General features: G+C 40.0%; 6 protein-coding genes across 13 annotated transcripts in view; 4 read left to right on the top strand and 2 right to left on the bottom strand.

Moving 5' to 3' along the window:
- The window catches only part of MAPKBP1 (mitogen-activated protein kinase binding protein 1), an 88,720-nt gene extending 780 nt beyond the window's left edge, over positions 1-87,940 (top strand). Inside the window, exons 2-31 of one of the 5 annotated variants that reach the window (XM_065754802.1) lie at positions 25,225-25,316; positions 46,247-46,309; positions 46,918-46,975; positions 49,913-50,083; positions 51,486-51,623; positions 52,719-52,901; positions 53,508-53,525; positions 53,941-54,101; positions 56,140-56,329; positions 57,305-57,451; positions 58,280-58,464; positions 58,576-58,667; positions 58,928-59,053; positions 60,363-60,433; positions 60,884-61,005; positions 62,060-62,135; positions 64,089-64,200; positions 64,732-64,795; positions 66,714-66,839; positions 72,857-73,005; positions 73,593-73,642; positions 74,145-74,381; positions 75,304-75,473; positions 76,975-77,120; positions 77,604-77,774; positions 78,599-78,677; positions 80,158-80,468; positions 81,254-82,165; positions 85,472-85,557; positions 86,534-87,940. In XM_065754802.1, coding sequence (XP_065610874.1) covers positions 25,225-25,316; positions 46,247-46,309; positions 46,918-46,975; positions 49,913-50,083; positions 51,486-51,623; positions 52,719-52,901; positions 53,508-53,525; positions 53,941-54,101; positions 56,140-56,329; positions 57,305-57,451; positions 58,280-58,464; positions 58,576-58,667; positions 58,928-59,053; positions 60,363-60,433; positions 60,884-61,005; positions 62,060-62,135; positions 64,089-64,200; positions 64,732-64,795; positions 66,714-66,839; positions 72,857-73,005; positions 73,593-73,642; positions 74,145-74,381; positions 75,304-75,473; positions 76,975-77,120; positions 77,604-77,774; positions 78,599-78,677; positions 80,158-80,468; positions 81,254-82,165; positions 85,472-85,557; positions 86,534-86,827 — 4,800 coding nt within the window. In that variant the 3' untranslated portion in view covers positions 86,828-87,940. Of the gene's footprint in view, positions 1-25,224; positions 25,317-46,246; positions 46,310-46,917; positions 46,976-49,912; positions 50,084-51,485; positions 51,624-52,718; positions 52,902-53,507; positions 53,526-53,940; positions 54,102-56,139; positions 56,330-57,304; positions 57,452-58,279; positions 58,465-58,575; positions 58,668-58,927; positions 59,054-60,362; positions 60,434-60,883; positions 61,006-62,059; positions 62,136-64,088; positions 64,201-64,731; positions 64,796-66,713; positions 66,840-72,856; positions 73,006-73,592; positions 73,643-74,144; positions 74,382-75,303; positions 75,474-76,974; positions 77,121-77,603; positions 77,775-78,598; positions 78,678-80,157; positions 80,469-81,253; positions 82,316-85,471; positions 85,558-86,533 lie in introns of all 5 variants that reach the window. The other 4 variants (XM_065754800.1, XM_065754801.1, XM_065754804.1 and 1 more) reach the window with 4 other exon arrangements.
- Positions 87,941-91,404: 3,464 nt separating this feature from the next.
- Positions 91,405-100,882, top strand: JMJD7 (jumonji domain containing 7). Of its 3 annotated transcripts, XM_065754798.1 has the most exons (9): positions 91,405-91,471; positions 91,717-91,870; positions 92,587-92,840; positions 93,654-93,710; positions 94,249-94,344; positions 95,421-95,497; positions 96,446-96,605; positions 98,256-98,349; positions 100,816-100,882. In XM_065754798.1, exons 1-8 carry the CDS (start codon positions 91,405-91,407, stop codon positions 98,342-98,344), a joined length of 954 nt encoding a protein of 317 aa, XP_065610870.1. In that variant the 3' UTR covers positions 98,345-98,349; positions 100,816-100,882. The 3 variants fall into 3 exon arrangements, with proteins under 3 accessions (XP_065610870.1, XP_065610869.1, XP_065610871.1); XM_065754797.1 differs by lacking the exon at positions 100,816-100,882 and having other exon boundaries at positions 98,256-98,691; XM_065754799.1 differs by lacking the exon at positions 100,816-100,882 and having other exon boundaries at positions 91,405-91,513; positions 91,675-91,870; positions 98,256-98,691.
- LOC136060356 (acyl-coenzyme A thioesterase 1-like) lies at positions 99,824-104,529 on the top strand. Its single transcript, XM_065754796.1, has 3 exons — positions 99,824-100,462; positions 100,816-101,018; positions 102,302-104,529. The coding sequence occupies exons 1-3, from the start codon at positions 100,009-100,011 to the stop codon at positions 102,902-102,904; spliced, it is 1,260 nt and encodes a 419-aa protein (XP_065610868.1). The 5' UTR covers positions 99,824-100,008; the 3' UTR covers positions 102,905-104,529.
- Positions 104,530-130,098: 25,569 nt separating this feature from the next.
- LOC136060354 (cytosolic phospholipase A2 beta-like) lies at positions 130,099-156,268 on the top strand. The gene is made up of 21 exons (XM_065754794.1): positions 130,099-130,211; positions 135,850-135,922; positions 136,630-136,806; positions 137,456-137,592; positions 138,258-138,389; positions 139,655-139,713; positions 141,244-141,286; positions 142,454-142,517; positions 142,934-143,061; positions 143,184-143,294; positions 144,319-144,356; positions 145,272-145,407; positions 146,393-146,529; positions 146,766-146,988; positions 147,597-147,714; positions 148,699-148,836; positions 149,275-149,379; positions 149,912-150,097; positions 152,543-152,709; positions 153,588-153,774; positions 154,797-156,268. The coding sequence occupies exons 1-21, from the start codon at positions 130,191-130,193 to the stop codon at positions 155,039-155,041; spliced, it is 2,625 nt and encodes an 874-aa protein (XP_065610866.1). The 5' UTR covers positions 130,099-130,190; the 3' UTR covers positions 155,042-156,268.
- A 6,004-nt stretch (positions 156,269-162,272) lies between these two features.
- On the bottom strand, positions 162,273-255,497 carry SPTBN5 (spectrin beta, non-erythrocytic 5). 2 transcript variants are annotated; one of them, XM_065754790.1, is made up of 69 exons: positions 255,411-255,497; positions 254,334-254,411; positions 253,236-253,352; positions 250,663-250,830; positions 249,056-249,175; positions 248,088-248,245; positions 247,035-247,263; positions 243,590-244,221; positions 242,814-242,952; positions 241,098-241,330; positions 240,493-240,646; positions 239,366-239,566; positions 237,937-238,143; positions 236,829-237,020; positions 236,448-236,600; positions 235,781-235,911; positions 234,940-235,191; positions 233,987-234,274; positions 233,146-233,392; positions 232,211-232,350; positions 230,881-230,980; positions 229,478-229,648; positions 229,206-229,370; positions 228,200-228,426; positions 227,133-227,319; positions 226,470-226,670; positions 225,208-225,324; positions 223,849-224,012; positions 222,536-222,668; positions 221,556-221,701; positions 220,510-220,624; positions 218,529-218,639; positions 217,323-217,502; positions 214,411-214,614; positions 213,080-213,229; positions 201,671-201,775; positions 200,523-200,708; positions 196,541-196,696; positions 195,738-195,929; positions 195,022-195,117; positions 192,832-192,950; positions 192,122-192,236; positions 190,100-190,213; positions 188,718-188,839; positions 187,940-188,102; positions 185,750-185,938; positions 184,675-184,752; positions 183,058-183,230; positions 181,951-182,041; positions 181,462-181,608; positions 180,007-180,144; positions 179,034-179,290; positions 178,687-178,873; positions 175,787-175,999; positions 175,217-175,413; positions 174,394-174,598; positions 173,463-173,657; positions 172,247-172,402; positions 171,498-171,715; positions 170,211-170,400; positions 169,418-169,594; positions 168,497-168,601; positions 167,542-168,156; positions 166,195-166,266; positions 164,706-164,792; positions 164,232-164,323; positions 163,974-164,059; positions 163,379-163,505; positions 162,273-162,607 (listed from the first exon to the last, which is right to left on the bottom strand). In XM_065754790.1, the coding sequence occupies exons 3-69, from the start codon at positions 253,344-253,346 to the stop codon at positions 162,493-162,495; spliced, it is 11,604 nt and encodes a 3,867-aa protein (XP_065610862.1). In that variant the 5' UTR covers positions 253,347-253,352; positions 254,334-254,411; positions 255,411-255,497; the 3' UTR covers positions 162,273-162,492. The 2 variants fall into 2 exon arrangements, with proteins under 2 accessions (XP_065610862.1, XP_065610863.1); XM_065754791.1 differs by having other exon boundaries at positions 249,056-249,172.
- Positions 255,498-265,542: 10,045 nt separating this feature from the next.
- Positions 265,543-285,675, bottom strand: EHD4 (EH domain containing 4). Its single transcript, XM_065754789.1, has 6 exons — positions 285,145-285,675; positions 278,758-278,934; positions 276,526-276,623; positions 271,820-272,232; positions 269,476-269,640; positions 265,543-267,110 (listed from the first exon to the last, which is right to left on the bottom strand). The coding sequence occupies exons 1-6, from the start codon at positions 285,381-285,383 to the stop codon at positions 266,574-266,576; spliced, it is 1,629 nt and encodes a 542-aa protein (XP_065610861.1). The 5' UTR covers positions 285,384-285,675; the 3' UTR covers positions 265,543-266,573.
- Positions 285,676-288,358: the final 2,683 nt, after the last annotated feature.

Raw genomic sequence — 288,358 nt, 5'->3', positions numbered from 1 at the left:
GGGATTTGTGTTCTGCCATCTTGAATGAGCTTTCTTCTCTGTATGCTTCACTTTAAGCTCTCCCTTCTCTAGGGGACACTTGGTTTGAGGTACGGTTGACCTTATCTGAAAAAACTGTGGTTCCTCTTGGTGTTGCAGAGGATGCCTGACAGATGGTCACTCTCTGGGAACTGACTGGTGTCATGAGGAGAGGAGGATGACTTCTCTTCAGCCGTGGTCAGAAGAGGAGCTGGGTGGCATTTCCTTGTGTTGACAACAGGCACATCTGAGTCAGGGCACCTGGTTTTGTCCCCACTACTGATTCACTTGTAACCCTGGGCAAATCACCCAGCGCTTGCATTGCTCTGTCTCTATAAATAGAAAGGTTAATCCCTCCCCCTGTGTGAAGACCTAGTAATAAATAAGAAATGCTTGTAATATGTGAATGCAAAGTGCATTCATTTTCCTCAGAGCAGTAGTGCTTGGGAAATTATCTGCTGGAGTAAGGAATGTATGTAAAACTGCAGGAGAAAGAAAGAACTTAGTTTAAATGGCCTGTCCCAGCATGAAACCCTGTGCTTGAAGCTCTGTTTCTCATTGGAGGTTCCCAGAGATGGCTCTTTTTTATCGAAGAACAATTCCTCTCTTGCCACAAAAGAGAAAAACCTGCTCAGCTTCCTCAGAGTTGTCTAGAGGAGAGTCCTTGGTGATTGTGGCTGGCCTCAGTGTATACGTGTGTATGCATGTACTGCATGTAATGCAGCCTGGGTGCTGCCAGTGAAACCTGCTTGCTGCTTGTTTCTGAAGAGTGGATAGTTGACCTGTACTGTGGGAAAGCCAGAAGCCACCATACCACCATGTACAGGGGCTCCAGCTCTGCGAAAAGGAGCTGAGTTCAGTCTGGTCAGTTTCAGAACTGAAGCTGAGAAAACCAAGTAACTTGACACACCAATGAGTTATGTTAAGCAGGTATTCCCTTGGGTCAGCTGCTATAAATCCCATGCCCTCTCTGGTACCTGATTGTTCCTTTGTTTTGCCTTGCACATGCCTTTTGGAAGAGCTCCATTGCATCCATTGCGCAGTTGGGGCTTTCTGACTCCCTGGGGACATGATGGATTAATTCCACACCATCAAATTAAGGTTTAAGGGCTGGGTTTTGTGTCTTACTAGTGAGAGCAGTTAATCAGTGAGGGAGTTGGCTGGTAAAAGCAGTTCCTTATGATGAGGTGTTAGGTGCTGGTGTTGGTTTCCCAACACAGTCTGTTCTGAATTTCTCTCAATGACTTTGCCTGCCTTCCTCGGATGGGCAAGGCAAACAGGAGTGTGCACTTAACCAAAGATCCAGCAGAGGAGTTTTTTTTCCTCTTTTTGAAATCTTTGGAGATGTTCCCTCTGCCATGGATGTGTTCTTTGACTGCTCTGAGAGGTGTGTGTCACATGAATGAGGTGAACCTGGAAGTATGAAAGAGTCTATGAAATATGCAGCTTTTGGTTGGTCGCCTCTGCTGAATGTTCCTTTGGCTACATGTGATGGAGCAGGGCTGTTGCCTTAGATTAATGCATGGAAGGTGATTCTTGGTTTGTGGGGATGCAGGCAAAGAGCAAGCTCTCTTCACCTCTGTGGTTCTTCTGAGTCTTTCAGGCTCTTTTTTGTGAGTAGCTACTCTGAGTTGGATAAACATCCCCAGTGGCACTGCCTTGACTTCTATGAACTGTAATTTTTTTTTGCTTTACTTTACTTTTCTTATTCCTCACTTTGTTGTGTTTCTGCTCTTTCCTAAATAATCTTCTGGGTGTGTGAGTGCTGTCAGGCTGTCTCTGTGGTTAGGGACAAACCCCTTGGGCACTTGGTCCAGCTGAGGAGAAGCTCTGTGGAATCTGTCTCCTTTCAGCGAAGCAGTTGCATAGTGCTGGGCTGGAAGGTGCAGGCTGTGGGAGCCTGGCTCTGCAGAGATCTGTTTGTTCATTGCTCTGGAAGGGGGAGTGTGGGTAAGTACAGATATTTTGCTTGAGGGCTGTGCAGGACATGCAATGTGTTACTTGGGAGCTATACAAAAGAAAAATAACTTGTTTTGTGACTTTTATTAGGACTTTTTCCTTGTCACAATTAATACGTGATTCTTCCATACTCCCCAAAGGAGATCTCTATGGAAATGAAATTAAGGAACTTACATGTAATCAAGGATATTTTAAAAACATAATAAATAGGGGAAAGAAACAGGAGTTCCCTAAGTAAAGCTTGTTGACAGACTGGATACAGTGTCTATCGTTTTCCTACTGCTTTTTGAAAACAACTTCTGTTTTGTGGGAATCTCAATTTCTTTTGCCACATGACTAGCTCTGTGTTTACGCTTTTCTTCATGGCTATGGATGTGTTAATCCATTATTCCTGTCCTCTCCAGGCCTTTTTTATATATATATATTTTTTTATGTTGAACCAGTACAGGCTCAGAGTATGATGACTTACGTCGAGGCCTGCTGAGTGCTGGGCTTGTAATGTATTAGCATGGAGTCTGGAAGCTAAAATTTCCTCACAGAAGTTGTTTGGCTTGTGTTCAGTTTCTAGAGGATTACTAGACCTACCAGAAACCCAGCTATGCATCTGGTCACCATGCTTGTGATTCCAGTAGAGAGACAGAGTTAAAAACTGGGAACTGAGTGCCTTTGCTCATGCTGCATGGGAGGCAGTGGCAGGACAGTAGGGAAGCAAGGCAGACATGAGCCATCTCCTGTTGCTAAAGTGCCCTGGCTGCTCTGAGCACCCTGCAACCTGGCAACAGAAATGTGCATACAGAAGTAGCATACTGGAGCAGGTACGGGTTCCCGCAGGGAACATTCATATTGCCAAGCTCTGCTGGCATCTTTTTTTTTTTTTTTTAAATGCATGTGTGAAGAGGGGGGTCCTTAATCAAACCAGATCATGGGCATCAGTGTGAAAACAAATTGTTACAAAATCTGCTTACAGACTTCTACTTAAAAGAGTAAGCCAGAGAGTCAAAGAGACACACTTTGAATTTGCAGCTTATTTCTTTGATCTTTCCTGCTTTTTTCTAAGCTAGAAATATTTCAAGTTGTGAGTTTAGAGTCATGCTTTGAATGAAATCTGAAATTTCCCAGCAGGAGGTTTCCAGCACAGGGACTGTTGTACTGTGGTATCCCCTTCATCAAATGTCATGTGAACGTGTGTGGTTCGAACACTTGTTCCTGCTGCATGGTGCTGGGTTGGACTGTGTGGTTGCAAAACCTTTTTGAGAGCTTTTGTTCTGAAAATGAGCCCTGTGCTGCTCCTAGCGGGATGGAGCTTCCTGTCCTCTGGTGAGGAGAGGTCTGTTCTGGTTGCCAGTCTGTGGTTTCCCATTGGCTTGTTGGCACGTCCTTGGTAATGGTAGGGGAAAAACACCCATGTGTGTCTCTCTGTGTCCTACCTGTGAGCGGAGTGGGCAAAGGCACAGAAAAGCAGTTCTGTGGCGGCTTGACAGCCCATTTCTAACATAGTTCTTCTACTTCTCCTTAGTTCCCCTGAGAAGCTGCAGGGTTTGGCTGGGGCCACAAGCCATCCTGGACACAGGGAATAGAGTAATACTTCTGGCCTGCCTGTAGCTTCCTGCCTCCAGTGCCCAATCCTTTTAATGCGAAAACGTTACAGCTTTCAAGATGAATCAGTTCAGGCTGCTACTACTGGTCTTAGCTGGATCAGCTGAGAGTTGTTGAGCCTGAACTGGAACAGAACCAAAACACACATGAGTTTGAATCAGTGGTATGTGTGCTTCAAAAATCATCACCTCTTATTAAATTGTTGAAGGTGCAGCTGAGGCTTGTTACAGAGTACAGTTCTTTGTAAGTTTTTGTGAACAACGTGGTTTCACCTCAGCAAAGCCTGCTGGCTTCCTCATGGACATTGTTTTCCAGCTTTGGGACCAGTGGAGCCAGTGGCACAGCTGAGGGGATGCTCCTAGCCCAGATCTGGCCTGCTGTTGCTGTGCCTTCTCTACTTCAATATCCCTGAGTGTTGCTTGACCCCCGCTGATAGCTGGGGATCTCTGCACAGCTCGGCCTAAATGCACTCAATTGCTTCAACAGCTTTGGAGCTGCCATCCGGAGATAGAAGGGATTTCGTGTCTGTCTCTAGTCAGGCTTATAACAGTGCCTCTTAAAGCAGAAGACAAAGGCTGATTAGCTTCTCTGTGGCTAGACCTGTTCTTCACTGTCTGTGGATGGTGTCAGTGGAACAATCGAGAGTGTTGGAGCTTAAGGGCTAAATCCTTTCCTACTAAACTGCTCTTGTCCCTTCTGTTTTATCCTCAAGTACATGGTGCTCAAGATAACCTTGTGTTTTACATGCACAGGTTTTCCAGGCTACATCTGTGCATGTTACACCCTGTCTTGAGGTTACAGGGCCGCGAGACTCAGTCTCCTGGACAGAATTGGAGTGTGCAGCGAGTACTGAATGTGGGTTATAGCCATGAGGCCTGTCAAAGCCAAAGCTTTTCTGCCTTTGGACAGCAGCACCAATTGCTTCTTGTTCTTGTGTATAGGGATTCAGTGTGCTTGGATTTGTACCCTGCAATTGTATCCATGAACCACTGTAATCCTTCCTGCCAAACTTGAGACAGGATTGCTGGGAAGATCCCACTCTTCTGTCCACCCCCATGTAATGTGCTGTCTTTACCATGATGGACAGCAGAAAGACTCACACAGAGGGGCCAGCTAACAGCTGAGTCGCAGCTAGCGTAAGTGCCACAAATCAGGTCTCTTGCTGAGTGAGTTTTTACATGGTTATTGCATCCCCTGGGTGGTCACGTGCTGGTTGCCTGGGTGGCCTCTCAAAGCTGCTGAGGTTTTGAATTGCATGTTGTTCTTCATCTCCCTCAGATGAGGTGCGTATTCTGAGAAGGCATGTGGGACTTAGAAATCTAACCTGGCTGCACAGACCCATAAGCAGGTTTTATTCTGTCCTTGCTGTGCTGGATAAGCTGTGTGCATACAGGTTGACAACCCCCTTCTGCTTGAGGGCTGTTCTACAGTGGCCTGATGTATGTGTTTTGCCAAAGGCCTGGCCGAAACTGTAGGAGGGCAGAACTCAGAGCTGGTCAGAGGTGCTGCAGGTGGTGTATTTGCTGCTTGCTGGTCAGAGCAGTTCTTCAGCATAGCATGCTGGGGGCTGTGGAGAAAATCATCCATGGACACAGTGGGAAGAGACTTCTTCCATGGTGCGTTGGCTGTTCTGCTGTCTGTGTTTGAAGGGTATGCGGCTGTAGTGTATCACCTGGTTTGTTTGCAAAAACAGTTGAAATGATGGTTGGGAGTCAGGCCAGGCAGGACCACTGTTTGCTTTTGTCTCATAAAGGGTCTGCAGACTCCTGTGAAATGGCCCAGACTCAAATAAGATAAAATGTATATCTATTATGTAATAATTTGTTTGTTGGAAAGCAGGGCCTCACCTCCATTTCCAGCTGAGGCATTGGCACACAGCATTTTGTTGGCTTGGCAGAGCTTGCATCCTGTTGATCAGGTCTTGGGAAGAAGTTGCTTGGTGAGCCTTGGAACAGATTTCTCTCTGAGACCGAAAGCAAATACCATGCTAGCTTGTCTTTGGCTTATTTTACAGCAGTCTCTTGTTTTGGTGTTTGGGGCAGGGAGTGGTACTTACACGGTGCTCAAATGGTGCTTAGCAGAATGGGCCCTGATATTAGTGCCGAGTGACTCCAGCTAAAGTCTGAATAATTCACTAGTGCCAAGCCCAGTCTCGCTCACTTTAGGCTTCTGCTTCTGTCTGCTGTACCTCTCCCTGCTCAGCTGACACTTCTGAGAGCCCCTGTGTGGGTTCAGCAGGGTTGTGGTGTGCTCTGCTCCGGATTCCAGCTCTACATGTGGGCTGTTCCCTGTACCTGAAACCCTGCAACTCTGCCGAGGCTGTGCTCGCTAAAGAGTGGCTCCTGCAGTTCAGAAAACCTCCCAGTGTTTGCTTTCCTTTCACGGCACTGGACAGCCTTGCCCTGAGCGTTTCCATGTGTTGTGCTAAAAAATATGACTGAGGCCTGTGGCTGTTGTGACCAGTAGTAGATCTGTGCCATGTGAGCGGACTTCAAAAATAGTAGTACAAAGGTGAGCCACTGTGTTTGAATGGCCATAAGCTACAGGAGCATCCCATCTTTATCTTGCTTCAGTGAACGCTGAACAGACATGATGAAGTAGACCCTGCTCAAAGCAGTTTTAGGCTTCAAAGAAAGAAATGCCCCCTCACTGTTTTATCTTTTTAGGGGGGGAGTGGTGGTGGAGGAGGAAAGAATGCTTTTCCTACGCAGCCATGGCTCCTAACTCCCACAGGAAGTCTGAAACAGAACTAGAAATTTGGCCTTTGAGGATCAAGATTCAATCTTAGCCTTAGCCACGAACCCCAGCCTCCTGGAGATTACCAGAGATGTTTCTCACTTCTCCTACTTGAGGCCTCTGTGTTCATTTAGAGTTATTTGCTTAAAAGTCCCCAAACGATGCTGTTGGAAGTGCTGATTTGGTTCTGTTGTCATTAATGATTTCAGTAGCTCTAGTGATGATTCCTCTCCAACAAGGCACAGGCAGATTAAGAGCTGTATGAATTAGAGCTGTGGAAACCCAAGTAAGCCTTGTAATTTTGCTAACGTCCCAGGAGGCCAAGACTGTTGTTAGTTACTGTGGAGAAACTTAGATTGAAAATAGTACTATAGAAAAGTCTATGAACTGCTGGTGTATTTAGTGTTTCCAAGCCAGGAGCAATAAAAGCCAGTCCCGCTTGCTCTGCAAAATACAGTATTAAGATTCACAATTGTTCAAGAAGTCTAAGTTGAGTTAACAACTATTATGAAATTTATTACCTGATGGAATTGGAGGGGTGACATTCCTTCATTACAGGTACTACTCCTTACAGTGATGGTCCTTTAATTTCTGCCCCTCCCAAGCAATTTGCATAGTTGGGCTGAAGCTTCCCCCATTATGGATCCAGAGAGACTCATTTCCCCGGAAGAAATCAGCTTATTGTGAGTTGAATTTTTAACAGAGTCACAGCATTAACAAATGCCTTGAGAGCAGACAGATGGAGTTTCTGAAAGACAAAAAGAATGACTTCACGCCAGTGTCAGTGGATTCGGTGGTACAGATTTGTAAAGCTCTGCTCTTCCTCTTCCAGGTAGGCACAGTGAAATGCAGTTCTGCCTGCTCAGAAACCCTTCTCTGCTGCTGGACGGGCACAGTGCAAGGAGGTGGTGGATGAAGTGCAGTAAAGTCTCGTGTGCTCAAGTGTTAGCCTTCAAGCTCACCCAAGGCCTCTGAAACATGGTGCTTACCTTCTGAGTAGCACAGAAGGGGCCCTGTGCCTTTGAAGTCCTGTTTGTACTAGAGGTGCTTTCATTTGAAGGGAAACAAAAACCGACCCGTTGCTGAACCTATGACTTTGCTCCAGAGGAGCTTTGTCTGGACTAAGAGTGACACTTCTCACGCCGCTACCCGTTGTTTCCATGCTGCTGAAATGCATCGAGGCAGGCCGGCCATGGAGCAGAGCAGTGCGGCTCTGTGATGCAGCTCGCGGTCTGGGCTCTGCACTTGGCAATTCGGGCCGCCTCCGTGTCAGTTTTCCCTCAACGTAAAACAGACAGGATACTTATCCACTTACTGCAAAGTGTCTCAGTACCCAGGGGTTTATGACAGCTGTGTAAACTCCTTGCATTTGGCTCATCTCCCAGTTCCGCACTAGATGCAGTGGTCTCAAGTGCGGAACGCCCCAGCCGTGCCGGGAACGGAGCTCCCCGCACGCAACGTTTCGCCGCAGCGCTCCCGCAAGCAGAGCGCTCGGGGGCGGGACTTGCTGCAGCCCGTTGCCGTGGAGATGCAGCCAGCCAATGTGCGAAGGGGGCGTGGTAACCCGCAGTGGCTCCGCCCTCCCACGCGCGTTTTGGCGTGCCGCGTGCCCGGCGCTGTGGGCCTGGGGTTTGCATGCTGTATGTGCGTGCCCTTGGTGAGCCTGGCAGGTAGTTTGAACTCAGGCTTGGGAACAAGCAGCAAGCCCAGCCACCGGTCCAGACAAACCCTACATAGTGTGCTGCCACTGCCACCAGGCAGTGATCCTGCATGGTGGCAGCTCTCGTGTCCCAGGTTTCAAGCTGACCAGCAAGGCTGGAGGAGGGCACTGGTTTGCACTGGATAATAACGCTGGCCTTGCTGGCAGGTGATGTTGAATAAGTTGTAGTGGGCAGCTTCCAGCTCTATATCTCTGCCGTGAGAAATTAATTGCTTTTGTCACTCTGGGAAAACTTGCCTCTGTTGTGAAACAGAAGGGTTTTTCAGGGCATCCAAAAACTGGGGAGCTCCTGAGGTAACCAAGAGTGGGGAAATACTGCTGAATGAGAGTCCTGGGAAGAGTACTTGTTGCAAGGAAGTATGTAATTTTGTGCCAGTACTTTCCAGAGGTTTAAAACAATTGGGAATACTCATCACCTACTGCCTGGAGGTTTGTTGGCAAGCAATGCAAACTCTTGGTGTTTTCCTCTGGCACTTGGGGCCTGCGGTACAGGGAGGAGCTGCCGGCCCGCCCTAGCCACAGCCTTTGGAAATGAGAGGGCTGTTCATTGAAGCCAGGACTTGGGACAGGCAGGAGCTGGGGGCTGCCCTTGATAATGGGGAAAGCAGCTGGGGGTCTGCCTCTTGACTGGGGGGTTGCTGGAACTGGGGAGCTTTTGTGGGAAGCAATGGCAAAGCTATAGGTCATCAGTGATCAGCATAAGCTACAGAAGTGGTTTGGGCAGAAGGGAGGGCTTAGAAGCAAAATCTGTTATAAAATGTCAAAGCGGGTGATTTCTCTTGCAGGGCAGGGGTGTTGCCTCTGGGAAGTGGCGGGATTGCTGCCTGTGGGATGTGGCCACCCCTCTGGCAAAGGGATTTACTTCCAGGCCTGCCTGCCTGGGTTCTGACCCAAGCCCTGCCCTCCTGCTATCCAGGATGATTTAATTTGGATGCCTTTCCTTGTATCCCCAGAAAGGAAAGTACTGTAAACAGCTGCCAAGCAGGATTTTGTGCTGTAGAGGATATTTAAATGCTGGGGCCTCGCTGGATGATAGTATGAGTATGTTTCTATTTTTCTACATGCGTGTGTGTTTAATAGGAGGAGCATACTCTCTTCTGTTTGAGTGTATGCTGCTTAATGTGCCTGTTGGTACAGTAACTTACCCCCTTCCTCTATAGAGAGACACTGGTGTTGTGTTACAGCTGTAATATGCAGTCTTACACAACTCTGTAATGTTTTTACAGTGATGATGACCTTGAAGGTTTTAAAAAAAGAAAAAATCATGTGCTTTAATTGTGTGTGAGGCAGCGTGAGTGGTTCCACTTCACCCAATGGATGAAGGGATAAGTACCTCTGTGGCTGATGGCGAGATCAGTGTCCATGTATGATGATTCATCTCACGCACATGAGATGTTTGCATGCCTTATATGTATATTATGCAGTTGTCTTTATGCGTTTTTTTTTTTTTTGCCATCTCAGCAGCACTTTGTTAATCCATATTCCCTGGTCACACTGCTAACAAGTTTTGTGGAGTTTGAAACAGAGACTCGTTGTATCCCATCCACTGAGTGTGCAGTTCACCAGAGAAATTCTGCATTGTTCCATTTACCCTCTGTACCCCCATCATTGTCTCCAGAATGCAGAAGTGGTTTTCCCTTTTCTCCCCAGTCAGAAGCTCTCAGATGGAGCCTTCTATGATCCAGATGAGATGCTGGCCTAATGTGCTCAGGAAGGCTCTTCCTCAAAGTTATGCACAGATTTTGAAAAAATATGGCTGAGTTGTTCTTAGCAGAGGGCAAGGTAGATGTGGTCCTGTCTCTGGAAAGCCTGAGATTTTGGTCCCTTACTTCTCCACATCACATAAATACCTTTCTAGGTATTTCTGCAGAGCTGATCATGCTTTTCTCCTCTTTAGGGTCCAGTCACGTTGGATTCAGACCTAAGGGAAGACAAGAGGGTTTTGTTATTTTTTGATGGGATCAGCATCCTATGGGTTTGTATCAGGCACCTCCATCACCTCCATGGAGCTGGCTCTGTGGCTCCAGTGCCCTGCCCTTGCTTCAGGCCTGGAGTTCTGTAGTGTTTGGGCTCAAGTCAATCTTGTTAATACATGGTAGTGGTGCAAGTATATTCAGTACAAGCAGGCTTTGCAAATAGCACTGTGCAAAGCTGACTATTGTCCAGAGCATAAGTTCATAAGATTACTTTGAAATGCAAGAGGACCCTGGCAGATGCTCTGTGTATTGCATGTCTACCCTTACACTGTTGCACACCATGGTCATTTCTGCGTGGTCTCTTGGCAGTCAGACAGTATATCTTGATATGATAGGAGCTGACTATTAACTTACAGCTATAAATCCGTTGGGACCACAGTGGAAGTCTGTCAGTGCTATGCAGGTGGCAAGTGGCTCGATTAGCTTCTTGCTGGATAATATATAGATATTAATTTTGTATTCCTGGCATGGCTTGTGTTTCTGCTGTCGTAGTGCCTGTTTGGTCACAGTGGAACAGCCAAGTTGACAGTGTTTATGGGACATTCTTTCCAATTGCTGCGGTCTAAACACATGTACACCAGCATTGAGTTACTTCTGCCTGGAAATAAGCCATAGAGCTATATATAAATTATATTGGAACTGTTGCAGTCATGTTGTTGGTATAAATATAAAAAAGGGGTAGCACCAGGGCTTCCCTTCCATAGAGCTAGCTCAGGGGGGAGTTCCCTGTGCCCCGTAATCAGTTGAAAAGATGGGGGAAGGTGGCTGAAAGCAGTTAACAGTGTTGAATGACCAGGCTTCTGGGAAGAGTATAAAACACAAAGTACTTGGATATGAAGCACTTGGTTCTTCTATGGTGTTTACCCAGTTCTTTCCTCTTGTGGTGGAACTCTGTCAGAAGTCCCATTGACTTCAGTTTGTAGTGACCTAAGCCACAAGTTTGTTCTGTGATTCCAAAACAACTGTTCCATTTTCTTTAGCTCTTCTGGCTGGCATTTTCCTGCTCTGACTACCAGTGAAGTCTGGACACTTGTTTGCCTTGGTCATGTTGTGACAATGTTTTAGAGGGATGCTGATGTGTGGCTGGGATTCTCAGGTGGTTCATAGGTTCATAGGTGCATTAGCTTGGAAAGGACCTACAAGATCGTCTAGTCCAACCATCCTCCTAACACCATCATACCCACTAAACCACTAAATCAAATCCCAAAGGTGCGTGTGGATATTGCTGTCAGCTTCTGAATCTTGTAAAGTCCCCCTGCTTGGCACTTTCCTTAGGCAGTGTCTGTAAATGAATTGCCTTCTGCAGCTTCTAAGTACCTGTCTGGTTCTTTGTACGGAATTGGCTAGTAGAAGTCTTTGCTTGGTCAGCATGTGATGATATCTGTGGTGTTTTGTGTTAGTAACAGATTTTTATCTTGCCCCAAAGAAATGTAGGAAGTAACCACTGTAGAAATAGGAAAATGCGCTGATTAAGTGGTTTTAGTGTTTGCTCACGGCTGGTGTTATTTCCATCTTTAAACTCCAAGTGCTTGTTTGTCTTGGCTAACTTGTAAACAGATCCTTCCAGAATCACAGGATGGCTTAGGTTAGAAGGGACCTTAAAGACCTTCCAGTTCCAACCCCCGCTGTGGGCAGGGCTGCCACCCACCAGCTCAGGCTGCCCAGGTGCCCCTCCAACCTGGCTTTGAACACCAGCAGGGGTGGGGCACCCATAGCTTTTGGGCACTTGTTCCAATGCCTCACCACCCTGAGTGAAAGATTTCTTCCTAACATCTAGCCTGAATCTCCCTTCTTTTAGTTTAAAGTCATTCCTCCTTGTCCTATCACTATCAGACTTTGTAAGACGTCTTTTTAAGTGCTTTATTGCAGTTATGAAGCCTGTGATGATCTAATGAGATAAGAGACACAGAATTTACAGGTAGAAGTTAAGTCTTCCTGAAACAACTGTTTACAGAAGAAGCAGCAAAATTGTGGATGTAGATAACTTTTTAGGGTGTAGTGCTCCGTGAACAAGTTTACAATCAATCCATTCTGCTGTGTTGCAGAGTGGTTTCAGTCAAGTAATCAGCCTTGTTTCATCCTGCCCCTCTTTTCTTGCCAGTGATGGGCACTGCAGCCTGGCATCACACAGAATAAAGCTTGCCTCAGCTGTAGCCTTCTACCTAGTAGCAGTGCATTCAGCAGGAAATGTGTGGAAGCTGTGCAGAAACTATCTTTTTAATTTTACTGGAGGACTTGAAACAGTTTGAGCAGTGTTTAGGTAGGCTAAGTAGTTCAGTACAAATGACAACAAATGGAGGTGTTTTAGTTTAAGTGTCACTTTGCTGTTAAGTCTTACTGCCTATCTTGCAAGTGCTCATCTGGTTCTTACCCTTGGACAAATATACTTAAGGCCAGTAGTTCAGGTATTTCTAAACAACATGTGTCACTCAGTTATTTCTTGCAAAGATGGGCTCTGCTAGATGTTTCTGGGTAGGTCAATGCATCTAAAATTTCAGACTGTAAAGATGAGAATCAAGAGTAAGGACTTCTTGCTATCAGTGAAGGTCTATGATCTCTTTTTTTTTTTCCTCTTATGTTCTGCTTTTGGCAGCAGAAAATTTTGCTAGGAATAAAACATATAAAACTAGAAGTACTTCGTGAAGTGTTGAAGGAAGAGCAGTTGAGTCTGTGGCTTTCTGAATTTCTTGACAAGCACTGTGAAAAAACGGTATTTTTAATGTTCTGATTTCTTTAAGTATAGCAGGAGCACTTGGTGGCAACACAAAGAGGGTTTTAAGCCTGTTTAAAATTGCTTCCTCTGAGCATGGTTCTACTTCCTCAGTTCTCACGTTTGACAATTCTATCAGTTACCCGTGCTCCTGAACCTCAAGTGTAGAAGAAAGGAGACCTGCTTTGCCAGTGTTATGTCTCGTGTTTCCAGGTTTTCTGCACTGACATAGCAGCCTGTGCCCTTTTCATTTTTGTTAGGTTATCTTTATCTCCTCAAACAAGTGAGCTTGTGTTGGACTGCTGTGCCCTCTTATTTACAAAGCTTGCTTCATTCAATGGGAACTGAAGAGGCGCTTGGGGAAAATCACAGGCAGAAGTGATTTTAAGGGTGAAGAGTGAAGAGAAGGTGAAGTGTTGTGAACAACCGGTTTTATGTATTTGTTTAGAATGCTGATGATTACATGGGGAGTTATTCAGATCTTTAGAGTGTTGGGTCTAGCTCGTGGAACTCGCAACAGATTCTAATTTTTTGGGAAAGACTAAGCAACATTCTGCATCTGAGGTAGGTGTACACAGAGTGACAGTTGTCTTTCTTGTAGCTGCAGCATGCCTCTTTGAAGCGGAAAGCTGGCCTAGTGGTGGTGTTCTGAGGAGGGAAGTGGGTATGCTGGGAGCCTGGAGTTCCATCAATGCGTTCTTACATACAGCTGTGCCTGAGCAGCTTCCCAGAGTGGTTGGGTATTGGGCTTGTAAATTGTTTTTCTAACGCTTGTGAAATGCATGCAGAACCAAGTGGGCCAAAGAGTGAAACAAAGTTCCTGCTGTATCTCCTGCCCGTTTATATATCAGCAGTCTCTCTTAGTTATTCCTGGGGCCTTTTTGGTTCTCTTTCAGCATAGGGGCAGGGAGACCTCAGCAGAGTACCTAGGAGCATGCAAGGGTTGTTGAGGAAACAGTGGAAATCAGTGCTTGAGCAGTTTTCTGCAGTTTGTTTTCTCAGCCTTTGGCCTTCGTTCATATATATTTCTTCTGCTGGAGGATGTTGACCAGAAAGGAGACAACAGGAGAAATCTCTTGGGCACTTGGTACGCATGTGGGCTTACAGATGTGAAGTGCTGCTTAATTCTAGTGTGCATAAAGGGCTGCTGATGATAAAGGCTCTCTGTAAGAAGCTTATTTCTCAGGGCAGAGGGCAGGGAATGGAGGAAGGGATTGCAGAGAGCCAGGCAGTGAGTGGTAGCTTGAGGCGGGGAGGGAGCTGGGTGGCTGCTGCTTTATATCCTGATTGATGTGGGAGAAAAATGATCTCTTGTATTCATTTGATTTATTTTTAACCATTCTTTTATGTTTTTTTGTCCCTAGCCTCAAACAAGAGTGAGGTACGGTAATAGTGCAGCATGGTCTGAGCCATGTGCCTTCTGTGATTTCTCACAATAAATAGTCCAGAATGCATTTAGGGAGAGATTGAATGCGAATCTCTTTACGACCTGCCTCCTTCCATGTGAATGTTGTCTCTATGATGAATTTTCTAATCTCCTGAGGATGTCAGAATTCACTTTCTCCCATCGAGTCATGGTAGTCTACAGGCAATGCATGTGTGGGAGGACAAGGTGCCCAGCCCTGCACAAGTTCTGGTGTTGAGGATGGAGCTGCCAGGTGCTGCAAGGTGAGCCCTGACCTCTCATGGAGTACAGGGATATCTGTTCTCTGTAAGGTGTTGGAGCATTGAAAGCTCGGGCTTTTGTCTGCAGAGATTCTCTTTAACTCTTTCCCAAAGACTTAATATGCTGCTTAGAGTTTTCCCTTCTCTGAAAGACCTGGCGAATATGCCCTTGTGCCAGTGGGAGCTGGGTATAAAGTTTAAAGAAATGGCTCACAAATGGCAATTGATGACTTCTTAGGCAGAACTACTGTGGAAGTCAATGATGAAGGATGAAAATCAATTGATTTGGCATGGTGTATTATGAATGAATGAAGAAATCACAAATGAATTAGTGTCACCTCAGGCAAGCCGATTAAGATGCTTTCCTTCATCCTGTATAGCTTTGTCTTGCATGTCCCTACTCTTGTAGGAACAAGCTCTACCACCAAGTCCTTCCCCACATCCCTACAGACTCGGGCAAACAGTATGCTGACGCTTTTAAACCAAAAATAAATGCCAGTGAGAAGAAACAGAGGAAGCCAGGAACAGAAATCTCAGTGTGGTGCTTTACTGAAGTAGCTTTCCTGTTCTGGTTTCCCTCAGCAGGGTTAACTGTGAAGAGGGCTCCTGGAGCCCTCCCTTTCAGTGTGTCTGCCCCGTGTCCATGTTTAGTTTGAATGTATGTGTTGTTTATAGAGTTCAGCACGGAGTGATTTAGGACTGAGCTCCTCACCACGGCGATATCAGTGTTGGAAACGCTGTGTTACGGCCCATGTGTTTAACTTCCCTGGAGTCAGGAGCTATGCGAAGCTGCCTCAGTTCCCTTGGAGCGGGTGCCTGTCCTGCAGCGAGGCTGTGGACTTTTTAACTTCTGGCTGTTTGTGTTTAGGAGCAGCCCAGCTCGGTGCTGGGGCTCTGGGAAGGGACTATGGTAGAGCTGTGGTGGGAGAAATCCTGCCAGCCCTTGCTTTCATCCCTGTTTGTCTCTTTTCCTTGCTCTTGTCTCTCCTCCTGTCAGTGCTAAATCCTGTGTGAAACGGAGGGGAAAATGACTATGGAGAGAGCCTTTCCTATCTGAGAAGTGATGATTAATGGTGATAAACAGTGACCCTTTCACATGGAGAGCCATTTGCTCCTGCTTGATTTCAAACCCTTATATGAATAACTGAAATGCTGCCCAAGGGAGCTGTAGTAATTTATTTTTTATTTATTTTTTTTCACATTTTCCTCTTACTGAAGCACTTTCTTTGCCTATATTCAGGCTTTGTGCCTGGATTTGGAGAAGGCTAACATATAACACTGTCACGAAGTCATCCTCCCACCTTTGATCTCCACTGTTGGGACAGATTGATGGGGGACCACTGCAAGTCTTTGCCTGTATTTAGTCCTCTCATAGATATTTCTCCCTGCTAGGGAAGGTGAACTGGTTCCTTTTTCTACAACGAAGAAAGAATCACTGGACAAATTGACTCTATGGGAGACAAAAGTCCTCCCTACACAAAGTCTGGTATGCCATTTGTTCTCTTTGCTGTATGAAAAAGTAGTGCATGTTTACAAATTGGAAAGATCCATTCCTTGTGAAGGAAGGAATCCTGCACAAGTCCAGGTCCCAGGAACTTGGAGTTGGGCTTCTTTGAAGGCTGCCCACACAGGGTGCATTTCTGTTTCCCAGAGTGTTTGTCTGCTGGTTGGAGGAGGTCAGATTGACTCCATGTGTATACACTTAGTCTGAAATAAGTCAGGATTGACTCCTTATGTACCAGCAAACTTGCAGCCTGTTGGATATTTTTTTTCTTTTTTAAGAGAAACATTCTTTACGCAGTCTTCAACAAAACATTCCCCACATTGGAGTCAAAATGGTACAATCATAATGTTGATGAAGGTTTGCACATGCACTCTGCTCCTTATCTCTTCACACATTTATATCTCTGAAACTTTTGTGTAATACCATGGATGTTTGAGTTGGGCAGCTTTTATGTTTAAGAAGATGGCTGAATGGAAGAAGATTCTGCTTTGCCATGGCTGTAGACAGTGTTGATGATGTTACATGGGCCTTTCCTCACTCTGCAGTGTTTTGGAAGAATTTGGACCTTGTATGGAGATGGCAGTGGGAAGAGCAAATCTAGGGAAGAAACAAAATAATAACTAGGTCACGCTATAGAAACGGGTAGAAAATCAACCATCTACGTGTTCTCTTTTGCAGGGATGTTTGCTTTTGAGCTCTCTTGCTATGGCTGCTGTTGGAGGTGCTTTTAATAGTGTTCCTCCCACTTTCACAGGGCCATGCATCGGCGTTTATGGGCTCCCTGGACCTGCCTTACCCCAGGTGCATGAAGAAGAAGGCAGGGTGCAAATTCAGCACGTAGCCCCTGACAGCTGGGGCTGATGGGTCAGGAATGCAGTCTTGACAGCTGGAACTGGAGTGAAAGCAGCCAGCATGGAGGGGAGGCCAGGAGGGGAGAGCAGGCAAGAGAAGAGGGTGTGGCAAGATGGACACACGCACACAAAGTGTGTTCAGGCACATGTAAGGAGATGGCCTGCAGGGACCCTGGATTGCTCGTGTTCTGTTTTTTCTACCTCTGTCCACATTTTTGTTCCCCGTTCTCTCAGCAACTTGGATCATTTTTAAAATAAATATGCATTCATAACCATTGTAGTGACACCAGGCAGAGCCATTAGAACTGAGACTCAGCATTTCCATGAGAGACCCAACCCATACCACCTCTACTTTTATGCAGGTTCACGAATGTAATACTTCATGTAATTCAGTGATTCAGAGCTTTTGAGCAGGTCAGTTCATACCAATTACTCTTAGACCAAGGTGCATTGGTCGTGATTTGTGTTGTGGAAAATGATTCCCTGTTGTTCTTTAAGTGACTATTAGGAAATCAAAATTACTTAAAAATGGCTACTGTTTGTTGAAGGTAATGATATTCTGGTCAGGTTTTTGTTTTTTTTAATTAGTTAAATTATGAAGGCTTATTCAGTGGCCAGATGTTGCTCTCAATCCTTTACACCGTGAACTCTGCTTCATATTGAACATAGGCTGGAAGCACCTTGAAGTATTGCATCAAGTCTGTGCTGTGTGGATTGTATCTGATGGTACTGTCATGGTTCCTGGAGGGTGACTTAGGCCACTGGTATAAGCCTGCAGTGGTGGCTGTGAGCGTGGCTTGTGGGACTTCAAGAGATGTGGACTGGTCTTTCAGGGCAGAGGTGTCTTGAACTGGTCATGTGTTGGAGCTTGCCCTACTATTGCATTTGCAGGTGGAATATTATAAATCTCCAGGCTTGTTAAGGCAGCACCCAGTGCTAGCAGAGAGTACTGAGGAAGCGAAGGTTCAGGCTGGAGAGGACAGAAAAACAAACACAGAAAAACCTTTTTTAAAATAAAAAAAGAATTGGTGCATATTCAGTCAAACAAAGGAAGGTCTTGGGTTAGTGAGGGTCAGAAAACTAACAGTGGAGCTGGGTATTTTTATTGTTTGCCTGCTCTTGTAAGACAGCGCTTATATCCACCCCTTCTCAACCCTTTCTGTGCCAGACAAAACCCAAAAACTACAGCTCCCAGAAAACAAACAGACGGAGGAACCTGGGCCCAAGCCAGACCTTTGCGTGTCAAGCTCAAATACAAAATGAATATTTCACAGCTGTGCTATAAAGCCCCTGAAATGAGGGCTTTACAGTGGAAATGCTGACAGTCCCTTAAGTAGAACAGTATACTGTAATTAGTGTTCTGTGTTTAATGTGTCAAACGAAACACAGCAGAGCTAAATGTAAAACTTCAAGCATTTGTTTTTCTACAGCAGTAATAGGAGATCAGACAGTAGATTAGAGCTCACGATGTATGTGTTGGTCCCTGGAAGTGAGACATGCTTTTTTTTTTTTTTTTTTGACTGGGGCTCAGGGGCTGCAGGAGGGATATATGAACAGGGCCAGCTGTAAGATTTGGCATTCTGTATCAAATTTCACTTATGTAAGAAATAGCTATTTCTTAGATGCTGACAGTGTACAGCTACAATGCATTTTCACGTATTGTATTCTGGAGTGCACAGACAGAACTTTGCTGTGTTGCAGCATGGAAAACGTGTTGGCCAATGTGCAGTACTGCCAAAAATTTTGAGAACACAATATGGGGAGTCAGATGGGAAAGGCACTGTGCTGTTGTGAAATTGAGGTCTGATTTTGGAGTTCTCTGTGTCTTTGTATTGCCGTGGCTGAAGAATACTGGGGTCTCAAATCTGGCCCTAAATGTATTTTTCTTGAGTAAAAAGAATGGGTAGTTATGTAGCTGCTCCTCAAGCAAGGTGTTACCTGATTACTTGATGGCCACTGTATTATGCTGGGGAAGGCTTTCCATAGAAATCCTCATAGTTCGAATCTCAGGGATTTCTGTGTCCAGCACTTCCTCAGAAATCCATACTTTGCTCATACATTTATTAATAGACCCACGCTCAGTTGGGAGAGGGATGAGGGCAGGCACATTATGCAGTGGATGAGAGATGAACTCTGATGGATGTTGTCTTTTTCATGCTGAGTCGGTGCTGTTAGTTAATTAAGTGGATTCAAAGTTAACTGTGTTACAAACAGGCCCACAGGAGGGCTTTTAAAATAGATCCTGTCTGCATGTGGACATTTATTGAAGTAGCCATTCTGGAGTGTAATGGAGTAATTGTACTGCAAGAACTCCCTTTGAGGATGCTCTTCATGAATAATTGCTCACAGAGGCACGGATGGAAAAGGTGGAATTGAAACCAAGCCATTGATTGAAGAATAGAATTTCCCATTTCATAGGAAAGCAAAGAGAAGAGAATGGGGGGATACATTTCCAACTCCATTGCAGCTGGGGTTCTTGTCTGTGACTTTGTGGGACTGGGTGACCTCTTGGCTATTGTCTGTAAATGATTCAGGTATCAGGAAGGCTGATCAAATGTAAGGTATTAATGGGAGAAAAAAACTGAGCACAAATCAGAAGACCCTATTGTTCTGCTCTGTAAGCAGCTACTGTGCTCACAACTTGAAAGCTGTGTGTGGTCTGGATGTTTCTTCTTCCATCTTAGGATGTAGTGGGACTCAAAAGAGGTCCACAGAAGAGTGTCAGAACGGATCAAAGTGGTGTACAGGAGAGCCACTGAGTAAGTGGAGATTCTTCTACTTGGAAAGCAGGTGACTGGGGTGATAGCATAGCTGCTTGAAAGTTACATGTGACCTAAAGTTGTTAGATTGAGGTTGACTGTTCAGTCTCTCTTCCAGCGCAAGAGTTAGGGGGCATCAAAGAACATTAATAGGAGTCAAGTTTAAAGCAAGCAATAAGAGATGTTTTTTCTTGCGACATGTAACACAGTGATGAAGTTCCTTGCCAAAAGATGTTGTGAGAACTGGGGTTTTAAAGGCACAGTTGGTAAGTTAATGCTAGCAAACTCTACTGAAATAGATTAAAACGGAATAATTTGAGTGGGAGATAGCAGGTGAGAGGGACTCAAACTTGCTTTTTCTGCTCTAAAAATTTCTCCATGAAGTCTGGATCAGAGGCATTTGCTCTCTGGGTGTGGTTTTCCTAGGCTGTAGTCCCTTGCCTAGTGCTGATGGCACTTGGACACACAGGCAGTCCTGTACCACCACTTTTGCCTCCTCAGTGGCTTTTTTGAGCGTTGGAGAGTTGCAGAGTTGCAGGTATCCTCTCAGAGAAGCTCTGTTTATTTATTTCTATATTTAAATAAATTCTCTTCATAGAGAATAATGATTTTTTGCACCCAGAAGAGAATAGGGGTAGTATTAGAAGGCAGGAAGTAAACTGTTAGAGTCAGAAATCCTCTTAAATTTGCTGAGAACATGTGACTGTGGAAGAGGGGCTGAAAAACTGCTGAACTCCTCAGTCTTTTGCTTCTGGCCTGGGAGAGTGATGGGATAACAACATCATACAGCCTACAGGTGAAACACTGTGAGGGATACCTGATGTTAAAAGTGTTTTTCTCTTGAAAAAATTATCTTCATACCTTCCTTTAAGGTTACTGCAGGCTGCAGAACTCTGCTGGTAAGCAAGCAAGCATAGAAGAGCTGGCATCAGGAGCAAAACAGCATCACTGCAGGGAGGAGAGCTCATGAGCTGTAGTTCAGGCAGTAGTGTCCCTGGCTGTTTTGCCTTGTTTGGCATCCATTTTTTGTGGAAATTACTACTCTGCTTGAAGTGTGTTTTTTGAAGAGTGTCTTGAGGCCTGCTACTGCTTTCTAAGACCACCTGCCTAGGTGTGCTGGCCAGGTGTGTGGCTTTACATGTAGATGGTCCTAAAGGGATGCAAACTATGGGGAAGAAGAGAGTATTTGCAGGGAGGTGAGGAGGGGTATGGGGGATGTTGAGCAGATCCTTAAAGGATTTCTGAGTTGTCCTTCTTACATGTGGAAACAATTGCTCGTGGTTTGTCTTTCAGCTTCCTCAAAACAGCAGAAAGAACTGAAATGAGCGACAAACTCATACTCTGAGAGCCAGGAGCCGCTGATCAAATGTCTTGTTTCCTAAAAGGCAGGCAAAGCTGCCAGGCTTTTGGAAAGCGTTATCATGTTAGCAGGAAAGCAAAGGTGGCATGGCTTTGTGACACAGGTACAGGTTCCCTTTTGCACTTTTTGGGAACCATGCCTGAGGGGAGCAACTCAGACTTGCCCTTTAAGTTCCAGTGGGGATTGCACTGCAGCAAGGTTTCTTTCCCTCTACTGAAAGGCTTGGCTATATTGAATACTTTTTGGTAGCTGCAGTTTGAGACTGCTGATCTGATCTTACCAGACAGGGGGACTGTGGGAACTTCTTATGATCTTGGGATCTGAAGTGGAAGGAATAGGATGACCTACTTCAGCGCTGAAATTTCTTTACCCATCTGTGTAATTCTGAGCAGCTAAATTTAGGCTTGTGTGTAAAATGGATGGATATCAGGACTTGCAAGACCAGTGTTCACACCTGAAGTTCTGTTTTGTAGTTTTGGTAACTAAGAGCATGCCTTAAGACTCCAAATTTGAAAAAAAGTTGATGTTAAAGAAATGGAGATTAGGTGGTTAATAGATAGGTAATTACAGTGCAGAATGAACTCTAGAAGTGTATTGCATGTGATTTCATCTGATAGCACTTGCAAATCACATACAGAACCATGACTGAAAATGCCAAGTACTATTAATAGAAGCCTCAGGATGAAGTAACAAATGTGGATAGCCAGCCTTCTTTCTGGGCCTTTAATTTAGGGGCACAAAATTACAGGTTTTGTCTTGCAATTGTTTCCTGGCTTGGGTAAGGGAGGTGAGGTGGCCCATTTATTGGATGTGATGACCTGAGCAAGCAAGGACATGTCTGATAATTGTGGGAAGCAAATTGGGCCAGTGTGGGAGCTATTATTGGTAACAAACACACTGGTTTTCCAGGTCTGCAGTGGGATTCTCCAGTGCTGTGGTTAGCTCACATCTGAGTTGGAAAGAGATCAGGGAATTTTTTTGTGACCGGGATATGCTGAAGTACCACCTGGGTGACTTATATGAATGCCAGTGTCTGTGTGGAACTGGAAACTGAGGTTGCTTCCTGACAAAGTGAATTCCTACCTCATTTTGCCAGAACTTCAAAAGTTGCATGATGTCAGACCTGTCTTGACATATTTGCCCTTTGATAGCAAATCTTTCTTGTGAGATTTGGAAATAAATGGTGGTGTGCTTCTGCCCTCATTAACTATACTAATCATTTATTTTATCTGGCAAGTTGAGAGGAATCCTGTTTGTACTGCATTGCTGCCTATTCTTTTTTTTTTTTTATCTTTTTCCCTGAAGTTTGTTTATTCTACTGTCACATTTTGTGACAAGTGACTGACTGTCTTGAGCCCTTATGTCACCTAGGCTGGAGGTTGATCATGGAGATAAAGCTGTGGTGCCTTCTGGGCAGGGAGGTGGGAATGAAGCTCACAAGTTTCACAAGGCCCAATTTTAAATATGTTTATCCTTCTTTTAGAGACAAGTTGTTTTTAACACCTAAGGATTATTACTACACACGCTGAAGTGTTGTAAGAATGTCCATTTGAATGAGGCTTACAGAGTTGTCTTACAGACTCTTTACACAGGCAAGTTTTAAAGCTAAGCCTATGAGCAAAAGAGGGAGACTCAGAAGGTTAATTGTGGATCTCTTGAAGCAGGTATCCATATCTGCATTATGACCTTGGTGGTGGTTCTTTTTCTAATGGGACTGTGGGTCTTTTGGAGGCCAGATGATGTTCCCTGGTGGTTGAAAATTGGAGAAGGCGTGATGTGTTGCTGTTGATGGGGTGATAGCACCAAGATGAATGAGTTAGGGCTCTTGTTCAATTTCTCACACTCCAAAAAAAAAAAAAAACAAAAAAACTAGGAAGGAATGGATTTTTTCCATAATGCCATGTACGGATAGGATTTTGGTGGTGCAGCTGGACAGGTCTAGTAGCCAATAAAAGGGGTCAGTTCTTCTTTTCCTTGTCTTTGAGCTCTCTCTGGCTTCCCCAGGCTGCCAAACAGAGAACATAACCCACAAAACATTTGTTCTTCTGCTTGTTTGGCTTGCTGGGGGGGACAGTTGCTATGTCAGTGGTGGTGCAGGGGAAGTGCCAGGAAGGGAGGGCATTGTTGGGATAAGGGAAGAAGGAACAATGGGGTCTTAGGAGCAGGTGGCTGCAGGTTCAGCTCAGTGACGGTATAACATGGCACTGCAGGGGTAATGTGTGTCCCTGTGAGGGAAAAACATACCTGTTGGTGAAAGTAGATTGCTGAACTGTTGCTGAATGCTATTACCTGCATAGCCAAGGTCAAGCAGTGCCTTGCAGGACGGTTGTGATTACAGCCAACCTGAGCTAAAGCCTGTGCTGAGCAGTGTGAGCACAGCATTGCTAAATTTGAAGTTTGCTGACAGCATTAAATATCTAGATTGGAGTACTTGAGTGGCACATGTCTCTTACTTCCTCCTTTGCTGTCAAGTATGCAGTTTCTGTGGGAATTTAAATTTGGTGTCATGGGCTGGGGACTGATGATATGAGCTTGAATCTCAGCAAATTCTTTCTGTGCATCTGTGAAGCAAACCTATGTTGAAGTATTGTAACAAACCTGCAAGAGCAGGTATCCTCCCAGCCTCCTTTATTCCTCCCTCACTTTTTTAAGGAACGTTAAGCTATTTCCTTGTTATACTGGTAAATCCATTTTTAATTGTATGTTCTTATACTAAACAAAAACACAGTTGAATGTTACAAAATCCACGGTTCCAGGTATGCTTATCTTATGAGGAAAGGTTACAATTTGGTATTCTCTTACACTGTCTCAAAGTATCTGGGATACATTATTATTAAAGGGAAAAAAAAACCAACACTGAATTCTCCAGAGAGTGGGATATAGCATCTTCTATTTTCCATGTCATGGGTTTGAAGCCAGTCCAAATTGGAAGTATTGAGGCATGGATGGCTTGCTTTAAGTGAGTTGCTGGAACCTTGGCCCTGATTTATCTTTTGAAGCAAGGTAGCCACCTAGCTCCATAAATGAGCTTACTAATGGGCTTACTTTTGTTATCTTCTCCGGTGGCCTGAGCCATGAAACTCATTTCTTTACCCCCTACAGATGAATTCTTCAGATCTGATAAGCTGTGTTGTCAGGGGAGCGTGGGGAAGCCTGCCCTGCCCTTACCTTTTGTACTTCATGTTGGTATAAATACAAGATGTTGGTCTTCAGGGCAGCCATTAACAATAGTGGTAATTTTACAATGGCGCCTTCTTATGCAACGTCCATGCCTTAAGGCCTTAACCAAATATAATTTAGATTATGATAATTGAAAGCAGAAGACTGTGACCCAGTAAAATCTATGAATTTGGCAGGGACAGCAGTCCTGGAGAGGAATGTATGCATAATAAATAAAATATTAATAAAAATATAATAAATAAATTTGATCTGTGCAGATGTAAAAGAGAATATTTTCGGTCTGTCAGAAGAATCCCAAGGCAAAAAGCTGGTTTATGTTCAGATGCAGTCATGCCACATACCAGATTTTTTTGTAGTGTAATTCCACTGCAAACTTTTGTTTTGGTAATCTGCTGAGTTCTGATGCTTCCTCTCCCAGAGCGTGCTCCCTGGAAAGACTTTTTTTCCCTTGTCCCCACAGCTTTTGTGCTTGCTTACCCTGGCTTCTTGTAACAGAGTCTGTTTCTTCCAAGTAGCTCTACCCAATTGTCATTTCTTTCCTAAAATAGTTGAGATCTTTGCTTGGGGCAAAGCAAGCGTTTTGAATTATCATCTCTCGAATGGGTCATTGGTATATGAGTTTTTGAATTCAATAATATGAGCTGTTCTGTCTCGTAAGATTCATGGGGAGGGATGTGCTAGTCCACTGAATGTGGTTTTCAGTTTAAGCACTGTGGGGAAAAAAAAAAAAGACTATTCAGTGCATAGGAGTAAGGAGCTGGGACCACACCACTGGATGGTGGATTTAAAGAGAATGGTTCAGCCTGGAAAATATTTCCAGGGAAAGAACTGTAGAGAAAGTATTTTGCTGCTTGCAGTGGGAATCACAGGGCAGTGAATGTGCATTCCAGCTTCTTGCTCAATACAAGTTGTTGCTTGCAGTCCTCTGCACTATGTGGCAATGCTCTGGCACTGACAAATAATCAGTAGATCAATAACTCTGTACCCCAGAAGTATTTTACTGTGCCTATGCTGGAAATAAAACTTGTGTTTAACCTTACTCTATGCCTGAGTGCTTGTCAGTGAATTTCTAGGAGATATGATTCTTCTCAATGCCAGTATGACATGCCAGACCACTAGTGCCTGTATATGGCTCCATCTGAACTGCATTCAAAGCTCACAATACTTCTTTTCTTTTTCACATGCACTAGGTGACTTTGGAGAAGGTGCTGGGGATAACTGTGTCAGGAGGCAGAGGATTGGCCTGCGACCCCAGAACTGGCCTCGTTGCTTATCCAGCAGGGTGAGTCACTAACCACATTCTTCACAGCTGAGATTAACCAGGACTGGTATGTCAATGTAAGATCTAGGATGTTTCCAGTATGATCTTCTCTAGGTAGACTTCACCATTCTTTAGTCTCTTAACGTAGAGGTCAGTGATGAGCATCAGCACTGCTAGTATAATTAGCAAGGGAAAAGGACTGCATCTTACCTGTCAAGTTTTAATGATATTCTTTTTAGGGAATCCCTTTCCCTCCTCTTGCTCTAAGCTAGGTGTTAAATACATTGTGGGCTTTTTAATTGTTCTCTGTAGTGTGCTGACCTTGCTCATAACTCAATAGGACGCTCAAGCCAGAAAGTACCTAATGGAGCAAAAGATGCTTTCAGTAAGTTGACAAACCCTTGTTGTACATGCTCTGCAGTGTAACTTGTTCCTTACACAAATATGGAGAAATATCTCTGTTGACAGCCCTTCGTATTCTATTATTTGAAGTGCAATCCATCAAATTTGGTTTAAGTGCAATTTGAGATATCTAGATGGAGACATTGGACAACAGAAGAGCTATCAAGAGGGAGATAGGTGAGGTCTGTACCAAGGAGGCTTTTTGAGTTGCGTGTTTAGCAGAATTGTAGACATTCTGGACCAGTTCTTGATCTTGCTGAAGGTAGAGCTCAAAGTGTGTGCCAATGGAGGAACAGATCATGTCAGTGTTGCTGGACTGTGGGATGAGATTCATGTGAAAGAAAGTAGCACCTGAAAAATTTTAAAGGGACCATGAAAGAGTCAGACTGAAATCTAATAATACATTGTATGTGAAAAAGCAAGGGAGGAATAACATTTTCCGTAGGATGTTTACTCTGCTAGTGGAGGTATGGCTATTGAGATGGGGAATGACTGTGACTTAGATGGAAAGGTACACTACTGTAGTCAAAATAAATTGCAAAGACAGAAAAGTGACCAGAGCTTAGCAGAGGGGAAGGAAGGATCTCCTTCCTTATTTACAATGTTTTTCCTAGTTCATCCCAGGAAGGCTATTGTCCTTCTTCATCACAAGGGTACAATGCTGGCTTATGGTCAGGACCCCATAGTTGTTGTTCTCAGAATTGCTTTGCAGCCATAAATCTCCTCATGTCCTGGTTTCATGGGGTTATTCTTCTCTAGGTGCTGGACTTAGCATTTCCTTTTGTTGAACTTCATTAAGTTCCTGTTAGCCCAATTCTCCTGCTTGTCCAGGTTGCTTAGAATGACAGAACAGCAATCTGGTGTGTCAGCCATTCCTCCTGGTTTTGTATCATGTGTGAACTTGGTGAGGATGCAGTCTTGTTGTCCAGCTCATTAATATGGAGATAAAACATTAACGGCCTCATTATCAACTCCTGGGGTGTATCCAGAACTCCAGCCAGACTTTGTGCTCCTGATCAAAACCCTCTGGGCCTGGACATTCATTCAGTTTTCAGTCTACTTTGCTATGCACTTACCTAACCTGTACTTTGTCAACTTGTCTGTAATAATGCTATGGGAGACAATGCCAAAGGCCTTATTAAAGTCAAGGTAAACAACATCCATTTCTCCCCACTCATATGCCAAGTTAGTCACCTCATTGTGGAAGGTTATGTTAGTTAAGCATGATTTCCCCTTCATAAATCTATATTAACTACTTTATCATTTTCTTGTTTTTCACATTTCCTTGGGAATCGTTTCCAAGATTAGTTGCTCTGTCACATTCTCAGAGACTGAGATGAGGCTGACCAACCTGTAGTTCCTGACACCTTACTTGGGCTTCTTGAAGATGGAAATGACATTTTCCTTCTTGTGATATTCAGGAATCTCTCTCAGTTCCCATGACTTTTCAAAGACAACTGAGTGCCCTTGCAGTGACACCAGTCAGTAGTCCTATCTGTGAAGAGGCCGTTTTGCTTGTTAATGCCTAGGCCTTTCGATGTCCAGAGATGGTGAGGATGCAGTCTAAGCTTGCAGCTGGTCAGAGGAACTTCTGAGTTGCAGTGCCTGCAGATTATCTTTTTTGCTCTATTTTATTCTCCCCAGTATATTCCCACTTCTGTCAGGAGCCTTTGGCAGCTATGTTTCTATTCCTTGTTAGCATTCATTAGCTGTGGTTCAAAGCCATGTCATTATTATGTCATTATTTGAGCTGTATCAATATTAAAGCAAAAGAACTTCCAGGGGAACCTCACGTGGACTTCCAAGAGAGTCTTGAAGATAAATGCAGGCGAACAAATCACAGTTTGACTGTGGGTTTCTGCACTGAGTTGAGACTCTAGCTGACACTTAGAAAGCCCTTCTCTCATGGAGTGAGGGTTTTTTCCTCTTTTCTTAAAACTTTTCTATTTTTTGTTAAATGAAAGTTCATGATCTGCATGTGCACTCGACAGCATCCTTCATGCCTGAACTCTTCTGAGACAGGCAGATTATGTGTGTCTTCTCTTCTGCGTCTTTTCTGACACTGAATATGTTCACACTTGAGGAGGAGAGAGAAAAGAAAATGAATGCACTAAACTGAAATGTTTTGGACTCTTGGATAGCTAAAGATAGGTTTTATTAACAGTGACTTCCTCTGATGTGCTGGTGCATGCCAAGAATGAATGTAATCAAGCATGAGGGCACCTGGGGATTCCTTCGGATAATTAAAAGCTGAAGTGGTTCCTTAGGACTTCACAGACAATTCTTGCTCACATTTGGTGGTGGTATCATCTCATGGCCTAGGCAATATGCCAGATGTTTCGTAACAGTGTAGTAACTTATGTGACTTGATGCTTTTGTGGCATAGCTGTCCTGTCTTGTGATGCCAGTGTGATTTGCTGCACTCAAAACCATCTTTTTGTGCTCATTTAATACAGCATTTGTTAAGAAGCCAAAACATGAGGGAACTGTGGGTGCAGACCTTGTTATAAGCTGATGCAAATTCAGTTTTACTATGTCTTTTCCTCTTAATCTTATTTTTAGTGAATTTATCTTACCTGGGTGAATTTGCGAGGACCCTGGCATTGCTAGTTCACTGGCTGTATTTACTTTTGTTTCTGTTTGAATTTACTGACAGTAAAATGTATTACACGTGGCTGATTTTTGCATACTGGGTGAAGTTCATGACCTACCCATTCAACTTGGTCATCTTCAGTGGTGCTCAAGATGCTCAAGTGATTTCCTCATCTCTCTACTCATCTACTGAGGTTGACATGCAGAAGTTTTTGCTTCTCCAGTTTGTTGTACCCCTGAAAGCTAACTTACTTAACAACTCTGTTTTCCTGAGAACACTTTCAACATACCTAGATTAATTTGCTTGAGATCAGAACAGTTGCCGCAGGCATTCTGACTTCATCCATGCATATGAATATTTCACTGAGGACTTGTGCCTTAGAAATGTAGGCTTTCTTTGACCAGAATCTTACTCTGGTCTCTTATTCTTGTCTGAAGTATTATTATTATTGTTTATTAAATGATTGCTTTTCTGGATTTTCTCTTTTCTGGTGACTCCTGAAAGAAGCAGATCCCAGTACAACACCAGCTCATTCCAACTCCATAATGGTGCCTATTATGAGATGAATGTTGCCTTATTTAATTTCCTTCTCACTGGCTTTTAAGCTTCTTATCCTTTCTCTTCTTTGATTCAAAGAGGCTGTCACTTCTTCAGTGGCTACTTTTCTGCTCTGGTATTGTTTTAAAGTGCTGCTTGTGTTGAAGGAGGCTTTTTTCTTCACGTCTGCCAGGAGGGCTGAAGGCACAGAGTGCTCTAGATATTTTAGGCCACTGCTTTCATATAAGGCTGTTGTCTTGGGAGACAAGACAACATAGGAGAGAAAACTATCTCCCCCTTCTCTGAAGGTCTTATATCTGCCATGCATGCTTGCTTGTTCTTTTGCTGACAAGTGAAATAAACCCAGCACTGCCTGATTTGATCTGTTAGTGTTATGCAGTGGTGAAGTTGTTGGAGGAACAAGCAGAAATCTGTTATTTCTTGTAGCAGACCTGGTGTTTTGTCCATCTTTTTTTCTCTTACAGTTTGTTTTCCAATTCCTTTTTCCCTGTTCTTCTTTCTTTTTGGTTTATTTCACTTTTTTTTTCTTCCCAGTAGCTAGTTGAGATTCTGTTTCTTAGAAACAAGAATGGAAACAAAGCTAAGAAAATTCTCTGAGGTTACTGGTGACTAACATTAAAAAAAAAAAAAAAGGAAAAAAAAGAGAAACTTTTGAAGGGGAAAAATGTCTGCCATTTAAATTCCATACCAGCTGCTCAGATAGCTTGAATAAGCTTATCTCTGTTTTTTTTTTTTTGTGTGTGGGTGTGGTTTGTGTGGGTGTGGTTTTTGTAATTTTTTTTAAGCCCTGTAGGCTGGTGGGGCTGCTTTATTTCACTTCTCTTTGTTCCTCTTTCCTTGGCTCACAGCTGGTCATGCTAACTGGTTGAGAACCTTGTCCTCATGCAAGGTACCTTCCTGCTGGGGAGAACAGATCGTGCTTTCCCTATGTGTAGATCCTTTGTGCTGTTCAGAGTACACTGTCTTTTAAACACTTACGCTCTTACATTCTTGTCAGCTTAGGCCTGTGTCCAGCCCTGATCGTCAATTCCCAGCTATTCTGATAAAAGTCAGATTTTTCACATTAGTCACATTAGTTTTCCTCACTGGGGAAATATGTATTTGATGTAGGGTACCTGGAATGAGTTGTTGAGTCTCAGCCTTCAGCCCTCAGGGATGACTCTTTGCATGCTATGGGTCTAAAATCAGGTGTAGGTTTAATCCAAAGAATCCACTGAGACAGTAAACTGAGTATCTTTGGGTTTCTCTCAGAGTTGGCTCTTGCCAGTACAGATGCAGCCACTGGCTGACTGTGTGTGCATGCAGTACATCTGCTAAACAAGTGAGTTGGACACCCCCTTATACTGTAAACATTTAATGCTGTAACATCCTTGTTTGCACGTGGGAAGGGAGGACAATAAAAGAATTCATATGTTCAAACTTAAATAAAGATGTTGTCTCTTCTCCTGCTGCTGTTTGCCACAAGATCTCCTTCTGGTTTTTTTGCCTTGAGTTTTTTGAAACACGACAACTAATATTCAGAAGTGACTGTTGGTATTATAGGTTCAAAATGGGAAAACTATATGGCTAACTCAAACTTTAATGCTACTGCTGCATATGTGTTGGATACTACTGCAGCTGCCTCTCATGTGCCAGCCTCTACTGCAACAGTATCAAGCCCCAGTCACTTTGTTCTCATTTCAATCTCTCTGTTCCTATGCTCATTCCCAGTGTGTTCACAGTACTGAGTGGAAAACTCTTGAATTCAGTCAGCCCTTCTAAGTCATAATTCTCTTGGCACCCTTCCATGTGGATCCAGGGAAATAAATGCCAGGTCCTGCATGAACAGGCAGTGACAATAGTCTGTGTCATAGCAGTGGGAGGAAGGGGAGGAGCACAGCAGGAAATGAGTGAATTGGTTTTAATCCTTCCAGGAGTCTGCTCAGCACGTGTGGAGCTGTCTCACATAATTGAGTGGTAACTCCCAGTGGAAGCTGAGGAGTGAGGACTTTGTTTTATTTTTCCAGAAGTGGTTGCTGGTTTGCTCCCAAACACCTCTTTCCAGTTCCGGTAGACAAGTGGTTTCCAGCTATGCACATGTGGAGTCTCTTGGAATGTTTTAGTCATCATTTTCCATCATTCTATAGATAATTTATTTTGTGTGGTAATCTATCAACTGAGAAGAATTTCCCTTTACCCTAAGCTGCATAAAACCCACGGTGAAAGAGTAACATTTAAGATAGACATTGTATAATGCTACAAGGCGTGATGAAGATGTCTTGCTTCCTTGCTTTTCTGTGTTAAATGAGAGGTTTTGGACAATGTGGTGTTGGACTGAATTGTGCGAGGCTGATCTAGTAGACCACTGATGGCCACAGCAGAATTCTTTTCTGATCAGCAATCTCTTCAAGACTCATTAACATCCTGGCCAGGTTAGAGTTGGAGGCTACATGGAACAATGAAATCCTGAGGTGACAAGCATTACTGCCTTACTTCAGGGCATATTTTTCTTAACTAATTGATCAGTTTGCTTGGGTGCCACAGTAGTAGTCAGCTGTAGAAATGTGTAGATGCACAAAAGGAATTCACTTCTTTGTAGATGTTTTGTTACCTCTTTGTATATGTGAGGTTTGTGCAAAGTTCTGCAGCTCTGTGAAAGTACAGCTCTTAGCTCATTTTTGTTAGCAGCAAATGATAATATTGTTGGACCCAATCCCATATGCAGCTTGAATAGGTACAGGGACACGAAAGTCCTTGAACTGCTGGGTGACAAGTATATGAATGCAGTTCTGCTGGTGCTGGCTCCTTCAATTTTATTTCACCCAGACTTTTGAAGAATTCAAGCCTCCTTTATATGTTTATTTCTAAAGGAGAATCTGCAATAATAAGAAGATTATAGAAGCCTACCGTAGAACTAACATCTGATACCAAGCAAATTTCAGCTTCTTTAGCCACTCCAGAGGCAGCTACTTTTGTCCTTTTCAAAACAGTACAGTCATCTTCCAGGGGCTGTACTGCTTTCCTCTTCTTATCTCTCAAGAATCTGGACTGTTGTTGGTGCATTTTTTCCTGAGAGGATGCTGTTTTTACATGCCATTTGAGATTTTCCACCTGGCACATTTGTGCTTGTGGACCCAGAGGGAAAGATAAGAAAATCCCCTTCATTTAGATTGTTAAAAGCAATTTCAATTGAAGAGCTGTGACTGCAATTGGGTTTGAGTTGGGCCATTACAACCCAATGGAATGTTTTGTTTTTTTCTGTGCCAAAAGTCAACAACATAAGATTTTAGTGCTCTGAAAGTGTTCAAGAAGATGCCAACCCCTTCCTTCCCTGTTCTCCACGAACAGCAGATCCTTCAGAATGATGAAGCATGAATACACTTTCTCTATTGTATTTACCCACTGCAGGGAAAGGGTACTTCTCCAGAATGCAGTATGGTAATCCAGCCTTCAAGTTACCACCACTTGGTGGATCATTATTCCCTTGTGTGCATCAGAAAGCCAGCTGTTACAGCCCCAGGAGAAACAGAGATGAAATGTGATACTGTCCAATAGTTACTATTCAGGGCTTTGGCAGCAGCAGTAGTTCTGGTGGCATCCTCCCTTCAGCCGCCAGGTACTAACATGTCTTCTTATCCCCTGTCTTTCCACAGTCATGTGGCAGTCATGCAGTATGAGCCTTTTCTCCCAAAGTATTTCCTTTGCACGTCAGCTCTGTTCCTGCCCTTCTGGGTGAGCCTGTGCTCATCCATGCTTGCCTGTTTCCTCCTTTCTGCTAGGGGCCAGCAAGGAGTTGCAGCATGTGGCTATGCTCAGTGCAGCTTATGTTCATGCTGCTTTGTGTCCCAGTGTGACTATAGAACCCCTTAAGTGTGGAGCACTCTTGTAATACCTTCAGTGGGAGAGAGCATGCTGTTAGCAGGTGATGCTCCTCTGTCAGCAGGCTCAGGGACTGAACTGTAGCTGAAGTCTACAGTTGGTGACCCATGGTAGCAGAGGTTCCAGGAACAACCCAAACTGAAACCCTAAATGCAAGCTTTCATCTCTGAATTTTTCACGTTCAGATTGAACATAGAATTTTTCAAGGGAACGGTCCAGTTGCAGTGAAGCATTTTGGGAAGTGTTTTACACATTAATTCACCAGCTGTTCACTTCATCTTTGAAGAGGGAGTGGACGTATAGGAGCAGCTGCCTTTTCCCTGAACAGACTGCTGGAGAGCACTTCCTTGCCCTTGGTGGGTAGCCTTGCATTGAGCTGAGCTGATAACTCTTTATTCCTTCCTGGCTGGGCAGGAAACCGTTGTGTATTTGGGATGATAGTGGCAGTTTGTTTGAAGGACAGGAAGATTCTTCTGAAAAAAAAGTCTGCAATAGGGAAGAGGGAATGTGTTGTTGAATTGAGAAAGCTTTGGTTTTGGTCTTCCTTGGAATCAGGTAGTAGAGAAGATCACTGTTTCTCCCAGCGTGTGAGTTTTACTAAAAAGAGTAACTTCTTTTTTCTCTCTTAAAGAGCTGTACATAATAGGAACAGGGTATTAAGCAGGTAACTAAAGTACTTTCTTGCATAACCTTGGAAGGAATGTTCACAAAGCAGTTTTGCAGAAGGAGTTATATTTGACCCTTTAGTACCAGAGCATGGCACACAGCTGTGTTAACTACAAAGCTTAACTGACAACAAAGTTGGGGATGTGGTAGGGCAGGTCCAGGTGCTGCCTGCACAGTGCAATTTGGGGGGCAACAACTGTTAGTGGAGCCATGGAGAAGGTTTATGTTAGAATGTGAGTTCTTGCTGCTGCCAAAAATGATAGTGATGAAGAAAGTGAGAGGAGGGAAATGGGAACGCTTTTATCTGTGCAAGAATGCAATGAAAATTCTTGTGACAAAGAAAGCACTTAATTGCCCTTGAAGCTTTCCTGTGTTGGATTCCAGAGGTTGCAAGCAGGGGAAAATTAGGGAGGTTTGGAGGAGTCCTGCAAGTTTGCTGCTGTTTGCCTGACATACCACGTTAAGGAAGACTGTGCAATATGCACTTGTTCCTGCAGCCATCTTAGTTCCAGAGTAAATATTCAATTTCTCTCAACACAAGAGCATTGTCATGCCTTTAGGGTAGCTACAACAGAGACTGCTGAAAGGACTATTTTGGTTATACCTGACTTTAGCCTACCTTATTGACAGAAGCATTAATTGTCCTCACTCTGGCTCTGCAAGCCTAAATGTGCTGATGACATTTGATTTTTAAACTGGGATGCAAGCTGGGAAGTAATCTTGTTCAGGCAGCTGGTTTGTTACTGTGCGCTCTGACTTCATTAACCAGTATGTGAACCAAAGGGAAGTCACTATATTAAAAACAAATAAAAATAGGGAAAAAAATGAGAAAACCTCCTGTGGTGAGAGTCATTTGCAGTTTGCTCACAAGGAAATTGAAGCGAGAGAACAAGCTGAATGCTCTAGTAGAGCTCTGCAAGTGGGGAGCTTTGACAGGTTTGGAAATGTATTGCATGCCCATGGAACAGGGAGGAGGAATGGTTGCAAAGCCTTGGTTGTTTTGGAGTACAAGGCCTTCCTCATCTTGAAGCCCTGCAGCCCCCTGGGGCTTGCCCATCACCTGAGAAGGGAGGGGACTGGCAGAGAGCAGGACCCTGCAGGTTGCAGCCTGCCTGGTTCCTGTCCTGCTATGCCCCTGCAGCAGCTGTGCCTCCAGCAGTCAGCACCTTGGTGTTGCAGTGGGACTTGCTCAGGAGCCAAGTCCCAATCTTGCATAAGAATGAGGGGGTGAAGTGGGGACCGAAAGCAAAGTCTGGGATGAAAATGAGATGCCAACTGCCTCAACTGTTCTCCACCCTCTGTAAGAATCTCAAAACAAGCATTGTGTCTCCTGGCAACCTTCACACAAATCCCAGAGTTTAACTTGAAAGGAGTACGTATGTTCCCAAGTATGTACCCCTTTGCCAGGTGTGAATAAGGGGAGATGCTGGATTTCTTCCTGGAAGACCTGGCACTTGGGGATGGTCTCAGGTTTCTCTCAGTGTCAGCAAGGCAACAAGCTAAGGGTGAGGCAGCATGCTGCTAGACTAAGAAGTGTCAAGAAACAGTGCATTTTGTTTGTTGTAAGCATGCCCACTTAAATGTGCAGTGAGTGTTGCTGAAACCTGGACATAGGACTTGGCATGCCAGCACTGGCAGCTGTGCCTGTGGGCATCATCCTGCTCTGGGCACGTACCTCCAGCTGGCAGCTAGAGACTGGCATCAGCCCCTGCCTCTCCTCAGCATCAGTGTTGGGCCCTGACAGGGCTGACCCAGTGCTTCTTGGACTCCACCCTCACCACGTTTCTTTGTGATGAGAGAGCGGATTAGTGTTATTGTGGTTACTTCTCCTTCCAGGAAAGCTGTCCTTTCAGGTCTCATGACAACTGTTGCTTGTTAGCTATTATGTAGGAAAAAAACAAAACAAACAGAGGGCAGTTAATATGCTCTCCTTATCTCATTGTAGACAACACAGAGGTAAATGTTCATCTCCTATTAAAGCTACGCTGTCCAAAGGCTCCCAAAATACAGTGTAGATAGAATTGAATGTTGCCAGAGCTGTTCCTCCCCAGCATCAGTGGTGCTCGGTAGAGCTAGCTGCAGCGATGAGCTTTTGGGCAGGCTGGGCTGGCAGGAGGCTTTGGTGCTATTTTGCAGTCCCTGGCAACTTGCATCCTGCAGCAGCCCTGAGCTCAGCCAGTGCCGAGACGAGATAAAACCAGCAGGCCCCTGGGAGTGAGCAATTCCTTAACGCCACGCTTTTGAAGCAGCAGGAATGCTTTTTGTCTCTGGCACTTCTGTGTAGATACTGCAGGAATTGTGCTTACTGAAGCATTCAGGAGGAAAAGCTGCTCCAGTTTCCCTGTCACACTGGAGGTTCTGCTGCCTGATCAGGAAAAGGGGGCAGGCAGCACAGGGCAGTGGGGCACCCCCTGGCTCCACCCCATCTTTGCCAGGAGGAGCTGCAGGGCACCCCTGCTGCTGGCTTTTCCCCCTGAGGTTAATCAGATGGAAACAGGGCATAACTAAATTGTGTTATTGCTTGCTTGCTCTTGTGATTGATGCCACTGTGTTTGACTACACTGACTGCTAGTGGTAAAAGAATTGAAGCCCTGAGGCCCCTGCCACAGGCTGTCACATTCATTTGTCCCCGATGATGAGTTTGATGCGTAGAGCCTTCTCCCTGAGCTTGGGAGCTGCTCTGGCACTATGAGGGAATCTTCTGGCTGCATTTGCTGCCGGAAACAGATGTTGGCCTATTGCTTACACATGGGATATGGCTTCCCTGTGGGGCTTGAGTTCAAAGGAAGAAACTTCTTCAGCTTTTCAAGGCTTTGTGGTGTGGCAGTAGCCACTCTTGCTGACAGGTCAGGGCAGACCTGACGTGTGGAGCCAGAGGCTGCTGTTTCAGCTCAGCTGGGGCTGTATAGGAGCTGCTCTCTCTCAGGAGGATGCTTTCAGAGAGAGCTTCTATCCTTTCTTGTTGTACAGTTGGGCTGGAGAGCTGAATTTGCTCAGAGCCTGATGGCAAATTTGATGATTCTGCAGTAATTTTTGTATAAATGTTGCTGTTCCTTACCTGTATTCTTTTTGCCTTTTCCTCTGAGTGAGTTTTTTTTTAACAAACAAAAACCCACTTCTTTTTTTTTTTTTAAGTATTATTTTTGAAATTTTTTTAATTTGTCTTCCATTGTTTCCTTTTTCCCTAGGCCTTTGCATTTTTTTCTTCTTCTTTCCCTTGGATTTAATTATGCTTTAAATGTTTATGGGTAAAGAATTAGTACCCCTTATATATGTAAAGAAGTGTGTGCAAATAGGAGCAGGAACTTACTGTTTACATAACTGAAATCTTAACACTAATTCAATAACTATTAGTCTACTTGTAATTGTTGTAGATTATTAAAAAAAAGAATAGTAGTGAATTGAATATTTCTATATAGAGAGTTGTGGTAATGGTGATAACACAACTAAAAGAGTAATGCATTTCTTCATTTCTGTCCCTCTTTCATGGTGTTATGCTCACCCTTGTGTGGCTTCTCTGGATCTTCAAAGTCAGTAGCTAGAGGGTAAGACCGTAAATTTCCAGCCTTTGTAGCTTTTCACTGAAAGGATTTTGATGTGGATGTTGCTGATGGCTTCTTCCTAACTCCAGTGTCCACTTGAGGTGGTTTATATTGATATATTTGTTAACACACTTTTACACTTTTCTCACTTAGTTTATCTGCAGCTCTGTGTTACTTCTGAATTCACGTTGTATGCTGTCTCTTATGCATGTTAGATGTTATTTCCTTGTTTTCTTTGTAACTCCAGTTTTGTGCAGCTCCCACATCTGTATTTATTTAACTGTCTGTGATTTGGTCACAGCTGGGGTGTTCCTGCTGCCAAGCATGTGCCTCACTCTTATCAGCCTGTCCTCTGCTCCTCTGCGCAGCCCTATCCCTCTCTTTATCAGGGCCTCTGCTATTGTGGTGCACCTGCGTTTCTCTCTACTACATCACTGTATTGGTTGTAAATATCTCATTCTATGTTGAGTAACTGCTTCTTACTGTTATTCATATAAAACTGCAGCTATAGCATTCAAAAAAGAAAACCAAAAACAGAAGTAAAACAAATTAGCCATAGACACCTGGCCGGTTAGAGAAATTGCTGTCACAGCTAAACCAAGTGAAACAAAACTGAGGGCAGGTCAAGAGGAGTTCAGACAGAGCAGATCTGACAAGCATGAGGTCTTTCAGACTCTGTATATAGTTCAGAGCCTGGTGCTGAGGCAGTATTGTTGAGGCAGTACTGTATTACAGAGCCTACATCATTAACAACTTCTTGCTCTTCATCCTCCTCCCTCAAACACAGCGTTTTTGGCACCTCTGATTTTTCACTTGTACTGTGGAGGACAAATCAGTCAGCCAGATGTTGATGGAAAAGAGACTGTCTCTTGCAAGTAAGCAGCAGGGTGGAGCACGACTGGGGAGCGGGAGATCCCTGGGGCAGGTGCCTTGGCTGTTCCGTAAAGGCTGAGAGTTGCTCTCTTCTGTTTATTGATGCCTGTGTCAGCAGTAACTTTGGGTGAAGCCCTTGGTGTATAGAGACGAGCCCTTTCTAAAGAATTAATGACACAATATGTTGTGATTCTGTAGCATCCATCCTGGGAAAAGTTGCATTCCCTGCCTTGTCATAGAACTCTTCAGCTTTGCAGCCACGTTCTGATTTGTTATTTCCAACATCTTAGTAGCATCAAGGAGGTCCTGCTCAAGGCTCCGTTTTCTACTGCTTCTCAATCTCTCTCCTCTAACTGATCAGTATGGTTTTGTGTCATGAACTGTCTCAGTGAGCCTTTTTATTCCCCAGTCTTCCTATTGTTGGCTGCTCGTTGCTCCAGCCCTTGGGGCTGCTGCTGATTTGTAGTGTTCAGTGGGTGTTTGTCAAGAGTGCTGAAATGAAACGCAGTTCTGCAACTCCTACACCTAGCCCAGTTGATTTAAAACTTCATGTAAGTATATTGCTGGCATTGATGCCTGGCTGAAGGGAAGAGAGTAGTTTGGGAGAGAGCAATGGAGGTTGTGTGTATTAGTCATGAGCCTTGTGTGTGTATGTATGTATGTGTGTAGGTATGTATATTGGTGGGTGTGTGTTTATCATCTGTGTGTTATGTCCTGTGAAGCCTTGTCAGACATGCAGGCTGATGTACAATCCACATGTATGTGTAGCTGCTGCTGTGCCTGGCTGCATTGTTCTTTGCGACAGGCCAGGTGGGGGAGACACTGTTCCTCAAGGCAGAGAAGATGGCCTCTCCTCAGTTGTTCCAGGGGAGGGTTTTATCCAGTTTCCTAAGCAGCATGGATCTCATCTCCAAGGTTTTTCTTCCTCTCTTGTTTGTGGAGCATTGAAGGAATTGGGAAGTTCTGAAGGTAAGTTCCTGTTGAATCATTAGTGACTAGGCAGTTATGAGCTGTAACAATTGGGTCATTTTCAACCAGTTGCTGCTGTTCCCAGTTGGTAAGCTGCTTTATATTTAGTGGTTTTCATTCTGAGTTCATTTCTCCCCTCTATTTTCCCCATGTGCATTTCTTGTCCACATCTTTCTCAACAGTTGCCTGGCCCAACTCTGCCCCTAGGAAGGGTGCCTCCTGCTCTGTGGGCAGCCTCTCAGTCCCCAGCGCAGCTGCTGGCATACCTTGCTTATTGGCAGGCCGGGAATGTTTCATCTCCCTGCACTCATCTTGTGGGGAGACATTCATGACTTTGTTTTCCTGACCCATCATCCTGCACTTAGGCTTGAGCAATTAAAGGGCGCCAGTCTTAAAACTCTTCTTCCTTCTGCTCTGTACCTTAAAAACAAACCTTGAGATAGCATAAGCTGCTAGCCATGTACAGCAGGAGTTAACACTGGCACTGTGAGAGGCAGGAGCACTAAGCTCTCTCCCTTCTCTGCAGCACAGCCAGTGCATGTAGGCTGGCTGCTGTTAACAGAAGGTGGTGAGGTGACAGCGTCTTTGCCAGGTGGTGAGCAGAGTAGTTGCCTATTTCTGGGCAGGCCATCAGATGATACAGGCCCTGATTTTTGTGGGGGAGCATTTAGAGGCTGCAGTTATTTGATGTTGCAGAAGTTGTTCTCTTGCATTTCTTTGTTCTTTTATCTTGGTGCACTGAAGGATGACTGGGAAGTGAGCTGTCTCTAGCATTATCCTGCCTCAGCTGAGGACAGTAATCAGAGCACTCTCCTGTGGTTATGCAAAGCAAATGATGCTGGACACAGAGAGGCTATTAGGCTCCTTCATCTTACGTTCCCTCATACCGGGCTTGTCTGGCCTATCAGTAATGAATGATGTGAGTTCAGCAGAAGCTGAGTGGTGGAGAAGCAGAGGCTACCCTTGTCCCTTTGAGGGTTATCCTTACAAAACCCTTCTTGACAGTTCTGCTTTGCCCTTTAGACCAAATTTACTGTTTAGTTTTTCGTTTTCATGTGGATTAGTGCAACCAGATTTCCCTCAGATTTCCTGCTTATTTTTGGCACAGAAGAACTGTGGAGAGAAATGCCCTGCAGTGACTCTGTGGCAGGGGAAGACATGGTGAGCCCAATGCTGTTTTGGATCCATTACTGTTTTGCAGCCCCCTCCCCAGTAACTTCTTCAGTTTCTCTCAGAGATCCTTGAAAAGGAGAAGTCTAAAGGTGCAAAGCTCGGCATTTTTACAGGTTGGTCTAAATGTGTAAGAGGCTGCTGTGCAGGTGGGAGCTAGCTGGCTAAAGCTCAGTTTGGATAAGGCTCTGTTGAAGCTGCCAGACAGGTTAAAACCAGAAAGCTTTCTCCCACTGCCTTAAGATAGCTTTGAATGTTAAGTTTCTGGAGGCTGAAAAAGTAGTCTAGAAAGTCTTTTTACAATCTGCTGTGTTCTTCCCTAGGCCTGTGCATTCCTCCACTATTAGAGGCAAGATTCTGGACTCAAGTATGATCTGGTGCATCCATTTGTGTGTTTTTCGGAGCAGAGCCTGTTTAATCCTGCATTTTTGCTTTCAGTCCTGCAGATTTGGGGTGTCAACCAACCTTCTCCTTTTAAGCAGAACAGGCGTGTTCCTGGTTGGCAAACAGAAATTCCTACTCTTTTAGCCCAGAGACACTTAAATATATTTATAGTTTTCTTTTTTATAGTGAATATCTTGTCCATCTTTCCATTAGTCTGTGTTTTTTCCTGAAGTATGAATTTCTCTGCATTTGACTTCCACCCCCTTTCACCCTTCTTGGTCGTGGTTTGGTGCAGGCTCAGAGGGCTTTTATTCTCAGGCAGTGATACCCAGATCTTAACCTTTCAACAGATAGTCCTTTCTTCTCAGAATGCATTTAATTAATATAGCCTGAATGAAAATACCTATTCAGTTACATAGCCAGTAACTGCACATCCTTTCTCATCACTGTTAACCCACTCCCAGTATTGGCTGTGAATTAAAGAAGCTTTTTGGCAGAAAGAGTTGCTACATAGAAAATTAACACCAGCTTTTGTAGATACTGCTTCACTCTGATCAAGCTTCCCTTGGCAACCAGTGCAGTGCAAAAAAAAAAAAAGATTTTGTTCTTATCAATGCCTTTTTTCTTTTTCATGCATTTTGTGCGTAGGAAGCTATTGCAGACTCATTTGAATTACTCTGGGGAAGAGAACAGAGTATGAGCCAGAAATTGAGAAATGGATCAGTTTTGAAGGAATGGGATTGTTTGCTATTTTTATTTATTCTTGCAGCATCGTGAAAGGAGGCTGGAGGCTGCCCATGGGGAAGGCCAAAATTTGTTTTGACAACTCAACTGAGCTTTTCTTCCACACAACATTCTCTTTACAGCATAGGCTATATAATTTTGGGAAAAAGGGACTTCACCCTTTGAACTCCAGCTCCAGTTCTGTGTCCTGCAAGATATGGCAACAGGGGGTTGATGAATAACTTGGGAATACTATCACTGACTCTGACTTTCCTGATCCCTTTGAAGAGGTGGGTGTCCTGCAGAGAATGGAAGGATGGAAACTGACTTCTGCAGAGATCTGTTTGTCACTAGCTCGCTGAAGAAGGATGGGGAAAGGCAGCTACAACTAGCAGGATGTGTAGGGAAACAAGGGGACTGTGAGGAAGGAGTAAAATGTTGACAAACTAGGATTTGGGGATGAACAGGAATGGAACTGTGAGGAGGAGAGACAGAATTAATGGGATGGAAAGGGCATGAAGTGATCTGCTGCTGTTTGTTGAGTCAGGTAGTTCATGCAAATGTGATACTGACGTCCAATTTCTCTATATGTAGCTTATGGAAATTGTTTATTTATATGTATATATATATTCCTTTACTGGAGCCAATGGGAACTGTTCAGATACTCATTTCCCCTCCCCCTTTGAAACAACACCAGCTTTTTGTCTGTGTCTGTGCTGCATGGTTGTGCACATATAAGATAGAGTTTGTGGAGGTTTAGAAATGCTGGAGTTTTAGAAAACTCTGCCAGGTACCTTTCCCCGCTTTCCTATTGACTGATCCAAGTGGGCTCTCTGATGCTGCAAAATCCTTTGACGTAACTGTGATAGCCAATTCTGGCCTTTGTGTTTGCTGAGGTTACCTGAGCGCCTGCCCCATGAAGAAGAGGAGACCTGGGAGAGATTCTGCAGCTGTTTTGTCTTTAAAAGCTGCTTGCAGCAGAAAGGTGTTACTTAAAGGTTGTGAGTGACATGGAGATCCAGAAATAAACCTTTAAATGTGTACACAATTGTCAATGACCTCTGCAGGAACCGTTGTACAAACAAGTAGGACACTTGATCTCAGAGGGCTGAATAGATGGTTTGTACAGCAGTAATCTATACGACAGTGAACAACTTCTATAAATGTCTTGGAAATCAGACTGTATTAGTGCATGAGAAGGTGGTGTTGTCATCAAGCTGTGTGTGGGGCTGCAGAGAAGGTAGTGGCGTTTGTGCAGAAACGAATTTGCTAGCAATTCTGACCTGAACAGCTAGTGTGCATTATGGTTGGTACTGGTTTAGGTCCCACATCAAGTGCTTTTGGAGCTGGTGTTAGTTTTCATGTTGGCACTAGCATTTAAAAAATTCTCTTCAGATAGAGATGTCTTGGACTTTAATTTATTTTGACAGCTTCAGTTTGGGAAGAGGTGACATGACCATAATAGCAGTGCATGTTTAAAGCATTTTGCTTGGTTTGCATCCACAAGTGGGAGCTAGGAACAGAAAGATCAGAACTGTCTTTCCTTGTGTCCTTTGCACCTGTCTGTTTCTGAAATGCTGAATAAAGTCTTATGAAACTGCAGAAAAGGGGGTAGGATGGATAGATGACTGTATGCTCTTGTATGCAGTTAATTTTCCATGGTAATTATTTTTATTATTTTAACGAAGATTAAAGTGGAACTGAATAGAAAGGAGTAGGTACTTTGAGTCTACTGAGGGCTTGGCAGCCGTAATGAAATTGGAGAAAGCATGGAATAGGTGGGTCAATTATCTTGACCATTCTTTGTCTCCATTCCTTTTATTTTGCTGTACCAAGTCACTTTGCTAAAACAAAGCACACCCAGAGTACTCATGAGCTCTCAGCTCCATCATTTGGGAACTGCTGCAGGTTCTAAGAATGAGTTGCCAGCCATGAGGGGTGGAGGAACTGCTCCAGGGCCGTGAACGCTACAGGTGTCTGAACAGGCACTGAGGCTGCCCTGAATACTCACAAGAGGTTAAAGTGGTGAAAGCGATTAACCCCTGCTCTTTGAGAAGACATGTCCTCTGGAATGGAGAGGACTACAAGCCTTTTCAAGCATTTTGAGAGGGGGCAATTTGTCAAAGTCATGTGCTCCTCACTCTCTGGACATACTGTGAGGTCTGTGGCTTGTGGCCTCCCATCCTGTTACATAAGGTGTTTGTGGCATTAGCTGGAGTCTTCATTGCTCATGTGTGTAGCAGACAGGAGGGTGATGGTGGAAAGCATGGCACTGGGGTGGTTTTTGTTGCATAACAGCTCATGCAAGAAAGCAAGCTGAAAATACCACTTTAGCTTAGCCAAATGACTTAATTGGCATATGAGCCCATAACTGATTAGCAGGTCTAGTTTAGAGTTCAACCATATGCGGTCCTGTTTCAGTAAGTATATGGGTTAAAATTACCTTTTTGTGGCATTAGTCAATGCTTGCAGACTAGTACGGAGATATCTGACTTATTTCTAAAAAACTTTTTTTCTTCTTCTTGCTAGAGTTTATTCATTGTGAGTGCAACTTAAGGAGCACAAGTGTTTCTTAAGACAGAATTAAAATACCCATGTCTGTGCCTGCTGCTGTGGAACTGTAACCTGTGTGGCTCTTGTAGTAGCTTGTCAGTTCTCCCTGGTGTTTGAGGTAGGAGGCACTTACCTTCCCAGAGGAGATCTGGTCTTTACTGGGAGCCTAGAAAGAGAAAGGAAGGCAGGCTCGTAGGGAGACCACCAACTCTTGAGATCAGCTGAGCTAATATTCATGACTATGAGTGCTCAAAGGCTCTGTTGTGGAAGTTACAAACAGAAAAGCCCCGGACCTTAGTGGCTCGCTATACTAGGAAGTGGTTTGTTTACTTGCCTGATTTGAAGACCATGGTTTGTTTTTTGCATCTTTCCTGTGTTTTCAGACCGCCTTCAGTTCTCTGAAGTAGTTTTTTTTTTTTTTTTTTTTCCAGAAAAATATATAGGAAGTTCTTTTCCAGGATGCATCTTTCCTTTATTCTTTCTAATGTTTTTGTTGGAGCTTATTTTTAGCAAAATTCATCACTGTCAATAACAGTATTTTAGTCCATTAAACCTATCAAACTTCATCTAATGAAGTTTTACTTTGCTTATCTGATTAGCTGGAGATTTGGGATTAGACAGATATTCACATATGCTAACTTCCTATTTCATATCTCATGATTTACAAGGGTAGCTCTATGGGCTTGTTAATGAATCACAAACCACCTGCTTCCTTACAGTAATCCTTCAGAAAATAATAGCACAGCTTTGACTTCAAACTCCAGGTTGTTTCCCCAGGATAAGTATGGAAGGATCAATCTCAGCGTGAACAGATTCCTTATTTACTCTTCCACATTCTTGCACAAGATCTTATCTCCAGTCATGGCTGCCACCCTTCAATGTTAAGAAAGCCTGTTGCCTTCATTTCCTTGGCTTTCTGCATGGGGCATGAGTAGAGAATGAAGGAAGGAAATGCAGAGTATTTCACTCTGGGACATTTCTTGTGAACAGCTGGTGACTTGGAGGTTAAAGCTTTGGTAACATCTGACTGGGTCAGCTTCGATCCAGTGAAGTTAATGGAGGATGACTACTTCCACCTGGGACTTTGAGCTCAAAGACCTTCCTGGTCTCTTTGCAATTTCAAAATGTACGTTGTTTCTGGTAAGGCTACCTGCCAGACTATGTGAAAGGGAAGTTGCCTAAGACAGGGAAGAAGATGAAAGCCTCTGCAGAGATGGCAGAGTTGAGACCCTGACAAACCTGGGTCAATAGTGCTGTGAGCACCTACTGCTGCTGGGAGCAGAGTTTGGGCCCTGGGCAGCATGGTGCCGAGCTGTTCTACTTGTTTGCTGCCTACGTTGGGATATTTTTCCCATGATGCCTGTGCTTTTGTCTTCTTCCTTGTCTGCTTCAGACCAACTGTGCTACTTCTTCGTCCTGTGCTTTTCTCCTGTGACTGATGCTTGTGGCCTGGCACATGTGGTGGGTGAGCTCCAGTATGCTCTTGTTATAAGTGCACTCTTTGGCAGTGAGGGCCACTGTCAGTGGAGCTTAGATATCCTGCAGTGCTCTGCTGGCATGGCTGTGAAAGAGAAGCCAGGACTCTGAGCATTGGCAGTGTGTGTTGACAGTGAGAGACAAAACCCTTGATTTCTATTTTAGAGATGAAGTGAGAGATAGGACACAAAGTCATTACAGCAATTGCTGTTCTGCCTGAGGCCAATTTTTCTTTCCTTTTATGCTTTCAGGAGCAAGCAGGAAGGGCCCAGTGGTGGTGGTTTTTGTTTCTTTTTTATTTTTAAATGTAACCGGTGGCTACTGTTCTCTTCTACCAAGCAAATGCTGTTATATGAGGATTTCTGAAACTTTGTTAGGTAGTGTTTGTGTGGAGTGGAGAAGGTGCAGGACTTGGAAATGTTGCAGGCTGCTTGAGGTGGGTTGAGGCAACAAGTCTACTGGATGGATTCTTGGGGAAGTGGGGCCTTTTCTCAGTCACTCACCTCCCAATCTGTGACTGTTATGCTCCTGGTAGTGACAATTATATTGCTTACCAGAAATTTTCTACTTACTTCTGCAGCTCTTATTTCTGAAAGACTTCTACCAAGCTCTGAAGGAAATTGTTTATTCGGATGCTTTTAGGGTTAATAGGTTTTGGTATTGTGGTTTTTCATTTCTTAACTGGCCAGCCGCCTCTCGTGCTGTGCTCAACAACTTTCTGTCCTTTGGTACAAGAAGATGCAGGAATTTAACTCCTCTTCTCAACTGTGAGCTTTTTTAGAAATCACTTTTCCTCATCCTAATATTCTTGTTCCGCTCTAGACGTTCTGGTTTGGTGCTTCGTACATATGGTTGTCCTTATGGTAGGAGACTTAGTCTGTTAGGGCCATCACATAGACTCATCATTAACCTTTCTGTCCAGCATGAGCAGTCAGAGACTTACAGCTTACAGATGCAAGAAAGGTAATTTTTATGATAGTAACACGCAGCGTGCCTCCATATGGGAGAGATTTGTGATTCTTACTTTGCTTTTCCTGGATAGCCAAAGTTCAGCCTGTGAGGTTAGGGGATGGAACATCTTTCTGAGCCTGTGTATGCTGCCGTTCTGCCAGCAAGAATAGCTCTTTGTTTTTCTTTATAAATATACTTACGCAAACTTTTTTTGTTCTGTTTCTTCCATCTAGGTGTGTTGTTGTGCTGTTCAACCCCAGAAAAAATAAGCAACACCATATTCTAAACAGTTCCAGGTGAGTGAAGTTTCAAGCTAACTTGCTTGTCTGTGGGAGGTAGATGTCAAGGTTTTTATGGCTTGAGCAAAGCGTAGGAGCTTCTATTGCTCTCTGCTAATCCCCTCTGTGAGAGTCACCTTGGGGAGGGCCTGCCTGCTGGCTTAACTCTACTTCCTTCTGATGTGGGGTGCTGTCATTGATGAGGCAACAGATCATAAATTTTGTGTCCCCATGAGAAACTGTTAGCAGGCATGACTTGGAAGAAGCCTTGCAAGAACTCTTTGGTATCTGTATGATTTTTTTTTTAAATTCATATGAAACCGAGGCCTCATTATTGGAGCTAGGACACAGGCCGGTCCTGCTTCTGGAATAAAGGCATGAGTATGAGGGTGAACCTCAACTTTTGGAGCTTGTCCAGTTTTGTAGGCATACTGCTAGAGGTTTGGGCACCAGGGAATCCCCAGAGCAAGTGTTAAAGACTTCTCGTAAAGCAAAGCTATTGTGTCAGGCTAGTACGTGTGATTTGAACCTCTTTCCAGTTTGTCCCTGCCTACTCCCCAGTCGTGATGTATTGAAATGAAATCATTTGTTGGAAATGTTTCTCAGTGTCATTTTCTCTGTTTTAGGAAAACAATTACAGCACTTGCTTTCTCTCCAGATGGAAAATATTTGGTTACAGGAGAGGTAAGTGTGAGAGAAGAGACGCACACCTTGTCTAGCCCATTTTGAAGCATGGCAGAGAGTATTAGAAAAAACAAGCCAGTGAACAGCCTTTGCCCCAGAGAAACTTATTTTAATGTTTCATCTCTTGAAGGATTGATCAGGTTATGGGCAGCTATGGATGGTCTTGCTGGTGGGTTTTTAGTATGCTTTTTTTCATTAGCTTGGGGAATGAATCTTCTGCAGTGGCCTGTGTGGGCTGAAGGTAGAGTGGAAATCAGTGAGAGGACACACACAGCCTGGCTCTGCTGTAGCACAGTGAAGAATACTTGGACGGCCCTTAATCTCAGTTTATCCTTGTCCCTGTAGGATTTCAGAAAGTAGCTGAAGCTGAACTGTGTTGTGCAAAAAGTGAAAAGTGTGCGTATGGACTAGAGCTTTTGGAATATTGACTGAAGGAAGATCTGGGTGCCTGTGGTTTGGCGTTGTATGTTTGACTGGAGGTGACAATTGCTTCCTCTTTTCAAACATACATAAAAGGGAGAATATAGATAACTGTACTGCATGTCTGCTGTGCATTAGAAGCTCAAGACATGGACTGTGTTTCGTGAATTTGGAATTGCTACATGTTAGAAATCTACAGAAATGTTCACTGTCTTAGGATTGGGCTCAGTTTGCTGATTTTTGAAATTAATAGTAGTTTACCACTACTCTGTGCTTCTTTAAGAAATGGGGAGCAAGCATATGTGAAACAGGTGCCCTCCTGAGTCTCAGCCACAGAGAGAAAGAATATATCACACCCTTATGTTCAAGCTGTCAAGAAGATAACTGTGCACTCCAGAGGTCCCTAGAGCAGTCATTGCAATGGCAGCTGTCATGTCACTGCACTGGGTGGCTCCCCAGCTGGGCCAAGCAGTAATGTTTCAGGACAGAGGTTGCCTTGACACCCCCTTGGTCCCCCTGCCAGGATTTTCCATCAGAGCTTCTATACTGTAGTTTGTTCTTAGTGCCTCTTTATACTCTAAAAGTCTTAAGGTGTGTGTGTGTGTGTATATATATATATATATATAAAAGAACATTATAATTTTATGTGTAATTTTCTTTTATTTATTCTGAAGGAAGTAAAAAAAAATCCTTGTTTTCTGTACTCTCTGCTGCTCTATTTTTTTCATGTGGGTAGGAAAAGAAATGAAAAATGAAGCAAATATTATTCTTACTGGCAATCTAAGCTTTTCAGCTTGACACTACTAGGGAAAATGACAAATTTGTTTTGTTTTATTTTTTTTCCAGTTATACTTGAAAGTTTTTATTTTATTTTTTTCCTGTCTTGTTGCAAGATCATTTCTCTTTTTGGTATCCTCCCACATGCCTCTCATTTGAGTTATTATTTGGTGGAGTAGTGTCCCCTGCTGGTGTCAGCAGTCTCTTCTTACTTTGTCCTATGGGTTTTCCCACAGGGATATGCTTAGTGAGTTAACATTGTCAAACTGGCTTTTAGAAGCCTCATGCTAATACTGCCTTGTTACAATTCAACTTTCTGCACGACTGGCTTTTCAAGAAGGAGAGCACAGTGGCTTGTCCTTGGCTTGCCATATGCATCAAATGTCTTTTGAATATTTCATATATATTTTGTATATTTTTAACTTTCTTTCCACGGTGGCATAAATTCCTTGTGTACAGAAACCATACAGAGCTTGCTTTTGGTGAGTGTTAGTTAAGTGATTTAATATGAATTCAATTTGTTAAAGTTTCCAAGTATATTCTAAGGTGCTGAGAAGTATCTGTGTGTGTGTGTGTGTATATACACACATGTGTATATATATGTTTAAGTGCAGTAATTGCTTGGAAGAGCAGCTGATTTATCTCACTGTGACATCTTGACAGCCGCCTTGAGACCTGAGCTCTGCCTTGCAGGAGAAAGAACTGTAACAAATGCAGTAAAATCCACCATAGCACTTTTCCAGGCTACACACAGTCATTTGGCAAAGCTTTTGGACAAGACAATTAAACACTCACAGTTCTGAGTTATTAAAGCTTTAATTTCTCTTTCTTGTCATAAATCATGCCTCTCCCACACAATCAGATGACTTAGCCATGATGAGAAAAGGTACCATTTTGCCTGGTTGCCATGGAAATGTTATCTTACAAGCTACTGGTTTGGCAGATTGCAATGTGAAATCATGAGTAGGTTCTGGAGTAGGGTTTGCTCATCAGGCGTATTCTTGGCCAATGTTGCAGCTCATCTGCTGCTTCTTGTTTTATTTTGGTTTAATAACTGATGAAGAGAAAAATGGAATTGTCTGGTAGCTTAATTGGCATTTCTGAAGTCTGAGGTTTTTTTTTTTTCTCTTGAGAACAAATGTAAAAAATGTCTTTATCACTAGCTTGCTTGCATTCTGCCAGCCTTGCATTCATGTGTATTTGTTACCTTTGCAACAGAAATGGTACTGTTAGTTTTCAGTATGCCCTCCTGAAACAATGTATGATAATTAACATGGACATTCACGTCATGTTTTTGTGTGGCATGACCTGATTTGAGGTCTCTGATGTCCACGTTGCATTGAGTCTTTCAGTTCACTAAGTCCAGAGTTGCAGTATCATGTAATCCTCTTCAGAGACTGGCTGTGAATTCTCATTGCAAATGTCAGGCATGGTGCATGAAAAGTACTGCTACAGTCTTTGGCTGTTTTGTGAGGAGAGTATAGAACAAGATTAAAGCAGAACAGATAGTCTTATTTCTATCAGGTACCTGTTCAAATGCATATTTTCATTTGGTTAGCAGTCTCAATGTGGACTTTAAAGATTTGCAGGAACTCAAGTCTAATCTCACCATCTCACCCGCCTACAATTTCAGAATATGGACATCTTTTTCTGAGCCTCCCTCCCCATAACGTGTTCTTGAATCTGTCAGAATCTACCTCAGAAGTTACATTTACTGTTCTCTGTTGTTGTCCCCTCCAGAGTGGGCACATGCCAGCTGTTCGGGTGTGGGATGTGGCTGAACGAACCCAAGTGGCAGAGCTCCAGGAGCACAAGTATGGGGTGGCCTGTGTGGCATTCTCTCCCAGCTCCAAGTACATTGTGTCTGTGGGGTACCAACATGACATGATTGTCAATGTGTGGTCATGGAAGGTAAGTCTCCAGGAGGTCGGATGGACAACAGCCTTGCTAGATTAAAAAGAGTGGACAGTCTGTCAGTAACCTATTTTGGTTCCATCTTGCTTGCAGCCTCTGTTTTATTATCATCTTTTTAACATTCATAGAGGCAGACAAGTTTGGGCATGACAGAGCTCCAGTCCCTTAGGGATGGTCTAGATCACTTCATTGAAGGGGTATTCTCTTTACTTGGAGACATGACATCTTGCTGTCTTGTCAGAAGATCCTGAACTTGAAGCCTTGACAAAGCTTTGTGCTTTCCTAAAGGCTTGTTGAAAAAACAGCTCATGAGATTGAGGAAGGAAACTTCAGCCAGTGACTCCTCTTTGGTGTAGTGGATGCATTTGGCTCATTTTGCTTTGGGGATTTTTAATACTTTAATTCCATTGTTGATGATTTGGAATGGGAACTTAAAGAAAGTAGAGTGGGTGAAAGCTGATGGAGGCCAAATGTCTGCTATTAGGTTGGGCAACAATCTGTGGAAAGAAAAAACATGTCTTATTTTTCAGAAAATATTCGTGTGTGTGCTGCTTGTATATAAAAAAAACAAAACCACCTGTTCCTGAAAGCAACAGTCATAAATGGTGCACTTTTGTCAGCTGTGTGCTGCGGCATTGAAAACCAACCAGAGATAGAGGAGAAAACTTTAATTCACTCTCCTTCTAATCCTTGGGGAAAGGGATGGGGGAGGTAAACGAAGGACTAGTCTTTGAGGAGAGGGAGCTCCTGTCATCTGGCCGTTCTGCTTGGTCAGTATCTGTTCCCTTTGTATGTTCCTTCTGTGTTCTTCTCCCTTCCCCAGTTTTTTTGACCTTCTGAGGTGCATAGATAAGTGCAGCAGGTTTTGCTTTGTGTTTTGCAGTACAGACTTGGTCTTTTTGTGTTTTGGATCTTTCAATAAAGCTTTCTGTCTCAAAGGAGAAGAGAAGTCATGAAGGAACGAGTACTATTTTCCTCATGGAAAATACCTGTTCCTCAGCTTGAGCAGTTTGTCCTCATGACCGCCTCAAGGCTGGGAGAACTCCTTCTTTGCTGGTTTGTAGCCTGTCTTCCTGTTTATAAAGGGAAATGAATTTGCTCTGAGCTCCCTGTGACTGTGCAACCAGCATATCAAGGCTCAAACAGCAAGTTCCTGCAGGCAGTAGTGCAGGACTGCTGACTTGTTCTCGTTCCCAGTCAATGTGAAAGATGGAATTGAATGTAAATGTGAATTGTTCTATCTGCCAAATCAGCTTCCTCTGGGGAAGTTGTGTTCAGAAGTGAGTAATGTTGAATAGTGCTGCTACAGCACTTGTAGTGAATATGTACCTGCAATTGGAATGAGTTTCCTTTGCTTTTGGGCAAAAAAATCAAGATATCTGAATGATTGTGTTTCCAGAAAAACATTGTAGTGGCAGCCAACAAAGTCTCAAGTAAAGTGACAGCTGTGTCATTCTCAGAGGACTGCAGTTACTTTGTTACAGCTGGAAATCGACACATCAAGTTCTGGTACCTGGATGATAGCAAGACCTCCAAGGTAAGAAAAGGCCAAGCTGTGAACAAGTGCTTTCGTCTTATGGCAGGGTGGATTTTGTGCCAGTAAGCTGTGATATCGGGGAATTCTTTGATTTTGCTAGGATTGTGGAATTGTAGAAAAGATTGGAAAAGACCTCCAAGATAATCCAATTCAACCATTCACCTACCATCAGTATTCCTTACAAAACCCTGTCTCTTAGTACTGCATCTTAATGGTTCTTGAACACACCTCTAGGGACAGTGACTCAACCACCTCCCTGGGCAACCTCTTTCAGCACCTGACCATTTTTTTGAAGAAGACTTGACTGAAATTTAGAAGAAGAAGGGATACAAAATTAGAAATTTAGTAAGAAGAGGGGGAAGGAAAGGAAAACAAATTCAGGAACAGCTCCACATGTCCTGGATGTCATATTTTTATCTCCCTGCAGACTTGCATGCTGCAAAGGCAGCTTATTTTACCCTGTGCTGAGGCAGGGACATGCCTTTTAGAGTTGTATAGCATTTTACTTGTTCTTCAGTAGTCAAATATACGAAAGGAGGAGGAAAAAAAGCTAGAAAAGAGCTGCAGCTATTGATATCCTTGCAGCACAGAAGTAGGGAGAGCTGTTTGATGTTGGTATGAGCATCTTAAGAGATTGTGAATGCATTTTGTGAGCTGTCAACTAAACTGTTTGACCTGGGGAACAGCAATCAATATATGCTCATTTTTCTGAGTGCTCCTGAACAGATGTTCCTTCTTCATGCTTCAACTACCTGTTGACATTTGGTATAAATTTCAGATTGACCGTGAAAAGGTGGTTCTTCCTGAGGTTGATTTGCTCTCTCTGGGTCATATGTTTGGAAGCCTATTTTTTGTGGCATTAATCATGTTCTGTCCAACTAACTTGCTAATACTGATGGTCCTGGCACTATGCAAACAGGGGGTCTACAGCAGATAAAGCATGTCACTGCGTATCCTTGTAGGCTAATTGCAGTTCTCTTTCTTTGAGGCCTTTCACTACTTAAGGCTTGATGTTTGTTTTTTTTTTTTTCTTAAAAAAAGTCTGTCTTCCTAGAGTACCTCACTGTTTCTAACAAACAGTATTTTTATTGATAGGTCAATGCCACAGTCCCCTTGCTAGGTCGCTCAGGATTGCTTGGAGAACTGAGGAACAACTTCTTTGCAGACGTGGCATGTGGAAGAGGCAAAAAAGCTGACAGCACCTTCTGTATCACATCTTCAGGCCTGCTGTGTGAATTCAATGAAAAAAGGCTGTTAGACAAATGGGTGGAGCTGAGGGTGAGTTTTGTTTGCCTGTTCTGTAATAATTTCTGCTGAAGCAGAGCAGGAACAACAAATAAGAGCACTCAGAATGCACAAGGTGGCCACCAGTGGTTGAAAGTCATTGGGTTTCTGCCACTTTGTGACTTATGTTGCTTGGAAAGCCAGACAAAAATGGCATTGCTTCTTGGCAAAGGGATTTTATTAATCACTGAAGGTCTTTCATTCTCAAGTCTGTGTTACAGCTACTGCCTTCTAGAAAAGCAATGTCCTTAAGTAACTTTGACAACCCCTGTGTTGTCCCTCCCGTGTTTTTCTGAGTAAGAAATAGTGTTGGAAGGATTCTAATTTCTGCTCTCTCTGCATTGTCTAACCTGGCTTGTGTATCTCAATTCTTGCTCTCCAAGGCAGTAGGTAGTGGATTTGGCTATTCTAGACCAGCAAGCCTGTAGTTAAGAATTTCACAAGGTGTATTTTCGTTCGCATTGATTGTAAGATGTTCACATGAAGGGATCCAGTGTATTAAAACCAAGACAAAAATCTTTCCATACTTTCTCTCAAGTGAAATGCCTTTTCTTTTCTTTCCTTTTCCTTCTCTAAACTCTGCCTTTCACTCTTGCTCAGAATACAGACAGCTTCACAGTAAGTTGGCAAACAGTTTTACATTGAACTCATCCCCTAATCACCGCAGTCCATTCTTACCATTTTCTGTCATTTGTACAGATCCCATTGGAAGGGGGGAGAATGATTTTATTTTTCTTTCCTGACTTCTTGGACAGGTAATGTATCAGTGCGGTAGTACAGGGTGAGGTGCTGCTTGCCTGCCAGCAGTGCTGAATATCACAGAGGATGAAAAGCAATGTTCAGAGCAAGGCTGAAGTGGAAGCTCAGGAAAGAAACTTGAATTTGTAGCTTTTCCTTATTCCCAGGGTTCAAGTTCACTTCTCCAACCATGATTCCTTTGTCTGTCAAGTTGCTTTTCATTCTGTTGTATATTTCATGACCTTAGAAGTAAGACTGCATTGCTCACGAGCCTTGTGTGCTATGTCCTCCTCAGACTACTGTGGCAAACTGCATCTCTGTGAATCATGATTACATCTTCTGTGGCTGCGCTGATGGCACCGTGCGGATTTTTAACCCTCTGAACCTTCACTTTGTCACCACACTGCCGAAGCCACATTTTTTAGGAACAGACATCGCAAGTGTGACTGAAGCCAGGTACTGTGGAGAGGGTGGAAGGGGCAAGCAAGGCTTGTATGGGTTAAAACTGTTTCCCTTGGCTATCTGCTGAATGCTCTTTTTATGGACTAAAATAGGCAGTATGTGGCGGGTCCCCCCAGAGCTGTAACAGCCCTTCCTAGCATGGCTGGGCTACAGCCCAAAGCTGTTTGCCGGTTCACACAGCATGTCTTATTCCTCTTCTCCCTGGGATTGCTTGGATCTGGCAGCCTTTTGGCATTGGTTCCTATGAGCAAGCAGGCAGAGGGGATGCTCTGTTACACTTCAGTTGTTCTGTGCCGTGGCACATCCTTTGCTTATTGCTAGTGAAGGTTGAAGGCTGACCTCTGTAGCAACGTCCTTATCTTGACAGAGAGCCCAGTGTCTTGTGGAATATTATTTCAAAGGCTTCCCTGCAGTCTTTTATGGAACAAGATCTCCTACAGTTGCCCTCAGTCTTATCTACCTCGTACATTGTCTTATTTTCCTCCCTTGCATCAGTATCTTCCTCCCTGGCTCTCAATTTTCTCACCTGAGATGGATTATTTCCTAGTCTTTTGTTGCCCTTCTCCCCTACTGTCACTAGTAGAGAAGGAAGTCCAAGGGAATCCACAAGCCATCATTCTAGTGCATGTTTGGAGAGAGAAACATTTTTTTCTTGAGTGTCTCAACAAATTTTCTCTAAACTTATTGATAACTTGAGAAAAAAGTTCAAACAGTGCACTATGTAGCTCTCCTATAGGGAATTGGTGAGACATTGTGGTGGGTCCAGTAATTGAAAGAAATCTATCTCAATTTAAAGTTTTTCAATTTTTTGTAGTGCTAAAGCAAGCAATTGCGTACATAGACCTTTTAAAAGTGCTGTCTGTTGCTTTCATCTATCAGTCAAGCTGAAATATTCATGTGATTCTTAAACATGCATTCTTAGACTGCGATCTTAATTATTACGTCCAAAGAAGCTTGAAAACACAGGACTCTTTATATTCCTGTGAATGCCAGAGCTACATTATAGTTGTCTGCAGCTGCCCACAACTGTATTCATGACGGTTTTTTTTTTAATAGGATCTGGGCTACACTCCTCCAGACCTCAAAGCTTTGCACTTGCAGTAGCAAGGCTCCAATTGTCTGTTGTACTAGGTGCATTTTCATCCTCTTTCTTGCACCTCCATTAGTCCTTTTAAATTACCTTTTGTTATCACCCTGCAATCTGGCTTTAACTACTTTAATCAATATTATTAGCAGCACTGTGGGACAGGGGAGATAGCTTCTTCTCTATGTGAGTGGCAGCAGAAATTAAAAGGAGGCTCCTGTTGAGGAGATACAGGGTTCATGTGGCACGATCTTGTTGTGGCATGGTAAAGGGCGCATTGCCTTATTCTGCAGAATTCATCTGTATTTAAGTTTGCTTCAGAGAACTTACCTGCCTAGAAGGGGACTGCCTGTCTTCAGTTTCCCATCTCATGAGTGTTCCAAGCAGCCCCAAGCAGCCTCTGTGTGGGGCAGGGGTGAAAGGGAAGCATAACAGATACATGGCAACTGAAATGAATCATTCTTTGCCCACTGTGCTGATATGCTATCTTTTGATTGCAGCACTATTCCCCTTTCTTGCTGTACAGGAGCAGTTTCTGCAATCAATAAACAAAAAATAGCACCCACCAAAAGATGATCCTCCCTCCCTTTCTTTTGAGGTTGCTTGACTTGGATTTTCCACTTGGTTATGCACTGGTAAATGATGATGGCCTCCAGTGATGATTAAGTGTCCTCTTTGGTGGTCCTTCAGGGAGAGTGAAATGCCTGTCTGTGTGGGACTCTGGGTTGCATGGTAAGGAGAATGACTTTTGCTATGGAACTTCCTGACTTTTCTTGGGACTTTGCTTGTTCCTCAGACAGGTCTTCCCAGCCAGCTGCTCTTTCTACATGTATCAGCAACAGTGTATTTTTACTGGATCCCTGCAGTGAATCTGCACTTCCATGCTTGACCTCCTCGCTCAAACTCCAGGAGAGCACAAGTTAACCAGGCTCTTCTCTCTTTGCACAGTCGCCTTTTCTCTGGCACGGCTGATGCGAAGTATCCAGACACGATCGCCTTGACCTTTGACCCCACCAACCAGTGGCTTTCCTGTGTGTACAATGACCACAGCCTGTATGTATGGGATGTCAAAGACCCGAAGAAAGTGGGCAAGGTCTACTCTGCTTTGTATCACTCGTCCTGTGTGTGGAATGTTGAGGTAAAGATAGATGGGGAACGTTGTCTGCAGGTACAAGTTGTGGCTGGGGATGTAATCTGAAGAACTGCCAAACTTAAATATAAACAGTGAATACAGAGAGAAAGAGTTGACTCAGCTTTCTTTATGTGACTACTGTGGTTGTTATGGGGCTTGTGTTGGAGTTGGAGGCAGTTCTTCAGCTGCACTGCCATTGTGGACCAAATGCTTTAGATGCAGTGTGTTACCGCATCTTGCTACTAAAAGATGAAAAATCAGAGAAGGGACTGATCTGTGCAAAGCTGGATGAGAGGGGCTTTTTTCACAAATGCTCAAGAGTTTGCTGCTGACCTCAAAAAAGGTGCTTGAGGTCTGCGGTGAGCAAGTGCTCTGAAGTCAGAGGAATGAAACAAGTAATAAGGTTTCAGCTCTGATCCTCATTAACCCATTTACCAGTACTTCCTACATTAGTCTCTCAAGTGGTTATTGCTTTCCATTTTATCTAGTTGACTTCCCTTGAACTGACAGAGGGAAGGCTAGGAGATATAGGAAACAGTATGATTGGTACAATAGTATGCATCCTGGCAGTGATCAGGAAAGGAAAAATTGGAAAGAAAGTGGGAAGAGACTGAGAGCTGTTCTTGTATGTTGATCAATTACATCTTTCCTTTCTTCCTGGTTTATAAATCCGCAGTAGTACTTGAAATTCTCAAACAGTTGAGCTTTTTTGCGTAGCTTTTAAATCGTTAGAAACAAAAGGTGCTGACTTATTGCAGGCTTCTGCATTCAGGGAAGCATGTTTAGAATCTTGTTAACATTTGAAGTGAATATGAAACTTTAGTTTGGGAACTCGTTTTCCTTAGGAGGACTCCTGTCTGTCTTTTGCTGCTCCAGAATGGAGAGAGGACAGCTCTTTGATTTAATTTTGTTTTGAAATTTGCTGCTGGTGAAGCCAGTGCAGGGCAATCACATTCAGAGGTTGATTTTACCTGCCCTTAGATGTATCCTGAGGTGAAGGACAGCAATCAGTCATGCCTCCCCCCTGGTTCTTTCATCACCTGCTCCTCTGACAACACCATTCGTCTGTGGAACACTGAGAGCTCCAACATCCATGGCACCGCCCTGCACCGCAACATCCTGAGCAATGTAAGATCCCAGAGTTTGATCTCCTTGTTGCCCCTGGGATTGTTCTTTTTAAAATATTTAAGTATTCTGAAGTTAAGGCTCAGACTTCTCTAGACCAACTCAATGAAGGCTTCTGTGTAAGTAGAGCAAATATTTAGTGAAATACATAGACCTGAAGAAGCATAAAGGCAGTATCATGTGTAAAGATGGTTTGTCTGAAAACGCTGTGGGGGACTGTTGCTTTTTCTGTAAATCACCCAAGGGTAGACTAAGTTTAGTCTTTTCCAAACTGGTTCATGCCATATGCATCAGGGGAACTGCTGCTTTTTTCCTTGTGTAACCACTTCGAGATTTATTTGGAAAAGCTGTATTAAGTAGGACAAAGGCTTGGGAGAATTGAATGAGAAATATTATGCTCGCCGCTGTCACTTGTGTTGGAAGATCTGTGAGCAAAGCAGTTCTGATCTTGCCTGTTCTCAGCAGCTTACTCATGGTTTCCCTGCCAGAGGGTTCTCAAAAGGCATGGGCATGTTTTGGATGATCTGCTAGATTCCTGCTGTATCCCCTACTACATTGTAATTACTAATTTCAGAGTTAGCTTTTTTTTTGTGGGAGGTGCTGTTAATTTCCAACCCAAAGGGGAATCTTTTGCAAATGGTGGTTGAGGCACATCTCTTGAAACTTCTCCCCTACAGAGGGACTGTTTGCTTTTAGCTGAAAGATGTCACCAATGATAGAATTACTGCCAGTGAAGTTATTATGTTGTCCAGAAGCCTGACTTGTAAGTAGGATACTTCATTTTAATATTTTGTAACTAGTTAATATTTTTGTGGTTTATTGTTTCTGCAGGACTTGATGAAAATCATCTATGTAGATGACAACACTCAGGTACTTCTGGACACAGATTACAACTCAGGGGGAAGTGCAGACAAAGCTGATACACAAGTGATGGACACAAAGGTGGGGATACGCACTGTCTGTGTGAGTCCCAGTGGGGAGCACCTGGCCTCGGGGGACAGGATAGGCACTCTAAGGTAATCCCATGGAACTCCTTGTTCAGGATGAGAGCTGGATAGGCATAAGAATCAAACCTGGATCTTGCTGGTTTTATTAAGCATACTGAAATCAGTTGTATTATGTCTTAGGATATATGAGTTGCAGTCTCTGCAGGAAATGCTGAAGGTTGAAGCCCATGACTCTGAGATTCTATGTCTGGAGTACTCCAAACCTGACACAGGTAAATGCAATTTAGTTACTTTGGTTTGCTGGACCAGCAGAACCAGACTTTGTAAAGGACATCTTCCTTTTACTCTTCTTTAGCATATTGTAGGCTGAGATTTAAACTTGGTCTTTCTGTTGTGTGAAGTCTGAAGGTGGGTTTTTTTTGTGTCTATCCATGCAGTTTGCTATCGTATAATGTTATGTCCCTTAGCTGACTTATGAAGAAACTGTTGGATTTTCAGTAATGGTCTTGCTTTCTTTTTGTCTTTCTTAAAGGGTTAAAGCTCTTAGCCTCAGCCAGTCGGGATAGATTGATTCATGTCTTGGATGCTGGAAAGGACTACAGCCTGCAGCAGACCCTGGATGAGCATTCTTCTTCCATCACTTCTGTGAAGTTTGCAGGTAGACATGGCTGAAGATGCAGCTACTTTTTTGTCATCTCCTGTTGGTTTTGAAGACTGCCCTGATTGAAGCCTCAAGCATTTCTTTAGAAATCCGTTTTTTTTGTAGTGATTTATTCCCTGTAACTAGTGTCAAATGGTTATATCTTGTCCTTAGTAAGGAAAACTGTGGAACATTCATCCTCCAAAAAAACTCTAGAAGTCATTAAAAATATTTTGAGATTAACTGGTCACAAGTAGATCTGTCATTGCAAGCCAGTGTAAGACTTTGCATTTGTGGTAATGGAGCGTGCTGTATCCCCAGCACCCTAAGACAAATAAAGATCAAGTCAGGAAGACAAGTCAGCAAGTCAGAGTCAGTCTGAAGAAGACAATAGGGCTGACCATAATAAAGTGACATCCAGGCAAGTCTGTAGAGTTACAAGGCAGGATTTGAGTGCAAATCAGGAAGCTGAATGTAAGGGTCAGAACTTGGATCAGTAGGGTGTCCAGGCAGAGGTGTGACTGCAGTGCTGTTGCAGTGATGTTCAGTTGGGGTTCAAGGGTGAGAACCTGAGCTTAAAAGTAGCTCCAGAGTGAAGAACAGAGACCTTACTTAAGCTTCACAGAACACCTTCAGGAAGCTTCTGCTGAGGATCTTTCAAGCTTTTTCTCAAGTAACTCGAAAGTCAGCAAAAGTCCTCAGCTCTATCTTTTTGGTGAGTTGTCTTTGAATGCAGTGAGCTGAACTTCTAGGAGATGGGGGAAATGCACTCTTGGCTATGGCAGCTAAGATTGTTGTGCTGTTCTGTAAGCTAAATGCAGCCCTGCTCTACATGGGTGCTGTTCAAGTGAGCTTGTGTGGTGTTGGATACGTTTTCATTCTGTTGAGGTGTTGCTTTGATGAAGGAATAGATTGATGTGCTAATAGAGTGCTAAGGAAAGAAAATTTCTTGACCCTTAGATAAGAAAAGGCAGCAAGAAGTATGTGACTAAGTTTGGTGACTGAAATGTACCTATTGTCCATTTTCAGCTTGCACTGAGTGTAACCTACTTTTTTTTTCTGTCATATTGCCACCAAGTGCTATGGCACATAAAGAATGCTAGCATGTCATTGGTGAGAAGCCTTTGTATAGAGGCCTCGTGCACTTGGAGTATTAACAAATTCTGCCCCTTAGAAGGGGCTGCTGTATTGCTGCAGCATCCTGCTGCTAAGGTAGGAGCCAGTTTTAGTTAGGACTGGAATAAAAGAGTAGTGGTACAAATTGAAGCATTTCTTTCACCTTGTATTTGTGTTTATCTTTTGATCGCCTCCTTCATTTTTGTTCTAGCCAATGATGGGAAAGTGCGAATGATAAGCTGTGGGGCAGACAAGAGCATCTATTTCCGCACAGCACAGAAGGTAACGTTATTGCAGCTTTGTGTTGCTTTTTTCAGGCTTTTGTAATAATCTCACCACTAGGGAACTACTTAAGAATGAGTGATACCAGAGTTTATGTAAGAGCTTGTTGCTTTTTCAGCCTCAGTGTCTCCTACTCTGTCTCAATACAAGAGATTACGGTTCAGAGAACTATTTCTGTGAAGCATACAGCTGCCACAAGCCTGACTTTTCTCAGCAATATGCAAAGTAGAGAGCTGTTGGGATATCTATTTTTCTTCTGCTGTCCTAGATATTATAAAGAGTGGTGAAAGAGTATGGGCTGGAGGGAGGAGCTTGCTGCACTGCTCCCAGCAGACCTCTTTAGTGGGGTTAGTTTATGCTGTCTGTGTGAGAAGGCTCATCTGTATTTAGAAGTTTTTAATAATTAATTTACTACTTGATTTTGACATAAAATTTTACCCATATGCTTAGACAGGGGAAGGAGTTCAGTTTACTCGAACACATCACATTGTTAGGAAGACTACTCTATATGACATGGATGTGGACCCCAGCTGGAAATACGCAGCTATTGGCTGTCAGGATCGTAACATCAGGTTAGTTCAGATCTTATCTTGAAAATATTCTTGTGATCATGAATGAGTAGGTCAGGGCAGTTCAAGCACCATCATTGTTCCTTGGTTCTTTGCCACAGCACCTTTGATCTGAGGTCTCACCTCAAACTCTGTGAGGCTGTTTCTTTTGTCAGCAAGGAGAAAGACAGAGTTCAAAGTGTAGATATCCAGAAATGTCCATTGGTCTCTTGGCTTCTCACTACGTTGCTCTGCAGAGCAAAGTCTTACTACTGGGGAAAGAAAGTGTGCCTTCCTTGGCAAGCACACCATTGAGCTGTGGGACAAGAACCTTCTATACTGTGTTCATTTTTGCTTTTAAAGGTATGTCCAATCAGAAGCTGTGCAGTCCGATGGAGTAGCTGGCAGTGAAGAAACTAAAACTGAGCTAGATGTGACCGTCTTTTTACAAGTGCAGTCAATTCTCTGCTCCCTTTTAATCCATTTGTCAATCTGTCTGCTTCTACCTTCAAAGCAAAGGAAACTCTCTGTAATTGTGTGTCTCCTGTTGTATCTGGGTGAGATGCTGAGAGTTCTGGACATAATTCAGTGCCACTGCTAAATGTCATTTGTTTTTGAATTTTCATGTAAATAAAGGGTTTTGCTCTCTTAAACATTTCTTGTAGTATTAAGAAACCACAGGCATTATTATGACAGGGGGAGCTGGATGGAGCTTGTTAGTATCCATTCCTGCTACATAACCATTAGTCATTACAAGGTATCACAAGGTTTGTTCCCTCCTACTTGACTCCTCTGCAGTGTCTTGACACTATACTTATCCTTGATTGTCAGCTTGAGAATCAAACCTGGATTTTAAATCAGATAATTTACTTGATACTGAATCATCCAGTCTTGGGCCTCCACATTACTTTACTGGTGGCTTCTTAAACTATTTAAATGGTGATTGCTGTTTATAGGGGCTGCAGCTCCCAGGGATGAGGCCTGTCATGAGGAGCAGAAAGAGAGAAGGTTTCTGGTGACAAAAGACACAGAGCAGTGCATGGGTAAAATGTGCAATGTTATCTTACTTTTCCTTCAGGGTTTTCAACATAAGCAGTGGGAAGCAGAAGAAGCTTTACAAGGGATCCCAAGGTGAAGATGGTACCCTCATCAAAGTAAGCTGTTTTCTTTCTTCTTTCCTTTTTATTTTTCCTGCTCTTCTGACAGCACCTTCAAGCTCAACAAATCATATATGAATCTGGACATAATACCTTTTTTCTTTCTTTTTTTTTTTTTCCCCTTCCCTTTTTGCTTGCTTTTCCTTATCCTGCTGCTTCTTCCATCTGCCTCTGTCCTTAAGGGCTGCTAAAGTGTTTGGATTTCATCAGGCTAAAATAGGAAGAATCCATGGATGATTGTAACTTCTGTCTTCTGTCTGAAGTAAGACACAGGCTCATGTGGCAAAAGCAAGCAGAACTGCAACAATATTTATCAGGAGATAGTCTATTTACTTTAGTCCTTGTATTTCTGCCCCAGATAGCTCATTCTGACTTTCTTAATCGTTATTCATAGTTTTTGAATGTGGAGTTGCCTGTAGATCAGAGTTCGAGAAGTGTTGTTGCCAGAGGGCAAATATGAGTGGCTTTACAAGCTGATGAAATTAAACAGCATCTGCCTTAAAGTGCTCGTGTTCTTTGGGCCTTAGAGTGCTGAACAACCTCAGTACTGCTTAGACAGTCTCTTCATGTTCCACACCTGAGTATGTCCAGGCTTTGGGGCATCATGCCTGCATCTGCTACATGTCCTCCCCCTGGTAAAGCAAGCACTGTTATAGGGTTAGTGCTAATAGTGATGCATACCTCAATGTGCTGGCAAGAGTTGTATCCTTATCTTCAAAGGGGAGAGACAAGTTGACAGAAGCAAAGTATTTCTCAAGTTACCAAACAAGCTTCTTCATGGTGTTTGTTTTCACTGTTAATTTTTATAGTTTTAAAAACATTTTTCTGTTGAGCTTCACAGGCTAGCAATATTATCAATTGGTATAAAAAATTGGGTCAAAAAATAAAGGGGAAAGCAAGTAGCTTTGTTCAGTGTCATCTATTCTGTGTTATAGAGACAGATAAGTTCTCTGTCTACTACATTCCTGCAAGTTTTTTTAAATTGAGATGCTTGATTATGTCTTTCTCAGAGCACAAATCTTAAACTGTTGCTTGAAGCTGGATTCTTTGTTTTTAATATTTGTGTTTTTCATGTGTAGCTCAAGTGGAATATCTCAATTATTTTTAATCTTGCTTTGTTCATTTTTTAGGACAATTATATAACTGAAGGATTATAGTTCTCTGGAATTTGAACTTATTTGGCATGTTGTTCTGAGATCATAACATGCATTGCAATTCAGCAAGTAGAATCCATTCAGTGACATCTGAAGTCAAAGATACGGACTAGCTGAAGAAAGCTATAGTTATTTAAATATAGTGACTCTTTCAAAAAAAAAAAAAACAAACAAGCTTTTGCTCTCAATTCCTTTATACAAAGGCTAAAGCACAACATTTGCTGACAACGGCTAGATTTACTCTGTAGTGTAGACTTTAGCCCTAGTGAAGTATTTGACACAAGCTAAAATAAAAAATGGGTGTATATTTATTAAAAAATTAAAACAAAACAAAAAAATGCATCATTAAAGATGATTTTTCTTTATTAGTTTCTCTCATCAAGATTGGAGTCTTTAAATACTTCACTTAATTCCTTCAGCTCTGATTTTTTTTCTTTTTTTTTCTTTTTTTTATTTTATGGTAGAAGAAAATTAGACCCTCCAGTACTTTGAAGGAGGTAGGAAAGAGAAGTATAGGCCTGTGTATTGATGATGGTGACCTTCAGAATCACAAAGGCATTTAGTCTCCAATCCTGTTGGAAATAGTTTTTTAGTTACTTGGTTTGTTTTAGCAGCTTACTCAGGCTGGAAATTTGTCCTATGATACTGAGAAGCCTGGTACTCAATTGAAGAATCCATTAGAGCTACTTGCATTTTATTCTATTAACAGCTGTGAGTGTCCTTGGTGTTCTGGTCCATTTTCATACAGTTTGAAAGGGCATTCTCAACAATTCTTCACACTTCTCTTTCTAAACAGGTGCAAACGGATCCCTCTGGGCTTTATATTGCAACTAGTTGTTCTGACAAGAACCTCTCCATCTTTGATTTCTATTCAGGCGAGTGTGTTGCAACCATGTATGGGCACTCAGGTATGGCTTGTAAACTTCTGCGTTTTTCTGCTGATGAATATATTACTGTCTGATACTAGTCAAAGCTTTTTGAAGGTTTGTCCCCACCAAAATTTACCCAGGGGTTATTTTGGACTAGGTTGCATTTGAATTACAGTTCTAGTTTATTTCACCCCAGTTTAAACCCTTTTAGAATAAATCTTGCACACAAGCACGTGCATGCCTCCCAAACCATGTATTTGTTTGCACAATTAGTTGCAAGTATAAGGTAGTCTTCGTTTTTTTCAGAATATACCATAAGCTCTTGCCATGCAGGGCATGTCCCATTATAGAAAAGAAGAGACTTCAGTCTTCATGCTTACTTTACCTTATGATACCCTTTCCACTCTTTGTTAGGTGGTTATGGTAACAGGGACGTATTGATATGTCAGTTGTTGCTTTAATCTGTTTATGTCTTCAGTTCAGCAATTCAAATTCTATTTGGCTAATGATCTGTTCTACCTATTGGAATAATTAAAGAAAGGTTTATTGATTGTTCTTTATTTCACATAGAAATTGTGACTGGGATGAAATTCAGTAATGACTGCAAACATCTGATCTCTGTTTCTGGTGACAGGTAAGAGGGGATTGCTTGTTTGTCGTATCAGTTTTTGAGTTGACCTCCTGCTTCTGGAATCGGTGAATGCTTAGATCAGTTTGACCTGATAAGATTTTTCCTTCAAGAAATAATTTTTCTTGGAGTGCTGTTTCAAGGCATGGTAACACAGATTTTTTTTTCCTTTCTCTCCTATTAATAAACACAGTTTAAGTGGAAAAAGTTTTAGAGTGAGAGAGTTGTTACAGAATGTAAAATATCTTAAATTGAATCATTTATTTCTGTATTTCAGTAAAAAGTAATTTTTTTTTCCTCTTGCTTTGTCTTTCATGTGTGTAAATAGAAGAGGGGAAAAGCTGCAGAAGGACTTAGTTTGTTGTAGATACCTGATAAATTCCAGAAACATGGAAGCTTTGGCATACTCAGTTATTCTTGTAATTTTAGTGCAATATTCTCTCGTTGATAGGAGTGTCATTTTCTTCACTAGGGATGTGGAGGAGGTGGATGAGAAGTGAGAAAGGGATTCATGAAGAACTTAGCTGTAAGGAGAAGAGAAAATGTGTTTTTTTTCAAAAGAGAACAGAGGAAAATGGTTTATTCACACACTATAGCATGTAAAGGACTGAGAGGCTTGAGAGAAAATTACTGCAGTGGAGGAAAATAAGGTAAAAGGGATAGGTAGAAGCATATTTGCACAGAGCTTCATGTTGAATCTTAATGTGTTTACAAGTTCTTGCTGTTTGCTGCTAGGTTTGATTGCTGTGGGAGTGTGATAAATGAAAAAGCCATATTTGCTTTCTGAATTTTGTTTATTGCATTTTGGTGTTGTCTTGGCAGCCAATTTTAGTTGATGTTATGTTAAAAAGAGCTGCTGTGTGAGGAGATGCAGCTGCCTGACAAGAGTTGCCATAGCTCCCAGATGCAGTGCCTCACAACTTTCTCTTTGCTAAAAATCTGAGGAGAGGAATGACAGCTGTTGATGAGAAGCTTCTTTGTATGTGACTTGAATAGCTGGGAGTGATGTTCCTGAACTTGGTTACAAACAAGTAGGGATGAGAAGAGAAATGTCAGCTTTTTAAGACATCTCCACAGACCATTTTCTTGTTTGTTTGTTTCCTTTTGGTGTGGCGTGAAAATGAAACATTTTAGAGTATCTTTCTATGAGACAAAATAAATGAAGAAGGTACTGTTGCTTTTGGTGTTTTTTCTCAGGTCCAGGAGACCAAAAATTCATGATCATTGTTCAAAATGGCAGAGCAGATGAATTTTTACAAAGTAGCAAGGAAAAAGTGAAAGGCTTTTATTGAAGGTTCCTTGGTGAACTGGAGTAGCAATGAATATGGTGACACTGAGTTCCTGAAGAACTGGTTTAAGTTCTCTTTGGATTCCAAAGTAGCATGCAGGATGTTAAGTGATAGCAGTAACACCACCTCTGATTCTACGATCAGTGTAAGTACATCCAGCTTGACAGGAAAGATGGGTGAGATGAAAAGAATTAGTTAGCACTGAGATTATATTTCAAAGAAAATACTGGTTGTTTTATTTTTTTCTATTACCTGAAGATGAGATAATATATTCTCTAATATGATGTGGATTTTTTTTTTATTTTTGTGAAGCCAGATTTCTGAAGAAAAGGAGACAATTAGATGACTTTGTTTCTTTTTTTAAAATACTTTTAGAAAGCTGGTCAGATAGAGGAATAAAGGTACAAGATCTGACATGAGTCTGCACAAATCTCTGCAGTTACTCTTGTCCATAGGGAACCTTTTTCAGGCAGGTTTTACCTTTTTGTCACGAGGCCTGTGGTGGGATTGAGTTTCCGTGATGCTGCTACTCTGTGTTTTTCCCTACCACAACTCAAAAGCCTTTGCAGAGGGAATTGATGATTTCAATAAATGGAACTGAAATTTAAACCCAGCTTCACCTTTCCTTCTTTCAGCTGTATCTTCATCTGGCGTCTGAGCTCAGAGATGACCATCAACATGCGGCAGAGACTATCTGACATGAAGCAGAGAGGGAAGCAGGCAGAAAAGTCTCCTCCGCACAAGACAGCTGGACTTATGAGGTGAGCAAAATAGATTGAGAGGAGCTTGCTGGCTTCATAGGGCTTAAACTGAAAAGTATGGCACTGAGGTTCAACTGAAAAGTTTTTGCTGCTTTCACTGATAGTATTCCAAAAGTTCTGACTGTTCTCTTGTGGTATTTGTGCCTTTCCTTTGGATATAGAAACCTGACTGTGATCTTCCAGACAGGCTTGCCTAGTGTTGCTTCACTGATCACAGTATGCATGTAATCCCACTGGTGTCTTCATTTAGTTTACTGATGTGGTTAGTAACTTTTAATAAGCAGTTTATCTAGCAGTACTGAGATTACTACAGGGCATCCCACCAGGAAAGATCTGCTGCTTCATGAATAAAGTTCTGTGGATCTGGGTTGAATGCAATTTAAAGGTCATTTTCTGCAGTGCCAGTACTAAAATATACCTGTGAGCTGTATGAGTTAGCCATGTTGATTATAATACTGAAAGAATTCTTACAGTCGGGCTGTTTCTTTAACTATTCTCAGGAGACTTTGAAGAAAGTCACCTTTAATTATACACATAATAAATACAAAAATAATTTTCATGAGAAGTTCTTGCTAGCTGAATTATACTATTACTTTTACTCAGTAAGCAGCATATCTAAAAGCAAACTACCACAGCCTGCAAACTGAATAGATCTAAATTTTAACTTTAAAAAGAAGTGCTTAAAAACAGACCCTGTTTTTATCTGGAATATGAATGTCAGAGAACTATGAGTTAGTAGTGAAATGTGTTTAGTTTTTCTGTAATTAGTATATAGCTGAAACTCATTTGACCAAAAACAATGGAGGAAGGAGTTCTGACCAAACTGGTGTGGGATCAAGGTGGGGGGAAAAAAATAAACAGTTTTTGGTGCTATTGTCCCACAGTTTTCTTCTCCAAATATCTACAATTTGAGTTTTGGATATAAAAGTGCTGAAGCATTGGAGGACTTAATGTACTGGTTGTTAGAGTATCACAAGGAACTTCCCTCTCCTTTTAGGAGTGAGTAGCATTTGAACAAGTCTGTCTGCATAGTTTCATTAGGGATGGTCTTGATCTGTTCATTCCTGAAACAACTCTTGCCTAGGAAGTGTTTTCAGTAATGATATGAGAGAACTCATGAAGCCTTTTTTCTAGCCAAAGTTCTGGAGCTGTCAAGCTATGTGCTTTTTATAGCTGACTCCATTATTCCAGCAGCTGCAGCCTTACCCTACTGAGGCTCAGCCTGTGACAGATAATCCCAGTTCTCTTCCGCATTAGGTGATACTTGCTTCCGTCACACATGCTTGCTAAAGGGCGGTGTTAGTGCCACGCCAACTTCAGCACTTTATTAAACTTGTTTGGTAACCTCCTTGCAAGCCTGGAATCTTCTTGTTTGGTCAGCTTTGAGAGCTTGTTTTCAGTTTTCATCAACTGCTGTGGTCAAGGGAGATCGGCAAAAACAAAACTCCAGAGCATTTTGGTTTGGGACTGAATATGGAGGAAGAGCCTGTTGGACCAGGATTACTGAGGTGGGAGAAGAAAAACTGATGAATCTAGTTTTTTAGATGCCTTGTATCTGTTCTGGTTGTGTTTCCAACCTATGTGTTGGTTGCAGTGGAGAGTGGAGTTGCACTTAGTGATATAAAACCTGTTGTCTCAGAAGGAATCACAATAGCATAAGAAAGTTCTGTGCCTGATAGTATGTCATTTGTTTGACTAGGTTTTGTCTAGAGTGGTGTTGCTAGAATTTGATGGGGGTAGTAATGCATTCTACTAGTTCCATAATGTGAGAGCATGGTAAGATGAATAACCAAAACAGTATTGGGGAAGAAGAATGGAGCTGAGGAAGGCAGTAGGGAGCTAGACTGAAAGTGTTCTCTCTGTCCAGCTGCAACCGACAGGGCAGGGATTAGCCCAGGTGAATAACCTCTGGAATGTAAACACATAACGTGCCTTTCTGGGTCAAACCAGTGTTTCATAAAGTTCAGTATTTCGTCTCTAGTGGAACACTCTGTGAGCTTTGCAATATGGACCTTTGCAGTGCACTCACCTTATGCTTAGTTGTTGCATCTGGGGTGTTAGGAGGTACATCTGTGTGTCTCCTTTAGTATTTGGTCATTGTTAACTGAATTTGTATAAATCCCTTTTGAACTTTATAATATTCTCTGTACCCCTATATTGTGACAAAATCCTCTATATTGTGACAAAACTCCCTATATTGTGACAAAATTGTGACAAAGAGGAGTTCACTTTTCTCTGTGGAAAGAAACATCTTTTTTCTGTTTTAAACCACGCTCCCACTAGTTTTGAGAGCTTTAAACTTTTATTCTGCATCCAGCTATTTGTCATCTCCATGGCTTTGTAATCCTTTCTCATAATCTGTCCTCATCCAATCTTTCCAAACCAAGTTCTAGCTTCTTTTAATTCCTTCAAGAACTTCTAGAGAGACTAAAGCTGCTGAGTGATTTCTCTGTCTCCTTTGATGGGACACTGGTTTATTTTGGAACTAATCTGACCTGTATGACCCACAGTTTTCCACATACCTTCCAGTCTGTCCCTCATTGAAGAATTGCTGACTTATGCTTTTATCTACTGAACACAAGGAGCTTCAATTGTTCAGGATGAAGAACTTGTACTCAGCTGATTTTGCTGATACATTTTGGTTTTGAGACATCTGTGTTTTCGGCAAAGGAGTCATGTAGAGTCCTTTTAATACAGTTTTGATTTTGATCCAAGTATGCGCTTATTGTTTAGAAAAGCTTGTCTCACATTTTTGGAAGGGAAGTTTTAAATTGATTTTACTGTGGAATGTTTAGAGGGATTATAGTCTTGTTTATACATTTTGATTTTAAAAGTCACTCTTTCTGTGGCTGGTTGAAGCACTAGTATAAATAGCAGGAGATAGAAATGTTATCCAAATTAAATTGTCTAAAATTAACATATGCTTTCCAAAGAAGTACAGTGTGCCCTTGGATCTACTTGGAAAGAGCTGCTCCTTATCAAATTCTCAGCGGTGCTTTAGTCCAGTCCAGGAAAGCTGTGCAGTTTTCCATGTCTCAGAATAGGGTATGCTTTTGATGCCAGATCAAAAATTCTGCTTGAGTCTGTGCTGAGTTGCCTTGGTTTTAACACCAGGGAAGCTCTGATGGCAGCAGTGCTGTGATCTTTCTGTTAGAAAATGTTGGCTAACTTTCATTTTAAAACTATTAGGTATTTGGCAGAAAGTGGAATCTGCCGGCGCACCCTGTCACATAGGATGTTAAAGTTTGGTAGATAGATGTCTAAAGCTGATGGTTTAAGTGGGACAAGATCAGAGTGGCAATACTGATAATGCATCCGTTTAAATGGATAGTTGACATTCTTATGTTTCGTTTTTGTATTATTTTAAGAAAAGAAAAAAGGGTTAAATTCATATGTAAAATAATACAGAGTATCCTAGCATTAGATGTTTTAAAACTAGAGCTCCATGTGGCACTTCTAAGTCTATATTATGTAAGTGTCCTAATGGCTTTCTAACTGAGGGTTCAGTCCTGTCATCGACCCTTTGCTGTCAGACCCTGCAGAAAACAACACAGAGCAAGATCCAGGCATGGAGCTAGAAGGGAGTAGCTCCTTAGCAAAGGAAGGAGAGGAAGGACTCGCTTGGTTTAAGTGAGCTGCTCATACCGTGAGATCTGGACACGTCCATACATGCTGCTCTGGAATAGCTACTATGAAAGATTCTTTCAGGCATAATGATGCTTTGTTGAGGTTGACTGTATGTGTTTTCAACAAGAATTCAGCAAAAACCCAGAAGTTTTCTTCCTTGGCTTTCAGAATACTTTCAGCTTATTCAGAAGGACCTCTCATTCTTGTAGTCTTATCCTTTATTACTCTGACTTCCATCTAAGAATGAACAGGAGCTGATGAAATGCATTGAGGAGATGTGTGGAATGTGCTTAGAAGATAATTCAGTGTGCTTGGAGGAAGTCAGGAAAAGACGGGAGAAATAAGTGAAGTCTGAACTGAGGGATTGACCTGGACAGGTGTAATAGAATACTCAAATATTGTGAATCTAGGTTTTATTTTCAGGAGTATCTCAGTTTAAAGTCAGTGGCCCTAAAGTGTTTTTGAAAACCCCATTCAGTTATCCTCATCTGAGTGACAGGACTAAATTTTTCAAATTCAGTATATGAGAGATGTAAAAAGGAGGATGTAGAAGGATTCTCAAATTTTTGCTGGATAATGTAAGACAACCTTACTTTTGTACTGTATGCATCTGATTTTGTAATTTGGCAGTTCATATGAGGTAACAAAAAGAAGCCCATCTAACTTACATAATGTGTTTTATATTTTCTCACTAAACTCCTTGAGGATGCTGGAACATTTTTTTTCTTTTTCTTTTCCACTTGCTTTTTTTTTACAGTCCCCATCTCATGAACAGAGATTGTCTTTCTATTTGTAACATAAAACACATTGATAGCAATCCTCCCTTCTCCATTTACATAGGATGTGCAGGAATTCAGCAAGTCCATAACCTTACCTTGCCACATCACCTCCTTGTAGTGAAACATCCAACCAGTTAGATATTGAAGTCTAATAATCCAGCCCTTCTTCCTTCATAAGCCTCTCAAACAACCCTGATAAGCACAAGGAGAAAGCTGCTGTCAGAGTCACTGATACAAAATTAATACTGCCTACCATGTATAAATATAATATACCTCACAAGATAAGTCATGTCATAGCTTGCGCTTCATTGGGATTCCCCTGATTGGACACAAGAGCATGAGAATGACAAGAAGGACACATAAGAAGACCGTGGAAAAGGCAATCTCAAATGTCAAAATTAGATAGTGCAGCAAACAAGAAACTGTTTCACTTGAAGACTCAACAGGCTGTGCTGTCAGTTTGTTCTTCTTTTGACAGCACATCTTAAACTCATCTGAAAAGACTGAGTAATTATTGCTCAGCCACTCCTAATAAAATGGAAATTAAATTCATGCCACTATGTGGGAAGAGAAAAAATTAAAATACCTTAACTAGTGTTAAAACTTTGATTTAATATTGTCTGCTATCTGTCAGCTGCAGGAGAATTTGGTTCCTGGCCAGGCTGCTCTGTATCTGGTAGATGAACTATATTTGTCTGATGAATAATGCTTGGTACCCAACACCCACCAGCGGTATCCTATAAACATTGCTAATGATGGGTTTGGCACTGCAGTTTAAAGCTGTAGAGTGGATGCTACTCAAATTTATTTTAGGGATTCTTCATTTGTTTAGTTATTGTCCAAAGTGGATTAGATCATTTGGTTCTTTTGTCTGAAGGGATGAAGGAAAGGATGGGAAAGGAAAAAAAAAAAAAAAGGAGATAAAATAGGTAAAATAGATAAAATAGTTTGGTGCAGGTAAGTGTCCTTAGTTTCTGGGAGATTCTGTGCTTGTATCTCTTTAGTTCTGTATGGAAATGCTTGTTTGATCTACTTTGACTAAAGATCATCGCAAAGTATGTTTTACATTATTCCTTGTGCCTTAAGGCTGAAAAATGCAGCATGGCACTCTTACGGTGTGTGGGCTGTTCATGCAGGTTCTGCACGGTGCAGTCCTTGATGTGAGCTGACTCTTATGTGATAATTTGTCATATATCCAGTTGCTGTCAGACAGGGAATATGTCTGTGACATTTTTGATGTGTAAAATAATTCTGGAGAGAAAATGCTTAAGGGTGGGTTGAAACACATGACTTTCAGATACGCTGTACTGTGCTGGGTCTGAAAAGGAAGGACAAGTTTCATTCCACTTGAGCTGCTCTGATTCGTTTACTTTTGTTCTAATTTTTGTGATCCTTCCACACGTAAGAGATAATTTCTATAGAATGTTCTACATGCCATTTTGCAAGTTTTAATTTGCATTGTTTCTGAAGGAGTGAATTTTGCTAGAACTGGGGCTGAGACACCCGCAGAGTGTTATCTGTGGTGGGGATAAGATGGAAAGCTGTAGGATTTTAAATTACAGTCTGTCTCAAGAACTGCTCATAATACTCCTTCCAATTCCTGCCTTTCAGGCATGAATCCATCTCTGCCCTATCCTCTGTGCCTGCGCTTTCATCAGACAGTGACAAGGATGGTGAAGATGAAGGGAATGATGAAGATGAATTAAGTGGGCTGCAGTCTTTCCACGTTCAGTCCGACTGCAAGACTGAGAGAGACTCAGGTATTAATGGAAGAGGGGAATGGGCAGAAATGGAGAAAAAAGTCATGAGTGTGAAGTGGGGAGGAGGCAAAATGCTGAGTTAGGGAAAGTAAGGTATGGGCAGAAAGAAAAAGTCCAAAACAGGAATGGGTGGTTCAGCAACACTACCTAATGTTGCCAATTCCAGCATCTAAAGTGGGGTGTATTTCAGAGCTCAATTGTTAAACTGCCAAGTTTCCTGATAGTTCCAGCTGGTCAGACAGTTTTTGAATTACTGTCCTGGGGCTTCATTCTGCAATCCACAGAAATCCAGTGTACTGGAACACTTCGGGGTTTTTTTTGTTTTTTTTTCCCAAGTCTTTGATGGACCACTACACAGTGGCAAATGTTCCACTGAGTCAGAGAAAACAGTATGTCAAATTGTCTGTTAGAAATTTGATGTAACGATTTGGTAGTCCATGAGAAAATGTTTTCTCAGTGGTGCGTGGTTTCAGGTGGTATAGGAATGCGGCAGCAGAGAGAAGATGAGGTAAGATGCCTTTCGAAAAGGCAAACTAGGATTGTCAAACAAGGATGTCAACTAGGTATATATCTTTTTCTCTTTCCAGATCCAGATCTTACCCTCTCAAGAAGCCTTTCCCATTGGGAAATGAGGAGGGTGAGTTGCTTCTCCAAATTGTAGCCCTAATGATAGGGGAACTGCAAAAGAAATTCATATATACATTAAGAACTCTTCATTTTCACTTCTGGGAAAGGTTCAGCTGCAGTGGGAAAGCGTTGAGAAGCTCCTCAGTGAAGAATGATTTGGGGGTGGTGACACTGTGCCTAGTTAAGAGACTTTCACTTCAGATTTCTACTCCATCAGATGTTATGCTTTGGTCCCCTTCATTTCTGGCCTGAATGTTATGTAGAATTGAAGCTCATCATATCCTTAGATGTAAGTGAGGCACTTAAATGCTGACTCATGCAAAAAACTGCAACAAAATTATAATCGTTAATATCTTTAAGATTAAGGGAGGAAATTTAAACTGACGGAGAGCTTTGGGGCTTTTATGAAAACTGATGTATTTGCTTTTTGCTATGGGCTGCATGTCATCTGTCCTGTTTTTCTGCCAGCAGAGCTGAATCCTTAAGACTGTCTTTCTTTCAACTTCCTTCAGGCCAAAGAGATAGCAGCAATCGAGCGTTCAGAGGCACCAATGAGCAAGGTGCCTCGGCAACGTGGGCGCTGGTCCCAGCCAACCAACAGTATAGAAATGACTGTGAAATCCATGCTTGACTTGCGCCAGTTGGAGTCCTTCTCTGTTTCCCGTTCTCCAAGTCGAGATTCACTGTCTCAAAACAGCAATGGGGATGATAGAGAAGAACAGGCAGATCTCCCGGTGCACATCAACAAAGTAAGGGTGGTACTTCTTGGTAGAGATGGATCTACCCCAAGTACATCTATCCAGCCTCTGTTCATTAACTGTTTTTATTACTGTATGATATCATTCTTTATATTTTGAACAGAAGTATAAATGCCTTCTGAGAAAACTGCTCAGTTCTGTGGTAGTTAGTACTCAGAGCAGAGCATGTATGGGATCAAGGTTTCTTTCCAAAGACACAGGGAATGCCTTGCATTTTCTCTTAGTTCTTCAATTACTTGTGGTTAAAAGGAGCTGAGCATGGAATTACATGCATGTGTGCCTGATTTCCTGTTAGGAAAACTAACTAACTCCAGTAGCAATTGAAATGTGGCTCAAATGAGACACTTAGCTGTCGGTTATGCTAGATTATTATCATCCTTTAATACAGCCATAATCCCTATCTCTTAGCCATAGCAAACAACAAATGCTAATACTTAAGAAGGTTAATACCTGTTTTCCAGTAGCAGTATGTCCTGGTGCCTACCCTCCTTAGCTTTTCCTTCTTTTAAAACTTTGTGACTTGAGGAGAGTTTTTGGTTCACTGTGTGCAAATCAGCCATTAGTTTTCAGCTTTGGCCCACAGACTTTTCTGAACTATGCCTGATGAGTCTATAAAAGGTAATAGAAGCACCTGCTTTCAGGTAGCTTATGTTTCTCAATGTGTGGACAGAGAGGTGTGGGAAGTCTAGCATTCACTAGAAAATTGTAGAGGATTACAAATCAAAGCTAGAGTAGGAAACTACAACAATCAAACTTCCTAGATGGGGAAGAGAAGGGGAGACACAGGAGTGCTGTCTACTAATCTCAGATTTTTTTTTGTATTATATTCTGTGCTGAATGTATACTTTCTAGCTCTTCACAGCAGCTACTGCCTTGAAGTAAAAACACTGGTAATATCTACATTTTTTACTAGGCTGGAAGCTCAATAGCTCCCCAAGACAACCGATCTTGTGTACGACCTCAAGTGATACGGCTCCTGTCTTGTGAAGAGGGGATTTTCTCTCAGGAACTGGAACCATCTGAGAGTGAGGAGTGTGTAATCTACCCTGAGCAAGATGAAATCCATCCCACAGACCCTAGCAGGTTAAAAACAAAGATAAGCCTTATGCTGTGTATTGCTTAGACATTTTTTATTTTAGTTTGCTTGTAGCTTGTATGGTAACTTGGATGAGTTGACTTCCTGCCTAATTGATGCCAGGTGTATTTAGTTGAGGGTTTCATGACATTCTGATGCTAAAGGAGGCTGAAACTAAGAGGGCATCATTAAAATAATCTTTCATCTGAGGCTGTGCATTAGCAGCCTCTTCCAGTTTTTTGCTTTCTTCCTTCTCTGGGTTGAAATAAGCAAGGGAAAGCTTGGAACCTAGAAAACCGTCCAGCAGTGATGTGTACATGATAGTGAAATATCTGCCTCCTAGAAATGACAGGATACTATTATTTGTGACAATTTCAAACCTAATTGGGCTACAGTCTAACACATGTAGCATGTGTTGACAATGTGGGAAATACAGTGGGCTGCAGGAGTTAGAATGTGCAGGGATGCTGGAGACAGTGGAGAACTTTTACCCTTCCTCTGCTGTTTCTTCTGTTTTAATTTTACCTTACCAAATTTTCTGTATTTCATGTGTCATTTTTCCTTTCCAAATATTATTTTTCCCTTACCTTCTTAGCCTGATGCTAACAACTGTTCAATTTCCTTTGTCTCCTCCTGCTCTGTTACAAAGAATGAGCTGGTAGCTTTAGGCACACTTTTACATAAGAGAGTACATGTCAAGATTTTGCAGTTGAAGCTAGTAGTTTTTCTCAGTTTTTCCTGATTTACTTCTTAAACTTTACTATGATAACAGTGTGGACAAACCTACATGCCGTTCCAGCATGTAGGAAAGGGAGGCATTGTTAATGTTGGAAATGGACTGGACACATCTCAAAGTATGCACATTTTGCACACTGTACTTACTCATTCAGTTCCATTGAGTGACTTCTGCAGTCTACCTTGTACTACCATCAGACATTGGACAAAAAGAACAGCATCTGTGTCACTATGACTCATAAAGTCACAAAAAAATGAGGAAATCTGTCATACAGCACTGTATTTTTATATGATATCTTCAGTCTATTACTCTTGCTCAAATCTTCTCTGTTCCGTAATGCTAAAGTGACTCAAAGAAATGGGTTGTAAACATGAAAAAATTACTGTATTAGGTCTAAAATCTCTGACAAACTGAAGTTTGTATCATTTGCCCGATTTTAGTCTTTTTTATATTAAGTAGATCACTTTTTGTTCTTCAACTGTGCTGGAAATCAAGCTGTGGCAATGCAGTGCTGATACCTTATAATCGTGGGAAACTGACAACGCCCAGAAAGTCAGACAATCCCCTTGAGTCTTCACTGTCCAAGCTTAATGAAATGCAAAAAATGTACTATGTAATGATGAAAGAAGTAAACTTCTTTTTCTCTTTAAAGCCTTAATTTTGTAATCAAGGTTGCTGTTAACACAGGTAAGACCTTTAAAGCTAGACTGCACTCTTCTTTACATGTAAAACAAATCTCTTCTAGTGCTGTAACTTTCCTGTCTTTCTTGTAGTGAGTTCCAGGTAAAAGCATTGCCCCATGGAAAACTAAATAGAAGTTATCAGAGCAATGGATGTCCAGACAAACATAGTCCAGACAGTGCCTGCTCTGTAGATTACAGCAGCAGTCGTCTTTCCAGCCCAGACCATCCAAATGAAGGTAAGATATAATTTGTATGTGGTGTAAAGCACTGCAGGAACCTGGTTGAGCTGCGCTGTGCTATTTTTATCAATTGCAATCCTGATCTTGATCCTCTTCATGAATTGAACTGAGGATGCATTCCTGTTAGTTGTGCTAGTATTGCTGTAAAGATTCATCTCATCTGAACAGGCACTTCAGTGCAGCCACCATAGAAGCACTTGGTTGTGAAGTGCACTTGCTATATAAACCTTTGATTTTTTTCTCTCACTAGCTAGGGGAGACAGGCTTGGTATTGATTATCCTATAGGCTGTGCTGCTTGGGCATTAGAGCAGATAAGAGAATAACACTTAAATGCTGATTGACTTGAATTGTAACACTTTAGGTTTAAGTTGTTTAATTTAGCATCTTTACTGGATGTGTTTTTTAATCTGATGTTACTGTGATTATGCTGTTATAGCTTATAGTTTCTTTTTGTTTTTTTTCTTTCTGTCTTTTCGCAGATTCTGAAAGCACTGAGCCCTTGAGTGTGGATGGCATTTCAGATCTGGAGGGAGAGGAAGGAGAGGAGGATGTGGGTACCAGCATGCCAGCAGGAGAGATTCCTCAGATACCTGATCAGGAGAAGTTCCTCAAGCAGCATTTTGGGACCCTGGGCAACACTGATGAAAAAGGTACATCCCTCTGCTTAGTGGGGGCACTTTCTCTGTGAGGGCATTCTGCTGTGTAAAAATGTCTAAGAAGAAAATGTGTTTAGTGAAGTGATGCCTGAAGATGAGAGGCATTTGGTGTGTGTGTTTAAGTCTCTGTGGATCCGATTGAAGTCTGTGTTAGTTTGGGTTAAGTACTGTCCCTGGAATCCTGGAGAGTGGTTCTCCTGCTCTAGGACTAGTTTTTCCTGGTTTATATGACTGTATTAATATTGTATGTGTATCCCCATAGGTGGCATGTAGTGGCCTCTAGTGGTATGTTAAGACATAACAAATGTCACAAAAGAAAAGGCTGAAATACTGGGTGGAGGGGGAGAATAAGAGGAGACATCAGAGTGGTAAAGGAGCTGTTTAATCTCCATTGACCAACTCCAGAACAAAGCATATCTTTCTAGAATTGATAATGGTTGCACATAGCAGTATCTGTGTGACCTGTCTGTTTTATTGGTATTATTTTTTTTTCTGGTTTGTTTTCTGCTTGATGCCAGTGCCTCACAGTCCTACAGGCAGGATAGGACACAAAGGGAAGAGAAAAAAGGAGGAGGCATACCCTTAGGGAGATTAGCAGTTTAAGGCAGAGTAATCTAAGTAAAACAGAAAAAGCAAAGGCAATGAAATTATTTAATTCTGTTGTTTTAGCTCAAAAAATCCTCTTGAATATAGGGGGAGGGGGGAAATTCATTCAACAGTCTCTGTGAGGAAAAAATGCATATATCAGAATGTTTATTTGTTCTGTAACTAAATGGCTCCTTTTTTCTTTTTCCATCTCATTTAACCAAAATGTTTAGGTGGTTCATGTAGGAGTCTGGAAAGAACTGAAAACCTCAGCATTTCATCTCGCTTTCTTTCCCAGTCTCCAGCTCTCAGGTATGGTTCTGCTTGTTTTGAGTGTGTCTGTCTGTATTTACTAGTGTGCTGAGGTCTTGTACAGGGCCCTGGGCCAAATTAGAAAACAGACTTCTGCACCCAGCAAGTTGATTGTATTTTGGACAGGCTGTCCTTTGTCACTATAGCTGTTTGGTTTCTTCCTGAAGCATTACTGTTATTTTGTTCTTTTTCCTCTTTTGAAAATCTGATTAATTGTTTTGTGATTAATAGCTTGATTGATTAAGCTGGAGGAATCACTATCATCTAATATACTCTTGACCATTTATGCTCTGTTTATTCTTTTGCATTTCATTCAGCTTGGACAATGAAAATACACTTGTCAACTTTTCCTTTGTTTTACAGTCCTTTCTTGATTCAGCCTCATTTCTTAGTCCCATGCCTTCCTAGGGTACTCTGGTCTTATACAAAGCCCCACGGGAATATTATACTTTCAAAAAATCCTCAACCCAAAAGCATCTCAAAAGGTCTCTCTGAGCTTTTTACCCTTGGTGTTTAAAAAGAAAAAAAAAAAGAGAGGAACAACAGACAGTGGTAGTGTAAATACTTCTGTTGATTCGAGCACATAAATGTTTAAAACAAAAACCTTTTATTCCTCCAAAATAACAACATGGAATCTTCGCTCAAATTGATTTAGTTTAATTGTATAGAATGGAGCTGGGTTTAAGTACACCTGTGTTCTACCAGCTGTGTCTAGATTCACCACATTATGCAAGTCCTTTATCATTGCTTTATTAGGGTGTAGCTACTGCTGCTGTCAGGAATGCTTCTTAGTCTATCTTACATTGGAACCTCATTTTTAAGAAGAAAGTCAGTGATTAGTTCCTGTGTAAACTTCTGGAAACTTGCAGTGGTGAATGAAGTTACTGGCCCTCTGGGGATGTAATATGTGAAGTGGTTCTAGGTTATGAAAGCTTCCATACTTTTAATCTGTCTGTCAAACATGCCGAATTAAAAATTGCCTCCTTTCTGGGGTAAACCCACTGTACTTGTCTGAAATTGTGAGGAAACAAGACTTTTCTCTTGAAGATACTGACCAGCTTTCATAGTAATTGTACTTCGATAAGGAGACAAAAGTATGATAACTTTGTCTTGGAGTATCTTAGAATGTAAAAGAAATTACTGTTAGTAAGGTGAACTGAGAGAAGAGACACGACCTGACTTTACCCATTCTTCCCTCTGCCTGGAACTTTTCCTTCTATCTTACCTTTTACACATTCCCTCCCTGAAAAATTGACCCAGTGCTACTTGTGATTGAATAGCCTGAGGTAGAATGCTTTAAGATTGGTACACTTAGGGATAAATAGAACTGTTAACGGCTTAGGGCAATGCTGCATTTAAAAAAAGTCCAAATAGAGAAAGGAAAAGGTTTTTATCCCAGGGAAACTGTTTTAATGCATGTTCTTGTTTGTCCAGGACTACGTACTTGTTTTAGTTAGGATTTCTCCATTGCTTTCTCTAGGCGCCTGTCACTCTCCTCATCAAATTTGATACTGGATTCAAAGCCCATTGAGTCTCCAGCTCCAGCCAGTCGGTTTGCACCAGATCTATTGAAAAATGACAGCAGCCATCCTGGTGATGCTTTGGAAAACAGTCACCTCTTGGATAATGTAAATTTGCATCGGGCTGTTTATGCCCAGAAAAAACGCAAGTCGGCTTTGGAGACTACTAGAGTTGGTATGGCTCCTGGACGTGTTACTGCATCCTTTCCAGAAGGCCCTGTGAGTGCAGTGATGAGAAAGGCACAGTCAGTTCATGACCTTGTTCATGAGGGTAAGGACTCCAACTGGATTGATGGTATCAATTCAGAAACGAAATGGGGAGGTTTGAATGGAGACTAAATTTGTCTTTTGCGTTCTGAGCTACAGGCTTTGCGTGTCTTTTTGTTCTTAGCCTATCATGGGAAAATATTTTTGCTTTGTAACACCTAATTAGTAGTTTCTGATATTTGTCTGGCAGCTGTAGGAGGAGAATTGCCAGTGGTGAAACTGGCTATTTGCAAAGAAATCTCCTGCTGTGAGTGGTTGTTCCAGACAAAAAGTGAAACTCCCTAGGGTGAGGAGGGGAGTAAAAAGGGAAAGAGAGTGCAGTAAGAGAAAAGCTTACTGTATATATGCACTCTGTGTGGGGGAACAAACAAACGAACAAAAAACTAGTTTTGAAACAATCAACTCAATGGAGCCATCAATAAGCACTAAGTTTGTTTTAAAAAATAAACCTTATCACCCCAACTCCATGCATATGTGAGTGGATTAGAGCTGACTGTTTTTGCCTACTTCCATTCTTGCCTTCTCAGTTAAACAGTCATGGTGGTCTGAGGTGTATGCTTTAAGAACAGGTCTCCCCTCTGGTAAGCACCAGTGTGAGCAGGATGAGGGATGGGGAAAAAAGAAAGCTGTTGAGACTTGGTAAAGTCAACCTGAAGTAGTGATTTTGTACACCTCCCCCACGTGCTAGCTGAAGCACGTAGACTGAAGCAGCCCTGTTACTTTCCAGTTCTGGAATTCACTGTGGGCTCTTGTCTGTTTTTGGCATGTTTGTCTGTTTAATTTTCACAGATAAGGGTCCTGGAGTGGTATCTTCTGCCAAGCAGCGTCCTCATACTCTTATGGTGGTTGAGAAGGATCCCAGACCTAATAATTGCAGGGCTTTATCATCCAGTCTGTTGAAAATGGATGGATCTGGTGCTCTGCTGGCCAAAGATGTCAGGGCTGCAAAACCAAAGTCCTACATGAACCCTACAACCAGTTTCCGGGCTAAGATGTCAAGGAGCATATCTGTAGGGGAAAATCTGTACCTTGGTTACTCCACTGACGTGTTGACTGATGGGAGGACTAGCCCTCCAGTGGCAGAGAAGACACAGTTCAGTCCTACAGCAGACGCTGAGAAGATGAAGTTAACAGTAAAAGAAAATTATCCAGTGAAGCCAGCACTTCAGCCAGTTGCAAACTGTTCGTCTCCCAAGTCCCTTCACAGCAAGTTGGCATCATCAAACCGAGCACACCTGATCCTCGACATTCCTAAGCCATTGCCTGATAGACCCACACTGGCCTCCTTCTCACCCACTACCAAAACCAAAACCCTGCTTGAGCCACAGTCTCCACAGTCACCTGCTGGGGGCTGTAAAAAGAAACCCTCATTCACTGAGGTCCGAACCTCCAAGAAGGAGAATCAAGCTGCTGGGTCTCTGGTTCCTGGTAGAGAGAATTCAACAGGACTTGCTAAGGAGAGCCCAGTAGAGAATCCAATCTCAAGGACAGGTTGCCAGTTTGAGCCAGGGGTCACAAATCTAAAACTGAGGGATTTTTCAGAGGTCCAGCAACTGAAGTCTCCTGAAAGCACACTGCCCAGATGTAAGGAGAGGATCACCGGTATCGCCTGTGTGCTAGATGACCAACCTGGACTTTGCCCACTAGACCCCATCAGGCCGAGGTCTCCAACGTCTGTAACTACCTTGGCACAGGTCTCAGGTGTGCATGGATACCCGTCTCTTATCTTCCCCCTTCTGTCTCCTGTCTTTGTGAACCGCCTCACGATCCCATCACATTTCTTTACGTCCAGCTTCTGGCCTGTCTCGTCCTGTCTGCACCTGTCTCGTTCCATAAGTCATCCCCTCAATGGTGAGACTCTTCTTCAGCCTGACATCTTTTTCTGAGTCTTCTAATTTCTGTTTCCTCTAAGTCTTATACCTGAACAGTTGGTAGACCTCAGCAGCTCCTTGTGCAGTTGCACCTAGAAACTCAAGCAGTTTTCTTTTGGACAGTCCGGAAAAGTGATGTGCTAGGAATCCCTGGTAGTACATGTAGGTTACGTCAATTTTGCTCTTCTCAAGGTATATCTGACTAGTAGATGAAGGTGCAGGCCAATACATGTTAGCTGGATCCACTAAGATAGTAGTGACAATGAAGTTATGGTTATACTCAGCTCGGTCCTCTCTTTGGTAAGTGCAAGTGTGCAGAGTCCAGAGTTGTTTACTTGCAGATTTGTCATATGAGATAAGGCTTGGCAAAAGAGAGTTCCTTGCTGTAGCTACGTGTAAGAGCAAGGAAGTGAGTGCTGCTATCATGTCTGCAAGCTGGGTGTGCAGCACGCATGCAGACCTGTTCTGTGTGTTTGAGAGAATAAAAAGCACCCGTAAATTTTTAAATTGTATCTAATTTGGAGGTAAAGGTACTAGCTGGGGATCTGTTTTACAGGTTGAAAGAACTCTTGAATCTGTTACAAACCCTTGTTTAGAGTCCTTCAGTCAAATGAAAACTAGCTGGTAACTTCAAACTGAGTGAAAAGTCCTACCTTCTAAGGCTGTGGTCTCTAGTGATTTTTTTTTAGTGTTAAAACCTGAAATGCATTCCTGAATTACTCGGCTGAGTTGTACAGTATGAAGCTGGATGTCAGCCAACACAATGATACCTTGCACACTAGGGAGAACTATACAGTGTACGTTTTTATAGTCCCTTTTGCTGTGTTCTTATTTACGTCTGAGAAGGAATATCTCTAGAATACTTTAGTCAATTACTTTTTGTTGTCCCAAGCTGCTCTAGCATTCATTGCAATGTTTAAATGCAGTATTTCTGCACCTAAGCATTGTAGAGAGAGAATCTCATTTTGGTTAAACTTTCTTTTTGCATTTCTAGAGGAGTCAAACACCATAACACTGAAGAACTGGTATGCAAAACTGGAAATGTGTTTTGTCTGAAGGACTCACTGTTATGCTATAGGGCAGTTGCTCTATTGAACATTGAACATCTGAAACTTTCAAACCCTAACCCTTCCTGAGATGGTTTCCTCCAACAGAAATGCAACTTAGAGCTGTGGAATCATTTCTACAGTGGGGAAAACAGTAGTCTAATTGTTTGTACACTTCATACTGAGTTTTCTCTTCTTGGAAGACTTGGAAATCAAGTGATTACATCATTTTTGTTGAGTTGCTAGGAATCTGCTTGCAGAGTTAGCACAGATGGTTCAGAGAAAAGGTCTTCTTTTGTTGTTTGCTTTTTAAGGCAGCTCCCAGTGCAGTGCATAGCATGCCCTGTCAGTATTTCAGAAGCATCCTTTAGTCAGTAGAGTGGATGCAATTTTTTGGGATTTTTTTCCTCATTGACAGCTGTCAGCCTTCACTTTCTTGGAAGTCACTTTTTCCATATTTTAGTGGAAAATGCTGGATAAGTTGACTTCTGCTGCGGACAGTCTGTTGTAGTTTCTGTGGATCATAATGTGGCAGTTTAGACTACAATTTCAGGGCTAGCAGTCAGACCTGTTCTGCTTCTGACTTGCTCTGTGACTTCTGGATTCCACTTAATTGTTCTATCTTTCAGTTTTCCTCCTTGCTTTTAAGGATACTTAACAGTTTTTAAATTAGTTTGACAACTACAGTTAAAATGCTGAAGATATGCTGAATACTTTTGCTGTGTTTAATAGTCCCTGCTGGTTTCTGAAGAGCTCTGCGGGCAGCAAATGCCTGTTACTCAAGCATTTTTATTTTATTTGTGACCTTTCTCCAGACTGGCATCTCACAGAAATGAGACCAGCATAAAAGCACTATCAGAGGAGAAATCCAGGACCAATGATGAGAAGAAACAACTGGTCGGGGGGGGGGGGGGGGGGGGGGGGAGAGGGGTAAGGTGGGAGGGAGTAGGGCAGTAAAATACAGAGGTAGCAGGACAAGAATCTGAGACGGAACTGAAGCCCACTGTACTCAAATTCTACAAGGCTGAGTGATTCAGGAAAAAGAATGCAGATGAATTTGTTCACATCCCTTTTTAATTTTCAGTACCTATTTGTGTACATATGAATGGATTTTCTTCTAGCAGTGTTTATACATCTTCTGCATGTATTCATGAAATTAGATATGGTCCCCTCCCACCTGTTCAAAGATAACCTTTGTGAAGTGCAGAAATAATAGCAGTAATAATAGCAGTTATGTGACTAAGTTCTGTGTTTTAGGTAACTGAGGCAAGTTGAATGCCTTTTGTCCAGGCCTTTGTAAATTGAAGATAACTGCAGATCGTGTGTATGTGTGTCAGTGTCTTTGTTTGTGATTTATGCCTTAACTCATGGAAGTGTTTTATTTTATTAAAGCCTTGCAGGCCTTCAGCTCTGTTGCCTTGGAGGTATTGCCCAGTGAGAGCTGGAAGAAAGCAATGTTTTTCAGTTCCTTGCTTTTATTTTCAATTTTTGAATTATGGTGTCACAGTACCCTGGACTGTTCAGAAATGTGATTTCTTTACGATTGTGTTTGTTACTCAACAGTTCTCTGGAGCTCAGTCCTCACTAGAGAGCACTGTAATAAGTCAACGTGCTCCTTTGTTCCCTTAGCTTCTTGTTACAACAACTGTGCAGAACAATATATAAAGGGGAGTAGGTAGGTTTAAGGCCAGGTGGATACCAAATTAGAGGCTCCTCAGATCACACCCTTTTGCTATTGGAAAATTTGATCTGAAGTTGAATTTAACTACAAATGAGAATGGCAAACGTGATCACTGACGATCGTTGACTGTAGCAACATTGTATAATCTAACAGATACCATTACTGACTTTGAAAAAACTAAGCAATGGACAAACAGGAATGTTTGAAACAAGAAGCATCTGTCGATAATGTGGATGTTCATATAGAACTTTCCCATTTCATGATTGATTCAAACCGACCCAAAAATTGAATGTGAAGTGTGTGCACTTGATTTTTTGAATATGTGTTAAGAAGTGTTTTTTACTCAGATGTGAGATCTCAGATATTGAAGTATCTGTACCTTACTTAATTTTTTTCCCCTCCCTTTCAGAATCATGCATCAGTGTGGAGCAGTGTGAGCATGTGGTATCTGAGCTCCAGGACAGCATGCGCAAAGCCATTCATCTGTACCGTGCGGTGAGTGACTTTGAACATGGGATCTGTTTTAGCAGTTTGGCCTTACAGCCCACGACTACTGAATGTGTGCACTTAGACAGTCTAAGTATTCCCTTGACTGTGAGTACCAGTGGCAGAAACTGCCTGACTGTCTACTTCTCTGCACCTAAGCTTGAAGTGGGCAGGCAGGGATTCTTTGATTTCCAGCTTTTGCATTTTCCAGTGGCTTGTTATGGTATTCTGAGCAAATCAATTAATGTTCCCAACTGTTCTATCTATCTGTAAGCTGAAGATAACAGCATGTTCTTTTTCAAAGGGGTATTAGGGAATTGGTATTTATACTATGCCTCGGGGATACAGAATATTATAGGAACCTTAAATTTTATTATCCCCTTCTGTTTTCTGTCTTTGAAGCTGAAGAAATGGATTAGTAAGTCATCATGGGAATCCAGCATGCAACCACTCTGCTCTCCACCTTACTGCTAGACCACTGTTACATGCAGAGCTGTGTAACAACTCGTTTTCTTTGCTTGGCACTGATCTGTCAAGTTATACTGATTGTGGAGCTTCTACAGAGAGCTTCTGCCATGTGTTGCTCTGCAGCTTCAGGCTCAGTGCTTGCATTAGTTCTGTAACCTCTATGTGTTCCTGTTGCCAGTTGCATTTGGCAGACAGAAAGAGGAAAAAACTGTGTCCCTTTGCTTCAGCTGGGCAACAGCACCTCTTAGGCTTGGTATAAGGGAATCGCCATCCAAAAATGTGCTTCCCACCTCTATTATTTTGGAGTAATGCCTCTGTTTCTTGTGTGACTAGCTGTATCAGATGCATACTTTGCTACATTATTAAATTGGTAGTTAGGCCAATTTAGGTGTGTTGAAAAAAAGGACTGAGTAGTCTGTGTATCTTTTTCATAGCTTCGCTTCCCAAAAGGGCTGAAACTGCTTCTTTGTGCTCTACGTGACATTCATTTTTCTTTTATTTTGCTTCTTGTTTTCAGGTGTTAAATGATACTGAGTCATCTACTGACAAAGATAAAATAGCAGGCCTCTTGACAGAAACATTTTCCTTAATGAAGAAAGAGTTGGACTCTCTGAAGGATGAAGAAGAACTTCCAAAGGTTAAGGAGATACTGACGAAGCCACAAGACAGTGCTCGGTCACTAAATGACAAATGTGGTGCCAATCTACCAAGTCCCAAGAGTTTAGGAGATGAGCAGACACTAGCTTTGCTGGAACAGTACTCAGAGTTATTGTTGCAAGCTGTGGAACGACGCATGGACAAAAAACTCTAAAAGTGGTGTCTTTCAGGTGCTTGTGAATACACAGAAATAATCCGAAGAGGAGGACCACAGAAAGATCTTCAGACCAATGTCATCATCACACTGGTCTAGAGCTGGTGGGATGACCTTCATAAACTGATTTCCTCAGGCCCCGACAACTGACTTGCTCTAATTCTTAGGAGTGTGCTGGCCACAATTTTAACATTTTTTCCCAATGGTCTCCAACTTCCTGTCTCTAGATTGTCTCTAGACAAAATTTTGAAAGAGGAGTTTGGAGAAATTGCCTTGAAATTTCTTCATAGCCAGGAGATCAGGATGTTTGGCACCTAAAGAAACAAATAAAATCTCCTTTATCTGAGAACTTCTGTAGTGCAGACTAAAAACAGAAGAGTCCAAGTGAAGCAAATCCCTTCTTCTCCAAAGCTTTAGGAGAATCAAGAAGCAGACTTTTTATGGGTTTATTTATTAATTTATTTTTTCTGACTGTTGCTCTATGTCACATTTGTGACTAGTATCTATCCTTTAACAGAAAAATGTCAATCTCTTGCCATTTCCCAGCGAGAAACAATCTCTGTATTATAAATCTCCAAGAGGGAGACAGGCTGGAGTGTCTGTGCAATTAATGAACTGGTTTCTGCTTAAATTTTGTCTTGCTATTCTTTCTTTTCCTTCTGTAGTTTGTTACTTGGAGTAATCCTACTGTTGTCATAACTAGTCGTCTGCTTTTTTCTTTGTTTCACAAAACAGTCCCTATTCTGTATTTTTTCTGCATTTGCCTCTGGGGGAAGACTCCGCAACCCTTGGACCAAGCTTTGGAGTTTGCCTAACAAAATCAGTAGTGATATTTTCAATCTGGAGTTTGATATCATGTTGATGTTCTTCATACTAGGTTTTTCTGCAGACATTTTAAAAAGGAGATCATATACAAATAGGAAAGTTCATTTCAGCCACCTCTCACCATTAGGAACTGGATATCAACTCTGCTGTTACCATTACTGAGAAATTTGGGGATATGATTTATCTGTGGAGAAGTCACACTGAAAGCCTGGTTTCCAACAGCATAACTCTGGATTTGAGAGATATTCAGTACTACTGCTCATCAGTATGATTTGTTGATTTCATTGTCTTGATGATGCTCCAGAAAAAGAGAATACTTACATCCCAAGAAAGCTGGGATTCTTGTCCATATTGTAATTCTATTCCAACTACCCGTAGAAAATGGTTTACCAAGAACTTCATACAGAAATATTTTTGAATGTGATTATTGCAATTCCCGCTCCCAGACTCTTTTCATTAATTTCTTGACTGACAAATGGAAAATTACCTCCTCTTGCATTTGTATACAATACTATTCTCACCTTCTCTAAGTCGTATGATAACTTTTGTTTGTTACGACTTAAAACTGTCCAGTGATATTTTATTATTCAACAAGCTATAAAAAAAACCAAACCAACAAAGCCCCACAAGGAACCAACAATAAAACCCCACAGCACCTTCCCTCTTAATTCTCACTCCTTTCCACAGTCTCCAGATTTACTTGCATTTATCTTAAGACAAAGCAGTGTACTCCCTCTTTATACTCCCAGTTTGTAAAACTAATGCAAGTAGTAAACATCCATGTGAGTGAGAGAATGCTAGCATCTGTGGCATTCACTTAAAGGTAGCCAGGCTGCCTCAGTTTGTTCTGTGGGCTGAAGGCTTGAAGCAGACTACTTTCATTTTGCTGTCCTGGCTGTCATCTCTTTGAAACCCTATGGCACTTGGAAATGCAGTCTATTGGCTTGCTTTCCTTTCTCTTTCTGTGATGGGATTTGCAGTGCAGCCTTTTTTTTTTTTTTTACTACTGGGCCAGCCAGGCTAGTGTAGAATGGCTTATTTCTTCAGTATCCTCCAGGGCTGAATAATCTGCAGGTGTCCCTCTTCCCCTGCCTGATCACCACTGCTGAGTGCTTTGTGATGTGGCAGTATGCAGAGCACTTTCAGAGCTTTCCAACTGGTTCTGCCCATAACATAAATCTGCTTCATCAAGTGCTACAGGTGTCCTTGCTTACCTTTCTTTCCATGGACTTATACTGAAACTTTAAAAGAGTTATCTTTTAGTCCTGTCTCATCACTGTGCTTTGCTGAACTCATTGGTGTGCTGGATCCCATAGGAAGAGAGGCTTTTATGAAGACAGACAAATTGAAAAGTATAGAAGCTTTCTGCCTGTTTCCTTGAGTGAAAAGATGTGCTGGAGATGCTAGTGGAGTGTCTGGTGGTGGTTGTACTGGGTCTGTGGTGTAGTGTCAGTCAAGCTTGCTTTTGAGATGATTAATTCCTCTTCTTTCAGACTGTGAACATATGTCCTAGTATACAGGAAATTTCTTGCTCTACTGGGACCTCAAGACACTCAGGTAAAATAGCAGCCCCTTCAACCCAGGTGTCTTCTGATACTGAAGATTATGGTTTGAGGGTTCCTTATACTACTTCCATGTGCAATTTTATCCATTTCATTACTTGAATTGTGAGGTTGTGTCAAAAGCGCTCAGAGAGAGCCAGAGTGAAGTTCATATCAAACTGTAGGGCAGCAACCAGTGAAACTGGCATAGTGATATAAAACAGCGCTCCTTGGAAAGAAGACGTGTGAAGTAAATAGGATTTTTAAGCTGATCAGAATAGGTTTTGCCTCCTGGAGTGGATTTTGCTTGGGCATCATGGCTGCATGCAGGAAACCAGAGGTAAATTCTGACTGGAATAATGGTAAAAGAGGCATCAGGCAAGTGGATGAGCTGGTGGAAGGTGGTTGTGTAGTTAAAGTAGAATAGTATACGTAGGACATTCAGAGGTAGAGATGGTCTTGGCCCAAAGAACATTGTTTGGCCAATAACCATTTAAAATAAAGTACATAGAAGCTTCATGAAAGTAGATATAGGGCTGAGGTGGTGATCTGTAATTGGTGAATGAATCAGAAGGTGTTTTAAAAATGTCCTATTAGGCCTCCTGTTTCCTTGCTTGCTGTCCCCTAAGCAACTGTTTATTAAAAGGCAAAAGTGTCAGCTGCTTGCCCAAGGTTTGGAAGTTAAGAACTGAGAAGTTCAGTTGTAGAGATGCTAGTGCCACAAATGTGTTGATGTTTAGAATTTGAGATGAATACAGCTGTATCTTTCCTGATAAGTTCATACTGCTAGCGGTCGGAAGTATTCCTAAAAATTCTGGTTTACAGTGTAGAGCACAAATGGGATGCATTTTGTTGCATGCTTGTGAATGTGGTTTGCTACAGGCTGTCTGTTAGGCCAGGCAGAGAAAAATGAAATGGTAATTGCTTGGAAAGTGAAAAGGCCTTTGGGAGGAGGTAATAGGCTTCAGCCTATCCCTCCTACTGGTTTGTGATCCCTCTTACAGGTTTGAGTGGGTGTTAGAACAGATAAAACCGGACACCTGTACTAAGACGAGTTGTTTGTTTAGCATAGTCTATATTAAGAACATAAACTTAACTGTCTTCCTTACGTGCTTTTTGTCCTCTCAGACCCAACATTTCTGGTCAAGATGAGAATGGTTTTTTTTCTCCCCATCTTAATTACGAATTGCATTGCTGTAGGACCCTTGCTTTGCTCTTAGGCCTCTGAGGTGGTGCAGGGGAAGGGGCAGCAGGCTCAGTGTCTTTCCTGAGCAGTGGCTGCAGCCTCCCTCAGTGTGCCCAGGCTGTGTGTTTGCATGGTTTCATCTGCCTCCTCTCTCAGGTGTCTGCTCATTTCTCTTGGCTCTCCCAGGTGACAGTTGGGGCAGGCCTTAGAGCTCCTTCACCAAAACCCCCCATTTTGCAAAATCCATCGCACCCTTCTTGAGAAACACCCCCATTCTCTGGAGCAGAAACACACAAACTTTTAATTTTTTAAAAGAAAATGTATATAGTTATATATAAGAAAAAATACTGCTATTTAAACACTATTGGTAGACTCGTGCATGTATATGGTATTTCCCTTCCTCCCTGCCACCCCTCCCTTGGATGTGCAGCATCCAGAATACTAAATGATGGAAACCTCGTTAAAATAAATGACAGGTCTTGTGCTGTTGGCGGGTGAGCAGGTGCTGCCTTGTGTGGCTGAGTGTGCCTGCTCTTCCATAGCAGTGGAGGTCGTGGGCTGCGTGCTCAGGTGGGACCCTGCTGTAAGGATGGACAGGCCGCAGGCAGCAGCTCCAGGAGTAAGCCATGTCCTCTCTGCATGTTGTGTGGGCACCCGACAGCTCTCTGGGTGTCAACACTACCCTTCTCCTTCACCTCTTTAAAATAGGGGAAAAAAGAAAACAAAAAGTCTACTCTCCTGTTGGGTTGATTTATTTATAAATGTTTTTATACTTTTCCCTCTAAGTAATCCTTTTAAATGCCTTTTTTTTTTTTTTTTGTTAATTTGTAAAAATAAAAATTGGGGTTCTTTATTTTTTTTTTTCCTTTTTGTTTTGCACTGTGAAGCGCCCTGCGCGGGAGCTGTTTTTAACTCTGTATTCATTTGTACTCCGTGTCTTAGAAGCGTTTCAATAAAAACGTGGTCGTTTTGGTACAGCCGTTGCCGCTCGGGGGGCGGGGCCTGGCGCTGGCGGGCGGCGCGGCATGGCGGAGGGCGCGGTGCTGCGGGCCGTGCGGGGCTGCGTGGCCGCCTTCCCGCGGGAGGCCCGCGGTGAGCGCGGCCTAACGGGGCGGGGGGATGCGGGCCGGGCGGGCTAGGCGGCCTGAGACGGCCGCACTGTACTACAGCAGCTTTTGGAAGCTGTTTTTCTGTTGCTGTGTCTGCGTTGTTGTCTCCCGTAAGGCACCAAAGCGACTTCCGTGGCTTCAAACAGCGCGAGCACGGGCGCCCTGTGGTGGCTGGGAGGTGGGAAGCAGTCAGCGTTCTGACGGACTGCTTCTCGTTCGCTTGGACAGAGTTCGGGTGCGTGGAGTCTGTTCCGTATCTCGACACGCCTCCGTCCCCGCTGGAGTTCTATCGCGAGTGGGTGAGCCCAAATAAACCCTGCGTCATCCGGAACGCCATTGGCCATTGGCCGGCGCTGCGCAAGTGGACGTCGGCGTACCTCAGGTATGGGACGCGTTCGCCGCCGTGAAAGGCCTTCTGTGCGCTTGCTTTTGTTGATAAGCTAGCCCACTGCTTCTCACCGCAGCGCTCGAAAGTCAAAAACCATTTCTATCGTACAAACACAGTGCCCCCATCAGCTCTGATTGAGCAGGAGGGGCGGGGCTATGTCTATCTGCAGCCAATAGGCTGTGTTATCAAAACACAGCGTGTTTTGTTCTGTTTTTATATAACGACGAGCATTTCAACTTTTGAGGCACTTTTTTTTTCCCGATTGAATTAAAGGCTATTGGCCTTATAGCATATGTGTCTTTCAGCATCTGGCTGTCTCTCCTCCTTTCTCGATACCTTTAGAACGTGCGGCCACCCAGAAGTGGCTGGGTTTGAGGGACTGCCAGGCTCTGGCACAGCAGAAGTAATTATATAAGCATATTATATAAAGAGGGTCCCCTTTCTGCCTCTGGTAAGGACCAAGGAGCCACTTTGTTGGGCTCGCCTGTTAGAGGTGGGAGAATTCAGAGAGACAGAAGGTAACCATCTTGCCTTGACTGCAGAGAGCAAGTAGAGCAGGCTGACAGCATCCTCATTAGGCAATAGAAAATCTTGTCAGCAGACAGCCATCCATGGAAAGTCAGGTTATCCATGAAACGCATTGTTCAAGTAAACAGTGTCCATACAGATTGAACTGAAGTCTAGCTATAAACTTCTGATTTGTTTTGCAGGGAGGTAGTGGGTCCCAAGGTGGTGAGTGTGGCAGTAACACCAAACGGTTATGCAGATGCAGTGTTCCAGGACCGTTTTGTCATGCCAGAGGAGCGTCAGATGCCTTTCATGGACTTTCTGGACATTGTGGAGAAGAAAGTGACCTCTCCCAATGTATTCTATGTGCAGAAGCAGTGTTCAAACCTCACCGAGGAGTTCCCTGAACTTATCTGTGATGTGCAGCCTGATATACCGTGGATGAGTGAGGCACTTGGTAAACTTTCTGTTTCTCCTGTGCTGTTTGAAATATGCTGTATTTAGCTTTAAAACAATCACACCACATACGCAGGGAATAATTTGTTCTTTTGCTGGTTAGCACAGAACAGCTTGATTTCATCCCTTCAGAAAGGTAAAGTAGTAAAATAATCATAGTGTAATCCTATTTTTCAGTTTGGGTTACTCCAAAATCGTTATCTCAGTTTACTGGCACCATCACAGTGAAGTGATTTGGTGAGAGTGCTGTATTGCACTTATTTCAATGTAGTGGCTTTTTTTCTGATTTAGGGTCGTGCTTGGAAGCAAATTCATGCTGTTGCTACCAAACATAGCCTAACAAATGAGTGAACACACAACCCCTGTTCTTTACAATTGTAGGTGTATTTTCGTATTAGCTGAACTCTATTCCATTTCCGTTGATTTCTGTTAACCAGGGTGTATTTCATTAAAATGTTGGTTTATTACGTTCTCTCACATTCTTTTTTCTAACTGTATGTAAATGTGCTGCAGTTTATCTATGAACTAAATAAATCTCAGGGCTTCAGGATGGGAAAATGAAGGGCTCTAATTATCAGTTTGGTTGTGGGGTAGTAGTGCATCATGAAGTTTGACAGGCACTACAATAGCTTCCATTGTAGAAAGAGGTTGTTGTGCACAGAGTGCTATTTGCAATGGAGACTGTTGTAGTTAGGAAGGAAGTTGAAGGACAGGAATAAATCAAATTGGCAGAAAATTGCATGAAGTGTTGGTCCACATGACACTTCAAATTACTTTTTCATTGAGAATGTTTCTCTGTTGCCTGACTATACAGGGAAGAAGCCTGATGCCGTGAATTTCTGGCTTGGGGAATCAGCTGCTGTGACATCCTGTAGGTATTGCATGGCACTGTCAGTCTTTTTTGTGCTTTTAGCACAGGATTAAGTGGGCTTGGTTTGAGCTAGTGACACAGTAGAACAGCATGTTTGAGAGGGCATTTCTACTTTAACAAACGTTTTTGCATTCTTTCTCCTGCATCCTTTCGCTGCTGTGTTTCTGAGTGCATCTTCCTGATCTTGCATCAGGCACAGCACTGATGGTTTCTGTTCTGTCAAGGATGAGGCTTAGGTATACATCCAGTCAGATCCTTCTGTACCAGTTCATGTGATATTACCCCATGTAGGTTTTAGCGGCCCGTGCTTGTGTGTTACTGGAAGGGGAGTTTGGAATATTCTTAGTTGAGTACATATGCTACAATATTATATTGTTGATTTCTACTCCCAATGGCCACAAAAAATAGGAAGCAATCTGATGATGAGAGGAGAATCTGGCACTGTTGTTTTACTATCCTTTCTGATGTAGAGAAGGCAAGAGCACTGATTTTTTTTTTCTCTCTTCACGTCTCTTTTTTTTTTCCTCCTCAATCTTAGTACATAAAGATCATTATGAGAATTTGTACTGTGTAGTGTCTGGAGAGAAACAGTTTCTACTGCATCCACCAAGCGATCGTCCCTTCATCCCATACGGTACTAAATTTAAGTTTACTGTGTTTATACATCTGAAGACTGGAAGGGGAGATTTAAATACTGAAAGACATGAAAAGGAAAGCAGAGAGAACCTGCTTATACAGCATTGTTCTTTCCAGTGCTTACAGAAATCTCCTATTGCATGCAGCACGTGGTTTTGTAAGACAAACATTATTCTGAGGTCAGGTTTTCACGTCCTGTAAAGTTTCATTGGCATTTATGGCAGTTCAGCTTTAGAACGTTTGTGTCCTATGTCTTGTCAGCATTTAGCACGCAGTCATCTTTGATGTTTTATGGGTTTCATCTCTTTTTTTGTCTCTAGAAAAAAAAAAAAAAAAGCCAGGAAGCTAAAAAGCAAGTTGTAATTTAATGAAATGTTTAAGTTACTAACAGAATCCTTTAAAACTAGAGAAATGAAAAAGGAGTTTCTTAAGGCAGCAGCATTACTTTGCTTCCCCTGTTTTCTCTCTTGTTTTTGTGAGTACGCAGTAGGTTGTTTTGTTGCAAAAGTCAGCTGACAGCTTAACTCTGTGCCTATTTTTCCTTGATTTTTAAAATATCCATATTAGATGAATGTAGAGTGCCATATGACATGAATATAATTCTGCTTAGGTACTAGAGTAGCTCTGACATTGTAATTATACTGCTTTTATTTTGTTTACAATGTCGCCGTATGATTCATACATTGTAAAGTTACTGTTAAAAACTGAAGAGAGCTGATGCTTAGGTTGGGTAGCATATTGTAAAGGAGTCACACTCTTTTTGAGCAGCCCTATTTCTAACCCCTGAGGGGGCTGGAAAACCACAAACAATGGAAGCTAAGCAGCTTGTACAGTCTGAAGCAGGTAAGAACTCCTTCAGGATAAAATTAGAAATGGGAGACTAACCACAAAATATGAACAACTCTGGTGAAAGCTGTCTTGCCAGAATGATCTAAAAACAAAGATTTCTAAAAATAGAATGTTGTCTTTTTTCTTAATTTTTCTGCCATTCAGTGTAAGTGTGATGTGCTGTTCTGTTAGTGTCTCATAGTATTATTCTCAGTTGGGCCACTTAATTTTTTTCTGTGATTCCAGAGCTCTATCAGGCAGCAACTTACAAGGTATCAGAAGATGGCTCATTTGAAATTGTGGATGAGAAGTCTGCAGATAAGGTAAAAATGATACAAAGAGCACAATTTGAAAAGTGAAGCTAGGTTTGGACACGAGCTCTTAACTGAGGTTTTTGATAGGTGTTGAAAAATTCTTCGTTATTTGAAAGAGTAATCAGGTTTTTCACTTGTATTTTATTGTTTGCAAGAGATACAGAATTTCCAGGGGAAAAAAGATGCACATTACTGCACTTCTGAAACCATGGACATCATATGTTATCTGCCTTACACCAAACTGGAATAGATCCAGTGAAGAACTTTTGCATTAATCAACAATAAAGGAATTGGTTTTCCTTTAAAGCTTTGTCACCCAGTGCAATAAAACATAGACGTCTCAATGAATAGATTGTGGTTTTTTAGTTGTAGCAATATCTATTTGATCAGAATGTATAGACCTAGAGGCACTTTACAGATAGTCTGTATCCTCTCTCTTTTTGCTTGTCCAATGTGCTAATGCTGCAGCTGAACTTGAGCTGGGATATTTTCTTCTTCCACAGTGGTGCTCCTAGAAACTCACAGTAGTTTTCTTGTAATTCTGTGAGGCGCTTAGGTTTGTAACTGTTGGATGTAGAAGAAGTTAATGTAGTCGATAGGGATGTTCAAGCAGGAAGAGGGGGTGTTTAGCTGTCAGGAATCAAAGTAGATAAGAAACTTTGATAAGCACTTCCTAAAATTTCTAAGGCGTTTTGAAACTTATGCCACAAGATTTCATTTTTATATCTGACATTTAGCAGCTTTTCCTAAATGAGAAAAATAACTTCACTGAAGGAGGCAAACTTTTGCATCCTTGACCTATTCCCAGTTGAATGTGGAAAGCAAGAAACACGTCATGTTTTCCCAGGCAAAATATCTGTTGCATAACTAGAAAGTTTAGTTATCTGTTATTTTTCTGGAACCTTGCTGGAAATGCTTGCCAGGGTTAGTGCCATATACATACTTCTTTGTTTTCAGGTGCCCTGGATCCCTCTGGACCCACTGAACCCGAATCTGGAACGGTATCCAGAGTATGCTCAGGCAAAACCTTTGCAGTGTACAGTGAAAGCTGGTGAGGTGCTATACCTGCCTTCTCTCTGGTTCCACCATGTTCGGCAGTCACATGGCTGTATAGCAGGTAAAATACATGGTATTTCCAGCTTTATTCTTGAACTGTGCTGGGTGTCCAGTTAGATATTCCATAGCAAAACGTAACTGGTACCAGACATCCCAATAAAATCATCTGCCTCCCTTCAGGAACAAATAACAACCTCAGAAGAAGCTGATTCTGTTCTGTGCCATGAAACTTATCTTCTTTCGGTCTGTTTTGATTATAATTTTTAGGATTGTCAACAACTGTTAGGGATGTGTCAGGAGAAAAAGTCTGTGTTAAATTAGGAGAATGAAAGCTAATTCAGTTTTTGTTTATGATACAGAGCTGAGTATTTGGTTGCCTAGTCTGCTAACTGCAAATCTATGTACCTTTCACAAGGAAACTGCATGTAGTAAGTGATATCAGCACATCAAAAAATGCTTTGGAGAAAGAAAAGGAAGCCAGAAAGTATATGAGTTTTAAGCACGGATGTGGACACAACATGAAAGCTGCACTACTTTTATGTGGGCAGTGCTCTGAGCCTGTCTCTCACCTGTGCTGATCAAAAGTCTTGCCTTCTCTTTCTTTGTAGGATGTATCTTCAACTCTCTGTTGTTTTTTTCTTTTGTTTTTGTTTTTTTTTTCCCTCCTTTCCCAAGAGAGTTCCACAATTTCAAGCACTGTGAGTGGAGGAGTGGGGATGGGTGGGAAGTATTATTACTATGTCCTCTTAAATGTTGCAAGGTTTGCAGAAGCTTTTTTGCCATCCTTTGCTTAGAGTAATGCTGCCTGCCCAGACAAAATAAATAAGGTATAATGAATAACCACATTACTGGTTGAACTACAGTGCAAATTTTGGGAGCCATTTTTTTCAGCATCAGTGATACTGTGATAAAAAGACAAGCTAGCTGTAAAGCAGTATTTCCAATTGTTGTGTGTTTTTTTTTTCCAGTACTGATACAGCAATCCTTTAAGATTACTTAGAAAAAGTAGAGTTGTTCACAGCTGAAAGCCTCTGGGGACTTTTTTTTTTTTCTGTGTAACAGATAAAAAAGGGTTGCTGTGTTTATTTGTCCTTTTGACTGTTAACTGTGCTGCAGCCTGTATATACTTTGAAAATCAATGTTGTCTGAGTCTTGTCCAGCGAGTGTCTGAAACTAGTGTATATTCTTCTCTAGGAGTCGTTGGTACAATGTTATACTGCTTGGCTTATCATTTTATTTTATTTTTAGTAGACATTACACCAGATTTAAAACAAGACAGAATTATAGGACTGTGTAATTAATGAGCACTGTGAAGTAACGGTGAGTCTGCCATCTGTTACACTCAGAAAAAGGGAGGCTTCTATCTAGATATTAAACTTCACAGTATATTTGCTGGTTTTGGTCTAAAAAGAAGCAGACGTGTTGTGTTCATATAGAGTTTGCCATATTTTCTCCAAGGAGTTCCCAGTATAGAGCCTGAAGAGGAGTTAGTTTTGTTAAGACAGAGTTGCATTGGCAGTGCTATTAAAGAACTCTAACATATGCTTACCTTATGTTTGGCTGTAGTCACAGTTCTGCTCTTTTCAAAGTTTGGTCAGTAAGAATGGAAAACCTGTACTAGCTGAGCTGTCTAAAACTGTCTGTAAACATGCTTGCAAATCATTATGTTACAGCTTTAAGAATGCCTTTCTTTTTTTGTTTCTCTCCTCAGTGAATTATTGGTATGACATGGAATATGACCTAAAGTACAGCTATTATCAACTGCTGGATTGTCTGACAGAAGCCTTGAAAGTGTTATGACAGAGGTGGGACACTGGAACTTGCAATCTTTCTCTCAGGTGTGGCAAAGTTGTCAGCCTCTGTGTCTGGAGTTTGAGTGTGATATAAGTGAAAAGAGCTAAGTACTGAATTATCCTCAACAACATATGTTGAATAAATCATGGCTATTTTGCTTGACTTCAGAGTCTTAGGTCAATTGGCCAGATTTTCTGACTTGTAAGTAGATTATTTGACATCAGAATTTTTAGATCTTTGCATATTGCATTGATGATGGTGAACAAAATAAAATCTGGAGGGAAGGAGTCCGGGCTTCGGAAATTCCTAAGGAGAAACCGTGACATTCATTCAGGTCTACAGGTTGTTCTCCTAACAAGCCAAACGAACAAGGAAGGATCTGCTCTGCCACCCCCATGTGCATCAGGCTGCATTGATCCAACACATATATTCAGCTTAAGGAAGAAGGCCTGTCTGGTTGTGATTCATTAAGTTCAGTGGTTGTGGTGTTTTGATGGTGAGAAATTACAACTTATTCAATAAAAGGTCAGTTTAAAAGCTCACACCAGCACTAATTCTGAGATTTTTCAAATAGTGTGATAGGTAGGATCATGTCGATGGACATGGAATGGTCAGTGGTGGCTATCTCCCTGTTAACCCGTGTTTTCATTACCTGTTTTTATTTCTTTTCACCTTTGTATTTAAATGCAGCTTTATTCTCTTACACCCTCAGTGGTGATTTTAGAATTCCTTTTGCTTTGTCTGCAGTTAATCTGGACATCATTTATGGCCTTGGGTTGGGACATGGGATTTCAGTTTGTGGGGAGTTGATGGGGACATTCTTGGTCACTAGTAGCTGCCTAATACACAGTCAAGTTGTGGGAACCAGGAGCCTGTTCGTACAGCCATAATTCACCTCTGTATTTCCACTGAACAAGATGAAACTGCTCTCTACGTGTCTGAGACCTGCAGGGCAGGAATACAAGGCTCTTAAATAGACGGATATTGCAAAAATGTAATGTTGTTTATGATTGGTGGAGGTTGGCATTTATCAGCCTATCTTCAAAGATTCATTAAAAACATCAGGAGATTTATTTTACATGTATTAGTCAGGAAAATACAGATACCCTGTAAAGAAGATTGACTGCTGTGAAAAAAGGAAAGCAGTATATATAAAATATTTTTTACTTTTTCTGCTTTTTGTTTTTGTTTTTAATTTTAAGGAATGCAGATAAAACCTAAAACTTTATTTTGCTTTGGGTTCTTACCCCTAAATGACTCAGAAGGGATTAAAGACAGACTTTGTTTCGTGGCTAGAATACAGTATCACATTGCTCCAGATTTTGTGGTTTGAATTTACTGTACCTTGACAAAGGCAGCTGACACAAGACAATGTGATTATCACTTTCTGTCATTTGAAGTTCAGGGTTATTAATTTAATCTTTATATATCGTAAAATAAAATGCAAGACATACGAGACGATGGGTTTGGAGCCGAGCATACTCCGAACTACATCTCCCAGCAGCCCGTGCTTGCTGGGTGGGGGGAAGCTGTCAGTGTGTGCTTCCTTCTGGACTTTGGCAGAGATTTTAAGCCTGGGAAGCTGCAGGCTCCTGACATTGCCGTTTCACGCAGCCTGAGTTTCTCCAAAAAGCAGCAGGCTCTTTCCCTTCCCAACTCACCAGAGCTTGATGGCGGTGCAGGTGACCGTTCTGCCTTCTCCCAGGTGTCTGTTCGACGAGCCCGTTCAGATCCGTGTGACGGGACTCCTGCCGCAGCAGGCGGTCACGCTCAGAGCCTGCCTTGTGGATGAGGCTGGGGAGCTCTTCCAAGCCCACGCTCACTACAGGGCTGGCAGCAGCGGGGAGCTTGATCTGACCTGCTGCCCAGCGCTGGGGGGCAGCTATTCTGGGGTGGAGCCCATGGGATTGCTGTGGTCTCTGCGATCCAAAACGCCGTATAAGCGGCTGGCAAAGAGGAACGTCCTGACCCCTTTCTGTGTGGACTTGGAAGTGTATGAGGGCCACAGGGACATGAGCCTGTTGCTGGGAAAATGCACCCATGAGCGGTGTTTTTTAGGAGAGGGAGTGAAGAGGATTTCAGTCAGAGAAGGTCGGCTTAAAGCAACTCTCTTCCTCCCTCCTGGTGAGTTTTAGTCCCGTTCTGGTTTTCTGTGTGTTCTCTGTGGCCCCTGGATACACTCAGCAGCCTGGAGTAAGGCCCCTGTTAATGATTCCCTCAGCTGGTTCTAGGGTGAATTCAGCTTCCTCCATACAGGAGGCTTGCAAGAGTACATTCCTGTCAGTTAATTTAACTGGGAAGAAGTGTCTAATGACACTGATTGTGTGCATGCTTGAGAACTGACATGTAAAGCTTCAGAGGATGATTTTCTTTTGGTATCTACTGTCTTGGTGGATGTTGCGAGGTTGCTACTGGAAGGACAACTCTAGAAACTTCTCTGTGAGTCTTTGTATATGTATATATTGCTTTCATTACAGGACCTGGACCATTCCCTGGCCTTATTGATCTGTATGGATCTGGAGGAGGACTTGTGGAATACAGAGCAAGTCTTCTTGCTAGCAGAGGCTTTGTGACTCTAGCTCTGGCTTACATGGCCTTTGAAGATCTGCCTGCTATGCCAGAGATTCTTGAACTGGATTATTTTCAGGAGGCTATAGACTTCTTGCAGAAGCAGCAGCAGGTAGGAGACAAATTATGGTACTCTTCCTGGTTGAAACTATTCTATATTTTCAAATTAAAAAAACACTATAATTTCCTAATATGAAATGCTGTACGTCACTGAATGCAGCTTAGTTTCTGAGGTGTAGGGGGAGGCAGCATGTCTGAAAGACAATGTGATCATAAATGGAAAAGAATGTGCCTCAGCTCCAGTTTTGCAAATAGTTGGATAACTGCTTTGCAGAGCACCTTGTGGCCATCTGTGGAGTGTTGTTATGCAAAATAGTATTTGTATAAGGTTTTACTAGTGCTGTTTAGGCAGATGATCTTACTTTTTTACAAGATTTTAGAAGATAAAAAATCTATTGACTTTTTACACTATTTCTGAGATGTAGATGTTTGATTCTGACTAAGATTCACAGGGCAGTAATAGGATGCTGTGACAACAGATCTCTTAAAGTGTGAGAAAGTTTGCCTTGTTTTTAAATGCTGGGGTTATATTTGAGTAAGTGCCTGTAATGCATGTAAAAACACTTCTGTGGCAATATATCATTACACTTGAAGCAAAAGAGATAAAGAGAAGTATGATTTAAGATTCGAATGGAATGCTGCTTAATGCGGTGGTCGTTTCACAAAATTGTTATCTGCTAGCACGTGGATACCAGGGATTTATTCAGTTTTGAGAGCAGAATTCAACCTTGCTGTTTGTGTTGCTCCTTGCCCAGCTGTGAAACTGTCAGAGTATCTTATAGGACACATTACAAGGTGAATTTGTTGTGTAGAACCTTCACTATAAATAAGTTCATTTCAGCAATTGTTGAACTTACTCAGCCCCAAGCATAATGAACTTTATATGTTCCAAGATACAACAGAAGATAATAGGTCAGCTGTAGCAGAATCTGAAAAAAAAAAAAAACATCAATAAAGAAAGTCAATGCAAGTAAACCTATGAAAGAGGCCTGAAGAGAGAGGATTAAGATGAGTTTCTGGAGGCAAGAGCAGTAAAATGTACAGCACTGAGAGGAGGTATCAAGCCAGGATGCTGAAGAAGCAGAGGCTTTGTCTATGGAGTTAACCAGGAAGAAAAAGTCTTACAGGGGAGGAAATGCTGTGGAGTTGCAGAATTCATAGTCACTCTTACGAAAGGATCACTAAGGGAGTGATGGTACCCAAACAGAGAAAGGGAATGGGTAAAATAAAATAGGAGGTTTTAATCCGATGAGAAGTGAAGAAGTGAAAGGAGAGATATTATGCCAGCACAGGATATGAGTAGTTGATAATGGCTGTTTCCTAACTGTCTTTCAGGTGAAAGATGCTGGGATTGGCGTTTTGGGCTTGTCTAAAGGAGCTGATTTGGCCCTTTCCATTGCCACATTTCTACCTGGCATCAAGGCAGCTGTCAGCATATCTGGAAGTGGCTTTAATTCTTTCATTCCCCTAAGGGGAGATGGCTTCACTATTCCTGCCCACCCATATGACTTGGGGAGGATGAAGACCAGTGAGGAGTCTGGTCTTGTAGATTTTTCAGATATCCTAGATGATCACAGAGACCCGGCAACTTGGAATAGTCGCATTCCCATGGAGAAGTCCTTGGCCAAGTTCCTCTTTCTGTCAGGGCTAGATGACAAGAACTGGAAAAGTGACCTTTACTGCCGTGATGCTGTTCAGCGCCTTAATCAGTATGGACACACGGTGGAGTTTTGCTCCTACTCTGGAGCAGGGCACCTCTTGGAGCCACCGTACCTACCTCTATGCCAGTCTTCAATTCACAAAGTGCTTGGGGTGTTTGTGCAGTGGGGAGGGCAATGGAAAGAGCATGCCAGAGCACAAGAAGATGCCTGGCACAGGATACAGGCCTTTTTTTGGAAACACTTGATGAACTCAGACATTCCTAAAAGCCATCTGTAGTGAAGGTATTGCTGTCAGCAGTGGTGACGGGATGAGTATTCATTTCCCGCTGTATTAGGGCCAAAATCTTCCTGAGTAATTTCCCATTTTTGAGTTTTTTGAGTAGTATCTGGTCCCAGGTGCATTGTAAACTGGCACCAACTGATCTGCCTGAGTGCCAGAGTCATCAGAGAAGATCCAGGATACTGACATGCAGGTTGTGTTTGTACTGAGCGAGCTTTGCCTTCAGTCTCTGTCCCTCTCCCCTGGTAGCAGAAAATACCCTCAAAAGAGAGTCCACCTTTGAATACACCTTTAACTAACCTAGATACAGACAGTGTTTTCTTGGGATAATACATCAGTACATGCACTTACCTTTCCTCTTGGTATATTATTTACTCACATTTTTGTAGAAAAATGATTTTGGATCTTGGTGGAGTAAAGAAGCACTCTTCTGATATATTCTGAAGTGCGGCAGTAACATTTTTTTCAGATACTTCAGAAACCAGAAGAAATGAATCTTACTAAGGTTGCACTGGTAGTATCTCCTGCTGATGCTGCGTATCAGACTGAAGTTTGCACTGCACTACTTAATAAATATGTCTGTGTGTATTCACAGTTTACTTGAAATGATCTGAACGAAGGCTTTGACTGTCTTTATGCAAGTAAATACACAGGCAGTGATCCTAGTGTAGACATAAGCTATCTCTGCTTGGCTGAAGAGTTCCTATTCAGTTCTTACCTCTTATCGCTAGGAGGACAGGGGAAATTTGTGTAGGTTTTTGCACGCTGATCAAGTTCAGGGGTGTTGTCGGTGTGTTCAGTACCTGCTCTTGAATGTCGAAGCTCAGTTTATCCCTGTTATCCCATCTTGACTGCAGGAGATAGGAGGAGATGGGTCTCTGCCTTTGAGACAGCAAAATTTCACCTTTGAGAGCACAGATTCCCGCTGAGAGGGATTGCTGCCCCCAGGTGGCTCTCAGATCCTGCTAAAGGCAGAATTGCTTCAGTTTTCTTACATGAGGGAGCAATGGTTGTGCCTCGAAGGGTTGTGGTGCAATACATCTGATGCAGAATGTGCTCCCTTGCATACTTCCAATTTCTTGTCCCTTCCTCAAAAGGTAGAGGGATATTGCTCATCAGGGATCTCTCTCTCCTGGTCACCCATACAGGTGATGTATTAGGATTTCTGTTACTACCTCTTCATTTGTGTTTGTGCTCTGTCTATCTGTGTCCTGCACAACTGGTAGCTGTTGTAAAAGTTTGGTGAATGGTTAGGACTTGGCAGAAGAGCAGTGTTTGGCAACGAGGGGAGTCCAAACACAGTTAAGCAGTTCAGATTGCATAATTGGACATCCTTTTCTCCATTATCTTTCTATTTTATTGAAGTAGTCGTTCATCCAGATTTATCTCAGACTCAGTACACTGTGCTGTGAGGTTTTCTAGGAGGTGAATGGTTTTGTTCTTTTGTTTTTACTGAACACAGTGAAACTTACGCAGTATAGTGTGTTTTGTGATGTAACACATCTGCTTTTATCCCTTCTGAGATGAAGACATACTTCCCCAGTCTTCAGTGGGCAGTTTACAGACCTACATTTTGAATCACAACATTGTGAGCTTCTGAGGAGTTGCATTTTCTGTAACTATAGGAAACTACTAAGGGAAAAATACCTTTTATCAGTAAATATACAATGTTGTCAGTGGTGCTTTCATAATGTTGCCACATTCAGCAATCGCATTCAAGGAAAACAGCGTTGAAAGGAGATAGGAGGGAGCTGCGACGTGACTCCATCAATGACAGTAGCACACAGGACCTCTTTGTTTTGTCTCTGAAATTACAGCTTTGCTAGCCGATTGAAAGCCCTTTATTTACCACATGGGTGGTGATTGGCAAGAATGATAAAAAAGACTGATTAAGCAGTACAAAGACTGAAAAGGCTGATTTGCCTGAATCTGTGCCATATTCAAACAAGAAAATATGTCATCCAGCTCATTTGTGCAGAGTATTCTTTTTAAATCAGCTGGCCTTCTCAGAACCTCAGGTTTTAAAGTTATCTTCAGGAAATAGAAACTGGAAACTGAAGGGAGACTAATATCTAAAGTAATTGGAAGTAGCCTATTTTCAGTAAAATGCTTGTGTTTGTTCTTGAGCATATTCTGCCGTGTTTTGCAGGATGCTTTGAATTCTTAGCATTTCTTCTGCTGAAGAAATCATAGAATCATAGAATCATAGGGGTTGGAAGGGACCTCAAGAGATCATCGAATCCAACCCCTCTGCCAGAGCAGGTTCCCTACAGCAGGTCACACAGGTAGGCATCCAGGCGGGTCTTGAATATCTCCAGAGAAGGAGATTCCTCAACCCCCCTGTGCAGCTGTGCCAGTGCTCCATCACCCTCACCATGAAGAAGTTCTGGCACACGTTCGTGCGGAACCTCCTGTGCTGCAGTTTCTGTCCATTCCCCCTTGTCCTGCCTCCACACACTGCTGAAAAGAGTCTGGCCTCGTCACTTTGTCCCCCCCCTAAGATGGCTTAGGTAAGTGAAGCTAAGATAGTGTTTTTCTGAGTTAGTGACAAAGATTCTACCAATGGCTGACTGTAGAGTCAGGCTGCTTTGTATAGTTTCTCCAGGCTTGCAGAGTATGGGCAACATTATTCAAGGATGATGGGAAGGGTATTATTTAATTATAGGTTATAGATCTTTAGCTGCAAAAAGACTTTTCAGACATCCTATGATTTCTGAAGCTTAGCCCATGCTAAGCACAACTGATAAAGCTAATAAAATGGAGACGTGGAAATATCTTCTTGTAATTTGCTTGTAACTTAAAAGTGCTTCAGACAGAATAGCACATCAGAAGGCTCACTTGAACAAAAAGTTCTCAGCTGGATGCTTGCATCAGTCGTCCCTTTGTTGAGTGCTGTGCCTATTAAGAGAAAGAGAAGAGCTTCCCAAGAAACTGAGAAGCAGTCTCACATGTAAGCAGCTATGAATAAATTTATTAAACGGGAATGATACATCTCACAGTGCTCTTTTTGGGCAATATCATTTCCATAGCTCTTTCGTAATTGGGAAGCAGTAGACACTGCTGACTTGTCACTGCATTCTTCAAGTTTTCCTTCTTTGCTCTGGTTGAACTTGTGGTCTCTCAACATGGAAGGGAAGCTACATCAAAGTGAAGGTAATTGCTGTGAAAAAATCACATCCGTGAGTTGAATCTCTTTAATCTCCGTTTTAGCCTTACTGCCCAGCAACCCTGAATCTAACGTATTCTAGATGAATGCAGTCTGAGCTATATGATACACATATAGCTTGTTGTTTTAAAACAGTTTTCAGTTAAGCAGGCCACAAACTGTTCGCATACCGTGAGACATTTGGATACAGCTTCTCCTTTTCATTGTGGGTTTTCTGTGTCACGATGCAGTTTTTCTTCATGTAGCTCCATCTGACTAAATAACCCTTCAGTAAAAGCTCCAGGGACTCCTGATCGGGAGCAACAAGTTGAAATAATTTGAGCACTGCATGGAGCAATGACTCCTGTACTTTTCAAGGCTCCTTGAAAAAACTAATGAGGCTGACCTTTCTTTCATGGGTTCTTTCCCCGTACTTTGCCAGATATGTTCTTAGGTTTTGTGTAGTTGACAAAGAAAGAAAACTCTTGAAACTCTTCAGTGATTAACTAGAAGTATCAGATAAAATTATTTGTATGTAAGCTAGAGCTGACCCTGAAGCATTTTTCATGTATGTATTGTATAAATCAGAGGAAACTGCAGAATCCAGGAGTCCAAGGAGTACATCAAGGCCTCTGCAGAAGTAGTGAATATTTTAGATTTTGGTGGAATTTTGCTAGGAGCTGTGCTGAATGAGAAGATTTCAGTGTAAATGTGCTCCTGTAACAATTATAGTTTCTTACCTAGGAGAAGCAGCATCTCTGGATGGCTTCTGCGAGCTGCTTCTCAGCCAAAGGGCAAAAGGAATGAAATGAAAGATGAGAATGTGCATTGTGAGGTGTCATTAGAAGTGGCCTTTCCCCATCTGCTGTTTCTGTTTCCTGTTTGTATCTGGAAGTCTAAAGGTGATCAGGGACTTTTTTTTCTTTTTTTAAATTTAAAGTTCAGTCAGTTCTCTAACACATTGCCACATCATTTGCTTTCAAGCTTTAGGATAAGACAACCTTTTAATGCCAAAAGATATGCAAAACTTTGACTACAGTAAGATTTTGCTAAAAACTTTGTAATGCAGCCATTTCAGAAAAAGTATCCCCATTCTGTGCTTTTTAGTGCTCTATGTATGTAATTTGGAAAAGGAATCTGAGCCAAATGTAGTGTGGAGAAAGTGATATTTTGAGTGAAGCTTGGCTAGAAGGAATATTAATGTTTCCAATGAACTAACACCATTTGCAGCATTTCCTGCAAAACATTGCTGTCATTTTATCGTAGCCAGGATAAAATATAGGGATGATAAAACTCAGTGTTTTTCAGCCATAAAAAATTGTTTGTGAAAAATACATCTGAAACACAAAAATGTGCCCTCTCTCTAGGTAACACCTGGAAAAAATAATTAATGAGTTGCATTCTATTAATTTAGGCTTATATTGTTTCAGTGACTCGAACCACCAAATGTTTAACATCTTACATTGTGTTTGTAAATTAAATCTACATTAAAGTATCTTCATTTGACATTGTGGCTTTGTGCTCCAGGCTTGCTCTTCTAATATCTTGCAATGGGGGGTGATTATCATGCCTTTTAGAGTTTCTGTGACTTTATATTAATCCAAGGTAACTTCAGCTGAGCTTTTTAGTTGTATTGTAACCAGTCCGTCTGATTCTAAATTCTGCTCAGGTGATCAGCTAGTTTGAGCACGTCAGTATGTAAGGGAGATGGTAGGTCACAAAAGAGCTGAGACTGGGTGCAGAGCCAGGCGTTGTCTGAAAACACAAACTGTTAGGACTGAGCAAGAACAAAATGCTGGAGAAGCCATCAGTGTCACACTAGCTATCTGTGGAGCATTCTTGCTTATTCCCAACCGGCTTGATTTTCAATTTTTGTTACTAGAACTTGCAGCTCCAAGACCAGATTACCTCTGTATGTGACATGTAGCAGTGCCATTTGTACACAGTGGTGTAAGTGATACATTTTCTCTTTGAGATGAAAGGGCTGATCTTTCAGTCTGCTACCTCTGAGGTCCTGAGAATCTGCTTTGCAAGTTGGGTTGATGTTACTTTGAATACATACGCTGTTGATGAATTCTGGAAGCTAAGACTAAGAATTCAAGCACTAGGCAGTGACTTGGAGGTCAGTGTGTGATGCTGTGCAGAATTTGAGAATGACTACATGAGCTGGACTCAGAGCATTTGGCCTGCTGACAGGTCAGTCGTTGGTTCCTGCCAGGAACTGCGTGAGATGCACACCGATCTACTGTTCTCCTTTGTGCTACTGATAGAATATTGCTAATGTAAGTATGAGTTCTCAAATAAATAAAATATATTTGTCCTTCTGTATTTGTCCTTCAATTCCACTGTATCAACTGTGTTTTCCATTAATCTTCAAAGCAACTTTGTTTTGTAAAGACTGGATCTGTTGAAAATAGACCGCTGCTTTGATAGATGCTGCACAAACATGCCCACTCCATAGTAACTTACCATCACAGCAGTACACAAGGTACAAATTAGTGCAGTGGACAGATTTATGTAAGAGTTATCCATCAAGACTGACTAAATGTAAAGACACTGCCTCTCCCTCTCAGAGTCCCAGAACTGCAAATTATATGAGCCTGTGAGAGCATTTTGGAGAATTACCACTATGGACTCGTCCTGTTCTTGGACTTTTCTGTGAACATCTGTTTTGTCCATTGGTAGAGCCAGAATACTGGGCCAAATGGCCTTCTGGGCTGAAGCAGAGAAAACAGTTTTTGCTTGCATATTTACTATGTTTGTTCTGGATTTGTTTGTATATGTAATTGAATCTTGTTTCAGATTTCTAAAAGTCTCCTGCCAAGTCCTTCAGTAGACAGAGTACTTTCCATCTACCTCCCCTTTTTTGTCTTTGCTGTCTCAAAATGCTCTGCAGACTGTGATGATACAGAGGACGTTCTCCTCTGTTTCTAATGTGGAAAAAAGTCTTATCTTGGCCACCTGTGATTTCAAAGACTTAATCAAGATTTCTTTCTTATTTCCAGGGGAATTTACATGATAACTGAAAGTAGGAATTTCTAGATGAGATTTGCACAAGTGTCATGATCATTTTGTTGGGGCACCAAAGTGGGTTAGGAGAGCTGAACTGTACATAGAACGCGCGATACTAAATCAGGAGCAGAATGTGTCCTCCCATGCAGCTTTGCTGTCGTGCAGCACTTCAGGCATTCCCCTAACTTGTGGCAGAGGTAGCAATGGGTAAAGGAGCAAAAGTTAAATATTTTCTATATCTTTCTTGACAGAGAGCTGATTGTTGCAACAAATGGACACCAACTCTCAGTAAATCCTCCCTCAAATCCTCAGCTTGTTCAGTCCTCTGGACTGCTGCCAAGTGCTGCAGAGAAAACTCATTATTTTGTCTTCAGGTTTGTGCTAGCGGAATGTGCACTGTCTGTTGGAAAGAGGAATATGATCATGTTGCTTTCCACTGAAAGGTATGTTTACAAGGTCTTTATTTACTGATTAGGATGATTTTTCTCCTTTCAGGATAAGTTTGCAAGAGGCAGTTTATGTATAGGAAGATTCTTCTCTCAATTGTGTAATGGTGCAGATATAATAAAAATAAGACTTTGTGGTTATCACACTGTATGTAGCTGCATCCTTATCAAGAATGTGCACATTCCCATGCATAGGAAGTATGAGATAGGTAAAGCACTGTAAAGGCATCTGAAACCTTTCATGACTTATAACCAACCTTGTAACCTTCCTGACTATTTTCTATAGGTTGAAATGTAAGTGAAGACAATTTCCCTGCAAGATCAGGATTGAGTTTAAAATCCTGCTTGTGGGATGGCATATTCAATTTCGCAGCGTTTGTCTGAAATATCCTGGTTTGCAGCAGGTGTATGTGTTTGTTTATCCTTTAAAATGGTATGCACAACTTGTGCCTTATTTCCTCAGCCAGAAGAATTGGTACAGGAACCTATGACTTCCTTCAGCAAATGTGTGAATACCTCAGGAGAGGATGTGATATCTCCTGTTGTTTTCTGGAGTGTCTCCATGTCTTCTGTGGAAACTGTGGGATAAATTTAACCAGGCAGTTGATGACAGTTCCAGGCATTCGGGAAAGATTCCTCTGTGAGAAGAAGAAAGTAAATACAGAAACTGAAATATTTTTATTGGAAAAAACAGATTCCAATGTGAGAGAAACTAGTAGAGTTTTGAAAGGAAAGAAAGGGGACAAAAGGATATTCTGATGCTAAAAGCATCCCCACAGGAAAAGGATTGTAATTATTTCAAACACCCCTGGAGTTTTGTCAGGGACAAGTATTTTCCTTTTAAAACAAATCCATGAAAGTTGTTTTGTAAAAATGTGGCCATTAAAAAAAGTTGATTTTGGTTGCCATAGTAACATTCCTGTTGCAGATCCTGTAAGATGGATCTTCCTCAGTCTCAGTCACCTCAGAGATCTGTTTCTAGATTTTGTGATAAGTTAAAGGTTAATACCTTCAGCATATGATCACTGATTTACTTTCTCACACTCTTTCAAATAATTTCTAAGAATTCTTCAACATTTTATCATAATCCTTCAGATGAAAGAAAATATTGTGCAGTTTAAACAGGGTGCCTTTTTGGAAGCGAGCCATTGGAAGCACTGTTGGCTGCTGCTGTCTCACAAGAGATTTTTTTTCACTAGTTGCTACTTTATGAAAGGAAAATATATAGAATTATTTCAGTCTAGTCTAGTTAATGCAGTGGAATTACAGTGCATGCAATAGCCAAAATCAAAATCATAGTTCTGTTAGACAAAACAAAAAATCAACTAAAATAGGCATAAATTGCACACTATTAAAGAAAAAAAAAGTAACTGAAATCTGTATTTGTATGCCTTCAAATCTAAGTGGCATTGCTATATTCCCTAAATGTTTCTCCATGATGAAAAGTATGATTGAGGAAGTGTATGATTGTGTAGATGGGTATGGGTGTATACAAATGTTGGAGAAGAAGGGAGGGATGGAGAGTGGAAAGAAAAGTTAAAGCAGAAGATTAAGAGAACAGTGTTTTGTAATTACTTACTTTCTTGTTGTTGTTGTTTGTTTTTGTAGAATGTCAGATCTCCAGTAGAAATTTCCTTCTGCCCAAAGGTGTATGTATGCAAGTCCAGTAGCGTGGCCCAGGTTCCAGCCAGATGGTCAGTTTCACTGTGCAGTGCTAGAGGCAAGTGTACTGTAACCACTGTCTGCTCTGGGATTAATTGAATAAGCATGATTACAAAGTGCCAATTACTCAGCTGCAACATGAATCCTTTTTTCTCTGTAAGATAATGAATGACAGCATCGTTGGCTACTGCAGGACACAATAACTACTTAAAAGCAAGTCACTGAAAATTGTACTTTGTGTACTTGCATAGCTAAGTGGATTTGCAGTCAGTTGTTATTAGTACACTTAACTGTTTAGGGAAGTTGATAACTAATGCTTTTATGAAGAGTTAGTCACTGCTTTCCATCTCTGTAGCTCTGACGGCAGTTTGAAGAAGTTTCTCAAGGTCTCTCACTTTGAGATTGATATAGCAACTAAGGGAACAAATTCCACTTACTTCATTTCTTGCTGATTCCGCTCAGTTTCTTCAGTCTCTAATCAGACCTGAAAACAGCGTTGCTCTTTATTCTCTAGCTGCTAGAGAGACCTGAAGTAAAAAAGAAGAAAAAAAGTATTTAATAAAATCCTTCTTTCTCAAAATCCTTCATTCTCAGCACTGAAGAAGAGATTAGCACTTAATTAAATAGCTCTGTTTTATCCTTTTAAAGAAAGATGGTGAAAGTCTCTCTAAAGTTGTCATTAGACCGAAGGCTGGGACTCTCCATGGGGTTTGGGAGGCTGAGATGCATACCTCTGCTCTGCCTGATCACACTCTCCCACTTCCCAAATTAGTATTCTAATCAGCAGGTTGTTTATTGCACCTCTGATGGGTTATGGGTTCAGAAAAAAGTCTTGTATTTTATTCTATATGAGAGCAGCAAATTTTGAAATTTTGTATTTTTTCGTGAGGTGAAAGATTTTTTTTGTCAACCAATACCTGACACATCATACAACGTGGAGTTAGTCTTTTCCTGATTCAGTTTCCTTAGGACACCTGACCCTTGTTGTGCCCTGTGTTTCCCTTACTGAATCTGGAATATTGTGCCCAAGCCCAGAAGAGAAATGAGGAGGACTGGAGACATTATCTTTTTCTTTTTTTCAGCTGTCTCTGGCTTTGAAGTATATTTTGCATAGATTAAAGAACCACTGTCAATTAGTAAAAGAACTGCTTTGAAAAAGCCACCACAAGTGGGCGTTTCACCTTTTAACACCTGAAAGAAAGCTTTGATCTTGGAGACTGCCTAGTATTTCCTAAGCAGACAGAGTTTAGTTGTATCTGGGCCAGAGTCTTCTTTTTAATTTTCTGTTTCATTTGTTTTCTGGGCATTTCTTCTTCATCATTTTTGTCTGCCTGACCAGCCATAGAGAAAACACCATACACAGCATGCTCATGGGCTGAAGCAGGTAATACCTCTCTATTTACCAATTTACAAACTTCAGAAAAATTCTTATCTCAAATTTCTAAGAACATTTGCTCGCTATCCTTTTCAGGTGCAACTTTGCCCTTGTGAGAGGAGAGTAGAAATTTTGAGGACTGACTTATTCTGTTTTCTTTCTTTCTCGTGTAAGACAATTTGACTTTTCAGTGCTTCTACCTTCCTGTCATGCTCCCTGCATAATTTTGCACTGTTAATGAATGTCAGTCCAGGTCTCAAAGGAATGTAATTTCCTGGGTTTAGGAAGGAATCCAGAGGTTAGTCTCATAAATCCTTTGTAATCTCTGTGGCTGTTCTGACTCTTAGCCAACTTTGGCAAAAGAGTCATTTCATTTTGCACTCATATAGTAAAACATGCTTCTTTTATAACCTTGTAGCCATCTGTTCAGGCTAAATCATTGTTCCTACAGTCCTTACTAGAGTAATGCCTGAGCCTGTCTCAGCTGCTTTCCTGTTACTCAGTAGAATAAAGTTCTTGTTATGAGGCAGCATTACTGGAAGACAAGAACCCCTGTTCTGATACACATTAAAAATAGGGGGTGAATTCTCTGTGGATCAATGCATGCACTCAAGAGTCAAGGAGGTTCTAGATGGAAGGTGTCTGTCATAGGATACTATGGGCAGAAAAACTCCTGGGAAGAACAAAAATGTCTATGCCCTTCTTGCTGTGCAAAGTTCTATGTAAGGAAAGTCAGGGATGCTTTTTTCCCTGTAAGATTCCTCTTTCTGTATTTTAGATTTTCATTAAAATAGTGTGAAAACTGAAAGCTTCCCTTTCTAATAATTCTTCATTGTTTTCTTGTCTCTGAAAGTGATAGTGTCAGGTCTTGAGTTTCCAAATAGAATTTTCAGTTGAAAAAGAGAAAAAAAGAAAAGAAAAGCTGTGGTTTCTCAAAAGCTGTTTGTTATCCAAAAAAAGTTTCATTGAAGAAAGAGATGTTTTGATCAGCATAGATCTCACAGCATGGTTTTCTTGTCTGGCAGCTCTGCAGCACCCTCAGATACTGACTTCTGCAGACCAACAGGCACAGGATGTACCACTACCTTAGTCACTTCAGGGAAGAGCCACAGATCAAACCACCATACTCTTCTGCTGCTGCCTCGAGGGTGGCCTAAGGCATGAAATTCTGATGTTTATCTCTCCCTTGTCCATTTCTCCTTTGTTCTGTTCTCTTCCATTTTATCCTGTTTCACTCTGTTAGGTTTTTTGAACCTGCATTTTTTTCTTTCCTCATTTCTGTCATTAGAAGAATGTCAATGAGATCTCACTGTTGACAGAGGTAATAAAAGTGAGTTCTGTATCTTAAAAATAGCTTTGTATTATAGATTATTGTGATGAAATAGATTGAAAGGAAAGACAGTACAACATATTTCAGTGAATACTGGAATGGACTGAGGTCTTTGAGAGTCTATTGGCTGTCTGGACTCCTGCTGCAGTCTGAATCCATTCTGAGAGTGGATTGTACCAGAGAAGGAAGAGGAGTGCTGGTAGATGTTTTAAACTTTTTATCTTACTCTTAGAGAGAGGGAAGACTACATATGAGGAAGATATAAAGATGGCAGAGGGGTTCACCCCATTCTTGTGGTGTCTTTTAAGCTCTCCTTGTGAAATGAGGCAGAAATGGCAGGCACAATGCAAACTGTTATTGTAGAGGTGGATTTTGTCAAAAATAAAATGTGTGTCTGAAGCCATGCCTTCAGAAGAGAGAGATGCAAATGCTGCCATGGCAATAATTCCTGCAGGGAAATAGAACACCTAACCTTTATCACTAACAAGTGTCAGTTTTCATATGTGGATGAAATTTGGTTGATTGAGAGAGATTGTGTCCTTACCAGCTGTGGATGTCTGATGTATCCTTGGTTCACTGTCATCCTGCAGAAAACATCAGCAAATCTTGAGCATTAGTCTGGATTCATAGAGGTTTTATGGCAACAGAATACCTCCTGCTCTTGTAAAAGAGTGTTCCTTCCCTTTCCATGGAAAGGAGGCAGTATATGTCTGCTTTACAGGTTTATTGTAACAGCTCACCAGGTGTTGTCCTGAACACTGTCTTTAGGATTTTTGATGATGAAATTACTGTGATACAAGATCTCACATCCTGAAAGGCTTCCAGTCAAAATTAATGGAATTTTACACTGGTATTAGATTAATGCCAGAGTGATGAGGATCTTATGGAAATAAATGCTGAGTGTGAGTACGGAGGGTTTTTTTTTCTTCTTTCCATATTCTAAAATAATTATTTACCAGATAGATATGTAATCAGTAGTGGAGCAGTGGGAGCTAATGTGTTGAGGCAAAAAACGTTTCTGTTTAGTGATTTCTCTGTTTACCATTGAAATTCTCTTCTGGCTGTTGTCTGAAGACTGCTCTGGAGTTTCACTGATACATGGCATTCAGGTGACCTTCTGTGCAAGAACACGGTTCATCCAAACCTAGCAGAAAGAACAAATACTTTCTCAGCTGTAAAAGAAAGAGTAATGAAAGATACAGGGACAGGCAAAGACAAGTAGAAGCAAATTTATATATATAGGAGTATACCAACTTCATGTATATGCTGATGACAGGAATATTTCTTCCCTAGATAGTCATTAAGATCTACCTACAGCTCCAGCACTCTTGCAATGATGTCTTGTTGATACTGCATGTGTCATTAGTATAAGTTAGTGCTGACTGGGAAGGAAGGGAAGAGAATGAACTCCGTTCTATCACATGGATACATCATATTAAAAGTATGATTTGGTGTGAGATGATTTAATTCTTCTATTCCTTATTTAAATAGTATGTTGTGTTTTTATGAAGCAGACGTAGCAATTAGCCATGAGAACTGGAGCTCACTTTCAGCTTTTAAGAGGAGGATTGGGAAGTGGTTCTCTAGAGTAGAAAGCATTTTCAGTTGCAGAAACAATTGTTCTCCTGGATCTCAGGCCCGTGCGCTGTGCAGCTGCAGCATCTCTCCTGCACCACAGTGTGCCATGTCAGGTAAATCTTTGCTAATTTCCAGCAGAGTGACTGCTCCTCACATGACCATAGCAAATGACTCCTTACAAATTGGATTGTCAGGAGTGTTGGAAAGAAAGAAATTTGTGACACCTTCCTTGTCTTCTGAAGGAACAAATGATGATATTAAGGAGGTCTGTGTCTGTCATCACTGACTCACTGAGAGGGACTGTACCCACCTGACTTTACACTTCATTTTATTTCTTGACTAAACTTAGTGAATGTGTTGGCTGTAAATTTGCCCAGAGTTTTGCATCACCATGGCAGTAATAATTATTATTATGATTGTTGAAATGCACTGCTAAGTCTCACAGAGATGATTCAGCTGGCTGTGTATTTGCTTGAATGTTTTAGTGCTTTAAGGAAGTATACAGTCCTCATTGGCACAAGTTTTGAGGTTCCATTCATACAGTCAATGCAATACAATTGGCGTCCTCAAAAACAGGAGCAGACAAACATAAACTTAAGATGCTAGGAGGGAACCCTCATTCTATTATGGCATGTCCTGAAGAAAATGTGTCTTGGAAAGTGTAGATGGAGTCTGAATGCAGAATGCTTTTACTTCAGTATACAAGGATAGGAAGGGAAATATTTCAGTAATTTGGGTGTAAAATGGTGTTTGAGGGTTTAGATAGTGATAAAGGAGTGGTAATTTGTCTCCAGTTGGATGTTGAGGGGACCTTTCAGCTATGCTTCCATCTGTGGGCTTTCCTGGACATGCATCCTAGCTCAGAGCTGCCATCTGCTTAACAGGCTTTTTATGCCTGCTTGCACCTGAAATTCTTTCCTTGCACGTGTAAATAAAAGGTTTTATTCTAGTTCTGTCACTTCTTAAGTGTCCTGGCAGTGAACACTGTTGGAAGCACAAACAGTTGAGCTATGAATAAGGAACAGAAGAGTGCTAGCAGAGCTTCTGATCTTGCTTTTCAATATGATTGCAGCTGTGCTAAGCTTTTTCCAGGTACACCAAAGGGCAGTCGCCGCAACTGAAGTCTATTGTTTCAAGGGAACATCATACCCGCTTTGACAAACAGCTGTTGTATTTCATTTGGCCAGATGGAGCAACCTCCTTTGGATTCAGAATATAGCCAATACACTTTTTTTTAAACATGAAAAATTCCATGTACAAGCTTTACACTTGGGAACCTAGAGAAGAAAAATTTATCATAAATGTGCAAAATTGTGTAATCAATTATGATCTTTCTCCTTACCAGATGTAAAGAGTATGTCTTTTTTCACTGCACACTGACATATCTAACTGCTGGATAAGTGTGCTTTGCTTTCCAATATGGATGATTTTCTTGGCAGCAGGGAGATGTAGCCTATACTACATAATCCTCCTCCATTAAACTATGGGTGTACATGTACACTGTCCTCCCAGTCAGAGGTTGTATTGTTGTCACCGTGGAGAAGTAAAATGCACAGGTCACAAGATGGCAGCATAATCCCACTAGTCAGGGTCATGGAATTCCAGGGGTAAAGTCATTAATTCCCCAATTCAGCCTCCTTTTTGAAGAAACAGGGAGTCCAGTGCCTAACTGTTTCTTCCCAGTGTCTAAATTATCATCTGTGTAGATGGAAATCTTGTTATACCACTTTTCAAACCAACATATTTGAAATTCAGCTGCACTTTGATAGTGTTGAAATAAACTATCTACTTGGCATTCAGTACTGAACAAAAAATTACACCAGCATGTTATCTATCTACCAGACACACAAAAAAAACCCCCAAAGTTGATGGAACAATAACTTTGCAAAGTCTCTATAACCAAGAGTTATGATTCTTAGGTTTTTTCTTCCTTCTTGCTCTTGAGAGCAACACCTGAACCCTGCCACAAATACACACAGGAACATTATGTATATTTTTGGCAGTACTGAGTGATTTAATGTATTCTTCTGTTTGTGGGATACATGAGTACTGAGTTTTGATCTGTCTCACTGTTGGCCTTTGTCTCGCTCTTTCAATGAAGATATCTGCTCATTCTTACCATTCTTCATGAGTTGTACCTTTGAATGTGCAGCACTTGATCTGGAAAAAAAATGAGCTGTACTAGGGAGAGATGGTTCATCACATCCATCACCATATTATATAGTGCTGAGTGATAACTTCCACTGAGAACATTTCTGGAAGCAGCATTCCCACATGCGAATTTAAATGCTCACTTGAGATCTCTCTGTAAAACTAAATGGAGGTATTTGTAATTACTTGGAATACAAACAAACCATGAGAGCAAGGTAGGAATCTATCCCTTTTCAAATTGATTTCATTTTTTTTTTAATGATGTTACTGTAAAGTTAAGCCATAGGTAGGCACACCTTCCAAGTGCACTTTTATGGAACACAGAATTATAGTTCTATCAGTAGTATGGATCTATCAAGTGAATAGGAAATTTTGGCACATGTACAAACTGTGCTAATTGATGTATTTGCTTCCTGAACCTACTGATGCATTTTCAGATGACATTTTTGTGAACTTTTGAATACATGCTGAAATCTAAAATGGCTTTGTTTTGTGTATGTGTTCTGTTAAAAGTTGTTCTATCTGAGTTTATTCTCACCAGTCAATATACAGTTGCATCTGAGCATCCCTAAAGCTAAATTTAATTGAGAAAAAGAAAAATAAGGGAAGTCTACACTGCCCTTTCCATCGACGTGTAGTTTCTGGTCTGAGCAGTTGGCCGCATGGTGTCACTGTGTCTTAAGGCAGCAAAACCCCTTGGAATAAAGCCTTTAGTAAATCTTAAGTTTTCCAAGTATCCCAGCTATGTCATGTTGTCCAAAGGAGATGCTTTATAAAATTGACAAAATCTCAGCTTTGCTGTAGACATACTTCAGGAAAACATTTTATGCAAAGTGTCTGTTTCCTGGCTTCTTCTGTCTTCCTGGAAGGTACTGCAAATGTTTTTGCCCAGAGCTGCTTGTTCTTTGTAATTCTGCATTTTGGAGCAAGCTTATATGGAAAACTTTTTCTTAAATTGATGCAAGTGTGAGATTTAAAAATTCAGTGATACTGGACTCATCCTGCATTTAGTCATAGTCCTATTCACCTTCCGTCTATTTGTATCTGAATGCAGAACATCCTTTGACTCTACTGACCAGAGGAAACTTGGCCTTGTGGAACTCAAAAAAATAGAAAATGCAGATCCTGGGGCCCACAGAATGCTATTTATTGTACACTAGTCCTGACAAATGCTTTGCACAGCACACCTACTCAAGAGAGCTGTGCCAAAAGCTGATACACTGCATATTTAAGAAGTTTCATAATGTACAGCTATAGCAACAGCTGAGTGAAATGCTTGCTGTAACAGATACAGTATCAGCTTTAGTCAAGAAGGTGATATTGAAAGACTACAAAATCTCATGTAGCATAACTGATGGTGTGCACTGTTTCTTCTGTAAAATGTTGAGGGAGCCTAGGGCAGCAGGCCTTACACTAGCAGCATCACTGTGTAGCCAAGCTTAAGATTCCATAGGAGAGGAGAAGTGACTGACTCTGGCACTGACTCACCACCCACGTGGAATGCAGGATGCTTTTATATTGCTTGGACATTAAGGAGATACTACTGGGACATTAGGGAGACACTGATTTTCTGAAGTCAGCTGTTGTGCTTTGTATTAAACTTACTGTCTGCATAGCTGCTAAGAATCAGTGATAGTTTCAGTATCTATTATGTACCAGGGGCCCAGAGTTCAGCTGTAACCTGTTTTGAGGCTGGTTTATCTACCATTACCTTATCTTCAATTCGAATGCACAGTCGAGCCTATTAAAGTCATTAGGTCTGTGAAGCGTGGTTCTGTGAGTAATTCTGATGCCTCAGTATGAGTTGTAATGCATTGTTATGAATTAAGGAATTGGCTATAGAGAAGATTCACAGATTTTTAATGTGATAAAAGACAAATCTAACAAAAATGTCATTTAATTTAAAGCTTATGTCTGTTTTAGTGGAATCCTCTGAAGGGGAATAGTACACTAGTTGTGTATTAATGGAAATAACTGTTAACCAAGACTTGAATGTGATGTGAGACTAAAATGCTAAACAAAATCTGGATGGTCAGATCTCAGGCAGAGATGCCCTGTGATATCTGACTCTCTTGAAGAGGCAGCAACAGCATACAGGTTTGGGTTTGGAAGATCAGAACACATATGTAACAGTGTTAAGTTGTATTTCCTCTTTTTACTCCCTCTGTAACAACAGTTTAGTAGTATGTAGTATTTTGGCCTGTGGTTTTCCCCCTCTCCATTGCTTTTCTAATTATCTGAACTGAAATAATTCCTTCATGGCCTCTGTGCTGTTGGTGGCCCTTAGGATGGGAGCTTCTGCCGAGGGGATAAAGCTTGATATGATTCATCCTGTGGAAGAAAAGCCTGAAGCACAGAGTAGCATGAGATAGTAATGCAGAAGAGCAGGAGGTGTACAGGCCATCTTGGGAGTAAATTTGGCACACTGTCAAATCAATTTGTCCTTCTTCTATGGATCTTGGAAACTGCTGACCTCATTACTGAGACACAAAAGGTCTCTTGGTAGTGTGTGAGAGAGTCCTATCTTAAATACTATAATTATCTTAATGGTGCTGCTGCCATGCTGGTACACCAACTATAAACAGGAAAAGCTGAAACCCAGTGACACAGATGAGATGCAAGTGAAGGGCTAGTGTCTGTGTAATAGAAATACGAATAAAGAAATAGACACTGGCTCAGGAAGTCCCTTCACAATATTCGCTCAGAGAAGAAAGGTGTGAGGAAGGGGAAGGGAATGTGTTTCCTACCCTCATGGTATTATGAATCCCAAACTCTGGAAGCAAGGCTTCTTCTGGGATAGCTTTTGTATGTTGTCATGTGCCATGTATTTCTTGGGCATCTCTGCTACTCCATATTTGTTCAAGAGTTATATTCTATATGAGGGCTTTCAAGTTCTGACATTGTTAGATTAAGAGAGAGACTCCTTGAAATAATTGGAACAGTTTGTCTCTTTGTGTGAACCTTTTTTAATAAAGCAGCTTTCACTGCCTGTGGATATCAGTCAGCAGTAGACTCAATATATGTTGAGATGTAAAGGAAGGCTTGATACATGGAAGAAAAAGGGACTTTTAAAGCTGTGGCCAAATATTGTTATTTAATATGACCTATACCATGTATACTTTTCTCTCTATAATTTCTGAATTCCTACTGTCTGATTGAGCTATACATAAAAGACAGTCACCATGCTTGGTTTAAAATTAGAGATCATGTGGGAGGGAAATGTGTTGTGGAGGCTGAGGAGAGCCAGGGGTCACAATATGAAAGGAAGGTGTAGGAGGGAAAATACATAGTTTAGCTGTAAGACAGATTTCAAGGATCAGAAATAGAATTTATTTTTGATACTGTGGTACTGAGAAATGTCAAAAGAGAAGTGAGACCCATTTTATTAAAAGCAACAAAACTCCCAGATAAGGTGTTGCTCAGAAAAATCTTGCGATTTAAATAGGTTACATGAACACCAACACAAGCACCAACACACATGAGAAAGTAGAAGTGAAAGGACAGAAGATAAACAGCAATTAAGCCCACAAATGAAATGCCTCATGATGGGTTTTTGGTGGGGGACACAGAGGGGGGTAGACTGAAGTCAGGGTTTGAATATATTCCTTTGTTATGCTCCACTTCATCAAACACTTCAGCACCTGAACTGGCGAGTGAATTTTAACTGTGAAGTGCACTGTTCATATCAGCTAGAGTGTTCCTGAGAAGAACATGTGCAACTATCTTAGCAGGTCGAAGCTTTTGAATTTTTAAATTCCTGAGATAACTACTAAATGGACAGTAAAAAAGCTAATACTTTATAACCTGAGAAACTGTTGATGAACTTTCAGTAGCTGCAGATCAGGAAGATGTCTCTCAATCTTTTTTGCACTTCTTGGTCCGTTGCAGATGACACTGAGCTTTCTGAATTCTGCTGTAGATTGTTTTTGGACTCACGGAGTTCCTCTGCTCCCCTGAATAGTCTGGAGTGGTGAGGGACTGTTGTAAGTGATAGGAATTGTACTCATGCTTGGCATCACTCAGGTAGCAGTAAAAATGCAGAGATGCTCTGTCATCAGTATGGTTTACGTTAAATACTGTCTTGACACAGACTGTCCACTAATGGTGATGATTACATATGTGAGTAGGAAGGAAGTGAATCCTAGAATGATCACAGCCAGAACTAAAATTAAGAAATCCAATACATGCTCCTGTCTCCAGAGACTGAAGTGGGATGGCATGGGTTCATCTGTACAGTTCTTCTTCTGAAACATTACGTATAAAAGGAGTAGTTAATGGGCAGGTATAAAATTTTGCTCATATTTAGAAAAACATCAAATAGCTTTACAGTAGCTTTGTTTCTTGGTTTTGCAAAGGATACTGTAGTGTGTTCTGTTTAAGTTATTAATATAGACTTTATAACACAGGAGTATGTTGAATGAAAATTAAACTGCCTTGGTCACTGCTTCTTACAGACCGTCTCTGGTGCCAAATGAAACTACTAATTAAGTTTGTGACTCCCAGGTTATTCCCCACAGACTTGAAGGTTGTTTGGCTGGGAACAAGTGAACATTTAGCTGCATCTGTAATAATGAAACACAAGCGTTAATTTAATTTGATTCAGAGCTACATAAGTCTGGACAATGTTCTATTTGGTGCTTTCTGGACCATCTGTAAAATGATGTGTCTCGTGATACAGAAGCTTAGTAGGGATTACACTGAATTTCTCAGGACATCAGCAGCACCAGTATGCAATGTTTGCATTTATAAACTGAAGATGTCTAAAATGGTTATTTTAAAATATTGACTTTCAATTCCTTATATTCTGTAATGATTATTTGCATTTCTAGTTCGTCTTTCGTCCCTGTTGCTCCAGTTACCTAGACATCAGGTGAACTGATGGTTGCTACTTTCATTTAACTGTACGAATTGCTTGTTAACTTGCCTGAGATGTGTGGAGAATTTGTGACAGAGTCAAAGAGTATTTAAACAGAACAGAAGGGAGCATTACCATTCAAATTCTCACTTCATATCTCTTTTTCCTGTAAGTAAGAACAAAAAGCTGTTGCATAATCCATTTAGTGCTCCACATATCTGTTCAAGTTGTCAGCTGTTTGTGTATAGAGTCTGAGGAGGAGGAAGAAACAGAAGTTGCTAACAACAGCCAGGTACTTCCCATTCACAGTTTTAGCTTGCGTGAGGAAGTGATGTTTGATTAATAGACCTGATCATAAGTTTTTCTGATGCAACACTTACTCTTTTGAAAATGTTGATTGGATTTTGGATTGCTTGGTTGTCTGGTTCTCCAGCTTCATGGAAACCTGCTTGGAACGTTGTCATGCTTTCGTAAATCTTGTGAACCCACCTGGCCTGTTCCACTGGCTACCCACCATTCTGTGATGCCACCACACTGCCAGCTTCTCTGGGTTACCAGGAGCTGCCCCCGAGGCAATTGAATGAGCTGCCCATTTGAAGTCCTTCAGCTGTTGGCCCATCCCTTTGCTTCCAGCTGATTACATCCTGTAGCATCAAAAATTCTAGCCCATTCAAGTGACTGCTTGGCCACCCATATGGTAGTGAAACAGCTATGTAGGCAGAGTCCTGGCATGAGAACTGAGGCATCAGCCCAGGAATATTTCAAAATCTTTTATTTATTTTATTTTATTTCTATTTTCTGTGTACATGAGTGAAATCTATTTGGGTAGGGTGAGGAGAGATGTGCCAACAAGATTTCCTCTGAGATGAATGTTCCAGTTCCTGGTACTGGTGCAGTTAAGTCACGGGACATTTTGGCCTTTTGCGGTTCACAGCTTGCCTGCTAGTACCTGTCTGACAAATGCATTCAGTATGTCTGTAAGTACACTGTGGGGAACACCAGCAATTAGTGGGTTTGAATCATATAAGGCGAGGGTCTTTGCCACTTTGCAACATATCTATTGCATGAGCAGAGGTTGCAGAGTACAAATTTCTTGTGTTGCAGAGTAGGCACCATTACTGCTTAGTGCTCCATTGGCACTGGTAGGCCGTGGGTGGGGTTTGATTCCTGGAGGTATGTTTGGGAGAGCTCAACATCTGAAATCTAGTCTTCATCAGATCTCTACCCCTGAAAGCTAGAGTCTCTGAGTGAGTCTATGTCTTCCAGTGTGGAGTCTCCCTGACTAAGCCGAGGAGGCCTAATTTTTGACCTTTTAGACCTCTGAAATTAGGTCTCAATTTTAGACCTTTGGCCCATACTTCTGGATCCTCTGGGAAAGGAGGCAATGTTGAAGGCTTATTTTAATTTTCTGATCCAAAGAGACTCAGTAGTTCATAACCTACACAACTGTTTTCTGTCTTGTTGGCCATCTCGTGTCTTACCTGCCATATAACCATATTGGAAGCGTGAGGTTAAAAGCACCCTAGTTTTTTATGATGCTGAAAGCTATATGCTTCTATTGACTTTGACAGGAGATAAGAACTATTTTGGATTCTCAGATTTCAAGAAGCAGTGTATAAAAATATTGAGAGGTTGAGATGTCCCATGGTATGACATGAATTAAGAAGTTAAAAAAGAGCTGGGCCTATGAAAAATCAGTTTTCTACTAGAATGAGAGCATTTAAAATTGCAGTGAAAAAACAGTTTTGTTTTATGTGCTGCTGAAACAAAAATTAAAGCTGATGTGATATGTATGCATAGAAGTATTCAGAGATAGTATCAGGCTTGATGGATGACTTTGCACATACTAGATTAACTTTCCTGATTTGAACAGAGAAGTTCAGTGCATTTTAAGTGCCAGGCTCTATACTCACAGTGATCTGCCTTCTGTGCTGGACCGAGAGGAGCAAGTGACAGCAGCTTTTGTACTGGGGGATAAAGCTGAGAGTGCTCTCAAGCTGAATCCCCAGTTGCAGTATTAGGAAAACGTCTTTTAGTCACAAGAATGGCACAAGTGGACTGGAAGGAAAGTCACAGATCTAATTTTTCTCTTTGAAATATTTTCTCTAGAGATATGTATCAGTGCAGAAGGAGCTTCTGTGTTAAAATCCCCTATGATTGTAGAGCCCATGAAGTAGTCTTCATCAGAAGCAAGTCATGGGGATATTTATTGCTGTGAATAAACTTGCAAGGTTCATAAACTCTAACAGCTCTAATAGTTTCAGTTAAACTCTGGTTATTCTGTTTTAAATTGTTCCCAAAGTTTGGTTGATATATAGAAATCTTGGTGAAAAAAGAAATTAAGATAGAGTGATGAGCATAAGAAAGGGAAAAGTTCACTTGATGGTTTTGCCAGCGTTGTAGTAATTTCAGATTCTTCTTTCAATCCAAAAAGATAGTGAAAAGCACTATGACTTTCTGCTATGGAGGATAATGAGTTGTAATGATCTGCTTCTGGGGGTATGCACTGAATTGTCTGACATCTTTTCCACCTCTGATACTCATTTTTCTATGAATCTTTGTGGTTTAGATAGATCTCATGTACTACACTATTTGTCCATGATTTTAAAGTAGGTTTTTATGTTCCAGTTGAGTTGAGTTATTGCCTGCATGCCACTAGGGAGAGAGAGTACAGGGAACTCCTCAGAAACCAAACCAAAACAAAACCAACACAGCAAGTAGTTCTATTGCTTCAGCTCCTTTTGTGTGACCTTAACATTTGGCCCAATAAATGCTACTGTCCTTAATCTTGTTAATTCTGGAGGACTGTTTGGAGTGTAGTTATTGCTAGAAGCATGTTATCTGAAATCAGTTCCTGTGTAGTTTTTCTGAGAAGAGCCCTTTATTGTTCTTCCCTGTGTGGTTCTTCTGAGCCAACATCTAAGGGCTGTACTTGGGTGAAGGTAGATCCTTGAAAAAGAATTGCTTACAGCACTTAATGAGGATTTGACATAGCAGAAGAGTTAGAGAGGATACAGTGCTATGTGTGTCATAGTATGACAGTAAACTTTGTTTTTTAATTACTCTTGGCCTGTATAATAACACTGAGTAGCAAACATTGCCTAAGTAAATCTTACCCCAAAGAATTTATAGTCATCTAAACTGAAAAACAGTAGAATAAAAGAAACATTAATTTCTTGATTCTGAAAAAGTGATTATTCAAAAAATACAAGGGGTTGGTAGCAACTAAGAAAGATACCCTCCTCTTGACAGTTTGAGACTAAATGCCTTAAACGTAAGTCAATTCTTCCTGTCAGCCAAGTGGTGAAGTGTAATGCTTACCTAACTCTTCAGAGGTCTTTACTCAAGCAATTTTGTACTGACATCAGTGTCAGACTATTTGAATAAGATCTGAAGATAAAGGCCTCAGAAACTGGCTTGAGTGGAATTACACTGAGGTATCTTACTCAATTATTTCAATTAGATGCTTTGCAACCACTTGGTTTAAAACAAAAGAACAATTTCTGAAGTTAAACACAGTGGATTTCTATGTGTGGTTGTACATTGACGTATCTTGGAAAGACAGCACTCCAGACCTCAGATACCCCCAGGTAATAGGCAATTTCCTCCCATTTTGAAACTACAGAGATCACCATCTCACCATATTTACACCCACACCTGCAAAATAGCTAAGGAAATTATTAGCTCTCTTACCCTGGTCAGGGTAAAGATGTGGATAAAGAACCAGAGATGTTGATTTTACTGTATTATATCTTAAAGATTGCAGTGGTTCGGTAAGAGAATACGGCGCCTTTTACTTTTCTGAAACAGGTTTGGATCTTGATAGCCAGAAAGACTATTACTTTAGTAATGCTGCTGTCACCTGGCTGCTGCTCAAGAGATAATGTGGTGTTTTGTTCTTATTAACATTAGGTGTGATGTAAATTGATGTTTGCAGTGTATTCAGAGATATGAAATAATTTCAAATTAAGTGTGGATTTTGCTCAAACAGAATTGTGTGCAGAGGGAATAGTGAAACTTAGAAAGCTTTTATTTCAGAATGAAATATTTCAGTCTTGAAAGGTCAGACAGTCTGACATTTCTGAAGCTTTGTTTTACATCCTAATTTCACATGGCATTGCTTAATTGAAAAATGAAGATATAGTATTCCAAGGTATTTTTTTGGTGCAAATTATTTGTTGTAATTTTGTAGATGAGATAGAGGGCTTTTTTCACAATTTCTGAAAATACATAGAAAAAATTTTATTTGGATTTGAGTATAGACTATTATTCCCTCAAATTACTGTAGTTTTCATAACGCAGGCACAGAGCTGAACAAGGCAGGAGCTGATTTATGAGGCACAGAGAAAGTGGCTGCCATCTCACATTGCCACTGCTGTGTACAACAAGAAGTCTCCACAAAGCTATCCCATATTCCACCTCCATCTTCTCAGTGATGTGGCAGTATCTAGCCCTAAAAAGATCCATCACTTCTCTCTACTTAATAGATTTAATGAGCTGAATGAAAAAATGTTTTCAAGCAGAATCATAATTTATTTTCATCAGAGAGGGTCTCAGTAATTGTTTTACTTGCTTGATAAGTTGTTATGATCTAGCATCTAAGGACTGATGCTTCACCAAGGGTACTTTTTGTCCATCAGACATTCTCATGGGAAATTTTGCAATGCTGGTGCCATTGCTGGGATAAATAATAGAAACTGCTCCCTGGTCCTTCAGTACCTTTTATAAGCTCTCTCTCAGTTAGTTCTTAAATTTATGGCAACATGACGATCCAAGTTGCAGCCGTTTTGAATAGCTATCGTTCTGCATCTTGGTTTCATACAGCTTAGCTGCGGCAGTGAGTAGCTTTGTACAAGGGGATGTTAGTGAGCAGCATGCTGGATAATTTGTGTGAAGCTGAACACAGCATTAATTGCCTTTTGTTTCTTGAATACTGGTAATAACATAAGTTTGCATTCCTTCCATTTGGATTGTGTTTCTTAGAATCTCTTGTTTGAGATGGCCAGCAGTTTCTGTATGAAGCATTTTAACTTGAGTGTGATTTAGTATAGTTATTTCTCTTTTTTCTTCTCTTATCTTATTTCCAGGTAGTTTATTAATCCAGAAAAGAATTGAGATTCAGTTGTAAAGGTTGGATGAGATCACCTTAATTAACCGGTGGAGTCTTTCTAGAATCTCTTTTCTTTGTGTCCAGAGGTCCAGAGCAGCATTTCACGAATTATAACCACGGATAAAATATTATATTCTCTGCATCTAACAACTCCACTAATACAATCCTGGCATGACTGTTCCCACCTATAGAAAATGGGAGGGGAGGGTAAGGGCTTTCTGCATCCCCCTGAAGATATTTCCTACTCTTTGGCTAGCTCACTTCATGCATTCTTCTGTATGCCCTCTTTATTTATGATTTAAGCTTTTAGATATATTTTTCCTTCTTTATTCTCTCGAATTTCATTGTCTTACTTTCCCTATCCTGTACATTTTTTTGTGTCCATAGTAAGGCCTGACATCACATAGTTCGTCTCCCCCATCACCGGGAGGAAATGGATGTGGTACTTGTCAGTGTGCTTGTTGACAAGCTGCACAAGATGTTTTATGTATTTTGGCCATTCTGATTTACTGGAAACATTAATTTCTTGGAGGGACTGTTGGAAAAATTAATTCCATAGCTCTCCAAAATAACTTCTGCACCTTGACTTGAAGACATTTAAGAGCTTTTTTTCTTCTTTCTTGTTCCATTAAGGCCCGAGTCTCCCTTCTGCAGCTGTTCTGTTTTTAATGTGTTGTTCCGTTTCCAGGCAGACATACCCCTCTTAGAGTGGAGTTCACTTTTCTCTGGCTCCTTTTCCATTTGCCTTCTCTTTAGGAGGTGAATTTGTAAGCCTACTATTTTGGTCTCTCAATTCAGCTACAGCAGCAGAAACTGTTATCAAAGCTGCAATAGCACTATGGAGGAAAAAGAAAACAAAATTCAACCTTGGATAACAGATCTTTATCTTTCCATTTTTATTATCACTGGAAAAGGGATGCTACACACTTCCAAGCAAAGCTGTCTGAACAGGTTTTCTGCAGGAATGTATACTTCCACGGTTAATTGATCTGAACCTCAGTTTGCTTTCTGATGAATTTGGTTTATGTTTCTAGGGCTTTTGTAGCTGCCCTTTGACTTGCTTTACTTTACAGCAGATCTTTATTTCAGATACCTTTCTTTTTGGTGCCTCAGAGCTGGCAACCTAAGTACTCAGGCTCCTCCCTGCTGCTTGGGTAATCCTGCATCCAGTCCTGAAGCATAGTGGCTACACTGTCAGTCACAGCATAGTCTTCTTGAAATGTAAATCTGAGCTGCTTGGGTAATCCTGCATCCAGTCCTGAAGCATAGTGGCTACACTGTCAGTCACAGCATAGTCTTCTTGAAATGTAAATCTGAGCTGTTAATTATCACTTGCATAAACCCAGGAGCATCTGAATAAAACATATGTTCAGTTTTTTGTTTTTTTTTTTTTTTTTTTTTTTGTGGGAAGCGCCTTACAAAGTGGTTTAAGCATGACTGACAGCATGTCAGAAAAAAAAAAAGCCAAAGATTTCAGGTAAACCTGTTTTTCCTAATCAGTTCTTTTGCTTACACTTTTTTGGGGAGGGTGTTTGCCAAACTACCTTCTATGAAAATTAGCTTTTGACTCTCTCACCTTCCATCTGAGGGTTGGTCCTATTTCTTCCTGTGACTGATACTGCTGTGCTCAAGTGAGCACATATTTACTGCAAGTTTATGGTGGCCCCCAGGCCTTTTTCAAGCATGGCTCTGCAAGACAGTCACCGTGAAATTGTAAATGTGGATTAAAGCACAGGCAGAACTGATTGCCCGGAGCAATGTTCTGACAGGCAGCCCACAGGTTGCCTACCAGCAGCCCACAGCTGGCACAGGAGAGGTGGAGGAAACTGTATCTGTGGCCTCTCCAAAGGATGCCTCAGGAACTGCCACTGGCACCAGCAAGGTGAAGTGGGTTATAGGGTGGGAAACTGGGAGATGTCAACTTGGCATGCTTTTCTTAGAAGAAGTGTGTAGAAGGGGAAAAGCCCAGGAGGTGTATACAGCTTTCCTTTTCCCTACCAATATTTATCACAGTTTCACCAGCACCTCTGGAGTGACTGGGTAATTGTGCAGTAGGTAGTCAAAATAAGGAGGCTTGATTTACAGGTCTGTAGAACAATTCCCAGTAATATGTTAAAACAAGTATCTCATGTAGAAAGGACTGAAAAGGGCCTTCACAAATGGCCTTCTCACACTACAACTTTTAATAGATGAGATTTGGCTGTCTCTTCCCTTCATTTTTAAAATTTCCTAGAGTATTCTGTGGAAGAACTTAAAAGATACAGACTAGGAAGAAGAGATGGGAAGTGATGGGAGAATATCTGAATGTGACAGAATTCACCCATAAGCCAGGAAGGACTGTACTGGGCTAATAACAAAAGGTAAGAGGTATGAAGTGACAGGCAGAGTTGTGATAACTGCAGCTTTCCTCTCACCTCTGACATTGCAGATGTCTCCCTCAGACGTAGGCAGAATCTCTTCCCCATACAGAGGAGGCAGAGGGTGGAGCTCAGTGCCTGTATAAATTATATGTGTCCTTCAGGTTATTTCAGCAGCAACAACAAGCTGTGAGCGTGTTTGTCAGCTGACAGATCTGTTATCCAAATTGGCTTCTCTGTTGCTGTCGCCATCTTGTGTGCTATGGGGAGCCCACCAGCCAAGGTAGGTGAATTGCAACTCCTGTCTTTGCTGTGGCCTTGCTACTAGGAACAACTGGCTCTTGCTCTCACAAGCAAACTCACTCCCTTGTGTGTCTGTTGAGATGCTGCTGGTGCAGTAGAGCAGGGTCCTCTTGAACTTTGCACATTTCCTATTTTCCCTTTTCCCTTGCCCTGTCTCATGTGTGAGCTAAGTTCAATGAAAATTCAGTAAAAATGTGGCCCTTTTATTGTAAGGTGTACATGCGGGAGTGAACACCAGGGTGGAGGAGGGCTGGCCTTGATTTACTTCATGCAAAACGAAAGTGCCTTAGTCTTACTGCGTGCTTTTCTCAGGATCGCACATGTTCATTGCTTGCCAAGGCTAAAAAAACAGGCAGCTTTTTCTAACAACAAAGCACAATTTGTATTACTTTAGCTGCAGGGGTGAGTTCTAATGAGCCATTTGGCTGATTTAGCTATCTTTAACATAATGTTTACAATGTCTGTGATTCTAAGGGAAATATTTCTTGTTTGGACTTGAGTTTTCCAGTATGAGTTCCATTCCGAGATTTTACCTGATAGCTTTTACTGTAAATCAACAGAATTATTGTCTGTGGGCCATGTTCTCATGTGTATCTTTAAAAAGTAATTGATGCTGTGTCTGAAATGAATTATGTACAAATTGAACATTCTTTATGTATCAAACTCTCTGTCAGATTCTACAGTAAATAAAATAAATGTGGCCATTCCCAGGGTTTAAATATAGTGGGAAACAATGTTCCCTGCTGTGCCTTATTGAGAATCATTTTATCTTTAAGATTAAAATTATTTACTGTACTTTTCCACAGTAATATTTGCAGGTGAAGTTAAAAGATTTAGTTGTTGGTAGCTTAAATTCAGAGACTTAATGAAAGGTTAAAAATAGTCGGATGCTGGGTGCTCAGGACAAAGAATATGAATTATACAGGTAAAGTACTATTTTGATAAAATCTATATCTTATCTGTCTACCTACCTATTAGATCCAGAGCTATCTGTCCATCTTAGATATAAGCATCATCTATCCATTTAAAAAATCTCTTGTATCTAATAACATCAAATTTGATAGGTGGATAGATAGCATAAATTAAAATTTTATCTGAAAAGTCTATGTTAACAGAGAAAGTTCTTGCATTTGAACCTAATGCTACAGCTGCTGTTCTCTGAGTTTGTACATCCTCCTGCTTTATGGACAGTGTGGACAAAATGTAGAGTTCCAGAATAGCTTCAGGTCAGATTTTTACTCCCACATAAAAATATTAATTCGGTACCATAGGAGCTGTGATATTCTGTCAAGAAAATGCAATTTTTTCAGTATGTTTAATTGGATAAGTAGAGACAGAAATCAGGTTTTGTATTCTTTTTATTTTTTTTTCTTCTTTTAGATTATAAAAGCAAGTAGTCTGGAAAGCATGGATACTTCATACTATCTAGGAAGGCCTACTGAAAGTCTCCAAGTTAGTTTTTTACTGTTTAAAAATACTACAAAGTTTGCACAGAAGTCATGGGCAATATTTGCAGCTTTCTGAGAACATTCTTGGTTTTCTTAAGAAGATATTTTCTTCTGCTCTGACAAGAGTTATCACTCTAGCAGTTTTTATGAACCATGGAATATTTTTTCTATAATAAAATACTCAGAAACAGTACAAATCCCTGAGGGACTTGCTCATACAGGTAAAGGGAAGACTGGTAGAGTATAAGGAGGAAACATCCCAAACCTACTATGGCTTGAAACATCCATCACTGAAAACATGAAATTACAATAAATATTCATAAACAAAATTAGATTTTTTTAGTACCCTCTAATACCCTCTCTTCGTTTTTTTTCATATGTCTTCAGTTCCCACTAGAGTTTTGCATTCCTTTAATATTAATGGAAATAATGGAAATAGCTGAATGGAAGGACGCACTATGAGCAGTACTCATGTTGATGGAGCAGCTAGTAACCAGCTCGTGTTATCTATTAAAGAACCTATGTGGAAGAGAGTGTTTTGGAACCAGGCTGATCGTAAAGATCATAAAGGGTTGTGGGCTTTTTTGCTTTGTTTTAGTTTATCGCTTTTCCCTTATTTCAATAAGTTACCTCTAAGCTGCAGCTGAAGCAAATCACCAGTATCTAAGATGAAAGAAATGATCAAGAATATGCCAAGTGATTACATTTGGTGAGAGATCCTCTACATAAGATAGTGCAGTGCTTATAATATGCTACAGGAGAAAGAAAAAGTAATGCGTGGAAAGAAGTAATTATTTATGTCTAAAACTATTGAGAAATCTGGGCAAAAACCCTAAAACTATTCAGAGAAGGCCAAAAGGTAGGGAGCAAACTCTTCATATAAAACTCTTCATATGACTTTTTGTTATCCCCTGGTGGTAACTCTACTTTCGTAACTGCTTAGATTTGGGGCTGGTGAAGTGCAACACTGAGATTCCAGTCAGACTTTCAATGTGTACAAACCAACAGTGATGGGAGGAGTTTCCCAGGTTGTCAGGTTCTGCAGAAACTACTCTCCTAGAAGAATAATGTACCTGTGAATGTAGCCATGAGGGCTTGTTGTGGGAGCAGCATGGTGGGGCAGTAAGGAGTGAAATCAAGGATGTGAGCTGTTGGTAGGTTTTGCTTCTTTCATTGCCATCTGAAGACTGTCTCAGTAGGCTTTTCATTATTAATGAGCTTTGAGAAGCTCATATATTCTCAAAGTTCTCTTTTTGGGATGAAACCCTGAAGTGACTAACTGCCTGTAAACAGTAGAGAAGGCTAATTATGTGTCCTCCTGAAGCTGACAGGCATATGACTATTCCCTGGAAGCCAGACAGTAGGCCACCAAATGTGTTATTACATTCACTGGGAGACTGCAAACAGATGTGAATTTTCGGTTTGCTTAGGGTTTAGTGCAACTGTAACAAGTCTACCATGCTAGTTTTATCTCCTTGGATTTTCTCTATTTTAAACTTGAAATGTCCCCCTCAAAACTTGCTCTAAGAGTACAGAAATACAGTTTAATGCTAAGTGCTATCAATTGAAAAGCAGATAGCTCCAGAAGAACTGTCTGGATATAAAAGCCATGCTTAGCAATTTTTATTAATAGCAATATTGCGCTTTGCACTTCATGTTAGGAAAATAGCAAAAAGGTGTTTTAGAGTGCTAGCACTTTTGAACAAGGATGTTACTTTGGATCATCTAAATCAGACCCCCCACTGGGCTACTCTGGTCCGCTGTAAAGGAAAATGAGCTCAGCCTTTTTTTCTGATGAAAAAGAGCAATAAGCCCAATTCTCAGTGGATTCAACAAACTGGAGGGACTGCAGCCTTGGGAGCAGGATGTCTTCTGGCTTCCCATGGGAATTTACAGTCTGTAGGGTTTGTTAAACCACCTTTGCTCATGTGAACCTATTTATCTCTTCCTTGCAACAACACAAGGACTATACTGCACCAAATCTGAAGTAATGAACAGTCATCTTAGATAATGTTTCCTTTGGCAGGCAGATGTTGGCATGTTTAAATGAACTGCTTGCTGTTGAAAGGGGAAGGGAGGAGGAATGAGGCTTTCTGGCTCTAGTGGAAGAAGGTGCAAAAACATGACACCTATCACAACTAAGAGTAGCCTGATAATGACCTGCAGATGCACCTTTCTGTAAGAAATTGATCAATTTTTGTCATGTAAGGTTCAGAGCAAATTATATACCAACATCTATTTTTCCAGTGAAGGCGAAATCTGAGAATGATTTGGACTTCCATTGAGCAAGGGGAAGTTGATTACAAAACAGCATAGAATTAACATATTAATTAAAAACAGTCAGCCCTATAATTGGCTACATAATCCAATATTTCATGTTAATGAAACCCACTAGGAATGCTGACTGAGTGTTCCAGTTAGTACTTCTATGTTTAATAGCTATCTGCATGGGAAAATTAAAGTCAAATTCTTTCAGCGGGCTACTGGAATAGTTTGGAATTGTCCCCACTGGAACGTGTAATGTCCATCATGTGTTATACTCGTAAGGTTCTAAGTATTTCAATTTCAGACTGGAGGAAAACATAATAGGAATGATTCTTTTTCCTCAAAAACAAATGTGCCTTGCATTTTTATACAGAAGGGGTTTCAAACAACCATTAAGGTCCAAAAGACAGAGTGATTTGTCATTTTTATAGATTTACCAACAGCTTTTTTCTTTCTCTTGAATATCAACCTGAATTTAAAAAAAAGATATAACTTTAAAATAGACATTGTAAAATTTAATATGAAGCCTTATTTGTATGTGCTAAAATTGTGTCCATTTGCTATAATACCATTTACCTCTAAAAAAGTTGAATGAAACTGAGAGAAGGCAATTCTCATTTCTGATTAAAAAAAAAAAGTCCAGTAATCTCCACCCCATTTTTAAAGAGTTTCAGATTTAGTATAGTGACTATTTCTATAGAGAAGTTCTCCCTTCCTCAGCTCCTACTATCTCTGAAGTTAATCATTTCAGTGTCAAGAAGATGAATCATGGTGCTACCTTTCAAAATAAAGTTATTTTTTGTTGTTGTTACAGTATAGTGGAATACCCTGGTTTAGACAAATGTGGCGTTTCAGTCAGTGTGTAGTTTAAAGTACCATGAAAGCAAATGAAGTATTTCCATCGTGGTTTGTCCCTGTTCTAATTTGGTAGTGATAGAGAGACTGTTATTCTTGCTTTCAAGAAATTTTAAATGTTCCAGTTTGGAGAAAAGAAAAAAAGGAGAAATATTTTCCTTTAATTAAGTTTGTTACATCTGCGGATGTGTGTTCATTCAGGCTTATTGGAACATTTTTTTTTGGAACTGCTGCATATTGTTTGAATAGCTTAGGCTGGGAAGCTTAATTCTTTGTAGGAGTTTGGAGCAGGTAACTTGAAATAAGCCCTGTACCAGCACCTTGCTTCTGATAGGAGCAGATCTCGTGTCTGAAAGAGAAGTGGTCCCATTTCCATTAGATGAATTCAAGATACCTAATGATGTAGGATTCTGTGGTACTGCACCTTCAAATCAGGGCACTTTTTTCTTTCATCTGAAGGGCTTTTGCTGGGCCTGTGGTTAACTTTGAGCCTGTAGTGCGTTCCATTAGATGCCTTTTACTGAACTTGAGCTACTTACTTACATGAAAATCTAGTCCTACTTGGGATATGAAAACAGAAGCTTTTAAAGCCTATTGGTAACTGCCATGTCCAGAGCCAGTATCAGAACTGTGCAAGACCCAGGCAGGCAGCTGTGAGTTCCCGGTGTTGCCTTCCAAAGCTTTGACCCAGCTGTGGCATGAGTTCCTCTGCAGATTGGCAGAACAACCATCACCATGACCACATATAGACCAGATTGTTTGTGAAGAGACACTTCTAGGGTGACTATGGAAGCTTCCTGTAGCATCGTATGAGCTACTGTCTTCTTTCTGTCTTCTCTTATTCAAGCTACTCAGCAAATAGTCTGCAAATATTCAGCAAATGGTGGGTAAGCATGCTTTCATCTTAGCATAATGTACTTCCACTGAAGGGTGACCTCCTCACTTCAAACAGACAGACAGCAAGGACAGACAATCCTCTGTACAGTTCAGAATGCATGTGATTTCTGTAGGATGAGCTGACAAAATTCATTTCATTTGTTTTCTCTGCAGATGAAGATTTGTCCCATCTACATGCTTTCTGTAAGAATCATACAAGCCAGGAACATCAAGTCAAGAGACCTATGTGAGTTGTGGTTTGCTTGTGTTTTTAGTCACCTCTAGAGTTTACACAGTGAGCAATGTTCCTAAGTTCTGAAGGTATATAAATAACATAACACACATAAAGCAGAGCATTAGAAGTACTGACATCAGGGCTTTAATTAGATTAAATGCCTGAGGTGTCATTAGTTTGGAGGCCAGATCTATTGCCATTTCAGATAAACTGTAAAATCAAAGACTCCCAGCTGAACTTTCTGAACCAGTGAGGGAAAGTAGACCATGTGAGGGAACTGCAGTCTGTAAATTTTCTTGGAGTCAGAGGTCAATTAGAGAATTTCAGACCTTTTAAAATAATCATTTGAGGTGTTTCATGTTCAATAACATTGCTAGTTTTTTTCTAAGGAGAACCTGTGCAGATCCTGCCCTAACCACATGCAGAACGTGCAGGCAAAATAGGCTTTTCTGTGTACTTTTTATTCCACTTTCTTTAGCTTGTTATCTCACTCTCACAGCCTGTGGCTCCTTCTCAAGGTGTCTGATGAATGATCCATTCAGCTGTCATTTTTGCAGTGTTCTATGTGTTCCTCAGCCAGTAGAAAGACCTCGAGCTGCCTTTTCTTATACTCTACCTTTACTTCAGGTATCGTGTCCAGAGGTGGACACCAGAATGGTCATAGTGTGACGACGCCTGTATTTGAGTTTCAATGACCTGTTCTATCTACTCTGTTGAAGGGACAGTTCCACTTTCCTGCCAAAACCTTGCGGGGCATTGTTATTCACTGCTTGATACCAGTCTGAAGTATTTAGGCTTCTCGGGCTGCAGTAGACATCATCAGTCAAGGCCAGACTCCAGCTCTGAAAGACATCAACTTGGAGATTTCTTTTCACACCGCTGTCAAGCTCCACAAAGTAAATGCGCTTTCCCACCTTGCTTTTCCCAAAGGATGGCTGCTCCAGACACTGACCACACTAATCATAAAGGTTTAGGCTGGAAATAAGAAGATTTCCAAACTGTTCATGTCTTTGTGTTCTTGGGCCCACAGTGGCCTGTATCTTCAAGAGATCTTCTTCCACAGTAGCTAACCCTTCTAGACAGCAGTCATGTCCCCTCCCTGTGTTTGTATTGTGAGACTGAGCAAGCCAGTCTCATGTCATCTTGCCTGTAATATGTGTTTACCTTTCCTGTAACCATCCTAATTGTCCTTTTTTGGAATTAGCATTAGTTTCTGTTAAACTTCTTTTAAACACAATTGACTGGCATGGTAGGGAATATGCCTGATGAATGGTCAATGGGCTCTTTTCTACTTCTTTCTCTCCACACGGGAAACACTGCTCTTAGTGAATCTTGTGTGTGCATGCATGCATGTGGTATTTGCCATTTGTAGCTACCCAGAAACTAGTTTGTATATCGAGATGGTTTCACTTGGTTGCTTCCAACCAGTGATCTCTTTATTTATTTTTTGATTATTTCTTCTAAAGTATTTATTATTCCCCAGAATCATAGCCTTGCCCATCTGTAATGTTGGCATCTGGATTTTATTTTATTTTTCTGCTGCAGTGACTGCATCAGACTGCTATGTGCGCTTGTGGCTGCCATCTGCTTCAAATGAAAAGCTTCAGACCAAAACTATCAAGAATTCTGACAACCCTGTCTGGAATGAGACTTTCTACTTTAGGATCCAGAGAGAAGTTGAGGTATTAAAAAAATGGAGATTTTACAATATTTTGAATTGCTGGGAGTCCATGTTTGACTCCCATTTGATCAAATGTACTAAATAAGTTTCATTGCTTATGAAATGGAATTTCCAACTGACTTGTTAGCTCAGAACAGCAGATATACAGAATAGTGTTCCCCTCAACTAGTTGTAGACATCTGTGATATAAATTCCTTCATCTGAGCTAGTCTAGATTCCCTTTATTGTCACCTGAGAGAAATAAATACTGCTGTAGCATGCCTCTAGGCTATATTGAGTGGTTAATCTAGAAAGAATATTTCCTCTGCTGGTTGTAAGGGAAGGATAGAGAGGTTGCTGTGTAGTTAATAGAATTTTGGGGATGAAAAAAATGAATAAGTGCATTCTTTGGGAGGGTTATCAGAAGTGGTGCGGAACACCAACCATCTTCTCTGTCCTGGGATAGTGAGATTGCTGATTGCTGTTGTCTTCTATTCCATTGTAAGTTCCCCTGAGCTGGACTTTATGATTGTGTTCCACATTACCAGGCTTCTGAACGAGAGCACAGGCTCTGTTATTCGTACCACGGTGCTAGTCTATCAGCTGCGAAAGTGACCACTTTATTTATATTTTTTCCTGGAAACAGCAGTTCAATAAGAGTTCATATTTATTTTCTTCTACTACCAGAATATTTTAGAATTGGCAGTGTGTGATGAAGATCCACTCACCAAAGATGACATGCAGTTCACAGTTCTTTTTAATATTGCTAGAGTCAGACCCGGAGAGAGAGTCCGTGAGAAGTTTGCTCTGAAATCAGAGGTAAGGTCTGAAAATACATGGAATTACTTACTTTCCATGTTGGCTTCTGTGTTTAGATAGAGTTTGGATCTGCATAAACAGATCTTCTTACGTATTGATATCACAATCAATATCTCATCAAGTCAGATATTGTTGTGGTAGACTTTTGTGACATTGTTAATCTGTTTTCACAGATTCAGAACATGAAGTGACTTCTATCCCATGCAACCATCTCTGCAATGTTAATAGCTAGCATCTGTAAATACATTCATTCTCATCATTTGTAATCCCCAAAATAACTTTCTTACTTTTTGTCTTTTTTCCACTTTTCCTATGCTTAGAAAACATTTCCTCTTCACTAACCACTTGAATTAAATGAATATTTCAGGCTTTTCCCTTTAAGGCTCATGTTGGGTTTCTTCTAGTTGATTTAGATTTTCCTAGCCAATACTAAAGGGATGTCCTACTGGTATTTGGTTAAGGAGTCCTTGGAAGAGAGTTGTCCAGTGAACAAAACTAGGATAGTTCTACGGCAGTTCCTGGGCTTCTGTGAGTTGTGGCTAAGGTACTGCTGTATGCTTTTAGTAGCAAAGAGGCAGTCCATAGCAGAGATACAGCTACTTCCTGAATGCTGAGAGCTGCAAACAGGGAACCCCTCATGACTCTGCAGGCTGCTGGAATGCGCTTCTCAACCACTTGCTGAATCACTGGGAAATGTTAATGATTCAATAACCTCCTTGCTTGGGAGTGTTCTTCCCTTCATCTCTGCTAGGTTCAACATGAATGTAATTTAAATGGAAATGACGCCAGAATTTGTCACATTTGTTACTGAATGTCGACACCTTTTCCCAGGCAGACCCATCTTTGCAGAAATACATTCTATTTCTGTTTTAGCCAAGCTTTTTCTCTCTGGGTCTTTGTATAGTCCTACGTATCCCACAGAAGTAGAATATTAATCTTAAACGTGTTTCCTGCAATCTCAGCTTTGGAAAGAAGTGACATACAGATTATTTGGTAACATTAACTGACAGAAGAGACATCGGACATGGTAGTGAAATCCTTTTCAAGTTTCTTGTGAATCCCTCATCTCTGGAGGTGTTCTGGAGGCCAGGTTGGATGGGGCCCTGAGCAGCTTAATCTGATGGGTGACAGCCTTCCGCACAGCATGGGGTTGAAACAGGATGTCTTTAAGGTCCCTTCCAACACAAGTCCTTCTATGATTTTGGGTGTCTCTGCTGGTAAACTCTTGCTGCATCCAATAATCTGTGTTTATTTTTACTTTTCAGAAAGAGAGGTGCATTAAGAAATGGGAAAGTTTGGAAGTGGAATTCTGGATGGAAAAAATGTGAGTAATATTCCAAAACTGTCAGGCAGTGTAACAAGAAAGCAGAAATTCTTTGCAGCTCTTCCCAGTAGTGAGTTTACTGTTTCAACTTTTTTTTTAATCCTTAACTTCGCCAGCAAATTCTGTCTTTTAGTGTATTGTATACAAATCTTACCTTATGCTTGGTGCTTATATCTGATCATTGTAATCCAGTAACATTGTCAGGATTCAATAAGTTGCACGTGAGATGGATACAAGATATAACAGATATGCGCTCCAGGCTATTAGCCTTTAGCAGCTTGAACACCACGATGTTTCTAAAAGACCAGAAAACATGTATTATTATCACAAAATGTACATAAGGTGATGTAGACAGCACTAAATAAATTATTAGGTGATGGCTTATTTACACTGAAAAAATATGCAGTTGACAAATAATACAATTGTGATTTCCCCCCTCTTTAAAGTGATAATCAGCATTGTAGGAGAACAAATTCAATAAGACAAATATCTCTTTTAAATATTCTTGGAAATAGCATACCGTTACCATTTAGAACTGACTGAATGCATGATTAAAACAGAGATCTGTGAAATGGAAAACATAACTCAGAAAATCAATTTTTTTAATGAGACACCTTAAGAGATAGTGTAAGCACCTCCTGCACACGTGGAGTCAATCTCAACCAGATTCAAGTTCAGAGATGCAGCTCTTAGAAGCTGGTCTATGCAGATTCAGTCTAGAATTAAAAGGGACATTTTTCTCAGCTGAAGTTACCAGAGGTGTAGGGAATTCTCTGTCCTTGGAAGTGAAACTAAGTTATTTAAAGATAAATACATTCTGCGAATGTAAAAGGGCCAGTTGTGCTGCTTTGTAAAATATCCTTGACTTTGCAGAAGGTCAAAGATCATGTACCGCAAAACTTCAGTGGTCCTTTCAGATCTATGAAAGCACTTAGGAATGTGTGCAGCACAGTGCCATTGGAATATTAGCTGTAATGAGAGATTCTGTAAGTAGACTCTGTAGTTATTTAATTCCATGTGTAACTCCAACTGTTCAGTGACAGGTCTGGTTCTTACAAGGTAAAATGTTGGGGACAAAGTCTTTATGTTACTTATCTTTGTGTTTTTCTAGACATGCATGTTGCTCAATGGGAGCCAATTCTAGTTTGCCTGTGACCTGTTGTAAATTATACTCTAGACCAGTCAAAAATATCTTTCCTAATAACATTTGGAAAGTGCATAATTAATAGTCTTTGCTTTTTTCCCAAGCTGTGTGGCCATTTGATAAGGACAGTACATGATTCCAAATAGACAAATACAGCTTTTCTCTTATAGTTATAAGAACTGGTATTTTTATGGGCTCTCCTGTTAGGTACTGTAATTTGGTCCATGTGCTTAGCAAATGATCATGTATTATACCTTTCAGAAAATAAATGAGGACATTAGTGTAACTATATTCAATTTTATACAGAAAGTAATGAAACTGATATTAAAAAAAATAACTGAATACTCACAAGTTTTGTTTGGTTTTTTTTTTTTGTTTCTTTTTAGTCCTGGCCCTCCAGAGTATGTCATTACCAATGATGTCCTAGTGGTAAGGTTCACATATGAATTTAGCTTGGAGTAACTTTTCCTTTATCTCCTCTTATCCTTTTTTCTTTCTCTCCTTTTCCTTTAGCCATCTGATATTTTATAAAGAAAACAATATTGAATAGAGTTTGGTCTATATTATAAATTACAAATGTGGGACAGTGCCCATTTGTTACAGTTTAAATGTTGCCCTCTTCATGGAATGGAAACTGTTTCTTGAAGTCCTCAAGTATCCCTATTTTGCCCAGTTATAGTTTGCTGATGTTGCAGAATCACAGTTTTGTTGCCAAAGTGAAATATTGTATTTCAGGTAATGCAATATGGCATTTGGTAGGAATACCAAAAGTTTTGAAAGGTGTGAGTCTGTAGAAGACTCCAATGACTGGAAGGTTATCTAGTCAAACAGCTTTTGGGGACATGCGTGTTTTTTTAATAAAGAGTTATTTGAGTTGTTGAAACAGAGTCCTCTTGTGGTATAAGTCACCATTACCTACCTCCCTGGGCTGGCCAAACAGCTAAGGAGTACAAAGTGTCTCATACCAACAACTCCAGGCCTGCACATGATTTCCAGATGCTTGCCTTTAGTACCCCTGCAGCAAAATAACAAATATTCTGTTCTTTGCCCCTCATTTTCTGTGTGAGGAGTAAGAGCTGTAATGATTGGCATGCATTGTTGGAAAACTGTCCTGGCATGAGTTATTAAGGATGAATTGGAATGACTCAGGTGGAGGGTGGAATAAATCCATGATCTCCCTACATCTGGACTAGCAAGAAGATACCTTGTAGACTAATCATGACCACAATACACAGAAATTCATCATCAGGCGGTTTCCTCCCACTCTTCCTAAGTGTATTTATAATTACCAGATGTATATGTAGCTGAGTTTGGACAACAGTGTTGTTCAGAGATTCTTGATTTGGGGAAACTTAAGCAGATATAGTCACCTCTGGCAATGCACCATTGTATGGACAAGCTAGCTGACAAGCATTACAACTCGTCTACTGTCCTGAGATAATGAATTTATCCTTATGCAGCTAGATTGCTTCTAGCACTGAGACCAGTTTAGCTTGGCTCTATATTATAGCTACTGACTGGTCGCATGATGGTTCGTTATCTGCTGCAGACATGGCATTTGCTATTTTCACACATTTCCACTCTTGTCTTTTACAGTCCCGTGAAGTTTGGTGCTTAGAAGTGCAAGTGGACAATAGCGAAAGCAGGAAATATTTGCGAGGTATGCAGATTTCTCTGAAGTGAGAACACAACCAGATCATAGGCATTCAGGTCCAGGTGGAGGCACTTCAGGACACAGAGACAACTAATAACCTCCTAAAAGAATAAAATTTAGCACCGTGAAAGTTCCTGCACTTGCTCTCCTTATAACTCTGATATCTGGTGTCTTTCCCTCAAAGTTATCAAGTTTGGACACAATAAATTTTGCTGGTGGAAATACTGTTTTAATCAGCACTGCTGACACTGGGAGCACACTCTGAGCTGTGGGGTAAATGTAGGAGTACCAATTTTCATGCCATAGGAGACTTTCCAGTGTGTGAATTTACAGAGGATTTCTCACAGAAAATAAATGCCAACTTTGTTACCTGTATTGCCTGAACAGCCGTAACATTTTCTGAACAAGTCTGTTTTCACTAGAGGGTAAAAATCTCGTGCTTACGGTGCCTGCATCTCATGAAGGAACTCAGAAAGCAACAGAAGATACAAATACCTTCTACTTTCATAGTGTGAAGGCTTGGGAGCCAGTTCTAAAAGCCAGGCTGCAGGTAATGTGTGATATACCATACTGCTTCTCATACTACCAGCTTATTTTCAGTGTCACCAATACAAGGAAGAACTAGGCTGTTCTCATTTTGTAAGCAAAATGCATGTTTTTTGTTCTCTGCAGAAAATTTCTGATAAAGAAGATGACACCAACAATTTAAGTGACACTTTAACAATACCACTGAAATTTCTCCCTGTCGGCCATCAAGTGAAAGTAACCCTCCCTGTAAGACATGTAAGTGCCTCACCATTTATGAAACCTTTTGGAGAGATGGATAAAGTAACCCTCAGTATTTAACACAACACTGTTTGAGAAAGAATTAATTTAGTCGGGGTGAGACTTTTGTGCAAATACAAGTTTTCTATGGGAAAGGGTTGGTTTTCTTAGAGAAATATTAATTTTCTGTCAGTAAAATCAAGAATTAGGGTTTCATCCTGACCAGTTTTAGTTGCATATGTCTAAATTTAAAGAGCGATCTCCACTATAGTTACAGAGTTAAAGGAGAATGTTCAACAGCAAGACATAGAGTTGCCTCACTCTGTCTGTACTGTATGTATGAATTCCAGGTGGCTAGCTCAGTCTATATGCTTAAACTCTAGGTGGAAAAACTTGGATAAGATGACTCCTGCCCTCAAAGAATAATTTTGTCACATTCATCCATATTTACAATATTGGTCATAATTTGTGGACAAATACAACACTAAATTGCTATAAAAGCAAGAGTAACACAGCTGTATGGACAGGTGAATCTGTTAACAATGGCTAGACATCTTTTCTCACACCTTGTAGCAAATGAGAGGCAAAAGCAGGAGGAAAATTTGGCAGCATTGCTCCTATAGAGAAGGGAGAATGAACGTCTGTTCCACAGCAGGTGATGCTTGTACCTGGTAGCTTTTTGAAAAGATGTGCTGACTTTTTATTTCCTCTTTGTAACACTTTCTGTAGCCAGATACTGTTCTTCATTCTCAGGAATGAGAGGGTGATTGTGTGATCTTGCTGATGAATTAGGCTGGTTCATGGAGTCAGGTGGGAGTTCTGCTCACAGTCTGTTCAAGTAACCACTTCAGTGCCTTCTGCCTCTACAGAAAATGCTTGGTGTTTTTGTGCTTAGCATCCCTTTCCTGACAAATGTTTCCAAAAAATTATATGCGTGATGGTGGTAGTGATGGGGCATTCTAGGAATCACTGAAAATCTAGAGTTCTAAGCTTCCTTTTCACACAGCCATTTTCATTCCTGCTCACATTTATTTGTTTACAGAACGTGCCACTGCAGTTGTACCTCCAACTAAATGATTGGTAAGGGGACTATTTTTTTTTTCTTTGAAAGTTTTATTGCACCATGAGCACTGTATTCTAGAGCAGAGAATCCTTCATTTAGATACAAGGAATGTGAAAGACTTGGGGCAAAATACATCAACAGTTAAGTCATGGTAAAACAGTCACCACAACAGAGCAAAGTTAGATGCCTCTGGGCGAAAGAATCATGCTCAGATGCCTCCTCCCCCCCACCTTAAAACAACAACAGAAATTTAAATAGCAAGGAACTTAGTCAGATGTCTTTTGCTTCAAAGAACCAAAGACTGAGATTGGAGACTTCTTCAAAAGGGATAAGCAGGAAGAAGGTGGAGGGAGAAGGGAATTTGACTTGGGCAAAGTATCCAGATCCTGTACATTGTTCAGCCTGCATAAGTATGCCTAAGAAAATATGTTTGTGGAAACAGCTATATGAATAAAAATAAGCATCATCTAGGAAAGATGAAAGATTACCTTGTAAAATAATGAGACGAGCAACAAATGAAAACAGAATTATTTGACTACCTCCTTTGTTGTACCATTTCCATCTATAGATCCGTGGTAAAATTCCCCTTGAAAGAACTTGTTAGGTTCAGATGAACCTTTGCTTAGAAATTCCGTGGAGGAGACGTAGAAAGGATTAAGCCAACACAGCTCCTAAAGGATACATAGAAGTCTTTACATTTACCATCCTAAGCTGACTGTAAAACTTAGACTGAAACATCAGAAAATAGTGAGACCATATAGAAGTGAAACAGCTGATTTCTTTGCAGCTGGAATCTGCATTTCTGTCTGTAAATCTGAGCAGTGAATTGTGATTCCTTATGATGTTTAGTAGACTGCAGTTGCTGAATATAGATCTGTATGCATTTTCAACACTAGTCCAATTTTTTTTTACTGGATTTATTTACGTTGCAGCACAGAAAAACTCGATGTGCGCTTAGGATATGATCTGTGCCGAGAAGAGCAGGAATTCTTGCAGAAAAGGAAGAGAGTGGTTGCCAATGCCCTGAAAAGGATTTTTCATCTGGAAAGAGATCTACATGCACACGAGGTTTGTGAGCTGGAATCCAAGCATGGGGTGTGGACCTATTGAATTAGGATTGATGCAATTCCCCACAGACCTTCTAGTAGTTTTTGCGTGTTGTCGGCAAACCCATTGATTTGAAGGGCAACATTACTGAAGTTCTCAGAGTGGCATATCGCATACTCATCTAAAATTTCAGCTCAGCTATTCAGGCCTTTGTATTCTTCAACAGGAATTCCCAAAGTTATAATATATCCCTCTTCAAGGCCAGCGTTTCCAATCCACATCCAACAATGTGATGCAGCATGTTGGCATAAAATGAGACATTGGTACATTTTGTGAGATGACAGACAACCAGGCAAACCAAAATAAGTAGGAAAACAGGAGTATTTGAAATTCACTTCATGCGGAAATGTATGAAATCATTGTAACGTTCCTTCTTCAGGCTTACATGTTTTTTTCATTTTCCAAAAGCTTTTCACAAAAAATAAAAATTCTTCAGGGTGGAGAAAGAGCCTTTTCTAATGAATTCCAGCTGAAATATATTTTGTTGCCAAGATCCAGGGTGAATTTTAAAGTGAACATTTATTTTCTTAAGATAATTTTATTTGTTGAATGGATGCTGTCCAAATAGTCTTTTTTTTTTTTTCAATTTATATATATATATTTTCTAAATCCTATTCATGACTTCCTTGAATCCATTCTTAATTACATTTACTGCAGTTTTGTTATTTGTCATTATCTGTTGTAAATAATTGCAATAAAGAGCAAAGGAAGCAAGGAGCATTAGAATCACTGCATATTCAAACTCATCTAAGCTTTGAGATTATGGGAACTCTCTTATTATCTGGAAATTAATTTAAATGAGGTACTGATAAAGGCTGGCTAAACACAGATTTAATTTCATTGTCCTCCATTGATGTCTGGAGAGGAAATTATAAGAGCTGTAATTAGACCTTTCCAAGTAGGTAAGTGAGTAACTTTTTGAAGATGATATTTATGTTTTGAGCAGGTCCCAGTAATAGCTGTTATGGCAACGGGTGGAGGCCTCAGAGCAATGTCAGCTATGTTTGGCCATCTCTTAGCTCTTCAGAAGTTAAATCTGTTGGACTGTGTTACCTATCTCACTGGGGCTTCTGGTTCAACATGGTGAGTAACAGAAGATGTGATTTATACTTGGAATGACTGTGACACCACATTCCCACACTTTCAAAGCCTCACATTGTTAATAAATGAACATAATTCCCTGGTAAGGCTATTTCTGTTGGCTCTTTAACATAATTTGAGGTTAAGCTTACTACTTCTCTGCTTTGATGAAAGTGCATGGGTAAATACAGTATTCCTTACTAAGAAATGGATGATTTTCTCACATTTCTATTCTTTAGGACCCTAGCAGACCTGTATGAACATGCAGATTGGTCACAGAGAAGTCTGGAGGGGCCACTCAGAGCAGTGAAAGCGCAAGTGACAAAATGCAAGATGAACCTAATGTCTATGGAGCATCTGAAGTATTATCACAAGGAACTTGCTGAAAGGGCAAAAGCAGGACACGTCTCTTCTTTTACAACACTGTGGTCACTTGTTCAAGAAATGTTCTTACATGGACGGGTATGTACCACACCGCCAGGAATGTGGTCCTGCCACACATTCAGGAAATATCCACTCATTTGCTTTAGCATCTCCCACACTGATTGTATGATACAATGTGTGAAACAAATCCAGGGTGACCTGAGCATCCCAGTATGACTTGTAAACAATGGCAAAGGATTCTCTAGCTAGGATTTTCCAGAGTGGCTGGTGGTTTGTCGATACCTCTGAACTAAGGTGCCCAATGCATAATAATTTCAGTGGGTAAATTTGCAGAAAGAACTGAGCAATCTACCCCCGAAAAATCAAATCTTCTGATGTCTGTTTCTGTTTGGACACTTCAAAATTAGAATGAACTGTCTTGTGATTGTTAGTCTAAGACTTTGTAAAGATCTGTGGGACACAGGCAGTACATAGATGTTAATGTGCAGGTTAGTAGGTATCCAGTAGACAAACATGAAGGAAAGTTCAGGACAAGGAAGGAGCAGTTTTTAAAGGAGATGTGACTCACAGATTCCTCAGGGTAATAGAACATCTGTTGTCTATCAGTGCTCATGTAGATTGTGTCTGTGGTTTTAGCTTATGACCTTCTAGAGGCTCACTGTGATTTTTTTTATCCCTTTGATTAGCCAAGAAAGTACAAACTCACTGACCAGCGCAAGGCATTGGAGCACGGACAAAACCCATTGCCTTTCTATGCAGTCCTCAATGTCAAAGAGGAAAAGTTCAGTACTTTCAAATTTAGAGGTAAGTATTCCAAGAGTTTCTTCTGACTCTTAGTAGGAACTGAAGAGAATTCATAGGGAAGCAGTATTTATGTCTCAGGGGAATACAGGAGGAATGCCTCTGTTGCTTGCCCTGACTTCATCTTTTAATAAAATGTTTTTCTTGCAAACTGCTGGATGTTGATTAGAAAGCAGATCTGCTGAAAAATGCTGTCAGCCACAAAAAAGGCATTTCTGAAAGTGCGGGATGAAGTTCTTGTTTTGCCAAAGACATTTTGAGTGAGTGAACGCAAATCACATGATTTTTTTTTCTGCTTCTATTCCACATCTATAAAAAGGCTGTGATTGTTTCTTTGTAAGAGTTGATGTGTAATATAACTGTCAATTATCTGAAAGAAAATGTCTAGAGTGGAGTATGATTGCTATGATGGGTTTGATATAACACCTTTTAAATTGACTACATTCAGCAAGAAATACCAAGGTGATCGGATGCTGGAAAGAAAAAAAACACTTAGGTTAGTTTAGTTTATGGCTACTGTTCTACAGGAATACCCATGCAGGACAGTTTGAACCAGGAAACTGCATGGCTGTGTCCACACTGTGATGCTTTCTAATTCTGAGCTGATGTGTCTTCAAGCTTCATTGTTGTACTGTGTAAACTGACATGTTTGGTTTAGTAGAGTTTTCATACTGGTCATTTTGTGTGTGTTGTATCACCGTTCTTTATCGTACATTTAGTGATACTGAATTGGAGAGATAAGTGGAATCTTTATATAGAAATGTCTACTTTTTTATGCTAATATTAGAGTCTTTCTGAGGTAGAAAAAGCTAGTAAGTGAATCATCTCCCAGTTCTTATGGAACTGGCGATTTATTTTGCAGTACAAACTAGTGATAGCTCTGAGCTGCCGAGATCAACCAAGTTCGTGAAAGCTGTATCCAAAGAGGAGGTTTTGTTTCTTTATTCTGTGTGACAGTAAACGTATCGTACAACAATTCTTTTGTAGAGTGGGCTGAGTTTTCTCCTTATGAAGTGGCCATACCAAAGTACGGCGCCTCCATTCGTTCAGAATATTTTGACAGTGAGTTCTTCATGGGAAGACGAGTGAAGAAGCTGCCAGAATCTCGGATCTGCTATCTGGAAGGTGACCTAGCAGTGAAGTGCAGTTAATCACAGCATGGTAGAAAGCATGGCACTAGATAGCACCTGGAGTGTGCACAACAGTCCTTAGCAGTATGTCTTGATTTAACAGGCCCTTTTTTACTTCTTCTGAACACTTCTGCTTCTTTTACAGTTTCTTTTACAGTGGATGCTCTTAAAACTTAGTTTGGTTATTTGATACCTCTTATTTTTTTACTCCAAAGTGCACAGAAGATGGTCTGGGAGTAGTTAGCCCTTGAGGAAGAACACTGAATTGTTTTCATTATTAAGCTTGAGCCCTTCTATTTTAACTATGACATAACAAGGTCCATTCACATAGGCCAACAATACATAACATTGATAATTGTAGCAAAAAAGAAGTAGAAATAGTCAGCAGTTAACGTGCTGGTGCAGTATTTTTCCTGTGTGGTTTGACTTGCAGGTCTTTGGACAAACATCTTCACAAGGAATTTGCTGGATGGCTTGTACTGGTCCTCAAATTCAAATGAATTCTGGGAACGGTGGGCCAAAGATATGGTAGATATAGGTAAGAATTTGAAACTCAGTATTCAATTTTGACCAGACCATGCCTCTTGTTATGGAGATGAATAAGGAAAATACACCATTGCAACTGCTTGTGAATAATCTTCCACATATTCTCCCTAAACTGGTATGTATTGTATTGCATCATTCTAGATCTTCCAGTATTATTTTTGCCTGTATCAGAATTGATCACCGGATGATGTTTTCCTCTTACGTTTCTTTTTAATTCCCTGAGGCATGCTTCATGCTAGTCACAAATGTTTTTCATTTTGAGTTTATTGGTGATATGTTAAATGACTCCTGTGACCACAAATGAGAATGGTGGCTCTTGCTTTTAGACAGAAGTACAAAGAAAGCATGTAAAAGGCAAAAGGTGTGCTTGCTTTAAACAAAACCAAATATCTCTGTGTTTAAATGATCATGTACATACGTTTTTCAACAAATTTCAGGAAATACAGAGGGGAGAACAGCTGGCCAAAGTGTCTAGCAGCACAGATTAACCTATGTTTTTTCTCATAATTCCTTCTCTATTTCAGAAAAACATTCTCCTGAGGAGGATACCACTATCATCGAGCCTCCATCTTGTTTGTCAGGGAAGCTGTATGAAATGTTTCAGGACATTATAACGAAGCGTCCACTACTGGGAAAGTCTCACAACTTCCTGAGAGGCTTAGAATTTCAGAGGGATTATGTCCATCAGAGAAAATTTATTGAATGGAAAGGTAACTGCAACAAAGAGTTAGCTGCAGTGTGCAGGTAACATCTCAGATTGTTTTTTTTTTAGTCTTTGGAAATCTCACATTTAGAGATACTTGCTTGTGGTTTGGAAATCTGCTGAGATGGAACTATTTCATTGTGTCTTTTCTTCAGGGTGGTGGGTTAAAATGGACTAGTCTGTCAAGTGCTCTTTCACTTCTTGACGAGATCTGTAATTTGAGTCACAGCATGCTCTTCTACAGGAAGCTTGGCGTTCTGCATAGGTGTAGTAGTCAGTTTAGAGAAATTTAAACTCTTTTTGAAGTCAAGAAACAGAGGTAACACTGGAAACATAAGGCAACAGGTTATTGTGTCGGTCAGATTAAGGAAAGGATTGGCTGTAAAAGTGTGGTTGCCACATGTATGGTATTTGATGATCTATTCCACCTCTCTTTAACCCTTCAGAAGTAGAAATAACAAAATCCAACAATAGTAAGTTGGAGCCATGTAAGTTTATATCTATATTAAAGAAACAAAAAAAAAATTGTGTAGATTTGATGCATCAAATTGAACATTAATTAATTTTCTACAGGCTGTGCTCTGCAGGCAGGCAAAATGAAGTCATGGTTGTTTTACCTCAAAAACCATGAAACAATCTGTGAAATGATAGTCAGGTAATGGAACTGAGCTTTTCTGTGCAATAAATCTTCCTGTAATCCAGGCCTCATTTATGCCTTGAGCAGGTAGCAGTGTGGGAGGACCCTACATTATTAATCTGATTTTAGCAAGGAAATGTAAGCTCCTCAGAGTCTTTCCTTCTTGCAATTTGTGTTTTGTCTCTTCTGTTCCATGTAAATTATGACAGTTTATGTCTAGTTCCCATTGCTGTCTGAAGTTTGCTGACAGTGGCAAGAGATGTGAAGCATTTAGGGCAGAGCTTAAAGAGTACTAAATGCTTTTCAGAAATGATAGTCCCATGGTAGATGAAGTCTCAAGAATACAGCTCTGTCTTAAATACTTCCATGGAGCTCAGGTTAACTGACACATTAAAGCAATTCATTAAATGGCATGTGAAGAACTTCTTAATTTTGGTAGTGACAGATTTGAGAACTCGTAGCAGGCAATCGTAGTAATACATTTATGGTATTGTGGGTTTGTATATGGGTTTGTGCTTCTGGGGGAATTCCTGAGGAGGGACTTCTTTTTGAGTGAGTATGACATGGAAATAGTGACTTTCCCAAGGAAAAGCTTGATCTCTGGTTAATTTATGAAGACATGAATAAATGCTGCACCATTTAGTGTCCATGGTAAGATACTGAATATAGTGAAATTTCGACTTGACTTAAAATATTCACCGGGCCAAATAGTACTAAGAAGTACACTGTTTCTTCTGTGAGGAGGCAAGCAAATATCTCTAATTATGCCAGAATCTGTAAATTCCCATCATTCCATAAATGCTAAAAGAAGCAAATAAATAATTTTGTAAAGATCTGACATTAAGGGAATGAAAAAAAAAAAAAGTTATTACTTCAAGATGCTGTCAAATGTTCCAGGCTATGGAATGAGCTGGAATTATTCTGCACAGTGTAAATCAGCACTACAGAATGAGGCCAAGGAAGCAGAAAGATCTGTAGTATTTCTGCAATCAACATTTTTTAAAAGTGCCGAAGCACAGATGTTTCAAGGAAGGAGGGGTCTGCTCTAGACTTTGCTACCTCATTTTGTGAATTTGAAGAAGTCTCTTGAAACACTGTTTTGATATTTACAGCCATGTCAAAAGGTTTCTTGTTCCATGGGACTAGAAATGGTAGTGGGCTTGCTGTTTACAGGGTGGCTGGTAGACTTCAGACAGAGAAGTGAGAACCTAGATATCAGATACTAGCTCTAAATTTCACTATGCCAGTTATTATAATCCACTTCTTGCTGCTTTTGGAGTTAATGTGAAATTTAATTCAAGCAATACTTGAATACTTTACTTTAAGCTGTTGGGAGAAGATGCTGTATGCACAATGTGGTATTTTTTTCAGCATGGCTAAGATCATCTATATGAGAAGACAGTGAAAGCAAGCTGAAGTTGGATTTCTCACAGTGGGAGAGGAGTCTAAACCAGAAAATACAAAGTCAGAAAAGAGCAATGCAAAAGAGCAGCAACGTACTGCTCTTGTTGGATTTGTTGCTGCACTATGAAATTGTTCTTGTTTGCATTTTTCCCAGTTCTTAGCGGGGGGGGGGGGGGGGGGGGGGGAAATAAAAAATTCTGCTTTCTGTGAAAAAACAATCCTCAGAGCAGCTGTGAGGGCAGTGGAGTCTGTGGCTCACCTGTCCTCTGCCTTGCTTCCTCACATCCTGCCTTTGAGGGGTTGCATTATGGAGAGAGGTGAGCTTGTTCTTGATGGCAAGGGGCTACCTTTATTGTGTATCATAGCTCTTTTGACCAACGCTCTACTAACTATATTCATAATGTTTTTCAGACACTGTCCTGGACTCTTTCCCTAACAGTTTGACACCGCTGCAGAAATATCTTTGCCTGATAGATGTTGGCTATTTCATTAACACCAGTGGTGCAGCACTTTTTAAGCCAGAGAGGGACGTAGATGTCATTATCTCACTTGATTATGGTTTGGGGAATGCATTCAAGGTGAGAAAATTAATATGCTCTGCTTCTTGTAGCCTTGATAAATTTCTTCTTGTTAAGCTGTAAGAGTTCATAGCCAAATTTACATCTGATGTTTGAATTATACAATGATCAACTACCTCAAAAGTGACTAATAAAGGTGTAGAAGTGATCTTTACAGTAGAAAGGTTAGCTCCTGAGGTGAGTAATGGAGTTGGTTGGAGTTTTGAGGGAAAAGACTGAATGAAGTTCAATTGCTGTTGTGTAGATATGTAGGTAATGTTTATATTGTTTTAACTAACTGTGTATTTCAGAGCTTCTCCAGGGCCACTTGTGTGAGCAAGAAAATGATTCCCCTTCATGTGCCTTTAGTGTGAGAGGGCATGGGAACTGATCAGTGGGACAGAGTATGTGGATCTTCGATTTATTAAAACAACTTTCACATAAAATGTCCAAATCTCAAGAGCAAACTGGTCACTTTATCTTGGAGGAGGATGGAAGCTTCCTCCAAGACCATAACAATAGGCTGATAGGCCTAAAGATTTTAGGTTCCTTTCTTTGTATTGGACTGTGGCATTCACTTTCTAGCATTCTCTGGGTATTGCATAACAAGTGGATCCTGAAGATAAGACCTTCATCTCCCATGCCCTATGCTCATGACAAATTCTAAGTGTGGCTTTTGTCATTTCTTCTAATTATGAAATACTTTGTAAGGTGATAAGTATCTTTTGACTTGTGGTGTGTGGTGGCAGAAAGTAGGGTTATTTTGTGGCCATTTTGGTCTACACATAGATAGCAGTGCAATTCTAGGGACTGAATTTATTTGCCACAGTATTTCTGTGATACGTCAGAAAACCTTGTCTTAGCACTTCCTTTAAGGCAATGACATTCTATATCCACAGCAATTAGAGATGACGTACAAATATTGCAAGATACAAAAAATCCCTTTCCCCAAAGTGGAGATAAGTGAGGAAGAGCAGAAGAACCCAAAGGAGTGTTACATGTTTGAAGATGCAGAGGACCCCAGAGCACCCATAGTAATTCATTTCCCCCTTGTGAATGACACATTTAGGGAATTCAAGGCACCTGGTAAGTTCAGTCTTCTTTTTAGTTGAATTGGGGTTGTTGTTCTACAGTATTGATCTTCTTTGTCCTTCCTAACAATTTCATGAGAGGGCACAGCCTGTGTGAGGGAGGCTATCCCATCTTCTAACCCATCAGGATCTTACATGAATATTTGCCTCTACCATTGGGCTAAGAATGAGGACGTTATCTGGGGAAAATTAGGAACAGCAGCAACACTGGTTAAGTAAAGCTCATTTTCTGCTATGAGATTCACCACTGAATGTTTGCAGAGTATGTATGTTAACAGATACTCCAACAAAAACTGTATTTAGAAACTGCAGACAAAGAGAAGGTGCCGAGCAGAGGGAACTGGGCTTGTTAGGTGCGGGCTGGAGATGGTCCAAATGGCAGTATGTCACCAGGTGAGGCTCTTGAACAGAGGCTAGCAGATAAAACAAATGTATCTTAGGGGCATTTACGTGAAAGATGGATGAGATTATGCAGAGCAACACAGCTGCTGCAGCTTCTCAGTGCTCCAGGCCTGAATATGTGAGATGTGACGCTCACGTGCATGTTTCTGAGCAGCCATTTATTCATCAGTCAAGCTGACAGGCAGCAACTGATGTGGGTGGTTGGGGGAGGAGGGTCCTTGGCAGTCTGTGTGGATTTCAGGTTTAACAGTGGAGCTTTTCATTTTGAGATTGCTGAGATACACCTTGTGGAATGTGGGTATTTATTTTTCTTGCTTTTAACTATTAAAATTCTAGAATGGAGAAAGAATTGGCTTGTGAACTTCCCATTTACAGTGCCACTAGAGACTGCACTTTTCTGTGCTTGAGGCGGATGCAGCTGTATCTGGATATGGATAGCACAGAGAATACAGCTCTCTCAGTATCAGGAAGTTTTGCAAAGCAAAGCTTGGACATTTTTAATACAGCCTGGGCCTCACACTCTGAAGTCTCATTGCTATGAAAACAGTCAGTTACATGAAAACCTGCTGTGTATCAAAGAAAGCTCACTATGGTTGCTTTTCTCTTCTTCCACAGGGGTAAAGCGCAGTCTCTCAGAGATGGAAGAAGGCAAAGTAAATCTGGAAAACAACTGTTCACCCTATTACCTCATTAGGCTAATCTACTCTCCTGAAAATTTTGACAAACTTGTGAACCTGAGCAAGTACAACATCCTCAACAACAGAGATTTGCTCTTTCAGGCACTTCAGACTGCTGTAGAACGGAAAATAAGTTGCACGACTGGGACTCTCCCCAGCCACTCTGGAGCTGGATATGCCTAGGGTGGGTTTTCACTCTTCCCCACTGAAGGCTACAACAGTCACATTACAGTGAACTCATAACAATCACATAATGGCACAGTCACATTACATCACAGGACACTGAGGAAACCTGTACATTTCACATCTTGTCTTGTTCAAGTTCCTCGCTTTCAAAAGGATTTATTTAACCTTCCTCAACCAAGTTTTCAGACCTCAAGAGCCTCACAGTGTAGTTTTACTTGATAAGAAATGAGAGTCCTGGTTAGCAGAGACCTTTCAAGAATTTCCCAATGGTGGAAAAAATGGTGGTGGTGATAGCAGTAGTTCTTTACATGTGCCTGTTCACTCAATCCTGAGCCCATTATCAGTGCCTTTTGAATGATACAATTACAAACCAAGTCCTGGCCATTTGCATTCAGTAATGTCCAGATTTTCAGCTAGGCTGAGCAGTGAGAATTTGCACTGAATTGGTGGGCTCAGCTGTAAAGTGAGGCCGAAGAGTCATACATACCTGTGAACAACAGCCAAACTGCAGCGTGGACTGTTAACGTTCTGTCTGGCTGATTCCCCTTGCTGATGTAGAAATTGTTCCTTTATTCCATTCCCCTGCAATTGTTTGGCACAGAAATGCTGCTCCAGACTGCCACGAAGGGGGCAGTTACATTTCAAGAAGAGAGGACATGAGCTGCAGTGAGAGAGTGTGGTTCTTTCTGTTGAGTTTTGGCTGGAGGAAAAATTCCGCATAAGGCGTGAGTGATTATTTTCATTTATATGGGCAGTGCCTGTATGAACTAAAATGTCAGGATATATTTGGTATAAAAAATCCTCAGGATGAATAGTTAATGTAGACACAAGTAACTACATTTAATTTAAGAATGATGACCAAGACCTAAGCTGGTGCTTCTTACGGGTGCAAGCTGAATGCGGGATAAAATAACTAATGTAACAGAGTGCATAGTTACTGTATATTCACAACCAGAAGATTATTTTTTTTCCCTTACAGTCTTTATCCCTAACATCACAGGCAAGGCATTTTAATAGGTGCTACACTAAAATAGAACACAAATAAAAAAAAGAAATTCTTTTTCACACCCCTTTGCTGGAGGAAAATAATACTCAGACAAAAATGATGCCTGGTTTTCATTTGCTTGGGATTATGGTGAGAGACATTACCTTGAACTAGGAACTTGGAATATCTTTATGGCTGTCCACAATATTAAAAAGAAAGGTGGTAGAGAAGGATGCAGAGTACTTCTTAAGGTTTCATAGCACGCAAGGAGCTGGGCCTGCTTTTGGCATATTTAATCCAAACATAGCACGTTCACAGAGGCCTAGGAAACTCATACATTTCTTCTGTGTTGGAAATTTACTTGATATCTAGAATGAGTTATACTTGAAATCAAAATTAAAGAAACGGGTCAGGTCTGCCTATTTGGTGTCTCAGAGGGAGAGCACCCACAAGAAGTTTCATGCCTAAACCCTACTGCAAGTAAATGCTGTCTTCTGCTGCAAGTAAAGGCAGTGAATAAACCTCTGCACTACTCCTTGTATGGTGCTTACTTACTGAGTTAAGGAGCACCATGCAAAACCTGAGGAGTCTTAACAGCTGTGAGTCTGATTGTACAACTGAATTCAGACCATGAGAAGAAACAATTTGTCAGACACGGCTGCAAGAAAGAAAGACAGCGAGAGCTGTTTTGGGTTGAGTTGAAAAGTAAGATAGCTGCAGGGGTTATCTCACAAAAGGAAGACTTACCAGCAGGATCTGTGGCTTTCACATAGGACAGCATGTCATGGTGCAGGCACGCACATACAGGAGCAAGGTGCTGCTAAATAAATAAATAAAAATTTGGTTCATGGGCTACAATGAGTGGTCCCTAACACTTGACAATCTTGACAACGCGTCTCAAATGCACTGAGAAAACTGGGGCTCTAAGTGCTCCATGAAGCAATAACTGGGGCGTGGTTTTTGCCTGCACAGTGCTGCTAATGCAGACAGCAATGCCCACTAAAATGTGAAAGAAATTATAAAAAACACAAACCCAGGATACCCAGATAACCCACAGGGGTCAGTGAAGAATAGGTTCTCTGGGGGACCGTTACACCCTATGATAGAGTGAAGGAGGTTGAGATCAGGAGGGGGGGGTGAAGATGTGGTGATGGTCCCTTTGCCAGGGAACTGTCACCCATGATTGTTCCTGCACTTCACACAGGGCTGGGGCTGCTGGTTAACTTCACAGTCACCACTGTGATATATGCCCTAGTGTCTCCTTGAGGTCCTGTATCTTACCCCTATAGCCTTATAAGAAGGCAATACCTAATTTTTAAATGCTTTTGTTGCATTTCAGAGCCTGTAATTATGTGAGGGCTGTAGCATTGCCCATGAGAGAGTGGGGTCAGTGTTTTTTTTAAGGTTTTTTTTTTTTTTTTTTTTAATTTTGTTTTTGTAGTGTAGAGCCAAGGGAGTGTGTTGTTGGCCTGACAGTGGGGCAGAAGGCCCTGGAAGCACTTCATGTGGGTGCAGTATGGCAGAACACAGACCTGGTGGGCTCACCCTTGCTGGGGGAATGGTGGCTGGCACGTGCTGTCCCCTCACCGCAGCTGGGTTGTGTTTTAGGACATGATCAGTCAAACAGCCTGAACCCACAAAACTGGAAAGAGTACTTACACTGAGTGATGTGCAGCTGGTTAGTGTTCTGTGCTCAGGTCTGCTCCTCGGTTCTGTTCTTCTTTCCGGTGGATACAAGTCTAAAGGAGAGGACCACTGAATTATTGCATGTTTCTTCCTCATCACCAGGCACGTGGCTTGCTTATAGACAGGTCCGTGCATGCCAGTGTGAGTTAGTTATGTTTGTTTAACTGCTGAAGATAAATTAATGCCTGCAACATGCCCATGCGAAATACACCCCAAGTCACAGCTCTCAGTTGAACATTCAGCTGGAAAACCCTCAGAAACATAAAGCTTGCTATCTGCTGCTGAACACAGGGAAAAAAAAACATTTGTTCTTACAACTCTTAGCTATTCTGTATAGAAATTGCTTATATATCTTTCAACTGCTTAATAATATATCCATTAAAACATAATGTTGCAAAAGAGCATCAGACCCCTGACAATTTTTATGCACTTCTTAAGCACAGGACTAGACTCCTCTAGGTTGCACCAGCACTGCTTCAGCTGAGTGCTTGGTAGGGCATTTGCTGCTTTCAAGACTGGGTGGAAAATCAGAGAGGTGGTCTGGATTACAGAGGCACTGGAGGTTGGATAAGAGTGGAAATACGCACTCCTGTGGCAAATAAACCCTCCTGAACAGAATGGCACAGACTGGGTAGGAGCACAGCTGTACTGAACTGCAGCCGGGACATTGCACTATTTCACTCTGAGTGATTAAATGTGTACAGAAACCTTTCTTTACTGAACTTTAATTTTATCAATTAAACAAGGAGTTTAAAATAATAGAATCATAGGGTAGTTTGTGTTGGAAGGGATCTTTAAGATCACCTGGTTCCAACCCCCTTCTACAGTAACAGAGAGAGCCAAACTAGCCCAGAGGCATGGTGATTAGCTCACCTTACTGGCTGCGATTGGAATCAGTCACAGCATGAATTTAAACTCGAGGTGCTGCATGCTCACCAAAATATTTACATAAATCTGGGGCCGTGTGCTCTCTGTCCCTCCCACTGGAAAGTTAGTAGAGACAAAGGAGAAAAATGCAACAAAGAGCAAGAACTGTGCTTCAGAATGGCTAAAACAGGAGCCTTACCTGAGGAGCTAAGGGCTTGAAGCTTTAGCTTTCACTGCATGAGGAAAAGCCTTAGCCACTCTCCTGTCCTGGGTGAAAAGTAACACATTTCTCCCCCTCTTGTGCTAAGTTTTCTCTGGCTCAGGAACAGAGATGAGAAGTGGGAAAATAAGGCCCCAGCAAGGTGTTACCCCTCATGATTGCATCATACCTTAGCAAGTGGGGCCCCAGCTCGGGCAGCCCTACCTGTCGCTGCAGGGCTCTGTGGGGCGTGTGCAATGGTGTACCAGCAGCACAGCAGGGATGGCATCGCTACTTCAGGTGATCCAGCTCATCTGCAGACCGTTTCGAGTTGGCAGAGGTGCTCTTTCCCTCTGCTGTGCTTCATACTGAGTGGTTTAAAAAGCTGTTTCAGAACAAGAGAGCTAAAACTTACTTAATTCTCCACGAGCTCTCTTGCAGGGGGTGAACCTCCAGACAAGAGAGCACTTTTGGTCTCCAGACAAAAACTCACATTGCAAGCCTGTCACTTCCCTATATTATCTATTATACCTCTTAGCCATAAGGACATGAAGATGACACTTACACCTTTTTGCATATCCAGGCAGAAGCACAGAGGAACTAAAATGAAAGCCACCAGCAGTCCTGTGCCACAGGCCTTCCTTTCCAGCGTGGACGTCTCCTGGAAGGGTCCTGGCAGTCACACCTTTGCTTGGGGTGAGAGTACATTTTTAAAACTGCACTTACTGTGTTCTCTCTCAAAGAGAAAGGAGAAATCTGCTGCCCACAGCTGCTAAGAATTTCCAGGAATAGCATGCTACTGGTGCACCATTCGGATGGGTCCTCCCGAGTGAAAAAGGGTTCGGGACTCGAAGCAGTCCTGGTTTTATGGTGGCAGAAGAGGTGGTGGAAGGAAATACTGATATTTTCAGGTCCAAAATCTCCCATTCCTAGAACAACCAAACTAACACAGTGTGTGAGCAATTGATCATGTTAACTGAGCCAACAGCTCTTGGCTTTTCCTAGGCACCATCCTACGTGACCCATTTCCTTGATCTCACTGCCCATACATTCTACTTATGGCTGCAAGGTACTTTGGGCAGCAAGTTCAGCTTTCTGCTTCAAGCATTCGCTACCAATTAATTAGTACACATAATAAAAGTAGCATAAAACTATAACTTCATGCAGTGATAAACTACTAACCAGTGCGTGCTGTGGAATGATGCATCCATGGGGAACTTTGAACGAGTCAGGTGAATATGAAAGCAGCAATCTTAGTAATGGCAATGACACTGACAACAAAAAATATCAATATAGTCCACATTCATGGGATAAAAACCAGTTCCAGAAAGTAAGAGAGTTATTTGCAGGTGGGAAAAAGGAGAGAAGTATCAAAGGGTGGAACACAATCAGGTTAAGGTTGGAAAGACAAACCACTCCTTGTGCCTCAGATAACTATGTGACATTTTTTCAGTCTGTTCCTAGCTGGCTCCTGGCAGTCAGCATTGACAGAAGACACATAGACACAACAAGACTAGTAATTTATCTCCAGTGTTCCCTTCCTTCCAGTGCATCTGCAGGGAGGACCTCATGCTGCTGACATATATCATGGTATGCATTTCTTCTCACCCTTGCTGGGGCTACTGGAAGGAAAGCTGCTCTGGAATAAACAATGTTGAAACATCTCACATGCATCACATTTTAAGAGCCACAGCTATTGTTGCCTCTTACTAGGAGCTTATTGAGCAACAGCAGCCTATGCCCTGTGGAAAGTGATGGCTTGTGCCTCCTGAGCTGCCTCCTCACTGCACTTTGCGATGCTAGGACAAGCGAGAGGTGAGGGCATGGGACTTGAAATACAGTTTTTATAGGGATGAGGAAATCAGCTGTGCAGAGGTGGACAGAGTCCTCCTTTGATATCACATGCACCTGAGGGTTCTGCTTTGGGAAGTCACAGTAGAAGTACAAAGACTGGGTGATTCAGCCGATGAAATCAGCAGGCTACTATATCTATCCTATTAGGAAAAACACTACACCATACTAAGCTTTAAAACATTGCCCCTATAATTACTAAAGAGCCTCAGCTTACCTGTGGGTGTGGATGCCACTTATTCTTCAATTAACATACAATAATGGCAGGCTTCCATATCACAATCTACTTTTTTCAAGCCCTCCCATGCCTCTGGCAAATGACAAAATATATAATTGCCTGTCTATTTGATCATTATAGTGGCAAATGCAACACTGAAACAATTGCAGAAATAAATGTTGAAAACATTAACTATTCATAGCATAGCAGAATAATTTTGTAAATGTGCCTTTTTCTTAGTAAAGTCATGCTTGCTAACCAGCAAAATTACAGCCCACCTGGATCTGATGATCATTTCCATTTTCAATTGTTCAAAACAATTTACACTAGAGTAGCCTGAAGTGCACTGGTATGCTGGCAGGTGTAGAAAGAGAGGTTTATGTACAATAATATAATCCTGTGGCATTTTGCATTTCCAATGTGTGAAGGTTGAACGTCTTCCCTAGAAGAGTCTGGCAAACCCTGAAAAGTTCATTTCATTACGAAATAAGTGCTCTCTCATTTGCCTTTTTCCTGGGAGAGACACACAGGTGGCTGCCAAGGGATTTTCTTGTATTATAGGGTGAGACTAATGTTTATGTTCATTTGCCATGACATTGAAGAGTGCCACTCAGGGCACCACAGACAACTGAAGCTGTCCTAACTGTGCACCACTCATTCAGTGGGTTCCTTAAATCAACAACTCAGGACAAAATGTAGGGCATTTGAAGGTGAGAAAAATCCTTAAGTGCAATTATCTTTCATCTATGGAGATTGGGGATCAGGTTGCAGGTCCTAAGTCAGAGCTCATCTAAAACCACGGTAATGCAATTTGGTGTGACTGATGAGCCTTGGGAGAGAAGCACAGAGCTAGCAGCATTTAGTTCCACTCATTTGTCAAAATCAAGCTCCAACAATTTAAAACTGGAGTCTCTTACAGGCCTGAAGCAATGAACACCTGAACTGTTGCTGTATGATTTCTGAAAATAGCCACAGGTCTTTTCTGAAAAATGCACCTTTGTGGCTGGATGATCATTACTTTCTCCCAGTATATGCATATGACATTTTTTTCCAACACAAGGTACTGTGAAAGAGAGTATTTTATCCAGAAAATTGTCTCAGACTATGGGTTTTTTTTTTTTTTTTTCCTGATTCTCCACCTTTACCTCAGGCTCTATATCTCATTTAGCTGGCATCAGAGGACCAGTATGGGTCCTTGCCTTTACACCCCGGGTCTTCAGTCTTAGCCACTGAACAAGGACTGATAATACAGCTTTGCTGCTTGTTCCAGTGAGAGGGTGGTTGGACTCATTTCCATCTTGCAGTCATTTCATGTGAGCTGTCTGGATTAAGTTCCCCCTCATTTTCCATTAAGTGACTTGGAGTAGATATTACTTAGGTGATAGGATGAATGACAGAGTCGTATCCACAGAAGTATCCCAGATGTAGTTCTTTTTAATTATATTTAATAGCTTTACCAGATTTAATGCCTAATTAAAGTAAGTTTCAAAGTTAGTGATTAAATTAAAACTTATGAGTACATTTCCAGAGGTTAAGATACAGTGGTGAAGGGTCTGTTTTTCAATGAAGCAAATGTTATTTTTCTCTTCCTGCTTCTAGTAGAGGTGGAGGCTCTTTTGTTTGATTACCACCTTGTTCTAGGCTCAGAGTGGTGATGGAGGCTTGGGTCCTTGGGTCACTGCAGTCTCATCTTCCTTTACATTTCTGAAAAATGCTGCAGATTCTTTCTCTGGTTTGATTCTGAAAGATGGTGTTCTCCTATGGAAAACAATCATCACCAGAAAATCAGGGACAATATGGATGAGTTTAACTTACTGTGCATATTCAAGAACTTCTTAGGCATCTGTCTCAGCAGCAAAAACGTCAACTTTGCAGAGGGAATAGGGTTTCACATCACAGCCTGGAAGATTTTTACAGCCTCTAAATAATAAACTGATATACTCTACAGGTCAAATCTCCTAATTTGGCTCTGGCTATGTTTTCAGTGTCTGTATGGATTCTCAAGATGGTCCGTGATTAAAGTATTTGAACAGTGTAATTTCAGGCAACTGATTTCATCCCTTTAAGAGTCTGTGTTCCATTTAGACCCTGCTGGAGAGAATATTCAGAGGAAAAATCCAACGCTCCTAGTTAAGATTCTTGCTCTGGTTTCCTCATCTATTAGAACAAATTTGTCTCCATTGAGCATATAGGTAATCCAATTTTCAGATCACACACTTCATCTCAATAACTTTAGTGAGTAAAATAAGTGATAAAAGAATTCCTCTGGGATTCCCAGTTTTAAGTCATTAACCACAGATAGGATGTAGCTGACATCATTGAAGCCCAGTTTTGAAAACTAGCTGTAGCACATTATAAATGACAAAGTGAACTGAGGCAAAGTCCTACTGAAGGATACTGTATTCTACTGGATTAATAACAGAGAAGTAGGATGTTTGGATCTCAGGGCAATCTACTTCTGTAGGTGACTGCTAACTAAGTACAAACAGTGGTGGTGTCTGTTCAGCATTTCAGCACAGAACCCCCTACCTGAGGAGTACATTTTTGCTGGATTGCCTTTCAGCAGAGTCTCTTTCCCACAGACTTGTCTGGGAGATCTCAGTGCTTGGAGTGAAAGGCCTCACCATCACTGTGGAGTCTGGTCTGTTTCTATGTCCTACAAAGTCAAAGAACACAGATAAAAACATAGTAGTAAACTATTATTAGAGACAGAATCTGGTGTCTATAACCAATCCTGGATCCATACCAGTTTTCTCTGAAATTCATTATAATTGTGGCCCTTCCTTTCCAGTATGCCATTGTCTAGTGTGTTTAGAGGAAAAACTGTTGACCAAGATCCAAAGTAACCCTCTACTGAAATGATGGATATGGCTGTTGAGTAAAAGTACCCTTCTTTGTGAATAACCTGTCGCTGGCTGCAGAACAACTGAAAGGCTGCTTTGCAAGTCAGCCCAGGGCACTCTCCTGCTAGATTACTACATTGAAAAGTGGCATGCAACTTCTGTACTGCTGTCTAATGGAGGCAAAAAGGAGGGCTCAAAATTCTAAGGACAACCTCTAGTTCTCTTTCTCTCACCCTCGCTTGCTAAAACACAACTAATTCTTTCAGAAAATGAGACTGTACCTATATTATTCCGTAGTGACTGCAACCAGTTCTCCATCAGCATCTGAGAAGGTGCTGCAAAGAAATACTCTGCTCCATCTCTCAGTCTGTGAAAAGGGATAGGAGAGGGAACATTCTAATTAGTCTTATCTTTGACTAAAGTAAGCACTGTAAGATGCTGCAGTTATGCCTTCTCCAGTCTTAGGTGACTGTAGGCAAATGCAACCAGACAGAATAGCTGTGTAGACTGTCATTAGTGCAATTCTCTGTGAGTCTTACCGCAACATGAAGGCATTCTCTTTCCTGATGTAGTTTGTCAGCCTCTCACATTTGGCACCAACAATGCTGAGAGACAGGAGTGTGGATATATCCTGAAGGAGGACAAAATCATAACAAAATGTCTATTGTGTCTTTCCTCATAGGATTCAATTATATGCCAACATGTAGGCTGACTACACACCCTTAGTACCATTTTCTGCTTCTAACTTTATGGTCAAGCTCAATGAATAGGAAGAACCACAGAAGAGCAATGGACTGTTGCATTATATCTTGAAGGCAGATACTTGAATCAGATATTTCATTAAAAGAATGTTTGAAAACTTATGAAATTTTATTATTCAGTCTTGTAGTTGGTAGCCATTGAACAATTGTAGGATTTGACAAAACCAGCATTTGAAAGAGAAACAATTACTCCTAGCCCCAAGTGAAGCAAATGTAACACAGATCACTAGAAAGATTCAAAAAAGAAATTACCTTGGATGCTTCTTTTTCATCATTGTAGAAATCAAGCTTTAGTCCATCAAGTTTTACATAAAAGGACTTCCAAAACCTGGAGCCTGGCTATAAGAAAAATAATAAAATCTGACAATTAGTTGTATATTTAATTTCATTAGTGAAATCTTATGTGTGCAGCTTCCACCGTAAGCCAGGAGGTGCCCAGATTATGATCACAGAAGTTATCTTTGTCATGATTATCTCCTAAAAAAAGCAGAGTCTGTTGTTACTGTTACAATTAAAGGATTCTGTGAATCAAACAAATGATACAGTGGGGCTCAAGGAAGCTCTACACCATGTTGTAGTCAGCAATACCTTTCAGACAAGATGTGTAATTAAAGCTTGGTCTACTTTTGGACACTAACAGACTCAATTAATTTTTCTAACTGGAAGTAGGTAGTGCATGCTGGTCATGGTCTAGTTTGGGTAAATATGTTGTTTCACTGATAAGGTTGTCAATTTTTAGTTCATTTCCTAAGCTATCACCTGTGGAATGCTACTGAACTCTATGCAAAAGTAAATATTTCCTACACCAAATGTGTACTAGTGAAAGGTCAGTCTAGTATCTTCAGACTCTTCCAAATTCCAAAGATCCTATTACAGGTATGTATTCTTATTTTGTTGTATCACTAAATCACAGTAGATCAAGTTGACTAGTTTGGTGATTCAGAGAAAAGGAAGGCAAACATGCTGAGGAAGATACATCATAGCTTTTCAGTAAGATGGGAGTTCAGTATCAAAACAGACTAAATTGGGTGTGTCCAAAGGAATGGAATAACTGTATTTCTCTCCAGATGATGAAATCCATACCAGCTTCAATTTTCAAAAGAGATATTTCAAGTTAAAAAGTGTCAGAGGAAATATTCCATTCCATATTACAATTCAAGACTACCTGCCTACATACAATACCTCAGCAAACACTTAGATGTATACATACTGGTGGTAAATATTAAGAAACTTCCTGTTCTGTTATGATCATTATTTTACTGATCTATTATTTCTCCTCAGGATAAGAATTCTGATTTCAGTTTCATTTAACCCTGGATTAAACAAAGCACAATTTCCAAAAATGAACTGAAACCTTATTCTCTTGTAGTAAAGTTAGAAGTTTCAACCATGGGAATGGAGGCTTCCTCTTCCAACAAAACATCACACACTGATACAGGATCATGACACTTGTTGAAGGAAAGCATGATTAGTACATTCAAGTTTCTACTTTATCGTGGTTTATCATGGGTAGACAGATCCTGTTCTGCATGATTTGTATGACAGGCAAAATGTCATTGTCTCTGTTAAGGACTGGATCAGGTACCGATAAAATCAGTGAATACTTCTTTAGCAGTAACCGATTTAAACCTATAGTCCTGCTCACCTCTTCAGCGTGGTTTTACGCTAAAGAAGTCTGACCTGATCTGGACTGTAATTCAAGGAAAGGTGAAATAACCCAGAGTGGAGGCATTTTTTCTACCTGTTGTCTTCCTGGAAGAAGCTGGTCTCTCTTCTCTAGGATCCCCTCCATATGCTGGAGACTTGCAGAAACCTGAAATACACAAGAACATTGCTGTTAAACTTTTTAAAAGCCCTTGAAGATGTTACAATTTTTGAAGATAAGTGAATTCCACACAGAGAAATTGGTCTCTGCTGCCTCTAGCTTTTTTGTTCGTGGCATAGCCAGAAATCCTCTCCAGTTTGTAACCACATCTCTGATTCACTACTTGCACAAAGAGAATCCATATGCCTCTAGAACAATACGCTCAGGAAATATACCACAGTTTATGATGAAATTAATGTTTTCTTTTGAAATCCAGTCATTTGCTTACCTGGAACAACAATCTGGAACTTTCAACCTGGATTAATACCTGAAGGTCCTGGACCTCTCTTTCTTGGTTGACCAAGTTTGGAGGTTGACCAACATTTAGAGGTGTTAATTAGCATTAGTATTCAGAAGAAAGGGTATTGCAATACTGTTTACAAGGGACAGATATGATATCCTTACAATACAAGTTCTCTGTGTATTTGACATCCAAAAATTACGTGGCCAAGAGCCATTCAGTATTTTGACTTGATAGCATGATTAATAAACCATTCATTACAGATTAGTACATTTTATTACATTTGAATATTATTCTGATATTACTAAGTAGAATTTACAACTTAAAAGTTGTACATTTTTTACATTGTTGTAAATGTACAACTTAAAACTTGCCAAAGTATTCATGACACCCCTGTAATAATAATGAGTTATATCAGTATGTAGTGCTGTACTGGCATACTTGTGTATGTGAGATACACATTCCTCTTTTAAAGTGCGAAGGGGATGGGAACAACTTTTACCCTTCTATGAGTTAACAGCGAATTTCCTGCCTAGGTGAGCAACTAGGAGCTTCTGGTTCTAGACTTGCACCAGCTTTGGGCAAAGGTGTCACATAGTTCTGCTTCCCTCCAACTTCTAAACTGGGTGGGCACTAAGCATAGACATGCTCATGGGAAAGGCAAGATGTCATGAATAAATCAGCAGCTTTGTCTCTTTCTAAGGAAGCATCTTCTGGCTCTTGTTAAGTATTCTGCTGAATGTCCAGCAGTATGGATAGACTCTAATTTGGGAATGAAAACCAGAAAACAATGCAGGTATCAAGCCCTAGGCTATGAAGCTGAACAAATTAAAAATGCTTTTAAGCTGTATGCATCTGCTTAATGTTTTTGGAAAGCATACTGATTGCAAAGGACTTTCTTGTAGAATTTTCTGTATTTCATTATTTTAACTAGCACAGGGCAGCAGTTTTGTGGGGAAAAGTCAAGAATCCCTGGGTCTTACCAAGGATGCAGTCTCCAATATCTCCTGTGAGGACCTAGACAGCAGTAAATCAGGTGATGTATCTAATGACTTCTGGTCAGGCTTGGGTGGTGTTGCCGCTAATTTTGTTTGCAGGTCGGAGGAGGAACTTTCAGCACTTTTTTCTTGAGGTGATAAAAGCTCTGTGGCATATGATTCTGAGAAATTGCTGTTGTGTTGCAGTCTTATGGGAGTAGGAGATACAGGAGAGGTTAAAGAACTGTGATGCTCCAAAGATGTAGCTTGTGGGCCCACTGTCTTTGGTGTAGGAGGAGTAATAATCTCACTGAGTCTCCTCTCAGGTTTCATTTCTGTTTTTTTGCTGCTCAGCACCTCTGGGACTCTCCCAGAAGCAAACTGTTGGAATGCCACTGCAGGCTTTTCAACTGGGGAGAAAATTGTTTCAAGTGGAGTCCAGGACAGAAGTGGTGGTTGCACAGATTGTAGTGGCTTTGTGTTCCTTATCTCTATCACTTTCGGCGGTGGATTCTTTTTATCAGATGTTTTTCTTTTCAGAGAAGGAACCCGTACAATTTTGCCTTTATCCTTCTGCTCACTTTCTTCTGCGTCTGTTTGTTTCAGAAGATTCATTTCCCTCTGTAGGACATGAATATTACATTTTTGAAATTACCCGTGTAAGTAAGTTTCAAATACACTCTCTCCTGTCTCTGAATTTTAAGGACTCTACCTTCAGTGTTATTCTAACTGTTAGAACTAAATTTAATTGCTATGCCCTGAGCTAGAGACTTTAATAATCTCTAGACCTCATCTAGAAACTTTAATAACCTCTAGAGAAACTGTGCCACTTCTGTGCCACTGCTTCTCTAAGTTTGCTGTAGAAGTAATGAGTATTCTTACATGGAATGACTGGCTCCAGATATCTAAGATTGCAGATCATGCTGCCTCAGATACAGCTCATCAGCAGCCTTCTTCTCACCTTAGTTTTCCTGCTGAGCTGAGCAAATTTCTCCTCCTGAGCTGCAAGCATGTTCTCAAAGTCACGATGTTTCTTCAATAGTTCCTCTACTTCTGATACAGAATCCTGAGTAGAAAAAAACCAACAGATACAGAAGTCAAAACTGAAGTCTATCAGAACAGATTAAGCCTGAGATTTCCATCTACACCCATTTCATTTAGGCAAATGGAATTACCTTTTTTTTACAGGTTGCAGTTTGACAGCTGTGTGTGAGAAAAAGAACTCAAATAACAGCCTTCTTTTTTCCACTGAAGCCACGTGGCATCATGGCTTTCAACTGTAACTGTTTACATATAGTTTATGTACTTGGATTTTTAGCTTGAGCTAGGCACAGTTTGCTTCTCCTAGCCTAGTAACAACATGCATCTTAAACCTCTGCCTTGCTCTCTCCTTGTGTCGAAATATTTCAGTTTATGACAGTGTTTTCCCATTTTCACAATGATCAAAAGATAATCAACAATTAGAAAAAAAATATATATAGATGCTGGTCTTTAAATAGAAACTTGCACTCTACTATCAGCCATCTGTGCAAAATATTCTACAGCCCCAACAGAAGGTGGGGATTATTTCTCCTTTCAAAGCAGGTTCTCTCCATGGCAGGGAAGGTAGTACCATCTGCAACATCTCTTACTATGCGAAGAAGAAATAGGATGCAATTCTTCCCAGTCTTCTACGAACCCCTGGAGCCCACCACCGCCTGAAGCTCATCATCATGTAAACTGCAGCACCTGACTCATGTTCCCTTCTGTAACAGCATTAAACTCCTGCCCCTGTAATCTCAGGGCTGCATTACTCTCTAGATTGGTTTAATTTCAAGGCTGAGCTAGTGTATGCTCCAAGCAGTCAGAGGCATTTCAACACTGTGGCACTGTCCTTACTCACCCCATAGCTAGGGTCTAAAAGAAAGCTCTCCTTGGCAGCCAGCCATGCTTCTGCTTGTTCTAGCTCTCTGCGGAGCAATTGAATCTCCCAGTTTTCTTCATACAACTCTTTCCTCGTGTTCCAGCTCTCCTTTACTTTCTTCATCAGCTCTGACAGCTCTAGCAGTTTTTCTTCAATCTAAAAAAAGAACATTTGCAATGCCATGTGCAATGTGAGGTAAAAGATCCAACTGGACTTTCATTTGACAGCCAACTAGTGGATAATTTATCCTCAAGATCCAGAAGATGACCTCTAGATCTAAATTTTGTGTTATTAGCATAGTTCAAAAAGAAAATTGGAGTCCTCGTTTTTCTTGAGTTCATTTAACCTATGTGCTGCATAGTTATGTATTGAAATTGTATGCATTTTCCTTCATACCTCACCCCACCCTATAGCTGATTGCTATGTGATGTATTTCATTCTACTTCTTGTGTAGCTAGATGCTAAAATCTGATGTGGCTTATCTTTTCTGTGAAATAGCAATACCTCCCCACATTTCCCCATAGTCAGTGACTATTCTTTTATAGTTAGCTTCAAAATCAGTTTTTCAGGCAAAGAAGAAGAATTTTAAAAGGAGATAATTGTTGCCACATGTCACATAAAGTCTACAGCTTTTTGATAGTAGAGAAATGCTTGCTACTGTCCCTTTTAGTTTTTTTCTGTTTTGAAAAACAGACTAAGCTGCAAACCCTGCCTATTTAATATGACTTCTTCAATAGGTCTTGTCTGTAAAATGTTTAACTTATCAGCACACCTCCACAGACATGAAATGTTCATTTCTCATCAGGTCATCTCCTGCCCGTTGTATTTCTTCATATTTTAGCCACTGCTTCTCTATCTCACGCTTGTATTCCTCATGACGTTTGATAAGCAGTTCAGCTCCCAGGACATCATTTGCTAGTTCCTCAGATATCACTAGTGCATGCATCTCATTGGCCCAGGCCCTACAAAACAGAAAAAAAAAATGGTAAAAATTGAAGGAATATGAGTCTCTTGGGTACTCTGGAATACATTTGCTTTAACTAATACAAACATATGCTTCTTGATTCACCTAAGCTCTGGATCTATCCCTTATTCTAGCAAATGCCCAATTTTCAGGGGTAACCACTCCACTGTCTTTGGATTTCTACTCCTGTCATGACTAAAATCTTTCATTAATCACAACGAAATAAAATTTTCCTTATTTCTTCTTTGAAACAGGCTACTTAAAAAAATTCTGATAAATATGGATCATTTCTGATGAAAATTATTACACTAAAATGATAAAATGTAGTATAATATTGCTCTGCCAATTCAAGTATAGAAGCAGCATTTCATTAGTTATTTCAACTTTTATGCTAGACCTGCTAGATGTACTTGCAAAGGTTAATTTAAACCAAGAGAGACATTTAACTCAACCTTTAAAGTTATGCTTTATAGAGGCTTTTAAAATTCACTGTTTCATTCTAATTCAGATGTAAAAAATAATTTTAAAAAAGCAATTTCCCAGCATTGAATTCTTGCAAACAACTGACACTTAATGGGATTGAACAGAACAGTATGCGTATATGGGCAGTAGGATTAAATAAATGTGGGAAAAATACTTTCAATACTTGAACAAGTGCTAACCAATTCTAGAAGGTTATCTTTAATATAGATGCTTTCATTCTAAGAAAAACAAGCTCTGATGCCTGTATAGGTGTATAAATTACTTGGATACATAGCAGAGACTCCTCCACCTTCCTGCCAAATCAAAGGTGTTTTTATTGAAATGAAAACTAGTCAGAATGACTTGATTCACCAAGATGTCTAGGAAATAGGCTAAAAGTTTGGGCTTGTCATGTGCACTGTGCTGAAGTGGAGTGGCATGGTTGCACCTCTGATGTGTGGAGAATTCCACAAAATGCTGTTGAGATGTTACATATTATTCAAAGAAATTTGCAAGCAAGCTGTAAAACACCTGGAACAGTGGTCAAGTAACCAAAAGGCATAATTTAGAAAATCCCATATGGGAAAAAACAGAAATAAGGCCCACAGCCAAACTCAAGGAGCCAACACATACATTAGCTCTCTGCAGTCATTGAAGTAGAGCTGGACTTGTTCTGCCTGGCTCAGTCTTGCCTTTCTCTCCAGAAACTTCCTATCCAGGTTTCTCCAGCACTCATCTACATCTGTAAGTCTCTCCATAATGTTTTCCTTGAGCTGTGGGTATGTGCGGCTGAGGTGCCAGGCTTCTCCTCGGATCCGTTCCAGCTCTTTCATAATGGCTCCTAGATCTCTCTGGAACAAACACAGAATGGGTTGTAAGACTAATTCCCTACTTATATCTGTCAAAAGCAAATTTTAAAAATGGTGCATATCTTTTCTATCCACTGGCAACAAAGAGGCTGGAAACATGACTCTGTCCAGGTTTTTCCTCTCAATATCCTTCTAGAGCCTTTTAACATTCATCAAACATCAGAAAAGCTTCTTCAGATGTGACACACTGCTTATTTTGGTAACTATGGAGCTGAAGTCTCCTCTTGCAGTTCAAATGACAACTTTGCAATTATAACAACAGTTTGCAATGAGCTTTAGGAATTAAGTTTATTCATAAGTTTATTCTGAGAATGAAAAGTAGTAATAATTTGATATCACAAAAGTGGAGGGGAGGAAGAAACCCCTTCCATGAAGCACAAAGGATATAAGTGGAATAAATCTATCTTTTGTTCTGCCAACAAGGCAATTGAGAAGATTTCAAATCAAGCATCGATCTCTTTTTATTCATTTATTTATGCTCTTCTGCTGCTGCTTTGTGATAGATACCCTTACCTCCACTCCTTCAAGCTGGCTCAGAAGAGTTTGCACACCTGGAAGATCATATCCGTAATCATCTATGTCCACCACAGCCTCCTTTTCTTGCATCCAGCTCTTTACTTCATCCACATCATGGTCATACTGGTGAACTTGCTGGGCTGCTCTCAGATTCTGAAATAAAGAAAAATGTTTATGGTAATGCAATAAATCATGTCTGCAGTGCAAAAACAAGTGACCCTAATATTATGACCTAATGCAGAACAAGAGTAGAAGTGAAACACCTTCCCAATTAAGTAATTTAATTTCCCCAATTTCTCTTTCTCAATGGAAAGAAAGATGCACCCAAAGATGTATCTGAATTTATTCCCATGTGAGATGAAAAGCAAGAATTGCCCTCTCAACTGCAAAAAGTGTCCAAGAAAAAATGCTTGGAAAAGAGATATATATTGCAGTGAAAATAAGGTGAGTTGGGTGAAAGACAAGTTTCCTGAAATCAGAATTTAAAATATCCTAAAGCTGTTTCCATGTTTATGTTAACAATTGTCATGCATTAACTTCGTGACGTAGTGAGATAGTGATCTTGAATTACTCTATATTCAAAATGTGGATGTAACAATAGTGAAAAGAACTGAAGACATCTGACATTTTATGTTCTCCTTAAACCATCTTAAAAAGTTGAATTCAATTGTTCTTTCTGCTTTTCTAAATACATCTGTGACTGTTTCACAAGATGGTGTGAGTTGAATTTACAGCTGACTGCTGCCAAAAGGTAAAGATGTTGTTCCTGCATTCTCTATCACACTTTCTCTGATTTCCCTTGTTTGACTTCAAGTCACTGACCCAGCAAAAAAAAATACAGACAGTTAGCCTCTCCTTTAATAAAATTATTTAATTAAATAATAATAATGAGTCCAATGAGTGCCAGAGCTGACCTCCTGTAAGTGGTGGTAACCACTAGGTTAGCTTTGTTTTTTATGAAATTTGGTCTAGAAGTGAATTTAGGTAAACAGTATACCAGCAGGATGTTAGATATCTTTCATGAATAGTCTTGCCAAGAACAGCAGGGAAAGCAGTGGCTATAAAGGGAAATGGATAAAGAAGAAAGAGGACAGAATATATCCATTACTCTTATCTTTGTGTTTCTACATTGGCAATGCACTGGTTTGGGAAAAGAAGAAGGATATTTGAAAATGCAGGGAATTAAATACTCCAGCTTTAATGTATTTCCTACCTCTGTCCTTGTCTGGATGGCATGGCACAATTTCTCCCACATCTCATTAATTTGCTTTGTCCTTTTCTGGATAATGTCTGTCTTGCTGTGGCCATCCTTCTCCAGTTTAGATGCTAATTCATTTAAGGAGAGAACTTTGGAATGTCCAAGAGGTTTAATCTCATTTACAAAATCCTTAAACTTTTTCTCCAGCACCTATAGGATAAATGAAGACACAGACTTAGATACAAAAATTTGTCTACTTCTGTTAAAGAAAAAGAAGGAATCAGATCCTCTGCAGTGTATAATACAAAAGTTATGTACTGCAGAGTGTTAATCTGGCCGGAAGGCCAGATGTGGAGTCAGAAGAAAGCATCTACTGTCTTTACCGTTTAACCTTTCAAGTCACAGAGAAAAATTACCCACAGACTGACAAACAAATGCCTCCCAGAACTAAGAAACTAACCTCTTTAGCTTGACCACATATGTAACAGCTGTTGAAAGCACTAATTCACTAAGCCATGGAAAGGACACTATAAAGTATAACCCTTTGCACCAAATGATCTGAGGAGAAATTCATCCTTGAAACAAAAAGCTAGAGATGAGAATGCTCTATTCCAGGATTTCCTACTGAAATTGTTACAAGACTGTGACCAAATGATTATGCTTTGTCAAATTGATAAACAGTCAGAAGTCAGGTGACCTCACCTTATTCCCAGAAAAAACCACCTTTCTGTTGCACCTCCATTCTCCATTGGAGAATGCTACCACTGAAAGCCTTCCATAAGCAGCCAGTAACTAGTCTGAGTCTTTCCTGTAGAGAGAACTGGTTTGCTTAGTTTTTGCCTCTGTAATGTTTCCCTTTCAATAGCTGCACAAAAATTTTGGCAAATACATTCCTGCTTCACCACACAACATGTACGACACTACAACACCTTTTATTTTATTTTACCTCAACACCATCTAAGTCCTGCCCATAGTCGTCAGACTCTGCAATAGACTGTTTACTGGAAAGCCAGGCATCCACCAGCTGGAATTCTCTTTCAAACTGATACAGCTGGAATTGTTCTTGGAGGCATTTTCTCTGGGTCTCAGCCTTTTGTAGGAGAGACTGATAGTCTGCTAAGATCCCCTGGAGCTTTGAAAGTATGGCTGGACTGAAAAAAAAAAAAAAAAAAAAAAAACAGCATAAAAAAACAAGAATCAGAAGATTTTGTTTTTGTTTTACTGCTCTTCTGCACACTGTCTTTTCTGACAGGTTGGATCTGTAACACCTTCAAACTGCTGAAGAATCCTGTTATTGTCGTGGTGCGAGTTATAAGAAGATGTGAGAACCAACTAGTTAAGGAAATTAAAGTAAGAGACATTGCTTCTATTTTCACTTCCTTCTTCTCAGTAATAAAAGCAAACTGGTAATAAAAAACAGTAAACTGTCAAGAGTGTCAATTTCCTTTCCCAGACACAGTGCTTGTTGAACCATTATGATTCAACATAATGTGAGTTTAACTGAGAATGAGATGTCCGTTCCTCAGTAGACAAAGAAGCTGACCTAATTGACTTGCTTTTAAAAAACCAACTGTTAGAAAAAAATTAATACAATCATCAAGCCTTCTGAGAGCTTGAGAGTATGTGATGGTGGTGAAGAAGAAACTAGTGTCCCTTAAAATTATATTTCTGAATAAACCATTTTACAGCTAATGAAGAATGAACTTTTCCCACATTTGTCTTCAGGGAAATTTCTGTTAGAAAACAGAAGCCTACTTTCACTTTCTTACCTCTCTGGGTTGTCTTTGTTTATTAAGCTGGCCCCTGTCTCCTGTACTTTCTCAATCCGGGGCCTAAAACCTTCCATGTCCAGCTTGGTTGCTTCAAGTTTACGTAGTAAAGCTTGAGTAGATTCTTCATTCTTCCCATAATCAGAAGTCTCTAGAATGAAGCTCCTCTCTGCCAGCCAGGTCTCCACATCCAATAGCTGTATAAAATACAGCGATGAGCTTATACAGGGCTTTAATTTAGGTCAAGACAAAGGATACTGTAAAGCATTTGTGCCCAAAGAGACACATCAGTCAAAATAGAAAGCAGCTTAGATGCCTTCCAATCTAGCAAATGTTACTCCAAAAAAATGCACACTCAAAACTCAATACTTACAGTCACTTGTTTATCCCTCACAGCAGTTATTTGAAAAAAAAACCTGTTACATCTCTACTGTAACTGTACTTACCAGATAGGAAAAAATCAGAACACTATGAATTCTGCTCATATATTAGTACTTGTATATATTTTTAAGCAAATAAAATGAATTAGCAAATAAAGACCAAAATTAATTCCCCATGAACTATTCCTACCTCAGTCAAGAATTGATGGGCCTCATATGACTGCATGAGACGCTGTCTCCTCAATTGAGCCTCTGCCTTCAAGTTTTCTACAGATGTCTCCAGCTCCTTCATCTGCTTCATAATCTTGTGAGAGGCTGAGTGGCCTCCTCTTACCAGTTTCTGCCCAGTACTGAGCACTGTTTTGGTCAAAGCATCCCGACTGCTTATCTCATTCTCCAAATTCTGGAAAGAGTAAAGAGTAAAATGACAGACCAAGAACAAAAGGCATGGAGCTTTTTCTGTCAGATAATATACTATGATTATTCATCTGTGTAATTCCATTGTAGTTCCATTTTGAATATGTTTTCTATACACAAAGATAGGTCAGAGGTGCAACATTTGAGTGAATACTTAGAGTGGAATGTAAGAGATTTCCTGGGTGAAGCAATAACAGAAGTCCAATTAGGTACACAATATAGACCTTGTTGTATGCCCACCTCAAGAGTGTGGAAGGAAGAGATTCTAACCACAAACATCTTGCCTGTAGATTGTTATCAAATATATCTACTTACACTCTTATTGCACCATCTTTCTTGAATTAAAACATGGCTTTATTTGAAATGAATGTTTGAAAACTAGATTTTGAAAAAGCAAATGCATATCTCTGCATTCCTCATCTTTGATAGGCAAGGATCACGCTTTCAATTTGTGAAGGGATGTTCAACCTATGATTAACTAAGCCTAGGCACATTGAAAAGAAAGCAAACTCCAGCATTTTAGAGTTGTTCTATTTATTTTCAAAGCTATGAAACAGGTGATTTCAGAGTTAGACTGTGGTGCTGTGTTAATGTAGAAGAGATGGCTTCTGGGGAGATAAGTTGCTCTTTCAATTGAATTATCAGACGTGGCTGCACAACATCTCCAACTCTAACCTTGCCTTTAACTTTCCCCTATTAATTTCAAGACAGCCACTATGTTGTTGAAAAGTGACACCACATTTGACTCCAGCAGAACAAAATCCAGTGGCAAAGATAAAACATCTTGTACTCTGTATTAATCATAAGCTAGTAGTGGGAAGAACAACTTTGCAGTTGAACATTTAGGAATATTTATTCACAGTACTTCACTTATATCAGCAGGAATTGTTAGAAAAGGGTGGTGGGGGAGTGAGTGGAAACTGTTCTCCCAATCTAAGCAGCTATACTTAGACATGCTATAGTTGAGGGTAAATGCACTTTTGCATGACATTCAGTTCTGTTATGTTAATACATATCATGCTCTACCACTTTTGGGGTATTTATTAAAGTACTAAATTTGCAAATCTGGCTCAATAGGACAAACAATAGAGGGTAGAACTAATAGCATATTCAGTTTTTTACTAATATCTCTGAAATTTGTTTGCAAGTAAGCCACCAACAAAAAAGTGTTGAGACTCTAGCTACTTAAAGATTTAAAATAAAAAGCTTAGATTTTATAATTGTTTCCAGGAGAATAAGAAGCAAAATAGTCTTTTATTGTACACTGCTATCTCTGGGTCTGTATCTCCCATCCTCAGATTTTACTTAAATATTTTGAGTCCTGTTCAATTAACACAAAGAAGTCTAAGGCAATACCTCCACTGTTACCTCAGTTATCCCAAACAATTCATTCATCTCAAACATTCCTTCTTCCTATAAACCTAAACTACTTCCCTACTATGTAAATCAGCTCAACATTTCTAGGAATAATAATACACACATTTTCAATCATGATGAAACGAGTCTTATCATTTAAACGTAGAGTTACCAATTACTTCTCACTTAAAGATAGGTTTTTACAAATTAGAAAAATAACATTAAATTACAGGGGAGGTGCAAACTATTCAGAATATATTCATGGATCTCACATATTCTGAAAGATGCATATAAAATATTATACAGTTCTTAAAACTGTGAATGCACTTCTAGGATAAATCTACTTTATAAGAGAATTCATCCATACCCTGGCATGTCATCTGTACCAGTCTAAACTTTTATACCCTTGGGACATTCAAAAACTTTTTGCAAGATCAGTTTTATTTTTAGGCATGCAGATTCTGCCAAATGCCCATGTTTACAGTATGTGTTATATGTACATGCATATTCCCTCCTTGTAAGATTTTCCATCTTTCCCAGTCCCATTTCAGATTACACAGATTTTCCCCAGAGGCATGTGACCTGGCACTTAAACATGCCATCATTTGCTAACATTAAATACCAATAGCTGCTGCAAATTTGTAGCAGCATTTTCTTCCTTCCACCACGTGTTTATAGAGAAAGAGTAATCCTTACTCAAAAACAATTAGAAATTAGGCAGCTGCTGTTTTATTGGTAATTGAGATGACAGTGTTCCAGGCATGTCTGTCTCTGATGGGTCATCTAGATGTTGTGAAATAATTCAGCAACTATCTTGAAAGCTACCACTGGTATGAAGGCCAGCTAAGGATCACACCAGACTGTTAACTCCCTCCCCCTCCAGAGCAGAAAAGTTTTGGGAGAAGTTGTTTTTCTGGGAGCTCATCCTGAGACATCTGAGCAATGAGCTTGCTTGGATTTACTTAGTAAGTTTAATAGCATATTAGGACATTCTTTGTTGTCCAAAGAAACAGCACACACAACAGTTGCAAAATCTATTTCATACCGTAAAAGCATAAAGGTTTTGAACTCAGTTTCCAGAGAGCCTATATGTTCACAGAAAAAATATACAGTGTGGTACCCAGAGCATTGCAATGATAAGCGTAGAATCCCACATGTCAAACCATAGACATATCCTTTGAAAAAATATCGTTATCAGACAAGGATAAGAGTTATCCCTGGCATCATGAATTCTGATAGCCAATGCACTACAGTTTTCTAGAGGCAAATTGAATTGCATGCTCTCTCTTTGATTCTAAAGAATGAGAATAACATTACCTGGTGCTTTTCCTGTAGACTCTGAACAGTTGCCAGGGATTGGCCATAATCCCTGGAGGACGCCATGGGAAGTTTCTCATGAACCCAGGCTAGCTCCTCATCAACATCTCGGAAGAACTGGTATTGAAGACTGCTTGCCTCCAAACTCCCACGTCTCTCCTGCAGAGGATCACGTAGACCTTTGTATCTGCAGATTTTAGAGAGAACACAATGAGAATCACAAAGCAGTACAGAATTAACACAAAACTCAGAATAAAGTAGAAAAGAAAAAATAAAAAAATGCAGAGAAGAAAAAGGCTGAGAAAAATAGGCAATATATCGCAGGAGACAGACCAGGCCTAACACACCTTTGCACCAGCTGATCAACTCTCTCTTCTAGCTCATCAGCTAGGAAATGCTTTTCCTGCTGGAATTCCTGGGCTGTGTTCACAAGCTCTTGTAGTCTGTCCCTATGACTAGCAATATCTTGCTCTAGTTCCTCTTGCTTCTTCAGATGGCTGTTCAGAACCACTAGATCATTGCTGCTATATGGTGCTTTCAACTCATTTTCCACATCTTCCAACCATTTTTCTGTATCTTCGATACTTCGCTGAAAATGAAGGGCCTGGTGACAAGCAGGACACACAAAAAAAATCATTAAACCTTTAGGATAACATAATACAATATAAAGTCACAGCCCCTTTCAATAACAGTCACACACAAATGCAGAGAATTTTCCAAGGGTTCAGTGACCTCTTCCCAGGTATGACAGCGGTCCAAATGAAGAAAATGACTCAGTCAGAGTGAATACAAGAACAAATGCAGAGAAAGTTAGAGTAAATCTTATTTGTGTCATGTTGGACAGATACAAATAATGGTCACAGTACCTTAAAAGGCAGCTATTTAGCCGAACTTTATTTATGCCCACAGAGTAGCCCATTCAAAACTCAGAGTCATGAGAATTGATGTGCCTTAGCAGAGCTAGAAGAATGGAAAGCAGCTGTGGGCATCTTTCTCAATATGATGGTGAAAAGATTCCAGTGACACAGGTCCAAAGAATCGGAAGATAGAAAGGTACACATTTTCCCTAAGTATCTTTTTCTGGAAATGTGACCTAACCTAGCAGTAAAAAGTAGAAAGACATACAATCCACAAATCCTTTCCTCTCACTAGGGATATCTAATTCCATTCAATCACTTCCCACTTTACAATTTTCTTTACTCTAGTAGTCTTGAGGTCCGATTGTTTAATGGCACACATACATAAAACTGCAGCAGGGAATTCATGCCGCCTCTGGAAATAACACAGAAACCCAATCAATCACTGGTGCCTCTGTTTTACCTTGTAAGCATCCTGCAGCTTGGCCCGTTTATCTTGGCAGCTTGCTAGCAGTTCCTCCCATAGCTCTTCCATTTCTTGTAGCCTGGACTGAATGGCCTCAGGGGCATAGTGCCTCTCACGGAGCATCTTCTCTCCTTCCTACAGCAGAGAGAATGGTCAAACTAATGGACACATTTTCCTGTCTTCCTGGCCTCTAAAATTATTTGAAATGTTGGAAGATATTTAAGGACTAAAGAGAATCTTAATTATGCAAAAGCAGTCAGAGAGCCTAGTTTGCAACTGCAAAGTTTTTCCTGCATTCCATGGTCATTGCTTGAGATTGCCCAGCCACCTAGCCCATTCTTTTCACTTCCTTGCATTGAAAAAGAAAGTGAACTATCTATCTCATACAAGTGATAATAAGATAATAAAACCTCTTTTAACCATGTATCACATAATAAAAGTATATCTGCATTTCTAATTCCTGAGCTGCTTAACAGGATGGCAGAAGAAGAGGTAGAGTGTGTACAGTAAGATCTCCATCAGGTAGAAGATTCAGTACTTAAATCCTTAAGCTGAGACTAGGTTTGCTTTAGAAAGCAAAGCTGAGTTACTTTGTATTTTACAATGCAGAAGAAGAGACACAGAAATAGAAAGACAATATACAAGGACAGCAGATGTCCTTTTTCTTATAAAATGCAATTCCCAAGGTCATTCTCAGGAAGAAATAATAAGAGATGTTAATGTAGAGAGTTGTAGTTACATCCCTTAATCCTTCTGTCATGTTTATATGGAGACTAAACAAACTGAGCTCTACAGTACTAGATGGAGGTGAATCTGAGGAGAAACTCTACTCTTAATATTTTGATGCAAGTTATCTCTTGCAAAACACAGCTAGTGCTGAGAATAAGAGTAATAAACATGTAACAGTCTGTCCTTCCAAACCAATCATCTGATCACAGTTTCTGCCAAGTATCTGACAAAGCTTGTCAGACTTCCTTCATATCTTTCCTACTAGCGTGTCTCTGTAAGGGCAATACATGAAAATTCATCTTGGTTCTTTTTGTTGGTAAAACTTGTCTAACTTACTGAAGTTGTGCATCCAATTACTTAGGTTCTATTTTTGAAAGAAACAGATATACCTCTGAAGTGTGATTCATGCCAGAGAGAAGTGTCATAAGCCAGTGGAATGAATCACTGAAAGCACCCATCTCCTTCCACTGCACCACAGTGAATATAGATAACAAGCTAACACTAAGCACTAACAGGTAAGTTGAAAGAACCCTGTGGGCATAGAAAGTTCTTGTTCTTGACAGATCAGAAGAGCAAGCTTTCTAACCCCCTCAGAAACAGAGTGAGCAGTGTCACTGAGGGGACGGTGATTTCCCCTTGCTTGTTCAAGGCCTGTATAAGTCAGTCTGTTTATAGTTTTTCATGCCAGTTGCCCACTGTTGCCAACAACCCAGCTTCTCTCACAGATTTGATGGAGTCCAGGCGATTTCTATTGGCCATGATCTCTGCTTGGAAAGTTTGATGTTTCTGCAGCTTGGTCTGCAGATTGCTTGGATCCCTCCAGCTATCATCCTGAGCAATACTGTTCTTCTCATTGATCCAGGCAGCCACCTTTGGGGAGGAAAGAAAAGAAGCGGACAAGAAGTTCAATGTTTCTTCAGCTCCAATCTGTCAGACTGTCTTCTTGCATGTATAAAACATTGGACTAGTGAGAGGGGGCACAAACAAGTTGTCCTTCTGAGATTCTGCTTCCCTAAGCTCCTCATATCATGATGAGGTTACCCCTACACCTCTCTACCAGCACTGTCATCTGGAAAGATGTCTAACCCAATATCATCTCATTATAGACTCAGATCCTTGATGTTTTTCTCATTAGATCCCCTCAGGGTTTCAGACCTATGCAGCAGAGCATGTTTTAAAAAACAGAATGCAGTGAATGCTGTGTAATTGTACCTCATATGAATTCTTCAACAACTTTTGCAGAAGCCTTGATTCCTCTAGTATGTGTCTGCGAGCAGCAGCATTCTCCAGTAATTTCTCTTTTCTGAAAGGAGAACAGATGAGCGAGGAATAAAACAGAGTGAATTAGATATGTAAAGAGTTTTTAGTTTTCATATCTGAAAAGCATATGATCTAATCCTCAATCTCTAGAAGGCTGTCCATAATATGAAGCCTTCCATGATTCTGAATGTCAGAGAAAATGCTCAGGGCGCTGTGGGAAGAATTACTAGCAGATATACTTAAAGCATGCACAAATTCTGCATGCATGATGCCTGCATCTAGGAACCACCATTAGTGACTTTCTGAGGACAACTGAATATTATGGAAATTCTGTGGATATAATGATATTGGTCACTAATAACATGTGTCAGGCCAAAACTACATCATCTTTTCACCTTTCTTCCAAATATGGCTGGGTAGCACTTTACTCATGTTGATGCAGGAAATATAGTTGAGGCAGGAAATATTTTGACTGTATTAATAGATTTTAATGTTCATTTTCCTCATAAGTGATTTCTGATGTCTTTTTGTAGATTTTACATACATCTTTTCATCCACTGTAGCACTGAATATAAAAATTTCTAACGTTAACACTTATTTGGGATGAACAACATGACACATGCAAAATTCTAATTCACATTAGAAAGAACTGTAAAATGCCCTAACAGATAATTTGAGCAGAGCTTTGAGATCAAAGAAAAAGCAATTGTATAACAAATGACCTTTCTTGATGGCATTTAACGATGATATTATTTAATGGCACAGCAGAACCCTGTGTGTTGTTTGTAGCACTGTCCCTAGGGCCAGGCCAGGGTACCGAATTACAGGAACACTGCCTTTTTCTGAATTTCACTTCTCCCCTTAATTGCAGTTTTGGAAACTTGATGAAATATTAACTAGACTCAAGCAAGTTTGGCAAGACCACAGATAGCAGTGCAAAGTCAAGAAAATGCAAACTAGTTTATGGTTTTCATAATACATTTAAAGATTGTAGAGTTACACAGACGAGTTTCACTGCAAGAGAGATGGGTAGCAAACATGGTGAGGGTTTGACTTCACCTCCTCAGAACAGCCTGGCATCTGCTGGTGATGTTGTCTGAGTCATAATGTTTGTTCTGAATTAGTTGCTGGGCAAATGAAGCCATCTCATCAATTTTCTCCATCTGAGCTTCCAAGGATTTTTCAAATTGCATGTGTTTCCTCTGAAGGCTCTCCACACTGGACACTGAGTCCTAGATGGAATTCAACACAGGGAAACTGCTTTCAGTCAGAGTTATTCCATCCACCACACCAATAATCCAGAAGCTAAATGGCATTTACCCCACATTTTCAAGCTGTCAAGAAAATTTATTGGCGTTGAATCTGAGACTTGGGGTCTAAATTAATGTTTTATGCACGGCTCAATACCATTGTTTCAGGGTCAAAACTGAACAAACTCCTGTATGCTTAGTTGCTTCTGCTGGTTGTTATGCTACAGAGAGCATCTCACACTTCTCAGGAGAAAAACTGATCTCCTCCTACTCATAAATCAGTCTTCTGACAGATGCTATTTTGGAAGCAAATATGGGATGCTGAGAGATCAGAGTTAAATAAACAAATATATCATAGAAAGAGATTGAAATTTGAGTCTCAGTTTCAACCCATGGGATTTGGAAGTGTCCTGATTCAGATATAAATGTGAGGATTGGAGCCTGTCCTTACAGTTAATCTGGAGAGAAACAGAGTACCTGACTTCATGTAACATCTGTGAATTGAAAGCTTCAAGAGAATCAGAGCTTTTTTTTCAGCACCCTTCTGCACTTTTAATTTTATCATCAGCATCAAAATGTTACTTTAATAAACTCTGCTTTCTCACTTGTCTAGAGGATGTTTTAAAGCTCCTGGAGAAACTTGTCTTCTCAAAAGTTTACATCAAATGAGTCAGAAAAACATCTACAGTACTGGGTGTTTACATGAGTTGCTGGTGAAGGAAGTACTTACATAGTGTTCTCTGTGAACTGCTGAGATAAATATGGCTGGAAAATGGATCTTTCTAAGTCTTTTATACTTCAGTGGAGAGACTGTTAAGTATGTATCTCCAGAATGAAAATTACAAAGCCAGACACGAGCCATTAGCATTAGATGTTTTTCATATGATTTGTACCAATTAGGTATACACTGAGCTCTGAGATGTAATTGTAGTTTCTGCTGAGGCAGCTAATTTGGTATCTATGCAAGGTACCAAAGGTAAACTAAGCATCAGAGTCTATATCCAGCATCCTGCATGGCTTCTGTAAACCATGCAGTAGTCTGTAGTTCCAGTTATTGCAGTGTTACTGGTACCTGAAGTAGATAAATTAGAGCTATACTGTTTATGTCAGAAATGACCAGAGTGACAACTTGCACATTGTTAGTAATTATTTTTTGAATCAGATAAGACCATGTAGAGAAATACAGTCTTCTTTCCTGCTATAATAGGAGCAGTTGGACAGCTTCATTACTCTAGAGGCTGAAAAACCCATCTTATTTAAAGTATTGAGGAAGGAAACATGACCCTAAATCATCAATAAAAAAAAAAAAAAGCAGTAACTTCAAAAGGAGAAAGATGGAGAAAGAAAGAAAGAGCACATCATCATACTTCACATCGCCAAGTCCTCCAAGCCAATCACTGAGAAAATCATTTTTTGGAGCACCTACCCCTAAGTCTTCATTGGCTAGGAAAGCCTCTTTGCTGCTGAGCCAGCTCTCAGTCTGCTCCACATAGCCATAGAATTTCTGCACAGTGAGAAGAAACAATCATAAACATGGTGTAAAATAGACACACTCCTGACTTTGGCAGAGTATACTGAAAAATACCTTGCTCAAGCTATTGCAAAATTTAAGTGCAAGAGCATTGAATGGCATGAACATTAAATGCTTCCCAAACCATGTGTATAACTTTTATTATTGTAGCTTTTTCTTTAATAAGATGATTGTTTCTTTTTGTCTAAGGCACTGGATGCAATACAAGTACTTGCAGCATGTTTGATAACGATGTATAGAGAGTATTGTGTAAAGTAACTGGCCTGAAATAAGTATAATGTAATCCATAAAGAAGTGTGAAAGCACTCCTTATCGATAGTTTTAGTTCTCGTATATGTGAAGCTTTTTAGATGGGTCTAGTAGGACAAGCTGTCATTTAATGTACTTGACATTCCTCATTATAAAATCCCTCTTTCAGCTATTTCTGACTTTGGGCAGAAATTTTGCAAAGTGAAATGACTGTTACAGGGATGGTTTCTGGAAAACTGCAGACAAAACAGTTTTTATGTTAGAAAATAAAAGGTGAAGGGAGAAAACTAGATTTTGTTCATGTTAAATTTTTTTTCAGACTATTTTATTTTCTTTTTCAAATTGTTAAAATACATGTCTTCATCCACTGTTTTTCTTGGGGGTGAGGGTTTAGAATTTAGTAGGACTTTCTATTTCAAATAAGTTCCTTTTGCCAACTACATGAATGTTTGAATTTTGTCAAGTTTCATGGCCTCTGAAAAGCAGATGGTCATACATTCAACAAAAATGTACTTGGTTTGTAAAGACATAATTTAAAGATGCAGGAAAAGCTCTGTCATCATTGAATGTGTTTTGCTTCAGTCGTCTTTCAGAAATTAAACATTGGATATTATTATATCATCCTCAGCTAATGGTAATCCCGTGTTATAAATGTGCTGTTTATACTGAAGAAAGTTGTCAATGTGATGTGTACTTCCTGTTTAATGTCTTTTTTACTTACCTGTAAATCTTGTGCCTGAAACAATTTTATATATTGCTCCTGCCATGCTTGGATCAATTCAGACCAGGCTTCCTGTAGTCTGGAGAGAGACTGATGAATCTCAGGAGTTGCGTAGTGACCAGAATTGGCAAGTTGTTGACCATAGTTACTGAGAGAGTTGAATCTTTCCACTCGTGCTTCAATCTCCTCCTAAAATATATTACTAAAGTTGATGTTAGGGGTTTATGGAATGCCAGCTACTCAGAATACAGGCCTTAAGGGGAGAATATAGGCTGTAACTTTCCAACACTAATATTTGTGTGGAAAATCATTCATCTTTCAGCTATGTTACTGAAAAAGCATAGAATTACCTAAGAGAAAATAAATGAGGACAATAAATGACTTTATTGCTTTATGAAGAACTGGTCTCCAACAAATCAAAATTGGAATTCAATTAGAAACAGATTGAAAAATGCTCAGATATAAATGAGCATAGTTTTGAACACCCATAGTAGTGCATCCCCCACTGAGTTTTCCTATATGAAGACGGTTCTTGTGAGACAAACACCACCTAGACATTTTTTCTCTCCTGCCAAGTAAGTTGGCATCAGCTTATTACATTAAAAACACTGTTTTTCTTTATTCCATGGTGTTAACATGAGATATTTAAACTTTTATTCTGGTCTGAAGAGTGAATTATGCCTTTATACTGAATCCTCAAGGTGAACACATTAAAAGCAAGAAAGAGTTCTGCAAATAGAATGTGGAATTCCTAAGGTAAACCATTTGAAAATGAAAATAATCATATACTGAAAGAATACTATGCAGTGGCTTGCAAACCACCTTAAAAATGATGTCATGGACTACTAAATGTCTGAAATTATAGGTGCTCTTTTTAGAGATTTTTTTTTGAGGGTGGTACCTAGAGTTTGACAAAACAGCTATAATATACAATTCTATTTATTTATTTTTTTTTCAGATTTGTGCTTTGCAATGAACTACAGTCTCCCCTAAGGACTACAGTTTGAGTCACTAACTCGATTAAAAAAAAGAAAAATCTATTTTCTATCGTGGTTTATAATTTAGTTTAGTCAACACAGTGCAAAGAAGGCATTCCCTGGATTCCACCTTTTCTGTGTGACTCATTAGAATCCTTGGGTTCCTTTATCGGCCAGATCAAGACCTAGATCTAGTTACTATCTAAATTCAAAGTACACTGTAACAGTGTGTTGGGTTTTTTATGTTGCTTTCTATTGTTTCTATTATTAATGGGGAAAACAAACAAACAAAAAAGCTGAATATTCACCTTGAGAGAGAACTGTTAACAAACAGAAGACTAAAAGAGGAGTGGGCATTATGTATTTAACACTACATTCAGGTCTGGAAAGTGAATTAGAATCTAAAACTATTCATGCTAATAATGTGAGCTGCAAAGCACAGGATTTTCATTGTTAGTCGTGATTCTGAGAACATGCTTTTTAGAAAAGGAAATAAAACTACAAAGAAAAGATAATACAGGAACTGAAAGGTAGCTATTAAGCTTGGGAAAGAGTAAAATACCCATGTTTCTAAGATTAATAATAGCACTCCTATTAGAGAACCATCAAAAATATGAATGAAATCGGCCACCAAAAGACTGTGTGGTAATTTTTACAGAGATATGCAGTGTTTCAGAACAGAATGTATAGTACAGTGCAATGGTAATTTACAGCCCTGAATGAGACAAATTGCTGGCTTTATTTTCTTCTCAGGAAAATTGAGTTTGCATGAGAAAATCTAGCTCAAAGCTAGATTAACATTAACATTTTGTCAATCTGAGTAAGAGATCAGAACTGAGCATATCTCGAGACTGAATCAGCTTTTTACCTGGAAAGTTGGATAGCAAAGAAGTGAGCAGTAATGTGTCTTCCTGGGAAATGAGCTCCTAAGTAGCCCGTGGGATAGAGTTCTATCAGTTCTTTAATGATTTCTGTCACTAGTCTCTTACTGGAGACAGAATTCTCACCATGTTACTGTCAATCACTGCAGCATAAATTCTGCTGCATCTGCAGCATCTAATTCCCATAGGGATGATTGCCAGTACCATAGAATCATAGAATGGCTTGGGTTGGAATGAACCTCAAAGATCATCAAGTTTCAATGCCACTGCCATGGGCAGAGTTGCCACCCTCCAGATGAGTATATTCAATTGGAAACAATAATGATACTTGCTTTTCTCTGCTGATGCTCCTCAATCATGCTTTCTGCTTCATTTAGGCTTTTAGGAAGCCCCCCTGCTTCCATTAAGCTTCTAATGTTTTGAATCCAATCTGTAATTTCCTTCATCTCAAAGTTAAACTTCTGCAATTGATATGAGGCTGCCAGCTTCTCCTTCCTGCAACACAACGTACAGTTTAGCATTATCCAACGGAGTTGTCTAGGTCCCATTCCCTCCCCATTTGCAGAGGAAGGTATCCTATGAGAAAACAACTGAAGTGAATTCAAGCCTTCTGGCTTTCCCTTGCTACTCCTAACCATTTTCACATTAAACCAAAATTACACATTGTTGGAGACAATCTTCTTTTTTATGACAGTTCATTAGGAGAAGAAAGGTAAAAACCATTACAGCTGTTGTTTCCAGAAACAATTCCTGCTCAGGCCTAAGTCTTTCCTATTTTGAAAAGAGTCAAGAAAACAAATGTTCTAGAAATATCCAAAGTATTTCACAAAAGGTTAGTGACAAATGTAATCTGATAGTCTGGAGGCATTTTAGTAACATTATTTTAGTGGAATAAGCTAGGAAGTCATTGGACTAACTTTCCTAAAGTCACATCTGTGGAACTTTTGTTGTACTAAGTCACTCTTGTTCCAAATGGAGATCTCCTAGCTACTTGCATAAGCTTTGAAAGGACACTCAAAACTTTTGGGAAACTCCTAATAAGTAGATTTGTTACCCTGGGGAATAGCTTCAAACACGATGAGAGATATTCAGACCTCAAGAAGTCTTTACCTTTGTTTGGCCTGTCCCTGGAGTCGCAGCCAGTTGTTTTTCATCTCCTGTTGCTTCATAGTCAGTTTGTCATTTATGGATGGATTCCTTGTGGAAAGGCGGAAAGATTCCAATTCCAATGGCTGAAAAGAAATTTATAGTGGGGTGAATTTATGCCAAAAAAAGCTTATGTTCGTTCCTGAATTTGCCTTTCAGAACTAGCTCATTTTAAGATCCTAGTTTCCAAAAGTGGGTACTTAGATTTTAATAGTAAAAAATGTTATTATATGCACAAAAAATATATAAGGATTTGTGAGCAATCATCCAAATGAAGAAAGAGATGTTTGCTTTGTTTCACAAACACAAATGTTAATTTACTATTAAGAAAGCAATTTTGCAGACTGGGGACAAACAAAGGGGAAAATGAAGGGGTAGTCAAAACCCCTATAATCCTAATCTGACAGTGACAGGTAACAGGAGCCATGAAGATATGATAATTCCCAGAAGCAACCAAATTTGCCCCTTAGCAGAGGACTCAAAAATCCTTTGTATCTTGTTCAGCAAATAGCAGCATCAAAACACTGCTTTCAGTGTTGGCTGTTGGTTGACACTGTTTTCATCAGCAGCCTGAACAGCCATGGACACTCACCAACCCAAGTTTATATTTGTTATCTTTCTTCCACAACTACATCAACTTGATAAAAATGAAGAATTTTAATTAGGCAGAACACACCAGACTGATTTTAATCCATAAGAAAAGTACAGATACTATATTTTGTACTTGATTTTTGTGGCAGTGTTAAAAATCTTGCTCATCTTTCTGAGTTTCCATGCAATATTCCCCTACAACAGCCTTGCTTGTACTATCTGTACAATACTGACTAGTAATCACCCACATTTCAAATGAGAATTACTGAGAAAGTTACCTGTGACAATATATGTGATACCTTAACAATTTGCTTAATATTGTGAAGGAAAGATTTAGAGAAAGTTTGCAAAAATATTTTCCATATGAAACTATTTTGGCCAACAGTGCAAATGGTGAGGCATTGGTATGGGATTTCTTCTGCAGTTGCTCAGCAGAAAACTTTATTTTTTCTTTATTTTTTTTTAATATGTAATGATATAGGAACTCAAGACTGTGATTAATGCTCAGATTAGTCGTAAACCATGCAAACTGGACAATTTACAACAGCAAGAGCTGATCAGGGAATTATAATCTAAGATTTTGGGCGTTGTCAGCTGCATCAGAAAGCTATGTGAGCTGTGATTTCGTGTTTGAGTTCTAAACTGCACTGCAGTGCAACTCATGGATCTGAAGAAGCATGCCAGAATTTGCATCAAGTTTCCAAGGAGTAAGAATTAAATTTTTATAGCATTCTTTGTACTTTTGCACTGCTTACCTCTATTTTGGACTTAATAACGTTGATTTCTCTCTCCATCTCTTCATGTCTTCGAATGAGGTTTTCCACACTTTCTACGTCTTTTCCGTAACCCAGTGCTTGTATCAGGACACTCTGGAGGGGTACAGGAATTGTAAATCGTGGGGATGACACAAAGTAGAAAGGCCATATTTTACTTCCTTCAGTTTGCTTCCTGCTTCCCTTATTCTTATTGCCATCAGAATGCTCTTACTCTCTTTTTAAATGCCTGCAGAGCTCTTTATGTCCTCACTCTCAACAGAAAGGGAGCAAGAACTTTGAATATTCACGGTTCTACATAAGATGCCCCTGGGCATTCACATGTTAAACAGAAAGGCAGGAATGCTTCCCTACACTTCTCAACTTTTGTTTTCTCTCTCTCTCTTTTCTTTTCCCCCATAGCTGAGAATAGCCAAATGTTTCCCATTCAGTTGTGGTGCAGAAATTTGCAAGACCTGTGTTTCACAAAAACGTAGTAAAAAAATTAAGCCTCAGAATCCGACCAGAAATGAAATCACAGACAATAAAGAAATACATTCATAAATGTTGTTATACGATTTCAAACCAATGGTCTTGTAACCTGAAGTAGTCCCACCATATATCTGGCAATTGACATACAGTTCAAAAAATAATATTTGTTATATCTGTGAAATCATTATTTTTTATATAATTGTCTTCTATTAATCTCAAAATTATAAATCAGTACAGGCATTTGTACCTCCATATGAAGAAAAATAAACAAATGAGACTAATCAATGTTGAATATTTGTCTACATTGCACAGCAGGGAGAGATAAACAAGCTAGTGCTAAGCAAACTAGCTTTAAATTTGAAACACTGGAAGTTGCTGCATTCAAACTAAGTGGATAGTTAATTTGGGACAAGTTCTATGGTAGCTCATCTAACTTACTTTTTGTATTCAAAATTCACTTGGCTCTGCATAGTCTGAAGGAGATACACACCTATATCAGTAACCCAGCAAGAAACAGACAACAGCCCCTTAGATTCTTAGATTTGTATCCTACAGACCACATGCAGGTATCTATAAAGACGACACAGTGTTATTTGTAGACTAATTCTCCTTACAGTTTGTGGAAAGAAGGAAGCACCACCAGAGCATTATTTATATCATCCTCAAGAGGACACCTTACATAGTTTGGGCACCCTGAGATATGAAAGTCCTTGCTTGTTTCCACTGACAGTGGTAGAAAACATGAACAAATACTTTGAACACAGCAGCTAGTCACCAATGTTAAAAGTACTTTTTAAACAGGAAACACCATTTGACTAAAGAACATTCATAAGAACCATAGAATAATATAATATTTAAAGTTGGAAAGGACTTCATGTAAGTGATGAAGTTCAGCTCCTGCTCAAAGCAGGGTCATCTGTTCAGACTTCTCAAAGCCTGATAGAGATTTGAATGTTTCCAAAGACAAACTCTGCAGCCTCTCCGGGTAACCCCTGAGGCAGGGGGGTTGGAACTTGACTATCCAATCCAATCCAATCCAATCCAATCCAATCCAATCCAATCCAATCCAATCCAATCCAATCCAATCCAATCCAATCCAATCCAATCCATTCTATGATTCCAGTATTTTAACACTCGTTGCAATCCTTTTCCCCATGTAACATCTACATGGAACTTCTTTTGTTGCAGCTTGTACCCACTGACTCTCACTCTTTTAATACGAATCTCCAAGAAAAAAACTAGCTTCATTTTCATTGTAATCTTCCAATAAGATGTTGTCTTCAACTACCTTTCTTCTTGCAGACTCTAGTCTGTACTTTCTCACAATACATTTCAAACATACCTCTTTAAAGCTGAGTGCCTTAAGTTCTGGTAATCTGCAAGGTATTTAAGTCCCGTAGACTTGATATATAGACAACTGTTAAGGGCCACTGCTAGATAGTCAGTATATCTTCAGTAATACAGATGCCTGGGTATATCACTCAGAAAATATAACATTTTCCCATGCCAATTAATCCAAATCTGGGAACTCACCTTCTCAGTAATTCTCTCTGTGATGTCATCAATTTCTCTGATTAAGGCATGGATCTCTAGGGCTCCCTCTAACTTCCTCCTGTATGCATTCAGGTTACCATGGAAACTGTTCCACCTTTTATTGGGAAATAGTATTTTAAGAGTGTATGTCAGAGGTGAAAACTTCCACAAATGAGTTTTATAATGCTCAGCTCTAAGTAAGGAAGATTAGATTTCTGAGCTGCACTGTGTACTGATCCCCACTTCCTCACAACAGCAGATGAAGCAAAAAGCATCAGTCTGGTGAAATTATCTGACTGTATTTTTTTCCATTTTTTTCAGAATGGCATGGAAGTAGAAGCTATGAAGTCCTGATGAAGTTTCCTTAAATTACCTTAACTAGCTGTCTGTGAAGTAGCAGAAACAACATGCATTTCACCAGGGCAACTCTTTGAACAGATGGAAGTGTCTTAGCTTCATGAATGTAGACTGTGAAATGCAGTGAAAAAGCACATTTGTCTCCAAGGACAGACACAAATCTCTGGCCCTGAAGGATAAGAAATCCTTTTTGCTAACTGCTCTGAAAATCATGAAAGGCAGCTCTAGTGCATGAATTCTGGTAGTCATGATGTTAAAGAAAATATATATTATGCACTTAGCCCAGACCATCTAAAATAACTCATCCTACCTTTCATTTTCATTTCATGCAAAAGATTTAAAAGCATACTCACTTCTCATTGAGCTGCTTCCGGCGCTGATATATTGTCTTTGTCTCTTCTTTATTTTGTCTCTCCAGTTTCATGGCCAGGACATTGATAGCCTTGATGTGAGCATCATCCACTGTTGTCTCCTGTGAAGTGAGAAAAGGAACTCTGATACATGTTCAAAATGCTTGTGACTGAGTCTGACACATGCAAAACAATAGCAGCAACAAGCAAGATTTATACCTCCATACCAGAAATTTCAGTCAGTTCTATTATCACACTGTTGTAATCAGTCCCAGCTGAACTGACAGTTCAAGCAAGAAAGGGCATTATGATGATACACTGTGTAATGATGATACATAGATTCAACAGTGATTTTGGACTACACAAAGACTCCTAGAGGTTCTCTTCTAAGCCAGGCATTCCAGCAAGGGCTCATATGTTTAGGAAATATAGCTGCAGCTGCTGGTTACACAGATGGTTGACATGAAACAGCTGAGATTGTTTCTTCATCAAACATCATTGTGGCAGACTGTTTCTCCATCAAACAGATAAAAGACTTGTGGCCCCTCACTTTAGATAGGCATCTGTCCAGAAGTTTGTTCTGTATTGTCGACAACAGCCTTAAAAACTATAAAGCCTAGAGAAACCAAGACAATCTTTAAATTGGATAGTAAGATGTCTCATTGCGTCAAAAGCAACATCACTGCACAATGAAAGATGTGCTAAGCCTTTCAATTTGCTTCCCATGAAACATACATACTACAGGAAGGAAAATATTTGCACACTGCAAATATATCCTCTGGACTATAGTGGATAATTCTTTTAAAGCATGATGGATAGTCAACACAGAATACTGTTCCAGGATTCAAAAACATACTATATTTTTGTAAGACTGGTAAATCGTAGGTGTATTAATCATTGGAGTAGTAGAAGCACAGCTGCCAGATGCCAGCAATTTTTAATAGAAGTATTCATTCAATTTGAATTTTTATTTATGCTACATTTATACAAACGTCTTTTTCCATATGTATTCCAGTATTACAGACAGCCACGAAGTAAATAAGATAAATCAGTAGACACCCACATATTTTCTTCTTCAGAAACCTCAGCCTCCTCTCCTGGGAGCTAGCAACACAATACGACAGATTCTGAGCAAAAAACCTGGCAACCCTCAATGTGGGATACATGATCCCTACCCTGCTCTCAGTTTTGTCTAGTGGGGAAATCTAGACTAAATGCATGCACATTGCAGAGGAGCCTGCTTCTGTTTGGATTACTCTGAAAAGTGCTGTATAATCAAGTACCAGCTATGGAGGTATCAGTCTCAGTCATTTCCTGTAGGAGTCATATTTAGACTGGTAAAGGAGCAGTGTCTATGAGCAGGCAGTATTGAAGACCAAGAACATGCAAGACCAAGGGCATATAAGATCTACCTTAGTCAATGGAAATAATTCTTTGTTCTTACATTGTTTCTCCCTCCATCCTTCTTTTTGGTTGGTACAACCCATTGCAGAACCTTTAGCTCATAGTTCAGCTGTTGAGGACTGAAGAGTAAATGAAGGTCTCTTCACTTCCCTGACTCCCTGGTGCTAAAATTCAAGTGTTTTGACTTTCTGACCAGATCCTATTCTAATGTACTGTTGCAGAAAATCATGCTGGGTTCTGGAAAGGGGAGCTTAGAGTTTTCTCCCAGGTGCCAGGCAAGATCTATTCTTTTCTTTTGCACAGAAGATTGTTGTCTTCTGCTATTAGGCAACAGAAAGAGAAGATGAACAGAAAAAGCTGGCAATACAGTAAAAGGCAACTAGCATGAAAAGCAAACAGGATAAATAGAATATTATGAGCGCACATTGAAGTAAACCTCAATTATGAAGTCCTAATAGGCCTAATAGTCCAGACTAGCAAGTCAGCACAGAGAGCTTTCCTGTGTGACACAGAAACCTGTTTGCCCACATCTGAACAACTCACACAGAGAGAAACAGAGGCTACTACAAATGTATTGTCTTGATAGATGGTTTCACAACTTTCCCAGTAGGAGCTGAAGACCATTTCAATAGCTTAGGAGGTGATAATGTTTCCTACTTCCCTGATCTTTCATCTTCTCAGAGTAATGGAATTGTATTTACTATCCAAATATGCTGCTGAGCTAAAACATTAAGTGATGCTTCTAGCAACATAAGGAATATGGAAACAGGCAAGGAAAACACCTCTTACCCCTGATGTTGCTCCACGGAACTCATTCAGCTTTTTCATGAGCTGCAGACAGTGTTCATAGTCATTTCCCACATCACCTATATTAATCATGACTTCCTGAGGAAAGAAGCAGAAGATAGGCAAACATTTAGTCTAAGAATACCCGACTGCAACACATCCCAGTGCTTATGGTGCTGCACAAAATTCTATGATTTTCTCTGTGAATCACTGGCCTACAACTTCTGAAGTAGTCACTTCTGGTCTTTAGATGATGATGAGACTTAGTCCCAACTCCTTTTCCTATCTATTACTGATTATGAAACAGCCTCTGAATGAAAGCTTAGCAGATTAAGTCACTTCCTTCACTGTTACAAAGAGAAACTTGCAGATTTGACACAAAAGACTGAGAGTCAGTTGCTATGTGCTTGAAGTCAGTTCTATTCTAGTGTGCTTCTACGTCTGTTTTGATAGAGACACATAAAAAAGCAATCACAACTTCTTTACATGCACATTTTACACATGATGTGCTTGTTCAACCAAATTTGGCACAGAAACTCTCGAGAAAAGCTTTAGAATCTGGTGAATAATCCCTTCCACAGTGTTTGTAGAGAACACATCATGATTCTCTCATAAAGAAGGCCCTAAGAAAATGTCCTGAAAGTTGACGCATGTATCACACATCTGTTGTGACATTGCAAGTCTCCAGTGTGCTGCTTGGTTTAAATATTAGAATTTACCTTTTCCCTGATCCAGGCTTCCACCTGGTCCACTTTCTGGAGAAATTCCAGGAAATCTCGACTATCTTCCAGCATCTTTCCACGGGCAGCAACAGCTCTCTTCAACTTCTCCCAACGCTCCTGAAGCATGCGGACCTGGCGGCGGATCTCCCCTGATTTTGGGTGGCCCATTGAAACCAGGGCTTCTCCCTTCTTCAAATTCAGGAGAGAGAATTAGAAGTGAAGGTTACTATTAACTTCTAATGTGGTTACTACGTTACATGGCTTTTCTAGAAAGAGTGCCATTTTCCTAACCTGCACTGCACAATAACGTAATAATGTAATTTCTCAGCTCCCAAGTAATACTGCTCAGCTGCAATGCTCTTAACATCTGGAAGCTAATCAAGCACATGTGATTTGGATTTTCACTTGCCAACTATGACGTTCACGGAGTGAGAGCACAAGAGAGGCACTGCAGATGATTGTATCCTTCAGCTATATGATTTACTCAGATTCAGTGAGTTTGTTCAGCATCTGAGAATTAAGTCTTTTTTGTGGGAGTAAACACCCTGAGGTAAGGGAGAAGTTAGTGATATCTTTCTCTGTGGACAATAAGGAAAGATGGAAGTCCCCTGGAGAGATAAGTTAAGAAATCCCTTGTTTAAAATAAACAGAATTCCATTTCCATGGCATAATAACTGGGTTCTTGTCATACAAGCAGAATAAAATGGCGAAGAGACGATCAGGAAACTGTCCATCCTTCTCATGCCATCTTAGGTAACCTGCAATGATCTGTAAAAACACGAGCAGAGTGTTAGTGTTACCTTATTAACAGCCGTGATGATTTCTTCATTTGCTAGAATCTCTGCCTCAAAGACCTGATGTTTCTGCAGCAGCTTCATTTTGTCCTGGAGATTGCTGGGATCTTGTATGGAAGGATCCTCTAGCTTCTGCATGCGTTCACTGATCCAATCTTCTGCCTGCAGCAGCATGAAGCACTCAAGTTAGTATGACAACTACATGCTATCTTTGGGTCTCCTCCAAGTACAGTTCAATGCAGTTTCCTATGCCTGGGCTGTCCAGTTTCTGAACTATTCTACTTGAAAGGAATTAAAAGCAGGTGAGAATGAAAATAATTTTTATCTGACAACAAGAGTAATATAAAAAATCCTTGAGGGCCCCAAATTTTATCACAAGTTGTAAGCACATTATGCAAACTTCCAGGTTAGATATAATGAATTCTTAAGCAGATATGCCGCCTTAACATGGTAGACATATTTCAAATGAGCTTGTGGCAGCTGAGCCTTGGATTTTGGGCTCTGGGTTTCATCTCTTATCATTATCACTGACCTACCTGTAAGTTGGTTTAAGATTCTTAAAAATTCTGTGCCTCATCTATAAAAGAATGCTAACATTTCTTATCTCAGAGATGTTATGAGATCCAAATGAAAAATAAGAAGCAATAAAACCTTACTGATGCATCAAAGCACTAGTCAGATTATTTGAAAGCAAACATTAGTCTCTGTCCATCGAAGCACACATCTGAACACTTGACATACACTGTAATTGATCCCGTTGTACTCAGGCCACTTCAGTTCCCAAAAATTTTGACTACAGAACAGCAAATTGAAGCCAGCCTTATCAATTTCAGAACATCTTGGCTGTCATTGTGGTACTGCACTAAACACAAGAGTTGAAAACTGGAAGATTTTCTCAGTTAATTAAAAATTCTAAAAGTGTTATTTCAGCTGCTGAAATTTTTCAAACAATAAAAATTGCTTTCACTAGCAACACTCTCTCCTGAAACTGTTTCCCTCCAAAGTATGGTAAGAGATTCAAAGGGAGTCTTTTGCCTTATGTTGAGGCTGTCCAGGACAGCAGTCATCTGCTGTTTTCATTTCTGACACCCTCCCCACAAGCTAGGGCCTTCTCCCATTACCCAGCCACATATTAACGCTTTGAGGTCAGTTATACAGACTTCTCCTTTGAATGAGAGACTCATCTGTGCAGTTAGGCTGGGAAACTAATGTATTCCCTGCACACTGCCACTCAAAGAGTGATTTATCTCCTACTTTTTAGTAATAGGCAAGGGCTTAATGGGAGACTGAACAAACTATTAAAAAAATAACACCTGTACTCTTAGTGGCTTAATTTATTCTCGCTTTAGTAAAGACAAGGACAGTGAGACTAGTGCTATACTCACTGCAGGAACATGCAGTCATATTTAAATGGAACCCATTAAAAAAACCCAAACACATGGGAACTATCATTTTAGAAATCTACATTTTCAAAATGTAAACAATTTTTTATTAACAGAAGTATTTCAAGCATACAGATTTGCATATGCCATATATATATAATTATCTCTCCTTTGAAACAAATTAATAAATATTACTTATTCTCTTCTACAGAGGGTGAAAGAGAAAGGAAGTTAAGTACCAATATGATGAGCAAGTTTCACAGTCAGCATTAAAATTCAGAGACAGCTTTAGAAGTTAAGGCTTTGTACTGTATGATCTTTCCTCTGTCATAACTTAGGTAACTACACATATTTCTAAGTAGCAACCTGCTTATTTGCCTTCTATGTTAAGACTGATGTGTACAGGTTTGACTGTCCTATTGTGGCAGTAGGATAGTCTAGAAGTCTTTCTCAGCACCACTTAATTGGAGATTGTGACCTGTCCTGTGAGCTGCAAGCATATGAAATCTTGAGTTTGTCATTGCAAGCTTTGTGCAGAAACAAAGTAATGTGTCCTGACAGTGGTACAGACTGCAGCTTTCTACATGGACCATATGACACTGGGCTCTCCATTCTGTTATTAGTAATCAAGGACTGTGTTGATCTTGTACTGATATGTTAACTTCCAGAGAGTAACTAGGAGATTTTTAACCTTGATAGTGATCTCCGCTTTCTGCTGCTGCACACAAAAAATGATTAGTGGAAATTACTTAAAATGAATTCGGGAGTAAGAATTTTCAGAAGGGTGGGATCCATACTATCAGAGAAACACAGAATTGTAGGGTTTAGAGCAGACCTCTGGATTTCATTGAATGAAACCACGCTGATAAAACAGGTTCCCAAGAGTAAGTTACACAGGAAAGCATCCAGGCAAATTCTGAATACCTCTAGAGAAGGAGACTTCCAACAAGTAAGAATAAGCAGTGACCTTGCTGAGTGCACAGCTAAACAAAACTCATCTCTGCAGTTTAACTCTCCTCTGGGGACTGTTCTCATAAATGAACTCATACACACCCAGAACATCATTAAATTCAAGTTAATTATTCCATTCAACCAAAGAGGAAGGGAAATATTACTCTAAGATTTTTTTCTTTTTTTAATTCCTTGATGGCATTCACATTCTGCAGCAGTAGGCACTGAATTTAGATTGACAGACTAATTGGGTAGTTACTTGGAGAGCAAAAACTCTCTACAGAACTCCTGGCTGAATCAGTGCAGAAAAATTCCTCACTATACAGGGCCAGATGCTGTGTTGTGTGTTATTCAAGAAGATGGAATGAAGGAGGAAGACCCCAGCCCAAGCACCAATTTGACAATTACAGAGAGATAGGAAGCAATTAAGAAACATTCCTAGTGAAGAGGTTGACTGTATCTCTGGGAGTACACTGACAGATTCTCCACTAGAGTGGATGTTTGCAATTCTGTGACCTTTCTATCAGGGGTACAACTTTCTTTTGAAAACGTTAGCACTGCGCAATGCACTGTCCTTTGCATTCACTGCTAGGCCAGAAGGTGGACTGACTGTGATTGGTGGACTGGTTCATTTGATAGGAAAGGTATGGCTAAATAATACAGGTTAATGAACTGCATAAATAATAGATTGCATAAATAATTCAGAATAAAGTTTATTTTAAAAAGCAGAGCACAGCTCTTGCTCATCAATATAGCCAAAGAAGAGGGTATTTAAATATTTGATCATTACTGGGGAAATTCTAAAATGTATTTTGTTATAAATGGAATTTACCAGCTGTATATTTATTTATTTATTTTTAAATTTGTTTGTTAGCAGTAAGTATAAGATAGGTCTTTGCTGACAACCTTAATTTGAACTGTGTCAGGACAAGTGCCTTTTTTGTAGGCTGGAAGTTGAAAAGTACCTGCAGGTTTTCTTTAGAACATGGAGAATGTTCCAAGGGATGTAGCAGCAGAAGGGCTTATCAGACCAGCAGGAGTGTTTGCAAATGTCTCTTCTTGTCTATGTGATGTCAGCACACTGGATGCTAAGACATTTTTCAGTCACACACATTGTGCTGTCCTTTGAAAAACTGACCTGTTATATCTTTCTAACTGCTGTGCCAGGAGCAGAGCTGCTTGGTTACAGGACTGTGACCACAACAGGGTACAGACAAACCTATTCTGCAAAGACACACTTAGAGTATCTGAAGAGTACAGCATTGTTTGAAGGTCTTCAGTAAGCACTCACTAGTAGAGCTTGGTGCCCTTGCCATATTGCTTTCTGCACTGTGTTCACTCTACCTTAAAATACTCTTTCTATCCCACCAAAGGAAGCATAAAGTAGCATTTGGCAGTTACTTTTCAATTAGTTTTTTTTTTATCAGGCCTCTTGATGTGTAAAGCAGCTCTAACAGTTGCAATCCCAGAACAATTGTATGTATAGTACAGCAATACCATTGGCTCACCTACTACATGTATACAGCAGTACAGCAGTTGCCATCTCAGAGTAGATTATAAATTCAGCTAATCTCTGGCAAGAATAAGCACTTTATCCAACAGAGGTAAGCAGTTCCCCTTTCATCCACTCCCACCCTAGACTATATTTCTCTTACCTCTGCCAAGTTCTGATAGAAAAGTGCCAGGAGAAGGGCGGTCTGCAGCTTTTCTCTCCTGCTTTGGGAGAGATTCTTGATCTGCTGCTTTCTCTGAAGAATGGTGTTCAGTTTACGCTGAATCTGTAGCCCATCCAATCCACCATCCTCTTCTAGCTTGCTTGCTTGTTCTTGAAGAGACACAATCTGAGAAGGCAACAAATCTAAAGTTACTTCTATGCTTTCATGTGGTGCTAAAGAAATAAAAATTCAGGCTCATTTCCATGCCTTTTTTATTCTAGAAGGTTCAAAAAACTCTAGGGACATGTTAACCAGCATTTACCCCACAACCTCCCTCAGTACTACAGTGCATCCACTACCTCCATATCATTGGTTACTTTAGCACACAGTGGTTACTTAGATGAAATAAAGCCATAGCTACAGGAGTCCTTATCCCCCTGATCAGCTGGTGCAAGAAATCATGAAACAAGCCTGACACTTATGACTGTCCAGATTTTATTGTTTTGTGGAAATCAGGTGTTGGGAGGTATTTCTCAACACAAGCAATAAGTCTGCTAGGGAGCTGGCACAGGGCTGGGAGCTCATTCCATCTGGAGAAGCAGGAACAGACCCACGTTTGAGAGCTTAGCCCTTGCACGGGTGAATTACAGCAGCTGGCCAAGAGCCAGCTAGATTCCTTTAGGTGTGGGTGAGCAATCCAGCTTCAGTTCCACAGTTGCAAAGAGGCTGTCCAATTTGGTACAGACATTATATAATAAAACCATATTTAAATGATTAGCAAACCATCCACTCTGACATACTGTATTTTACATTCTTCAGAAGTCGTCGCCTTTTTAAGAAAAAAAGGTGAAAAATTCTGGTATCCATAACACAGAATGGTCTGCTTTAAATATTTTTTTTCTAGTAAGTCCCAGTATTTGATTTTCTAAATGGTATTCCTGTCTACTTCAAGACAATGCAGACAAGACTTGGACATGGACTGTTTAAAACTTTTCTCCACTCTTTGGTCTCTTATTTCACTAAGCTTCCCCATTTTTTATCTGATTTGAGCATATCAGGCACATCACATCCATTCACCAGTTTCAAATGCTGCCACATTAAAAAAATAAAATATTGGTTGGTAAAATATTCCTTATTGTTTACAGTACCTTCTCATCCTGTGAAGCCAGTAGCTTCTCAAAAGCCTCGTGTTTCTTAATCAATTGCTCTACTTCATCTACAGAGCTTCCAAGTTCACTGCTTTTCAAATAAACCTACAAAAAACATTTAATATTCTTCTCATTTGATTAAATATCACATAATTCCAATTCACAAAAATGAGGAGGGATATCATCTTGACAGCACACTTGAGATGAAATAAAAGGAATAGAAGGCAATTTGAATTGGAAATGAAAAAGCAGAGCTTCATGGTCTTGAGTAAAAGTAAGATAGAATAGCAGGCCCTACTATGTAAATTGCCCTGTCTCTGCTTCTACTCAGTCACGAAGCTGGTGGTAAATTCAAAAGCCAACCTTGTAATCCAAAGCCAGATCAACACTTCCATGACTTATGCCTTAGGGTTTCTTCTTAGAAGACATCCCATAACAGAGACTTTATAAGCTCCCTTGGCAATTTATTGTATTGCTTCATTACCATCATCATTAACAAGATTTTCCAAATACATAACCTGAAAATGCATTGCTAATATTTCATCTCATTACAATCTGTCCTCTTCAGCGCAGAAAGAAAATAATTGATTTACATTTGCTTCAGCTTTGCACGTTTTTGTAGGCTCACATAGGCTTAATAGGGATTTCTATCATCTCTAGCTGAAACTGTACTGGAGCAAATCAATCGTTCCACAGATGCTGTATCTTCTTGACTTCTAATTATTCTCATTGCTTTCCCCTGTGTTTTTCCATTTCTCCTTATTTTTAAATGATGTTCCTACAAGTTGATATAGTACTTCACTGAGACTGCCAGAGTGAAGGTAGCAGCAAGCTTACTTCTAGTGCCTTTCAAACTGTAATCACACATTTGTTTATGTTGCTTGTCTTTTACACAATATTTTGATCTCAAATTCACCTTGTAACCTACATTAAGTTTCCAGAATCCATTTAGAAGAGCTGCTATGCAACCAGCTTCTTTCTATCCTGCATTTGTTCAGCTGATCGATTATTTGTGGAAAATGTCATATGATTCTTTGATATTGTTGCACCTGAAATAAAGAAATTAGAGCTGCTATTTTTTCAGGCTGTATTTCTGACTGTCTGGCATTAATTTTATTTACTATCATATCAGTCTCTGATGTAGGAAAACTGTAGTCTAAAATAATAATAAAAAAAAACAGTTTTAAGGAAACTGACTGTTTCACTATTCACTTTTAATACTGTTAATGACATTTTCTAATGAATCTATGTGTATCCTTAATGCAACACTGTGTTTGTTGACTCCTCCCTGATGTCAAGACAATCGGTTGCAAAATTTCTTCTTCTATGCATTCTGTCACTGAGGAATCTTCTGCAGATGTTTCACAGGCACATTTTACATGCAGTGGAATTCAAACCCACAGCATCAACAGGCCCAGGCAGCCTTGACCACTCCCTAAATGACCCCCAGCCCCACCTGGGGGCCCCACTGAGGTTTTGTCCTAGCCTTTGCCCTGCCAGAGCTGCACTTTGAGCCTGGCACTCCTGGATGGTCACAGGCAGCACTTGCTTTGTCACCTTCATCTCCACTGTGTTGATGGAGCTTGATACTACCACTCTGCTTGGCCATTATGCCTTAGAGGACTGACAACTTGTTTTGGTCTGACTTTCTTGTTCATTTTTTGGAGTTAATGAGAGAAATATTTTGCACATAGAGAAAAATGCACAGAAGAATATCACGTCCAGACCAGATGTTCAAACTGCTCCATACTAATCCATGAAGAGTATCAGAAGACACATGAGTAAATTCCAACACAGTAATCACTGTCAGAAAGAGGGGAAGGCCATGTACAAAATGCCTACATTTTTAGGAAGTCTGGTCCATGAATATTAAACACAATTTCCACCAGAATGCAGGGATTTAGTCATTGAAATTTTAATCCTTTGATCTATCTACTCATCAAGTTTATAAATTTATGAGATATTGTTTTTTTTAGATTGTTTCTGTGTTTAGTTTGCTCTTGTGGAAGAAAAACTCCACATACATCTGTTTGCTCTATTGCTGCATTAACCCACTTACAATTGGCATCCATTTCTACACTGCTGTTAACTGACACAGAAAAAAATGCTATCAGTTGACACTTCTCACTTCTGTTCGCTGTATTCAAACACAGGCACATACTGCACTTCTACTTTTGTGTTTTAACAGCTGCTTTAAAGGCAGTGTAGTTTCTCTACCTTATTTTGTGGATTATCTATCATTTCTGGTAAAAAAACAAAGATTTACCTGAGGAAAAAGAAAATTGTTACAATTTTCCACATATCACTCTGGGACCTTTGTTTACCAGCTGTTACCAGTTAAACTACAGTGTTATACATGAAGAAATAGCTATTAGTTTCCCTGCTCTTATAATCTATGGCAGAAGAAAAAGTAAAGGGACATCTGCTGGTAAAGATGATTACTTTCCTTGGAAAAGAGAATGGAGACATTTGAGAGCAGGGGTGTGGGACAGTGAGTCATAATCAGCTGCCTCTGACTTCTCAGTATCTTGCTCCTACTGAAAATCACTATACATGGATAATACATTCAAGCACAATTCCCTGAGCTCTTAGAGCAGTGGAAAAAGTGCTTCTGACTTTTAAGCAGGCCCCAAAGAAGAAGCTCATGCAGGTGCACTTAAGTACCCATATTTTAATACTAAAAAACTGTTACAAAAGAAAAGTGGCTGTGCACATTGCAGGAGAGACAATCGCAGTATGCTTAGAAGAAGCCAGCACCAGTAGCACTAGCAGTGCTACTTGGAGAGCCGGTGAGTTAAAAACTTTCCATTTATCTTTTAAACAGAAATCTTATTACAGCAATTGCTAGAATCAGAACGGCAACAATTTTTCAGTTAAGCATTTGTTATATCAATCTGAAAGCAAAATGGAAACTGGCTCCCACACCATGATGTTGGCTCTTGGCCAATTACATCATTTTCTGGCACAGAGAATGGCTTCAGACAGGTCCCCAAACTCCTACTTTGAAAGTGATGTGTTAATTTCAAATACAAAAACATTGCATAGCTCTCCTCAGGTAACCTACCAGGGCCTCCCACAGCACACAGCAGGTATAAACTTTCTTTCAAGTTTGTTTCCATTATGAATCATGGCCCATCATCAGGAATTTAATTCTCAGCCACAAAAAGCACCAAAGACCTGACCACTCACTATACAATTGACTCATTTTTTAACTGAAGATTTTGCTAAGATGCTTAAAAACACCAAATATACTTGACCCTTTCTGAGATTTGAAGCAGAAGATGTTACAAATAGCCAAGTTATTGACAATGCCAAACACATAAGCGACATTTTATCTCTACTTAAGTGGAGTTTTTTTTACCATTTCTGAGTTCATTACATAGAATCAGCCATATTGTTGTGCTAGCACATCTTATGTATGACTTAACACAGAACTAAATGCAAAATCTATCTCAAAAGAAATGTTCGTTTGAAGTAAAATAGCACTATATACACAGTTATATGACAGTGCATGCCAGCTCTGGTCTTTGGAGAAATACTAAATGAAACAGTCATATAGACATGTTGGAAGCTAACACAGCCCTGTAAGAAACCTGGCTTCGAATAAATTTAATTTTCATTTCTCTAGAATAAAAAGTATTTTAAGTATTTGTGTGAATCCACTCCCTTCTCTTGCTTCTACTCTTCCCAGTACAGCAAACTCAACAGATTTTGCCCCCCCACTGCCTGCTCCAAGCTTGCTGCTGAGATCGCTGGAACTCCACTGAAAATCTTTCAGCTCTAAGCATGTACTAAAGGCTAGAATTACTTCCAGACTTAAATGCCTTAACTTGAAGAGTGTAATCCAGTTCAAACTCTGCCCAAATGATAACAACAAGATTTGATTTTAACTGCTTTTGATAAAAGTAAATAAATAATAATAAAAAAAGAAATAATGGAGAAAAAGTTTTAGCAAAGTAAATACACATGCTGAATATCATGATTATATATTTTTCATGTCTAAGTAACACAACACTAAGTTGTTTATAGAAAATACATACATACACCTTTTCTATCATACTGACATCACTGTACTGTTTTAAACAGGCCACTGTTCTCACAAAATAGATCTGGAATTCTAATGATAAATGTACTTAAAATTTTCTTCCCTCTCATCCACTTCACGCTGTCTCTTTTGCATAAGAATAAAATTATACGATATTGGAAAGGTAGATGGGAGAAATACAGAAACCAATCAGTTCTTGTTTTCCTGTAAGTTTATACCATCTCATCTATCAAAATTCTCAAGGTGTTAGACCAGAATCATATGCTTTTATAACATTTACTTATAAAACATTTGTCTGAAGGCAGATTAAATTCCTCTTAAATTCCCCTTAGTTTCACAGCTGCACAGTTTCTGGGATATCTAAGTCTGAAAAGGTATGGAGACTAAATTCCCTATTCCCACCCTTCCCCTCCTCCCCGTCCCAAACCTCCCCCCCCCCCAAAAAAAAAAAAAAAAAAAAAAAAAAGAAAAGGTGGTATCTCCATTTTTCTAAGGGAAAAAAGGTTTTCTTTCCTCATAGTTAAACTGTGACTGTTTTTGAAAACAAGAATTAACTTAAAGAGTTTACAAGCTCAGATATCAACAATTTAGAAATACAACACCATTCGATAAATGACAAAATGAAAGTAATAGAAAAGAAAAAAAAAAGTGAGAAAAACTACACTGTGGATTTGTCCCAGGTCCCAGACCAACTGTCAGAGAGTAAGACTTGTTCTTGGCTTCAAGTTTATAAGTGCTGAGCTCTAGAGCCCAATCATGCAAAACCTGTAAGTACATGCACAGAACTTTGCATGTCAAATTGACAGTAGAGCTCAAATTGTTAAAATGAAATATTTGTTAAGAGCTGGATCAGATCAGAGTGCTCAGCTTCATTTAGGATGGATCAAGAGGCATCTGCAACCCTGGCGACAGAGAACAAAAGTTGCTTTCTGGCTGCCCCAGAAGTCATCCTCTAGGTAATGGGTACATGGCAGGAAGCATACAAGAAGGAATCCATGTGGTTCAATTAATTCAACTTAAAACTTATGTTTGCAAATGTTCCTAGAATGGAATGGAAATCTTCACCACTCTTCTCCCAGATCCAATGTTGACAGCTATAGATGGGCACCAAGAATCTTCTGCATGTCTATGAGCTGAAGACAATGTGTGAGTTGACATGTTCGGCAAAAAGTCTTCAGGGCATATACTTCCTAGACTGCATGTTTCCTGGGATGGTCTCAAACCAGATCTTGCCCATGGCTGTTGGGTAGAAAGCAATCCTGAGCAGCAAACTGGATTCACTGATAAAGAGAGGTCAGCCCCAAACCCCATAGGATGAAGAGGTGGACCAGCATCACGTGTTTTGATAAAGACTGTTGGACTCGGCGTCCTTCTAAATTCTCTTACCACATGGATAGGCATTGCGGTCCAAGGAGTGGCAAGTATCAAGGTGATTTTGGAAACCTTGTGGTGAGCAGGTGTCAGCCCGTCGCATGGAGTCTTCCCAAACTCTGGCCTTGATGAAGGGTGGTTCTGAAAGACAATCAGCTCTGGACTTAAATCCTTGCTTGTTGCCTCATTTCCATGAGATGGATTTTCTCTTCTAGTCAATGCAGCTGGGGACAGCCAGATATCTCTGGAGACAACTTCCTGTGGAAAGCTAGGATACTTAGAGGAAGCCACATGAAATCTTGTGATTTGAAGAGCTGGAGACCCACTTGAAGGGAAGCCTGGCTTTGGTTTCTGTGATCCTATTGAGAGATCAGCTGGAGTTTCAGGCAGCTTCTCTAATTGAGGCAAGAGAAGACTTGAATGAACATAATTGCTTGCATGGGAATCTGCTCGAAAAGGCTTTACTGTCAAGCTGCAAGTTGAAATGTAAAGCTTCATTGAAGTGTGAAGATCTTGCATTTGGACATTGCACTGGCTACAGCCTTGCTGAAGTGGGAAAGAATCACAAGGTTCCAGAGATGCATGCTGATTTTTGCTGCAGAATGTTGAAACAGCTGGAATAGCAGATAGGTCAACGTTTAGACGTGATGTCCAGCTTGGTGGAGCTTTGTAGGAAAGAACATCAGAGGGCAAAGATACAGCAAGCTTCAAGGGATTGTTTTTTTCAGAAGAAAAATGAACACTTTTATCTCTTTCTGAATATTGCTTAAAAGATGCAGGTGTTGACCAAGTGCCAGGACCTCCACATCCATGTCTCTGGGGGTCTCTGGGAGAACTGGACCACCTGGGTATCCTATCTGAAAGATCTGCACAGTGACTAGCATTCCCCAAATCTTTCCTCTGGTCTGTGTGTGCCAGGACGACATCTAGCCTTGAAGAGTAAGCTCCAGAAGACACACTGCTTGGTGATGAGCTGGCATTTCCTTGAGCGATCTCTGCAATTGATTGACCAGTGGAAGGATGCCTTGCTGTTGGTGGCATCTTTGGAAAAGGCCTTTCTCGCACAATAGATTCAAAAGGAGGAGGTGGGGTCGTTCTGATGGGAGATAACATCACTTCCGCAGTGGAGACATAGATGGGTGCAGATGAAAGTTTGCAGCGATGGTCCCCGTATGACATTCTGCAGCTTAGTCCTAAACGATGCAAAATCAAAGCCACAGAAACTCGCCTTTCTCCCTCTTTTTAAAACCAACACCTACTCCTTTTTCCTTTGGTACTGGAAATTTCCATTCTTCTTCTGAAGCAAAGGCATGAGAGGTTCTCAGGGTAAAAAAATGGTGAACTAAAAAAATCCACATTCAAAATAAAAACATACAGCTCTTCTAGTACTGCTACCACCACCTATCACGTCTGCAAAGTGATATGAGAGCAGGATGGGCAGAAAGATAAATTACAGAGCACGAGGCTCTGCTCTCTGAGTGTTCTGACAGTGAGACTGCAGACAGAGTAGGAGGGAGCCAAAAATGCTTGCCAGAGACAGTCTGTGTACTTGCAGTTATTTCATTTGTGGGAAAAAAAAAAAAAAGAAAAAAGAAAAAAGCAGCTAACCTGAGCAATGCATCTGATGCTGTGAAAAGGTTAGAAAAGAGCAGAATGTGCAGGACACTGCTTCTGCTCAAGGCAAAAACGATTTTTTTTTTCTTTCTTCTCCTTTTCAGCTGTTGCTTGTCTGTACTCTGAATGGCAAGATCTCAGTTTGCAGGTCTTCAGAGAGCTTCCTATAACAGTTCCAAGCAATGGCACAACTGAATTCATAATAAAAAAAATAAAAAAGGTAGAAGTTTGCATAATTTCCTCCACATGTGCTCTGTTTTCTTTAGCATAGAACAATCCTAGTCTAAATTCTGCAAAAATCCTTCGAAGGTTTAAGTAACTTGGATGTAATATAAGATGCTGGCATGAAGTCAAACCTGTCACACTGGCACAGACAGCAAATGAGAGAGCAGTTCTTAGTAGCAGTTCTTAGTTTAAAACACTCATGTGTTGCCTTTTTTCTTCCTCTCCTCCTCACTGCAGAGGTTTGGTCTGGGAAAATAGGATCCAATAATTACTGGATAACAGGAGTTGCTTTCTTACAGATGTGAAACAGTGAAATCTGTGTGACTTGAGTATTTCCTTGAAAACGAAAGTCAGAAAAAAACAAGGGGTGGATTGATTGCTTACATTCGTTTGCTTGAAAGGAATTATTTTTTTAATGCATGTTTACTTCTGTCCATTCTGAAAGTAGTAAAGGAGAAAATTCTTATCAGGAGAGTGGTTTGGGAGTTTTCAATGGGTGTCTTAGCTGAATAATTTTTGAAAGCCCGTTTGAAAGGGCTCCTCCTGCCTATCTCCCTAGGGAGAAAATCTGAGTCACTATGCAGTCATATTCTAACTCCAGATAGTAGTAACAGAGCTCCATCCAAATGTAATAGATTCCTCTTCGAATTGTAATTGTAATTTCAGAGAAGTAAAATACGAACAGCAATTAAGAAACCTCAGTACATTGATTGTAGTTATTGATCCAAAGGCCAGGTGTTTGCAGCTGCAAGAAAACAGCAGTTCTAAATATTCCTCCCTCATCCAGACTGGAGTTCAGCAGCTCAGGATTCTGTTTGAAGAATTTTCACTCTGGGAGATGAGAGAATAAAAAGAATAGGGAATATCCTGGAAATACAGGAATTTCAGCTGTGGTGGGATTTCACTCAGTGCCAGGCCAGTGCATTGCATATTAAGTAGAAGTAGAATTCAGAAGGCAATTCCTATCTGTTCCTTCATGAATAGCAGCAAATTATCCTCTTCTTGCAGTGATTTTCTTCATGATCCCACTCCATTAATTCTTTAAGGATACAGTTCAATTTGTGTGCATGTAGTCTCTGGCTTTTCAGCAGTGTAATAGGCTAAATTTTCATCCCTGCATAGTTATACTCACTGTAGACTGACACTCCTTTGCACATTGAGGTGAACATCAATATTTCCTGGTCTCAAAGCAGTAAAACTGACTTAAAGTCAGTAAAATGTGATTTAAAACGAGCAAGGAGCAGTGGAATTTATGAAGCACGGCTGAGATATGCTTTTATTAATAATCTCTGGCTCTGGGGAAAGTGGATGCTCCCTGGCAGTTCTTTACTTAATTGTACTTTTGTTCCATGTCAGCTGTGGGTTAAATCTGAGATGAGAAGAATGAACACAAGAGCAAGTCATCATGATTGAAGAAAAGACTAATTCCTGAAAAGAAAGCTGGCCTAATTGGTGCATTCAGGAGTGGTGTGTATTGAAACTTATCTCGAATGCATCTGTTTGTTTGCATCCTTGGATATGAACAAATTCAGTGTATTCTCTTCCCAGGTTAAATTTGAGAGCCAAGCTGTAACAGTCTTTTCTACACATCATGATAGATTGAGGATAAGCATAGACAGTGTCAGTGAAAGAGGGACTTATGGCTGACTGTGATATTCAGATTACCAATATATAAATCCTTCAGGGTTTTCAAACTTCCCTGGTAAGCTGCAGGTAGATGCTTTGTTACTAACTACGATATCTGAGAAATTGTGACTTGTTTTTCTATTTTAAAACAATAACTTTGAGAATGCAACTGTAATTCTTTTCATGCACAAACATTTCACAAAAGCAAAAGTTCTTCGATCAGCTGTCATCTTCTGAAAAGTAAATACAAGCAGAAATAAGAAATAAAAATGATCATTATTCTTCCTCTTCGTAGCTGGTGTGTGTTCTTTTCAACCTCAGCATTGTTTCTTTCTTTAAGATCAGTTGCACAAGGTGGTGGAGGAAACACATAGCATGCAATGGTTATAATTCCATTACTCTCTGTATCTGCATGTATGAGACCAGTTTGTCATCATGCTTCTGTTTTTATTTTCTTGCTGTTCTCCATGACCATAAAATAACATCTGTGCAAAGGGATACTGAAAGAAACGACCCATCTACACAGTGAGAAAAACAGGTACCCATATTCTTGAAAGTCATTACAAAAATACTATCCAAGAAAGACTCTGAGAAAAGAACTGATGTCTATGTCCCACAAGGCATAATCTTCATTCTCAGGCTTTGCTTGAGCTGAAAAAACTTACAGTAGAGGCAAGCACTGTGTCTGATCTTACCTAGAGAATTTACCAAGCCTATGATGAAAACCTTTTTTATTGCAGTCTACCTCACAGCAAATGGCGATGATAAATTCATCCTAATAAGGAATTAATATGTACTGCAGTTTACCTCTACAGAATGCACTGGGGACATAATGAAATTATCAGGTACAACTCCTTTCATTTAGAAGTAATACAATCTTTAGAAACTGGGACTCATGACTGAGGGCAAGAAGAAACACTAGTACATAGTAGCTATCATAATATTTACCTCTGAGGTATGTACAGCAAGGCAGATGCCACGGTCATGGTTGCTCTACAGGCTGGCTGATCATGTTTCATGATAAGAGAAAAAATATAGTTGCCAAAATTTTTTGGAGTTTACATTTTCTTGCTAATGCTACCCATGCAGGAGCTTAGCAGTGGTGTATCACTGCTTGGAAGGTAATTGAAAGAGATATAATTCTTAATTAAAAAATGGCAAAATTTGTAACAACTGAACAGTTTTACTTGGCAAAATCTTGTATTATTTTATTCCAGAAACCTGAAACTAGGTGAAACTCTTGGTTTCATGTTACAGTACAAACTGAGAACTTAGGTTTTGACAAGTATACACTTGTAGGGAATTACTAAGATATGCACTTCCCACAAGCATTGAATTATAGAAGGCTTCAATCCCATGTGTCCCAAAGAGTTGAGTATCAGTGCATGGCACAGCTCAGTGTCACTTTTCCAAAAGATTTACTGCCAATGGCAAAACACAGGGAAAAAGCAGAGTTCAACTCAAATCAAGTACCATTATTTTGTGCTGCTAGTGGTCTTGGAGAGTGAAGAATTATTTTTCCTTAAAAGAAAATGACAGTGAGATACAACCTTCTTCAGTTTTATTTCAACCCTTCAATCTGGCAAAGTTCAGCCCATCAGAGTGGTTTGCACGCTAAACCTCAGCACAGTTACAGCAATCTATTATCTCATGAATTCGCACAGTGAGACTGGAAGGACACCTGAATTCTTCACTCCCAGTTGTGTAACAGCAAATGTCAGACCTCAAGCTGGAACTGTTTTAAGATAGTTCCCACAAATTCAGGAAAGTGCAAGAAAGATGAAAGACACTTATATACTGATGAGAAACATACATCAAGAGCGTCAAAATGATAATTAAAAGAATATCCTGGCTTTGTATTAACTACATCAACCCTTTCTTTTTATGAGGGGGCTTTTGGCACTAGCTCATCTTTCTCTACTACCTTGGAGAAATAGTTATTCTTCCTAGTCAGATTCTTTCATAGTTCTTCACACTGTTATGAACTCTCATGCAGAACTGAGAGGGCAGCACCTATTTCTGAACTAATTCACACTGTCAAAATCAATTTTCCACTAGTTGCATTTCCACAACACTAAATTTCACCCTGGGGTGAGGTTTCCAGCAACACTTGCAAATCTGTTCTCCTTCAAGCCCTCTTTATGATTCTTCATTTTTCTGCAGCTTACAAAACAGTTTGCCAGTGGTTAAGTAATAAGTATGCTGAGATCTAACTAAAGCTAACTAATACTGGACTGTTGTCTCCCTCTTCTGTCAAGGTTCTTATATTTTCTCTCTTATGCTTATTTGTAATTACATAGCTTTGTGGCAAGGTGCAAATTCTGTTTCTGTTTTCTCCCCATGAGAATATATGGGCATCTTGGTAAACTGCTAGTGACACTGCAACAGCAATAACAATAAAAAACTCACTGTCTATACACAAGCATAAGGATTGTAAGTTGTAGATGCATAGTAATGTCCCTTTTAGCTTGGAAGACTTAAAAACCTGGAAAAGTCTAACTGCTTATTTCAAGCATAAATTCACATACCTCCTGTGAGTTCAGGAGCTTGTCCAGGTGATTCCAATCCTTGTAGAACATTTGTTCTTGATGTATTTTCTCCAGCCACTTCTTCTTCTGTTTCCATTCACTGTATACTTTGTCCTTCTCTTCCAACAGAGCTCGTAGCTTCTGCTGAATCTGAACACAATTTCCAAAGACTCATGTTGGTCATTATACACCATGAATGAGGACAAGGTGGGAGGAGAAAGATCATGTGGAGTCTTGGATAAACTACATAAATAGCACCAAAATCATCAGACAAAGAAAAGTAGAACAAGTTCCAACACTTACACCTAGGCAGAGAGATAATTAGAGAGGTGCCTCATCGCAGGTGTGGAGGAACAATTGTTACAGCATATACAGCAGACCAAGCCAAGAGCAAATAAAGGTATCTTTCTCAAGTGTACCCTTCTGGAATCAAAGCCTAATTTTGTAATCTTTATTCATAACAATGCAATTTGTAGCATTTATAATTGGGGTAGGACAGATACCAATATAAGTTATCATCATAACTTCTGCTATATTCTGCCAATACATGTCTCAATCTTTCATGTATTTTCAGTTTTCAAACTCTGCATTCCTACATATATCCTATTACTGGTTTTCTTTGCATTCTTCTACAGGCAAAGGACTTTTCAGTCAGGAAGACTCCAAGTTACTGTAGTTATACATTACAACATTAAATTAATTTTCAGGAAGGAGCTTGGTCAGGTGGGAAATAAAATTCCAGTTTTCTGAAGATATTCAAGAGATGTTATTGAATTGCTGGGGAGAAGCAAACTAGTAGCTACTTTAAGAGTAATAATGCTATAAGAATTTCAGGATCTATTTGTCCTGAGTAAACTAGCATTTTGATTTCCATCTTTCACATCTAGGGATTTAATACATAAGCATGATTTCCTGCTACAGAAAATGTTCCAACTGGTTTTAAATTCTCTGATACGCTTATTTTCGTTTTTGGTTGACAGTTATCAGATTTAGAAGTATGATATGAAGCAGAATATTTGTGTGAAAACCCATTTTGGGAAGTGTGTAGAATTATATTCACTGCTTGGAACGTATCAAGCTTCTTCAATAAGCCCAGTTTTGCTGCAATGAGCCCTCAGGATGAGTCAGCACTCATCTACTGTTAAGATGGGAAACATTTCTATACCCAGCCTAGGTAACACACAGAGGCAAATGTTGGTCATGCTTATGAATGCGTGTGAGTGTACTCATGCATCTGTATGCTTACAATACTGTTAAGTTCAGAATGATAGCTATACTAGTGTTGAGTAGCTGAATGTGTTCAACATTGAACTCAAATGTGTTTCAGTTACCTCTTCTGATCTTATTTCCTCATCTTGCAAGAGTGACTGTCCAAGCTGTACAACTTGGTTATACTTCTCTTCTTGTGCTTCAATCTCTGACAGTAGCTGCTGATGCTGTGTAAGTCTCAGGCTGCTAGTAGATATGTCCCGAATAGTCTCCTTGGCTCTCATTTCCCTAATCATTTCTGATGTCCACGAGAAATAGTCCCAAACCTGAAACCAAAGAAAATGTGAAAGTTAAGGTTACATCTCAAGCTTGGATTAACATATGGGAAAATCATATCCTGATCATTCAACACACAATATAATTGTAGAGAAGAAGGAAAATATTTAATCAGGATTTATTGCATTTTTATGAATTTCAACAAGGGAATATAATGCGACTGCAGAATTTTTTTTATGTGCTATATTAATTCATACATGATTTGTAATACCATAATCATAATAAAACTGGGTCATATCATATCAGTGACGGCATGATACTGTTTATTGCTCTTTTGCCCATTATTCCTTTAGTATTTTCTGCATTCTGGACTAAATTATATAACTCACTCTACACTGTGTGCCTTAGCTTTGGTTAACAAAATCTATTCAAAATTCATGTAATATGCATATTATAAAGTGAAAGAGAGAATTAGAATTTTCAGGTGAAAAACAAAAGGCACTCACTCTTATCAAGGTGGAAAAAGGTCATGTTACGATTGAGAAGAAAATGATCAGAATATGCAGATTTGACTCTGAGACTGCCATAGAAACAAAATTCTGGAAGGACCAAGTACGTAGCACTAGCTTACTTTCAAAACCTGATGACCAATGAACACATTTACAATAACTTAAGATGTCTGAACTGAAATTTCAGTTGTAGGAATTATGAGCAAGAAAATTTTCAAACAAACTCCTGAGAATTATTTTTGATTGAAGCTGACAGAACTTGTACAAGTAAAAATAATGTAACATTATTTTCTGTGTCTTTCTGCACTTGATTTATAGCACCTTTACTTTGTGCATCTCGTTTGAATCTGTAACAGGTGTTGTGTTTTAATGAGTTACACAGTAAGAAACAGGAACAGAAGGAACTGTACAAAAAACTGGAAGTTTAATTCAGTTTTATTATGGTTCTGTTTGATGACGTCATTTGATTCTGAGCTGGTAAATGGTCTTCTGGTTGCTAAGTTTATTTTATAAGACTGTTATAGACAGTAAGTGCTGAAGAAAAAATGCTCTTCTCCTGCAGAAAGCTAAAAATGTATCTTGTGAATGTAGCTGACTTTTCCAATGAAGGAAAATAACTACTAAAAATAATTTATTGTGTATTCCATCTTACCCATGGATTTTTATCTTTATCATTAAAATTGAGTACAGATTAAATAGTTTCAGAAAAGAACCATGCAATTGAAACCAGCCAGTTTGGGGTTCTGAGCGTTTGAACTCTAAAGTCAAGATACTTTTATCACAAAGCCAGTGAACACTGATATTTAATGAATTCCCACTGATCATGATCCTTTTAAAAGGGCACGCGCAGCACATATATCGGTGTAATTATTGTTTATCGAACTGTGATTCATGCACAATTGGATGTCACTGAGGAAACTGACATTGCACTTGGTATACTGCAAATGTCTAAGACTCCTTGAGATCTGAGCTATGCATTTTGAAAAAAAAAAATCCATACATCTCAGAATACTTAATGCAATGGAACAAGTCAAAAGCCAGCAAGGCATTATTCTTGGATTGGCAATATTTAAGGATAGACTAGGCACCAATCTGCAGGAAAATCTTAAGTAGAGCCTGACTAAGACCATGTAGATCCTAGCACAAAGTTCAGAAGAGGGGTCTTAAATAATTCAGAAACACTGAATATGTCTATGTCTAAATACTGATTCCTTGATATAGTTTATTGGAAGATTTGGAACCACCTGCTGGTACTGTGTGCTATCAGTTACAGAGAACTCTGCTCTTTAATTACAGAAAATCGTAGTTAGAGGGATGAAAAGAAATACACAGGATGATTATACAGAATTCTCATTTCACAGAAAGACTTAGTAATTTATTCTTTCTTTTTTTTTTTTTATCTACGCACAATGTTATAAGGAAAAAAAAAACATGTAAGACATTCTAGAAATCTACAGTAGCAACTTCTTCACCTCCACTGGAAGCACAGGAACAGTGTGGCAAGCATCCTTATATAAAAAAAGGAAGTTTTATTTTTCCTTCTTTATATTTGTATTTGTATTGTATTTGTATTTGGTAGAAGAGAGCATCTTCTCTGTTTTGGTACCTGCCACTATAGTACTTGTACCAATAATCTACTAATTTGCAAAGATGTTTCAAGAGTAATTTCACTGAAAATTTTACCATCTGCATAGTCTTCCATGGCAAGTTGTGTGCCGCACTGAATTCTGAGTAAAATTATGGGGAATTTCAGATAATGATATAGTGCTGGTATCACTGTGTTTAAGCAACTTGTGAGGTTGTTGCTATGATCCAACGAAGGCACATGAGTAGTATTTAATACATTTAATGAAATAAATTATTAGAGCATTACTGCATGCCCAGAGAGAGAGAGAGAGATCAAGCTTTTGACCACTATAAATAGGAGCCTGGCATCTGTTTTTATCCTTCATTCATAGGAAGAATCTTGAAAAGAAATCTACCACTAACTCCTGCAAGTGATGACCGTTTCTGACAACTATCAATTGTCTCATGTTCTGTTGGATACAAGTTACCTTTCCTACAGAAGTTAAAAATATCCTTATCCTCTAATACCTTCCTAAATAGCTACAAACGCTTAATCAGTTAATAACACAGATAATGCCTGCAGCCATTTACATCAACCTTTGCAGTTCAGAAGCATACCTGGGACTGACAAACAGAGAGCAGACTTCCCTCTCTACTAGGGGACAGAACATAGAAGTGCTTACTTGCGCCTGAAACTGGTAAAGCATGTATGCTTGTTCCAGAAGTTTCTTACGCAGCTGCACTTTAGACTTCAGGGCCTTCCAGTTGGTCACTATTGCTTGTTGCTTTGCTCTCAGGTCTGACACCTGTTCCTTTGAGCAACAAGTCAGCACATGGTCTGCAGAGTGTATCAGATCCTGCAGCTGTATATAGGGAAGAAAGAAGAGGGTAGGAAATTCATAGAGATTCAATTAATATCAAGAAGATTATGACAAAAACTATGTTAATAATAAATCAAATCACAATTCAAGTAAAATTTTCTGACCCAAGTATTCTCATGCTAAAATATCCCTAATCTCAGTTTTATGGAATAACAGTGACATCCAGTGTTTGCTAAGTCTCATCACAATTGATTTTTTTCAACTAGCCAGATTCTTTCTCATTTTTACCATCCTTACTACATGAACAATCCAAACAATAAGCACCTATATCTTGTTTTCCCCAGTGACCGTACAGGTTAACTGTGTTTACTTTCTATTCATGCACATATTCATGCTACTCTACCTTTAAAAGGAACAAGCAGTTGGTGGCATCAGCTCCAGCCTTTTCTTCTGTAAGGCTAAGATATGAGGACACTGAAAGTGATTCTGAGGTAGCTACTTCAGTAATTTCAGTATATCACATACTGTGTTAACTATACTGTTAAATTTACAAAACAGAGGGATGAAGGTAAAACTTATTCTTGTTTCTTTGGTCTAGTTAAAGCTATGCAAATCTACTGGGAAGTTTTCTAAGCAATAGCTGTTCTCGTGAGCTGAAACTTTTCTTAAGTTTGTATAACAAGCCCTTCTTTCTCACAGTCCAAATTTTAACACTCTAAATGTATTGAAATCTCCAGGCAGCTTCCCCATCCTTCTTTGTATAATCCTCTATAGTCAATTAACACATTTTGTGTTCAATTCAGCCTTTCTACTCATTTGGGAAAATATCCTTGTGAATCACTTCAATAGTCAGTACTCATTATAATATGTGCCTTATTTAGAAGATTGTAAACTACCTACTTTTATAATTAGCCGATCTTGAACATATTAAAAAACAGGAGACATGGAGGAAGACTTTTAGAATTTTCCAGGCTTTCATAGAGTGTATTCCTAATGTTACTTTATTATGATTGTCTTGGAAACTTACACTGTGATTAGACATTAAAGATGACAAATGACTTTCATTACCTGCTGCTCATTTCCAAGGAGCTCGTGTTCCAGAGCCACGTGATTCCGCAACTGGGTTTGCACACCTCTCATGTCCTTTGCAACATCATCTGGAATACTTTTGGACTTCTCCTAGCAAGTAGAAAAAATAAAGCAAGCTTTTTTACTTGCTACTTATAAGAAAAATACACCAGCAGTCTTCTTTAGTCACACTGTGCATACATACTGCACAGGTATTGACTACTGTTCTTAGTTGCTCGACCATGACAAGTAAAAGGAAGCCAGAAAATTCTATCCTAGCACACCTGTCCTAGTGACTCCCTGGTAAGCAACACAGTGATTAAGCTACTGAATTGGACTGTGAGAGATGAAGGTTCAAGTCCTTCCTTGATCAGACAATAAAGAGAATGTCTTACATGTCTTGTGATATCTTGAATAGCCACTGTAGCAACATGCAGTGATTTATTAAAGTACCATTAACAGCCAGAAGTTTCAAGCAATTCCATGGAATGCAGATGATCTGACCGTGAATCATCTTTACACAAAGCTTTAATTATGCATGTCTGGTAAAGATAAGTTAAAAACGAAGGGAAGAGTTAACTGTAAAGATGGGAGGCACTGAACAATTCTGTGACTAGAATAAAATGATTAGAAACTTGTCCAAAGTCCAGTTAGGTGAAAAATCAGAAAATGTTTCTAATTATTGGAGAAGTGCATTTCTGTAATGGGTTCACAGGTTCATTTGGGGTGCCAACAATACACCTTAGTAAGCTGCAATAAAAGGACTTTTGTGTTGTATTTGCCTATGATATGACTGCATTGTACTCAGTCACCTAAGAGAGAGTTTCTCTTACTACGTTCCTCTGAGGAAAAAGACATTCCCTCCTAGACACCTGAGCAGGAGATACATGAAGGTTTGGGCATGACAAATTGCTCTCCCACTCAGCAGTAAAGTTTATTAACAGGAAACAGTGCAAGAAGTGTGTAGTGTTTATCTGGGCTAAACTCAGCACAGGAATAAATCAAGAATTGGTCTGTGCTATGTTTCTAAGCTGTCACTTGTCACAGCTACATAATTAACTACTTCATTAATAAAATTAAATATGTGCCAGGTTCTGAAAACCTCAACTGGTATACAGTAGAATATATGACATTTGATTTTCCATTCACAACAAGGAAAGAAAACAGGAATAACACAGTTGAATAGGGCAGCTTTTCCCAGTACAAGCAAGTGGAAAAATCTACTACACTTAACCCAGCAAAGCTCTGCTTCCTTGCAAACAGTGGAAGCTTCATTGCATTGCCTTCTCTAATAGATATCTGCACTGAGGAAACTACACCTCTTAGTACAGCAAGGATATGATTTCTTTCCAAAAATTCTTCAGGATTCTTAGATAAAAGAGAGACCTGAAGAATTTCATTGAGATTTTTCCCCACTCCCATTTTCATTCTGGGAGCTTGAAAGTATTGCCAGTACCTAACACTAGAAAAGTAGAAAAGAACTCATTTTTGGCCCAGATTTTGCTGTCAGGTCACATAACTACCTGACCCAGGGTTAATGGTCACTGTAAACCAAGCTCCTTTTTCACCGCAGAGTTCTTTCTTTGCGCATAAAGCTACAAGTGTGTACTAAGAAGAAAACAGTGAGACAGTATACAGTTTCTTAGGCTGAAGACATTGACTGAAGTAACATTGACTGAAGACAATGTTACTTCATTTACATTACTTACATTACAGTGTAAGACGACTTAGTTCAGTCCCTGGTCCCCTTGGCTTACCATAGCTGTACTTGGTTTCACTAATGGTTCTCATAAGATGAATAGTCAGGTTTTTAAAAATTACCCAGGATTTTTTGTTTTTACTCACTTTGAGGAATTGTGTGGGTTCCTTACTTGGATATTTTAGAAGGCAGCAGTAAGTATGGTGAGAATGGTAATAATACTCCACAAACTAATCTGAAAAGAAAGTTTTCTTTATACAAAACTTTCCCAATATTTTTTACCTCAATATGGGCCAGAGCATCTGTGAGATCTTGGTAACACTTGTGAATCACCTCAGCGTCTTTCAGCCGCTCACCACGTAATCTGGTAATTTCTAACAGCTCCTCCCAAGAGTTTCTAGGGAGGAATAGTAAAAAAAAAAAACAACAAAACATGTAAGACATGCACACTAGGAGTAAATGAGATCAACAGCCTGAGGAAAGGCTAAGAGCAAGGCCTTGTACTTTTTCAGTCCTGTCATTAAATTCTGTTGAAGTGATTTTCTGAGGGGTGGGACATCTGTCAACCTATTTGGCCCATATTCTTCTGTCAGCTGCAGACACTTATATTGTTGACCTTACATGGGCATGAATCACCTTCAGAATTTTACATGCTTCAGAACTTACAACTAGAAGGGGAGAAAAACTGGGAAAAAAGACTCCTGGATGAAGTATATATATGAAGATCTAATTTAACGATGAGTACAACTCTTCATCTATGTGAATTTGCCTCCCTAAAACTGCCACACTGTTCTGGACACTAATGATTAAATTGAGTTCTCCTCTGATTTCCACTGCTCAGTACTCTGTCCAGCACTATGACTGGCACAGCAGGATTTGGGGGATTTAATTAGACTCTTCTAGTCATTGACCCTCCTCTTTCAGGCCAGCTTGCATCAGAGCTAGACATAAGAGGCTCAGAATATCTTAATAGCTGCAGAGCAGTCATGGGATTCAAGCTCAAAAAATTAGAAGCAATCATGAAACTCCCAGGCCTATTGCTAGATAACTCTGCTCCAAAGGGCAAAGGAAGCTCAATTATCTCTTGCCTGCAAAGAATCTGTGATGCATTTTTGCAAGAAAGCAAATCAGCAAACAGATAATGTTTATATTACAGTGGTCTATTTTTAAATGAGGCATGGCAACGGTTCTCTATCAGTGAGCAAACTACACATTTTGAGATTAGAGAATTATGGAGTATGCCTTACCATTTTATAATCTCTTCTCATTTCCTCCTCAAGACTGAACTGAAGGGACAAAGCATTATAGAGCCTGCACATGTCTCCTACCTTAGCTCTTTCTGCTTCTGCCGGATTTCACGGGACTCAGAATGACCACAGTTCAGCAAGTTTTCTGCCAGCTGCTGGCAGATCATAACTCTTTTCCCAGTTGCTTCCAATTGGTGTCGGAAAGTGTCATATTTGGCACAGAGTTGCTTTTGAAGGAAAAACAACGAAAAAAATTGAGAATTGTCTTTTCCAAGTCATACCTTCTGTATGTGAGAGTGACAAGTAACAAGCTGATCACAAACAGAGATGGAGAAACTGCAGAGGAGGATATCAATGACTGGATTTTACTTTCAAAGACAAAGAGGAACTAATGATTGTTAGCAAAACATGAGGTCTGTAATGCAGATACAAGGAAGCATGATTACCAGGGATAGAAACAAACATATTTTTTTCAATGTACAATGAATTGCAATTATTAAAACGATGTTTTTACTTTATGAATTTAAGTGCTTATTGAGTATTATAACTGAATTATGTAGTTCAAATTTAAGATACAGGACAAACATATTTTAAAAGATATCTTAAAAATAAGGATTCTGAATTAATTTTTAATGAGCTGCTTCATGATAATTTCTATACCACATGAAAATATATGGCTGTAGATGTCCCTTCGTAAGATATCCCTGCATAAAGTGTTTTCTTCACAGACTCTACAGGTAAACCACATTTCAATATCTGGCTGTTAAGAATAGGTAGTTTCTCTATGAGTAGCTGAAAGATTAAGCATTTTAGCATGCAGCTGCTTCATGCAGGTCAGGCCCCATGGTAACAGGATACAAAATTCCAGCAATGCTGCCTGCCTGACATCACCAGTCAATCATTTCTGCTCACCCTTCATTGTTCTCTATTCCTGTCTCCCAGTGATCTATGCTTTCATCTTACTTTGTCTTCCAAGTTTTCAAGAACAATGTTAGAATCTTTTTTACAGTCTGACAGCATACAGTTTGGTTGATTTTTGATTGATTACTCAAAAAACTTACCAAGACATGCTCATAATCATTTCCGTAGTCTTCAGAGCTGACTCCTTGTTTCTGCTGAGCAATCCAGTCCTGTAGATCTTCATATTCTCGTAGAAACTCATATAAGACAAGAGTCTCATCTAACTTCTTCCCTCTGTTGGGGAAGATAAGAAAATACAATTAGAATAAGGGAGTACAAACGAAGGGCAATTAATAACTTTCTTCTTACTATCTCCCAAAACTCTGCTCATCAAGATTCATTGTTCTTAATGGAAGAGCTGACTTTATTTCTCAGGACTGGAAGTAATGTTTATAAGATGACAGCTGTCAGCCAAGTCAGACTCACTGACTGAGGTTTCCAGAAAAGCACAATACCCAGCTGAGCTCTCTCCCTGTTTTGTTTCATTTGTTTGCTTTTAAGTGAGAATACTTTTTTTTTCTTTTTCTTCCCCTCTGTCTAAGGATGATAGTAATACTTACAAAAACGAGAAGGAAATCTTTCTAAGTAAGGTTGGTGTACCATGAAGGTAAGTGGTATGAAAGTCATTCTGTGTAATTCTGCTCATGTTGCCTATCCATCAAAGCTACTGCAACTTGCTGCGTATTTATGATTACGCAGAGCATCTTACAATAAAGCCTGACACATGACAGGCCTTGCACAGTAAACAAAACGTTAGAAATTTTAAGCAAATAAATAAATAAATAAATAAAACCTATCATTGAAATATTTGTATTTCTTGAGGGCTTAAGTATTCTAATTCTCAGATTTATTTGTTATGCTACTTGTGGAGCCTCATACTTTTTCTGTGTGATTTTTTTGAGGATCAAAGACCTAAACTGTTCAAGTGGGCATTTTCCTTTCCAATAACAAGCTAGAAGTACTGAAAAACTCCAAGTGCAAGCAAACTGTCTTGTTGTAACTTGTTACTATTTCAACAGGAGAAAGGAAGTGATATAAAAAGTGTATGTTTCATTCAAGGACAAAAGCCTTCTTATAGTAGCAATGGCACTAGCCATAAATATAAGCATAATTTCAATTGCTTTCCTTCTCCTATGTAACAAATAATGTCATTTTCTCGTAGTTTTCAGTGAGGAAAACTTTAAAAAACAAGGTTTACGCCTTCCTTCCCCTTCCAATATCAGATTTCAGTATACAGGAAAGAAAGTCAGAAACTGGCATCTCAAATTGTTCTACAGGAGGATGTTGAAGGGTGAAGAGGAAATTTGTTAGCTTCCATGAATGAAAGCCTAGTTAGCTAGGGTTTGAATCAAACATAATATTCACGGGACAATTTAGATTAGAGTCAGCTAAGATACATATTTCTAGTCAATACCTTGTTGCTGCTAGTTCCTGCAACTCACGGAGTTTTGAGTGAACTTGCTCCCTTGGTGCATCAACCTCAACATACTGGATAGAACCCATGGTGGGAAGATTTTGGACACTTTCATTTAGTTCTTTAATCAGTTCTTGGTAAACAGCAATCTCATGCTCCAGCTCCTGTCAAAGAAAAGAGGTGGAATGTGAGCTGATTGTCCAAGTCTTCCACTATTTCAACTTTTGGGCCATACTATACCGTAATCAACAGAGACATTAAAAAAGGAGAAAAAGTTTCTGGAAGCATTTGATATTTCCAGGACTTGATCAATTTCAGGCCATTTTCTCTCAATATTTTTTTGAAAATTACATACACGATATCAAAAGTTATTTCTGATACAGTTAGTCAGAGAAAAGTATTCCTGGAATAATACTTAATATGTATCTTTGATTCTAGGAAAATATAAAACTTCTTTGTGCATCCATTGAGACTGAAAAGCAGGTATCAGATCATAGTTTTGGCCTCAAAAAATAAGATGAGAACATTCCTCATTCTCCTATTTTTCCAAACTGATTTTTTTTCCAACCAGAGTAGCACACTGCATCCACCTCTTATATCAGTCTATTCGTATATGGACATACGTTAATTTGAGCTATCTTTTAGATGATGGGACACTTAAGTATCAAGGAAACAGTACATTTTTAAAAAGAAAGACAAATCAAAAGATTCTGTTAGCCCACAGAATTTAAGGAGAGATTCCTTGACCTCCTCTGCTACTAACTGTCAGATAGATTAAGTAGAAGAAGGAAATAATTGAGTGATTTAAGTGCAGGAGAGAAGAAATATTTTTCTACCTACAAATCTGAAACAATCTCCAAGTTGCTGGTTTGTGTAAACATCATTGAACTCAAGGCTCACTGTCATGGGAGCTACAGATTCACTGAGTTTTAAGCTTTCCTGAGTGATTAAAAGCACTCCCAATGATGAACAGAAAACCTCTGATTTTTTCACAGCTCATCTTTATAGCTTCAGAATCTTCCCTCTCAAACATGTATTAATGCTAAGAATATTTGTGGAAGGCAATCAAGACCATTCCAGTTACTGGGAGGCATGGTGTTGGTCACTAAAGTGTGCTTCTTGCAGCCTTGTATATTACACTCATTACTCTCAGGCTCAGAGCATGACATGAAAACAAAGAAGATTCTAGCTTTGTTTAAAGAAAAAAAAATCCTAATGGATCCATAAATTCAAATATTAAGGCAGTCATTCTTTCCTGAAGCAACATAGCAACTCAATTCCTTAACTTAATCACAGATGCAAACTTTGAATATCTTTTATTTAATTTTTTTGAGAATTACTAAAAAGCATCTGAAATACCTTATGTTTCTTGAGGAGTTTCATTGTTCCATCTTCATCCTTACCATAGTCCTTACTCATCACAAGGGGACGCTTTTCTGCTATCCAAGCCTCCAGGTCTGAAGTATTCATTAGAAACTATCAATTACAGAAAAAGCAAAATAATATCTGTGTCAACTTCCATAATATTCATGTTATTCTTTTATCCTAATAAATTTGAAGCAGAGAGTGCACAATAATTTCTACTCTAACATCATATTGAATAACAAAGACTATTTAATCCTATGGACTACTATTCCACATGACTATACTAAGTTTCAGGAATCTTAGAAGAAGCTGGGTGTTTATAAGAAATGAACCCAGGGGAGACTTCATTAGCTTTCTAAATGGTGTTTAATTTATAGAATTATTATATAAATTTGAACATATTATGAGGATTTTATACATACTGTTGCTCTTTCAAAACATATGAAGGAAGCCACAGATGTAAGAGATCAGTGAAAGATAACTTAGGTCATCCTCCAAGCATCAAAGCTCTGGTGATAGATTTCTGAGGATTTCAAACCACCTATAAGATCAGGCTTCATAAAGCCTACAGTATGGACAGCTGTTTACACATGTGGAGGAAATAAGATCCACATGACCAAATTCTCCAGGGAATATACTTCAGGTGGACCTGTGAGCATTGTCCAAATACTGTTATGTCTAAAAATCTACCTATGTCATCTGAGGAACTGCACTCTAAATGACCCACTGAAGACTCAGTAAAGTTTGGATTATCCAGAGGCATATTTGCCTGTAACTATTTTTTTTTTAAGCAGGCTAAAATTATGGTCTGTTATCTTGTTGAAGTAATAGGATCAAACTTTCTTTAATTTTCTTTAAGTGGAATGGCTTGATACTGGTCTCCCAGTAGAATTCTGTTGCCTGGAAAAGACTTAGACTGGAAGGCACAATAGTTCCCTTCTTTTCTAATTTACTTTCCATCGATTAAATCAAAGCCTGACACTGAATAAAGGTACTAAAGAAGGAGCTTCTGCTTGGAGAAACGAGTGTCCTACACATATCCATAAGTTATGGGAATGGAGTCTTAGCCAAACATGTAGCACACCAGCTCTATACTGGTGACTAGCAGCCCAGCCCTCCATACCCATGAGTCTGGTCCCATGAGACTGAGCTGAAGTGAATTCCAAGCCCATTAAAGGGAGAGATTTAAGCTGTCTTGTTATTCACTTCTGATCCTCTTGTTTGTTTCAAAAAGCTACTGTGGGAGTAATATTTACCTCTTGGAAGCCAACTGAGTGCTGCAGCTGCTTCATTCTTTCCTCACAGGCATTCTCCAGGCCCTGCCAGGCAGTTACAAGTTCCTGGCACTTCTCATTTATTTTCTGAGCTGATGGATGATGACTTACAATCATTGACCTTCCTTTATCCAGGACCCGCTGGACTTGCTGTTTGTGGGCATTCACTTCTGCCTGAAATTCCTGGGGATGAGAAAAAAAGGAAAATGAGGAAGAAAGTAAGGATATGTGAAGATAAAGAAGTGCAGTAAGTATAGAACTAAAATAGAATGAGAACATAAGGGTCAAAATATTTTACCCAAACCACTGTACAAAGCAAACACTTAATTTTTCTATTTAGTGTGAAGTACACTAGCTTCTCATCCACCTTTAATGGGAAGAGCTATAAACTTTCTCAGAATATGAACACTGTAAAACAAGTCAAATTTTGCAACTTCTACAGGAATCCTTTGTTAGCCCTGGAAATCACACGACTCTGCTGACTTGTCTCAGTGTGCTGGAGTCATATTTCAGTGAGTGTTGAACTAGAATTTGCTTGTAACAACCTCCCTGGAGCTAAAGGAGAATTATGCAGGTGCTGGTTTGCAGGCTGTGGTGATGTGCAACGTGCCAACAAGCTGTCATAAACTTGGTGATTGGAGATACCTTGTGCTTTTGCAACAAACTTTGAGCCACATCCAAGGACTTCCCACAGTTGGTGGAATTGGCAATAGGCAATCGCTCATTAATCCAGTTCAGCTCCATGTCATGGTAATGGTAGAATTCATAAAGATCCACTGCAGCTTCCAGCAGCTTACGCCTCTCATCAAGAGGTGCTTGCAAAGACTCAAACCTAGGGGTCATTCATTAAAATATATATGTTAAACAAAGCTTTATCCCAACCCTGCCAAGGGAATCAGTCTACAGTATCATAGTGATGGTTTTAGAACAATACTTCTCTCTGATTAAATTTCAAATATTAGTAGTATTGGCTATATGTACAAAAACTCCTCCTCTAGAAGGTTACTTTTCTTAAGTATGGAAGGGATTTGACCATGGCACAGGAAGTGGGAACAGAGCTTTATGAAGCTGAGATATTCGTGACAAGCTCATGACAATTATTGGTCATAATACAGCCTGGCATGGCTTATGCCTGCTGCAGTAGATTGTCCCAATGCCCAGTTAATAATAACTCTCTCACACTTCTAATGCAATCCTATGTTTAAATGGGAAAACAGTTAAAACACCATCCATGCCTCAGTTTCCAGCCATTTAATTAATGCTGCTTGGAAGAAAGAATTTCAGTCAACTTATTAGTTTAGACTAAAACCAATAAATGCATACAGAGGAGAAAAAAAATACTTTTTCACTTTTGAAGCCGAAGACTTGTCCTGTGACATTTTAAGGAAGTTAGTCACTACTGAATAATGATCACTACTGAATAACGATCACTGCACATTCTAGCAAGCAACTGGATGACCTATGGGTAACCAAAGGACCAGAGCTGGAGTGAAGCAGGCAAGGAGCATACTTTATTCCAGTAATAAAGGTTGAAGACTATGACCCAGCAGCTGTGCAGATGTAGACCAGAGTAGTACTATAGCAGAACTAACAGGATAAATCATTTCTGAATATGGGTCCAACTTAATCAACAGAAAGATATTTTCTAGAAGGTGGAACAAAAAATGTGATACAACATTAGGAGTGGAAATAAACAGAGAGTGACACCTCACCTTTTTAGGTATTTTTGAGTTTCATCCAGAATTCTCTGGGAGTCAAAGTGATTGGTGGCCATTTTCATTGCATGAGACACAATAGAGTTCATTTTCTCTGCCAGCTCGTGTGTCTCATTTTCCAGCTGCCTGTGCTGCTTGAGTAGGTCACGGCTGGAGCGCAAATCATGGCCTGTCTCTGCTTCCTGAAGGACCTTCTCAATTTTCTCTATCTTCCTTTTGGCATCCTGCAGGGAAAAGGTGACTGCTCACTTCTACTGACCTAGAAACATCATTTTCTTACATTCAGCTACTCCCATGGCAGCTTCTCAGATACAATGTTTAAATCCCTTTGTCATTTCTTGGTAACAGCATGGCCAGGTGTCTTTAAGAGGCATCTCCTGGAAATATTTTGCTTTTCTCTCCAATTTGGAGTATTTCTGAGTTACTTAAGTATAGGACTACAAAACCACCTTTTTCAACTATTTTCAAATACAAAGAAATCTCCTTTGGCTTCAAAGTTTAGCATTTAAATTCAATACAACATCAATTTAAACCCTAACTGATACCTGGAAATGGCTTCAGAGCATAGTTTTCCTTTCACAAAATTTGCCTGAATTTCTTTCTTAATATAATGCTATCCCTCAGACCTCTATACTGACTCCAAGCTGGCATGTTTTTTGCACAGTCTTGAGCCCTGCAGAGAGTTCTGATTGCCTGCACAGTCTGGGATAGCCAGATGTAGTGCTGAGCCTGAGTTTTGTAGCTTTGTATCTTGGCGCTGGCCCTGCTATCCTTGTAGCCTTATACCTTTAGAGAGAGCTTGGTTAGCCTTATACTAGGTTTTCTCTCCTGAGATTGTAGACAGTGATCTGTCTTGTGTCCAAACAACTTAAAACATGCCTTTATGGGCAAAGTATTCTGCTTTATTTATTTATTTATTTTTTTTTTTAAGGAACATTTATTATCAACAGAGTAACCAGATTTCTGTGCTAGCCCTCCCCTCTGCACCCCGCCACTTCCTGACCTGCAGCAGTTCCATGAGTTGTTCTTGCTGCCCAGCTTGTCTTAGCTTGTCACCTCGTTCTATCATCTTCCCATACAGTTCCTTCCACTTCTTCTCTAGCTCTGACATCTTCTTTTGGATAGAAGCTGCAGCATAATGGTCATCTTGAATCAGCTGATTTCCTTTCTGGAGAAACAGAGCACATCACATTTTTATTTTTTATTTTTAATATCAGATCAATGTTGTGAAGATTGGGACCAGGTGAAAGACTCAGCTTTAAAAAATGTCTTCACCTTTATCAGCATTGCAAAGTGCTTCTCATTAGCCAACATTTCCTTCTCAGCAGCCTCATGCCACTTCAGTTTGCGTAAAACATTTGTTGGATCACGATAGGATTCATCAGATGCAATCTTGTATTTCTCTTCCATCCAGATCAAAAGCTCAGCAGCATCACGGTTGAACTCCTTACAGAAACAGATAGGATTAAATAGATTTAATTTCTGGCTTTGCATGAATTTTCAGTGCATCCTTGCCACTAGGATAAAGTTCTGATTTTTTTTCATGTGAAAGTTGTTCTGTGTAAACAATGATTTTAATTAAGAATTTATGATATTGAATCATTGTTAAGTTCTTAAATTCTCAGAGTAGTATCTTTTAGTCCCTCTTTTTTCACAGTTACTAATCTGTTGAAAGCTGTTGTCAGCAAAGGTTTGCATTTTTGACAGACTATTTTAACCACATGTAGTCCCACCCGCCAGTACAACTTTGTGTCTCAGCAGTGGAAGCTAAGTACTTGCCAAAAGTACAACTAATATTAATTATTGTATAAAGTCAGCATAAGGTGGTGTGTTCCAATTATGTACTGTATGCTTTTAGTAGATGTTTCCATGCAGGCTGCCTTATAAGCAGAACAATTACAGAATGGCCCAGTTTGGAAGAGACCTCAAGGATCATGAATCTCCAATCCCCTTGCCAGAGGCAGGGCCACCAACCTCACCATTTAATACTAAACCAGGCTTCCCAGGGCCCCATCAATAATTATACTTAATATCTATACATTTATTCATAAACATTCTGAGTGAAAAAATGTAGCAAATGGAATCTAAGGAATGTAGAGTGAAAGATATTTCCCCAAGAGAAGGTGAATGAGCTTCATTCCATCTGCAAGGCTAACCTAATTTCTGAAGAGTCCATTCAAATACTAGTGTTGTCCCTTCCAGGTTTAGGAAGTGCACTTTCAGTGAAACTTTTGAAAGAACAGCTGAGCTAGTTGTTTCATTATGTTGGCAGCCCATCACAAGTTAAGCTAAATGCATTGTAGCTTTTAAAACACTTAAAAACACTCTCCCTAATTACATTCATATAGAGTGAAAGGTGAATTTGTGCCAAATGATGAACACTTGGAAAAGTAGTAAGGAACAGAATAAACTTATCCCATAGACAAAGCTTCCTGTTGATATTTTTCATTTGATGTCTCAATTTTTGGCTTTTAATTTTGCTGTAGTTATAGTTTCCTAAGATCTAACCCCTACACATCACCTCATCCTTGGAAAGTGACATTTTCATTCTCATAACCAAAGGGAAAGTGAAAAGTGAGCTGCAGTAAAAATGCTCAGTGGTTTGAGATTTGTCCTATACTAGGATGAACAGTAAGCTTACTTCATATATGCTTAACTAAATCTGCTTGTCATTTTACCTGCAGCTGCAGGGAATCCAACAACGTCTGTTTTCTCCTGGAATTGCTTTTTATCAGCCGTTCCCATCTTTGCCGGAGTGTATCCATTCTCTCTTTAATACTACCAAATAAAAAGAGCAAGTTCAATGTTGTAATGGTCATATGGGTCCATGATTCTTCTGTATTCATTAATATCCTATGTTTTCTATCTTGTTCATACATTTGTTGATGGAAGAGATATATAGCCCTGTCCTTGTGTAGCTCATCTGAAAACGAGCTACTGCTTTTCAGCAACCCTAGACTTTCCTTCTGTATAGCTGTGTTCCATTATTGAACTGCAGTCATGTAAGCTTGATTAAAACACTTTGGCCTTTTATTCTACCCAAATATTCCACTGTAACTAGTAATTTTTATCTGTGATACAAGTACTGTGAGGATCTGGAATAACCTTGTAATAATAGTAGAGCTGGCAAGAAACCTTGGTTTTAACAGCAGTTTTATGAATTTGTGGAGGAAATTTTTAAAATGTTATCATTTGTAATGACAAAGCATGGACTGTTTGAAACAAGATGTCCATTCTGACCCTATATTTCTAACTTTTATTTTTGCAGAGGTCCCCTTTCTATACTCTAGTGCATTTATAGATGACACTTCAGATTCCAATGCAATATGAAGAAGCTGTTCCTGATATGTCAGTATTTCCTTACAAAGTCATTCATAAATTTTTTAACAGCAAACACATTAGTTCTAATACATAATACTGGTAAGTGAGGGAAGATTTTAATTATGCAGGCATTTAATGTACTTACGTTGAAGCGATCTTAATACTATTACCTTATAATAAAATAATTGTTCTCAAGTTCTGTAAAATGCCACTTTTAACATAACTCATTAGACTCTCTTGTCCTGAGAACAAAAGATGATTGTATCTTTTTTAAATATACCCTTTTCCCTGCCCTAACTCAGCAGATCACAGCCTGGAATCATATCATGGTTGGCACTGGAATACCATCAAGTTCCAACTCCCTCTTAGGGACACCTCCCACTAGACCAGGTTGCTCAAAGCCCCATCCAGTCTGGCCTTGAACACCTCTGGGGATGAGGCATCCACAACTTTCCTAGGCAACCATCTTCACTGTAAAGGATTTCTTCCTGATATTATAATCTATGTCTACCCTCTTTTCTACTTTGACTCCATTGTCTCTTGTCCTTAGAGATCAATTGAATCCTGCCTCAGGTAAAAGATTTTAATGTTGATCTGATCATTTATTAATGCTAAATGCTTTCAGTGGAATTATTGTTTTTACTACCTCTCTCTTGGAACAAAAAGGAAGAGGGAATCTGGATTTACATGTGAGATGCAAAGTGCCCACTTTCTATTAGGTCTGCCGCGTTTTCATTAAATGCTTCAATTCGTCTCTTTAGCACCAAAAGCAGTTGCTCAAATTCCTGATGTTGCTTCTGCAGGCTTCGAACAGCATCTACATGATCCTGCATTTAAGAAAGAAAATTTGATCATGTTGTTCATTGGCTGTATGTTTTTCTTGTAGCAATGAAAAGAATGTTGGTCCTTACGTTTTCCCTTCTCGTTTAGAGGTAGACACACTGTACATTTAGCACGTCTATGTGTTTTTATATATATATATTTAATTGAGTATAATGCACTGTGTGTATGAATCACTTATAAACAAGTAATAGGTGTGCTTAGGCTTGTGTTATATCTGTTTAACCTGTCATATGTTTGTTACTACATTATGATTCCATTTTCACTTTTTAAGAGAATCTGTATTCTGCATGTGGCCTAGCATATCCATAATTAAGCACATCTTTATTTAACTTAGTTGGTCCCAAAATAGCAATCTCTTTCAGCTGAAAATATAAAAGGTATCTTCATCTTTACCTGATCCTGTGAATATTATCCACAGGTTTTTCTTAAACTCAGGTTTCTATTTCAGTGAAAAGATATTAATAATTTGTTTAAGCTCAAAACCCTATTTTTTATTTTTATTTTTGCATTAGGCATCCAGTTTGTGACTCAATTGTATTTAAATAACCTGTCATGCAAACACAATCACAACAACTCTAGTTGCTTTTTAAAATGTTTTTGAGACAAGCTTCAATTTCATTATGATGAGTAAGGACATAAGAACACAAATAAGAACCTGACAGTCTAGTTTTAAAGTATGAAAATGCCATGACCATAAGAATGAGGAAGCTGATCTAATTAAGAGAAATGTGTGACTCCCTGGATGGGAAGTAGGAAGAAAGATCAACTGCTGTACATACCCCAAGGTCATCACCCCGGAGAAAGGCCTCATGGCTAGAAAGGGCAGCATTGATACGGTCTCCCTCCCTGTTGAATTTCTGCAGTTCCAAGCCATCCTGCAGCTTTTTCTGTCGCAGTTCCCACATATTTTCCAGCTCTTTGTTCTCCTGGGCAAGCCTCTCCACAGACAGTTGAACATCTCTGGTCCTACTGTTCCTGGGTTGTTTTTGGATTACTTTATGCCCAAGCTCTTCCAGCTGCAGAAATCTTTCCAGGAAATGAAAAGTGAGACCTTAGTGCATGTGAATATATTAGTTCTCTTATACAGCTCACAGCAGTGCCTAAATTCTAAGTTGCCCTTCCTCTTCTTGCTCTTTCCTGCTAGACACTGTTGTACACTACACACTGCATGTAGCTGTTTGCTCAGGTATGTAGGCTGGAGATAGTAGGTAAGATTTCTGTATAAGTTGTCATATAAGTAGGCTTTCCCATTAAATGAGCAAGAAAGGCCAACGCTATGTCCACAACTTAATAATGCTGCAGAAGAGGAGAACTGAAAATGATGGCATCTGTAAGCATAAAGCATAGGAAGAACTAAGGGAAGTGAAAGTGCAGGTGGCATTATTCAAGTGTCAAGAAAGCTTGTGAAACTCTACTCCAGCAGACATCTCCTCCTTGGCATTAGTATAAGAATACAACAACTAACAGGATTTTGTGTTCAGCAATTTTCTTTTGACTCTAAATTTCATAAGCATTTAAATAAACAGCTTAACTTCCATGCATAATTTATATACACAAGAGACATGTTTCATCTTTGTGGTGCTGTTGAAATATCACGCCATTTTGCTCAGCCCAGCCTACCTTTCTTTCTGAGACTTTATTTCTTTCAGAAGGTCCTGATGTTCCCTCAGAAGTTGCTCTGCAGAAGCCACATCCACACCCATTTCTTCACTTCTCAGCTTCTCCCTGATGCCTTCTGCCCACAGCAGGAGCCTACGGCTGTCTTGCAGGAAGGACTGCTGATTTTGGGCCTGCTGCAGAAGGTCATGCTTCCTCTGTGTTTCCAACTTGAGGTTTACCAGTAGTCTTTCCATGTTCTCCACTTGCTCTGTGATGGCCTTGCTCTCTGCAGGGTTGGTGTCCTTAATGCTACAGCAAGAAATAAAATACAAAAAAATTTGAAAGAACAGCTTCAGGTATTTGAAGCCTGAACCAATGCCATTTAAAAGTAATGAATTTGGATATTTACATTTCTGCTAAAAACAAAGTCAGCTAAGGCACCAAATACTCCTCACTAGCAAAAAAACATAGTTGTGAAAATGTGCCACAGAAAATGCACTTTAAAGACTTCGGTAATGTTCTTGTGGTCCAGTTGTATCTATACATTGCAAATGTATAGAAGGCTCAAACAAATAAAAAGCTTCACAATTACAAATTAAAACTGCATTGCACAATTCTCAGCTATTCTTCCTTCATCTTTATTTCCCCTGATGATCCTCTTTCAGTTCCTAGATTATACCTAGTTCAAAATGTGCAAGTAACTCCCATTAGTACAGGTAACTCAATAATGTCACAGTCATTCTGTATTTACAGATTCCTCCCACAGCAGCAAAGCCTGGAAACAACCACTTTGACCAGTAGTCCAGTCATATTCAAGAGAGAGACAGACAATCCAATGGGCAGGCTGGTTCCTCAGGCTGCTAAAAAGAAACTTCAAGGGAAATTTCACAAGCTACTCAGTCTTTAAATAGCCATCATCTACAACGTGATCTTAGAGAATTAGCAAAGATTATGGAAAAGAGCTGTTTTCTTACGATTTTGCAACACTCCTCAAGTATTCGATTTTCCTCTCCATCACTAGGATCTCTCTCTCAACTGCCAACAGTTTGCGTTTGTCAGATTCCAGCCCAGCTGGTGAGTTCCCTGGTTCCAGTTCTCTGAGCTGGCCCATCTTGTCTTGCAGTAGTACTCCTATGCTCTGACAGTCCTGAAGAAATGTCCTCACATCAGCCACTCCAATAAGCTCCAAGCCCTTCTCCTCCTTCAGAGATTCCATATATTCCCACCTTAGAGGGAAAGAGAACTCAATTACTTGCATGTAGCCTCAGCCACTACCCCAGAACTTGCCTTCACCTAAAAAATAGATTCAATTTATAGCCTTTGTTATAAAACTCTTTAGCCAGGGTGAGATTTCTTTCTGGGTTAGATTTAGAAAGCAAGGAGGGAAGCATATGATAGACATTCTTTTTCAAGTAAAATTCTGTGTAATAGATTTAATCGGAACTTCAGGGGGTTGAGGAGAACGCCAGTACTTCAGCCTCAAAGTTCATCTCAGTGGCTTGGCCTAAAGTGCAGTCCTGCTGCATCACATCCCTGCATCAGTCCAGTCACGGTCCCTGCTGACTCAGTCCCTGACTCCTGCTGGTCCCAGGGAGCAGTCCCTGCCATCTTGTACCATTCCATATCTGGTGGTGACTGCTGAAACTCAAAAGATCAAATTTCAAGTACATTTAAAATCTTCCTCTCATCCAAAATTCAAGATTTAACTCATCAGGCTTAAATTCTCTCAGTGTGGTTTACACCAGTTATGCAAATATCAGGTCTCCCAGTGGCCATCACAAAAAATACTCTCTATGTTACCAGTAGCATCTTTACCTGGCACTGATTTCTTCCAGCCAAACATGTATCTCAGTGTATTTGCCAGGACTGTTCTTTCCAAATTTAGTAGCTAAGCTTTCAATTTCTCCCAGTTGGCCTTTTCCTGCAGCCAGTTCTGTTAAAAAGCTCTAAAATAGAAAAGATACAAGAGTGCAGAACTTGACATTTCTCCAGTTCTATGAATGCTATTCTCAATAATTTTCATATGCATTCATTTTCCACTTTCTCAGGTGACTTCTACACCTTGTTGTTCATTTTCTTGCCTTCTGACACAATGCGGACTTGCACTTACAGTTCCCCTATAGTTATGACCTTTCCTGGTATACACACCATGTTTGTGCACATGCCCCATTTCATAGGGATGCAATTGTGCTATAGGATTATTTTCTTCATGTGGCATTTTTCCTCAAGTGCTATAACATAAACCACAAAAAGAATCCTTTTATACCTCAATATTTGTACCACAATATCACATCCACAGAAATTAAAGACACCAGCTTCAGTAAGGTTGGCATAATTTATACCAAAGAAGTATCTGATCTATGCACAACACCAAATTTGCAATGCATGAAAATCTCTCAATACCTATTTTCTTGACTTTTTCCATTCTCCTAAGGTCAGTCTGATTTAAAAGATGTCATCAGTAAGCTGGGAAAGAGGATACCTGATATTTTTGTTGCATGACTTCCACGTTGTCTGCTTGAGGCTGAAGAGTCCGAAAAATGTTCTCCTTTTCCCTCATCCATGATTGAAACGCTTCACAGGAGCTACAGAAGCGGTAATACCCAATCATCTCCTCCAAAGCCTTTTTTCTGTCCTGTAAAATAGATGAAGAATTGTGTTGCTGTAATAACTACTGTGCCTTTTGAAGTAGAAATATACTTTCATTTAAATTAACTAAAATGCACAAATGGTAGCTTGGAAGTTTTGTCAGGTACTGCTGACGTAGCAGAACATGTAACCTTGAGCTCAAAATATTTCTCCCCAGAGCAACAGTGATTTAAAAGCATAGAGAAAACACAAAACATTAATGGAGGTACTATACCTCAGCCATGCTCTGTAGGTTTTCATAAAGTGAGTCTATTTCATCTTGGGTCTTCCAAATGTTCTCTGGAACAAAATGAACATCTACACTGGAGGTTCCAGGAAGTGTAGATTCAGATGTAGCCCAGGTTCGACTGAACGGTAACTTAGTTGTCTTTTGATTTAAGTCGCTTGGGGCTTCTGTTTTCACCATCTGTTGTGCAAAATTTAATAGAATCAGGGGATTAATATTTATAATTCGAATAAAAATTTCACATAGACAGAAAATATGGACTTACTAGTTCAAATCGCTGCCTTCTGACACTCCAAATGAAATGTTCCCAGGATTTGTTTGAACCTACCTATTTATTTCTTTTTATAACTTTGAAAGAGTTAACAAACTAACTGAAAAACATTTCACTGTCATTTAATTAAGTAGTTTTACTTAGCTCAGTTTAAAATACTTTGATTCACTAAAAGTTATCGTTTTGTGCCCACATCAACATCTAGTAACCTTTAGTTTACAGATTCAGTGGTTTTCTGCAGGTTTTTTTTAATACCATTCTTGAAGCAGGTTGAAATGAATATTGTTATGAGAATGAGTAGAGACAAAAGATTCGTGAAGATCAGCAGAAGAAAATAGTACACAAGTACATTTCTAGCATTCCACATAACACTGAGATGGGTTAAAAGTGGACAATGCACTGTGCCATCTAAAAATTTGCTTCCATCCTAATTCAGTATTTCTCCTGAATAATCATAATTGAAAAAAAAAAAAAGTCTTGTTTAGGTAATTTGGAATATTGTTTTGGATAAGATCAAAATGCATCATTCAAAAATATTTTATTTTCATATAATTTCCATAGTATAATGCTACAAAACAATGACAGAAAATATAATTTTAAAAGATAATCTACTCCTTTATGAAGTGCATCAATTCAAACAACAAAAGATTTTACTCACATAGTTTACAAATTAAAATTCTATTGGAATTGGTGCCCTACTGAAAAGTTTAGATAGCATTAGAACACTGTTTTCCCATTGGAAAATATTCTGTGTGAATTTTCTAGCCAGCTTCAATAGTTACAAAACAAAGGAACAAAGACTGACACAGTCCCTAACCTACTTACTGCAGCTGGAGCTTGCTCTGCTGCAATAGCAGCCTGCTCTTTCAGGCGCCTCATCTCTGTGGAGTAGGCTGCAATCTCCTTCTCCAAGCGCAAATGACGATGCAACAGTGCTTCAGCACTTGATTCATCTTTTCCATAGTCCTTGCTGGCCAGAAGGGGCTGCCTTTCTTGCAACCATGAATTTACTTCATCGATGTCAGCAAAATACTGAAGGAAACAGGAGAACAAAGTACTAGATCTCATCCACACAACTCCTTTCTTTCTTTTTTTAATAATAAACAAAGTAGAAATGGTCTGCAGATATAAAGTTGCATCCAGGTGTTGTGACAGCTATAAATAAGGTCACTATAGAGCTCCAAATCATTGATGTATTTCATAATCATATCATGAACAAATAATTCATAGATACACAGTGAATAATTAGAATCAAGTATTGCCTGGCTATCACTCTTCAAAGAACATCTAAATAAAGGTATAAACTGCTTAATAGCTGTTGGTCTAAAGAATAGCTAGCAGGGAACAACAAACTCAGAGCCTACACCAAAATATTTTTTTCCTCCTGTAAATTGCCTTGTTATAGTAGAGAAAGAAAGACAGAAAGACAGAAAGAAAGACAGAAAGACAGACAGACAGAAAGACAGACAGAAAGAAAGAAAAACAAAAAGCCCACAGAATTTTGAGATAAAAAATAAAGGCACAACAGAAAAAAGATAAGAAAACTAAAATAAGTTAAGAGGAAAGAAAGAAGTAAATCACCATAATGATGGTGAACTTACTAGACAGAGAAGGGAATTTAGACTTCACCAAGAAGAAAGCTGTTAAGTTTTGTTCAAGGAGCTCATGGGATAAATAGGCTGAGTACAGATGCAAGAAAGGGACAGTAGTAAGAGTACCTGAGACACTGTAATGTGATTTTTGAGTGTTGATTTTATGAGAGCTCTCTATCTGCAGATGCATTAATGTTTGTTAATGTAAAAGAACTGTGGAGCTCAGATGGAACAGTCAGATATTTCCCAGTCTTTAAAAAAGTTCATATTTGATCTGAGTATTTTGGTGTGTTTATTTGTTTTCTTGTTGGGATTCTCTGTGTGTGAGAGTGATGGTAATTTTTTTGTTGCTGTTAGAAAAATGTCACACAGCTACCCAGATCCCACCTGCAAAATATACTGTGCATCAACAAGGTCACGTGAAGTATTTCCATAAGAGTTTTTAACAGAGAGCAACCCCCAGCCACAGTTCTCTGGTAGGCACAAACCACTAAAATCTGACTGGCAGGCTTGCAGAAGGGATAAGACTGTATCACAGAGATCTTTTTTTGAAGACTGGCACCTGAAGACTTCCTTTTGCTGTTGCCTTGTATGCAGGGACATGGGACAGCAGTGAACCACATCAGTCCCCCATTCCACACATCACAGCAAGACCTGCTTACCTGTTTGATGAGAGCTGCTGCCTGCAGGCGGCTTTTGCGATTAGCCACCTCATCTTGGAGCTGCTGCCACAATGTTTGGAGTTTGTCTCTCTGTTTCTGGATATCCTCCTCATGTGTAGGGTTTTTCTGGCTCAGCTCCCAGCCCCTCCTCATCACATCTGCACAAATGGCCCTGTGTGAGTTGCATTCTGCTTCGAGAGCCTAGCAGAAGGATGGGAGAAACATGAACACAACTCACTCACTCACCACCAGCTGAGAGGAAAAACAGAGTTTTCTACTCTCAGCTACTACAGTGCATGTATTTGTAAGAGCCCCATGTCTTATCAGTGCCTATGAATTTTCCCAAAGCCCTGGGATGATTGACCTCTGCTCCCCACACACAAGAAATTGTCCTTTTTTTAAAAAAAATGTTTATCCTTTTTGCAAAGGCAAATTTGCTATGCCATTTTCTCTGCGGGAGATACTTATTTGTGGTTCACTAATCCAGTACTCTTATGCTTTCTAGAAGCAGCAAATACAAAACCAGAAACACAGACATTTTAAATCTGCCCAGGAGTCTTCTGTTTCAGTTTTGTTACTCCTGTTCACAGATATCCACACTTGCTTATAACGTTTGGCTACCTCTTCTGGAAAAGAAACTTGTGATGTTAGTTCACAGTAAGCTCTCAGGTGTGGTAATTCCTACAGAAACTCACACAGTGCTATCTCTGGGGCTCTCAGATGGATTGCTGTTATCAGCAATATTTTTTCCCACCAGCTCTTCTCTTTCCCCACCATCAGGAGAGGTGATTGGGAAAAAAAAAAACAAAACAAAACAAAAACCCACCCCTAACAATTTATTCTTCCTTCCCCTCCACCAATGTGAGGGAAAGTAATCCAATATCTTAATGTTGCCCAGGAGAGGCCCCAGTATGAGATAGAGTCCTTCTCAACACTTTTTTTGTCTTCTCATGGGAAAAATACCCTCCTGCACATTTTCTAAAAAAATGTTTCAGATACCAGTGATGATACTTCAGCAAATGACTGGTTTGACAGTTTTCTTATAACTGCTGTACTGTCTGAAGGGCACGATGTTCTAAAATTGTGCTATAACACAGAGAATAGACACTACCAGCCAAGTAATATACCTTGTGCTTCTGAATGGAAGCTGTAATCTGGCTGATATCTTTCCCTAATGTTGTTGTTCTTGCTATCTTCCATTTCTCGGAGATCCATGATTCTTCCTCTTTACAGTCACGGAAGAATTCAAAGAGCTTCAAAGCCTCTTCTAGCTGGGATTTTCTGAAACAAAGAAAATAGTATATCCAAGTCAGAATTAGGATACTAAAGAGACAGTGCTACAGAAAAGCATGATCAAAGAGCTTCAGTGCTTTGAGAATCCAAAAATTTGAACGTATCTAATATTTCTTTGTCATCATTTAGTTTATTCATGCAAGAAAACAATGGAAAGAACATTAAATATCCTTTGTCCTCTAGGAGTCAAGGAGATGACCACATGCTATTTGGACTACACATACAGCATATCATAAGAAATGCTAAGAATGAAAGTATTCTTTAGCTATGAAAGCGAGTGATCTCTTTCAGACAGCTGTAATAAAAACACTCAAAATTTTCTGTGTTATGTCTTTATAAAGGAGTAATGGAAATTTTCAACTGTGAGGAAGCTGAGTCTTCTGATTAAGGGATTAATTGACCATCTTAATCCGGAAAAAGGAGCCATGAACAGTCATACCGTGTTCTGCTCTGAGCTATAAGGTTCTGATATAGCTGACGAAGCATCGGAACTTTTGCATAAAGCACTTCTGCTTTAACTGTGCCATCCTTGCTGATTTCTGCTGTCCTTTGAGTTATGTGTGTCAATCTATCATCATAGGAAGAGATCTGCAAGTCAATCAAATTGTGCTTTTGTAGCAAATCTACTACTTCTAGGAGCTGCTTCCCACAGTCCTGGGAATTCACTAGTGCCTGCAAATAAAGAGAGAGAGAGAAAAAAAGGCATTTGCAGAGAGCACATCCAAGGGCTTAGTACAAAGAAATTGGTTGATAGCTTCCTGTTGACTCTGATAGCTTCTAAATGTAAAAGAATTTTGTCAGCTATGTAAAGTCAAAAACACTTTTATTTCAGTTTCACAAGGTAACGGCAACAATCCAGAGTTTCTATTGTCTGCAGAACAAGAAACGGTCTCTTTAAATAACTCTGTTTCACAGCTAAGTTATGTTAGGTAAGCACAGGGTTTCAGCATTCACATGCACAAGAACAGCTCTTTTTTATATACATCCATCTGCAGGAAGATAGATTCAGTCTGTATTTGGAGGATTCTACAGTATCCCATCTAATGGCATGTTTTGACAGTAAGTTTTTTTTTATTTTATAAACTTACTTGCCTTTGCTATGTAAATAATGAATTGTTTTCATTATTTACTAAATAGTTCATACTAAGTATGGCCATACCACATATGAAGTACTTACTGCTTTCATTATTTAAACAACGAAGTCAAGTTTAATACTAAGTACTTATAATTTAGCCCAGTGAAAGTACTGCAATGTTTACTGTCTGTCCTCTTTCTAATTGTATCAATTATTCTCACATAGGGTATTTTATCTTTCCTTATTGATCGTTCTTCTCATATTCTCAGGCTATCACGGTTCCAACAATATCACTACCGTTAGAAGTTTTTGCTGACTAACACTTGGACGATTAGATTCATAACTTACAGTTGCCTCTTTACTTTGAACTTCACATCTTCTGTTTACTCATCCAACTTAAGCACAATACAGCCTGCAGTTGTAGGGATTTTTCTGTCTTTAAGCAAGACAAGGCAAGACCAAAGGATGAATATATGCTGTCTATCATTATAAAATTAATATGAAAGCAGTTATTTCCCATGATAAAGAGAAGACTTTGAGTTCTGACACTATGGTAACACTTTTAAACTTTTGCTAACAGTGAGCACTGTTCGTTCTCCTGTGGAATTTTTGTCTTTTATATGTTTAGGTTGCTGAAACCCAGATGCTTGCCTGAGCTGCTTTCTGACTCTATAAATAACTAGAGTTACTTCCAGAAGGTAATTCAGTGTAGTTACCTGGAGTGGGAACAGGAGGCTTTCTGTTGTTGTTGTTTATCTCAACTTTTGCCTTCAGATTTCTAAATTTAGGTGAGAGATGCACCATTTTTATTTTATGACATTATTTGAATCTGTAGCAGTAATACCATATTTCACCTTTGATTAGAGAGAGTCCTTGTAATAAAAACTCCCATATAGATATCAGCCAAACCAACCTAAAGTTAGGCATCTAAGTAAAAACAGTGTTTTTCCTCTCTGAATGACAGAATTATTTTCTGTTGGTACCAGAGAGTGAGTACACTAGTCCTGGAATATGAGTATTTATTTAGGGACACACATTGTTCACAGTGTGAACTGTGTGCTGTTGGAGAGGGCTCAGTACCTGCAGCTCTTTCAGCTCCTCCATAATGGCATCAATGTCCCTCAGGAGGGCTAGAATCTCCTGCATTGTACTCAGGGAGTGTTGTCGCTTCTGCAGCTGATCCAGAAGTTCTTGCCATTGCTTTGATATGCTGTTTTCCCTACAAAGGAGGAGAGAGATTATCAGCTTGGCTCAAAGACTTTGGGCCTCTTGAGTAAAAATTTCCAGTTCTCACAGCTTTAGAGGAGCTAAATGAACACACACAAGACACATCACTTGTGGAGGAGCACAGGCCATGACTGAAAAAACAGGCAAAGTATTTTTAGCCAGTCCTAAATCGGGATATACTGATAAATAGAGAAGTCATAATTTCTCAGAACTTGAGAACTAATATCAACTTGGGAAGACTTTGTGACTTAACAAATCTGAGTCTACCAAACTGCAGACTGAAAAAGAAATGTGTTGATTTTGAGGAAAAAGAGATTATGTATATTTTCTAAGTATTTTTGATGGAATATTGGATTTTTGGCAGAACCAATATTTTCATATGCAGGTTTAAATACCTCAGAACTATTTTTCACTTGAAATCAGTCTGAATTCTGATCATTCAAACAAAAACAAACCAAACAAACATAAGACAAAACAATTTTATCTTATCTGCTGAAACTGTTCACAGTTAGAAGAAATTCATGCCAGTTCTACTAATGAGGAATAGAGCTCATCTTTTTCATCTACTCCAAAAAAATTATAAAAAAAATTAAACTTCACCACTACATGGTCTTAAGTTCACCACTCACTTCTTCACAATTTGATCTTTGCTGTGATAGTTATTCTGGCTGATGACTTTTGCCATTTCGGCCAAAGCTGTGAAACGTTCCCTCCTGGGCAGTACGTCTGCCACAATGGCTTCCAGCTTCTTACTGGCAGCTTCCATCCTGTCTACGCTCTCTGGCCAGAAGTCTTGCTTTCCAATTACTTTTCTCATGTCTTCCAAGTAGGTCTCACGCAGAGCTGCCTTCTTCAGGAACCTCTTGGCTAGCTGTTCCAGCTTCTCTAGCCTCAGCATCTCCTTCTGCAGTGCTTTTCCCCGGTTGTGTTCTGCCTTTTCCAAGATAATCCAATGCTTTTCCACATCCTGCAGTGTTCTCCCCTCTGGAGGCATGTATAGTCGTAGGTTGTTGGCTCTCTGCTTGGTCCTGATGTTGAAGAGATGAGCTTCAATCATGCCTTTATCTTGATATTTAGGGGGTTTCTCCACAGTGCGGAAGGTCTTGAAGTTGGCCATGAGCAGCCACATTTCCTGAAGAGAGTTTGGGAAATTACGGTCATCCAGCTCAATCACCTTCTGCTTAATCCATTTCAGGAGGTCAGAGACCATCTGCTCATATAGAAATTTCAAGTCATCTATCTCCTTCAGGAGGAACACAATCTGTAATGGAGATATAAAGTTACAAGTCAAACAAGAAGAATGAACCAAAATGGGTGAACAGAATGCAACATCATCATAAACAAAACTCAGGATGCAAACAGAAGAGTATGTATAATGGGAAGACAGTACTTAACAAGAAAGTTACCACATTCATCAAATTTTATACCAATAATAGAATGATTTGGGTTGGAAGAGACCTTAAAGACAATCTAGTTCTAACTTGTTCTAGTTTCATAAGGTATAGGTATATCACATAGGCATAGATTTCATATCTGAGGCCAGATGAAAGTCTAGAGTGACCTTTCATGAAAAAAAAAAAAAAAAGAAAGAAATATTATTTGATTCATAATTTCATTTTTTTTAATTTAAGAAAAAGTTACATTTTAAAATAAATAGTATGCATACATCAATTGTCAGCACCTCCTATGAGAGATGACCTTAAAGCAAAAGTCCCAAATGGAGGCTTCAGAATTTCTGTTTCACAATGGAACCAAACTGAGATTTTTTTTTTCTCTCTTTCATAAAAAGAAAAGAGTTCTATCCTATCTGTAAATATGCAATCACCCCCTCTTAATCTCATCATCTTGGGTGTGGGAAACCATCTGACAAGATTTTGGTTCTCTCACATGCCAATAGCAGACTGTTGCCAAAATGATCCGTCTCAATCTCTGCCATCAGAGCAATTTTACTTTTTATAAATTATCAGAGAAACAACACACATAATAGCTAAACAGGCATTGGTAAGGAAGTTAACTCTGATTCAACAGTAAATGTTTCAAGTCTATAACATTTATGTTTCATCTGCAATTTGGCCTGCATTTAATTCAAATGTCTACATATATAAAAAAATCCATTTAGAATGAAATTCATAATGAAATTTTAAAAAATTCTGGAATTAAGTCATCTTTTCTTCCAGCCTTATTGATTTTTTTATTTTTGTCTTTTTAATCCATTTTTTTCCTCACTTCAACTCAGTAGCTTCCCTGCAGTCATCCGAGCGAACTCTGAACAAAGTTATCTATCATTCACCTGAGCCTGCCTGAAGCAGGCAGGCAGATCAGTGAGGGAGATATTGCTGAGCAAAGGCCCATGCCTTGCAAGTGGTTATGTGCCTTCACCTAGCAGAAAGTGCACTTGGCAATGAATAAATGTTGCAGTGCTTGAAGAGTAGTAAAACTGCACCAACCTGGAGTGAAGGAAAAGCAGCCCATGTTGCCAGGGCTCCTTTCTGTATTTTCTGCCATCGTACCCAGTTCTTGCTGAAAGATCCCAGTAAGTGCATGACTACCTCACGTGGGAGGGGGAAAGCAGATTTACCTCTCCAGGATGAATCCCTCTGCCATCCTGGTCACCCACATAGTCTCAACTCAAAGACTTCTTTGACACACTCAGACTTCCCTCCCCAATCCTATTAGTAAATTCAGAACTGCCTATTTGAGAGGACTAAGGACATGAGGAGATTAACATCTGTTTTGTTATCCTTCTGTATGCTAGTGTGCATAAGAAACACTGGAAGACAAGGAAGCAATATTAAAGACAGTTAAAAATACCTGTCAAAGACAGATACCAGACAAAGAGAGAAAAAGGAAGCAGCAAGTGGAAAGAGAGAGAGAAAAAAAAGAATGCATGAATGTAAACATACAAAATGAAAATAAATAAATAATCAAATAAATAAATAAATAAATAAAGGACAGAGTGAGAAGTACTCCTTCTGTGTTTGTTAATATTACAAAGATAGATCCTGGCCAAAAAGCAGAGTCTCTGCTGGAGTCCAGACAAATCTTACTGCCCACTCTCCTCATTTATGCCCAATCTGTTATTTAATTGAATTCAAAGTCTGGCTGCCATCCAGCAATTCTTCAGAGAACATTGCTGTTACTGAGAAACATTTCAAGATCATCTTGTTCTTTTCTCTGAACATTAGCTGAACAAACTCTGCTTCATAAAGAGGTTTTGCCTCATCACCACCAGGGATGTCCTTGTTTTGTGTCTCCTTCTGAGAAATATATTCCCCCTCTATAGTCCGACAGTTAGCTAAGTTCAGATGTATGTGTACGTCATATCCTTAGTGTGCAGAAAATCTGTGGGCTTTTAAAAAAAATAGTGTGGAGTATTCTGAAGGTAGAAAATAAAGTGTCTCCAAGGGAAGTGTTCCCTGGTAGAAGGACTACAATATTTTGGACAAGATCTATTCAAAATTCCTTCCCTTTTCCATTAAGAGGATGCAAGTAGTTTATGTGTGACTCAATCATATGTGAGACTAAATATATAGTGAAAGTGATTAAAAAAAACACCTTTAATTTTATATTATAATTTTAAGCTTCAGATATATTTTTTTTATGATTTCCTCCTTCCATTGTACTTGCTTGTTTTTCATTTATTTATTCACAGTTTGTACCCGACTAAGGAGTTAGAAAGAAAGGATGAGGATTTCACAGAAAGTAGAAACTAAAAGTAGTCTCTTTCCTATTAAATTAGGAAATTGTTGACTAGCTGTTTTTGCCTGGCTGTAATCTTCCCGAGATTAATGAGATCTGCATGGCTTCAAGTTGCATTAGGGGCACATCAGCTCTCAAACAGAAACTGGTAGGTTGAAAATGGATTTGAATCCAGAGACAAATGTAGTACCTTTAGAAATCAAACCTAGAGACACTTTCGAACATTCAAGTGACAATTAAATTTTTTTATTCAGTTTGATGCCATTTGATTCAGTTCAAATGATCCTGCAGCTGACCTTGCACTAAATACATTTCCAACAAAAAATTATCTTCGTATATTTAACTTCTAAATTTGGAAGATAACAAGTTACTTACTTTGGCAAGTCGCTTTTGATTTGTCTGGCCTTGTTTCATTCTGGAGAAGTAGTGGTAATAGAGTGACACATAAGTCATGATGGATCTCTCATCAGGGGAGGGTACAGCCACATCCTCAGCATCAAGCAGCTTGCTGATCCCTAGCTCTTTCTCAGCAACATTAAAGGCATTATTCAAGTTTTTGATGGGCTGGTCCTGACGCAGTGAGCTGTAATTGATAAGATCAGGCCTGGGCAAGGAGAAGAATGGAGAGAAAAAAGGGAAGAGAGATTTATGTCTTAAATTCTTTCAGATGATAAGCCATAAACTGTTTATTGGATAAGGAATATGATAAAAACTCTGCAATTATTCTGTCTGACCTGCTTTATTCAGAAGCATCAGAACTACATAGCTGGAAGAAAAATCTCCTTTCTAAAACTGAAATACTACTCCCAGCAAATCTCTGACCTTCACTTATTTTTCATCCTCACAGGTCAGTGAAAACCAGTACCCACTAGAGTTCAAATTCTGAACAGGAAGATGACTCCCAGCTGGGTAAATTTCAGAGTATCCTAACTAGCAGACAGCGCAGAACTTTTAGTGGAAGAACTGTCCAAGGCTGTCTCAGGTGGTTTCTCTCTCCTTGATCTGTTTTCTTCACAACTTTTAAAACGGCCACAGAAGGAAGGAAAAAACTGAGAAGTTTTCTCTGTTAAAATTGATTCAGAAGGTGTAAACACTCGCAAAACATATACAATAAAAACAATCACTACAGTAATAACTGCTGAAAATGAGCAATGAGAGTATGAGTGAGAGGTCTGAACCAAATATTGTACAGCATTTTCAGGTGGAAAGTCCACTTCCAACAAAACAGTGAAGCAAGAGCTTGGTCCTTTTTTCCCTCCGTCCTCAGAGACAGCATATCCATTTAAGAAAGGAGTTTCCAGCTAATAAGGGTAAGGAGAGAGTTTTTTAGTTTCTTGGCAAATATATGTAATACATGCTGTTCCTTCAGACATCTTGTGCCAGAACTAGAAGGAAAAACAAGCAAATCATCCCAAGCTCAGGTCTTACCTGTGGGCATGTATAAGTGCATTGAAGGCCAGTCCATCACTCCAGCTTTTAGAGAAGTCCTTCACATTTACGTTGGAATAGCTGGCAGTTTTATGCTGACACCAAAGTAGTAGGGCTTCATTGGCAAATAATTGATCAGCTCTGCCTCCAAATTCCTCCTGTGAAGACAGCAGAGAAAAGAAAAATCAGTGTGTGCTGTATGCAGAAATAGTATCTGTGTTTTATACTCCCAATAAAGATAACTTCGTACTACTTCTGTCCAACTTGTAAAACATCTCTAACAATCATGATTTCCAGGCTGAATGTCATGAAGTTAGAATGATTAACATAAAATTAGGAATTTTCTATCAAAGTATAAGTTAATTGAATGAATTTATAAATCAGATTATGAAATGGTGATAGTAAGTTTTCATTTTTTTTCCTCTTCTGCAAGGTTTCTAGAAGTCAAGGAAATTCAAGAAAGATGTAAAGATTAGTTTATTTGCTTTCTTAGCTTTGATCTAGAATTCGGGGAAAAAAAAGTGTTCGGATCTATCATTAGAAATTACTAATTTTGATTCAACAATATTTTCAGAGATTCATATCTGCCATGTACTTGAAATGCATGGTGAAAAATTCCTTTTTCCAAAAGTAATAAAAAAGAATAATTTTCTTTAGAGAAAGACTAGCATGTACTTCGTATCTAGAGATAAGTGTCATCAGAGAAGTACTTTCTGGAGTTAAAGTCAGTAAAAAGTTTGTGGAAGGGAGTGATGAACATGGATATCTCCAAGTTATTGTTTTCTGTCTTTTTGAGAAATTATGAAATGTATTCAATTCCTTTCACAACTTGCTGGCAAGTAATTGGGTAATATTAGGTTTGATCAAAATGGACATGAAATATAATCAAAACAGTCCTTTCTGATCTGAAGTTCTACAAAGTCTTTGAATTCCTCTAATCGGACAATGACAAAAAGACTTTGTTTTACCTTATCAAGTTTGATAGATGAAATTTGAAATCGAAGTATAATGATCCAGATGAGTCCCAGGATTAAGGTTCTGTCACCATCTACGATATTCTCAGGACCAATCACTTTCACTTGTACCTGCTAATAAAGAAACATCTGTTCAGTATGAAATTACTCACATCAAGGTCTCTGAACAAGTTATCTGTGTAAGAAGCTGGTGATGAAAAGGGCATTCAGGCTTTCTTAAGAAAACAGATTTTACACAACTACTTCATTTTTCCATATATCTGAGAACTCCTATGATTATCCCTGAGCTCCCATGCACACCAAAAATGAGATTCAGGAAATATCTAACAAATTGATGGTGATCTCAAAGATTTAAAGTCCATTTACTGGTTTTGAAAATTGTGGCTAACTAAAGAAACACAGCTCAGTGACCCTTTTCTCCAAAGGAGTGTCAGCTGGGCAAACTCAGAGATTATTTGATGTGATGTCCAGATAGTTAGTATTCATATAACTCTTGGGCTCACCGAACAGACCAAATATCCTACTAAATAAGTCACAACTTCTTTCTCCATTATTTCTTGAACAGCAAGAAAGGCTGTAATGCACCAACAAAGTGATACCTATTCAAGAAGTCTGGACATGCTCTGTAGACTCCTGACATCTCTGTGAACTTCTCTCTGCAGATCAGATTTGTGTGACAAAGAATAGTCTAACTGGAAAAGTCTGGATGTGCACATGCTGCTGGGTCTTAAATGCGGTATGTTTTTAGCAAATGTGTTAGATGAGTACACCAAGCTCCATGCTGCACTGCATTTGTTTAGTAATCAGTGGAAAAGTACACATTACACACTTTTCCTTGATTATTGCTATGAAATCCCTCTGCTCCTTCAAGATTTCATAACACAGAGCTTTGATGATTTTCCAGAGAAGCATACGATAAATTGTTTAAAAAAGAAAAAAATAGCATGCCATCTTGTAGCTTAAGTGAGGATATGGAATCTGCTTTGACAGGGAAGTTAGACTAGATGATCTCTAGAGGTCCCTTCCAACACCTACAATTCTGTAATTCTGTGATGTACAACTTAAATACATAAAAATACTGCAATGGCTTGCTTAAAACCGTTTGAATCAGAGCTCTAAAATCCCCATTTTTTTAACAAGTGGTTTCATCAATGTCTATTGCTGTTTACTTTGCCCCAGTATTTGTGAAAATATTACATCTAAAAAGCAAATAATGAAAAATCTTAAGTCAGGAAAGAAAAGTGCTGCCAAAAAAATCTTCGAAATAATTCAGAAATTGTAGACAGTTTTTCAGGAACTACCCAAACTTCAAAGAACATGTATCCAACTTCAGTCATGAAGGGACTGTTTTAAGAAATTAATTTTAAGAAATTAAAGAATATTACATGATTGTAGGTCACATTTCTCATGCAATAACAAAAATTTGTTTTCATTAGCTTGTTTTTGTTCTTTTTTATTTATTAATAAACAAAACCTAGCCTGTATTCAAGGAACATTCTGCTAATTATTAGAGGCAGAAATTATTATGAACATTGGAATAATCAGCTAGTAACATACACAATCTATTTTCGTCTTTAATATCAGTATTAATATCAACTTACCTTGGATTTCAGAAATGTAATGGCTTTGCTGTTGTTCTCTAGAAAATGCACTCTCATCTTTCCCCTGTTTGGTCTGGGCAAAGATTCTCCAGAGAGCAGCTCCAGAAGTTGCATGAGATAGATGCCATCCTTCAGGTCTGTGTAAATATTTTCTATTTCAGCCCTTACCTGCAAAGACCAGTCACACAACATCAACTCTGGCTGAACGTTTGGACCACAGGGCCCTTGACTTTTAGTACTAAACAAAAAACACCTTGTTGCTGTTCCACTGAGTCAGCTGTATGTCAGTGTACAAACGTGAAGTATAAGCAATGAAGGTCAAATCGCAAAAAATGGGTTAATTAAGGGACTGGCATTTTGGAAAGTAGGCAGGACTAAAAAACTTAAAAAAAAAAAAAAAAAAACACATCTGAGGAAATACAGAAAAAAAAATAACAGATATTGAAAAATAATAAAAAAAAATTTGGAAATGCTAACATTATTTATTTCAGTTGAAAAGACTCTGTTCAGCTTTTAATTCCAAGCAAAGCATTCCATTTAAAATTTAGTTGATAATCCTAAAGTTAAGTGAAGCAAAATAAAGGAAACAAGGAGACCTCTAACAGCTTCCAGGACTCATTTTACATTCCAAAATATTAAGCCTATTACTTCCTGTGTAGACTTTCCCTGCTACATGAAGTCTCCATATTTATGGATGGTCTCACACTTAAGTGCAATTGCTATATAAAGCATTTGGATCTACAAAAATGTACCTCATTGCTGCCAGTAGTAATGTCACCCAGCTTAGGTGACACACCATGACATAGTGTGTACTCTGATCTAATAAGATCTGCCTGCCTTAGGTGTTTCCTTTTGGCCTTAAGCCACCAGCCATCAAGCAGTGACACTGAAACCATATCACACACCCAACAATAACATACTGTGATTCTGAAATCACGGTAAATAATCTTTTCACCTCAAAAAAAAAAAATAATCATCCAATATTCCTGAAGTTTGTTTGGTTAGTAGTGTGTTTTTTTGTTTGTTTGCTTATCAGTTCAGAGCATAGTTAAATGTAGGGGAAATAAAGAATAAATAATAGTGATGCATTTTTTCACCCTTGGCAGATTACTAACCAGTTTAACAGGTTTTTTGTTGTTGTTGTTTATTTGTATATCACTAAGAATTTGAAAGCAAGTTACATAGAGAGCCTTTATTTCTATTCTTTGCGTAGAACAAGGGCTGGCAACTTTCTCTAGATGATTTTTTCCATGAAAAATAAAATTCTGTTTTATTGGCATCTTTACTACCTTTTGCATTTAGGTAATCCTAGAATTCTGTCTACAGTATATTACTGTAAAAAAGTTACAGCTTTTATATTCTGTGGCACTTTTATTCATGAAGAATAGTTAACGTTTTAATTTATTTGTAAAGAGACAGTCTCTGTGCATCTGTTTTATGCCCCATTGTAAGGCAGTAGTAACTTTGTTACATCTGTCTCCACAGAAACAAACAAATCAAAGATTGCTTGACAAAATCACTCCAGTAACACCTTTAATGCTAAACTTGAAGTAGTCAATAGTGTAGTTGAGAATACCGCACAGCCTTGTTGTAGGGTAGTATCAAGTTAAAGTCCATATTGGCAAGCTTGACTACATTGCTGAGAAGACCTTGATAAGCTCTTGGTCTCTGCACCATTTCTTACCGTATATGGTTTGGAAAGCTCTCACAGGATTTTCTTCTCATGCTTTTATGATTCACAGTCAAGTACGATGCAGGAAGTGGAGACTAACATTTTAATCTTTGGACTTGAATGTGTTTTTAAAATGACAAAGTATATATTGATTTGTAGCTACGCAGAAATAATTTCCTACATCATAAAAGCTTAACTTTCTTGCAGGTAGGAAATTGAGAATGTGTTTTACATGTCCTCATTCATAGTAAGAAAAATTAATTTAAAAGTTGATTGTACTTTGCATATGGCTTTGCACAAAATGCTGAGATAAACATTAAAATGAAAAACACTTGTCAATTACTGAACTACTTTAAAATATTCACAAGCTAGAATGGAAACAAGAGATCTGGTCTGGTTTGGTGTCTTCAAGGTCCATTTTCATTATCAACTATGGACAGTAGAAAAGTGAGTTGTTCTTGGAAAATGTAATTCCATATTTTGTCACAGATACATGAATGAATTTATCTGCAGTAAATCTAGAGACTTTTGGAACATGGTGCATTATCTTGCACAAACAAGTTAATTGTACACTACCTCTGATGCCTCTTGGAAGTCTCTGAGACTTACTGAAACCACAGTGATCTGTAATTGCACAGTAGTATGTCTGAAATTTCTAGACCTAAGGTAACTTTTTCAGAGACACTGGGCAGCAACTGCTAACGTGGACAATGGAAATAATTATGAGGCAGAAGATACAGGATGATGTTTTCCGGTCAAAATCTTTCTTGTATGCATATATAAGTAATAGTGGCACTTAGAACTAAGATGTGTAAAATTCGATATACACAAGAATATAGTGAGTGAAACAATCAAAAACAGACAAAAACAGGAAAAAGTCTCAGATGAAGTAGCTACCTACATTGTTCCTGACGAAGATATTATTCATCCAGTTGGTGAAGGTTTTCTTTTGCATGAACATACGCTGCTCCTGCAGCCTTTTGATGTGATCTTTTTCATATTCGCTATTCATGGTGACCTAGGAATGCCAGAAATTCCAGTGAAGTGGTCGGTACCAAAGAGATGTACCTGGCCAGCTATGAACAACAATGTACCCAATATATATTGGAATTCTAGCCCCTGTAGGTACAAAATTCAATACCACACCCAGTATATTACTCTGATTTCCTTTAGCTTGTACTTTGCACTCGATGTTCACTCAACTTTGTCTTTACTTAGAAGCGTTCTCCCTTTTAAGTTGCATCTCCACTGTCAGGATGAAAATTAGACACATTGATGTATCTTTACTTTCTTTCAGTCTCTCCCCAGACACTTGATCCCATTAGAACCATTAATATGAATGTCATCAATAACTTCATGGAATGTGCTGAAATCACAATAACTGAGAACTGATTTTAGACCCTGTCAGAAAGAGAGGGAATCTGCAAATCACCCAAAGCACTGCTTGAAAGTGTGTTATGCTCTCTAAGGACTAGTTGGGATGCTGTTGCTAGCTTTCAGATCATGGTATTTCAAGGAGAAATTGTATTAGTTTTAAGAAAAGAAATGACTCAAGTCCTTCCTCTTACAAGTTCTATTTTTGCATATCTTTCTCTGAAAGCACGGTGACACAGTTCCATTATCACTCAAACAACACTCTGTGCCAGGAATCAGAGACTGCTATTGTTTTTCCTGTGGCAGGTACTTGTCTACTTTGTACATATCATTGAAAAATCAGGCTTGTAATTTATCACAGCACCCAAGTAGAATACTCAGGAATATCAGAAAGAAATATCTTCCCCTTAAGAATCTCTGATGAAATAAAACAGATTTCAGTTCAAACAAACAATTACTTTGGGATTATTTTGCTTACAGTGGGAATATCTAATGAGTGATCTTGCTGTTTTGAATGCTAGAGTTTCATCTAAAAAAAAAAACAACTGTCTAAAGTCCATAGCTACAGACATATTTAGGGACAAATGTCATCTTCATGAACTACTGCTGTAATTATAAGTATTACCTGGATATCAGCCTATCTGCAAAACCAAGAAATCTGATGTAATTGTGGAAGAGAGAGTTGTCTGATGCTGTCACTCCACTGCAAAGAGAAAAGGAAATTAAAAATTAAAACCTGTGAAAACCTGCAGAGGGTGATGCTTCATGGATCATTTGTATGTTTGGAGAGGCCCAGTTTCTCAGCTACTCTGGGCTCTGTGCACTTTTAATTCATCAAACATAAAATACTGAAAAAATATGAATAATCCTACTGTGGGTAGTCTGTAAAAAGGAAATAGAAACAGCATCATGACAAATGGGAAGCTGCTTGCCTGATATGTTTCTGTTCTCTCATAAATGTAGAAAACTATGCTACTTTACAAAATGGAAAAGTGTAGAAGTTGTAGACAAGACACTTGTTACCCTGTGTTTTTTCTTCCTTTCTTTACCTCGGTGTTTCTTAATTCTCATTGTTTTACAGGGATGACACTAAAGATTAACAGCTCAACTGCAACATAAGGAAAGATCAAGGTCATAGAGGAAAGCCTTATAAAAGGAAGAATTTTACGATGTTTGAAATGGAACGTTAAGAAAGATATTCGGAATACTTTCTGATTCTCTGAGGTAGTTTAGGATAGTCTGCTTTTTCCATCTGAAAAGCAGATATTCAAACAATTGCCTTTGCCCACCAGAGAGGCAGTGTTATCACACTTTCATATCTATCGAGCAGATATTCAAACAATTGCCTTTGCCCACCAGAGAGGCAGTGTTATCACACTTTCAATCTATCGAACAGAAGCATTCCTGAATTTGTCAGATGTTCTCAGAATTTCTACAATCTCCTTTTTTAAAAAGAACTTTTAGCCAGGCACTGCAGTCACCCTGGACAATGACTGCTGTTGAACTACTGCCTTGTACAGTAACTCACTTGTTTTATGAAATTCTCTTACAAATGCTCCCAACATGGACATTTACATGAAAACAGAGCTATGATAGAATATCTGTATTTGCCGGATATAGAAGCAGTGCTAAATGCTAAATCTGGCTGTAATGATACATTACAGTAAAAAATAATCAAATAACACATAAAATTTGGACTTACTGAGGTCAGGAGGAACTTCTTTCTCATGTTCAGCAGTTGGTCATTCTGGGGAATGACTTTTGGTTCTAGATTCACTTGTACTCCTACGTTCAGCTCATGGTTTTCACGCAAATCAACCTTTGAATTCAGGAACAGAGACCAAGTATTTATGATATGCCTATGAACCTTTCACCTGTTCTAAAGGAAATAACCTGTGAGAATGAACTGTCACAGGCCTTAAATTATTTTTGAGCACAAGAATCAGATACGTACTAAGCCAAAACTGCTATAATAGAGTGAAAATAGCCATCCTCCATACCGACCCTTCGGTAAAGAGCAGCTAGTCTTTCACAGATTCATTAAGGGCTCTGAGTGAATCACAGACTACTTTTCTACAGGAATGCTTTCCCATGGAAATTGAGCTTAACAACAAAGACTGAGAGCACAGAAGAAGGTACAAAGATCAGAGTAATTCGCAAGTAGTTTAACTGAGATAAAGCAAGTGAGAATATAAAATTATGAAGAGTTTAAGAACTGTCTGCCTCCACTTTGAGGAAGTTCATGTGCATAGTTGCTGGAAGGGCGAACTGAGATCAAGCTGTCAATGCAAAGGCATACCTGTAAAGTTTTCTATTGATGGACTTTACCACTAACGACAACAGGGAAAATGATTCTGGTAACTTATACAGCAGAATCCTTGTTGTCACTGACAAGATTGCACAACCACAGATTACACTGACCTGGCATAATTGCTGGGAACTGGATGGTTATTGGGAATCAACACTAGAAAATGGGTAGGCATCTGAAATCAGAAGCTGTAAGTGAAAATGTTCCCCTCAGAGATAAGGCAAAAGAATATCAGTCCTTTGCCTTCTGACAAGTGACAGTGAAAACTTTTCCTCAGTTATTTATACCTTAGCAAGGTAAGAAAAAAGTTATAATGGTACTTGGTGCAGTTTCCTAGACGAGCAGCCTAACAGGAGAAGCCAAGGGCAACTCAGAGCAGACTGTATTTGAGGTGATGGTGTGGAAACATTCATTGATGGAGCATGCAACATTTTCTTAATTACACAAATGGCATTGCTCCTTTAAAAAGGAAAAATAAATAACAGTCATCCCTACAGGCTATTTAAGAGCCCCTCTTGCTGCCTTTGCAGAGGACTGGAGCCTTAAGAATGACCTTAGAAATAAGCAACTGCCTTTACCTTGACCTGCTTTCAATCTGAATCTTTTCTACATATGCAAAAGTATTTTCTTGTTTCTTAAAAGGAAATGCTATGATGTGGGATTCCCTTCTGCAAAACAGCAGACACATAAAATGTGTCGTCTTCTTTTTTTCCAGCATCCTTTCTTATCTGCCATGATCTTATTTTGCAGAAGACAGAAGCAAAGACTGAAGATCTAACAAATCTCATACCCAAACAACCTGGCTTGCAGCACCACAACTCCCCACCCCAGTGCTCTCACACTCTTTGCACAACTGTGCAAAACAAAGAGGAATATGAAACTGCCTTTCGACCCATCTGATATTTCATCTGCTTTTTAAGGTATAGTCTTATGCCTCACCTTAAGAACAATGTGTGAATTACCAGACCCTTTACAAAACACAAAAAATATTTAAATCCCCTATGCAGAGAGCATAAAAGCAACCATCGCAGGGTGCTGATGTGCAGTTTGCTTCTTCCCCTCCCACATTTGCTCCAACGGTTGTTTGCCATAGGGACTGATAGACAGACAGCAGAGCTCCTAGCCTGCAGAGGACTTCCTGGCCCTGTCCTCCTGGCTTCCCACCACCACTGGCATCACCCACAGGGTTGGAGGATTTTGCTGGGACCAGGGCAAGAGGGAAACACAGTGGCAAAGATGAGTGCAGATGCCTTCATATGATGTGTCCCTACACGTGTAATCTAAGAAGGCTTAATATTAGGCTATGAGCTACCACTGGGCAAAGTCAGTTGAATTTAAAAGCTGTATAGTTATATTCTACGATTTGTGCCACAGAGGACTGAGCTTGTGCTACTGGCTGAGATAAAAGGTCTGGCACAACTTGCCACCCTCCATACCATCAGGTATATTTTGCGCACACGTGTCCCTGAGGGTATGTGTAAAAAAACCATGCTTGAGATCCACTAAGAAGAAGGTTCCCAAAATCTCAAAGAAAATATCTGCAAATACGTGCAAGACAGCTCAGCCCTCTGCCCTGCACAGTGTCTCAGGCAATGGTGCTTCCATGTGTAAAAATCTCCACACATCAAACATCTGGGCCTTGACTGTGAAGCAGGAAGGTGGCCCACAGGCAAACCTGGCAGATCACAGTATACCGATAAGCGTCAGCAGGAGCCAGCAGCCCACAGGCACACACATGGGATAGATCCACAGTCAGTGGATAGTTTCTTATCCCTGCTACCACACAATTGATTTGTCTTTCTACACTAGTTTTATGTAATCCAGGCACGTCCAGCACACAGATCACATGTGGCCTGGCACAACCTGTCCTGCAGCTGCCTCCTGCCTGGTGCCATCATGACGGCAGCTCTGACTACTGAGCAACCCAACCCAGCCCAGCCCTGGGCCTGCACCCAGCATTCACCAACAACCACATGCCAGAGTCCTATAAACGCTATTTTAACTGAAACCAGGTCACAGGTAGGACACATTGCAGTGCTAACTCCAGTTGTGGCCAATGACATTGGCTAATCACAGTCCCATGATCAGTGAAAACTATACAACTATACAACCATGCTTCCCATTTTGATAAAGGCATTTGAAAATAGGTTTCAGGATAGCTGAAAATATCATCAACCTTTTAGTATATTTGCAACTCCTTTTACAGTCAGCGTAAACGCATTACCTGTGAATTTTCAAGTAGAATGTATAGAGTTGCAGACACATAAAATACTCGAAGAAAATTGATCATGTCTCTTTACTAGACTCCTCTATGACCAGAGAAGAATATCTCTTGCTTCACAACCACACATTATTCATGTAATCACCTTTTGGCTGTATACACATTTATATGAACCACCGTTTTAAGGATGAAACAAAGGACAAGTAAAGTTTCATCAAAAATCTCTGACAAACACATTGAGAACTCCCTAGGAATTGCACCTATTTCCTTCAAACCAGACAGATGCATTAGTTTCACAAAAACAAGGTTAAAAATCCCACTGGTTTTATAGTTTATTTGCTATTTTTTAGTTTTAATAATAAATACATATTTTGTTGTTTATCTTATTTAACTATATTATATATTTTAGGTGCGACCCAAGACAGTTCTTATTCACTCACTGTGGTCCAAGGCAAGACAAAAGGTTGGACACCCAGGACAGATATCTACTTCTGATGGAAGCACAGAAAACAGAAATAGAACAGAAAAGCACAGAAACAGAAAGCACAGTCCCCACCCTCCTCATGTCCACCAGATCCTCACCAGCTGCCTGGCATGGTTTTGGGGTATGGCCACCCAAGAGGCTTGGAGATAGCCCAGAAAAGCTCCAGCCCGCAGCTGAAATCTGGCCATGTTAAGGTAGAGAAAATCTTTGTGACCCCAGAGATTTTTCTGAATATATATTGGATTATGGCTATTCTCAGACCTCAGTGAGACACAGAAAAGCTGTTTTTTGAATACCAAGAACACCAGAGGAAGAAAATACTGCAAGATGCTACTTACTCATTTGGGATAGTAAGGCTGAGAAACAGATAGGGAACAGTCAAGAGCAGCTTTGGATATGTGTGGAGACTTCCAGCCATCAATCTTTACAGCTTCCCTGTTTTTATAGTCTTCCCAGCTGAACTTTGTCCCTAAACAGCCAAATATTGCTCCTGGCTTCTCTCTCCACAGGCCTTCAACTTGCCACTCCCCAGAGCACCCTCCACCGTCTCCCACTTACCTGCCTTCCTGCGCTGCTGCCAGCCACCCTGGGATGCCATCTGTCTGCAGGTAGTGACTCCACCGATGAAACTCTAGTTCCTCCAAAAGCTGAGCTCTTATGTTAACTATTTGAGGTTCTAAACCAGCATCCTGGGATGCAGGCTTATTATAAACTTCAGCCTTGTCACACTCTAGTCTAAACTAGAAGCGGCTTTTCTGTTTTGAATAGTTGGCTACAGGCTATATGACATCAACAGGGAGCAGACTTCAAGCAGAACGGTCAAATTACATCACGCAAAGGAAGTGGAACCCCTCACTGCATTTGAAGATGAGGACAGCTTAAAGCAAAATCAGATGGATTTATTTCTCTTGGCATGAAGAAATTCTCTCATCCTTTTTGAAACAGAAAATATATGTTTGCTTGTTTAGTCATGAAATAAAGGCATTTTCTCCTTGCAGCTGTTTATGTTATCTTGAAAATTTCCTTCTGTTTCTGAAGCTCAAATAGTTAACATAAGAGCTTCAAAGGCTTTGTGGGATGAGCACATGCAACAGATGACTTTAATTCTCTTTTCATTTCATACAAACATAAATAAAGGGTTTCAAGTGACAGAATAGTCTTTGTAGCTTGAACATCATTCTGAAAATGGTCTTGGAAATCTCTGCGTTGGTAATCTCAGATCAGAGTAGAGCATTTTTATCCTTGTGGTTCATGTTTTTTTCAATTGTTACTTGTTACTCTGGAAGATGACTGTCAGGTGAAGGGCAAAAATTCTTCTCCTTGGCAGCTCTATTTTAGGGGGCTACTTATATATTGGATTAATAAAGCATTTAGCCTTGTTTATCAGTGAGAAAAAACAGTGAGACTTCCGTGCAGATCAGAGCTCACTAACTCTAGTGCCAGAGTACTGCATCCTACACACAGGGTTGGCATGCATTACAGGGTACTCTCAGGTTTTGGTCCTCCATTGCCCCAGTCAGGCAATTACTTTCACAGCTCTCTCCCAGCCTACACATGCCTGTTCCATAGTGAAGGTTACCCAGCCAGACTGAGTACATGAACATACCTGGCAAAGATACAGAATTATGTAAACAGTTTACACATTTAATTTGCAAATTTTACCAGACAAGAGACAAAACAGGGTAGTGCAAAATAAAGAAAAATTGCATTTACTGTCCATTGTAGGCTGAAATTGCCAAGTCCAAAACTTACCAGTTATAGTTACATTGCTGTTTATTTTCCCTTTTTTCAGGCTAGACACAAAACAAACACATTTTGAAACAAGTACAGAATAATCTGAACGTGAAAATTGGTGAGAACCAGGAGCATTCTCCAAAAGTCCTTTGGTTAAAATACTTAACTGAAATAATAATCAAAGAATCTCATAGTGCAACTGAAATATATTATCCAGTGATAGAAAGGTACTATCCAACACCTTTGCATCACAACATTTTGTGTATCTAATTCATTTATTTTCAGCACTTCAAAATCATCTGCTTTCTTTACAGTGGAACCATCAGAGCTCCAGACTGAAGTGGCATATGGGATGCTGAGCTACAAGTCCTTGGAAAGAATAAGACAAGGTCCATCTCAAAGAAAAAAATAGGCAGGATAAATAGTTAGACCTGGCATTATACAGTTTCTAGTGTTTGTGGGACCAGACACTGTAACTTTGAGTCTACAGTCTATCACCAGGTAGAAATCTAGGCTAGGATGCAGTCTTGTGGGGAAAAGGAGATGGAATCCACCTCAGAGTGTCATGATTTCCATGGGAAAAGTTCTTGTTTTTTCCCCTCGGAAAGCTAAATGAAACTGAAAAACACATGCATCTCTTCCTGGGTGAGTTTTTATCCTTACAGGTTTTTGCTGAGTTTGGGCACTTTTTCCTGGATACTCATTGCCATGAATTCTGAGCAAAGGGAGACAGCCTAAGCAGGGCAAGGCAACTCTTCTTCCTAGGATTTACTGCATAAATCAAGCAGCTTAGCTCACAAGTCAAGCTTTCTGAATAGTTATCTGTACTTACAGTTGTTACTTTTTACAGCATAAGAGCATTCCTGCTCTGGTCTTGGATGAGAGAAACTCAGAATGGCATCTACGCCAAAGCACTTAACAAATACACCAAAAGTAAGAGCTAAAAAAAGTTTGGAGAAGTTAGATATTTATTTCAGCATACCATACTATTTTACACCTAAAGGGTGCCAATTTTCAAACTATCATCTTATGCAAAACTTACCGTTGAGTCAATAGCGTAGATGTCCACTTTTCTTATTGTCCAAATATAGAGTGTGGATTAGAGAATATCTAACCTAGAAGTATGCTGTATATTTTTCAGTTTGAAATATCTCATGTGTGGATTATGAAATCATCCTGACCCCATTCCCCTCCCCAAAGAAAACAGAAATAAACCATCTACAAACCCCATTAAATATACCTCCAAACTATTTCTGACTTTCAAAAAGGGACAGTTAAAACAAACCTGCAATTAAACAATACTGCAACCCTCAAGGGATACACAACACAGTTTGCACATGAAACATTCTTCCATGTGACATATGGCACGATCACCACAAGCATAATAGCACAGATTGCCAATGCTAATATTGCCACCCACAAAACCATTTAACTTGCCAGCAACTAAGATTTGATACTAATAGGAGCAGTAGCTGAACTCAGCATCAGTATCCTGGTGGCATAGATCTCAACTTTGAAGATGCTTCAAATCAGTTATATATATATATATATATATATGTACAGGGGGGAGGAGAGAGGAAGATGGAATTTATTTAAGCACAACATTTATGTTCTATTGATATAATAAGCCATTTATAAGCAGTAGGTAGCACAGCATGGAAGATGTCCTTGAAATTTTTTGGAGGAATGTATTAACAAATACTCTTGCTTCACTAGTGTTCATTCTATTGTTATTTTCCAAGGTGTGTACCCCACTTAGGTCTAAAGAAGTACTTCTCACATCTCAAATCCTGAGCTGTCAATCTGCACAGGAAGTTACCTCTACGTTGATTAATCTTCCAACCTTGGACTTGAAGAAAATTCCATGCTTAGACATTGAGAAACTTCAGAATTATATTCTGCTATAAAAAGCTGATTAGTGTTATGTGCTGGACTGGTTTTTTTCCTTCTTCCTTTTAAATATAAATTTAGATTCTGGAATCAAGTCTTGCTGTAGACAGTATTTTCAGCAACAAGTTCAAGGACACAGAAGAGTAATAACCACAACCTATTGTGGATACATAAACTGAGGTGAGAAACAGCTTGTCAAATAGATACTATGCCTAAGAGCCTTAAGTAGAAGAATACAAAAAAAAATCTGGTTACTGAAAGGTTACATTTCAGAAAGAAAAATACAAACAAAAATGTTGGGTATTTCAATATTAGTTTATTAAATCAGCATTCTTTATCAACACTTCCTAAAAATGATTACAAAGCATATTAAAATATATTACAATATCTGCAAGGAATTTATTGTATAATAAAAGTGCAATAACAATGAACTTTGTTTGCCTAGCTGGACAAAGTGAAACGCTCTGCACAGATCATATTCCCTCAAAAATAAATGAGTTCCTTTGAAGGAAAACACAGTATTTAACAAATGTATTAGAAAAGGTAAGCATGTGAAGTTGAAAAAAATTCATGTTTGTTTTCTTCATGTTATTTTATACATACCCAATATTCAAGCAACGAATTTGAAGTATATCAACAATACAAAGGGTCACCAAGTGCATGTTGTGAATGAAGGAAGTGAAAAAATGGGGTATATTTCAAGTACTGTAGGTGAATGATAATGTTCCAAGTCAGGGATCAGATACAGCTGCTTTAATACCAGGTTCCACACAAATCTACACCTTTCCTAACTGAAAACTGGGACCTCATCCTGATCTAAAGATCTTTGCAAACTCATAATTTTGAACCTTTCACAGTTTTAAAAGGCTCTTGATGTCCTGTAGTGTAGTTTTGAACAGTTATCCCACATTTTCTCTTCCAATCTACAACAAAAATCTAACTGATTTCTGTGTGAACAGAATTATGGTTGGGAATTGCAACCATAGCAGAACAGTTGGAGAAGAGCTAAAACCAGCAGTCTCTACTTTGGCTTACAGCAGCAGGCTACACCAATAAGCAATGATTCCACAGGATGAATTACTGATAGTTTTTAATTATCTCACAGGAAATGTACTCAAAATCCTAAGCATAAAATGACCCACAAATCCAGGACCTTGTTCTTTCTTGAGTAGAGATTAACAACATCAACCAAACAACGAAGTTGATCTAATATTCATGTTCCCAGTAACTACCTAGAGCACAATTTCATGAGAAGGTAATCCTGCTCCCTTCTCTCCTTCTTATACTCCACACACTGGCTCACTAACTCAGCAAAGCACTATCCAGATTATGTCCTCTGAGCAACAGCACAATACTAAGTTACTTTAGCTGTGCAAGAAATTGCAGTTTAAAGATCACGTGAAATGTGCTTGAATTTCTATCCACTAAGAGTGACCTCTGTTAAGATGCCAGAGCATGGCACCACGTATCTACATATATACTTATGTGCATAGCTCTGCATGCTTTTACTCCTTCAGATCAACAGAGCAAATCTATCTCTACTACTATATATGCTCTGTGCATTCCCATTCCCCTTCAAGTCTTGCAGAAAAAGTGCAAATGATTTCAACAGTATCTAAGCAAAGTATTTTAACTTATCAAAATGATGCATTTCAATTTGCCTCTTCTAGTGCAAATTAGCACATTCTCACGGAGTCTGAAGAAAAGGCTGCGTTCTCCATTTTACTACCAATAAAATTAGAAAAAATAAATAAAGCACTGTGAAACTATTCTGCCACTCTCTCTTCTCTGCAGGAGGATATTTCTACTGGAATGGGATCACACAGCTCCAATGTATTTGGAGTATCACCCTTAGAAGCTACATGTAGTGGGAATTCAAACATAGGTCCACCCTGGAATCCTATGCAGCAGAGGTGAGACAGAGTTGGAAGATCAGCAACTTCCCAGATCTCTTTAGTTTTGCACACTATATAGTGGTCACAATATGCAAGCTTTTTTTCCTTTCTCTTGATGACTGTCCACGCAAAGCTGGTCTGGTTGGTCATTATTGTACTAATTTGTCACTGACTGCAGACACTACACACAATCATACATTACTATTGGTGCAGCCTGACTTTTAAACCTCCACAATGCCTATATAATACCTTTTGTTCAGCCAAAAATAAATTAAATAGAGAATGGGTTACTCTGCAGAAATACAGTAGGTTCACGGTTAAGTATCACAGCTCTATGGAAGAGAACAGAGATGCACAAAGGTTATTTTGGCTCCTAACATAGATCTAACAGAAATGAAGATGGCATAATTGAATGATAAGAGAACAAAACTAAGGAAAATGAAAAGTGAGCAAGTCCACAAGAATGATCAACTATGCCAGGATATCCTTGACACAGGCCCAGACATCTGGCAAGATGTGTTTTCCTGTCACTATTTAAAATAGCTTTTTTTCTTTTCCACGTGGTAGAGCCCTTGCAAATTTCATGATAGTGAAAAGATGCAGGAGGATAAGAAGTCTAGAAAGATTCAAAGTATGAAATCTGACTGACAATCTACAAACATATGATTTAAAGAAAAGGCTGAGACTCTTCTTAAATCACCTACAAATTTGAACACATAAATGTGACTGAAGACTTAACTTGGAAACAACACTCAAACTATTTCCCTCCCCAACACTGCTGCAAGGATGCTTAAACACTTTTTGGCTTGTTCTATCTCAGAAGGCACTATTGTTAACCCTTGCTGAGACTCACAGAAAAAGTGCTTGAAGTTACAGTACCTTTGATATGTAAGGTATTTCACGCTACAAATGATGGCATACAAGCCAATTCTTGCTCCCAAGCATAGACCTAACCTTACTGTCAAGGGTGATTTCAAAAGAAAAAAAAAAAAAAGAACTGGCCCTCCCTGAAAAACTTATGTTCACAGGGCCAAAAATTTACCTTTTTTTACAGTGCTGATAAAAATCAGTATATTCGAAATTTTTATTGTGTTCTTAGAAAAATGAATGCTTACTAAGGTTCTATTTCTTTTGTGGATCGTTTTCAATAATGGAATAATATTTGGAAGGGTCAGTCTTCAACTTCATTTCAATGTAAAGATGTGTGTTAGTGGCTCTCACTCTCAAATCTGTCACCGTATCAATCCAGTCGCTCTTTAGTGGTTGTCAGCTATATGTTGGCAAAAGAGACAAAAACTTAAAAAAAAATAATAAAAAAGTGTATAAAAGAATATATACAGATACCTGTATAATTACCTGTAAATAGGAATTAAATACCCATGAAAATCTTCTGAGACAATTCAAGGTACTTCGAAGATGCTGACTTTGAACAACATACCCTCTCTTTCTCAACAGAATCTGAGGCTTTATTTCAGTGACAACCAGTTTATGGCTTTCTTCAAACTTATGAAAGCATTCTGCTCTCACTTAGAAACATTCAGGAATTCATCTTCAGTGCAGCTAAACTGAAACCTTAAAAGAAGAAAGCAGATTCCATTCTTTTAACAGTAATACTGAATATACAGTGCTGTACAAAACTGAAGTAGCAGATACCCAGATAAGACACAGTGATGACAGATCGAAATATATCTTGTACTTCAGAGCTCTAAGTACTGAAGTTTTAAAATCAGTCTGCTCGTAAACAAGTCTGCTCTTATTCTGAGCACTTCTTAAAAGACTCTTTCCACAACTCCTCTTTTTCTATTCCCAATTCAAATAAAAAAAAGAAAACAAAATATAGAATTTCTTTTTATATCTGCCTTTCTTAAACTGTAGAGATGCTATCATTCAATTAACATCTGAAGTATGGTTTTAGCATAGAAAATGTTCTTTGCGTGGACAGGTGAATATAACATATAGAGCTTCCTTGCACTAACTAAAATAAATAGTTTGAGGAAACTTGTGGTTGCTTAAGTGTTTACATTTGGTAAAGGTCAGCTATTTAATAAATGGATTTTTTTTTTCACTGCTTTATGGTTGGAGAGGCAGCAAGATATAGAAGCAACATCACCCTACCATCACACATTATGATAGATTTACACAAGGCACTTGTGGATAAGCATTTCTCAGTGACAGCAGGGACTACTACACAAACACTTCCCTGCTTCTGATTTCAGTAAGTTGCGTGAAATGTGTTCTGAAGGTTTAAATATCTAAGCCTAATTTAAAATGTTGGTAGTTTCAAAACATTTGTTGAAATATATCCAAAATCCTAATCCTTCCCCTAGTACTTTTCACTCTGCTGTCTGCAAAGGTTTTCTATGAGATGGTGGCACCAGGTGGGAAGGTAGTATGCCAGGCAGTTCATATCCATCCAGTTTTATTTTGATGAGATGTTTTGCTAATGCGAACTCCTCCTCATCCAACATTCCATCACCATCACAGTCTGCGAGTTTCCAGATCTTACCCAAAACACTGTTGGGCAGTTTGGAAGTCACCATCTCTTTCTTTGCATTGATCCCAGATATTTTGCCATTGATTGGTGATAGAGTATAGAAAATCTCATCGTAAGCAGGTTTATCTTTGGCAACAACCCATTCATCTTCATCAGCTCCTTCCTTTGCACCTTCTCCATACCCCTGTCCAAAAGGTCCTGCCATGGTGCCATCAAACGCCCCACCATGGACCATCTCTGTGGGCATATTACTCTCTTCCTGGGTGATCAGGCTCATCAGGGAGGCAATCTTGTTGGCCAGCATGTTATCCACAGCTTCAATTAGCTTTGGTTTCAAAGAGTGAAATTTAGTGAAGTCACACATCTCCAACTGCTCCTGTCAAAGGCATAAAAAGGGTTTTGGTGACAGTAGTCAGAAAAGCTTCCAATACAATGAAAATGATAGGGAATGGATTTCAAGTGAAAAGAACCTGTAACCTTTTGAAATAATTCCCATAACTTAAACTGGAATTTCTCTTAAAGGAGAAGCAAAGTGAATACTACTTATCATGAATGCAATACACTGATCAAATATACTGAGAATTTTGCAACAGTCTGAGTTCCTTATGAAATTACATTTACAACAATTTTCAAAATGGCGACGCTTAAGAACAGAGCAGTTATTGTTTATTATGTTACCTAACAACTTTCCATTTGGTGATTTTTCTTCCCTACTTGCATGTTTTCAATGGAGTATGCAAGTTGGGCTTTATACCTACTAGCCCTTCTGCAAGTGCTTAAGGTTAAAAATAAATCCAGGAGTTTGGAGGACAGCTTTGATTTTATAGATTAACATCTTGTTTGTAGGTAGATCATGAATCAATATCCTTTATCAATACAGAAAAACTGAGTTGGGTTAAGAGCAGCAGTGTTTAAGTGCTTTAATCAGTCATGAAGTCATTTGGTCCCCTCTGAGTTTTCATCTTCTACATAAACTCCTAATAACCTCAGTGAGATTTTTAACTAGGTGAGATGTCCTATTTCAACTCAAGCCCAAGCAAGTCCTTCGTCAGGCCACAGAAAAATTAAAAAATATTTTTTTGCTTTTCTACATGCAAAATGCTAACCAGGAAAAGAGAAATACAGTGGAAATAAACACACACAAACCTAAAACAAACAAACAAAACACTCAAAAAAGCCTAACCAAACCAGAATAGTATTAAACTACTTAAACAGATCACTTTAAGCTACTATTCTACATATCCAAACTGTATTAAACCAAGAAACCTGAAGCACAGAGAAGATAATTCACCCGTGCACAAAAACTTTGTATTTCTCAAAGGAAAAATTACCAACCAACAAAGATGAAGTTGAAATTAAATGAAATCTATGCACAGTCATAATCAGGTGAATATTTATGCACAATCACCTGACTTGCAGCAACTGAGCTGTTTAAATTTATGATGTGCAATACATCTGGAAAGCAAAGGTCAAATCTATTTTCTCACAGTTCTGTTCCTTGGTACAGAAGTGGTCACGCATACATTTGTTGCCCTCTGCTGCTCAAGTTTAGTGATTAGTTTGATAAAATTGTATGCAAATTGTATAAATTCCCAAACTGAAAAGTAATATCTTTCATTTCCTGTCATAAACAAAAATGGCAAAGGAAGAACAGAAAAACTCAACTTGTCCTTTTCAAAACCCCCTCTAAAACCTAACGTCATGAAATCCTTTCTAAGCAGTCTTGCCTGTGAAAATCTTGTGTTAAATCTGCAAGTTACTGTCTTATACAAACAATTGATTCTTAACTTAAATATTTTAATTCATAAAAGAAACTTGTGCATCCCTATAGATAGATTAAAATAGTCAGTCATCACTCTTTATGATTAGTAATTTAAATATACCAGATAAATTGGGAATTATATATAAATGCCAATCTGAAAAACATTCTCCATCACAGGTTTGACTAGCTCCTCATCTCAAGTTCATCAGCTTGGAAGATAGGTTTTCTTCTAACTCAAACATCATATAAGATTAGAATGATCTGAGATAAAAAGACTGCAAACTAAGGTTTCGATAATAAAAGGAAAAGCACTGATAATACAACAGCTGTTCTTCCCCAAAGGAGGTGATCAAAAGACTATGCAGAGCTAAAAAAAAGTAAAAGACGACATATTTAAAAATAAACAATACCAGTATAAATTAAGAAATTTTCTTCACATAATACAATCTGAAAAGGACAGGAAAAAACCTGAAAAGTTTTAAGGTGCACTTTTCATATAGTACACTGTCTTTGTTACTTTGAAAGTATCAGTGAGAGCAAGAGATATAAGTGAACGTGAATAGTATGACTACAGGTATCTTCACCTATACAAATACCTGTTAGCAATGCAAATGCAATATGAATACCCATATTTAGGACTTCGATTTTACTCCAATTTTATTTGCAGCATCAGAAATGTTTAGTGTTTTCTGCCACAAGAGACCAAATATTGACTAAAAGGTCACAAGTTCTGATTCCTTAAGGCAATTTCTACAATTTTGTATCAGCAAATGGACATGTTAAGAAAATTATCATTTTCATTTTGCACTGTTTCCACATCATTCTAACATGAGTGACTGATACTCACTCCTGTTATTCCTTTGCCGATTGCCTGAAGGCTCCAAACTATCATGCTGAGACACCGTGTCCTATCTTTTCTAATTTTGTATTCTTGTTGGAAAAGAAATATGATTTCAGTAACTGCAGTCTGTCATTTTACCTGCATTTTCCCAACTTCAGGGAAGTCCCCTGCTGAGATATGATATTCTCTTTGCAGCTGGCCATAGATCTCAGGTAACCTGCTGATCAGCTCTTTCTTCTTGTTCTCTTTTCCAAACATAGAGGGCATTTCTTTTTTCAGATAGCTGATGATGTAAGCATGTACCTAAGAAGAAGCAAAGTTGAAATCAATACTACTGCTTATCTAAGCTTAACAACATTAGTGCTCTTCACCCAGACCACAGGAGTAAACAGAAAGAATATGTTCCCTAAGATACCTCAATGACAACATTATCAGCAGTTATCTGTGGAACCTCACAGTTACAGAAAGAGGTGTCAAGTAGATTTTTGCTGCTTTCAGCAGTCTTGTTAAAGGAAAAATGAAATCAACTGCATTAAAAAAAACCAAACAAACAACAAAAACGCCAGATGCACACCTGGGGAGAAGAAAATTGAGTGCAGTTCAAGAAGGAGCATTGCACAGCATTTTATCTGTACAGAGACGTCATTCTGACACTATATACATGGATCATACAGAGAGCACCAGCCATACTGGTCCATCCATATCAATAGAGGAGAGCTGTAACACTATTTACTTATCTTGCTAATTATTGTGGGAAGCAATTCATAATGGCTTAAGTAATCCCAGTATGTTAAGTGGCCCGACTATGTGAATGAAGCAATACTGTGTTACTACCTATTCAGTCAGAGACATACAGTCTAAATTTATGTAGCCACAAAAGGATGACAGAGTAGACAGTATGCTATAGTAAAAGCATGCCTTGGCTACCTTGCAACGTTGTTAACATGTCCTAAACCACTTGGATACTTGCAGAGCTCTTCGAGTTTCCAATCTGCTGGGATCAAGACCAGCCAGCATTCATTATATACCCTGATCTTCCGTCCACTCTTCCCCAAGCCATACATAACTTCTCCTTGCCATCTTCTTATCAGCTTTCACCGACAAAACGATCTGTGCGGCCAAGCAGTGAGTAATATGGTCCAGGACAAAGAGGGAGAAGACAGACTACTACCAAAAAGCAGCAGTAGAAAAACATGATGATGCCTATACGGCAATAGGTATAATTAACACTACCAGAACACAACAGAATGTGTCTTTCAGTATTTGGTATAAACCTTACATATAACTTGTGCAGGGAAAGCATGATTCCACTCTTTTACTATATTCAATTAGAATCTTACTGGAAACTGGAAAAAAATACATATATATATATTTGCTTATAAAATAAAATAAAGTAACCAGTTTTCCTTTGCATATCTTAAATTCAGACTTTCACATTTGACTTAACAAAACAACAGCTATGCAAAAATAGATCACGTGCATTCAATGCCACTTCCTATCCAAAAGGAATGCATGTATTTTAATTGAAGATATACTCAGATTTCTACCGAATAAGAAAAAAAAAAAAAGCAGCACGAAGTAGTAATGATTTTGCATAAACCATGTCTTTTTTTTTTTTGATAGAGGAGATATGAATATTCTCTAGAATGACAGAATTTATTAAACAAGGATCTTTCCAAGACAGTTTATAAATAATGTTAAGCAATACTATGAATCTTATTAAAAAAGCAGAAGTATTTTAAGCATAAGTATGTCTGTAGTTGATAAGCACTAACAGTTCTGCATGCTCGTGCCAGTAGGTGTGTATGTTTCTTAAAGATAAGAAGAATTCTCATCAGAATGGGAAAGTGAGTCACAGAACTTAAAAAAAAATAAATAAAATAATAATAGTAATAAAAAATATATATAAATATATAAAATTCCCAAATTTGCCAGTACTTTAACAGTTTGCTTTTGTTTTAAGTTACTGAACGTGTTTAAGAAGGGCTTAAGAACAGAGTGGTATAGAAACAGAACAGAAATAATAAGCAATGCTGTAAAGATGTTTGAATCAATAATTAAATAATTTAATTAAAGTTCAGTGCAGAATGCAGAAAGATGACACCGGAAGAATTACATTGCTGCTATTCTGCAGATATATAGCTTTTTCTCCTTCCTGAGCTGTCTGATATACATGCCCCATAAGTACTGTGTTTTGTATTCACCTTTACTCAATTCTGTTTTACGTTACGTATTAATGCCTAAAAATGATCTGATATGCTTCAGTTTCCGAAATGATTGTAATGATCAACTATAAAGTTAGGGAGGCTTCCCACTACAAGTCTTTATTTCCTCTTATTTGCCTCTGTATCTTCTTTCTTGAAAAACAGACCATTCTCTCCATTTATTGAAAGCCACACAGTTTATGGGTAGAGAAAGATTAGGAAGGCTGAGAAAGGACACATTGCAAATGATCCTCAGTTAATTTAACCACAGTCTTTACCTTTGCGAGTCTTGCTCTCTTAATGAGATCGTTGAGCTTCCGCACTGCAGCCTTCTGCGGGAGACTCTGGATATCCTGGAAAAGATCCTGCGCCTCTGCCTCAAAGAGCCTTCGATTCTCTGTGTTTCGGAGAGGTTGGGCCCAGAAAGAGCCAATGTAGACCCGCAGCACCTCTGGCGTGTTGATCACCTTGCCCAGAGACCACATGAGTGCACCGTAGACCCTCATCAGTTGCTGTGTGTCCACCTGGTCGGCCTTATTAAGCACAACTCTAATCTTGTCATCCTGGCCCCGGAATGCCTTTATAGCCTCTGAAAACTCATCAGATATATCCAGCTTATGGGCATCAAAAAGGAGGATGATGCGGTCGACCCTCTCAGCAAACCACTGGAGGACTTGACAGAAGTCATAACCTGAGGAGAGAGCATACTATTACAGTTTTCAAGCTCAGAGGAGAGTCTCAGATAATGTAGGGCTGGGGTACAGAATAAGGTGATCATAGCATTTCCCTGGAAAAAAAGAAGAGGTGGACCAGCTGGATGAGAGTGGACAGTAAGGTCAGAACAGTTGTACCCTATTTTTCCTTAGACGGGTTTCACTATCACCAACTTTTGTTAATATCACCACCTTTCCAATTTTCCTCAGCCTTGCTATCCATCATCCATACTATGATCTTTCATGCTGCTGTGAGTTACCAGTTCACGCTCACTTTTGCCTCTTTCCAAAGGTTCTGATGTCAGCATGGAGAGTCAGCTGAGCATCTCTGTGGGGCTCTTATCACAGAATCTCTTCTCACCGTCAATGCCAGTCACTCTGGAGGCACCATTTATCTGTATTAACAAGTGCAAATGCAGCACTTCAGCCTAAGCCCCCAGTCAAAAATTTTTGGATTTAAAAACCATTTCCAATCTCCTATCTCTTTGGATTGCAACACTTGCTGTTATTTCTGACACACAAACTCTGAAATCCAACTTACAAGTGATGTGCTGATGGCCTTGAGGACATGACAGGTTACAGAACACAAATCAGCAGTGATCTAGATCATCTGAAACCAACTTCTTGATGTTCTGAAGGAAAGATTGCTTGTAGCACCTGTCTGAATGCTTTTATAAATGAATACGGTAGCTTAATCCACACATCAAACAGCATTCAGGAACTCTTTCATTTGAAAGTGTTGTCACTTCTACTCTCACAACAAATGATGTGGCATTGGGCTGGGTATGTATGTGACTCATCTTATTTGAGTAAGGAACAGCAGTCTCTGACCAGAAACTGATATTCCAGCTCAACTCTTCCTCTCAGAAAGAAGAGTAGATGCTTCTCAGCATTTTGCTGCTCTACTGTTGCGGCTTCTTAAAAGGTTTGTCACAAAAACTACTGTCAATCCCGATTGAGGATGTCTCAGGAGTTACATCTATTTGCAAGTGTATATTAAAAAGCCAGAAGTCAACCTCATACTCATCAAAGGAGTGGAGGAAATCAGTAACCCACAAGCAGCACTGTAGAACTCTTCAGCTCATCCTGAGCTTCAGGTGGGACGGAGTCAGTGTCTCCAGCAGAGGCACCAGGGTCAGGTGTTCATAAGGGACTCAGTAGGGAAACAGAGAACAAAACAGAATGGCGTGGATAAGATGAAAAAGTTGGAAAGATGCTGTGCAAGTTCATCAGCTCTGCAAACACTGATGAGAGTATTGAACTTGTACTCTCATGTGTCATTGGCCCAGGGCAAAGTACCAGCCCTGTCACCAGCCCTACAACTATGCCATCATGAAGTACAAGCACAGGTCAACTTTCTGAGACAGTTAGTAACAAAGATTTAGACAAATGATAGGCCTTCCCTTTGGAAACCAAAGTAATGAATTTCCAAATTGCCCTGACACCATCTCCCCAAGTTTCCCAACTCAGAATACAGGGAGACCTGATGGTTGGGTGCACCCAACCTCTGTGAACAGGGACAGACAGAGCATCCAGTCCTTCCACCCCTGGGGCTGGTGTTACTGCAGTAGCAGCACACAGGATGAACCCTTCAGTGAAAAGCCTCCACGTTTGGAGAAAATATCCACTTACTTCATGAAGCTGAGCTAGGCAGAATGTTGGAGCAATCCCATCCACCAGTGGTGTATAAGTGCCATAAAAACAAACCTGTAAACATACAAATTCTGGACCTGAACAGGAACAGCTGTTGTCCAAAAAAATGGCCAGTGCTCTTTTCTTACTACAGCACAGGCAAGTGTCTAAACTGGCCCACAATTTCAAACGCAGCTCAGGCCCATACAAGGATGCCTTTGTTTGTAAACACTGCTGTCCTGAAATGAGTTTCCAGTTATGCCAATGAAAACTTGCACTCCTGTTGGCAGCTGAATCCCAAGGATTACAGTGTATCACTGCAGGAAAAGCCTGGCACAGTGCTTTGCTACATATATCAACTTTCCTAATAACCAACCACATTATCAGAAACAACATTGAACTGAGAAAATTAGGAGTATATGACGATTCTGATTCTAAAAAATGTGAAGGAAGGAGTGTATTGCATTTTTTTGAGCTCTTTCCCCATGTATCTTTAAACCCTTGCCTTAGATTTCAGTACCAGTTAGCTTCTCAGAAAAAAAAAGTATTTTTCCTTTTCTGTCACCGTGCATTCATTGGCATTTGCAGTAAAATAATCAAGGTGTGGTCCCTCAACACTACAAGAAGAAAAGGCACCACATTTTCTGAGTAATTGCTTTAATCCTTCAGAGGACAACCATTCATGAATCAGATTCTCCTCCCTTTCTCAAAGCAGTTTCACACCGGGGTATCTGTTGCTTTGTGTTTCTCCCTTCCTTACTTTCATTGTTCTTTCCAGATACTGCAGACTGCACCCACATTTATGTCTGAAATCAGCTTTTGTCACCAGTGATGCAGAACCTCCTCGTGCACCCACGGGGAGGCAGCAGCATAGGGGCAGCCATTGTCTGGTGGGATAATGCCAGCACACATCTGCACATTCTCATTGAGTCACTTACACAGACAGTGAAAAGACAGGCAGGAAGCTTTGGGCACATGCTCTGGCTAACAGGAGCAGGGAAGGAGCATCAGAGAGAAGATAGCTTTGAATATTGTCCTTGCTGTACATTTTTGATCCTCCTGAAAGCAATCAGCTCCTTCACCCTTGATCACTTTGTCAGCGTTCCAGGGCTATAAATAAAATAGGCTGGGAAGCAATGCACTGCCTGTATTTCTGCAGTCCCTTCACTTTTTTGAAGTATTTTGGAATTAAAAGTTGAAATGTGATTGTTGACAAAAAAAAAAAAAAGAAGGTTGAGTCCCTGCAACCTAAGAATGGCTTCTACTCTTCCATCAAACACCACCAGAAAGAAAATAAGGTAAACTTCCTGTATGCCACCCCTTCCTTGGAGACACTCAAGGTCAAGCTGTAGGGGCTCAAGTACCTGATGTAGCTGTATGTGTCCCTTCTTTAGGGAGTTTGGCTAGAAGACCTTTAAAGGTCCCTTCTAACTCAAATGATTCTACTATTTCCTCCTCTAGAAACCTAACTGAAAAGCTCAGACATGAATAAGCACCAATCATGTACAGATTGGTGGATAGAAACCTGACTAATATTAATACTTCTGAGGTGTTATTTCACATCACATTCCAATACTGGATTATAAAAAAAAAATCTCATTTTATGTATATCCTTAAGTTTCATTAGCAAAACTCAAAAAGAAATCAAAAGATGATGAAAACTAAAAAAGATACAAAACAAACAAGCAAAAATTAAAACCCTGTAAAAATTTTAAATACAAAACCTGAAACAGTCAGAAAAGGAAATTCTGCTAAAGATTCTCCTGGTATGTTTAGAGTTTTCCTTGCAAACAGAGTAATGGGTAAACAAATCTCTAACGACATTCAGTGAAAGGGAATGGCAGCTCCAACAGCAAAGCACCTAAGTTGTCACATTATTTCAGTTAGGAACAGAATTTTGTCTGATAGAGGCATGTTTAAGGACAACAGAAAATAGCCCATAGAACCTGCTTTTTTTTTTTTTTTTTTTAATCCTTGATTTAAGAAGGAAATCTTAACAATTCAAACTTCAAAATGTGCTAAACTAGGATTATTCAGCATATGTTGAAGTCATCCCAGAAGCCATTCAGACAGGACACGCAGTGCAGCATCACAGGATAAGTCAAGTTTGCACTCCACAAAACCACTAGTATCAGAACTGCATAAGCAATTTGGAAGTCATATAGATGAAATATATCTGACTACAAAACATTTCAAACACAAGTAAGCACAACATTACCTAATCAAACCAGCTTGCAGTAAGTCCATACAGCAACTCTGAGCCAGGAATGCTGACTCCCAAACCTTATTTACAGTACAACCATGCTGGCTAAAGCTAAACAGCATCCAGCAGAATAGCACTTTTAATCAAAGAATTATCTGGTACTTCCGTGGCAATCCCTGGCAATGTTGAATTTTGTCACTCACTCACTTTTTCAGTGGCTGATGATAATGATGCTTCCATTTTCTGAATATTTCATGTTCACTTCTATACTGTTATGGAAGTGGAAGGTGATACTCGAATGATGCCAAGCATCACTTCCCCTTCAAATAAGTGAAGGAGGAGGAAGAAGGAAACTGGATTTCAAAGCAGAATCAGAATATTAAAGACCATCTTTGGTAGCAAGTGTGCTCAGTAATTTTCAACTCCTGCAACTCACCTCTGCTTATACGCTGTTTCTCTCCAGAGAGGATGCCTGGGCTGTCAATGATGCTGATACTTTTCAAAACCTGGTTAGGCAACTGAGAACACAGGAACCTGGTGGCAAGATGGAGACAAAAAAACATTACCAAAGCTTACTTGTAAATTGTACCAAAACTTACTTGTAAATTGTAGATTTTGAAGTCCTTTGTGAATCCCTATTTAGCCACCACACTTACAAAACAAACAAAGAGATGAAAATGTGGACCATTCATGTAACGTCTAGAAAAACAAAAATCATCACACTGTATAAAAAAAACATTTTGCTAGGATCCAACTGGGCATATATAAGAAGTGATGGCTCATGTTCTTTGCCTTCTGCCTAAATTCAGAGATTCATAAGAGAAGGGAAGCAGACAGAAAGCCACACAAATAATATGATTAAATTACTGCAAAGTCAGCCCTCTCTTGCTTTGGCAGTGGCTGAATGTTGACTGCTTCTACCTTATCAACCTTCTGGGATGGCTTTTGCAGAGCACTGTAAATAAATAACATTTTTCCTATGAACAGAGCAAAAGTTTTCATACTACCAGAATTGAGAGTTTGAATTAATTACAGACAATGTGCTTTGAGCAATAATCTCCTATCTATGTGACAGGACACAAATTCAGTGTTGGTATTTTGAAAAATAAATAACTCAGTCTCTGGGAGTTACAACTCTCATAAGTTCAGAACACCTCACATGTAAAACCCAAATTATTCTGATGCTTCTGGGATAACTTTTGAAACAAAAGTTTACCTCCCTTCATCATGAACTGCCTTTAAGTGATTTGCATAAGAGTTTAATCTTCTTATGGGGCAGTGCTTGAAGACTGTACTGACAAGTGCACAGTGTAATCCAGCCTCTGCAAAGCTTGCACTCTACCATGGAAGACAAACTGAACAGTCAAATAAAAAGCTGTCGTGAGAAAGCAAAGTAAGAGTGGTGGAGTGGAGTTCCTGAAGATACTATAATGAAGTCTAAATTTTTTTTAACTAACTAGGAAAGAGAAATGAAGTGCCAGTTTTGAATAACCAGCAACGCGATCAGAGCAGCAGATGGAGGGTGCAGGGGAAAGAGAGCCAAGTACATGTCAGCTGCAAAACAAAGACAAAGGAGCTAATGTGAATGTTGGAGAAGATAAGGTTGCTTACAGCTCTGCAGTATAACAATATCACAGTCACCAAAAGTACTTGAATAATTTAGCTAGTTACTTTGAATGTACATCTATTTAGCCAGCAAATAACCCATGCTTGCATAAAATTCAGGACTTGTCACCTAGACTGATGGTTTAACAAAAACAAAAAGTTCCCTTTCCTTCAAACAAACATGTAGCATTACTACATATTCAGTGTAATTATTAATTCCTTATGAAAAATACCATTCATAGTATAATTGCCTCAGCTGTTTTCATAGCCTCACGCATAACGGCAAAAAAGGACAGAACTTAGCTAGTCATCTCCCAGAAAAGAGAGCCCAAAAATAATATTTAAAATGGGAGCTGATGGGAGCTTCCCACAGCATGTATTATCTCTCAGAAAACTGATAGTCACGCTGACCATAAGCAGCTATAAACTTTCTTCTGTGAATACACACAGCATGAGATAAAACTGTACATGATAAACTTTTAACACATATGCCAGTGTTTATCAGCCAAACAGGAAAGATTATTGTTAAGAGAGAACCAATTTAGATTAATTGGCTCACAAAAGTAGACCTCTATGTCAAACCACCATCAAACACAGGAAGAAAACAAGGTGATTACTCACACAATACGGACAAAGTTATTAATAACTTAAAACTGGAAATGTTTATATGGTGAGTTAAGCTACCTATTGCAACATTCTCAGGCCCTGAACTTCTCTACTTGTTTTTGTAAATACACAGCAAGTATCTAGAAGATATCATCCTGCTCTACCAGATGCTTGAAAACCACCTTCATCTGCTCCAGTCGTCAAAATTAATCACTTGACAGTTTGGATATATTTTCCTCTTCAAAAGACACATTCAGATATTCTCTTTTCTTGCAGATCTTTTTACAGATATCCACGCAATTCTCAACTTTAAAGAGTTTCTGAAAATTCTGCAATGTATGAGATCAGTAGAGGAACAGAACAGCATCAAAGGAAGTAGAGCTTTCTGTATTTTGGATGGTAGTTTTTTAAATAAGAGCATTTGTCTATTGTCTATTAGCAAACAACCAGATCTCACCTGTTTAGGAAAGCATTTCCAAACCGGCTGAGCTTACGAAATGGCTTCTTAGGATCAACAACCAGGGCATTTCCTGGAACACTTCCTTCTGATTCTCCATACATCACAGCAATAAAAGAATCTGTGGTAGGTTCAGGACCAATCCGCATGCCTGGGAAGTCTTGTTCCAGCAGGTATCTAGTGATAGAGAATATATAAACTAACAGAATGAATGACTGAGAAATAAGACAAAAGTAAATAACTATAATGCCGTTGTAAATTCCTAATGATATATACAATAAATCAATACAATTTCATTTTTATCAGCATTTCACTATTTGTATTAACTAGGAAAAGTTTAAAAGATCGGATTCCAGTTTTTTACAAGTAGATAAAAAGAAGTCAGTTCCTTCACAAAAACAGAGCAGAAAATATTCCTTCAGTCACAGCACCTGGGCCATTCAGATGAATATTTCTACCGAAGATCACAGTACTGTAGCTTACACTAAAAAACATCACTTTCTTTTACCCATGTTTTCAAGCCCTTGCAAGTGTTTCTAGCACTGAAAGGGAGTGGTTTGAAACACAGCACATGAGCAGCATCAGCTTGCTGACAGATCGATCAGTGAACTCTGTTGCAACACAGGATTTTTACTAAATTCAACTCACCTTTCCACAGGCAGAGGCAACACAGTTAGGAGACAATATACCTACTTTTATTTGGGAGTGAGAAAAGAGCTTTTATTCTCATCTGTATATTAGAAAATTGTCGTTAAATAAGTTAGATCCACAGAACTCCAGGGCTGAAGATAACAAATGTCCTAGAGGTCAGGCAGTTCTGGACAGAAGCCATCCTGCATCACCTGTGAGCAATCTGCTCAGAGACACAGACTGCATGTAGACAGTGGGCCAAATCTGATACAGCAATTCAAGACTTCATAAGAAGCTCCCAGAGCAGCAGTGAAAAGTATCATACTGGATCAAATGTGCACAAGAGAAGTCCCAGATCCCACAAGATCACAAGGAACCACATCTTGAAGGGGACAGACTGTTTAGCAGGGTCTGTCGTGACAGGACAAGGGGAAATGGTTTCAAACTGAAAGAATGGAGATTTAGGCTGGATATTAGGAAGAAGTCTTTTACAATAAGAGTGGAGAGGCACTGGTGCAGGTTACCCAGAGAGGTGGTGGATGCCCCACCCCTGGAGATAGTCAAGGTCAGGCTGGACTGGGGTCTGGCTACACAGTCTAGATGTAGGTGTCCCTGTACATTGCAAGGTATTTGGTTTAGATGGCCTGTAGGAGACCTGCATGCAGGCTAAGGCACCTCCACGGTAATAGGAACACTGCTATCAATCAGGAAAGCTCATGAAACTGGCAGGCTCTGATGATGAACCTTCAGTAGTGGTCTTCTTTTACATAGCTAAAAAATAATCCCATAGCTTGCTCATGATGCTGCTAGTACATGCAACACCTGCAGACTTCACAAAGAGCTGGCAGCATCATGCACCTTTCAGGATTTTCAACATCCATATTTTCAGCTCAGAACTCAAAAAAAAAAATAGTGTAAATTCAAATTAGCTGTGTATTTGAGACATAGGACAAATGTGAACAAAGAGCTATGGAATTGCAATGATATTTCCACGCTGACTTCAAAGATTCTGCTTTAAAAACCAGGCTCTTGAAGTGGTGACAATGCAGGAAAGCATGAGCTCCTTCCAAATACGGGTCCCACCCAGCAGCCAGCACTGCGCCTGGTGCAGCTCTTCAGCAGACAGCAAGCACTTTTCAGGACAGGTATTTTCCATTAAGGCACTGGCTCACAGAAGCACATCCAGAATCAGGACAGCCTAAAATAAACCCCAAGATCTTGAGTGCTGGCGGTACAAAATATATCACACTTCCTCTCAGTATGAAAATATCCTTTCACTCAGTCACACAAAAGGGAAGAGCAGCCTCCTATAAGCTGAAAAGCTGCAAATGTCTTTGAATTGTATGTGATTATAGCACAGGAAACTACCTGGACTTTTAGCATCCGTGACCACATGACCTCCTCAGGAATTTTCACCAGAGGGAGTTCAAAAAGATTACAGGAAGAATGCTTAAAAATAGCGAGCGCCCCAAAGACAGTCTGGATCAAACAGCAGACATCCTGTTGACTCGAGGGACTTGCTCTTCTCCCTTTGTTTTTACCTGGGCTATAACCTTTCTGCTGCACTAATAACCATTTGTCTACATCCCTTGGCCAGATCTATAGCCAAACTCCGGGAAACCAGTTCACAAGGTTCCAGAGATAGCAAAGATTACTCACAGTGGCGGATGCTGATAATCATCTGAAGTCTGCACGCTTCAGTTAAGCCACGCTAACATACAAACACAGGCTAGTTGGACATATGAGCAGTGGGTAAGGATGCAGTGTGATGTATGGAGAGAGAGACTGAGCTTCTTTACCTAGAGCTGCTCTCCTCCATTCTACATGCAACCATAAATCCTCCTCAAATTTTTTTTTTAATTAAGCACAACAAAACTAGCAGAAAATGTTTGCTGCAGTGCAAGAATTCATACAATCACAGAAGCATAGAATGGGTTGGATGGGACCTTAGAGATCATTCAGTCCCCTGACATAGGCAGGACTGTCACCCCCAGATGAGACTGACCAGAGCCCCAACCAACCTGCATTTGTATACCTCCAGGGAACCTACAGCCCCCTGGGGAGCAGTGCCAGCACCTCACTGCCCTCTCAGTGAAAAATTTCCCTGACATCTGATCTAAATCTATCCTCCTTCAGTTTAGAAGTATTCTCATTTGTGCTATCATAGAATAACAGAAATTAAGAATTCTTCTCCCTATCAACCCCAACAAAAAAAGGCCGCAGCCCATTCTCACCATACACTCAACTGCACACCGGATATTATGGATACAACAGGGAGCTTTCTCAGAGCTCAGCTCTGGCCAAAGCAAAATAAAGAAGTTTACCATCTTCATCTCTGCGAAATACCTCTGAGTAAGATCATCAGCAAGCAAGCTGAGGAATTCAATTCTGGTTTTCCTCATCACAGTAAGTTAATGAACAAAAGCAAGAGAAAGAAAGCAACAGAGAAAAAAAGAAAAAGAAAGAAAGGGAAGGAAAGGAAGCAAGAGGAAATCAGGAAAAAGAAAGTAAAAAAAAACAAAAAAAAACCCACTCATTTATAAAAGAGAAGATGTTAATAAGTTAAATGTATCGGACTGGAAGTTTGATGCACTGTGGGAAGGAAAGTAAAAGCTCAGTGACTCGCAGTGATGACCCCTATCTCTGGTACACCACAGTTCTCCTGTCCCTCTTTTTGCTGCTCTGAAGCAGCCATGGGAAGCCGAGAGTATTCCAGAAGCCACACAGGTACAATGCCAAGTAGCTTACATGCAGATAAGCACTTGGCACTCAGCCATCCTCCCACCCTATTAAAAAAACAATCAGACAAGGATTACCATTTGGGCCTGGGTATTGCTGAGGAGCTGTCAGCATTGCCAGAATAAAATGTTGCTATCGTGCTATATCTTACTCAGTGAAACCAGGAGGTTTCACTGCATTGTTCCAAGTGCAAAGTGTATCAGCAGCATCAAGTGAAAAAAATAGAGGAGCTGTCAGTGTTTGTTTTCCTTGTCTCTTGGGACTTATGGTCATTGCTAGATCAGTGTTTTCCATGAAGACTTGGTGGAAGGAACTGGGTGGATGTGCCTGAGCCATGAAAATGTACAGTTCTCACGATAACTTCCAAATTAGATTATGCTGTGCTGGATAATTGCAATGAGTAAAGCTGAAATGAATATTCACCAGCAGAACAGATCTGTGGATTCACATATAAACATGATAGCAAACACCAAAATAGACCTAGTGTGTCCTTCTGATTATGGAATGAAACAGAAAGCTGCTTTAGTTAAGATTTAAAATAACATTTGCTTGCCAAAAGGCTACTGGCAAAAAAAAAAAAAAAAAAAGAAAAAAAAAGAAGAAGGAAAATGAGTCTAACATCCTCCTAAAGAAAACTAACAATTCTAAACACTGAATTACAACAGTCTTGAGAGATTATGGCATTTTTCCATGGAAAATCACCTTCTGAACTAGATTTTGAATATCAGTCACTGTGACATAACCCCTATACTACAGTCATACGCTGCTGCTGCTGAAGTGCTTCCCCATCTTGGTTGCATCCAGTTGTTATCTACAGGCATTATCTATTCCACAGCAAACCCTGATGTAATGAATGCTTATCTGCTCCCCTGGGAAGGTGCTGGTGCTGAGGTCAGCCCATTGGCTACAGAAGCACTAACAACTGCTTTGTCACTGACAGGGTCTCAGTAGTCAATTCCTAAGGTCTCCAACATCCAACAAAGAAATAAACCTGTAATATACCTGAATGGGGATGAAATGGATAGGTGGGGGAAAAGAAGGGCACAACACAGTAAAAAGAAGTTGCTTCCTCCATTCAGTCAGATTTTTAAAAGTACAAAAAACAGCTTTTGAAACCTGTTTGTCAGTCAAGTTCAGTTGACATTTACCAGAGAGCGCAAATCAGTCAAGACCTCCTGCCACAGCAGAGACAACTGCAATCTCACTACCCTGGGAAATGAGGCTAAAATGTTTGGAAATGAAGTTTCCTTCTTTATGATTAAAGTGTAAACATGTTACTCACAAAGCAACAACACCAAAAGCACTTGTGAAGTGCCTCAAGGATTATCATACTGACTTAATCCCAGTACTTAACACGAGCACCTGAAAAGGACAGAAATTCTGAATGCCTGTAAAGGAAGAATATAAGTTCTCATCCAAGGCAAAGCGCAACAAGAGGGAAAAAAAAATCCTACAAGATGATCCAGCAAGCAGGTGGCACATGTTCAGGTGTACAGTATTCTAGTCAGTTCTGTCTCCAGGTTAACCATGTCCTCATCACCCAGAGAGGAACACTTAGAATCACAGAACCACTGAGTTGGAAGGAAACTTTAAAGGTCATCTAGCCTCTGTAATGAACAAGGACACCTACAGCTAGATCAGAGTGCCCACAGCCCAGTCCAGCCTAACCTTGGATGTCTCCAGGGATGGGACTTCCATCACCTCTCTGTTCTGGAAGCACATCCAGACCACTAACACAGCTGTCATGTGAGCACAAGTAACAAAGAAAATGAATCAGTCAGGGCAACTAAAGAAATGCTAGGAAAACCTAAGTCACCCAGGCCACAAACACAGACTTCCTTTCAGCTAGCATTGAGGGTTCTGAAACTGCATTTCCCTTATTTTAGTGGCAGCCCTACTTCTATTTTTAATGCAGTGCTCCAACCAAACCTGCTCTCTGTGCCCACGGGAGTTCAGTACCCACCAGAGAACCCTGCTCAGCCTGGAGCTCCCACGCAGCTGCCAAGCAGGAAGGGAGCACAGCTGCCCCTGCAAAGGTCAGATATAGCACAGGTGAGCAAAGGCAAACACTGACCTGCAGTGCAGTAGGGAGGGAGCTGCCTGCTGCAAATGGAAACTGTTACAGGCAGTAACCTTTGGAACTAAAAGGGACACGTTTATATCATTTACAGACACAAAGACCTCTCAGCATCTTCTACAGCATTCTAAACAATCGTTATACTATCACAGCACTGTTTGAGTTGGAAGGGACCCTAAAAGTTCACCTAGGCCAGATCTCCTGCAATGAATGTACACATGTACAGCCAGATCAGGCGCTCAGAGCCCTGTCCAACCTGACCTCGAATGTCAGGGACCCGGCATCCACTGCCTCTGGGCAATCTGTTCCAGTGCCTCAGCACCTTCAATGTAAAAGAAACTTCCTCCTTATATTCCAGTTAAGCCTCCCCTCTTTCAGTACGAAACCATTTCCCCTTGTCCTATCGCAACAGACCCTGCTAAAGAGCCTGTACCCCTCTTTCTCACAGCCGATCTTTAGATACCAAAATGAAACGTACAAAAAACAGAGGAGACAAACACACCAAGACAAATGCAGGCACCCTCCAGCCCCCTAAAATCACTGCAAACTTCACAACGAGAACAGTAAAGACACACAAAAACACTACAAAACCAACTATCTTGAACTTGAGAGACAGAAGAGGTGGAGATAAGGCTGCATGGTCGTTGATGACTGATGCTCTTTTGGCACGAAGTAACCCAGTTCTCTAAAACAACTGAGAAAAGTTAACAGGAAGTACCCAGCGAGGTTACTCCCAGCACAACGTGAAATCGAGAGACCTCCTTCACCAGGAAGTTGGCGTAAGAACACCGAGCACAACCAGGAGCAGCCGTATCCCCAGTACGGGGCGCCCCGCCCCGCTCCACTCCTCGCCAGCACCTGCTCGGGGCTCAGCGGGCCACGGCCATCGGCGGCCGGGGCGGCTCCCGGGAGCGAGGTGCGGGCAGGGATCCGCCACCTACCGGATGAACGTAGTCTTGCCGGTGCTGTACTGCCCCACCAGCAGCACCATGGGCTTGTTCTCGAAGTCAGCCTCCTCCAGGGCGGGCGAGTGGAACTCATGGAAGCGGTAGTGCTCCTCCAGCGGCAGCAGCTTGCGGAGGTAGAGGTCCCGCAGTCCCCCGGTCACCGTCTGCACCACATCGCCGCCGCCAACTCCGCGCTCCCGTCCGCCGCCCTGCTTCCCCAACCAGCTGAACATCCCGCCGCCTCCTGCCAGCACCGCACCGCACCGCTCTGCCCGCAGCGCCGCTCCGCTCGTCCCTCCCCCAGCACGGCACAGCCCTACCCGGGGGGGAGGCGGTGCCACGACCGGCAGCGCCCGGAGGGGTGGCTGCAGCCTACGACGCGATCCGAGCCGCCCCAGCAAACCCGCCCCCGGCCAATTAAGGGTTTTCTCGGCTGCGGAGCTGATGTTGGGCCCCCTCGCAATGAAACCGGGCGGCTCCTCTGCCAGCTCAGCCTCCCGGATGCCTCTCGTGTTTCCCTGCTGACGGCTCCGTGTGTCACCGGGCGACGCTGCTCCGCTGCCGCATTAGGACCTGTCCTAAACGCGGCGGAAATTCCCCCGATAGCATTCGTGTTTTGCCGTGCAGCGTCCACGGTTTAACCGTAGGTCTCTGTAGCACGTTCAGCCTCCCGCAGGGATCACCTTCTCCGCTTATTTCAGAATACAGTTTGACAGAACACAATAAGCACGCCGAGACACTGAAGACATCCATGAAATAGATACTTTCTTCTCTCTCTCCTCTTAAAAAAAAATAGAAGCTCGTTAAATAAATAAAAAAAAAGTGGGGATTTTCTAGTGAATCTGTGTTTCAACAGAATGTTGGAGTCGCTTCCTTTGTGTTGCAATCTGACATCACTGTTCTGCAATATTCCTATAACCTAAATCCCTTCTGGTGGGTCCAGCACCAGCACTGATCCCACTGACTCACATTTTTAGCTATTTACTTTTCTTTCTTCTCACCTCCACCGTGACTATTACTCACTGTGCTGCCTCTCCTTCCCAAGCACATTAGTAGGTTGAGCTGTGCTCTTTGCCTGCCACCCTTCCCACCCCATTCCCCAAGAAGAGCTTTCAGCTGTACCAGCACTCCGTCCCAGCATTCAGCCTCGCTTCCTTGCTTTATGTTTTATTTAGGGCTGCACACATGTTTTGCAACCCTTTTGTTGCAATTTCCATGCTGAGTCTAAACATTTTATGCCACTTCATGAAGGGCCCCATTGCCTGGCTTCCTCATTCTGTGAAATGTTCTTACAAGTTCTGAATGCTCCTGATCATTTATCATCTGCAAAAATATCTGAATGTGGGCTCAGGCCTCTTGCCTTCTGGTCCTTGTCAGCAGCCAGCCCTGGGGAAGGAGAGCATAGGAGAGGGCAAGAGTATAGTAGCTGTCTGCTGCCTCTGATGATTGGTGGCTCAGCACAGATTTTGCAAAGCTCGCTGTTCCCTCCATTTCATTCCAGTCGTACATTTCTTAGGATGCAGATTCCTTATCTCTTTGCCCCTTCTGTTGAAGTTGTTCCAAATCTTTGGTCATCCCTGTCATTCTCTGCTATGTTCTTGATTAATATAGGGAACTCAGAGCTATGAGTTATTATTTCAGTCCCACCGTGCTTTGTGAAGTGGGGTAAAGAGCCCATTGTTCTCTGTGACCCCTTTGCAGTGGCTGGAAGGCAGCAGGAAGGGCAGGGCAGTGCTTGCTCTCACACACCTAGCTCTGCTTGTCTTCAGACTTCCTGCCTGCACGCTTCCTGCTGTCAGCAGGACAGTTTGCCCTTCAGACAATAAAACTCCAAATATATGTGTATAACTGGGAGCACTTCCAGATTCTCAGGCCTGGCAGTGCCCACTGGCTGCATCCAGCCCTGTGCTGTGAGGAACACCAGCACACACTCAGGTTTTCAAGCGCACAGGAGCTGTGCAGGCTCTGCAGCATGCTCCAGGAGGTGAAATTTACATCCCTGTGTTCCACCTGGAAGGAGACCTCTGACCTTAAGAGCTGAAACATACTACCCCACCACCTCCCTGGGCAGCCAGTTCCAATGCCTCGACTACTCTTTCTGAGAAGAAATTCTTCCTAATATCCAATCTAAACGTCCCCTGGTGCAACTTGGGGCCATTCCCTCTCATCATATCACCATTACCTGGGAGAAGAGGCCAATGCCCTCCTCACCACAACCTCCTTTCAGAGAGTTGTAGAGAGTGATAAGGTCCACTCTGATCATCCTCTTCTCCAGGCTAAGCATCAGAGATGCTTTAATCTGTTTCACTCAATAACCAAATGAGCTGCTCTTCTCTTTCTCTTGCTGTTTTCTGTATATTCCTCTCTAATCTATTCCTGCTTATTATAGATGAGTCTTATAAATGGCCAGTGTTTTCTTCTGCAGTTAACTTCAAGCTCCCAGGTTGCCCACATGAAAAAATATCCTTCTCTAACCTCCAGGAGAGCCCAATTCTCACTTCCCATGGTGGTGCCAGCATTTTACAGAGCTCCAATGAGACTCCAATGAAGCACCTTATCCAAGTGCTATGAAACCTGCTGTATCTGCATTAGGAAAATGAACTGCTCATATGAGAGAAGCCACGTTAGTGCCATGACCAAGGTGATAAAGAAAGCTGAAAGTTAATGATCTGCTAATTTCTGATGGATTATTCAGCAACAAGTTAAAAAGTCACATTAGAATGAGTGATATTAAGAATTTTAGAGCTGTTTCTCCTTTCTGCTTTGGCAGGGGGGTTGGACTAGATGATCTCTAGAGGTTCCTTCTAACCGCTACAATTCTGTGATTCAACTTGCAACACAAACACTTAAACGTACTTGACTAAATAATTTAGCATAAATCAGTTCTCAAACAGAAGAGCCTTAAATGGACTGTTAAATGGTGTCAGGCTCCTGGGACACTTCACACCCAGGTCTGGAGCAGGTGGCATTGCTTCCTCAGTACATTCTCAGAAGGTACGAAGTAAGTCTGCCTCTCATGTTTAAGTTGGCTTGCTAGTAGAGTGAGAAGCTCCTAGAAGAAATGTCTGTAACATATATTTGCTGCAAAAAATATTTATTTCCTATAACTCTGACTTGAAAAAAGTGTTTTCTTGTATAAAGCTTAATATTCATTTACATTCACATAAAGAATCCTTAGCTCACAAGTAGGTTTTGATTTAGAAACAGC

Source organism: Cyrtonyx montezumae, unplaced genomic scaffold (genome assembly GCF_038088225.1).
Source record: "Cyrtonyx montezumae isolate F1298 unplaced genomic scaffold, pur_monq_1.0 scaffold_10, whole genome shotgun sequence".
Classification (NCBI taxonomy): Eukaryota; Metazoa; Chordata; class Aves; order Galliformes; family Odontophoridae; genus Cyrtonyx; species Cyrtonyx montezumae.
This window is presented reverse-complemented; position numbering and strand designations above follow the sequence as displayed.

Coding starts and splice junctions, on each gene's coding strand:
- JMJD7 (XM_065754799.1), top strand. CDS start 91,405: ATGGCGGAGGGCGCGGTGCTGCGGGCCGTGCGGGGCTGCGTGGCCGCC. Junction 91,871..92,586: donor TGGACGTCGGCGTACCTCAG/GTATGGGACGCG, acceptor TTTGTTTTGCAG/GGAGGTAGTGGGTCCCAAGG. Junction 93,711..94,248: donor ATCAGCTGCTGTGACATCCT/GTAGGTATTGCA, acceptor CCTCAATCTTAG/TACATAAAGATCATTATGAG.
- LOC136060356 (XM_065754796.1), top strand. CDS start 100,009: ATGGCGGTGCAGGTGACCGTTCTGCCTTCTCCCAGGTGTCTGTTCGAC. Junction 100,463..100,815: donor AACTCTCTTCCTCCCTCCTG/GTGAGTTTTAGT, acceptor CTTTCATTACAG/GACCTGGACCATTCCCTGGC. Junction 101,019..102,301: donor TCTTGCAGAAGCAGCAGCAG/GTAGGAGACAAA, acceptor ACTGTCTTTCAG/GTGAAAGATGCTGGGATTGG.
- LOC136060354 (XM_065754794.1), top strand. CDS start 130,191: ATGGGGAGCCCACCAGCCAAG. Junction 144,357..145,271: donor TACCTCCAACTAAATGATTG/GTAAGGGGACTA, acceptor TTTACGTTGCAG/CACAGAAAAACTCGATGTGC. Junction 149,380..149,911: donor CAAAGATATGGTAGATATAG/GTAAGAATTTGA, acceptor TCTCTATTTCAG/AAAAACATTCTCCTGAGGAG.
- SPTBN5 (XM_065754790.1), bottom strand. CDS start 253,346: ATGAATAGCGAATATGAAAAAGATCACATCAAAAGGCTGCAGGAGCAG. Junction 188,103..188,717: donor CAGGGACAGGCCAAACAAAG/GTAAAGACTTCT, acceptor GTTGTGTTGCAG/GAAGGAGAAGCTGGCAGCCT. Junction 179,291..180,006: donor AGCTGCAGGATGCTTACAAG/GTAAAACAGAGG, acceptor GCTTGTCACCAG/GCCCTTCATTTTCAGCGAAG.
- EHD4 (XM_065754789.1), bottom strand. CDS start 285,383: ATGTTCAGCTGGTTGGGGAAGCAGGGCGGCGGACGGGAGCGCGGAGTT. Junction 276,624..278,757: donor GGAAATGCTTTCCTAAACAG/GTGAGATCTGGT, acceptor TCTTGCCACCAG/GTTCCTGTGTTCTCAGTTGC. Junction 269,641..271,819: donor AGAGAGCAAGACTCGCAAAG/GTAAAGACTGTG, acceptor GCTTCTTCTTAG/GTACATGCTTACATCATCAG.